General features: G+C 50.2%; 3 protein-coding genes across 3 annotated transcripts; 2 read left to right on the top strand and 1 right to left on the bottom strand.

Moving 5' to 3' along the window:
* The first annotated feature begins 29,407 nt into the window (after positions 1-29,407).
* Kif12 (kinesin family member 12) lies at positions 29,408-35,603 on the top strand. Its single transcript, XM_026393357.2, has 19 exons — positions 29,408-29,433; positions 29,528-29,593; positions 29,683-29,761; positions 29,871-29,998; positions 30,119-30,194; positions 30,583-30,717; positions 30,887-31,022; positions 31,700-31,791; positions 31,948-32,104; positions 32,725-32,843; positions 32,923-33,027; positions 33,267-33,369; positions 33,456-33,546; positions 33,734-33,820; positions 34,135-34,225; positions 34,299-34,403; positions 34,926-35,026; positions 35,113-35,231; positions 35,464-35,603. Exons 1-19 carry the CDS (start codon positions 29,408-29,410, stop codon positions 35,601-35,603), a joined length of 1,956 nt encoding a protein of 651 aa, XP_026249142.2.
* Positions 35,604-45,026: 9,423 nt separating this feature from the next.
* On the top strand, positions 45,027-57,609 carry Ambp (alpha-1-microglobulin/bikunin precursor). Its single transcript, XM_026393317.2, has 10 exons — positions 45,027-45,247; positions 46,134-46,276; positions 47,653-47,729; positions 48,466-48,582; positions 48,958-49,059; positions 49,727-49,773; positions 55,126-55,207; positions 56,250-56,417; positions 56,686-56,859; positions 57,483-57,609. Exons 1-10 carry the CDS (start codon positions 45,140-45,142, stop codon positions 57,512-57,514), a joined length of 1,050 nt encoding a protein of 349 aa, XP_026249102.1. The 5' UTR covers positions 45,027-45,139; the 3' UTR covers positions 57,515-57,609.
* Positions 57,610-66,478: 8,869 nt separating this feature from the next.
* Positions 66,479-215,926, bottom strand: Znf618 (zinc finger protein 618). Its single transcript, XM_026393322.2, has 14 exons — positions 215,853-215,926; positions 134,745-134,788; positions 115,434-115,693; positions 104,272-104,349; positions 103,678-103,716; positions 101,774-101,863; positions 100,824-100,859; positions 100,652-100,729; positions 93,716-93,805; positions 82,479-82,718; positions 79,056-79,139; positions 76,403-76,480; positions 68,742-68,843; positions 66,479-68,132 (listed from the first exon to the last, which is right to left on the bottom strand). Exons 1-14 carry the CDS (start codon positions 215,883-215,885, stop codon positions 66,616-66,618), a joined length of 2,769 nt encoding a protein of 922 aa, XP_026249107.1. The 5' UTR covers positions 215,886-215,926; the 3' UTR covers positions 66,479-66,615.
* Positions 215,927-287,329: the final 71,403 nt, after the last annotated feature.

Raw genomic sequence — 287,329 nt, 5'->3', positions numbered from 1 at the left:
GCTCCTCAGCAAGAAGGGCTGAGGCTGCGTGGGGGTGTGGACGCCTCATGTGTGCACTGCCCGGGCCCAGGGGTGCCCGGGGGTGCCCGGGGGAACCCTGCGCATGTGTCTGTGAAGGTGTTTCCAGATGGATCAGCATTTGAACCAGTGGGTTCAGTGAAGCAGATGGCCCTCACCAACGCAGGGCGCGTGGTCCAGTATGTGGAGGAGGACGGAACCGGGAGGAAAGAGGTGTAGCTCCAACCCTCTTTTCTTCTTTTTTCTCCTCCTCCTCCTCTTCTTCTTTTTCTCCTTCCCTTCTTCCTCCCCCCCTCCTCCTTCTCCTCCCTCTCCTCCTCCCTCTCCTCCTTCTTTTCTTCTGCCTCTCTGTTGGAGTGGAACATTTCATTTCACCTTCTCCCACCCTCGGCTGGGGGTTACACCATCCAATCCCCTTGTCCCCAGGCCTTTGGACTTGGACTGAATCACATCATTGGCTTTCTGAGGTCCTAATCACATGAGCCAATGCCTCATAATCAATCTCTCTCTCTCTCTCTCTCTCTCTCTCTCTCTCTCTCTCTCTCTCTCTCCATGCACACAGTTATGCATCACTCAATGATGGTGATATGTTTTGAGAGATGTGCCAAAAGGTAATTCTGTCATTGTGCGAACATCATCGAGTATACTTCCCCCAACTAAGGTGGCTACAGTGACACTAGGTGATATAATCTTGTGACACTGCAGCCCATCACCGACAGAATGTCATTATGCAGTGTCTGACCATATAGATATAGATACAGATATAGATTCCTACGTGTATGTTTCTCACTCACACACACACACACACACACACACACCACCACCACCACCACCAACAACAACAACCTATAGACTCTGTTTCTCTGGAAAACTGACTGATCAGGAGGCTCCCAGGGAGAAGAGGAAAGTCAGAAGAGGTGTCTTTTTAGCAGGTGTCCAAGTGTGCCCACCAGTCGTCCTCAGGCCTCAGTGCTCCCAAGTGTCCTAGAGTTCACCTGGCTGCGCACAGTTCCTGGCTGGCCCCAGGAGGCATTCATGTTTGGGACCCCCAGAAAGATGAACTCAAAGGCGCTTTCCAAGCCCCCTCTGCTTGAGGTTATCAGGGAGGAGAGGATAAGATCAAGACAGTCACTTGTTCCACATACTCTGAGTCCCTGCTCTGTGGAGAGGCCTGGCCAGGCTTCTGGGAGCCAGGGATTGTCAAATCAGATCTGCTTAACTGCCTGATGGAGGCACAGGAATTTATTACTGAACAAATATCCTCCAGGCATGGTCAGGGCAGGGCAACAGCACTCATTCCCTTGGCCTTGGGTCCTGGTTGGGGGAGACAAAAAGAAAAAAACAACACTGAAACACACAATTGCATGATTTCATAAGTCCTGTGAAGACAAACCAAGCAGGCCAAGAAGACTGAACACGAGGAGAAAGCAGAGGCTTATCAAAGTTATCAGCTGCTATATGAAAACTCAGCCACCAACTCAGGACTCCAAAACCACGGCCAACTGTCTGTTTCTGAAGGCTGTTGGGCAGGACGCAGTGGCAGGACCTGTCTCTGCTGCGTGATACCCAGGCCTCACTGGAGAGACTCCAGCAGGAGTCATCTGGAGGTGTCTTCATTCACCTGTGGTGGGCACAATGATGTCCCCACTCAACGAATTCCACATCCTGGTCCCTGGTGCCTGTGAACATGCTGCCTTATGTGGCAAGAATGGTTTGCAGATAGGTCGGGCACAGAGGCACACCCCTGTGTTCCAGCAGCTCGGGAGGCTGAGGCAGGAGGATTGAGAGTTCAAAGCCAGCGTTAGCAACTTAGCAAGACCCTATCTCTAAATAAAAATATTAAAAAGGGCTGGGATGTAGCTCAGGGGTTAAGTGGCTCCGGGTTAAATCCCAGAACAAAAAAAAAAAAAAGAAAAAGAAGGGTTTGCAGATGGGATTCAACTAAGGATTCCAAGTGAGTAGATCTTTCTGCATTATCTGTGTGGAACCAAAGTCATCGTGACAGTTAACAGGGACAGAGGATCTTAGAGGAGTGACCACAGGAGCAGGAGTGGCCATCAGAGAGGAAGCAGAAGATGCTAGCTTTGGAGTTGGGAAAAGGGGCCCTGAGCTGAGGAGAACCTCTGGGAGCTGCCATGGCCAGGAGCCAGATTCTCCCTGCAAACACCTGGAGTCCAGCCCAGTGAGGCCCATTTAGACTTCTGGCTTCCAGAACTTGGAGGGAATAGACGTGTGTTATTTTAAGACATTTGTTACTAAGACAGCACACCTGAGGCCTTTCCTGGGTAACTAGAGAATGGGCACAGCCAGGCAGCTGACCCGAGCACCCACAGAAGACCTCTCTGGGTAGTGAGGGCTTCCTGGCAGTATGGCCGCCTCAGCGTGGCTGGACTGTCTCTGGCAGCTCAGGGCTCCAAGAACAAGTGCTCCTGCACAGAGTGTCGGAAGCTCCTTGGCCTTTTATGAGTCAGCCTCAGAAGTCCCATAGTGGCACCTCCACTCTCCACTCTCAGAGCAGTTGCAAGCCCCCCAAATTCAAAAGGAAGAGGCAGAGAGCTCACCTCTGTAGCAGGAGGGGCAGAGAATGTGGTGCTGGGTCTTTTCAGTCCCCACGAGGCTGGTCAGGGGAGACTCTGGTAACACCCAGGAGAGCCTGGAGGAAGCGGGGCAGAGTCAGGAGAGTGACACAGCAGAGCTCAAGGGGCTAAAGGAACTCAGCTGAGAGCACCCAATTCAGCCTGAGAAGGTTCCAGAAGAAAGGGATGTAAGAGCAGAGGGCTGGCAATTGGAGCTGGGGTGGCCCACCCTGGAGGGTTTGGCAGTTCCTCTCTTCCGCTCCCCCCTCCCACTGTGGAGGACCAAGGACCAGGGCACACATTTCTCAGTGCGGCCCCACTGGACTTGGGCCCCCACGCCCGTGTGCCCAGCCAGGTGCCCAAGGCCCAGCCAGACCTGGGGGAAGGCCTGTGCTTCCTGGGCCTCTCTGGGCAGCTCTCTGCTGCATCCCCAGTCACCAGCCCTGCCTCACAGACGTCCTTTCACAGATGGAGTTTGGCGTCATTAGCCCAGCGCACAAGTGCACTTTCTTGGAGGTAAACAGAGCCAGTGGGGAACAGAGCGAGGCAGTGTGTGCAGGGACACAGCCTCGGAACCGGATACCGCAGGCCTGCCCGGCTGGCTGCCTGCTTTTCGGGGGGCCCAATCCCAGCCTTCTCCCTCCTCAGCTGCAGCAGGGAAGTGGAGGAGGCCCAGGACCAGCCTGGGAGGAAGAAGCCTCCTCTGGTGCAGGGTCTGCACTGGGAAGACAGGTCCTTCTTGGGGAGGCCACGCCTCCAGCCCCAGCACAGACCTGGCCTGTAGAAGATGCTCCATAAATGATGGCGAGTAAAGGGGAGAGGCAGGCTCTTGCTTCCATGGCCGTGGGTTCAAATCTTGGTTCTGCCTTTTACTCATCTACTGGAGGCCACTTACCTGTCGGAGCCTCTGTTTCCTCATCTGTAAAATGGGGATTATGACACCCACCTTATCCAATTGCCAGGAGAATGAAAAAGGCCTCCAAAAAGGACGGATGAAGATGATGCTGGTGAGGAGGATAATGATGGAGACAAGTTTAAGCCCTGGACACAGGCCACCTGCAGCCCAAAGACCTCTGAGCGTCTGGGTATCTCATCCTTCCAACAACTCCGGAAGCATGACACAGATGGGGAATCCGAGGTTCAGAGAGGAGGTGACGTGCTAAGGGTCACAGAGTCGTAGACCGTGCAGGATGCAAACCTGATGTGGCCCTGAGCTTGCACTTGGACTGTCCCTCCTCCAGAAGGGCCCGGCCTGTAGAAGGAGCCCCAGGAGGGCTGATTCCTCTTCCCAGTGCCTGGTCTGGGGCCGAGTCCACAGAGGGGTGGCCAAGATGGGTGTGCCATCCACAGCAGTGGCACATTCATCACATCCTACAGCAGGATCTGAGTGCTCTGCAGTCAGGCGGCCAGGTTGAATCCTGGTACCACCATGTGCTGGCCCCGAGCCTCAGTTTCCCCAACTGCCTGCCAGTGAGAAATCAGAGTCCCCATCCCCCATGGTCTCATTAGGGAGGTCAGAAGGCACAACACCAAGCAGAGGACGGGGTCCCTCGGTGTCGTGGGGATGGGTTCCAGGACCCAGGCGGATACCCAATCTGAGGCCACTCAAGTCCCTTCTATAAAACGGTTTGGCATTTGCACGTGACCTACATGCACCCTCCCGTAAGACACATTGCAATCACCCCGACTCGATGCGGCCACGGAGTCCGCCCTGTTTGACGTGACCACAGCTGCCCCTCCTCCTTTGGCTCCGACTAGTGAGGGCCAACTTTTTTATTCTTTGCTTGTGGTGAGCCGTTTCTGTGAACTGTGGCCGCCATTACAAGATGGCGCTGGTTTCCCCTGTAGTCTGTGACAAACAACTCCTTATCAGAATGAGTTGGCACGCTGTGACTTGGCACCCTATGAGAAAAGTCCACGTGGCAGTTGTGCATTGGGGCTTTATCTGCTTTATTAAGGCTGGGGCACACGGGAGTAGTAGTAGTGGCAGTAGTAGTAGCGGTAGTAGTAGTGGCAGTAGGAGTAGCAGTAGAAGTAGTAGTAGGAGTAGCAATAGAAGCTAAAAGACATGTCAATACAAAGGCCTGAATAAACAGCTGAAAGAAGAAAAAGTATCAAGGACCTGAATAAACTGCTGAGAGAAGATTCCCGAGTTGCGTCTTCCTTGCGGGCAAGGGGTCGCGACATTTGCTTTTGATCAATTTCTTATTTTCATATTTGACGGGGCTTTCTGGTTTTTAAACAGAGACTCCTTCTGGGTTTTGTACCCACTCTGACTTCCTTTGTCTATTGCCATCCTCATCCCCTACACTGGGGATGGAACCCAGGCTCTTGCACATGCTGGGTAAACCCTCCGCCACTGAGCTACACCCCAGCCCTTTCCAAAGTTTTATTTTTGAGACTGGGTCTTGCTAAGTTACTTGTAGTAACCTCAAACTTACCATCCTCCTGCCTCGGCCTCCTGACTAGCTGGGATTACAGGTGTGCACCACCACACCTGGCTAGCCGATGTGCTATTAATACATAGTCATCCATCGGCACCTCTGGGGACTTGGCTGCAGGACCCCATGAAGATATCAAGATCCATGATGCTCAAGTACCTAATATGAATGGTGCAGTACCTGTCTATGACCTGGGCACATCATCTCTGGGTGACCTATATGACCTTATACAATGTAAATGCCACGTAAGTGTTGTGATACTATGTTATTTAGGGAATAAGGACAAGAAAAGAAAAGTGTGTGCTTGTTCAGGACAACCACACTGTTCCCCTGCATTTCTGAAGCTCCATAGGCTGTGTCCATGAATGCGGAGGCTGAGGGACTGTTCTGGAAGAGCCCGTTAGCCATTGTTCTTGTCTGTGTTATTCCTGCTGCTCTCCTCCCCCCGCCAGGTGTCTCAGCAGGACCCTGGATTGCAGGGACCACGCTGCCCTCCCAGGCACGAAACAGTTAAGCAGGCTCTTTCTGGAAACAGGTAACTTAACTCCCGATCCCAGAGGCCAAGGCCAGCCCAGAAGTGGAGCTGGAAGGTGAGATGAGCCTGGGCCGTGTGCTCCGCAGCTAAATGGCCAGAGCTTTCACCCCGACCCTTTCTTCTCCCACCTTCCAGAGCAGTGGTCACAGACAGAGTGAAAGGAGATCAGCCGCAGCAGGGCTGGGCTGGGGAGTGGGAGGTGGGAGGGAGCAGGCTGAGAGGGAGAAACAGGAACCCTCTCAGGGCTCCCCAGACAACACCCAATCTACCCTCCAACTTCCCTAGAGGCTCAGAGAGGTGAAGGGCCTGGGCCAGTATCACACAGCTTATCTGGAGGCCAGCTGGACTTTGTGAACCTGGAGGGATCTAATTCTGGACGGGGTAACACTACTCTCTCCCCACCGGCCGGCCGGGTTTGCTTCTCGAGGGGCCAGGGACAGTGCTGAAGGCTCCCAGAGCTTCCCTTAGGTCTTAGACAGGGAGCCAGTGTGGGGAGGGCAGGGAGTCCTCAGGCATCAGGATCAGGTACCAGGCCCTGCCCCTCTGCCCAGGGCTTGGGCCCCTGGGAGGATCAGTTGCTGGAAGGATCGGAGGAGGGTGTGGGGAAGGCCCGGATCCAGAGCCCGAGCCCAGGAGGGACTGCTCCCAGGGGAGGCGCAGGCCTCTCTCTGCCTGCCTCCTTGCTCTGGCCTGGCCCTGTCTGGCCTGGGAGCTCGGCACTGCTCCGGGGCTCTGTCTGCACGTCTCTGTGTCCCCTTCTCTGTGTCCTGCCCCCTGTTTCAGCCCTGTCCCTCTGGTTCCCACTCCTCTGGCTCTGCCCTCCCTCTCTTCCTCCATCCAGGGTCTCTTCACTGCACCGCCCGGTTTCTCAGATCTTTCTGTCTCTCTTCATTTCCCTCTCTCTTCCTCTTCCTCTTCCTCCTCCCTCTTCTCTCTCCCCTCTACCTGATCATCCAGGTCACCTGGGAGGAGATAAGGACTCCGGGTAGGAGGGTGGGCAGCAGAGCTGGGAGGTCGGCCCAGGGCCTGGAGGTAGGGAGAGCCCCAGGGGCGGACAAGAGGCTTCTGCAACAGTCCAGGCAGCGGGTGGCCAGGTCTGAGCCCTGTGAAAGCAACGGGTGGAGAGGAGAGGGCGCCTCTGAGGAGGATGAGAGGTGGGCCCAGGGCTGACACAGGCTTGGCCCAGGGGCCAGCACTCAGGGAAAATTCCTGGAGGGGAGACTAGGAAGTGGGCATCTCAGTGCAGGCCTGTGCAAGGCGGCCATGTGGGCTGAACCGCAGGCCTGTGAGTCACGCGGGGAGGCAAGAGCAGGGGCAGGTGCTGAGCCCGGGAGGCTAGGCCGGAGCAGCCTGGGCAGGGCCTCGAGTGCCAACCAGGCCTGGACTTCAGCCTCCAGGTAACAGCTTTTTGTGTGAATCTGATGAAACTCCCAAATTGTCCTCAGACAAATGCACATGCCCTGTAATGGGCACCCAGGTCAAGGCTGAGCCTCAGAGGCCCAGAGTGCTAGAGTTGGTTCCAGGCCCTGAGGAGCCATTGACGGTCTCAGAGCTGAGGAGGTGGAGGACTTGGAGCTACATTTTAAGAAGCTGCATCTGCACAGGTGTGGCCTTATTGTACAGCAGAGAGGCTGGGACAGCCTGGCCCACCAGACCCAGGTGTTCCCTGCTTTCTACAGACCCCACAGGCTGCTTGGGCCTAACCCACAGAAGCAGGTCTGAGCTCTAAACCAAGGTGGCTGCAGCCCAGGGCCTCCAGCATCCGATGCAGGGCCTGGGGCTTTCTCCCTGCTGCGGCGAAAGACCCTTGGTTCCTGAGCACCAGGCCCTGGCCCCAGAGCAAAGGCCTTCACTGCCTTTTGGACCCCAACCTGGGAGCTACTGGCTGAGCTTCGCCCAGCCCAGAGGCCCCTGGACATCAGTCTCCACCCCCCCCCAGATAACTTATGTGTTGAGACAGGAGCAGTACTGGGGTGCTGCTCTCACCCTGCCAGCTGTGTGCAGACTCCCGTTCCTCCACCCCGACACCCCAATGAACAAATGGGGAACCTGAGTCCCAGGGAGGGGCAAGTTGGTGGCTTGGTTGACCTTTTCAGCCCCAGGACTCTGCCTGTGCTCACAGGATGGTCTTCCAGCTCCCAAAGAGCCTGGGTCCTGGCCCAGCCACCCACCCCCACTCAGGCTGCCCTTGTTAGCTGGAGCAAAAGTCATTGCCTTTGCAGCAGCTGCCATTATTAAGCGCTTACTGTAGGCCAACACGTAGGTGATAATGTTATTCCACTGTATAGATAAGGAATTGAGGCTCCACGGGATCAAAGGAGCCTGCCTGTGACTGCCCCCAACCCTCATCACCCACAGAGGCGGGAGGAGGAGCCCTCTGTGCCTCCCTGCATGCCCAAGCTCTTGTCCCATGTGACATCCCTTTCCCTTTGTGTCATACACCAGGGGCATCACCTGGCTTGTCCAGAAGACCTAGCAATCTGCCTCAAAGTCCACACGTGCAGAAGGTAACCCCCACTGGCCTCCCAAAGCCCCGCCAGGGAGACCCTTGGCGCCTGCTCTCAAGCGGAGCTCTAGGAGAAGTGAGCTGCCCATGCAGCGGAGCTCCAGGCTCCCACTCTGCCGAGGACTTGGCCCCGTCACCCTCCCTGGCTGTGCCTCTGCCTCCATCTGACCCTGAGGGAGTGGGCCATGCCAGCCGGGTGCCTGCCATTCCTCTGGCTGGAGGAGATGTGTCGGTGCCCTCTGGCCAGAGGCGTGCCAAGCCAGGGGTTTGGCATGCCATCTGTGCCTGCTCTGTTCAAGGGTGACTGTCTTCTTCCAACAAGGAGCCACCCCCAGGGTGGCCCACTCCAAACCCCAGTGAGTCACTTACAGAGTGAGGGGCCGGCGGGAGGAGCTGTCTCTGTGGCTCTTGGCGACTGGCAGAGCCCACGGCCCGCGAGCCCACGCCGGGCGGGAACCTGTGTCAACCACTGGCTCCTGTAAATTGCGGGGGAGGACAAGGTGGGACTGTCGGGGGCCTCGGAGAGAAAGCCCAGCCTGTGTGCTCTGGGGAGGTGACCCGGGGGGACCCCAGGCGCTGCTCGGGGGCGTTAACCAGCGCTCCATCTGCCACCACCCTCGGCCACTCGCTGACGCTGACACAGCGTTTCAGGGGGGACAGCGTGTGTTCCAAGGCTGGCAGAGGCTTAGCTTTTCCAATCCGGAAAAATCCGTTCAAAAAGGGAAACTTGGGGAAGAGGAGCTGAAGACAGCCTGATGTGTGTCACCCCCGTCTGTAGCTTACAGGATGCAGAGCGAACTGTCTCTCTCCCAGTGGAGCTGGGGACACTCAGGCTCAAAGAAACCCAGGACTTCTGGGCAGCCAGGTCAGGACCAGCCTGGAAACGGGACCTCTGCTCGCCCAGCCCAGGGCTCTGACCACTAAACCATCCTGCCTCCCTCCGCCGGCAGCCGGCTCTGCCCTGGCACCAGTAGAATGTGTGCCCTGGAGTCTTCTGACCCTGATTTGGATTTAGGATCTTCCCTTCTCTGAACCTGCACCACCAACAGACATTGTATTAGTAGGCACCCCGAGCAGGGCACCCAGAACCCTGCCTTTGGGGAATTTATAGCCTTTAGGAGACAGAAGGGAGCTTAGTTGCAGAACCAGAAAAATGATGATAATGACCAGCCTGTGAAACTCAGGGCACCCAGGCACAGGTCCTCGTTAAGGGCTTTCTGTGAATTAGCCCACTTCACCCTCACAGCCACCTGTAAAGTCTTGAAGCTCCATTTTTCAGATGAGGAAAGTGAGGCACCCTAAGGCTCAGCTAGGAATGTGTGCCATTGTGCTTCCAACTCAGGCAGCCTGGCTCTCGAGTCTACACCACCAGAGGAGGTACTCAATGGCAAGTGTTAGTGGGCACCATCCTCAGTATTGGAGACCCAGGTATGGAAAGAGTAGACAAGGGCTCTGACCTCAGAAACTCACCATCCTTCCTTCGTCCACTCACCCACCCATCCTTCCATGGCCTACTCATGCATCCATCTGTCCATCCATCTATCTACAAATCCATCCATCCACACATCCATCCATCTGTCCATCCATCCATACATCCATCCATCTACATGTCCATCTGTCCATCCATCCATCTGTCCATCCATCCACACATCCATCCATCTACATGTCCATCTGTCCATCCATCCATCCATTCATGGTCTACTCATCCATGCATCAGTCCATCCATCCATCCACATATCCATCCATCCACACATCCATCCATCCACACATCCATCCATCTATCCATTCATCCATCCATCCACACATCCATCCATCCACACATCCATCCATCTATCCATTCATCCATCCATCCAAACATCCATCTGTCCATACATCCATCCATCTGTCCATACATCCATCCATCTGTCCATCCATTTATATGTCCATCTGTCATCCATCCATACACACATCCATCCATCTGTCCATCCATCTATCCATCCATTTATATGTCCATCTGTCCATCCATCCAACTGTCCATCCATCTATCCATCCATTTACATGTCCATCTGTCCATCCATCCATCCATCCATCCACACATCCATCCATCTGTCCATCCACCATCCATCCATCCACACATCCATCCATCTGTCCATCCACCATCCATCCATCCACACACCCATCCATCTGTCCATCCATCCACAAACCATCCATCTGTCCATCCATCCATCCATCCATCCACACAGCCATCATCCAGGACAGCCATCTGTTCCTGATTTCAGTCACTACTGAATGCCCCGTGCTCAGCATGGTACCTGGCACACAATTCCTCAACCCATACTTGCTGAAGGAGTGAAAATGGATTTGGGTCTTGCCCAAGAGCTCGGGGTTCTCATCCTTCCCCAGTCTCAGTTCAAATGAGGTAGAACATGCTGCTTGCCCACTTCATGGGATTTTGGAAGGTTCTGGTGACAGGTAGGAGGATGCTCTGCAAACTGTAAAGGGCTGTAAAGATGCACTCAGCATCAGGCAACCGAGCTGGTGTGCAGCACTGAGGCCTACAGAGCTGTGTCTCTCCTGGGGTCTGGCTGGTGAGACCTGTCACACACTTCCCCTCGACCTGCCAAGAGGCCTAAAAGGGAAAGGAAATTGACATTTAATGAGCATCCATGATGTGCCAAGGACTTTCTCACATTTTAACCCTCTCTTTTCTTTCTTGTATAGGTCAAAAAAGGAGAGGCCCAGAGAAGTCCATCATTTGCCCAAGGTCACGCAGCCAGTGAGGACCAGATCCAGGTTTAAACCTGGGTCTGTGAGCCCCAAAGTCTGTGCTCACGACATGTTGTATACCACCTCTCCTTGAAGGGAATGGGGTCGACTTCCTGACTTCCAAGTCCCCTTAAGTCCCTAAGGCTCAAGATTACACAGGAAGCTCCTGGCTAAGGCTTAAAAAAATAAAATAAAAAATAAAAACCTTTCCCCGATTTCCTTTTGTTCCGTAGTTACTCCCCCTTTGATCTGCAAATAAAAACCAACATGATTGTTCCCCCACCCATAGTTCAACCTGTGCGTGATAGGGAGATTCTGGGCAGCCATTTGGGGAGGGGACGGAGGGTCACACTGCTTGGCACAGCTTCCAGCCACGCTGCCCTCGCCACCCTTCACAAGCAGTGTGACCATGTCACCTGGTGCCATCTGTAGCAGAAGCCCCTGACTCCCAATTTACCAGCTTCCCGTGACCCTCGGCACAGGACAGGCTTCTAGGACCCAGGTCAAAACCACCCCTCAAGCCCAAAGCCAAGGGCACAGTCTTCCCAGAGCCTCAGGCTGGGACAGAAAAAGAAATGTCCACAGCTGCCATCCCAGGCCACCCACAAAGCGGCTGGCACGGCCCTGGGCACTTCACCAACACCCTCTTGCTGAGTCTCCTCTGCAGGAGGCCTGGTCTCCATGACCCATTTCACAAACCAGGAGGCTGAGGCTCAGAGAGGCAGTCACCCGCCCAAGGACACGCGGTGGCCAGGGAAAGCCAAGCTTAGGACAACGACCTTGGTTCACGAGTTGCTGAAGTCCAGGCTAAAAATAGGACACTGTCCATGGGAAGTGTCAAGTCCCCGCCTCAGGCTCGGCACCACCCTCAGTGCCGGGTCCCTGATCCGGGAGACACTGGTGGCAGCCAGCTCCGGACCTGCTACTGGCCTGCAGAGCGGGCCTGCGCGGTGGCTCCCTGGGCCCGCAGCCTTCCCTGAGTAAGACGAGTGGCCTCGGTGTGTCCTTTGTGACTTTCCTACAGAGCAGCTGGGTAGCAATTCCAGAGTGGGGCTTGGGGTGGGAGAAGATGGCCCAGGGTGGCCCAGCCTGGCACCCTGGCTGGGAGCTCCTCCACGGCCCTCCTTCCACCCCAGGGCACCCAGGGGACAAAACTCCCAATGGGGGTATCAAGGACGCTGGGCCTGGAGCTGAGCAGGGGAGCTGTGGCCCTGCCCAGCACCTTGGCAAGAAGGGACCGCACGAGGCAGGGGCAGGACCTCCCTGAGCTCCGTGGGGGCTCCCCCAGCCCCTGTCCCCAACCCCTCACCATGGCTCCTCAGGAGCTGGCCCCAGCTCCAGCATGCCGGCCATTTAAGGCTCCACCTCAGCCCTTTAAATGCTATTTTTTCAGACCACATTCTTGAACTTGGCAGATAACGTGGAGCCCGACAAGAGCCCTATTTACCCGGGAGCCGTGAATGGGCCCTTTATAAGAAGCTTCATTAATATTTCTACCTATTGGCCAGCTCTCCGCTTCCTCCCCCTGTGCAAACAGATTCTCCACACAGAAAGACTTTTCAAACGCTCCTGTTGACTTTGACCGGTGGGAGGGGGCGGTGGGCTGTGGCGGGCGTGTGCGGGGAGGGGACCTGCAGGAAGGAAAGAGGCCGCTATTCAGCCGCGCTGGCTGGCCAGGTATGCCCAGCTCACAAAGGCACACTGAGCCCGCCGCCCTGCGAATTCCAGAGCCCTGGCAGGGGGACGGTCCCTGTCACTTCACAACCTGGGCCGGGCTGGCCAACCCTGGACCTACTGTGCGCATGTGGGTCTGGTCCACACCCAGGCGGGAGCAGCGTGGAGAAGTGCAGACCCTCCAAGCAGATCTGATGAACTCGGCGGGTCCCTCAGCAGCCCCTGGAGGTTGCTATGTAGGACAGGCTGCCAGAAGCAGGGGTCTACCAGGTGGACCCTCCCCAGCAGCCTCCCCGAGGGCTGTTCCAGGGCCCAAAGGCCATGACAGGCCTGAAACAGTGGGAGATGGCAGCCACTGAGGCTGTTTCGCTGTCTCCTTGGTGGCCTCGGCCTGGCCCCCAGCTGGGGCTCAGGAAATGAATGAACAAATGCCAGAGTGAGTTGCCGAGGTCCAGGGAGCCTCGTGCTAGTGACAGAACTGATTCCCTGTCAGCAGCTGAGAAAACTGTGACCCCTTCTGTCACCCTGAGGTCGCACAGCGTTGGGAGGGACCTTCTAACAAGGCAACGGTTGGGACCAGCCCCCTGCACTTTGGAGATACGCAAGCAGAGCGTGTGAAGGCTGTGCCTCTGGCTGAGGAAGGACACTGTGGGGCATGTGGTGTCACTGAGCATGCTCACAGGTGGCACAGGGCACGTGGTAGACAGACCCAAGTTCAAATGCGAGCAATGCCCCCTCCAACAATGAGGGGTGAGTGAATGCCTCCCCTTCCACGTTTATTCTATGTGTCCGGCCCTCTGCTGGACCTTGGGGATGTGATGGTCCATAAGGCAGACTGTGTCCTTGCCATCACAGGGCAGAGAGACAAACAGCAATCAACAAAACTGAATGTGAATCCTGGGGCAGAAGCAGAGAAGGATGGCAGACAGGACATGAGTGTGGGAGGGGAGGGAGCCTGTCACCCAGGGGAGTCCAGGAATGTGTCACTGAATGGTGACTTCAAATTCAAACCTGAAGACAGAGGAATCAGTCATGTAAGGAACCAAAGCAAGGGCACTTCTAACAGGAAATGGCATATCCAAAGGTCCTGGGGCAGGAATTGCTTGGTGATTTGAAAGGGAATCCACATAGCAATGACGTTCCTCACGTAAGTGGGAGCAGCCACATGAGGTTTAGAATTACCCCCTCAGGGAGTCCCTGGAGAGAAAACGGCATAGGATAGCTCAGATGCTTGCTCTCACCTGGCCTCAGACCCCTGCCACTGCTCAGGACCCTATCAGCTGTTGCTTCTTCTTCCCATCTCTTGGGGACAGCAGGGACAGTGCCTCAGCCTGAGGTGATGGTCCAGGACAGGCTCAGCTGAGCTGGAGGGGCTGGACAAGGTGCCTGTGTGTCTTGGCTACCTACATCTTGCCTTCTGGGGAGGCCTGCCAGCCTCTCTGCCCTGGACAGCCTGGACTGGAGTTCCTGACGCCCTGCCCAGGTCTCCACAGCCAAAGGCCAGGCCCGTATGAGAGCACAGAGCCCACCAGCCCGCCAGCCCGCACCCACTCCTGGCCAGCCTCTAGGACTGGGTTGGAAATACCTCCTTCTCTCCCCCGAGGGCCGGGGCTGGCCCACCACAGGGGCTGAGGTGGCTGGACTGCAAGGGGCCAGCCCGCTGGCCCCAAAGAGGCCTCTTGGACTCCCAGGCAGGAGGCCCCTATCCCGGGCTGGTGGGGAGGGGATGTTTCAAGCCTGAGGTGTCCATGTACTGCCCAGGAATCCCTCAAAGGCTGCTGTGACATCGGAGCCCACCACCCAGCTGAGGGTGGTCGTGGGAGTTCAACAGCAGCACAGCAGCGCGGGTTTTGCCAACCAGGACAGCCCTGCCCGGCCCCGAGAAGAGCGTGGGGCTGGGGTGGAAATCGGACGTTGCATTTGAGGTCACCGATGGACGACCCACCAGGCCCCAGCTTTGCCTCTTGGACAGACCCGACATTTGTGAAGTCTTGCATCCTCCTCCTGTACCACATGGACCCTCATCCCTGCTACAAAGGCCACTGCTGGATCCCCGTTGTGCAAACACGTGCTGAGCCCCCACCACCCTGCCCCTCAGAGGCATGGGTAGAGAGGGGGCCCCTCATCTTCAGCCTCGAAGAATTCTTCCCGGAGGCCTGGAGATGGGGCGAGGAAACCAGACCAAGGGCAGAGGAGGAGAATTCTAGATCTCAGACCTGATCCCTCCCTGTGACTGTCTGCAGGTGATGGTCCCAGCTCAGTCTCCTCCTGTCCCTTGACTTTGGGCAATTTACCGAGCTGCCCCAAGCCTCAGTGTCCCCATGCCTAACGGAGGGAGAACAAGTAACACCAGAAAGCTGCTGCGATGACTCAATGACATCTATCGACACAGAGTGCTCAGCTCGGGGCTCGGCCCACCGCGTGGGATCTGCACATACATGCTGCTGTTCCGGGGTAGCCACAAAGAGCACACTGTCACCCTGGGAGGGTGGCAGGAATAAAGTAGTGGCAGTATAAATACTAGTAGTGGTAGTTAGTTGTAGAAGTACTAGTAATGCCAGTAGCAGCGGAGGTAGAGGAAGGGGAGGTTAAGAAGGGCTGGTTGTGGGTGGGAGAGGTGCTGCTGGTAGGGTGGGGACGGGGTGGGACGTGGGAAGCCCCCGCAGGCAGTACTAGAGGTCAGGAGCAGCACCGGTGAAGGGTGGTGGAAATGGTGGTGACGGAAGAGCTACCATGACAGGTGGCACAGGAGAGCCAGAGGGGGCCTCGTGCCAGGGGAGGGCAGGAGGTCTGAGAGGGCTCAGTCCCCTTCATTTCTACGGAGAAGAGAGAGGGTCCCGTTTCAGGAAATTGAAAGGGAGCAGGGTGCAGTTAGAGAGGCTGGCGAGAAGGAGGAAGGGCGCAGAGCCCTAGCACTGGGCTGATGGAGTCCACCTGAGCTTGGTGAGGAGCTGACTCCCTCCTGGGGACAGTCTTGGGGTGTGGGGGGCTGCCTCTCCCCCTGTTTTAGCCAGCTTTCCTCTGCTGTGACTAAGGATCTGACCAGCTCAACTGTAAGGGAGGAAAACGTATTTGAAGGGCTCAGGGTTTCAGAGGTCTTAGTCATGAGAAGGCCGGCTCCCTTCCTGGGGCTTGGGGTGAGGCGGAGCATCAAGGCCGAGGAGCCTGACAGAGGGAAGCAGCTCCCACCACAGTCATCAAGAAGCAGATACAAAGTATGTGCCCCAGAGCCACGCCCCAATTAGCCACGCCCAGTTAACCACGCCCAGTTAACCACGCCCCCGCTAACCACACCCTCCAGCCACGGGTTGCTGGGGAGGGGGGGGCCTCCAGCTACCACTCAGTTAATCCCTATCAGAGGATTAATTCACTGATTGGGTTAAGACTCTCACAACCCAATCATTTCTCCTTGGAACCTTCTTGCATTGTTTCTCGTGAACCTTTGGAGGACACCTCACACCCAGACCCATCGGGAAGACAAAGCCGTGTTTGCTCTTAGAAATTCCAGGTCCCTGGAAGCAGGCAGAGCCTTAGATTCCTCTGGGCGCTTCTCCTCCCTGAGCTTTAGGGCGGTGTGTAGGGGGCTCTCTCAGCCCACAGAGCCAGAAACAGTTCTGGGGACCCACTCTGAGGACTTGGCTGCTGGACCAAGATCATGTGCAAGCCCCGGCTCTGCATTGCTGCCCAGACACGGAGTGAGCAGCAGGGCCTGGCAGACACCCAGGTCTTGGGAACTCGGTGTCCTCCATGCTGATAGGGGGTGGGGCTCCCTGGGAACAGCCCAAAGGAGGGGGCAGGCCCACACTTGGCTCCTCCAGAAGAGTGCATGGAGGAGAGCTTGACGCCAGGCCTGGTCCCTGGGCTTCCCAGGGCGCTTGCATCCTCTGGCAGTTTGGAGAATGAGCCCCTGATCATTCCGACCTTCCGTAACTTGGCAGTAGTTTGTTCTTCCGCTTGGGCTCCCTCTGGCCTTTGCACATGCTCTTCTCTTTACTGGAAATGCTCATCTCTCTTCCACCTGCCCCCATGTCTACCCATCATTTCAAGCCTCCTCCAGGAAACCTTCCCAGACCCCCACCCGCCACCCTCGCTCCCGGGCAGGATTAGCGTTCCTCTTCTGTGCTCCCGCAGAACTGAACCCACTCAGATTCTCCCACGGATCCTGCCCCAGGGAGCGTAGGATTCCATGAGGTGGACAGATGTGGATACTTTACCCTCACCCCTGCCACATCAGAGAGAATGCAGCCACTCTGTCCACAACCAAATGGCACAGGGGACCACGGTCCCGAGTCCGTGACCCGGCAGGTCAGGGAATGCTGAGTTCACACCTCATGGTGAGCAGCTCCGTGTCACCTCTGCAGAGGAGACCAGGAGCAGGAAGAGTCTGGAAAACTCTTAAAGGATCCCCAGAGCCCTTCGGCAGGACCGGTGGCTGCCTCCCTCGGCCCGGCCTATGATTTCTCAGTGGATTCCAAGTTAGAAAAGTGAAGAGATCCTCCAGGGACCCGGTGAGATGGCTCACCTGAAAGTCTATTCTCAAGAGAGGGTGGGTACCCTGGAAAGAGCAGACACAAGGTCCCCAAGTGCCCTCAAGGGTCCAGGAAACAGCTACATCAGAATCCAGCACAGGGCACCTGCTGGCCAAGCTTTGGTCACAGAGAAACCCCAGAAGCTGAGGTTGTCAACTCAGGCTGTGCTTTAAAAATACCTCTGTCCCGACTCCACCTCCAAACTAATTAATCAGAGTCTTCTGGGGGGGGGGGCCCAGGTGACTCCAGGTGGAGATCCCCTGCTTTACAGTTTCCCCAGTTTCCCTGGGGAAGAAGGTGGGCAGTGAAAGGTGACAGGAAACAAGTTTCAACAGGGACGATTAAACTGGGTCAAGGTGTGTGTGTGAAAGGTCAGCTTCAGTGTTCCAAGAAGTCCAACTTTGCAAAACTCCTCCTGGAAGGAAGCTACAGAGGACAGAGGACTGGACCCGGGCTCTTCCACTTAGGACCGACTTTGAGCAGGTTGCTGAACCTCTCTGAGCCTCGGTCTCCTCATCTGTGAGATGAGGGCAATTGTGCTGATCACAGAGGGTCACTCTAATAATTAATTAAAACCAAAAAAAATGTATTGAAAAACACTTTGAACAAAGTTCAAAGTATGGAACTTTGGTTCAATGATCCTGAACTCCCATCCCTCTGACCCAGAAGGTTCCAGATGCATGAGGCACCGTCATGCGAGAGATGCTCCTGAGCACCGTTGACCGTTCTTACGCGTAAGCATGATTGTTTGAGAGGGAAACAAGCAGCTCACAGGAATCCAGGGTGAGCAGTGGGCAGCTGAGACTCCGAGGCAGCTCCTTCCATAACCAGGGAGCAGATCTAGGTCCTGGAGAGACAGGGAGCTTCAACCTCCTGGAGTCCTTTGATTTCACAACTGCCCCGAGAGGCTCATCTGGACCCAGAGGAAGGCTGGCTTCGGGGTTTCTGTCTCTTGCTGGGCCCTCACCTTCCCAACAGGCACGTAGAGGGTGCCTCTGGGGCGGGGCCAACTCTAGGCAGCAGGATGGGACCCCGGTCCTCACAAAGCTCCTCGTGTGGGAGGAGAGGGGACAGACTTTCAGGAGCAGAGTGCCCGTGGCCTGCTGGGACTGTCACCATCTCTTCCTTAGGCCACTTCTCTTGACCATCAAGGCCATTGCTGCCTCGGCCTGGACGGACCCCTCCTTCTGTTTGTGAAGTGGGTCGAGGGCCACACGGATGTTAACCCAGTGAGGCCCTCAGCTCCTTCCTTAGGAGAGTTTGCTGAGGTGAGTCCTGTGGCCTACACACCTGTGGAAGATTCCAGCCAACCCTGGAACTCTCACCGCAGCTCCCAGACCCGCGTCTCCCTGCAGCCCGTGGGGTGTCGCACTGGAAAATGGGCGTGTGCGATCCAGGGAGAGCGCCCGGGGATTGCTCCTGCTGCCCCACTGAGCCCTGCACAGCTCCCCACCCAACACTGTCTGGCAGGGGGACCCCCAGGCTGCCCCAGCCTGACAAATGGGGACAAGCCCTCCTGGGCCGCGTGCGTGTCATGGCGGTGTTGGAAAGAGCAGGGGGCACACCTGGACCTAGCGGGGCCAGTCCTCCCCACACTGGGAATTCTAAATTCGCAGCAGCTGGCTGGATTTGAGAGGCCAGCGCGACCCAAGCGGGAGGAATGTCACCCCAAGGTTGAGCACATATGAGAGTTCTTTGTAGCAGGAGCTGATGATCTGCATGATGAATGAGTCTCTAACCGAATCCTTACATCATGAAGTGGAGCGTTTGTGGTTAGCCCCGAGGAAGGGAGGGGGAGAGACGGACCGGGGAGCAAAGCGGACCGGGGAGCAAAGCGGACCGGGGAGCAAAGCGGACCGGGGAGCAAAGCGGGGTGCAGCCAGCGGCCTCACCAGCCTCCTCCTCCATCCTGCCTCCGTCCTGGCTCCTTCCCTTCCTCCACCCGCCGTCATCGCTGAGCTCTTCCTGGGTGCCGGGCCCTGTGCTGGCTCAGAGACCACAGGGACGGAGGAGATGCTGTCCCTGGCTCCCACTGGCAGGAGGAGGGAAGCTCGAGGGGCTGTGGGGACACAGACACAGGCTCTGGCCTACCCGGTGGGTGCGGTGACAGGCCAGGATTTCCAGGGAGGACTTGCAGGATGAGTCCAGGGGGTGAAAGGCAGCCCTCCTGGCAGAAAGGACAAGGGCAGAGGAGCCAGGAAAGCTCTGGGCTGGATCGCAGGCTGCAGGAGTCGGGTAGTGGACGGGACAGCTGGACAGAGAGACAGCTGAGGGGCCTGAAGTCCCAGGCTGGGAGCTGGACTCCACTCAGAGGCCCAAGGGAGGCCCAGTCCCACAGGAGCATGGCTGGGGCTCCAGGGAGGCCAGGGGTTGGAAGAAGGACCCAGGGGCAGAGGTGTCAAGGGACAATCCTCTGCTTCCTCAGTCATTGTGCACTCCTTCAGGCCTCTGAGGCCCTGCTTCTCCCTCTCCACTACGCTGGACTGGTCAGCCCTTCCAGGGGACAGGCTCTGGAGAAGGTGTGAAAGAGCAGGACCACACCTGACAAAGAGGCCTTTGTGGGGAGCCTGGGCCTCGGCGGGGCTCTGCTGCCCCCTAGTGGGGCCCGGAGAGGGGCCCTGCAGCAGCTGCTCAGGGGACCTGGGTTTCCCGCATCTCTCCCTCCATCACAGAGGAAGAGGGGCAGCCTGCTAATAGAGGAGAGACCCGAGACAGAGCAGGGACGGCTGGGGCACATCGAGGGACTCGGAGCCATCGCGGCTCAGGTGTGCCGTGGCTGGGGCCTGATCTTGCATGATTAATCTCCCTGAATGAATAAGCACAGACTCCAGAGGAGAGCCATCAATAGTGGATGTAGAGAGGGTGGTGGCGGGAAATGTAGAAATGTGGATGGTGGTGGTGGCGGCAACGTCAGGGTCCTGGCACTGCGTGGCACTGCTGGGCACATGGTTGTGTTGGTAGGTAGTGGAGTCCTGGGGGTGGTTGGCGATGGCTTGTGATGATGGTGGTGGTAGCCATGACAGATGGAGGTAATGGTGGCTACCGTGAGCCTTCCTGGGTGTGTCCTTAGGTGCCTCATCTCCTCCTGCACAGCCCTGGAGCGGGGAAGTGCTGGGGCACAGGACAAAGCCGGTTCGCATTAGTGTCCAGTGGAGGCTTATTTATGCTCTCACCTGTAACCTGGAGGGGTTCCGGCTGCTCCTGCCCCACATACTTAGTGTGCGGCATCTCCTCCACTGCGTCCATCCTGGGGTGTGTGCATTGGTCCCTCCCTACGGTTTTAATTTCTCCAGCGTTTATCAGACATCTGGGTCTCGCCTTCTATGAAATGTCTGTTGAAATTTTGCTGTCAATTAGAAATTGAGTCGTTAGTTTATTTTTTATTGACTTGTAGAAGTTCTGTATACATGTCAGACCTAAGTCCTCTGTCAGATAGATGCACTGCAAATAACCTCTCTCCGACTGTGTCTTGTGTTTGAATTTCTCTGGTAGAAGCTTTTGATGATCCGAATTTTAAAATTTGAATGCATTTTTTAATGGTTCATGCTTTTTCGTGAGTTGTCTGGATAATCTTTGTTCATGCCTGATGTTATGAAGACATTTCCTAGATTTTCTTCTAAATTTGGGCAAATGTTTCATTTCAAATTAATGTCGTAGGGGCTGGAGAGTAGCTCAGCGGTAGAGTGCTCACTTTAGAGTGCTCACCTAGCACATGCAGGGTGCTGGGTTCGATCCTCAGCACCGCACAAAAATAAAGGTATTGTGTCCAACTACAACCAAAACAAAATATTTAAAAAATTATATTGTAAATGACGTGAAGAATGAAGTCAAGGATTCTGTGTTCCTTTATGTAGATATCCACTAAGTCTAGCCTAGTTTATGGAAAAGAACATTTTCTCCCAGCTGAATCACAAGGGTTCTTTGTCATGAATCTGGTGATGCAAGCGTTTTCTGTTCCACACAGCTATCCTGCCCCAGTACACATTATCTTGAATGTTGTTGCTTTACATTGTCTTGATATCTGATAACAAAAGTCCTCTGATTTTGTTCTTCTTCATTATTAACTAGAATACAGCCTTGCATTTTCATGTCAATTTTAAAATCAGCTGGTCAATTTCCATTTTAAAAAGTCTGCTGGAATACTGATTGGGATTAAATAGAACCTACATGCCAGTTTGCAGAAAAGTAACATGTTCACAATGCTGTGTCTTCTTATTCATGAAAACAGTAATATAACAGTAAATAACAGTCCCTTTTATTTAGGTCTTCTTGAATATCTCTGAATAATATTTTGCCATTTCTAATGTGTGGTTTTTACACATCTTTCACTAAATTTTTTTCTAAGAAGTTTATTTTTTGATGCTGCTCTAAATGCTAAATTTAAAATTTTTGATTATGTAATTAACATATAGGGTATGCATTAATCAGTTTTCCATGACTATACCAAAATGCCCGAGGGCGGATACTTTATTTTTAAAAAGGGTGTTTAATTCACAGTTCTGGAGGCTCAAGGACACATCACAGGCTTTGACTCAGCTCAGGTGAGGGCCCCCTTGTCTGGATCATATCATGGCAGATGGCATCATGGTGAGAGAGATCTCATGGCAAGACAGGAAGCCAGAGCATGGGCAGAAGTCAGGCTCACTCTATAACAACTCACTCTTGAGAGAACTAACTGGAACTAACTAGAGGTCTTACAAGGACTATGTTAATCCCTACCAATGGCGATGGCAGCAGCCCCAAGGATGGAACTACTTCCCACTAAGCTCCAACTCTTAAAGGTCCCACCACACCTCATACTGCCACAATGAGGACCCAGCTTCCAATGCACGATCCTTTACGGGCCAGACTCAAACCACGTTGATAATGTGTGCACAGTGACGATGTACACAGAGAGTTTGCTAAAGTCATTTGTTAACTCCAGTAGCTTGTGTGGAGAGTCTGTGAAAATGAGTTTTCCCAACTTGACTTCTTTCTTTCCAGTTGCTACATCCATTTTTTTTTCTTTTTCTTGTCTTACTACATACAGCTGGACCTCTGCACCTGTGAGTTCTGCATCCAAGGATTCAAACAGCTGTGGATCCATCATGTGGTTCAGCCTGCAAGGGCTTCATCTGTACTGAACAACCGACTTTTTTCCTGGTCACTATTTCCTAAGCAATGCAATATGTCAAATATTTCCGTAGAATTTACATTGCATTTGGTATTACAAGTGACCTAGGGATGATTCACATTATATGGGAAGATATGTGCGCATCATATGCAAATACTCTGCCACTGTTTATTAAGGACTTGATTAATTAATTCAGGTGTGGGGGGTCCTGGAACCAATCCCCTAAGGATGTCAAGGACAACTGTACCAATTATCTACTAATGGTGATGGGAGAAATTATTTTCATCATTAGATGGGATGCTACCTATGGGTTTTTTTTCTTTTCAGATAACCTTTATGAAATTAAGGAATTTCCACATATTCCTCCTTGTTTTTGAGAGCTTTTATTTATATCATGAATAAGTGTTAAATTTTATCAAGTTTTTTTAGTATTTATTGAGATACCATTGGTTTTCTCCTTCTCTTCTTATCAATGTGTTAAAACGACACGGATTGAGTTTCCAATGTTAAAGCCACTTTTGAGTCACTGGAATAGATCCACATATATTACGCAGTTATATGTTGCTGGGTGTGATTGGTTAATAATTGTTTGGGAGCCTGACATTTGTATTCCTAAGAGATAATGGCCTGTCATTTCCCTTTTGTATGGTGTCATTGTCAGGATTGGACACCAGGGTTAAGTTGGCCTCATTTAGAAAAATCCATCTGGAAATGCTCCCTCCGGCTCCATCCCTGAAAGTGTGGGTAGGATGGATATCACGTCTTTCATGTTTGGAAAGCTCCCGGTGAAGCCATCCAGGCCAAGAGTCTCTTTCTTGGGGAGGTTTTTTAATCACAAGCTCAACTTGTTTAACTGATATAAAGCTACTCAAATAGTCTGCTCTTTTCTTCTATCCATGTTCGTAAATTGAGCTGTTTCAGGGATCTGCAAACCCTTCTTGTTTTCTTTCATTCTGAGGATTGAACCCAGGGGCGCTGAGCCCCATCCTCAGCCCGTTTTTATATTTCACTGTGAGACGGGTCTCCTTCAGTTGTTAAGGGCCTCACTAAGATGCGGAGACTGGCTTTGAACTTGCGATCCTCCTGCCTCAGCTCATAAGCTGCTGGATGACAGGCGTGCACCCATCTGTGATGTCTTCTTATTCTTCCCTTAATGTCTGTGAGATCTGTAGCTGCCTCATCTTTTTTATTTCTGAGATTCATAATTTGCGTTTTCTTCTTTCATTTTCTTGAGTAGTTGACTAAACGTCTGTACAAAACCCTGACTTTTGGCTCTGTTATCCTCCAGCCGTGTTTAGCGGTCTCTGCTCCTTCTTCCTTGGATTCTGTGCAGTCTTCGTTTTTAGAGCTTTCTGAGGTGGAAACTTTGATAATCGATTTTTCAACCTCCCTTCTTTTCTAACATAAGTATTTTGAACTATAAAATTTCCTCTAAACACCGCTTGAGTACCTGCTTCATTGTTAACTTCAAAATATTTCTAGTAGTTTGCGGATCTTCTTTGATTGGAAGGTCATGTACACGTGTCTTTTGTTTGATCTCCAATCCTGGGGGGGGGGGGATTTTTCTAGTGACCTTTCTTGTATTGATCCTAGGTTAATTCCTCTACAGCTGGAGAACATACTCAATGTACTCTCAGTCACTTGAAATGGTCGAGGCTGACTCCACAGCCCACTGTCTATTTTGGGAAATGTGCACTAGAAGAGACTGTGGATTTTTATAGTTATTGAACCTGGTGTTCTGCAACTTGTCATTTAGAGCAAGAGATAACAGTGTTGTTCAAATCTTCTCTAAACTAACTTTTACCTGTTGGTCTTCGCTAGTGAAAGAGTTTCGCTAAGATCACGTCATGGTGGTGCATTTGTCTATTCTCCTTTGATTTCTATTATTGGATGAAAAATCATACAAAAACACATTTTGTTTTGAGAGGATCCCTAAATCCACGATGCTCAAGTCCCTTATATAAAATAGATAAGTACTAACTGAAAGGATAAATGAAACTGAAGTTAAAATGTAAAGGACCAGGTATTGTAGAGTTTCTAAGCTGCAAAGCCTGAGTTAAAATGTAAAGGACCAGGTATTGTTAAGTTTCTAAGCTACACTCAAAGCCTGAAATTCCTGTAGCTGTTAGGACAATTCCCAGGACTGTCCATTAGATAATCACCCCTGACCACTTAGTTGTTTAATAACTTGGACCCAGTGCAGCTCAGCACGTAGGCACCTCAGGGCCTAAACCAATCAGTTTGAATGTCCACCCCGCTTTAGGACTGACCTATCACCTCCACCCACCCTATCTGTTCCCGCCAATGAATGTACTAATCATGTTTGAGAGTTGTTGTTTTGATTTTCCCGCACCTCATGATGATTTGTTCTGATGTATGCAAAGCCCCCGCCCTCCCCAAAAAGTGTACTTAAGCACTGCTCAACCCCTGCTCGGGGATCTTGGCCACTCTCCCTTCTTGAGTGAGCCTGGAGCCCCAGCGCGCTGGATCTGCAATAAACCCCCTTTTGCTGTTGCATGAGTCGGTCTCTTGGTGGTCTCTTCCTCCGTCGTTCGCCGGACCCTGACACTAACATATAACCCCTGTAAACCGTCCCATACACTTTAACCCTCCCTAGATCACTTATAATAGATGATACAATGTAAATACTATGTAAATGGTTGTTTGTACTGTTCTGTTTAGGACAAAATGACAAGAAAAAAAATCTGTACGTGTTCAGTACAGATGAGCCTTTTTTCTTTCCTAGCATTTCCATCCACATTTGGTTGAATTTGCTGATTCAGAACTCAAACAGAGAGGGCCAACTGGACTTACTGATAAAATTGGATTTGATTGTATCTTGTTGTTTTCTGTTTAATTTGCTCTTTATAACTTTATTTCTGCTCTTTTGACTCAATCAAATAGTTTTGATTCTTTTTTTTCCTATAATTACCATCTTAATTTTAACTCTTTAAAAAAAATTTTTTTTTTGGTACCATGGATTGAACCCAGGGGTGCTCAACCACTGGGCCATATCCCCAGTCCATGTATCTGTGTGTGTGTGTGTGTGTGTGTGTGTGTGTGTGTGTAGGGGAAAAAAAAAAAAAAATATATATATATATATATATATATATATATATATATATATATATCAATCTCTCTCTCTCTCTCTCTCTATATATATATATATATATATATATATATATATATATATATATATATTTGTTTTAGGTTTTTGTTTTGTTTTGTTTTGTTTTAGAGACAGGGTTCACTAAGTTGCTTAGCACCTTGCTAAGTTGCTGAGGCTGGCTTTGAACTCACAATCCTCCTGCTGGGATTATAGGTGTGCACCACCACACATGGCTCTTTTTTAAGTTTTTAATTTTATTTTGAGATGGGGTCCTTCTAAGTTGCTGAAGCTGTCCTCCAACTTGTGCTCCTCCTGCCTCAGCCTCTTGAGCAGCTGGATTACAGGCTTGTGCCATCATTATTTTTTCTTAAAGTGACATCTTTAAGAAGATGTCACTCTCCATCTCTGATGTATGACCTTAGGTCCACCTTAAGTTAATGCTTTTATCACTCCCCAGACAATAGAAGAACTCTACAATCCACAGCTGGTCTCCCCCTCCCACCTTTTATTCCACGTGTGTTTGTCTCTCTCTCTCTATAATCATGGTCGCCAGACACAGTGTTTCTTTCAAGCAGTGGCAGGGATTACTTCCTCATTCTCTGGTGCTCCTGTTTTCTCCTGCCGTCCACATTTCCACGTGGGATCATCTTCATCCGACATTTGAAAAACCAAAACAAAACTTCCTTGGTATGTTTTGCCATGTTGATCCAGCAGTGGGGAGTTAGGTCCGCTGCTCTTGGTTTGAAATGTCTGTTTTAGCTGCACTTGGGAAGGATACTTTTGCCAGGCATCTAATTCTAGGTGGACTTTTGTTTTTTAAATTCAGCCCTTTGAAGATGTCACCTATTATATATTGGTTCTTGAAAGGTATTCGACAGTCTTTGGGCTGCCTTTTTCAGTGCTATGTCATTTTTCCCCATGGCTGCATTTAAGTCTTTTTCTTTGTGTTGGTTTTTAAGAGTTGAAGATGTGGCCAGGTGTGATGGCGCAGGCCTCTAATCCCAGCTGCTTGGGAGGCTGAGGCAGGAGGATCTCGAGCTCAAAGCCAGCCTCAGCAACTTAGCAAGGTGCTAAGCAACTCAGTGAGACCTTGTCTCCAAAAAAATATATAAAAAGGGCTGGGGATGTGGCTCAGTGGTTAAGCACCCCTGAGTTCAATCCCTAGCATGCCCCCCCCAAAAAAAAACCGTTGAAGAATGCAGGTGTGCTAGTGTTTGCATTTACTTTGATTTCTCTTACATACATCGTCTAATACTTTAGCAAATGTTGTCAGCTCTATTCAAGATCTGGACACTTCTCATCGTCTCCTTTATGAATCCAGAGTAAAAGCCTGAGTCCTTAAGAGCCCTCTACAAGCCAGCACCGATGGAGCCCTGTGTCCTCTGGGACCTCCGGTCACCCTTCCCTTGCTCCACCCCGCTCTCTTCTGTTCCTGAATACACTGGTCTGCTCTACCGCAGGACCTTCCCACTGACCTTTCTTCTGTCTGGGCTAATCTTCCCCCAGATATTTTCTTGTTTGGTTAACTCACTCTCCTCCTTGAAGTCTCGACTCAAATGTCCCCTTCTTTCTCAGAGAGGCATCCCATGACCACATGACTGTGCTGTGTAAACTCCAACCTTCCCACCCCAGCGCTCTCAGTCCTCCCCTCTGCTCGGGACCTGCATAGCACTTCTCCATTTTCAACATGCTCTGCAGGTTATGTAGGTGCTTATTTTGGTCGTTGGCCTCTTCCTCCTCATGAAAGGCCCTCTCTGCTAGGACAGGGATGTTGAGAGCCACAGTTTAATCGGAATGACGCCTGGCATTTTGCCAGAGGGAATGGTTGAAAGGTGACCCTGCTCTGGGAATAGGGCGGCTCCCGGATTAGGGCGGATCCTGCTGCCTCGGGTGCCCGCTACTTTGGAGTTCTTGTGGGGTTCTGAGAGAATTGGCATGTGGAGCCCGGTGGAGGCAGTGTGTTACCGGGAAGTGTGTGTAGAGTGCCGGTGAGAGTTTGGGAATAAAGGGTTGCTGTTTGAACCTACAAGGCTTTGTGGCAGCTCGGTTATTTGTGCCTAGCCAGACTGCAGCACAGGGATCCCTACCTGTTTTGTTCACCCATAATCCCAAGTGCCGAGAAGCCTGGCATACAGAGAAGGCATATAAAACTCTGCTCATGAATGCTCCATTTAAGGGTGGCAAATGTCCCACTCACTGTTAGGGAACAAAAACAAAAAAAAAAAGGAGCAGACTCCTTGTGGCGTCAGATGATGCACACATTCTGATTCAGGTTGGGATGCCTGGTGCTAAAGTCCCCTTCCAGCAGTCCTCATGTCCCCAGCAGGCGCATATCCTGTCTTTGCACTTTTATCAAATCCCATTCGGGTGGCTCATCTCTGAGCAGCATGAGCAAGGCAGCAATCCGACTAAGCCCTGCACACCAGGACGCAAATTTCTGATTTAACACTCCCAAGGGCATTTAAAGATGCAACTTGTTGGTCTCTAAATGGAGTTATGACTCTACAGGCTACAGGTGGCATCAGGAACTACCGCCTGCAGTTTTTGATTTAAGCTCTTCAGTTGGGATGTGCACAGCTGCCTCCTTCTGTGGGGGCTTCTCCTGCCTTCACAGGAGACAGTGCCTCTTTTCCCTCTTTTTGTTTTTTCCAGGTGAGAAACAGGGATAGTAATTCTTTCCCGATCCACCTCAGGGGTTGAAAAATGGAAAGAAGATCATTTGGGGATTTTTATTTAGGCTTTTAGGGAATTCGTTACCATGTGCGAATAACTTTCAGTTCTGTCTCATGGAACTCTCAGAATGACCATGTACAATAGGAGAGGACCACTCACCCCGTTCACAGGGAGGACACAGGCCAGGGGGCCTGGCTCAGGGGCCAGTTAGTGGCAGGGCTGGGGACTGTTTCTTGGCTCTACAGTCCCCCCCTCCCTGTAGCCCGTCAGAGGATCCTGTAACTAACCTGACAAGTGGCTCTCACGTGCACACCTCCAGTGCTTGGGCAGCTTGGTTGGCTGTCATTTGTCACAGCACACAGTGGGTGGATTTTAGGATTTCCAGCTGCTGTGTGTTCAGGGGGAGAGGAGTTTGTGGAAATATTCAGAGAACATATAGAGACAGCCAGAATGACAGTACCACTGATAATGCCAACCTGACAGTGTTACTTCCTTCCTGGGACACACAGTGGCTTCCTGGTTCCCTGAGGAGTGAGCCCAGCTCCTTGATGTGCCCCCAATGAAATGGTTCTACCTCAAACCACCTCTCCCTGCCACACCCATCTCCACGTCCCTCAGTGTCTTCCTGAAGCAAGTGTCCTCTGTCTGGACCACCCTCACCTCCTGGCCCTCGGCTCCTACAAGTCTCTGAGCTCTGAAAAGGCCCTGCACACTGGATTGTTCTCCTGTCCCCTCAGCGGGACTGTGAGCTGGGAGGGACAGGTCTGCTTGTGATTCTTCTGCCCTGGTGCTCAGCCTGGAGACTGGAACAACATGAGCGGTTGCCCAGGCTGTGCACTCACAGACATCTCTGCTGCTCTCAGAAGCCCGAGGGGAAAGTCAAACAGCGCCCTGGCCTTGGATTAGCTTTGGCATTATAGACGCAGGGGCTCCAATATTTATCCAGATGATGGAAACCTGCTCTCAGCTCAGAGACAGGCAGCCGGGACCTCCCTAGAGCTGACTGAGACCTGGGCCCCTCCCTGGTGCCCAAGCCCCTCCCCTCTCTGTGTGCTGAACTGAAAAGTTGGAACTCTTGGGAGAGGGGCGGGTGTGTAGAGGGACAAGCCTGGTCCAGGCTCTGCCCAGGATAGCTCTGTGGCCTTGACTGTGTCCTGGTTTCCTGTCCCTTTGTGAACAAAGGAGGCCGGTCTGGGTGGCCCCATGGGTCCCTGCTGATGGAACTGGCCAGGAGTAAGAGAGTCTCAGTGAGGGGGCCTAACTTGGGACTTTCCGGGCTCAGCGTGGGGTGGGTAAATCTTTAACTAGCTAGCCCTGGGCAGGCGGGAGCTTTACGGATGGATGACCGCTGGGCTGGCGGGTTGGGGGCGGGAATGAACCCTGTGGAGACAGTCCCCGTGCGGCGGAAAAGAGCTGGTATTGGAGAGCGAGCCCTCCAAGGAAAGGATCCAGACTCGGGCGGGGCTAATGCCGGGCGCAGAGCTGGACATGGAGGAACGTGGCTCTCCGGACGGGTAAGCAGAGCCTTGGGACAGTTCTGGGAGCCCGACCGTCGCGCCCAGCAGACAGCGCGGGGCTCAGAGACCCTAACTCAAGTTGCTGCCACAGGGACCCCGCGCGGAGCGTGGAGCAGGGGTCAGAGGGGCCGGAAACGCCCATCCAAGTGGTGCTCAGGTGGGCATAGGTTGACCAGGAGGTTCCCCGGGCGAAGATGGGACCCACGGAGGTATCAGGATGGACCATCTCTGCTCCCTGGAATCTAGGGTGCGCCCGATGAGCGCGGCCGAGCTGCGTCGAGGAGAGCAGAGCGCGCTGCACTGCTCGGGCACCCGGACTCTGCAGGTGAGAAACCCCTCCAGCCACCCTACAACAGCACACAGGGGCACCCGCCTCTCCTGGCATCTTGGACCTTTCCAGAGTGTCCCCCACCGCCCCCCATCTCCCTCCCCAGGTGAGCCCCCCGGGCGGGGGCCCTGACGTGGCGTTCCGCTTCGGCGCGGTGCTGGACGGGGCGCGCACGCAGGAGGACGTGTTCCGGGCGTGCGGAGTGCGGCGGCTGGGCGAGCTGGCTCTGCGCGGGTGAGTGGCCCGGGCGCGGCGCGGGTGAGAGGACGGGGCGCGGCGCGGGTGGGCTCCCGCTCCCGCACCCGCCCGGTCCGCTGCCCCAGCCCGTGTCCATCCGCGCCCTGCCGCCCGCAGATTCTCCTGTACCGTCTTCACCTTTGGCCAGACGGGCTCCGGGAAGACCTACACGCTGACCGGACCGCCGCCCCAGGTGCGTGGAGCCCCGGCCGAGCCCTCCAAGGTCGGGGCTGGCGGGCGGGGATCCTGCGAGCTGCAGGCAGCCGGGGCTCCCCGCGGACGGGGCTTGGATGATGCGGCCCGGCCCCATTTATTGGCAGAGAACTGAGGATCATGGAGAAGGGACTTGCCCGTTTGGAGCCTTTGGGTTCGATGTTTGATCCCTTTACTTAACTAGTTCTCAGTTTCTTCATTTGGAAATGATGAAAAACCTGATAAGGAAATGATAGTGGGGATTAAATGAGATATTTGGTAGGAACCGGGCAGGGTTCCTGGGCACAGCACGTGCCCGGGAAGAAGGGACTTACCACTGGGCTGCTGCTGCGGGGCCAGCGCCTAGGTTCAGCTGGTTTTGCTCCCAGGGGGACGGGGTGCCTGTGCCCCCCAGCCTGGCAGGCATCATGCAGAGGACCTTCGCCTGGCTGTTGGACCGCGTGCAGCACCTGGGCGCCCCCGTCACCCTCCGTGCCTCCTACCTGGAGATCTACAACGAGCAGGTAGGGAAGGGAGGAATAAATGCCCAAAGGGAAAGGAAGACGCGTTGCTCTCCTAAGGAGCCAGGGTCAGGGGGCCGAAGGGGACTTGGGAACCTTGTCAAGAAGGGCTGGGCGGATGGAGCACAGAATCAGAGGGAGCCTTCCTCTCCCCTGCTCCCTCCTCTCCCAGGTTCGGGACTTGCTGAGCCTGGGGTCTCCCCGGCCGCTCCCCGTTCGCTGGAATAAGACCCGGGGCTTCTACGTGGAGCAGCTGCGGGTGGTGGAGTTCAGGAGTCTGGAGACCCTGATGGACCTTCTTCAGATGGGTGCGAGCTCCTGCAGGAGCTGCGGGTGGCGGAGGGCTGTGCCTCCACCCAGAGAACTCCCCTGGGGGAGAAGGACCAGCAAACCTGCAACTCAGACCTGGCCCAGTAATGTCCCCAAGGCCTGGGATGGTGCCTTCCAAACTCCTTTCAGCCCCAGACCTCCCTGCAGGTCCAGCCTCCAGCTGGGTCAAGCCTCTTCCCAGCAGCCCATTTCCAAGCTCCAGGCCACATCCCTTTAGGCTCCAGGACCTCCCCCTGCCCTGCCCTGTGGGTAGAGGTGGAACCTCTTAGCCTAGGCTGTTCGGCCCTGGTTCCTTCAAGCTTAGAATATTGATAGAATAGTTATGGCTCATCCCTCCTCCGGCAGGGACCCAGGGTGCGGGTCCCCAGCTCTGCCATTCCTCAGGTGACTCTGTGCCTGGTCTCCGCCCTCTCCTACACATCAATAGGAGAGGTGTTTATGGATGTCAGAGTGATGTCATTCTTCTGCTGGGTTCTCTCCCCTCTGCTTAGACCTGTCTGCTAGAGCCAGACCCACATCCCATCTTTTCCTGAACCAACACCTGTTCTGCCTCTGCCTCTGCCTCTGCGTGCCGGGGGCTCTCTGCCCTCTCCTCTCTTCCTCATTGGCTGTGACCTCTTCTACCAAGTGCAGCTCCCCGGGGTTGCCCCTCCAGGTCTCAGCCGGAGAAGGAGATCAGCGCACACCCTGAACCAGGCCTCCAGCCGAAGCCACGCCCTGCTCACCCTCTACATCGGTCGCCCCACTGTGAGTGCCCGGATGGGGAGGGAGCTGCCCAGGGCGTGTGCGAACCACCTTGGGTGTGTGCTGGAGGTGGGGTGGCAGTGGAAACGCTTGGCCTTGCCACCTCGTGACTTTGATGGGAACCGTCCTCCCAGTCCCCATCAAGCCCTGGTCCCTCAGCCCCAGCAGATGCCTCTCGCAGACCCCGGGGCGCCCCCTGTTGGTGGGAAGCTGTGCTTCGTGGACCTGGCGGGCAGTGAGAAGGTGGCGGCCACAGGATCCCGTGGGGAGCTGATGCTCGAGGCCAACAGCATCAACCGCAGCCTGCTGGCCCTGGGTGAGGCCTGGGGACGCCAGTCTGGTTTCCTGTGTCCCTCCTATGCACCTGCCCAATAGCTGCCCCCAGCGGGGACCAGAGACGTTGTGATGCATAGGGGTGGGCCCAGGAGCTGACCGGGAGACAGGCCTGGGCTGTCTTTCTTCCCTACTTAGAACATTGTCTTTCAGACTGTAAACTCCCAGGGTCTCGAGAGTGACATGCCAACTTAGGAGGTGCTGGTTCACCTAGAGACTGAGGCCCAGAAAGGGAGAGAGCTGCACCTATGTCCCCACCCCAGGTTATGGGACCTCGGTCCTCACGGGCCTGGGCCTTGGCACCTCCCAGTGCCACACACAGGAGGTGCTCAGGAAATTCCTTTTCATTCAGCCATTGATTAGAAACGTCCTGGGTCCCTAACAAGTGCCAGGACCCTGCTGGGCATTGGAGACTAGGGTGGCCAGGCCATCTGAGCTCTCAGGAGGCCCAGGCTGGCAGGGGACAGCCGTCTGAATGAGCAGTGAGATTGTGTGGAAGATGGACTTTTGGAGTCGCCTGGGTCTGGGTGGAGCTCCGGCTCTGTAGCTGTGTGACTCTGAACAAGTGGTGCAACCTTTCTGGGCCTTGCTTTCCCCACCCAGGTCACTGCATCTCCCTGCTGCTGGACCCACAGCGGAAGCAGAGCCACATTCCTTTTCGGGACAGCAAGCTCACCAAGTTGCTGGCAGACTCACTAGGGGGGCGTGGGGTCACCCTCATGGTACCCTAGGGGTCTGGCTGGGAGGGCAGGGCCTGGGGGAGGGGCTCCCAGGGAGGAGCACTCAGGGGGTCCTCTCCAGGTGGCCTGCGTGTCCCCCTCTGCCCAGTGCCTCCCTGAGACTCTCAGCACCCTGCGTTATGCAAGTCGGGCCCAGCGAGTCACCACCCGGCCTCAGGCCCCCAAGGTGAATGGGCTCCCAGGTGCAGGGACGGGCCGGGGAGGTGGGCTCCCATCAGGAGGCAGGAGTCGCAGCCTGAAGGCCTCACAGTTGAAGTCTGGGACTGGGTCAGAGGTGGGCTGAGAGCTGGCAAGTGAAACATGGGCTGGATTTTAGGCCCCACTCACTCCCTACACCTGCAAGGCCTTGTGCAGTGCACAACTTGTACAACCTTAAAGGGTGGCTCTGGGCCTCTTTCTCTGCAGTCCCCTGTGGCAAAGCAGCCTCAGCGTTTGGAGACTGAGATGCTACAGCTCCAGGAAGAGAACCGTCACCTGCGGTTGCAGCTGGACCAAAGGGACCCCCAGGGTAGGAGCTCCCTGGGGGTGGAGGTAGAGTGGATGTGGCTGGGTCTGCTGCTCCTGTGGATCTCGTCACCGCCCACTCCCACACAGGCCCAGAGCTCCGTGGAGCCCGGGTGGCCTGGGCCCAGCGGAATCTCTACGGCATGCTGCAGGAGTTCATGCTGGAGAATGAGCGGCTCAGGTGCAGCCCAGTCCCAGGGGGACACTGACCACAACCCCTCCCTGCCGGATGCTTCGGTCAAGATGCTGCCCCTCCTGTCCCCTGCCCCCTCGTCCCCCAGCTTCCTGCAGCTGGTACTGGGCTGCAGTGAGTAGGGCCTGACCGACACCCCAGCACCCCGTCACCTAGGGGGCCTGTCCTCTCCCAGGAAAGAAATAAGCCAGCTGCAGAGTAGCCGAGACCTGGCCCGCGACCAGCAGCGCGTCCTCTCCCAGCAGGTCCTCGAGTTGGAAAGGTGAGCGCGGCCGCAGCCTAGAGAGAGGGAAGCCGGGAACAGAGGGACTTAGTGACATGGCGGTCTGACCTCTGGGTCCACCTGGGTTCAGTTTCCAGCGCTGCCAGCTCCTGGCTGTGCCCAGTCGGGCCTGTCACTTGACCCCTCACTGCCTGGGTTTCCTCTTCTGTAAGATGGGTCCTGGGTCACCTGCGCCTCGGGGCCTGGAGGGCAGGGGAAGGGGCCCTGTGCACAGGAAGTGCTGCTGGTGTCTGCTGAGGGGCCCTCGAGGCCAGCCCAGGGGGGCAGCGGCTACAGGCAGAGCTCTTTTGCAGGCGCCTCTGCTCTGCCCGCGTCCCCTGCCAGCTGTGCCCCGTGCCCGGCCCACGGTGCTCCTGCCTGATGGTGCCAGTCGCCCCCTGCCACGTGAGTCTCCCCACCCAGCCTGCAAGGGTGACAAGCTAGGATGCCGCAGAGCCTCTGATGTGCACTCTTGCAGGCACTGCCCCCCCTCTGCTCCTGTCCCTGCTGCCACCTCTGCCCTCTGTGCCGAGCTCCTCTGGCCCGCTGGGCCTGCCCGCGGAGGGAGCACCACCAGCCGCAGGTAGGAAAGGCTGGGCAGGGAGGACCTGGGGGACCTGGACCTTGATCTAGAGGTCGACAGTCAGGGAACGGGGACCCCAGAGATGGTGGGTGAAGGGCTGGCTTGGGGCGCCCAGTTCAGGGTGCAGAACGTGCCCTCGTCCCACCCGCCGTCTCTTAGGAACACAGCCCTCGATCACTGGTTCACTCCTGCACCTGAGTGGTTGCCCCTTTGTGCATTTGCTGCTCCTGCACCCGCTGGCCTCGTCAGTCCCCTCCCCTGAGCTCCCAGTTGCGGGCAGCCCCTGTCCCAGGTGCCCAGGGTTCAGAAATAGCCCAGGCACGGCTCCTCCCAGTCTCAGGACACTACATGAGTCACCTGTAGCCCAGAGGAGGGCTACCAAGACCCCGCCTGTTACACTGGCCTGACACTCTGGGCACCTGGTGGGACAGGCATGGCCAGGCGTCATGGCCAGCACCAGGAAAGTGGGACACCGGGAGGCAGGACTGAGGTCACCCAGTGTGGGCTCTGATCTTCCTACAGGTGCCAGGCCCCGAGGCCCCGGGTGGCTTGCCCCTGTCTGCCCGGCCCCCCGCCTGGGCACCCCCGTGCAGCCCCGGCTCTGCCCAGTGCCCAGGAGGGAGGTGAGCCCAGCCCTGGGGCCATCTGAGTGGGGAGGAGCCCTGGGGAGGCAAATGCTCCCCTGCGACCACCCGCTCACTCTGGCCAGGAGCCACAGTGACTGGACCGAGACCCGCGTCCTGGCAGAGGTGCTGACCGGGGAGGAGGTGGTGCCCTCGGCCCCCCCGCTGCCCATGGGGCCCCCGAAGACGCCGCCAGTGCTGAAAGGTGAAGGGGGAGGGGGCCCTGGGGTGCTCGGGCCTCAGGCTTCCGTCTCTGGGCGGTGGGCTTAGGAGGGACTGCTCAGAACCATGGGCTCCAAACCTTGGAATTCTCTCTTTAGGGCCCCCAGGCGCAGACAGCTGTAGGGGAGGGTGTGGGTGCTGCTCCAGAGGGTGTTGGCCCGCTGGGCTTGAAGGAGGCCCGGGGAGGGCAGGCCTCCAGTCTCGCTGCTCCATAGGTGGGGCCGGGGTCCCGAACCTCGCCCAGAGGCTGGAGGCCCTCAGACTGCAGATCGGCAGCTCCCTGCGACGGGGCCAGAGCCAGCCACCCAGCAGCAAGTGTGCTCAGAGCCCAGACGGAGTCGCCCCTCCCCACTGAAGGCAAAGTGGAGACCAGGAGTCTGCGTGCGCCCCGGGCTGGCTCTCCTGGTTCTGTGAATGGCAGTGGCTGTGGCTACTCAGCCCGCAGCTGGACTGGGCAGAACACACCTCCAGGGCCTGGGGGGCTCTTTGGGGGGACAAGTGGAGGATGCTGCCCTTGAGATAAGACTGTCCTGAGAAACCAGGCAGCAGGGGACAAAATGTATGAATAAAGAGAGGTGTTGGCTCCGGGTCTGGTTCTGTGCCTCAGTCATTTTCCTTAAGGGAATAATCTGAGATGGGAAGGGCTCTTTGGGGAGTCTGAGGAGGAGCAAGGACTCTCGGTACAGATGTGTGTCCTCTTCTGGTCTGGGATGTCCTAGCCTTCCACCTCCCTTCATATATTGAACTAGTTTTAACTGAGCACCTACCATGTGCCACTGGTAGGTTGGCACTGGGAAGGTGTGGGGGCATGGGATGGTGAATGTCTCACTGGGGGAGGCTTGAGCTGGGGCAGTCGAGTGGCCAGGGTCCCCCCTGCTCTGTGCTAGCTGCATGTCCTGGTGCTGGTGGGCTCGGGAGACCTGGCTTCAGATGCTTCAGGCCTGCACCTTCCTGGGCTGCTGTCTGGGGGGACGGCGCCTGACCTGTGAGCATTCACGAGGACCAAGGATGTGAGGAATGTCGTGGTCCCTGGTCTGAGTGCCCAGGAGGATGGGAGTCTGTAGCTCTGGAGAGGTCTGGATGTGACGGGAGGGATGGGGAGTGGGAGCAGGAGTGGCTCAGCATGGAAGCCCCCGGTCGACTCCACGGTGGCGTTTACAGTCTGGGAAGCTGAGGCCCACAGGGCTCATTGGCTCATTCATTCAACAAACACCCAGTGTCAGCTGCACTTGGAGCTGTAAGCTGCGAACGGGACCCACACGGACAGGTGGCTTTCCCTGGTAGCCCCCACTGCTGCGGGGCAGACAGGCACTTCCAACCTCACACGGGCTGACGGGAAGGTCTCCCAGTGAGCAATTGTGGGGGGGCCAGGAAAGCTTCGCGGAGGGAGTCATGGCAGTTGGCAGGTGGAGGGGCCGGGAGGCAAAGGCCCAGAGGCCTCTGAGTTTCCGAATTTTCCAGGATCAGGCACTTCAGGGCCAGTGGGCCACATCCAGAACTGGGGCCGTGTCCAGGGCACAGGGGAGCCGTGGAAGGGCTGGCGGAGTCACTGGCTTAGATTTGCACGTGGACCAGGCTGGCCTGGCACGGATGGTGGAGGGGTGGAGGCAGGGGACCAGAAAGGAGGCCAGTGCAGAGAGGAGACCCCTCAGCCAGCAGTGCTGAGCTGGGCCTCCGGGTGGACACTGTCTGAGACCTGGGGCCTGGGCCTGGGCAAGTCCCCAGGCAGGCAGCTTTAGCCACAGCCTGGGGAGCTCTGGGGGAAGCAGACCAAGTCGGCCGGGGAGGATGCTGGGGAAGATGGAGTCTCCTCATCTCTGCAACAGGGGGGCCTGGCCGGAGGACTCCCCAGTGCAGGGCCAGGCCAGGGAAGACTCGGGGCTCTCCTCCCCACACTCTGCAGAGGAACCTTGGACTGTCTCAGAATCAGCCCCAGGGCGGGGGGGGGGGTGAGGACCCAGAGAAAACAACAAAGTACCTTGAGACTACTCTGGGTGTCCTGTGTGACTTGGGGCAGGCTCTCAGCCCTCTCTGGACCTCGTCAACTGCCAGGCCCCTGGCTCCTGAGTCTGTGTGGCAGGACCTTGCAGCTGAGGTTAACAGGGTCAGCCCAGGCTGGAGCCCCAGTGGACAGGTTCCGGGAGGCAGGACTTGTGACGGAGCATTAGGGGTGTTCACCAGTGGTGACCCTGAGGCAGGCCCGGGGCTGGAGGGCCATGGCCAACCAGCCAACCAGACAGGGCAGGCTGTGGGTCAACCACACAAGCCCCAACCTGACACATGCACCCAGGAGTGACCCTGGGCAAGTGACGTCACTGCTCTGAGTCCAAGTGACCACCTATCCAGAGTGGGCAGAGTAACAAGGTCCCTTTGAAGACCTCTCATGAGGATGAGACTCCCTGATATTTGGAAAGAATGTCACTGCCTGCTGCAGTGACTTTGCCACCGGCAACCTTCAGTCAGCGCCAAACCATCTCATTCGACAGGTACCCGCTGAGAACCTGCTTTGGGCCAGCACAGAACGAAGCGCACAGGAGAAGATGCACAGGACATCTCCCCGGGGCGTGTGGGGCGCTGATACATCCTGGGGAGCAGAGTGGAGCAGGGGCCGGGCTGGGTCTGGCAGGGGCCCAACTCTAAATAGGGGGTTCTGGAAAGGTCCTGTGTGGAGGGGATGTTCGTGCAGAGACCTGAAGAGGGGGCCCGGTTATTGCCGTAATGTGTCAACGCTACCTCAGCTTGGGTGGCCTGCAGGTTCCTGCCCGGGCTCCTCCCACTCCCAGCACCCTTATCTTGCTGCTTCGAGGCCCTGCAGCTGGGAGGTCCTGGGCCTCCGGCAGGGGAGGCCCCTGGCACCCAGTGTGAGCCTTTTCCTTCCCTGCGTGGGGAGGATTCATGAGGACCACCCAGGGGCCTGGCTGCGTAGTTCTTTTGTGTCTGGACGGTTCCCCTGGATCCGGCTACGATTCCCCAGTTCCTACCGCCAACTCATGCTCCGGCTCAGCAAAACCCCACTTCTTTCTCCCCAAGAGAGACTCTGGACTTGTGGGAACAGGTCCTCCCCTGCCCCGTCTCATGAGCCACGAGCCCACCTCACCCTCAGCATCCTCCCTCCAAGATGGTGCTTTCCTAGGACCCCCCGAGGCCCTGGGCCTTCCACAGGCCTGAGGTACCCGGCACCAGACTAAGACTTCAGTCCACCTGGCCCTTCCCGGGAACTTGTGCACTCAGGAAGGCACTTCTGGAACCCCCGAGCCACAGTCTGTCTGCAGATTTCTGGAACTTGGGGACAATGCTTTGGCCCCTGGAAACAGGGTAGTCATTCTCCAGCATAGTCAAATTTCAAAGAAGGCCTCTGACCCCTGGGGACATTGGAATTGAGAGAAGCCCTTGGAATCCTGAAGCTCTGGGAATTTCCCAGAGTTCCAATCCTTAAGGATCTCTCCGGGATCGTAAAACCTCGTCTAGAAGTTGGGAGGGATTCTCTGCAATGGGCAGGTGATTCACGAGTTCCTAGTGCACTGACCAATTCCACGGGACCTGGATGTCCAGACCCCTGGTGGGTTCCCCAGGTCCTGGGGGAACTTCTAGCCAAAGCAGAGCGGGCAGCATGGAGAAGTAATGCGGAGGCTGAAGCTCAGGGAGGTGCTCCCCAAGAATACCTCACAGGAGGCAAGCCCCAGAGAGACCCTGTGAGACGGAGTCACCGCGAGAGGGACTTCTTGAGACCCATTGTCCCTGCTCTAGCCACACCCGTCCTCTCTCCCCACCCCTGACTGGTCCTGGTTTCTCTTTTCCTCAGGGTCTTTCTTCCCTTTGCCTAATAACACATTTGCCCCCAAATTCACGTTCAGTTCCAGACCCTGATAGGCTATTGTATATCCTCTTAAATGACCTTTCCATTTCCAACCTGTCCGAGCCCCAAGAACTCATCTGCCTTCATCCTAAGCACACCAACAGTCGGGGCAAGGTTGCCTGGAGGTGTGGTCCTGCTGTGGGTCAGGAGCCGCGGCTCCCAGGACTGGCTGGGGCTGGGGAGCAGGATGAGAGTCAGGAGACCTGGGCTCCAGGCCTGCGGTACCTCAGGCCCAGCCCCCGGCCAGCCCATGGGGAGGAGCTGGACCGGGGGGCAGAGGGTCTTCCTCAGGAAGCTACGTTCAGCTCTGCTCATGTCACCCCCCCCCCCCCCCCCCGTTCATCACCCAGCTCAGGTCCCTGCTTAAAGGTCAGGCCTCCCCTTACCAGGTACCAGCGGCACTAACTCGCCTGACCCCGAGCGGCTGCCCATTCTCCAGGAGCTTCTACCCACGTGTGGGAATAAGGGAGAGAAAGGCGACAGTCGCTGTGCACTGGCAATCTGTGGCACTTAGCGCATTTAGCGGGCGCCAAGCGCTGCTCGCCACACCTGCCACAACTCATTCATTTCTCCGGACTCTGAAGTGGCACTGGGTGAACTTCATTATACAGTGAGGGGACCAAGAGGAGCAGGACTCACCTAGGGCGGGCAGAGTGGGATCTGCCCCTGAGCCATCCGGCTCCTGGCCAAGTGTGCTCAACCACCACGTTGACCGCCACCCAGTGGGACCTCAGCAGGAGGCGGGTAGAAGAGCAGTATCTAGAGGGAGACTCCACCCAGCCCACTCGTTCTAGAAAAGCCAGGAAGGACCCAAAGAGGCTTCGTGAGGCCTCCCACCTCCACGGGGCAGCTTCTCCACCCGGTGAGGGAGGACTGTAGCTCTAGCACAGCCTGAACTAGAACCCAAAGAATTAGACGGGGAGCCCTGAAGTCCAGGGTTGATGGCAGAGCCCTGGCTGGGGCAGCTGGACATCTGGGTGGTCTCCAGGGGGGCAGACTCTGCCCCTTCGTTCCTCAGCCTACATCTGCCCAACGTACCAATTGTGGGATCCTGGACGGGAGAGTTGACCTCTTTGAGCCTCAGTTTCTTCCTCCGTGAAGTGGGGATAAAACGGAATTGACTGACCCTCACAGGAGCCAAGTGGTCACAGGGGCGAACGTGAGGACGAAGTGAATCCCCGCACACTTGAGACGCCTGGCCCACGATCGGTGCCAAGGCAACGCTGGTGTCATTCCTATTATCACTCCTAGCGAATGCTCTCAGGACCAGGGCCACCATTCCCGGACTCGCCAGCGAGGAATCGTGTCCATGTCTGGACTCTTGCTGTTACGGATTTCAGCTCTGCTGGTCCCTTTCCCACAGGGTGTCCCTTGTGACTCACATTCTTCCAGGGAGAGCAGTGGCGAGTCGGGAAGAGCCAGGGAAAGGTTCCCGCTGCGGCTCCGAGTCAGCTGAGGGGAAGAAATTCATTTGTCTTTATTGAAAAAAGAACCTTGGGGCTTTCCAAAGAGCCCCGCCTGCCTGCGGTTTCAGGAAATGTCATCTCAGTCCTTCCAAGGAGCTTGGGCTGTGTCCACTGGGTCAGCCAGGAGTCAGCGGCCCCTGGAGGTCCTGCTTCAGTGGACAGACAAGACCAGCCGGGGAGGAGCGGGCAGATGCCTGCGTCTCAAGAACATCCTGAAGCCAGGCGTGATGGCGCAGCCTACAATCCCAGCGCTGGGGAGGCTGAGGCAGGAGGATCACAAGTCCAAATCGGCCTCAGCAACTCAGCGAGACCATCTCTAAATAAAATATTCAAAAGGGCTGGGGATGTGGCTCAGTGGTTAAGTGCCCTTGAATTCAATCCCTGGTAGCAATTAAAAAAAAATTCTGATTCCAAACGGGTCCCACTTTTTCTAAGCAGCTTCTTCTGAGCCACCCCCTCCTACAATCATGAACCCAAAATGGCAACATGGAAGGGCCCCCGGCTAAGCTGAGGCCTCTCCGAGGAGCAAGAAGGCCACAGGCTTCTTATCCTCTATCTCCTGCACCCGATGAGCTCTAATTAGTCCAATTAACAGGGAAGACTTGGGTTCATAAGCTGCTCACTCACACAGGCCACAGGGGCTGCAGCAGGCAACGCACCCACACCTGGGCCTGAGGTTTTGGGGTGAACTGCTGCTCCTGACCACAGAATAGACAAAATGACCACAGGTGGACCCCTCAGGGCAGGGGCTCTTGGCTTTTCAGCCATCCCAGCCGTCCTCCCTTGCTTGCTCATCCACTGGCCCTTCTGAAGGACTCTGGGTGTGATCCCCAGGCCCTGGTCTCCACTTCCTGTCTTCTACTTGGGTGGCCCTTCCTGGGGTCTGCCCCAATCAGCATCTACCACATGCCGTGCACAATACGGGACCCCAGGGAAAAAGAGGGCTGAACTTGGTATGTCAGACCCCAAGCACACTCGGAGGAGGAGGGAGAGACAGGCTGACCCCAGCCTGGCCCCCACGGTGGAGAGCAAATGAAGGGAGATCCCTCAGCTCCACGTGTCCTAAAGAACACGGCCAGAAGGTCCTGCTCGTGATCAGGGAGAGCGTGGGCAGGCCGGCAGAGCGCCTTGGGCGTTGGGGAGACAGTCCTGAGTTTGCATTGCATCTCTCTGGCTGGATGATCTTCAACACCCCATCACCTGATCTCCCAGCCTCAGTTTTCCCATCTGCAAAACAGGGCCATGGCATGGCGAGAACCTGAATAGAGAAGTCGGTAAGACATGCTCCACCCCAAGTGCTCAGCGCAGACGTGGCAGATGGTGAGAACTTACTAAGTTCATCATCCAGATCGGCAACACCTGTACCCCATCCCTGGAGCCCTGCAGAGTTCCCCAAGGACAATTATGTATTTATTTTAAAGGTGCCTACTCAGCCTCAAGCTAAAGGTTAAGGCTGAACATTTGACACACAGCAGGGAGCAAGCTCGGTTTTTCTGTGGGCCTTGGCTCCAGGGCTGCTGCCCCCTTGACTGTATGGAACAATCTGAGCCCAAAGCCTCAGGGTCTTCCTGGTAGCTCTCTGCTGCCCCCTCGTGGACCTATGGGGTATGCTCCTCAGTGCAATTCCAGCCAATACAGAGCCCTCAGCTCCAAGTGGCTGTGACCACGCGGGTCCCTCAAGGTGCACTCTTAGGGAGCGTTTTCACAAGTGTCCGTCACTCAGTCCTTATTTCAGCCAGATAAAGAACTGGAACGACTGCCCCAGTCAGTCCCATGCCTGGGTGGCCTTGCTCTTGGGGACAGGAGGGAGGGGAATGGGCCAGAGAGTCTGGAGACCACCGGGCAGGGAGAATGTTCCTCCCACAGGCTGGCCACTGGGTCCTCGGGCCTGCCCGCCTCCAGCTCTGCCTTGGTGACCCTGAGGGGACAGGCTGGGGCAAGGGACTGAGGAGGGCCAGTGTCTGAGTCAGGAGGGAAGGCCCCCCACCCTGCCCTCCGTGTCCTCCCCATCAGCAGGGGAGACCTGAACTCTGACGGCCCCCTCTGGCCAGGGCCTTACCCATGTCCTCGAAGGCCCTTCTTGGAGGCCCTCCTGGGGAATGGCTTCTCGGGGCCCCTTCCCTGGTTCCTGAGTGGTCTCTCCTGGTCACCCATGGACGCCCGGGATGAGGACCAGCCGCGGGGCCTGGTGGCCCTGCCTCCCTGTACCTCGCCACTCCCCTCTGCCACCAAGCTCCTCACTGGGCTTCTTTCCTTCATTCCAAAGGCGACTCTGCCTCCGTTTCCTCCTCTGTGCACTCGCTGTCCCCTGAGCCAGGGGCACCCGCCCCACCCACCTGCCCCTGCTCTCTGTCAGGAGGGCTCCTGCCCTCGGGGGTCACCCTCCCCTCGGCCTCCGCTCCCCATCACGTCTCCGACTCGGGAGCACCAGAGGCTGCCACACTCCCCATCCTTCCCCGGCAGCAGCCTGGAGTGTGTGTTGGAGAGAGAACACTTCAGCAAATGGACGTGTCCGAGGAGACCCCCGGGTGTCGGAGTCAGGCCGCCCACTCCCCAGCTCGGCCGGAGCTGGGTGACTTTGAAGGAGCCCCTTCCCTCCCTCCTGCCCCGGGCACCCTGGGGTCCCTTGCGAGGCAGGCTCTCCCTGTGCCCTTACAAGGGTTCTGGAAGCTGGACGATCCCTGTGGACTCTGCACCCTTGGGCCCCCCGGGAGGGCAGGGGGGGAGCTTCCGCCTCCCTCCTGGGGAAAGCCCTGAGTACGCCAGCCCCCCCCCCCACCCTGCCTGGCCTCCGTCCTGGGCTTAATGTTTAAACCGCAGCTCAAAGTCCAGGTGGCCTCTCTGCTCTGGTTAATAATCTCAGGTCCACAAGCACCCCAGGGGCAGGAGGTCAACACCCGGCCCTCCTGGGGCCTCTCCCAGCCTCGGGCAGGCTGAGCACTGAGCGAGGCCCTGTCCAGGGAGGCCGGGACCAGAGCTTGTGCACCCCGAGGGCCTCGGCTTCTGGTTTGGACAATGGGGTTGATAACCTGTGTCCTGCCCCCCTGCTGCGAAGGTCAGGTGCCATCTTGGTACCCTGTAACAGCCCAAGTAGGGTGACAGATGCCCTGAGGTCAGTGGACAGGTCACAGGGCGCTTTCACAAACAGTGTCTCTGTTGACCTTGGCAGGCGGAGCAGGGACTGTTGTCTCCAGCTTACTGAATGGGAGACAGGCCTTCAGAGAGAGAAAGCCGCCCAGTTCACCCAGAATAAGAAGTCAGAGTGTCTGGCTTCCGGTCCTGTGCACGCCCTCTTGGTCCACGCTGCCCCCGCTGCTGCCGTTAGCCAAACCACAGAAGATTGAGAAACTAACTACGGGAGCACAAGGGAAGAGAACTATTCCAGAAAGCTAAGCCAAGGCGTTTGCTGGCTTAAACATTGGTCATGGCTTTGAGCTTCCTGGCAGCCAAAGGAAAAAGGAAATGCAGTCAGTGGCCAGGCTGTCTGTTACGGAGCAGAGGAAACTTGAAAAACAGAGACATGCTCCGGATAACAGGAAGAGAGGGGTGGAACGAGATCTTACGATACACCATTTGTTCATGCACTGACAATGTAGGGAATCCCCCCCAAATTCTCACACTGCAGGGGTCTTGTACTTGGAACTGTCTTTCTGAGAGGGTCACCCCCAGCTCTAGCCGGGAGGCTGCTGCCTGGGTGACAGGCCCCTCCAGGAGCAGGGGAGACAGAAGGACAGGGCTTGACCCCCAGAGAAGAGAACTTCTGGGAGAGGCCACGGTGTCGCGGGCCAACAGCCTGAGCTCTGGAGACTCACGGGTCCGGTTTTCTGAAACTTCCCAGCCATCATCATCAGTCGAAGGACCACTGTCCTGGGGACAAAGGACCACATCCAGGTGGCTGAGAACAGAAGTGAACTCTCTCCCCCAGGACTGGACTCCGGGCGTCCCAGAGCAAGTGGTCAGCAGAGACTGGCTCCCTCTGGGGACTCCAGGGTGGACAGTGCCTGGCCTCTTGCCAGTCTTGGTCGGTCAGCCTGTGGCTGCCCCTCCAGCCTCTGCCTAGTGTCCCCGTAGCCCTCTTCTCTGTTGTCTCTGACACTGAGTCTGTGAGTTTTCTTATAAAGACACTGGACATTGGATTCAGGACGCACTGTCACCCAGGTCACCCTTATCCCAACTAATTGCATCTGCAAGTAAGGGCCACGTCCTGCAATTCTGGGTGGACAGGAATTTCAGAGGGAACACTATTTAAGCCCCACAAACAGCTTCAGCTGTCCCCACGTGGCAGGGGTGGTGGTAGTGCCTCCCGGGCGTGAACACCTTTAGTCTCATGACAATGCTGGGTCTCTTCCCAAAGGCCACCAGCCCCCTGTCTACGGGAATCAACCCCAGTGATCGATCCCAGCTGGCCTTGGGCCCTGATTGGTCCCTGTCAAGCAGAGCAAACACCCGGTCACCTACAAGCCTCGGGCCCATTCCCTAGCCCCAGTTCCCAGCCGCCCCCACAGGAAGTTTGCAACCCCTCTGTCCCCAGAGCAGGCAGTGCACCGCCCGAGGACAGAGAGCAGAGCCATGTGGGGTCTCCGCGCCTTGCTTCTGCTGTTGGCCACCTGCGTGGCGGCGAGCGCTGACCCTGTGCCAGATGACATCCAAGTGCAGGAGAACTTCGACGTCACCCGGGTAAGGCTGTCCTCTCTGGGGGAGGTGGCTGTGGGCGCCTCGACCCCTGCCCAAGTAACGCCCCTGTTAAGGGGCATTAGAAACAACCATTCGGGCTGCAAACCAGACAGCCCCGCTATCCACCCGTGTCTCGCACTGGCTCTCACCGGCAGCCCCCTCTGGAACTGTGGGAGGACAGGGAGATGTGCTCAGGCCGACTTGCAGTGAGACCCAGGCCTGCGGTCATCCTGTGCCCTGGAAGTCCTGGGCGGGCGGCTCTCTTACTCTGTGCACCTGCTCTCCACAGTGCAGTTGTACCATGGCCAGTGCCAGGCCCAGTTTTCAATCCAGAAAGTGGAATCATGTTAACTTGAGGCAGGGAAGGATAACAGTCCAGACAGGAATGAATTCCAGCCAGGGGGACTCGGGGCTCGCCCTGTCCCCGCCTTGGTCCTCAGTGACTCACCTTCCCTACACGTCCTTCTGCTGGCCCATCCCGGGGTCTCGCCCATCTCATGGCGGGGACAGAACCCGGGATGGCACAGGGCAGGCGTGTGCCCATGAGCCTGTACGGGAAGCGGGGAAGCAGGACAGAGCTTGGTCAGGGCCGGGTCCTGGGGCTCCCCGTCCCTGGAGGAGTAAAGACAGGACTGTCTCTTGAGGAGCAGTGGCTGGTGACCTGGGGACATAGAGGTCAGCCCCCATCCCCAGGAGCAACACACTCTGCTCAGAGAATCTTATGAGTGGCAGGCAGGGTCGGGTGCACCCCTCCTTCCTGAGCCACTGGGGCCTGTGACTCCACAGTGTCGTGAGATGCTCTTGCTTCAAGGGCTGCCCCTCGGGAGGCGGGAGGGGAATAGGCAGAGTCTGGGGCTGGAGGGGACCAGACCCTGTGCCTGCCTCCTAGATCTACGGGAAGTGGTTCAACCTGGCCGTTGGCTCCACCTGCCCTTGGCTGAAGAGGATCAAGGACAAGATGAGCGTGAGCACGCTGGTGCTGGGAGAGGGGGCCACGGCGTCGGAGATCAGCGTCATCCACACCCACTGGCGGTGAGCGGGGAGCGGAGGGGACACCCACCTTGTCTCTGAAGCCTGCAGGCCTCTGCCTAGCCACGTCCTGGCCCCCAGCCCCAGCTCCCTCTCTAGCTCCTGCAGGAGGGCCTCCGAGGCTGTCCCCTGTAGACCTCAGCCTCTTCCTCCTCTTCCTCCTCCTCCTCTTCCTCCTCCTCCTCTTCCTCCTCCTCCTCTTCCTCCTCCTCCTCTTCCTCCTCCTCCTGGGCTGTTGCTTGGCTCAGGAAGGTCCCTGCCACCCCCAGGGGCCAGCCTCTCTTCTCCCTCCCCACCCCCACCACCCTGGGCCAAGCTGGCTCTCAATGGTTGTCTGTAGCAACCTGTGGACTCTTGTCCCCCGTCTACCTCCATCCCCCATCCAGTCCACCCTTCACCCAGAAACCAGAAAGACCTCCCCAAACCCACATCTGCTCAGGTGCTGGGCTCCTTGGCCTATTCATGGCTCCCGGCTGCCCTTGGGAATTAGACTGAGACCTTGGGCGCAGAGGCCTTCCGGGCTTCCCATGCCACCTGTGAGTCACCATCCCACGCTTTCCCACGCACTGTGACCTGCCCTGGTGGACCTGCAGTCCTGAAAACCTTCACCCACTTGCACCCCCCACCCCCGGCCTTTGCACGTGATGCTCCTTCTGGAAGCCCCTCTCCCCGACCCTGGGCTAACTCCTATGCATCCTCGGGGCTCTGGTTCCATGGCACCTCCTCCAGGAGGGCCTCCCTGGACCCCAGGTGCAGGCCACAGGCCTTCCTTTGAGCTGCCGGAGCACCAGGCTTCCCCAGCCTGGCATGGTCACTCTGGTTGTCTGCCTCTGGCCAGCCTCCTTGGTCCTCAGGGAGGTCCGCTGCAGGAGAGGCTCGGGCCAGCTTGCTGCGTCTGTATTCCCAGCACAGAGCGTGGTGCTTGGTGCGAGTGCACTGCCTGATAAATGTCCCCTGGGTGGCTAGGAATCACTGCAACAGTGACAGCCACCTGCACGCAGCGCTCACCGAGGCTCCCGGCGGTAGACTGAGCGTGGGGTAGAGCTACGTCGTCCCACTGCACAGAGGGGACCTGGGGAGGCAGGAGGCCCTCGGGATCATGAAGGAACCCACACACGCAGGCACTAGCCCACCCCCAGGGCAACGGCGTGCCGAGGGGTTTGGTTAGGGTCAGTGATGTTGGTGTTGGCTTTGCCAAGGGAATGGCATCGACTGGTCCCTTTGTCCCCTCATACGTAAAATGAGGGCTGGCCTGAGTATTAGACAAGATGCTTGGAAAGGTTGATTTGAAATTAAATGAGACAAGAGAAACATGATGTTTGGAAAGAGCCTGCGGGAGGGCCGGGTGGTGCCAACTTCCTCTCCCGGGTTCCTTCCAGGAGGGGCGTCTGCGAGGAGATGTCCGCGGCCTATGAGAAGACCAGCACGGCGGGCAAGTTCCTCCACCGCAAGCCCAGTACGTGGCCATCTTCCTGTCCTCGGCTCCCCTTCCCCACCCCGCGACCGCCCCTCCCACCTACCTGAGGTGTCACCCAGCCTCCCCCAGGCGCCCCTCCATCCCTCCCCATCTTCTTCTGCCTGCCTCGTCCCCCATGGACACGTGTGCAGAGGAGGGCAGTGGCACTGAGTGCGGAGGGTGACCTCAAGATGCCACCAGCCCCCGGGCCTTGATGAGCCTGGTGCTCACTGATAGAGGGCCCTGGGCATGAGTGCATTTGTCAACTCAGCAAATATGCTCCATGTGCCAAGAAATCAGGAATTTACGAATTTTTGCACAGACGGAAGGAGGCATGGAGGGAGGGATAGAAAAATAAATGAGTCCATGGATGAGTGATCGGTATGGACGCCAGATCAATGAGTCCATGGGTAAATTGACGAAGGAATACAGGAGGAAGGAGAAAGAAAGGGAAGGAGGAGGGGGAAGGGAGGAGGAGGAGGAAGGAGGGGGAGGAAGGGGGGAGGTTTAGGGAGGAGTGCTGGATGGAGTCATGGGCAGTCAGGGCAGGTGTGGAGGAGATGGCCCAGTGGCTGGAGAGAGGGACCGAAGATGGGGATTGGTAATGAACACCCAGGAGGGCTGGGCGGCCAGGTGGACGGGGAAGGCACGAGGTGACAGCGAACGGGCAGCAGGTCTCGAGGTACACAAGGCTCTGACCACCGGTGCCTGTGGCCTGGCTGCCTGTCCTGTGCAGAATGGAACATGACCATGGAGTCCTACGTGGTGCACACCAACTATGACGAGTACGCCATTTTTCTGACCAAAAAAATGAGCCGCCACCATGGACCCACCATTACCGCCAAGCTCTACGGTAAGGACCAGTGACGACAGGAGCCCCCTGGAGCTGCGTGGGCTTCGGGACAGTGGAGTGGGAGGAGCCGGAGGCTTTGCTTTTCCTTTTGACAAGACTCCAGGGGTGGGGGGAAAGCCTTTGCTCTCCCCAGGGGAGGCAGGGCCCCGGTCCCCATGTGAGGCGGGACCCCTTCACTTGACCTCCAAAGTCAATCTGGAGCCTCCAGGCCCCCAAAAGAGCCGGTGGGAAGAGCCTGGGGTGGGGACCCGGGAGCCCCGTGTGGGAGCCTGAAGGGGCCCCTCTTCCTCTTGGAGAACCTTCCTTCCCCTAAGTGTGTCTCTGAGTTTGAACAGGTCAATAGTTCTAGAACTTTCCTCTGCTTCCCACCTGCAGGGCGGAAGCCACAGCTGAGGGACAGCCTCCTGCAGGCGTTCAGGGAGGTGGCCCTGGGCGTGGGCATCCCTGAGGACTCCATCTTCACAATGGCCAACAGAGGTGAATGGCCCCCGAACCCCACCTCGAGTTCCTGACCCTCTTCGTCCTTCATTCCCTGTCCCCAAACCATGGATCTTTTCTATCACCCTCTGAGACAAACAGGGACAATAGTCCCCTCCCTTCTTTACAAGCAGAGGATTGTTCCTGTCTTGTGACTACGGGGCGGTAGAGCTGGGGCTGGACTCAACTCCATGTTCTCAGCAGGATGGACAGAAATCCAGCGTTCCTCTAGGGGACAACACGGAGCTGGGGTTGGGGTGCGGCGTGGGGACTGAGCATCTGTGTCCAAGTTCAGTTGGGTGGGTGGCTTCTGGCTGGTCCACCTCGAAGCTCCTCACGTTCCCATCTGTCGAATGGGGATAATCATGCCTTCCTCTAAGGGGTCAGTGAGGTCAAGCCATTAAGGACCACAGCATGGGGCCCCCCAGGTGCTCTCACTGTTCCCGTGATGGCGCCGGGTGGACAGATGGCGGTGTTGTGCAGCCAACAGGCTGTTCTTCAGTGAATGACCTTGAGCAAGCCCAGTGGTGGTGGGGGCGGTCACGAGGTGGGCTACCGCACAGGACGGTTCTAGTGGGAAGCCATTGGCACCATGAAAGAGATCGGGTCTAGGACTCCCCCCAGCCTGGTGCTCCTCTTTACTCCTTTCTCCTGTCTCCTGACCTAGGGGAATGTGTCCCTGGGGAGCAGGAGCCAGAGCCCACCCCACTCTCGGTAAGTGCTGCTCCCCGCCCCCTTCAGGCTCCTCACTGGGCTGCTGCTGGCCTGGCTCGGGCCCTGCCATGCTGCAGGGGTCACTGAGGAGGTGGAGGAGCCTGCCCTGGGCCTGGGTTTTGAGGTCAGACCCACCTGGGCTCCACCTTGGTTCTGCCGCTTGAGCTCGTTGCTGCGCCGTTGGGACTCACTGTCCCACCTGGGAAATGGGGTCATTATGCTCACCTTCCAGGGCTGTGCTGCAACTCAAGGACCCGTTAGAAAAGCTCTGAGCAGGGTCTCAAAGAGGGGAGACGCTCAGCTGGGCATGGTGGTGCACACCTGTCAATCCAGCAGCTCTCGAGGCTGAGACAGGAGGATTGTGAGTTCAAAGCCAGCCTTAGAGAGGCACGAAGCAACTCAGTGCGACCTGGTCACTAACAAAATACAAAATAGGGCGGGGATGTGGCTCAGTGGTCCAGTGCCCCTGAGTTCAATCCCTGGTACCAAAAAAAAAAAAAAAAAAAAAGAAGGGAGACACTCATCAAGAAAGGAACAATCTTCAATGAGGATGATGGTTTCAGTGCACGGAAATAAAGGCGGTTGGTGTCCCTGAAAAGCAGCCAATTAGAACAGGCAGCCCCCTCCTCAGCTCCTTCTGAATCTGGCCCTCCCTTTTATTTCCCTCCTATTGCCATATTGATTGCACTTTCTTCATTCTTCATGTTCTCTGTTTGGGAGTTACATTCGTCATACGTGTGTGTGTGTATGTGTGTGTGTGTGTGTGAGAGAGAGAGAGAGAGAGAGAGAGAGATTGATTTAGAAACACACTCTTGAAAATTGAAAAAAAAAAAAACCAAAAATGAGATAAGAATGTCCTTATCCCACTGGGGACGGTGGCGCACACCTGGGAGCGGAGTCAGGAGGATCTCGAGCTCAAGGCCAGCCTCAGCAATTTAGCGAGGCCCTAAGCAAATTAGTGAGACCTGGTCTCAAAATGAAAAATAAAAAGAACTCAGTGGTTAAGAGTCCCCGGGTTCAATGCCCAGTACAAAAAAAAAAAAAAAAAAAAGATTCCTATTCCTATGTAAAGTTAACCCTATTAACAGAGTACATGTTTGCTCCTATGTTTTTAAGAAAAATCACCACTGATCTTATAAGAGTCACATATGCTCATTATGAAGAAATCCATACAGAAAAACATCAAGATAGATTAGTTTTTATTTTAAATCCCACCACCCCCAAAATAGCAGCATTCCCATCATTAAAGGAATCAAATCGTGACAGAAGGAAGGACAGATGGACGTAGGGATAGACTGTTATTCAATGGGATGATGCTGCAGATGTCATCTTTAGTTGTTAAGAACATTAATCATAGTTTCACTTGGATTTAAAAACAAAGGAGTTGAAGTGGACTTCTTGAACTTCAAGTAAACATCTCTTCACCACGAGAGATGCGCTTCCTAAGGAAAGGCAAAGTCACGAAAAGATCAGCGGGGCCAGCGCCGCCGTCCACGACTTTACACAAGAGCCGCTTCTCCGATTAGCTAGACGTCCCCGCTCCACGTTGGTCCCATGTCCTCCTCCTCTTCCTTTTGCAGTGTCCAGGTTGATACCAGCCGTCTCTAGATTGTCACTGTCACCCCCATGGTGATCCCAGGGCGGGATGGCTAGACAGCAGACCTGGCCCTCCCAGCTCTGTGGGCGGTGGATTCCACGTGTCACCTTTAGTGGATGAAGCCACAGTCACCTGGGCTCCTGAGTCACTCATTTCCAGTGGTCTCTGAATTGGGGCCATTTCTTTGTGGAGTGGCTTTCTTGAGGTGGTTCTTGGGGGTTTGAACCTCTGAATCTTGCATGTTTGAGAATGACCGCCCCATTCTGGAGGATGCGGAGGCCACGTTGCTGGGATACAGCACCCTGGCTGTCCCTCAGAACTGTGTGGACGTGGCTCCCTTATTCTCTCCCCCTGATGACTGTGGTAGGAAACCCAAGACCAGGGTCCTACTTTCTCTCCTTCTAGGGGACTTGTTTTCTTCTGCCCCGGTGCCTGGGAAGCCTTTCTCTATTGTCAAAGTCAACAGGGACACACTTCGGTGTCAAAAATTCTATACAATCACTTCCTGGCTCGCAGCGTGTTCTCTCCATACGCAGGTGACGTGTGCTCCGTGTTTCAGGGAAGTCTCCTGCACAATGTCGTGGAACCCCTCTTCTGGGCCCTTGGTCGGGAGCACCCCTTCTCTCACCTGGAGCACCTCTGTCTTCCATGTCAGCTAGTTTCTCCTGACTGTTTCAATGCTGTCTTTTCAGTTCACAATTTATTTGGCAGCTCCAAATTCATGGAGTTCTCGTTCTCAACTTACTTAGGCTGTGCTCTTTCTCTTACTCATCCATTTCCGAGGTGGAGTTGGGTAGTTTCCGTTGTATCTTGCTTTATCTTGCTCTTGCTCTATCTGGGCTTTCTGGTTTTTTTTTCTGATCAGGTAGGGTGGGGTGTCCTTTAACCTCTTGGTCCTTTTCCCACTGAACTTGAGCCTAAGCCTACTTTAGTGTAAGCCCTAGGTATCTTGTGTTCATCCAGGTTTCTGAAGTCCTGGAAAATGGCGTAGGGGAGGGGAGAAGCCTTCCTTGAGGTGCGCCATCTTGGTCCAGGTACCAGCTCTGATAGTTTCCTAGGGCTGCAATAATGAGGTACAGCACCCTGGAGACTTAGAAATTTATTGGATTCCATTTCTGGGGGCTGGAAATCCAAGGTCAAGGTGTCAGCAGGGCTGGTTCCTTCTGAGGGCTGCCAGGGAGGACCTCGTCTACCTCCTGGTGGGTTTCTGGCATTCTGGTGCTCCTCCTTGGCTGGTAGGTGCCTCACCGACTCCCTGCCTTTGTCTTCACATCAGTTTCTCCTGTGTGCATGTCTTGGTGTCAAAATTTTTCCCTTTTATAACTACACTATTCATATTGGGCTAGTGCCCACCCTAATGATCTCATCTTAATTAATTACATTTGTACAACCCTATTTCCAAATAAGGTCACATTCTGAGGTCCTAGGGATTGACTCCAATGGGTGACTTTTAGAAGGGACACCATTCATTCCATAACATTCTTCCTCTGCTTATATTTTGAAGGACTGCAAAATAGTCTTGGTAGGGCTCATTGCACCTGGTTGGGCTGGTGTCATGTGCATCTGTCTCACGACAACTCATCCTAGAGCCCGGGACTGGGTCGTTTCAGAACCTTTCCTTCTCTTAGAATGGAGCTGTATTTTCCATGTTTACTTGTTTATTCTCTGAGCCTATTTTCATGGCTCCTCTGTCAGAAAAGAAAAAACGACTGGGTACCCCTCAATGTTTTTCTCTCTGGATTTGGAAGAATTAGGGAGAATTACAAATTTATGACATACCAACCCTGGAGGTCGGAGGGCACCGTTCAGAGCTGCAAGATCCATTAAGTTCAGTTCCAGCACGATTTGTTTCCTTCCTTGATTGCCAATGTTAACTTTTCTGACTTTAAATCACGTCCCCTTCCCTTATTTGAGTGACATTGATGGAAATTTTGGGACTGTTTTTTTTTTTTTAAATTATTTTTTCCCAAGTGTTAGGCACTTGGAAGAAACCTGTGAATCCAGATGCCAATGGATCTTTATTTCTTTATCAGTGTCAAGAATGAAATAGTAAGTAATGACTGTCCTTACCAAAGACAGAAATACCCTGCATTTCTTTTCCTCCTGTTTCTTACTTTCTATTTGTATCCTTTCGGGTTTTCCATGGTCCTGTGTTTTTTGGTTTTTTTTTTTTTTATGGATCTGCTCTGAGATTGATGTTGTCATTTTTCATCTTTAAAAAAATTGTTTGAAAAATTTACATTAAATTCCATAATCATTGTAGCAATTATTTATTTCAACTCTACATTTTATTGGCTTTATAGCTTTCCATATTTCTTCGTTATCATATCTGGTATTTCTGATAGTCAGATTCCATTCTCAATGGGTGGGAATATTTCTATTAGTAATTTTTTCAAGAATGACATGTGGGTGGCAAACTTCTCGGTCCTAGCCGAGCCAAGAATGTCTTTCTGTGGTTACATCATGTGGTCAACAGCTCAAATGAGTGAAGGACAACCTTTGCCTTCTTCCAATGCTCAGATATTGTTTCTGAGCTTCTCCATTTACTCTAAGGGCCACCAGGCTCTTTGTCCTTCATTCCTTGAATCTCTAAGGAAACTCTTCATTAATTTTTGTCCCATTTCCTTTTCCCTTATAATTGGGCAACTCAAGTATTTCTTCAACTCATAAATGTTTTCTTCTATTATTTCTCTATTGCATGTCTTTCTAGGTGGAATTCCTATTATGTGGATTTATTTGCCATAGTGTCTAAACTGCACCCTACTATGTGGTTAAATTCAACACCTTTTCCAGCCCCAATAATTTTCTGCCTTTATACATTCACTGCCATCACTGTTGCCTCCTGTTATGTTGATGCAGGTCATTTTGAATTTCATTGATGGCTTCTGTTTATTCTTAGTATCATCTTGCATTAGTGGGAACATTTCTTTAACTCAATACAATTCTTCTGAGCAGTGGTGTTATTTGACTTATCCCGTGATTTTCCTTCCTTCTTCTGTGTTCATCAAGGAAGGTGCACAAGCCACCAGGTTGAGATGAGTCTGGGAGAGATTGGGAGCCCCGACAGTTTTCATTTGTACTTTGAAAGGAGCAGAGATCATTGAAGGTTCTATAATTCTGCTCTTTAAGTTCCAGGTCTCATTGTGGCAGAAAGGCTGCCTGGTGGCAGGCAGTTTCCCTGCTCATTCTTTGTTTGATTGCCCTGGGACCCATCCTCGGAGACCCTAGACTCGGGGATGTCTGGACAGCTTTGGCAGCTCGCCCTCCCCTGCAGGCCCCACCACTGCAGCGGGGTGTTTGGGTCAGTCCTGGGGCTCCTCCTTACTCTTGAGATGGAGTTCTCCTTTGCAAGCAGCTAATGATGGCCTGGTCAGCGCCTCCTGCAAATTGGCGGCACCCACACTCCAGGGTGCACAGAATGCCTTCACATTTCAAGCATGGGAACAGTGCCCCTCCTGGGTTTCCAGCTCTGGGAGAGACTTTCCCGTTGCTCAATTCCTTTAGGCATTTCACTAGAAGTTGGATATGGAGGCACTGGGCCTTGTGGTTCTGATTTTCATGTCTGACTAGAAATCTACCCTGCGATGCCCATGATGGAATTCAGGTTGATGCTCTGGGGAAAAGAATTCATTAACCAGTCTAGTAGCTCTGCTTCTACCCGTACCCCAATTCCCCAAATAATTGTTCATGTATTCCAGGGGCACAGGGGAGCAACAGTGGTAGGGTCTCTCAACAGCTTCTTTTCTGCCCCCCAGAGAGCCCGGCGGGCTCTGCTGCCCCAAGAGGAGGAAGGATCAGGGGCTGAGCCGCCAGTACCGGGTTTCAACAGGAAGGAAGGTAAGGAGCACCTGCCTCTTCACCCACTCTGCCTTGCTCGGAGAGAAGGGCCATGGCTGGCTCACCTGGCTGCTTTATCTCTGTGAAGTCCCTCTCTTCCTGCTGCAGAGGCAGACTGGCCTGGGGAAAGGCAGAGGGAGTTCTCTGTACTATTGTGGGGTTGTAGCAGACGGGAGGAACACAAGGTTGGTCCTCAGCTCCACGGTGTGAAGTGAGCTCTTGTTCTGCCTGTGTCACAGGGTGGCCTCCGGGTGGGATAGTAGCTAGTGGGCTTCTGTGATGGGATAGGAGCCAGTGGGCTGACCATCAGGGCTTCCGTAGAAGTCAGGAGAAGAGCTTGAGGATGCCTGGTGAACTTGACAGTGCTCACAATTGACTCCGACTTCAATTCACTCGGCAGAAAACAGGCCCTGTGCTGGGCCTGGAGTCTCAGAGACAAACCACTCTTGTCTTCTTGAATGTTCTGCTTTAGTGGGGGGGGGGGACATCCAAGGGAGAAAGTGATGGATCCCAAAGAGAGGGTCGGCAAAGGGCTGAGGAAGCTGGGAGGACACGGGGTGCGGAGGTCAGGGAGACTTCCTGGACCAAGGGAAATTCATGTTGTGTGGAGGCATCTGGTCCTGTGGAAGACACCCCGGAGTCAGGGACAATGAGAGCAAAGGCGTGGGGTGGTACCGCAGTGAAGGGATCAGACTGGCCAGTGTGGGGTGGGAAATGTATCACACTCCTGCCATCACAGACTCTCTGGGCAGATAAGACCACACAGGGGGTCACTGGGGGTCAACTCCCATGTGATGGAGTCAACGAGCACTGGTTTTGGAGTCCCACAGACCTGGCTTGGGACCTTAGTTCTGTGTAACCCTGGGTGAGTCATTTGGCCTTTCTCGAGAGTCAGTTGCTTCATCTATAAAATGCGCAGATGATCTTTCCTTTATCCGTGAGGGGAAAATTACAGGAGATGATGCTGACTAAGTGCCCTGCTTGGTAAGAGGTATCCAGTAAGCACTCACTCAGTAAGTGCTGCTCTTTGGCCCCTTCCCAGACTCTTGCCAGCTGGCCCACTCAGCAGGTCCCTGCATGGGCCTGTTCACGAGGTATTTCTACAATGGATCGTCCATGACCTGTGAGACCTTCACATATGGCGGCTGCTTGGGCAACGGCAACAACTTCATCTCTGAGAAGGAGTGTCTGCAGACCTGTCGCACCGTGGGTGAGTGTGGCCCCCTGCTCTGCGCCTCCATTCCCCCACACCATCCATCCTCCCAGAAGACCCCTTGCCAACGAGCAGGGAGCCATGGGAGGGTGTCCAATGAAGCCATAGGATACGGATTTGGGTGGAGATGTCCCTTGGCCAAGGTGGATCTATTTCCTCATCTGTAAAAGAGGGACCACGGGTTCTAGCTGAGCAGGGCCCTGGCTCCGGAGCCCTAGTATGTCCCAAGTCTCACTGAAGCACTATGCCTCTCTCTACTGCACAGCGGCCTGCAGCCTCCCCATAGTCCCTGGTCCCTGCAGAGCGTTCATACAGCTCTGGGCATTTGATGCCGTCCAGGGGAAGTGCGTCCTCTTCAACTATGGGGGTTGCCAAGGCAACGGCAACAAGTTCTACTCAGAGAAGGAGTGCAAGGAGTACTGTGGCGTCCCTGGCGAAGGTAGGAGGCCCTGGGGGGTGCCGGGCTGGACCACCAGGCTGCCAGGGTCCAGGGGGAGAATCCTGATAGGGGGTGGGTCCCGCAGAGCTGAATTCCTGGTGAGCAGGCCACCACTTTTGAGGCCTCAGCTTCCCAAATGTAAAATGAGCCATACCCCAGGGTGCTACCTGTGCCAGGTTCGGGCATGCTCAGAGCCTGCAGCCAGAGGAGCTGGAGAGCTGGGTTCCCGTTCGCCTGCTGCTACGTTCAGGCTGGCTGCAGGGCAGGGGTGCATGTGCCAAGGGCAATTTGAGCTTCCATTTTCTCTTGTAAAATGGGACAAAATACCCACCTCCCAGACTTCACGGTACCTGGCAGAATTAGTGCTCAGCTAATGGCAGTTTCTGCTGATAATGACTATTTGGGGACAGGAGCCACATGAGATTTCTGTGCCTTGATTTTTCCCATTGCAAAATGGTACCTAAGGCAAATCAACAAAAAAAATTCACATCATCCTGTGGCATGCCCTGGGCTGTCACTCGGCAAGTGGACGCTTTTGCCCCCACATTCAGGTGGCTTTCCCTCCTCCACCCCCTGGAGGTCCCCACCCTGGAGCCCCTTCCTGAGCCTTTCTGTGTCCACAGGGGATGAGGAGCTACTGCGCTACTCCAACTGATGGCTGGCCAGTCTGCAAACGAGGGTGGTCGGCATCCCTCCCAGGGCAGGCCGGGGCAGATGACCCGGGTCCAAATAAAACCAAATGGTATCTTGCTGCAATTCCCTGTCCTGACTGCACCGCCACCATAAATGGAACAAGATGGAGGAGGGTGGGGAGGGGAAGAAGCCAGGTGGGGCATGGCCCACCTAGCGTCTAGAAAGTCCAAAGTGCGTGGGTTGGAAGTGGATCGGAACCCCCTTCAGTCTGTGCAAAGTGTGCAGCCGCGGCCCCCTGCTCCACCATAGTGCAAAAGGGGATGGTTTTGTTTTGCTTTCATGAAACTCTGGGCAGTTGTTTCTGGGAGAGGCTAGATGGAGGTCATGAGTGACCCAGGGTCAGAGGAAATACTGGTGCCCTAGTGTGCCCAGGGAGCTAGGGAGAACAGCAAGTGCCTGACCACTCCTGGTCCCTGACTGACCCGACTCCTCTCTGGCACTTTCCCTCAGCCATCACCCCGTCCCCTTCCCCAGCTGCCCCAAGCTGGGTGCTGAGGCTGGTCCCCACCTCATTCTGAGCACCTGTCCCCTGGAATCCTCACCCTGGCCCTGGCCTTGGAAGGAGACTATTCCTTGCTTCCTAAGGAAGCCCTTGGGCAGGCTGCCTTCTCGCATGCTTGGGAAGTTGTAGGTGGGCAGTCCAGGGCTGCTCCAGGACCAACTGGCCAGAAGATACACCTCCAGGACTCTCCACTTACACACTGGATTTATAAACCTGGGACTCATGACTGTCTCCTGCTAGTGGCACCCTCTGGACAGCCGGCAGGGCTGGGCCCCTCTTCTCTGGGGAGGGACCAGCGTCCTGAGGGCCAGAGGCCAGTTCTGTCAAGGGCTTGCCTCTCATGCTGACTCAGCCCATGTTCTGGAGAGATCAGGAAGGAGGGAGGGAGTTCTACGTCTCTTGCTGAGGGGGTGACCCAGGGGCCAGAGGTGGGTGCAAGAAGCTCTGCAGCCCCCTCAGTCAAAGACCCTCCTCCCAATTCCAGGGCTGTGGCTTCCAGGTTCCGACAGAGCTGTCCTGAGGACAGTGTTTTTGTTCATGACCAGGACTCCCTGGGCAGAAGTGGGTGGGTCAGGAGCAAGGGGTCAGGAGCTGTTCCAAGAGGAATGACCGGGGGCTCCTCAGCCTGACGCTGACAAACGTGTCATGTCCATCCTGTCCCCACGTGCCTCACACACCGGGTCAGCTGCGGATGGGACTTTGAAGGTGCCTCTCTGAAGAGGGGGATTTTGAAGTGACCTGAAGGACAAATGCTTAACCAGAGGGTGGCCGCCACTGTTGTAAGCTGCCTTCTGCCGGTGGGAGGGACATTGGGCTCACAAGATCCTTCTGTGCACTTCTGAAACCACCGTATAGAACCCAGCCTCCTCAATTCTCATGAAAAGCAGGTCCTGGCCACCCTGGGCTGCATCCTTAAGCCAAGGGGGCGACAAGATGCCCCTTGGAGGGCCCTCACCTCGGCGTTCACCAGCCCTATCCCTGACCTGCCTGCTCCCTGAGCCATTTCTTTCTGTGTCACTTGCTACCTATTTTTACCAAAATGAAATAAACTAAATAAACTCCCTCCAGGGTGGGGTGGGGGCGCAGTGTGACCGTGTCACAGAGCTCAGCAGGCTCATCTCAGAAGGTACCAGGGATCGTTCCCAGGCAAGTGGCTGCCCCTTCCCTGAAGATGCACTTGATTCTTCAATAGTTTCATCTCCAACTTTTCTTTTAATGGTGCTGCTTACATTTGTTACAAAATAGACGTGGCTGCTCAGTAAGTCACACGACTTTCTTTTGCCTTTTAAAAGACAATCCTGTAAAACCCAGAGGCTGGCCCCTTGGCTGCAAGGGCTGGGAGCTCCTGGGCCACACCTGGCCCTATTTGACCATGACCTTCAAGAGACTCCTCTGCAGGCCTCCAGACTTCTTATTTGAGATGCAGGGAAGCTCCTGCTTCCAACTTCCACTGCACGGCTCAGGCATGTCCAGGTCACAAGGAGGACAGCGGAGAGCAGGGCTGCTGTTCTTTAGGAGGTTGGTCCAGCTTCCGCAGCCTCTCAGCTGTCACAAGGGATTTGATGGGATTTTTTTCAGAGACCCAAGTAACACATCCTCTTAAAGTCCAGTCAGTGACCATTCCTGGAGACAGGAAGCAAGGGCGGGCAGGGTCCTGTGATTCACTTACCTGGAGAATCAGGCGGCAGCTTTACCCAGCCTCGGGCCCTGCACGGGCCACAGGGGTCTTCTGGAAGCGTCTCTCTCTCTCTCTCTCTCGACTTGCCTTGGGTCTGAGTTACTAAAGAAAAGCACGACTGACGTGGGGCCTGGACAGGTGCCCCCGGGCGGGTCCCCAAGCTCACAGTGAGGGTGCTGAGAAGTGCCCAGGTGCCATGAGGAACTGGACAAAAACCATAGACACTCTTCTCCGGGAAACGGACCATGACACAACAGTTTCAACGTCACATGCACCATGAGGCCTAAGACGCTGGTAAAAGGGGCACAAGAGCCACATGAATGCCCATAGGTCTGGCACACTCGGGTGTGTGCCTGGGGCATGGGGCCTACAGCACACAAAGCCAACCCTTCCTCTGTGGCGCAAGGGTCCACAGCAAGCATGCAAGGGGCCACCTCTTCTCAGCCATGACCCCCACTCATTCACCAGACACTAGCAGAGCTGGTCCAGTGAAGCTCACCAATGACAGCTGACAGACCCAGCCTCAGTGGCACCCCTGGCATGCCTCAAGTTGCCACCTGGGTCACCTGCCCATGGCAGTCCTTGTTATGGTTTAGACGTGTGAGACCATGCAAGGTTTGGAGGAGGAATGACTGGGTGATAGCGGATCAATCCCTGCTGGGATCCCTGGAGTGGCCGGTGTGGCTGGAGGGGTGGGGATTAGGGCGGGGCTTGGGGTATGTATATGTATGTAGCCGGTGCAGTCTCTGCCTTCTGATCACCACAACCTGAGCTGCTTCCCTCCGCCACACTCTGCTGCCATGATGTCCTGCCTCACCTCCAGCCCAGAGGAATGGGGCCTGCGGTTGACCTCTGAAACTGACCTTGGAAACCGTGAGCTCCCAGGTAAACTTCTCCTCCTCTACAGTTGTGCTGGTTGGGTCTTTAAGTCACAGCAGCAAAAAAGGTGAGCAGAGCAGTCCTGCTGGATGGCACGGCCCGACCCCCAACCCAAGAGAAAACATCACACAGTGCATCTTCCTAAAGGTCGTTTTATTGTAAAACCATAAATACAACCGACATGAATTCATTTAAGCAACTGATCCTCTCTAACCATGAAAAGGATGTTTTGCCTTGGTATCAACCACCGGGGAAGAGCGTGGCGAGAATTCAGGGGCGGGGGAGGAACTGAATCCTGGGCTGGGGCTTTTGGTGACTTAAGGAACCCGATGGAACCTTCCTCTTCTCCCTGGGAATGTTCCACTTTCAGACGAGAACAGACAGGTAAAAACAGCAACATTTAAACAGCTCAGTTTTAAATTTTATTACTTAGTAAAAATCTTTTCTTTCTTTTTTTTTTTTTCCTGTTCCTTTCCTCCATTTGACAATCAGTAAAAGTTTTAAACATCATGAAAACTGATTTGGGCTGTAAATGGAGAAACGGTACCAAAACAAAGTGAAAAGAAAAACCCAAAGGACACACAGAAAACCCTAAATAAACCCTCAAGATTGGCCTCGGGGGTTCACATATCACAAGAACCTCAACTCAACCCCCATGCAATGACTCCTCGGAGAAGCGCCGAATGTACATCAACGACACAGGAGACCGCCAACAACGCCTTTTGTTAATCAACACAGCAAGTGTGACACTAGGTATTTTTTTTTTTTTTTAAATACAGTACATGGTACACAGGGTCCCCAAGATGGCCCTGCATAAACCCCCGTGAAGACTTGAGCCAAGCACTGGCTGTTTATAAAAATATTGTGTTGCTACAAAAGTATAAATTAATGCTACCGGTATTAAGAAATATTAAACACATAAAACTTATAAGGATTAAGAAAAATATTCATTAATACCTGTAGAAAACTCTGGCCTAAAAAAGATATTTTTTTTTGTTTGTTTTTTTGTAAATTTTTTTTGTGTTTTTTTTTTTCCTTTTTTTTCTTTTTCTTTTTTTAAAGATGATTTGAGTTTCTTGCACTCGGAGAGACAGACACAGTCAGATGTGTCTATGGTATTGCCTAGAACGCTGTCACTACTGAGAAGGGACGAGGGCGCACGCACGTGGTTACTGAGTGGGGGCAGGGGGGCACCAAGGCTTTCTCAAGATTTACCTGATGTGAGCGAATCGCCAACGTGGAGTGTGGGGTAAAGAAAAAGGTAGGATCAGAAAACAACTGGAAATAATTTACGCTTCTTACAAAATATCTCTGCTTCGGGTGGTTGTACAAAATGGTTTCCTGATGATCGGGATCTGCGTGGCCAGGCCGCGTGGCTCCTGATCTCTCCGGCTGGCAAGTCCCAGCCCACGGCAGTTCAGGAGCTGGCTCACCACGGGGAAGCCACCGCCTCGGCCAGGCCAGGTGGAGAGCGGCCAGCGCCTGGGTTTGGAAGGAGCCCCTCCCTGCGGCTGGCCTCAGACCCCAGTCTGTGCCGACTGGGATTTCAGGGTGCGCCACGGGAATCCCAGGCCCCTGAGGTTGTGGACAAGGCTGGGCTGTGCCCCTTTAAGGAACTTTGGTTCGATGAGTCAAGATGCCCAGTGGGACGCTTGGGAGGGTGGGACCCTGTGGGTCGTGATGCCACTGCCCAGCTACAGACCTGGCGACTCTTCTGCACAGGATCAGTCCTTAAAGGACGCCTGAGGTGGTGGAGAGGCATGGGTAAGTCAGACCGCGGCCTCACAGCTGCCCCCTATCCCAGCGGGAGCAGGTGTGTCTGGCACAGAAACCACAGGCCTCGGCAGGTGAAAGCCAGACCCAAATGAGAGGAAGAAAAACAACTACAACAACAAAATCCCCGGGAAGCCCTGGAGGGCCCTGGGGGGAAACATAAGAGGGAAACACTGTATCATTGGTTCACCAAAACTGGCCTAGCAAACATGAGCCACAGTGAGTGGGGGTCCTTGCCAGCTCTCCCACCGCCCGGCTGCGGACGGGCTCTGGGCTGGGGCTGGCAGGGTCGGGACAGGAGCCCCCGTCTACTATCTCCAGGGCACAGAACGAGCCTTCGTCTCTCCGTCCCATCGAAACCAGCAGCCTTCCCAGGGGCCCTCCTTCAGACACATCCAGACAAGAGGCCGTCAAGCTCCCCAGGCCTGGGAAAAGCCCCAGCTTGGTGCAGCCTACGAGGCCAGCAGGCTGCCAGCCGTGCCCTTGGAGAACAGCACGGGTATGACAAGGTCAGGGGGGCCTCCCTTCTCCATCCACGTACAGGCTTCTCTGCGAGCCTTCCTGGTGACCCCATGGCCCCAGAGAGCATGTGTTGCATCCCTGACGTCTCTCCAGGTGCCCACCCTGCCAGGAGCCCACCCCAAGTCCAGCGACAGGTGGCCTCACTCACCAACAGGGGACTCCTAAAGGCAGAGGTTCAGCTTCACAGTGGAAAACGACTTGCAGAATTCTTCCCTGGTGTTTCGTCAAAGTGCAAGAGATAAAGGGTCGAACTCGAAGAGGGGACGCTGGACCAGCCCACGCAGCTGGTGTCCAACTCCTTCCTAGGCTCCCGGAGACCTGCGACTTCTCATCTGGGCCACTGGACCACCCTTCCTGCCAGGAATCCTCGATGTCCTTTCCCCAGCCCAGTGTGAAGGTACGCGGCAGATGGGATGGTGGCCCTGTTGTTTCCTAGCTTCTGCGTGGCTCTGGAGGGTGGCCTGGCAGTTCAACCTCAGCACCAGCCACAGGAGGTCCAGGCTGGGACGGGTGCATCCACCCATGACCGGGAGGGATGGCAGCACAGCTCCTGGTGGGCCTGAGACCCCCGCCCCCCGTCTACTCCAATCTGAGACAATGCTTGGTCCTTCACTCGGGCTGTGTTGGTGACAATGTGACTTCAGATGAGGGGGAAAACCCTGCTAAGTGGAGGTGTATTCTCTCCACCTCCCCTCTTGGGGCCATGGATGTCCAAACAAAGGCCATTTCTATCCTGGGAATCACATGGCTTGTGGCAAGCTGGATCCAAGCCAGCAGGCCACCATCTTGACAGAAAAGGCCCAACTTCCCGGTTCCCCATCCCTGAAAGGCCTGTGGTGGAAAGACCTGCAGTGGTCACAGAATCAGGAGGCAGATGACACTCTGACAGTCAGGGCCAGGCCAGGCACCACGAGATGAACTGGGAGCGCCTGCCCGGATCCTTTGGCTGAGCTAGAATTTGGTAAGGTGGATATTGCTGGAGACACGGGGCCAGCGGTTGAGCCTGTGAGATCTTTGGGTTTTGTTAAGCTGTCTGCTGCAGCAGGACTGGGGACAGGAGTCCCTGGGGAACCAGAGCTGGCAAGAGAGAAACGACCACCTACCACTTTGCTATCCATGTGGATGAGGCAGCCGCAGGAGACAGCTTGGTGTGGACACAGTGGCTTTCACGTCAGACCTGCAGAGGCCAGCTCAGCCCCAAGCACTGAACTGAGGTGCAAAAGAACCAGAGAGAAGGTGACAGGTGACAGCCTGGGGCCAGATACCTTGAGTTTAGACTTTCTCTACTTTTCTTTCCAGGAAAGAAAAGAGAACGCGGAGTGTTCTAATTGCACACTTGGGCTTGCTAGAAGCTTTCCAAGGGAGCGAAATGCTTACTTTCAAATTCAGTGGCCCCCAAACAGGGCCACCAGCACAGTTCTGCTCCAGGGCTGCTCTCACTGACCACACAAAGCAGGCAGCTCGGGTGTGGTGAGGAGTGCCAGGTTGTGGGCCCAGCCACATCTGTCAAGTCACAGCTGTAGAGGCGTGTCTATCAGCAGCAGCCGAGAGCTCCCCTTCTGGAAAGCCCAGAAGGTCAAGAGCCTGCTGCTGCTTCCACTCCAGGAAGTGACCTTAGCTCCTGTCTGGGCCTCCCTGTTCTTGTTCCCCTGAGGCTCTCCTGATGACAGGATCCGAGCTGCAGATGTGGAGGAAATCTGAGAACTTCCCCAGGAGGAGAGATGGCAGAGTGGCTCCTGAGACCGGGGCTCGCTGGAGCGAATGTGGAAATGGCCCGCTGGTATCCATTCCAGAAGGTCCCAGACGCCGCAGGGAGGGCTGGGCCAGTTCTCATGAGGCATAGTGCACAGGCTCGGCCCCCAAAGACGGTGATCTGGGCTCTCAGTCATGACCAACTTGACTCCCTTCCTGCCGGGGACAGGGGACAGGGCTGTCGTACAGTGCTTTTGTAGTCGAGGTATCTCGCAGTTGAGTAATGCTTCGTTACTGGGAGGGGGAGTCACGCAGCCACCCCCAGGAAGGGAGACGGTTCCTTTGCCAGTAGCCCCCACAAAGGTGGTCATTCTCTGCCTTAAGTGTGACCATCGCTGCCCCACAGCCATGATCACCGAAGGACCATCAGCTCTACTGAGGTGGGGCGGGTGGGGGTTGAGAGCTGATCTTCCTCTGTGTCACTCTCAGCATCTGGACTGCGGAGAACACAACTGCTCATGGCTGAGGGCTGGCAAAGAGGCCTAAAGACCCCTTCGCAGCATCAAGTCCAGTGCATCCACCCACAAGGCACCACGCTCAACTACTGTCCTGGGTAGAGGGCTGAAGTGCCTTTGGGGTCCCAGGAGGGCTGTGGACCCCCTAGAACCCCGAAATAGTAGGAGAGGCTGTGGGTCTGGGGTGTGGTGGACGCGAACATGGATCAAGGCAGAAGTCCCTGTTGAGCTGGAAGGGTCAGGCCCTGGTGGGGAGCGCAGAGCACTCTGGGTATGGAAGTCAGAACTCGCGGTACCAGGCGCAGCGAAGCCGGGGGGCGGCTCTTCCGCTTATGTTCAGACCCCCTAAGCCAGGTGCTGCCCCTTATGGCTTCCACCAGACCCTGCGCCTGAGGTTCCCGCGACCCCACCCCCACCCCTGGTCTGCAGACAGCTCAGCCAAGACCTTGCTCTTGACCTTGCTGCCAACAGGTGAAAACTGGTTGCAGGGGGAAGGCAGAAAAAAACCTTAGGGTACTGACTGTACCTCTGAGATGAGCTAGTTTACAGTGTGACTCGAGGAACGAAAAGGGCGAAACTCAGAAACATAAGTTAGACATTCAGTGCCTCCTAGCAGAGTCTAAATCAAATCGGAAGAAACAAAACGAACCCCCCAAAGAGGAGAAAACTGCTAAAATGTTAGGAAAAAAAACGACGTTGAGTGGAGACAGTTAGCTATACTTCTCTGAAAAATGTCTTTTTTTCCCTCTCTTATATTAAAAAGCAAAACGTCAGCTTTATATTCTTAAAGTCTCCTTTTCCTGATTTAGGGAGATAGATAGGTGTGTTTCTAAGGCGGCTGCCTGGAGACACCCCAGGGTGCTCCCCAGGCAGCAGCTCAATGCCCTGAAGGTGAACGAGAAACAAAGTCCAGTGCAGAAACTGTCCATCTGATGCAGTTTGGAGAATCCGTGGCAGAGCAGCTGGGTGGGGTGGGGGCGGGTGGGGCTGGAGGGCTTGGGGGGGGGAGACAGGGAGCATCAAGTCATTCAGATCTCAGCTGCCTGAACATTTCACAACGTCAGCTTCTCCTGATCTGCACACCTGAAAATGGAGTCTTTAGAGCCCCTTCCCGAGAAAAGGTGAAACTTCTCCCTCTTTCCCAGTCACTCGGCTTTCCTGACACACCCAGTCAATGCACACACACCTGTGGGCAGGTGCATGCACACGCACCAGGATTGTATGTGTGTGCACGCGTGTGCAAAGCTTCTCTGGATGTGCAGATGAGCACAAGGCCCCCCACACCCCGGGCACGTGTGTTTGGACACACGCACACACGTGTGGATGTGGACACACATGCACACACACACACACTGGAAAAAAGCACTTAAGTTTCTAGGGGGCGTTTACAATGAGGTCCACAGTGTTTAGAACTTAAATTCCTTTTCTTTGTGACAGTGTTGTGTGTTTTTTTTCTAACGGTCGTTTCTCTGTTTTCTTCTCTTTTTCTTTGTTCCGGAGTCTTAAAGCATGTTGGATTTCAGAAACATGAGTTTGTTCATGTCTTCCGGGCTGAGCAGCCGCCTCCTTTTGATCAGGAGGGCCTGCTCACACATATTTACACACCCACTTCTGGCCCCCACGGCTGGGACCGCCAGGAGCCAGAAGGCAAGCTTGGCGAGTTTTGTGTGCTTTTGGGTCACGCAAGACCAGTACTGGAAGAGGTCAGGGGTGGCCTGGAAGAGGGGCTCCTGCAGGTAGTCGTACACCTCGCTCTTCCCCAGCCGGTCATCCTCCTGAGCCGTGGGGTGCTCGCCAGCTGCGGAGCGGGGCTTCTTGGCAGCGGGCTCGAAGTCGGCCTCCTCGGCCCAGGACTCCTTCACCTCGTTGATGAGCTCGCAGACCTTGCCGATGATCTCCTCGTGCTGGTAGGGCGGCACGGGCCGCAGCTTCTGCTGCGGGTCCAGGATCATGGCCACCTTGTGGGCCGGGTGCACTTTGAAGTTCTCCTTGAGCGCCTCCAGGAAGAGGTGGCACAGCTTGCTGACGGTGCCCGCGTCGTTGGCCTTGGCCGTGAACAGCTTCTCCAGCCTGACATAGGTGGGCAGCACCAGCTGCAGGGTGGGCTGGCTCTCGTTGCTCAGCTCGATCACCGCCTGCTTCACGGGCGTCAGGATGGCGGCCAGGTTGCTGAGCAGGTGCTTGTTGAGGCTCTGGATGAGGTTCATCTTCTTGGCCCGGCTGTAGAACTCGCAGATCTGCTCGTAGCGCTCGTGCACCAGAAGCAGCGAGTCCGTCACGGAGTTCCAGCAGGGCGGTGGCGAGGTCTCCTCCAGCGACCCGAAGGTCTCCTTGGCGAGGCCCGTGGAGCCCGCCAGGTCCTCGCACACGTTGAGCAGCTCGATGACCTCGTGCATGCTGCGGGCCTGCAGCGTCCGCTTGCTCAGCACGCTCTGCACCACCGAGTTCAAGGCACAGGCTGAGCAGCGGAGGCACATGCCAGCCTTGGAGAAGGCGGACGCGCTCACCCGGCAATCCGTCACGTACACTGTCCTGATCTCCGACATCACAAACTCTGAGAGCACGTTCTGTACCCAGTGGTGCACCAGGTCACCGCTGTCACGAATGTCTGCGCCCTTCACGCCCAGCACGTAGCTCTTGATGTGGTTGCCCTCGGCCTGGTAGGCTGTGAGGATGTAGCAGGAGTCGGGGCCCACGCTCTGAGAGTGGCAGGTGACACCAATGCCCAGGCAGGCATTGCTGCCCAAGGCGCATGTCACCTTGACCTTCACCTGGTTGTACATACGAGGCAGGTGCTTGAGGGCCAGCGTGTTGAAGTTGCCCAGAATCTCGGTGACCGAGAAGGCCCCGTAGCGGGCTCCGCTGTCCACCAAGGTCTGGGCCAGCTTGAGGAACTCCTTCCCGCTGACCACACTCAGCGCACCCAGGTCGGCGCACATGACTCGCAGCAGCCGCTCGGCGATGTTCTGCCGCTCCTTCTCTGGGATCATGCTGTTGGAGGTTAACCCACTGGTTGTGGCTGGCAAGGGACACAAAGAGAGCTGTGATTAATTCTGCATCAAGGTACTTGTCCTGGCAGCAGCATAATTCTCTAAACATCTAGGACAGGATGACAAATAGAGTTCATCTCGCATGGACACTGGGGGCACAGGCTATTTCTAACGTGATGGTCTCACAGGAATAAAGTTCCACAATTGATTGGTAATGTCTGCCATGGGCGTGGAAATAGTAGTGTATGTGCAACATACTTGCCCTGTGTGTCATTCAACCAGACCGTTGAAGACAATTAACCTCACCCTCAACGTAGGAATCAATGCAAACCAGGGACCTTTAGGGAATAAAACAGACGGAGCCAGTGGCAGGAAGGAATAGCCAACAGAAATGGCAGGTGGTGGCTCCTAATTCTGGCACTAGCTGGTGCTCTCTGACCACAACACAATCACCTCCTTTCCCAGGGCCTCCTGTCCTGAGTTAAGGATTCCTAGCATGAGGTGCAAGTGTGTTCTGGAAGCCTCAGGCCTCCTCCTGCATCACCACAGGAGGCACAGGGGGCTGTTGGAGCAGGGGAGTGGCTGGAGTGGGGCTGGCGGGCCTCCGGCTGGGCTCCCACCATGTGGAGGAGACCTACTGTTATTGGCGCTGTTCCTCTGGGCCTGGGGCTTCCACTTCTCTTCCACTATGGCAGGTGGAGACCGGGACTGGTTGGAGGCGATGTTGTTTTCGTTGTCAGCTGTGGGCACAAGGGGACAGGGTGCTGCCTTGAAGGGCAAGAGGCTGGCCCACGGACAAGGCAAGACTGTGAGGTAGGTGAACCACACGAGGACTCGGGCCAGTCAACCTGCCTTCTCCGCAGACAGCGGATACTTTTTTTGGTGTTTTCAATACGATTTTTTTGGCAGGGAAGCAGTACTCGGGATGGAACCCAGGGCCTCCCACAGTCCAGGCAAGTCCTCTACCGGCCCTTTTCTATTTTGAGACAGGGTCTCATTAAGTTGCCTAGGCTGGCCTTGAACTTGTGATCCTCCTGCCTCAGCCTCCCAGGTAGCTGAGATGATATGTGTGTGTCACCACACTCTGCCACATTTATTAGCAGTTTCATGAAATAAATGAAACAACACCAAAGCCCTACTTACACGACACGAAGTACCAAGTTCTGAGGTCCGTACGTAAAAAAAGGTTTGCACAAGATGACAGGCAGGTGGGAAAAAGACTCCAGGGCAAGAGGAACTGGGCAGGGTCCCCATCTTACCCAGGGAACTAAATGTGCCGCAGACTGAGGGCTGGTCCCCGCTTGCCATGTTGTGTTGAGAACAAGCCTCAGAAGTATAAAGGTCATTCTAATGACTAGACTGTAGACAGACAAATCCAACCCTCTTTCAAGAAATACACTGAATCTGCCACTGAGTAGGCTGGGGCAGGGGGATGTCAAATTCAAGGCCAGCCTGAGCAGCTTAGTGAGATCCTGTCTCAAAACACATAAAAAGGGCTCTGGGTATAGCTCAGCAGTAGAGCACCTCCCTAGCATAAGCAAGGCCCTCAGTTCAATCCTCAGTGCCACAATATACAAACAAACAAAAAAAAAACCAATGACGTCCCAACAATGTAAAAGGCACAATACCAAGTATCCAGTAAGTAGTAGGCGGGTACAACTAACTAGGAGAAAAACCTGGCAACAGAAGCAGACCAGAGTCGACGGAGCAGCCAGCAAAGTCCTCAGAGACAGCAGCCGTCCATGTGCATGTGCTCAGAGGCACAAGGGGAAACACAAACACGAGGAGGGAGTGGAAAATGGGAAAATGCTCATGTGAAAATGACGGCACATGAGGTGAAAGGAGATCAGACGCCATCAGAGAAGAGATCATGACCGTGAAGACAAAAGCAGGTTCATCCTCAACACCAGAGGACAAGGGCTGGCAGAAACGAACGGAGCCAGAGCAGAATCAGGCCGTTCAATACGCACACATAGAAACGGGGTCCCAGGAAAAGGGACTGGAGAGGCCCCAAACTCTCAAGACAAAATTCTTCCAAAATAGGTGAAGACAACAAATTTTGATTCAAAAAGCTCGATAATGTCCAATGAGGAATAAACATTAAAAAAAAAAAAAAAAAAAACAACGAACGCACATCATCCCATCATGATCAAGTTGTTGAAAATCAATGAAGAGAAAAAAGATCTTGAAAGCAGCTACAGGGGGTGGGAATCACGTACAGATGAGCACAAGCAGAACGGCGGCAGACTTGTCCCCAAGAACTGCACAGCCCAAGGCAAGAGAAGGACGTGCTACAAGAAAAGGGCCACCGTGCATCCTGGGTCCAGCGAGTGAAGGACAAATGAGGAACAAGTTAAAGTGAAATAATAGACTTTTAAAGCAGAGACAAAAACCAGACTTCATTAGAAGAAATACAGGAAGTTCATCTGAGCTAAGAAAGAGAGGGACACTAAGAATCCGAAGGATGGCTGGGCACTGCGCCTGTGGGTAAGTACAAAACCTCTCCCGCATTGTAAAGACCTTCAGAGGGGACTGACTGCCCACTGGAAAACCGTGACCACGAACTGAGGAGATCACAGGTAAGGGCACACTGTGGAACCAGGCAGGACAGGATGCGGAAACAGAAGGTACTCCTGGAAGGTTCTAGCAACACAGAGAGCAGACTGTCGGCAATTCAGCATAGATAGTTTAAGCCCAAATAAAACCATAAAAGCAGAGATTATAGTTAATAAGTCAATTGTGCAGATAAAAAATGGAATCAAAAAATTCTCAGCCCAAAATAAGGGAGGAAAATTAGAGAAAAAAGGAACAGAGAACAAACCAGATGAACAGTGAATCAGGAGAAGGACGGCAGATCTGTACCCAACAGGACTGAAATGACACTAAGTGCGAATGTCTCAAAATCCCAAAGAAAACTCAAGGGGTTCTTTAAAAAAACAAGGCTTGACAATACATTATCTCTAAGAAACCTCATTAAATATAAAGAGCTTTCAAACTCATAAAGCAAAAATCCAGAGAAACGAAAAACCAGACAAATGCACAATCATAACCAGAGAGTCAGCTCTTCTCTTAGTAACTGGAAGCCCTAAACATTAATCGAGTGGACAACGTCAAACAACCTGATGTACATGTAACCAGATTCCCAGAAAAGGGAGTGGGGCAAAAATACAAAATCATATCAAGTTTGGTTTCTGGCTTTAGTATAACAAATTAGAAGCCAATAATAAAAAAAATTTAGAAAAATTACAACTATTGGAATATTAAACATCATCCATTTAAATAACTCATGGGTCACAAAAAAACAAATGAGATTAGGAAAATGTTTTGAACTTAATGAAAATAACAAACATTTCAAAATGTGCGTGATTTGTCTATAAACAGGGTTTATCGGTAGCATTCAATACTGAAAAAGAAGTTAGGCTCAAAATCAGTGTTAGAAGCTTACACTTTAAGAGCTAGCTGGTCATGCACACCTGTGGTCCTGAGCAACTTGGGAGGCACAGAGGCCATGAATTTGAGGCCAACCTGGATAATATAGTAAGACTCCATTTCAAAATAAAAAAAAAAGTAGTTTTATCCCTTCCTCACACCATATGCAAAAATCAACTCAACACGGAGTCCAGGAGACAGCACAGGAGTCGAGCCTTTGTGATCTGGGGTTAGGCAATGGTTTGTTAGGTATAACAAAAGCACAGATGATGAGAAAAAACAGGTAAATAAACTTCAACAAACTAAAAAAAATTTGTATTTCAAAGGACAGCATCAAGAAAGCAAAAGGGCAACCTATAAAATAGACCTATCTGTAGGGGTGCTCTAAATGTTCAAAGAACTTGCACAACTAAATAACAAAATGAAAAACATTGAAAAATTGACAAAAGATCTGAGTAGATATCTCTTCCACATAAGACCTACAAATGGCCCAAAAGCCCATAAACAAACAAAAAGATGCTCAAGGCCATTAGCCACCAGTGAAATGCAAATCAAACCCACAATGAAATACCCCTTTCCCTTGCATTAGGATGGCTCTAGTCAAAATCCAAGGTAACGAAGAAAAGTGTTCTGAGAGTTGAGGAACAAGACCCTCACTCACTGTTGGCAGGAATGGAAACATGCTGCAGCCACTGCAGGAAGCTATTTGGAGAGTCCTCAAACGGCTAAACACAGTTAGCACAGGACCCAGGTCTCCACTCCTCAGTAGGCACTTGAGAGTTACAACAGACACCTACAAGGACTCCTGCACCGCACAAGCTCATAGCAGCTTTATCTGCAATAGCCCCAAACTGGAGACCTACATGTCCATCAATGGTGAATGGATAAAGAACTTGTGACACATGGAAACCATGGAATACTATTCAGCAATTCAAAGCGATTACTGTCACGGAGCAGGAAACCTCCCTATGTAAAATGCCAGGAAAGGACGAACAATAGTGAAAGCGTAGTTAGTTCTGGGTTCCATTGTCAGGGTGGGGGGAACCAGGGAACTTTCTGGGTTGATAGTATTGTCATATATTTTGATGGTGATGGTGGCTGAACAGTGTACACAGTTGTCAAAACCTACTGAATCGTACTCTTAAAAAAACAGCGGTCAATTTCATTTATGTAAATTGCCTCAGGAAATCTGATTTTAATTTAAAATAGTGTAAAGAAACCCATTAAGTTGGTAATAGTGGTTAGCTTTAAATAGAGCGACTATGGTTGATTCTTCATTTTCTAAATACCATGCATTTTCCTGGTAGAGGGAATGCATTGCTTTTGATGGACAGAGCTTCCGTTTACAAAGGGGAAATGAGTGTCCCCATGGGAACCAGCAGCCTGCCTGGTTAACTTTCTCCCCTGGAGCACCAGGATTGGAAAGCCCCGGATGTGAACCCAACTCTGCTACTCAACACTTCTCATTTCAACCCTCTGGGCCTCAGTTTCCCCTCCTCCATGCAAAAGGCCGGGGCTGGGTACCCTGCAGGACTGGTTCTCTCTGCCTTTACACAGGACGTAGAACTGACAACAGTATCTAGTACTGGTCGATGTTTTGAAAATGTTTTCCTCCAGATCCCTCAGACACCCCTTCTGATATAAATTAGGTCTGGTTCCAAGCTCTGAAAGGGCGTGATTTATAGCTTGTTCTGAAAATGAGATTCACTCCACGCAGCTACCTGGACGTGGCCCTGCCCCATGCGTTTCCGTGAAGAGGGAATAGTGGTTGTGTTCAGAGAGAACACTGCAGGAGGACCAAGCAGAACAGGCAGAACACGCCCACTCTGAAAATCCAAAACACTCCAAAACCTGAAAAGTTCTGAGCATGACGTCCCAAGTGGGAAATTCCACACCCGACCCCAGGTGATGGGTCGCAGGCCGAACGCAGGTGTGTTAACATAGGATAGTCACCTTCAGCCTGCGAGTCTAAGGTATACATAAAGCAAAAGTGACCCTCATGCTTCCACTCATGGTGAATGGATAAAGAACTTGTGATAACTTCATCATGGACATGCAAGTATTCCAAATTTCAAAATATCCCAAATCTGAAACACTTCTGGTCCCAAGCATTTCAATGAGAAAGACAGGCAACCTACGCTTCTGACGGTGACGGGAAAACAGGCCCCAGCTGCTGCTGGGCTTGGGACGTGGAGCTCCGAGCACAGGCCATTTCTGCCACCTGACGCAGCCCTGAGGAGGGCACGGATAAACCCACGCCACAGACGGGAAAACCAAGCCCCGAGAGGTGAAGCGGCTCAGGGGGATCACAGACCCGGCCGGTGCAGCCACCTCCCAAGTCCCACGGAAGCCAGCTACCAACTTCATCATTGCTGGCCAGGCCGCGGGCCCCCTCAGCCACGGTCTTCCTGAGTGGACTTCAATAAGGGGCTGGCAGGGAGGCCTGTGACCACCCAACTCCCCAGGGTGTGCTGGTGGCTGCAGGTGAGGAGGCTGGGCACTTGGGCTCTGGAGTTCATGTTCAGGTAGGGAGCCTGGTCTAGTCACCACAGTGATCTCACCACCTCGAGCAAGATATAGACCACTCCGTGTGTGGGTCTCCTCTCTGTGACTTGGGATCTTCTGAGAGGTGAACGTGCACAGAACCCTGAGCATAAAGGCCGGCATCAAGCAGAAGCTCCAGTGATGTCAAGCCGACTTAGGGGCTGTGCGACTGGGGGCCAGCGATCATGTTCCCTGAGCCTCCTTCTTCGCCTGTGTCAATGGACCGACAACGTCAACCAGCTGACAAAAGCCCTACAGAAAGCACCGAGTGCCACACAGACACCCAGCGAGCGAGCGCTGAATGCCCGCTGTCGCCAGTATCATTACTGCCAGTACACACTCTGAGCTGTCGCCAGGGTGGACCGGCTTCCTACAGTCGGGAAAGGAAGTTTATTAGCGAGAATTAGCCCGTGCCATTCAGCAGCCTCTTAATGAGATTGGTGTTACTCGAGGCTGATCCTCTTTATCAGTGGCGCTGTGAACTGCGCAGCTCATGACGCTTAATTGCCCTCCCCGGAGCCAATCCTTTAATCCCGACTCAGCTGGCTGGGATTCAGCAGGGCTCTGCCTGGCTCGCTGGCCAGCCATTCTCTGGCAGCGCCGGACCAGAACAAAGCAACTGGAAACTCCTCGGAAACCAGCCGAGATGCCGGGAGAGGCGGGGCCACCGCCGGGCTCAGCCCCGATTTGCATTCTAATGGCCTCCTGTCCTCCCACTGCTGAGAGGTGGGGAAGCTCTGGCAGAGACTCTTCCCTAATTAGGGCTCAGCTTCCAGAAGCAGGTCCAGAAGCTGGGAGGGGGTGGGTGGAGCATCCAGGGTTTGGAGGTGGAGGGTGGCCAAGGCAGGGTGGTACAGGGCGGTAGGCCTCGGGTCCAGGCACGTTCAGGTTCAGGTGGTCCCCACAGACTGCCAACCGTCACTAGCTCAGGGATGCTGGTTCCCCTGGGGCAAGTCTAAGTGCCTTGAGGTGTCCGAGCCAGGAGAGGGATGCGGAGGGCAAAGTCAGGAGGGAGGCCCGGGGACCCAGGAAGGTGGTGTGAGCTGACAGCTGGGGACCTGGGGTCTGTGTACCCTCATTTTAGGGATGGGGACAGAGTTTCCTGCCTGAGGTCACACAGCATCAGGGCACATCCTTGCAGCAGAACTGGAACTCAAGTGTCCTGGCTGCCACTCAAGAGGTCTGACCTGATTTGAAAGAGCTCATCAGAAATAATTAATGGCCCAGCCCAAAGATCGTGCGGACCCGTGCCTGATATATGGCAGATCCCCAATAAATATGTGTGGGACGAAGACCAGTGGAGCTCACGGCAGAGCAGCGGCTGCCCTAAGAGCCCTGTCCTGCCGTGTTCTGCGCTGGCTGAGCCCGGCATGGAGGATTATGTGAAAGATCTATAACCTTCGAGGGGTACAAATGATAGCCACGACAATGACAGGAGAATCAACAGCGGCTGCCAATCAACCAAGCCACCCCGTGTGCAGGGTGCTTTCCACACATGCCTTCTAATGCCCCTGAAGGATTCCTGAGGCACAGAGAGACCCACAGCCAGCTGCCCCCTCTGGGATGTGCTTCCTCTTGCCACGTTGCCAGCCAGGCTGTCTCGGGGCGGTGGCTCTGAACTCGCTTTAGAGGTTCACTCTGGTCCTGGTTCAGGGGGTGGTCTAGGAGTCTGCATGGAGCAGCCCTCCTAGTGACTCCCACATCTGCTTTTCCTCTGTACCCAGGATTGAACCTCGCATGCACGATCACAGACCTACATTCCTAGCCCTTTAATTTTTTTTTTTTTTTTTTTTTTGTAATTTCAAGACATAGTCTTGCTAAATTGTCCAGGCTGGCCTCAAACTTGCCATCCTCCTGCCTCAGTCTCTTGAACAGCTGGGATTACAGGCAAGCACCACCATGTCTGGCTCTGAGTGCAACTGTTTTACGGGACCCCGTGTCACAGTGCATGGGACCGTCCTAGACTGGCTGAAGCCCAGCCTGGGCGGGCGGCTCCTCACAGCCACCTCGGCCTCTGCTCGGCTGACCTCAAGCCACACTCAACTCCCACCTTTTCCTCAGCCTTCGGGCTCAGCACAGGGCCCCAACCAGGAAGCCTTCTTTGACCCCCTCGACCCCAACGGTGCTCCCACAGGGCCTGTGTGGACCCCAGGGCGCAGACCACCCTGTGTCATAAACAGCTGACTGATTAGGGCTCTCTGAGGGTGGGTTTCACGTCCTACGACGTCCAGGAAAGGGCGGCTCTCCCAGGGACCTCAGTTCTCTCTTCCGTTTGAGGAATTGAGGAGGGGGCAGGAGAGCAGCCGGTGTTGGCGGGGGCCCTTACCTGCGTGGGACTGCATGTGCTCCAGCAGGTTGTTGTAGAACTGGAACTGGATCCCGCAGGCTCCGCAGGTGTAGGGCTCTGGGGGGAGACGGGGCAGCGTGAGGGGCAGCACACACCCGGGCACCTTCTGTGGGGACCCAAACGTACGCTGGGTCTTGGTGCTCAGGGCTCCGGGCCCAGCCTGTCTGCTCCCCTGCACTAGGCCGGGGACACAGGGAGCAACGGAGAGAGGAAGACATGCAGCTGGAGATCACGGGATCTGGTGGAGTGCTATTTATTGAGCGCTTACTGCATGCCAGGCACTGTTCTGGGCACTTGGGAGGGTCTTGGGGAGGACCCCATCCAGGGAACAAGAGTTCTCTGAGAACAGTGACTGGTGCCACAGCCCAGCCCTCTACCTGGGGACAACAGAAGTCACATTCATCAAGTGAATGAATGAATGAGTGAATGAATGAATGTATGAACCAACAAAAAAACAGCAGCTGACACATGCTCAGTGAGGAAGCAGGAGGCCGGGTTGTGGGGTGAGGACAGGAGGAGGCAGCAGAAGGGAGCCAGGGCGCCTGGGCCTGAACTGCCAGCTCTGTCCCCAGCACTCCAGGCAGTGCAGGGCACTAAGAGGGAGGAGGAGAGGAAGGAAGTGGGAAAAGAACAGTGGAAGAGTGAGGCAGAGAGAGGAGGTGGCTGGCCAGCTCCAAGGAGGTGTCCAGAGGCTGCACTGATGGCCAGGAGGGGACGCCTGGCAGGGTTGAGGGGCAGAGGCAGGCTGCCTGGGGCCAGGGCTCCGCCCTGCCCTGTCCAAACTTGTCCATTGGCCCTGGGGCCTCCCACCTGCTGCTGCGCCTGCCCAGGAGGGTGGCCTAAGCCGGTCTCCAAAGCCCAGGTCAGGGGTGCAAGAGGCCAGCCTAGTCCTGCCCTGCCTTGCCCTCTCCAGCCCCCCAACAGGATGGTCACTTACTCTGCAGGAGAGGGGAAGGATTGGGAATCAGGGGACTTGCAGTTTCTGCAAAAAGAGAAACCGTTTAGCTGAGTCTCTCCCAGTCCGCGGTTCTGTGACCACCATGACTTCTCTTTCTAACCTGTGAGCCGCATGGGGCTCCCAGGAGTGGGGAGCACCCGTCAGCCAGGTGCACAATCTGGGGGGAAGCATGGGGTGGTGGCGGCATGGAGCGGGTCACACATTTCAGAGAGTGCAGGCTTCCCGTGGGTGCTGGGGCCTCTGGGCAGGGTGAGATCAGGCAGGGTCACCCCCCTAGGATTTTGTGAGGACACAGGAGTCCTAACAAGAGAACATCCACGTGGCCGTCCACCTGGGGCAGTGCGGGAAGGTGCTCCCGGGGTCGGTCGGCGGGATGGGGGAGTAGCAACAGTCTGTGGGCCGTGAGGTTAGGATCAACTCTCCTGAGCTCAGTCTCCTCACTGCCTCCCACGGGGATGTGGTAAGGATGGAAACGGGGGAGGCACATCACGCTCCAAACACACGCTAGGCACATAGTAAGCGCTCAATAAATGGTGGCTGCCGGTGGCAGCAGCCCATGACGGCATCATTCCAGACAGTAGAGTCAGCTCCAGGGCACGAGAGGCACAGGGGGTGCAGGGTGGCGTGGCGGGAGCCCAGGGCACATCGGGAGACCTCTGTTCCAGTCCCATGCTGCTACTTAGTCCTGCCTGGCGAGTCACCCCTCCACTCACAGACTGCCCTGGAGAGGTGGTGTGCGTGACGTCATCTAAAGCCCCAGCCCCGTCCCTAGGCACTCAAGCTTCACTGGTTTACTAAAAAAACAAAGCAAACAAAAAAACCCAGCCACCAGGAAAAGCTCCACGTGCCTCAGTGCGTCACTGGCCGGGGCACTCACTGCGGCTCCGTCAGGTCACCACAGCGGGGAGAAACGGAGGCACTGGCTGAAGCCGCTAGTGGCCAGGCAGTGGAGCTGGCTCGCTCCTGGGCCGGGGCTGCATCACCATCTGTGTCCCCAGCTACCGCAGAGAGTCCTGTCCCCACAGGTGCCTCAGCCTAGGGAAGCACAGTGGCGGGATGCCTGTTCCCTTAAGCCCTGGCTGTCCCTGCTGTGCCTTTCTTGGACAGAGGCTGCTTGTGACCACCTGTGGCCTGCCAGGCTGACCCCACAGCGGCCATTCTGGAGGCTGGGGTGCTCTGCCAGGGTCCTGCCCGAGGCAGTCAACAGGGGGCGCCAGACACCACCAGGAAACGGCAAAGCGCCTGTGCTGAAGGGGCTGGAAGGGAATCCTCCTTAGGACAGTGCCAGGTCCAAAGTGGGGGTGAAATCTGGGACCTCTGGCTTTCAGAGCCTTCTCTACTATACCCCCTTTGCCTCTCCTAGGAAGAAACCGGCTGCAACATTAGTGTTAAAAGCAGCAATGGCTCTGAGGCCACCCATCTGGGCTGGCGGACAAGTTTTGAGAAGGGGAGTTCCTCTCTCCGGGGGGAGCAGACAAGGAAGAGCCACAGAAGGGTGGCCCTGGAAGAGAAGGCCCCTCCTGCTTCTGCCTGGCCCTGCTGTCCCTCCCCTCCCAGCCCCAGCCTCCCCCGCTCCGACCCATCATGCACCAGGAAGACTCAGCCCACCAGGGCCTGTTGCTGGATGGAGGTGGCTGTGGTGCCAGCCAGCACCGGTGTCACGGGCACACTCACCGCTGGAGTTCTGTGAACTGCTGTTGGTCTCTTCAAAGTGGTTTTGTGCTTTGCTTTCTACTCTCCGACTAAAGGCGCTTTCTGCTGGGAGAGGGACAGGACAGAAAACCATGGGGACAGTCAGCACGAGGTCTCCAGGGAGGGCAGGAGGAGGCCCTGGGGCTTGGTGAATGCCCAGGGCTCTCTGCTGGGGGAACAGCACAGTGGGGCCCCAGGAGACCCTCCTGGCCATGCCTAAGAAGTCTAGGCACCATGGGGGGTGAGCTGCCCAGGGACACAGATGAAATCCAGCCAGTGAGCAGATGGCACATGGGCCTGGGTCTCCCATCTTTGGTTCCACGTGTGTGACACCAATTCGTTTGAACCTGCCAACAGCCACTCCCTCTGCAGACCCCACTCCACGGCCCCACGAAGGAGCAGGGAGGACAGCGGCCTGTTTCCTGGGGGCAGCTTTGAATCAGCAGGAGGTCAAGCAGCCGACTCCAGTTTCCCAAGCTGGCGGTCACCAGCGGCAGGCAGAGCATCCTGGGTCAGGGGGCATGGCAGGCACGGAAAGCGAGGGGTCAGTTCACTCAGGGGCGGGGACAAGGGCCCGGCCACCTTTGAGTGATTTCTGGCATCTCTGCCCGTTGCCTGCAGCTTGCTGAGTGGCCGGCCTTCTCTCTGGTTCTCTTTCAAAACCCCACGATGCAGAAACAGGGTGCAGGCAGGTGGAACACCACAGGGCCAGCCCCGCCCCACCGAAACAGAGAATCTGCGGTGGAAGAGAACCTGCTTTCCAAAACATTCTTGGCACCACAGGGACACCGCTACTCCAAGAGCTGAAGGCCTCAGGGCACATGTCCACTGGGATGTGAGTCGACCCTGTCCCCTTCGTTAGGAGAAAGAACTTGCAAGAGGACAGCCAAGGCTTGAAGTCCTCCCAGAAGGAGACTGTTCGCCTTTACTTAACTCAGCTCCTACGGAACATCAGGGGCCCACAGAACCCCATTTTAAACATACTAGATTCTGTAGTAGCCCTCCAAAGTGGGGACCTAAGAACCCATTTTGGGAAATGCCAGTCTTATCCTGTCCATCCTACCCCAGAAGGGCAAGTGCTCAGCTGTGAGTGCCAGAGTGCCAATGACCATGGGGACAATGGGTGGGAAAGGAAGCCAGAGTGGCTCCACGGCCTGGCACAGCTCTCCCCACCCTCCCACCTGACAAGGAGGCTCCGTCCTGGGGACAAGGCTCCTTTCAGAGGTGTCTGCAGACTGCCCGGGCCAAGCATCTCAGACAGCACCTGCCAACTGTCTGTAAGGAGGCCCTCCTAACCGAGCACCTACTCTGTGCAGGCCCTGGGCAGACACTCCACAGCTGTGGTCTCCCTTAATCCCCCCATAGCTCTGAGAGGCTGAGAAACACAGCAGAGAGAGAGAGAGGCTGTCGATTTCAGGCCCAGGGTGCATTCTCAACCCTCTAAGACAGCAGTGAGATGTCACCAGGGGAGTCCACGCCTCCATTTATGAAGCTCTGGAGTGAGGAAGTAATCGTCTTCTCCACCTTAACCCTTGTGTCCGCAAGGGGACAGGTGCCCACCTCTGTGGGAGTTTTGTTCTGACCAACATCTGTTTGGAACTCAACACAACGGATGTTGCCAACTCTTGGGAGATCCCTACTGCTCAACCAATTGTGCAAAATTTGCACTGCTTCATGTGCCTCTGTCGGAAAGCCAGTGTGTGAGGCTCCAAGTCAAGTCCCAGGCACAGACGTGTTCTCTCACACACAAGAGCTCCACACTCCAGGAGGATGAGGGCGGTGACCACGTCCAGCTGGCACCACCTCACAGGCCCTGCCAGTTCCTGCTCCCAACCTGGTGTCCTCTGGCCTGCCCAGCTGGGAAACCCAGGAGTGATCCCATCAAGACTCTTCTAAGTCACAGGGGCAGTCCAGGCATGCCCCCGGCTTGCTGGACACTTGCTTCAAAACATGGAGGTTCAACAGCTGCCACATGCCACATCAGCCCCTGTGGGCAGTGCTCTGCAGAACTTGGGTGCAAACTCCCAGCCACAAAGCTCTAGTGTCAGATGGGGATTTGAAAGCCAAGATCCCATTATCCAGGTGCGTCCACGTCTACCGCCAATGATACCACCATGACCTGGCTGGTTCAATTTGTAACTACTATAGCAAAAACACAACCGTCCCCCAAAACCCACGGCCTTCGAGGCTGACTGACTCCTCTCCTTTCGGGAGATCTAAGCACTGTAAACATCAACCACCACACTCTGCCCAGAGCAGCCTCCAGAACCTGAGCAGAGGCGGGCACAGCTCTCACCCAGCGGGGTCATCAGCACGGCTCTCACCCAGCGGGGTCATCGGTCACACAAACCCAGCGGCTCACTCATCTGAGCGCTCACTCAGATCACCTGCATGTTTAGGGGCTGGCTCTGGCCTCAAGGGAACTGAAGGGCCAGAAGTCCCCGGAACCCCACATGGCCACTCCACCCCAACTCCCACCAAGCCAGGCAGGCAGCCGAGGCTTGTTCTCTGCAGGTACGAATCCAAGCGTTCCCGGCAGGTCTTGTTTGTTTTCTAGATGGAATGACCCTGGGGACTGTCTGCTGCCTAGTCACCCTTCTGGAGCCAGAACGCCTTCTTGCATTGACCAGGAAAAGGCTGGAGCTGGCGTCCCCCAGTGTCCTGCCTGGCCTCTGTCTCACGCCAGGGTTTCATGGGGAGTGCCAGCTACGGGGCGGCCAGGAGTACGAAGCTCTCATCAGCCGCCTGCTTCATGGACAGCAGCTCCACAGGGAAAGGACATTCTTAGACTGAGTTGTACGAGAAGCAGAGAGTGCAAACTCATGCCAACAGGGTCCAGGCAGGTGACAGACATGAACGGGGCGGGATGAACACAGACAACAGAGGGGACACGATGAGAAATGACCCCTGCTACGGGGCCGCGGGGGGTGGGGGTGGGAGGCAGAGGGCGGGATGGCGAGCTGGAGCACACGTGTTCCCGGGCAAAGGAGACAGTCAATTGCTACCCTGCAGGAACGTGGGCCCAGGGGCCAGGCCTGACTTCTCAGTGTCAGTTAGAAATCAAAATTCTCCTCATGTTCAAATGCTGGCCACTAATAAGTTGTAGAAGCTGACACAGGCCAAAGACAACAGGCCCCTTGGCCTTGATTTGGGAGAAAATACTCTGACTTTAAAAGTTTGCAAATCGTCTTGTACAACCTTCTTTCTTAGGACAAGGGACCTGGCTCAGAGAGGTTAGGTGGCTTGCCATGGTCACAGAGCCGGCCCGCGGCAGAGCTGGGCCCCACGTTTGTCCCAGAGCATGAAGGGACCTCTGTTCTTGCTCTTGCAGGGGAACAATGGCCCCAGACACGGCTGTGGCAGGTTGGGGGTGGAGGAAGTGTGGGGTGATGTGGCCACTGGTACCTGCGGTCGCCTTGCTTGCTGGAGATCCCGAATTTGGAGTGCGGAACGTCTGGGTTTGGGCTGCTGGAGGGGTGCGGTGCAAGAGGGTGGCACAGCGGACCACGGAGGCCGGCGCTTTTTTCCCCGACTGGTTCGTCTGGGTCTTCGCTGCCACGAAGCGTGGAGACGGGGTGACCTCTGGATGTGAACACTCAGAGCCCGTGTCTGGATCGTCCGGCGGCTCCCACCCAGGGGCGGCACCTGAGAGGGGCACGCTCTCAGTCCCCGGGGGCCCTTGGGCCAGCAGAGCAGGTGGCCTCTCAGGCCACAGGCATCCATGTGCCAGAGCTGGGACAGCTCTGCCCAGCTGACCCTCGTCTACTGAGAGCAAGGCTCTCACTCCCTGGGCCCAAGAAAGTCCCGGAGTCTAGACCCTTCCCTGGCTTCCTGGAGGAATACTGTCAGCTCACACTGTTACCTGGAGGCCACTGACCAGCCCCCTCGTAGATGACCTGTCCCCCTGCCAGCCCCGTCTTTGCAGGACGGGGCATCTGAATTCATTACTATAGGCCCAAGCACCTTCTAGAAGGTGGCTCCTAAGCCCCTTTTCCTGGAAGGCAGGCAGGCTCAGAGGTAAGGACAGCAAGCAGACAGGCAGGACGTGCTGGGTGGAGGGGAGGCTGGGGCAGGTACAGGGAAAGGGCTCTGCAGTGCCCAGTGGACCCCACCTGGAACTGCTGCTCTTGGGGACAGTGCTCAACCCAGTGCCTGACACCATGGTGGGCCAAAGGCAGCAGTCCCCTGAGGCTGTCGGGGAAACGCCTGTCGCACGGCCCAGGGGCCTGGTCTCCCTCTCTTGAGTTTTCTGCAGAAGCCAGGATCACGGGGAACTGGAGCTGACTCTGGCAATTTCTCCCTCGGGTGGTGTGTCCACAGTGGTGGGCGGAGCATCACCAGTGGCTCAGCCCCCAAACCTGGCCCACTCCCACGGAAACTGAGTGAGAGTGGGCAGGTCTTCTCCCTTAGAGGTCATGCAAACTCTGCAATGCCCTCCCCTGAAGGCAGGAAGAGGAAGAGGCAAAGGAGAGGGACGCTGGGGTGCTCACCAGGGGGCCCCAGGACCAGCAGAGCTTGGCATTCCCACGCCTGACCCCAGCACTGCGTGGGGAGAACCTGGCTTCACTTCCTGCCTCTGGGGTAGGCATAAGCCTTGTTCCGCCCAGCTCCTAGGACGGTGCCTGGCCCTGGTCTCGGCGGAGACTCCGCCCACTGTTTCAGAGCCCAGGATGGAAGGCCGTGACCAGATGGAAAGCTCGGGACAAAGTGGCAGGATGCAGGGCCTTGCCCAAGGCCACACAGGAAGTGAGCAGCAGGAACCGGGGCACCAGCACCTGATGTACCCTATCTGGGGCACAGAGGGGCTCAGTGCACACCTCTACCATGGAGGCCAGAGGCCACAGTGGGAGTTCTCAGTCAGGGCCCCTTAAGGAAGTCCCACCAGCCCCAGAAAGAAATCCCGAGGCCACTTGGCTCCCACTCTCTGGACTTTGACTTGGGAACCACAGATACTTCCACACATTCCCTCTGGCCGAGGCCCAGGACCTCAGTGACCCCCAAGTTCAGCTGCAAGTACGAGGACGGTTCTTCCAATAGCACGCCCCCTGCCTGAGGCCACAGAGTGAACCTGCACAGTCCAGCCCGTGCTGCTGCCCAGAGCCCACCTCTGGGTTCTCCACCGTCTCCCTGTGTGAGTGCGGGCACCAGGGCAGGACCTGTCACGGGACCCGCGCTGAGACTGGAGTGAGGCCAGTCACCTCTGAATGCTACCTCTGCACCTTTTGGCTTCCGGGTCCTGGCCTCTGTACCACCCTCTCCTGGCCTCAGTTGTCCCTGCCTCACCCACTGCTGAGAGGGATGGCCCCTCTGGACGGTAGCCCGCAGGGATTCCATGAGAGACTCCAGAGAGCCACGGGGCACCTGGATGGCAACTGCCAGGAGCGACTGCTGGTGTTTCTTAGAAACCAGGAAACGAGGCCCAGACAGGCTGTGAGGTTTCCCATGGCCACGCAGCAGGTCAGTGTGGGACAGGACAGGAGCACCGTCTGCCAGCCACCCAGGGAGGCCGCTGCAGAACGTTAGGCCGCCCCCCCACCTCACCCGGGGTGCCACCTCACACATTCCAGGGACTGGGGCATGGGGACAGAGAGCTGTGGACCTGGGCAGAGGGAGAGGGAGCTCCGAGCAAGCTACTGTCCCTCTGCGGTCTCTCTGCAGCCCTGCAGGACATTTTCCAGGACCCTCTCTAGACTGGCCCCTCTCATGGTGGATTTCTTCTGTAAAAACCTGGATTCCCGGGGACAGCCCTGCTTTCTCTGTGGCAGGGGCCAAAGGGACACCATGCAGCCCCTGATCTCATGAAGCGGACCTTCACCTATGTGCTGCCAGGACCTGCTGGCCTCTCCAGCGCTGGCCCAGGGCTCTCACCTTCTCCAACACCCAATCCTTCCCTCTGCCTGGGACTTTCTTCCCTCAAATCCCTGCCTGCTGCTCCCGTATGCTAACCTGAAACAGCTCTTCCTTGGGGAGTCCTCCCTGGTCCCTCCTCACCTGGCCACCTGTTAGCCCCCCAAGAACTGACCATCATTTACAATGACACGCTGTGTGGCCATATTTCTTTCCCCATCAGCCTGCGAGCTTCCTGAGGGCAGGGGTGCTCCCGTTGCCACCCCTTACCCCACACATGGAGTCCCCGGTCCTCCCCGACACACAGGGAGTGCTCAGCAGAAACCGTAGCCCCCATGACTGCCAGGGGAGCAGAACTCAGAACGCGGAAGCAGGGAGCGTCAGAGAGGGCATGCCAACGAGAGGACAGTCGGGGCACGAAGCTATCTGACCTGTCACCCTCTCACTGGCCCCTGAAGGCAGGGTGTGAGGCCGGTGGGGCCACAGAAGCTCAGAGAGATCTGGGAACCACTTGAGAGCCACACAGGGCCAGGGCTGAGTCAGGACGAGTTCCCCAGGCTCCCCACTCACGTCACCCACAGTCTGCTCCATCTTACGTGGAACGCTGGAATCCCTTCCTCAAACTGGCTGGCTTCCCGTGTCAGAAACACAGGAGCCATTCGCACATCAGACACCCGAAGACACAGCCCTGGGCCTCTCCTTTGGAACACTGGGATTTGAGTGAAGTGATCAGATAACTAAGAGAGTAAGAGACCAGGGTCTCTGAGACCCCACAAGGGAGGGGAGGGTGACTTCAAGGCTGAGGGAGCCCTGGGCTCAGCATCTGGAGAAGGGAGCAGACGGGAGGCATGAGGTACGAGGAGCCGGCAGGGGGACCCTTCCTCACTCGGGCCATGATGGAGTGCCTGTGAGGACCACCCTCCTGCCATGTTCCTCTGTAAAGCTGGAATGGCGACCATGACCCATGATGACGGGCCTTGATCCCAGGTGGTCAGGACTGTGATTCATCAGATGACACGAGCCCCCGAACTGCTCCAGACCTCTGCCCAGAGCTCTACCTTCTGGAGCAGGGCACAGAGGAGTTTCCAGAGGGAGCACGCCATCCACTGAACTGCAGAGACAGCTCTCAGGGCCGGGGCTTCTGAGGTGGCTGGAATTCACGGGGCAGAATAACCAAGAGAATTGTGCAAAGGAAAGAATTCCAGAAATGTGTAGAGGCCCCCTGGATGTCTCTGGCTGAGTCCTCAACTGCATGTGGGCAGCTCTCTGCAAAGCTGAGCCCAAGACAGACAGCAGAGGGCTGCGACCGAGCCAAGATCAGGAGGTCACACAAGGCCGGGGCTGTCCCACCTGCCCGAGAGCAGCAACGGTGCTGAATGGGTCACAGGTTCAACGGAGACCCAGAAAGGCCGTGTGCTAAAGGAGCTAGTGTCACCCTGGAATCAGAAGGATTCCAGACGGGCCCTCCCTGCTTGAAAACAAGCTTTTGAAGTATCCAGTCCATCTGTCAGTAAATAGCTGCTCGCCACTCATGGTCAGCACTTTCCAAAGGAAAAACCCAAATCCAGTCACTCCACAAGGTAACCTTCCAACGTGCAGAACAGAATGAGTATTCTCCAGGTAGGAAACTGAGATTAGCAACTAAGAGGAAAACCAGTCAACTGCATCGCAGAAATGAGAGGGATGATGGCATTAGGAGACAAGCACCCCAAACAGCTGTTATAAATATGCTCCAAGGTTTAAGGAGGGCTGGGCTTGCAGCTCAGGGGCATAGCATTTTCCTGGCAAGAGCAAGGACCTTGGTTCAATCTTCATTAATAGGGAAAAAAAAATACAATTTAAAGGGGAACACAAATATAATGAAAATAAAACTGAAAGCTTTAAAAAAAGAACCAATGGAACTTACAGAGATTAGATGCTGCAGAAGAAAAGATCAGTGAATTTGAAGACAGGGCAGCAGAATATACCCAACCAGAAGCATAAAATATATGCAATGGAAGTATTCTTTCAACAAAACTGAAAGAATGAACAGCTTTAGTTGATTTGTACACATTATCAAATGTGCATCTATATGTAATTAAAGTCTCAATAGGAAGGAAAAATTACATAAAAATATCTGAAAAAATACTGATTAAAAACTCCCCAAACTCTTATAAAAACATAAACTGATTGAAGAAACTCAATCTCCGATAGACAACACTTTAACCTAGAATTCCATATCCAGAGGAAACATCCTTCAAAAGAGAGGATAAAATAAAAACATCTCAGTGGAGAGCACCTTTTATCAACAGACTTATAATGTAAGAAATGTTAAAGGAAGTTCTTCAGGAACAGAGAAAAATGGTAATAGAAGGAATTCATATTTATACAAAGAAAGCAGAAAATGGCACATATGTGGGTAAACATAAAAGACATTTTTTAAAATTCTTAACTACTTCAACAAATACTTAGCTGTTTAAAGCTAAAAGAGCAATTCTTAGACAATGATAAGAACAGCACAGACTAGGAAGGTAGCAATAAGAAGTATACTGTTGGGGCAGGAGATGTGGCTCAGTGACAGCATTTTGCCTAGCAGATGCAAGGCACTGCGTTCAATCCCTGACACTGAAAGAAAAAAAGTACATTATTGCAAGGCTTCTACACTGGATGTTATGTATATGAAATGCATTCATGATAGATGATAATACATTAAAGATACATAATATAAACCACAGTGTGAAAAAGAATTACTAGCAGAAAGTAAAACAACAAACAGCAACAAAAAAACCCCACCTTGATTAATACTAAAGAAGGCAAAAAAGAGAAAAGGATAAATGACAAGAACAAATGGAACAAGTAGAAAAAATACAAGATGTTAGACTTAAATCCAACCAAATCAATAAATTATATTAAACGTAAATGGATTAAACACTTCAATTAAAAGGCAAAGATCACTACACTGGATAAAAGAACAAGAACCAACTACACTACACTTCAAATATAAAGGTATAAATACACTAAAAGAAAAAGGTGAAAAGAAATATACCATGCAAATCGTAATTCACAAAGGAAGACAAGGAAGAATTCAGAAAACCAGGTATCATCAGAGATAAAGAAGGGCATAGCACAGTTTTAAAAATGGTCAACTCATCAAGACATGACACAAGCGTGTAACCTAATGACAGTATTTCAAGTAAGATGAATCAAAACCTAGCAGACCTAAAAAGGGAAATAACAATGTACACTTCCTTCTCAGTACCTGATAAGCCAAACTAAACAAAAAAAGTCAAGAACAGGTGTGATGGTTTGGCTCTTAAAGGTCCCCAAAAGCTCATGTGTTGAAGGTTTGATTTCCAAGGAGGCAGTGTCTGGAGATGTGGATTTTAAGAGGCAATTCAACCATGAGGACTCAGTTCATGAATGGATTAATCCACTGATGGGTTATAGTTTAATGCTTGGGGAGGAGCTTTGTTACCAAAAAATGAGCTCTGCTTCCTGCCTGCCATGAGGGGAGCAGCGTGTCTCTTCCACGTGCTCCTGCCCTGATGTTTTGCCTCTCCACAGGCCTAAAACCAGCTGGGCCAGAGGACCATGTACTGAAACCTCAGGACAAAATAAACCTTTCCCCCTCTTGTTTTTCTCAGGTATTTTGTCACAGCAAAGCAAGCGGACTAATTCAAAGGGCACAGAGATTTGAACAACACCACTGACCTAATCTACTACAGTATACACCATATAGAAGTGTGCAGAGGGGTGTATTCTTTTTTCTTTTTCTTTTTTCCTTGCAGGTAAACATAAAAGGCATTTGGGTACTGAATATCAGCAAGTAAGACCATATGTCAGATCATAAAACATGTCTCAACAAATTCAGAAGACAAGCGGTCACACTATGTATGTACTCTGAGCACAATGGAATTAAATTAGAAATCAGTCCCCAAACTCTGATTCCCAAATACTTGGAAATGGAATACATTTTCTAAATAATCCTTCCTACGAAGACCAAACTGGAAAAGAAAATTCAAATGACCATCCACAAATGAACAGACAGGGGAAACTGTGGCCTGTACACCTAGACAATGAATACTACTTGTCACATGCTGCACAATGATATTTGGGTTGATGACAGACAGATCATGTACATAATGGTGACCCCATAAGATGAGAACACGTAGTGATATAGCCATGTCAGGTTGTAGAAGCACACTCTTTAATGAACAACAATGAAACCCTCTAGCAATGCATTTCTCCAGTGTGAATCCACCCCTAAGCAAATGCGTGACTGTATCCATTAATCAAAAGGATGAACTACTGATACCTGCAAACATGGATGAATCCGGAAAAGATTATGCTGAGTGAAAGCCAGATTTCCCTCCAGGTTAAAAAAAAAAGAGTATGTCCTGTAAGATTCCATATATGTGAAACTGTAGGCAAACTACTCCATGGTAATATAAAGCAGATGAGTGTTGGCCAGGGGATGACAATCGAGGAATTAAAAAGGACACTGGGAAGTATTGGGAGTGAGGTGTATTGTCCATGATCTGAATTTTGGTGATCACTTCATGGGTACACACGTAGGTTAGAACTTATTAAACTGTATACTTTAAATCACAGGCACTTTATTGTATGACTATATACCTCAATTACTTTTTAAAAAAAATTTTACTAGAAATACTTATTTCCTTGATTACAACCCTCATTAATACACAACGAGTTAAATGTGGGGTACTCTATAATCCTAGGACTGAGTTCCCCACCCTTGGAGAGTTTGGGGAGTGATTAAAAAACAGGTAAAATCCTGGGAAATTGTAAACTCTTTAAGGAGTAAGCAGAATGCACACTCTTGAAAGCAAATTAATCTTACAAACTACCTGGGCTTTCCAAGTACTTTGGGTGTCTCTGCAAGAACTTGGTGTGGTGATTATCACACATATACCTGTACATCGAATCATCAAGTTGAACCCCTAGATGTGTACTATCAGAAAAAAAAAAGATGTTTAAAGAAGGAGATCATTCTTCTGGCAAAGAAGGAACATCGTGAGGTTGCGGCTTCCTCCAGTTCATCACAGTTCGACTTTCTGATGGTCTTCATCTATCTGAATAAAGCGTAGGCCTGGTGACCTCCCTTTTTTCCCCCAAAAAACCCATGTAATTTACCACACTAAAGGGATAAAAGAGGAGAATCCGCCCCATCATCTCAACACTAATTTACAATAAGAACTTCCAGTGTCGTCTGGAGGAAGGCAACTTTGACCAAAAAAGAGCACCCGAGAAAACCACTTCAGCCAACAAGACCCCTGGACGGAAGTGCTGATGCTCACGGTGAGGAGAAACGGATGCCCATGACCCGGGAGCCAGGGGCCACATCGGCTGGTTTCCCCTGTTCGACACAGTGCCGAGGGGCCCTAACCGAGCAAGGTTGGAAAGAAATAAGTGAACGAAGAGGTTGCAGACTGGAAAGAGAGAAGCACCACTGACTTTTTTTTTAGCTTGGTGACCTCATCAAGTGCAAAGAAGAGGCTAAGAAATCTACAAGCACCTGTTAAATAAGCAATTTCAGCCAAGGTGCAAGATGCCAATTCAATATACAAAAAATTAACTGTTTATAGGTAATAGCAACAAAAATTAGAAAATTAAATTTGAAAATCAGAGTAGCATCAAAAACAAACAAACAACCCCCCCCAACACACAAACATGAAATACTTAGTGATACCTTAATGAGACCCATGGAAGACATCTACCTGATGCATTGCAAAAGGACAGAAATCTTTGTGCACAGACGGGGTAGGAACACCCAAGTACCTCTCTGCATGGCTGGAAACAAATCTTGACTGACACAGCTCACATCATTCACAAACGATAACTCCAAGTGGCTCACAGACCCACATGTTTAAGTTAGAACTGTCTAACGGAGGATGTGTCCACCACCTTGAGGTGGGCAAGGTTACCCCTGAGTTAGGTCCCAGAAAGCGCTAACCGTAGAAAAATGATCAATAGCCCTTGATCAAAATGACCAACACCTGTGCACCAGGAGGCACTGCGCGAAAACCAATAGGCCCGGCAGACACTGGGGGAACTCAGCCTCGCCTCCTGTGTCTGACAAAGGACCTGGCCCGCAGGAATGTGCAGAGAGCTCCTACAGTTAACAGAAAGACAGTGGACTCACCCCCAAAATGGGCAAACGGCTTAAACAGACAACTTCCAAAGGAAAATGTACAAACGGACAATAAGCAAAATGCAAAGAGGTTCACACAGTTAGTCACCAGGGAAGGGCAAACCCCTCGCTAGAAACCGAGAGCCCCGGGCCACCTAACACCAGCAAGAATGCGTAGCCAGTGGGACTCCCAGATGTGGCTGGCAGGTGTGTGAGGGGCTGCGGCCATGCTGGAAAATGGGTCATGGGTTCTTATAAAGTTCTACATACCCATGACCCACTGAGTCCACTCCTTAGCACTTCTCCAAGAGAAATGAACACGTGGTCTCAGAAAGTTCCACACGACCATTTTCATTGTAGCTTTACTTCTAAGAGCCTAAAATTAGGAACAACCCAGGTGAATAGGAATTTCTGTACAATGGAATACCAACCCTCTGTGAAAATGGATAAACTGATACATTCGATAACATGTGCGGGTCTTTAAAACATTTTACTGAGCAAAAGCAGCAGACACAAAAAAATACACATGACTCCACTCATAAGAATGCCCACGGCCAGCCTAGTTCCTTCTGCACCCTCTCTGTGACCAGGAGCTCAAGCCTTGGCCTGATCCCACCTGATGACATTGTTGCTTCTTGCCCCGACCTCCACAGACCCTATCAGCATGCCAATCTCCATGTCCATGGTCCGTCAGAACGACTATCTCTTGTTTAGCCTTGGAGAACCAATCCTGCTGAATTGAGCCTACACCTCTCATGCTGTATTTGAAACACAGATGTAGCTAGAGTCCCCACACTCCAGCAAGGAACAGAGGTTCACTTGATAGACACAGAAAAATAAATAAATAGGATCTACGACAGAAAGAAAAAGAAATAAGAAACAGGAAAAAGGAGATGGCCCTTTAGAAGTGAAGCATGAGGACGTTCGGGAAGAAGCGAAGGGTGTAAGCTCTGCGTCCCCTTCTTACTGCATGTCCACCATGCAGCGTGGGACCCCTGAGTGATCGAGCGTGGGCCTGGAGTCCAGGCAGGTTCAAAGCCAAGCTCCTTGACCTCACTCAACTCGATATGTGGAAAACAGAAGCAGCAGCGCTGAAGATATCCCCCCAGGGTGAGAGCGAGTGCAGGTCGCCTCGTACCTACCCTCATGCCAGTGCATTCTGGGCACACCCTCTGACACCAGGAAGTCACCGCTTCACTGGACAGCCCAGGGAACAGCTGCCCACAAACAGCCCTGACATCTGCGCACCAGCACCAGGGGTCACTCAAATGGCTGGGTTGGTGCCCACCCAGTAGGAACTCTATGCTCTCCCCCTACACATGACCTGGCTATGCGGTGGGCACCGGGGCCACAGCAGGTGTCTGCCAGAGGTGCTGGAAATCTCCACCCTGGGCTGCAAGGCCCTGAGAATTCCCACAGATGGGAAACTTGGGAAGGGAACAGCCATCAACATCATGCAGCGGTCAAGGGTCAGGCCAGGTCAGGAATCCTGGCCAGTGCCGGACATCAGGACTGAAGCTCTTGCCCCCAGGGACAAGCTTCACCTCCACCTCTCTGCCAGCAGGGGACAGCTGCCGGGAGGCTGCCTACAACGCCCTCCGCACCCACCCAGCACCTTCCAGAGGCCCCTGCTGTGCTGCTGTTCACAGGGCCCAAAGGGTCTGGGGTCTCCCAGACTGTGAGGGGCTTGAACCCCAGAGACCCTTGTGAGCGCTTCCCGTAGCCTCCTGACCCGAGTCTCCCATCCATCCAGTGGGCTGGGATCCCCAAGGCTCTGCCACGGATTCCCAACACCGGGCCCCGCTGCCCTGAGATGTCCAGAGCTGCCCCAGAGGCCCTGCCCATCATAGCTTAGGTTTCTCCTCCTCTGCAGGAGGGACGAGGACCGAGGGCTCCCTACCTCACAGATTGGGGTGGAGGACTGAGGGCCTCCCACCGCACAGACTTGGAACGGAGCCCCTCCCTCCGACATGTGGAAGGGGTGTTGGGAAATCTGCAAGTGGGCCGACAGGCATCATCGGGAGAACGGAAGGAGAATGGACGCCTGTGTCCCTGCGGGGAGGGGACTTGGGGCCTGTCTTTGCCAGGCAGGGAGTGAGGGACTGTGCGTCAGAGACAAGAGGGGAGCTGCCACCTCCCCAGTAAGCCTCCACATCCAGGGCCCCCAATTTCCTGCTCAGCGATTCCTCCCCCTCGCTGGTCCTGCTCAAGGCAGAGAGGTGGCTATCTGTCCTGGTCAGCCACACCCCTATTTGGGCCAGTCTCTGCATCCGCTCAGACATTGAGGCATCACGGAATGCTGGCTCTGGGCTAGGAACCAGGAACCTCATGATCTGGATGCATTCAAGGAGGTGGGGACAAGGCCATTGCAGGACTTGGACAAATGACACCCACCTTCCTAACTACAAGTCTACATGGGCCCTAGACCTCTGAGACCATCATGGGAGGGGTCCGACCCTGCCGGATTAAGATGGGGCCTGCCGAGCTACAAGCTACGCTAGCCCCTGTGGTCGGGTGGCCCCGGAACAGATCTAGCCACATCCAGCGACCACAGCTGACTCCCAGGCTCTCTCCCTTCCCTGGCAGAGCTTGAGCCTGGCCAAGGGCTGGCCCTGCTGCCCCACCCTGCCCTCCCCACCCCCACCCCACGGGAGAAGGTACTCACTGATGGGGGCGTGTAAGGCCACGTGCTCCTGGTAGGGTGTGTAGTATTTGTACTGCTTCCCGCAGAATTCGCAGGTGTAATTCCCAGTTTCTGTCCAAGGAGGAGAGGACATGTGAGAACGGGCACCCGGCCCCACCCAGAAACATCAGCATCCCCACCCAACTCCTCCTCCTTCTGGGACCACCAGCTGGAATCCACTCTGACTCTGGAGTCAGAAGGCCTGGGTTCAAATCCCAGCTCAGCCATTTTGAGCTGTGTACCCTCAGATAAGTCTCCAAACCCCTCTCTGTGCCTCACTTTTCCTAACTGCAAAATGGAGTTAATGGTAGGACCACCTTATAGGATTGCTGTGAGGATTAAATGTGTCTGTCAAGTGCTTAGAACAGTACCTGGCACATGCTGTCCTCCTCCATCGCTCCACCCAAGCCCACCCCGGCCGGCCGTGACCCCAGCTGGTCTCCAATGTCACTCTCTCCACCAGTCCTCTGTAAGCCCTGCCCTCTGCAGGGGCCACACCCAGGGTCCCGCCTCTGGGGGACCTTCCCTGTCCCCAGGCACCCCCCTCCCACGGGCAGCAAGGTCAGTTCTTCCTCTCAGGCCCCACTAGACTTTATCTTTACCTCTCTTTTGGCTTTGCCTAACTTCTTTCTTCTTAAAAATGTCTGATGTAATATTGTTCACTGGGGGAAAATTATAAAATACTGATAAATACAAGTACAAATTTTTAAAAATAAAGAGAAATTTCAATCACCTGTAATCCCCAAACAGAGAGCCTCTACCCCCTGGAAGCAGAGAGGAACCTGTCCTCTGGCCCCGACCCCACCCTGCACTCTGCTCCTCTGGGGCATGCTTCTCTCTTGATATCATTTGTCTGGCTCCTGTGGCCTTGAATTAGCCGGCCCTGATCAATATCCTCTTTGTAACCTAGTGTATTCAATCGACAATCCTTTGTGGACATCTTGCCCAGTCAATAAGTATCGATCTCTGCAGCCGTTATTGGCTGCACGGCTCCCACGGGACTTTGGAATTCGCTGAGCTAGTCCCCTCCACCAAGGGACATTTAAAGCGTTTAAAAAAAATTTTCTCCTTATTTAAAAACAAAAAAAAACCCCAAAACCAAAAATGCTGTGACCACATCCTTACAGAAAGTTTTGTACATTTGCTTGTTAGTTTTGCAAGTGATTGCAAAATACAGGTCACGACACAGAATCTCCCTATGTTATTTCCTCAGGGTGTATTACAAGAGTTGGGGAAAGGGTTTGCATTTTTAAGGCTCTGGGTAAGCACAGCACCCCCACACCACCCAGAAGGCACGAGAAGGACTGTTTCTGTACTCTGCAGCTGGCGCTGGATATGGTCCTCTGCCTGCATCTGGCAGATCTAGCAGGGAGAACTCTACTGCACGACTGGCTTATTTTCCATTTCTTTGATTTCTAACAAGATTGATTATTTTCATGTTTAATTAACTACAGTTTTTCTTTTGTGACTTTCCTCTTGTTTATGGCCAGTGCTTCAATAGGTCTATCTGCCCTTTTTTTTAAAAAAAAAAAAAATCAATAAACTCTGTAGGTTATGGATATCAACATTTTGTTATATATGTTACAAGTCTTTTTTCTTAATTGGTTTTTAGTTTTTTTTCCACTCCCAGTATAGAGAGATTCAGAATTTTTTTGTTAAATAATCTCTGTAACTGACTCATGAACGCTGGCAAAGATAGGTATTTTACCTGCTGTTTATGGGCTTCGAAGTAATCAACTGTATTCATTCTATTATTCAAATCTTACATAATCTTGTTTGTCTAGTTGCTCTTGCAAAGATAAAATGTGGTGATAAATCCTCCCATTTCATTGCATTTCTAAATTTACTATGTATATTTAGACACAATGTTGTTTGATACATAAGGGTTACGGGATAAAAATCTTCATGATGAACTGTATCATGTGTATCCTTCATGAACATGAAACTATCTTCTAATACAGCTCTCCTCTGGACTAGCAAAGTCAGCACTCCTGGGAACCTCAGAAATGCTAATTCTCCTGACTTGCCCCCGAGACCCACTGAAAGAAAATTCTAGGTGTGGAGCCAACTGATGTGTGTTGGAACAAGAACATTCCAATGCATGGGGAAGTTGAAGAATTGCTGCTCTAACATGTGAACTGTTTTATTAGCCTGGCGTTAATGTCAGCTTCTTGGTAATTTGTTGGTTTCTGCTACCTGTTTGTCTGCATGCACCTACAGACCTGGTCCTTGCACTTTGACTGACTGGACTGTGCTAAGTGCCGACACAAAATCCTAAGCCAAAACAGGCACGATTCCTGTCTTCCAGGAGTTTTGGTCAGGAACCTGAGACGGAAAAACCAAGTAGCCACACAAACAAATTTAAAACTGAACATGACAGTTGCTCTGAGAGAAACCTACACAGTGCTGCGAAAACCCAAGAGGGGGTTTAAATCTCTTTAAGGATGCAGAAAATGGCACCTCGGAAAGAGTATGGCTCAGGGTAAAAGATAAGGAATCAACCACGTATGTCTCTAATAAACGGTTAGTAATTGGATTATTTTAGATTAACTTGACAATTTTTGGCTTCTAAAAAAGGAGATGATGCCATTTGCTTTTACTGCTCTCATTGATTTGGTTTTACAAACTGAGCGTCCCTAGTCCAGAAATCCGAAATGCTCCAAGATCTGAAACTTGAGTGCTGACCAGATGCCACAAATAGAAAATTCCACGTCACAAAACTTTGGTCGTGCACCAAATTATTTAAAATATTTTTATAAGATCATCTTCAGCCTATATGCGTAAGGTGGTTAGGAAACAAAAAAATGACTGATGTTTAGGTGTGGGCTCCATCCCAAGGTATCTCATTAAGTAGATGCAGATCTTGCAAAGTCAGGGGAAAAAATATCCCAAATCCAAAACACTTCTGGTCCCACGCATTGCAATAATGACCCTTATCATCTTTTCTTCTTTTCATGCCCTTTCTGGTTTGTTCCATTGGTTTCCAGGTATTTGGTGTGTGAACTCTTTGCTTTTCTCTGATATACTTTTTAAGATATATTTCTCTAATAGTCAATTGGCAGGTGGAAAGTTAGATTTTTAAGTCTGTCATCACACAGAAATACAGTTTAACTCGGGGGCTTCTCAACTTGGGCTCACTTACACATCACCTGGAAAGACTCTTACACAGGTCACTGGGCTCCACTGAGATTCGGATCTCAGGAATCCGTGTTAGGACCTAAGAATTCATCTTAAAGCAAGCTTCCAGTGTGGTATTCCTCGCTGAGCAGGAAAGGTTCAGCCTACTTTACTGCATCCCTGCTCTTTTCTCACCAGTTCCAAAATTGAGCCCTTACTGGTGCTCTATGGCTTAGCTCCCTGGAACAGAGTTTCGAATAATTTTTTTGAAGATGGGCACATAGGAGAAATGATATGTTTCTGAGCCCTTGCTTTTTTATGTACTAATCATAATTGGTAAAAAATTCTCAGATCAATCCTCTCCCCCTTTAAAAACACATCTCTTTCAGCACTTCATGCTGCACGGGTCTGAGGCAAGTGTACCTTGCCTTCGTATGTAGGTGACTGGCTTCCCCACGCCTGGATGCCGGCGGAGCATTTCCCTTTATAGCTGTTTTAAAAAATCACCAGGATCTATTTAGGTAAAGGGCTCTACGTGGACTCCACGTGACCCATGAAGAGCAATTGGTAAATCTGCACATCCAGGTCTTCCTGCGCCTGAGCGGCGTTTTCTTTTATTAGATCTCGGAGTGCCGCCTCCGTCCCAGTGGTGTCCCTCCACCAGCTACCTGGAAGGTCCCCTGCTGTCTGTATTCATCACGTGTTCCTTGTTACCCTCAGAATTTAACTATGTCCCTCTCCAGTCCCATTTCTTCAGGCTGATTCTGCCCTGGACACCCTGGCGAGTTGACACCCACCCAACATCCTCCTCAACAGTGGGGGTTTGCACTCTGATCTGACCGTCCTGCTGCGCCAGGACCCTCCTCCTCTCACTCCTTCCTCTTGCCCTTTTTACCTTGCCCTTTTGCTTCTCTACCCTACAACCTGAGGCTCCTTTTTTTTCCTGCTACGGGCAGAACTGTGTCCCTCCTGTTGGGGTCAGATGAGGTTTTGAGGTGGGGAAGAAACTCCAGATGTCCATCGGGACCTCTGGTCCTGCTTCTCTGCCCTGTGACGACACAGGGAAAAGCAGGCCATCTGCAACCCAGGAGGAGAGGGAGCCTGGTCATGCTGGCACCCTGACCTTGGACTTCTAGCCTCCAGAACCGTGAGAAATGAACTTCTGTGAAGCCACCAGGTCTAGGTCTGGTCTTCTGTTATGGCAGCCCAAGTGGCTAAGATAGGTCACACTTCCTTATACTTGATTGAAGACACCAAAATTTTTTCATTTAGGTTTTGTGGAAGATCACTTTGAGAGAGACACTCCTCCTTGGAGTCTCCTAAATTCTTTCTCTAGTGATGTGGGGTCCTACGCTTGCTTGTTTGTTTTCCAAGTGACTCTTCTTTATCCAGGCATAAAGGTCACGTAAGCCAGAAACGAATCCCACTTTACTGTTTTCATAGGCAACATGAACACACTGTCCAATCCTTCCTCTTCCCGTGATCACAGTGGTGACTCTCGGGTCTGCAGCTGAAGGGCGAGGTGACACCCACCCAACACCCTCCTAATTAAGCATGCGACTGTCTCACTGCTCAGCCGGTGCCACAGGGAAGGCATGCTTGCTGCCAGGGTTGCCCCTCTCCCCTGGACCTACAGAGCTTCACCTGGGGTAGTCAGTGTCTTCAGAATGCCCCATGCCTCCACTGGAGCCCGTGTCCTCTGCTTAGCTGTTTCTAGGTCCTGTGGCACTGGCCTGCTGGCAAGGAGCTGCAGAAGCTCTAGAAACAACACTCCTCTCCCAAGGTGGGTTCTAGTGGCAGCAGGCGACGGCCTCACACAGCTGTCTCGCTCCATCACACAGAGCTGGCAGCTGGACCCAGTCTGATCGACCTGATGCAACTCCACACTCCTAATAACCTGGGGTAATTCTTCCCAGGTCCTAGCACGGGTTGTCTATCAGATACTTCCAGAAACACAGAAGGAGTTTCATCTTGCTTTGCATCTTCCTGGGGTTAACAGGTCCCGCTGATCTAATGCTTCCTGAGAAGGTGTCAAGGACTGCGCTAATTCCCTTACTCATATCGTCCCACCTAATCCCAGGACAATCCTGGAAGGAGAGTCTTATTGTTATCACTCCATGTCAGCTTAAAGAGACTGAAGGTCACACAGATTAGAAAACTCGCCAGACATCACTCAGCTGGCAAATGGAGAGCATCTCTCAGTAACATGCCTCGTTTGTCACCCCCAGCCAAAGCCAGGTGTGGGGCTGGACATTCTGTGTATACAACAGTCCTGGAGAACAGGTCAAACAAATTTCTTGTCCCCAATTTACAGGCGAGTCAAGGGACTCTCAGAGGGGTAGGCACCCAAGGAAGGTGACACCAGCATCCATACCCAGGCCTGAGTCAAAGCCTGTCTTCAAAATAATGATGCCACAGCTGGAAGGGTGGGGCTTTGGGGACATAGTGGACAGTCGGGAGAGCACGGAACACTGCCTCTGTCCTCATTCTGACATGGACGTCCGACCTACCCACTGACTATGCTGGGAACCTGTATGGTTCAGATCTGTGTTCCCTCTGGGATGTCTGACTTCCAGCCGCCCCGTCCACAAGGGTTCACTATGCATGTGGCGGGCACTGTGCCATCCACTCTGCAGACATTACCTCCTCTGCAGTTTCCTAAATGCTTTAAGAAGAAAACCAAGAACCATCCTCTGACCAGGAAGAACAAGCCTCTGGGGGACCCAGCCTTCGCTGGGCTATACCGGGCTCCCTCCGGGGGGCAAGCTGATGTCGGTGTTATGGCTCCTTTGATTTCCACCCACCTGGATTCCATCACCCCCTTGTTCTTTGTTTTTGCAAATGCTCTTGGACACACCTCCCCAGGCTGGCCACCAGTCCCCTCGCGATCCCTCCTCCTCCTAGAAGCCACACTGGTCTTCCTGAAATGCAAACCTGGTCAAATTCCTCCCCACTTGGCAAAGGCTCTGCTCACTCCTGTGAGGAGGAACTCAGGGTGCCACCCTCTGCACCCAGAGCCCTGAGACCTGAGCTCCTCACCAACTCTCCTTTCCTTTCTCAGAACCAGCGCCCCCTCCTGCCTTTGCAATGTGATGTGAGAGCTCATTCCCCACCCTGTCCCCAACCTGGATTCCCAAGGCTGGACTCCCCGGGCTCCCCAGCTCCCCAAGCTCCTCTCTGGCTGGGATTCTCTGCTTGGTTAACTACTGCCCCTACCCCGACCCCCGTGTGAGTTACACATCTGTCCTGCTCACTGCTGTGTCCCCACAATGCTCAAGTCTAAGTTTGCTGGAAACAGGTCACACGGGTGACTCCTGCCCTCAAGGGGGTTTATGGGAGCGGGACGGAGTGTCTGCAGGCAGCCGCCCGCACAGCCTCATCCACAGCTAAGCCCCTTCAAGTGACTAAGCTACCGTCTGAGCACCAACTATGTACCAGGCACTGTGTTGACAAGCAGCTTCTGTCCGTGATCTCATTTAATCCCCCAACAAGCCTGCAGGAGTGTCGTCCTCACCCACAGGAGGGGAGGCCGAGGTGCAGGATGGCTCAGACTGCGAGGACAACCGAGAGGTGGGCGGGAGAGCCCTGGCTCAGCCCGGGGCCTGGCCACCTGCACTGCCCTGACCTTGACCCTTTGCTGTCCCCAGCTCATGGAGAACTAATGTCCTGGGACTGTCCAGCCCAAGTGGTGACAGGTGGGCACTGTGGCTGCAGGGTGAGATGCCACTGCTCCAGTGACGGGCTGCAGCCCTGCCTCCCTCAGCCAGCCCCGCCCAGCCCCGGCCCCAGAGTCCCGCATACTTGGCCCAATTTTCTGGAATGGCTCTGGGGGCTCCTCCTTCACTTCATCAGTGGCCACAACACCTTGGTCGAAGGGGTCTGTGGGAGAACACACGGTCCTTAGCACCCTCATCGTCCAGGTCTCGGGAGCCCAGAAGGGGACAGGGAAGGCAGGCAGCCACCAACGACTTACCTGCCCGATTCTCGGGGGCCCCTTCCACACTGAACACTGTGCCAGGGCAGGAGGCAGCAGCCACAGAGGGAAGGAAGCAGACGAGAGCCCTGTTAGTCCCTGCCTGTCACTGCCTCTGTTCACTGTCTCTTGCCCCCAGCCTCAATTCAGGGGTTGCCCTTGGGGCCAGGAGTGCTTCCTGAGCCAGTGTGGAAGGCCAGAGAGCACTCAGTGCCACCCGCCTCCACTCCAGGCCAGATCTGGAACGCTTCTGGATCCACAGGGCTGGGGTTGGGGTGATAGGGGTCCTCTGTCCCCTCCATGGGGAGGGCATATCCCCAGGACAGCCTGCGCCTCCAGCTCCCTCCTTACCCCAGCAGGTGCCCACCCCCTGGGGCCTGCAGATGCTTTCTGCCTGGACCTATTTCTGGGTCATCTATGTGCACTCAAGGGCCAGAGTAGGAGCAAAGGGGAAGAGACATGGAGGGGAAGAGACATGGAGGGGAAGAGACATGGAGGGGAAGAGAAGCCAAGCCACGCCTCAGACAGGCCGCAGGCGGGACCGGAGTGGGAGGCCCCAGGTGCTCTGCAGGTCCACCACCGGTTCTCCAGGATTCTTAAGACCCTACAAATTAACTACCTAAATTTATTGTTCTAATTTCAAGCTCCATAATCTAAGATGCTAAAATGTCATCATTCATTTTTAAAAATTGGTTTAATTTCAGTAGAGCATGCAAATGCTCAATATAAAACAGAAAAATGACACGATATGAAATTTCAATATTCGACTGATTTTTGACCTGTAAAGATGGCGATTTCACTTGGCTTCACCTAACAGGAGCATATGCAGACAATGATGGGGACACTCCCTCCCCCAGGATCCTCCACGGTGGCTCACCCCCCTCGTGGTTCTGACTGCTGCCTGACCTCCCTTTGGGTGAGAGGAGGCTGTGGGCAGGGGCGGGGCTCACCGTCCACGGCGTGCAGGTCCCGGTGCTCCTGGAAGCAGCTGTAGTACTTGTACTTCTTCCCGCAGATGTCACACGTGTACCTGAAGTTGTCTGTGAGGGCAGGAAAGACGTGTTGGCCAGGGCTTCAGTCACCTGGGTTGGGGTCTCTGGCCAGTGCATCTGCCTCTGGAACCAAAGCTGGACGGCAGTTTGGACAATCCACTCCAGAGCCACCTGGGCCTTGGCACTGCAGCCTCTTCTGAACCTGGGAGGGCCATGGCCCAGCCTGGACATCGCTCAACAGAGCCCCTCCCATGTGCACATCAGGGCCACTCCGTGCCCCACTCCCCAGGCCAGACTTTCTGGATCCACCGGGCTGGGGTTGGGGTGTTGGGGGTCTTCTGTGGAGGTGACCAGGGAGCCTGGAAACGACTCCCAGAGCCACCCCCTGTAGGCTCCTAACAGGTTTCACCTCCCGACACAGAAATTATGTGAATATAACAATCACTGCAGCTTCCACATGAATGGGGTGAGCACGTGCAAGGAGCCAGCCTTTCCCTGTGCCTCCTCGGTTAGTCTTTGCAACAGAGGAAGAAAGCAGTCTCCCGTTTGTGCTGGAGGAAACTGAGGACCAGAGGAGACTGACCCAAGGTCCACAGCTAGGAGTATAGGTGGCTTCAGAGCTGGGGCCCAGTGACCCTCACTGGCTGGTGTCCTGCCTCGTCCCCTGGTTAAGGACTCAGCTGCAGACCATCCCTGACAGAGTTCCTGCTACAAGGGCAGGGCTGAGTGTCTGTGTGGAGACGCTGAGCCTCTGCGGCCTGAGCTGCTCAGCACCTGGCCCTCTCCAGAAAGTCATCCTGACCCCTGCTACAGGAAAGTGCATGGATCGTAAGCAAACATGGTCACTCCTGTGTGACCAGCCTCTGGCTCAGAGGCTGAGGACCACCACCTCAGCCTCTTCTCTGCCCGGCCTCTCCTACTCCATGCTACTGCATGGCAGCAGGGGAACATGCTGGCTGATCACCAGCCAGCCCCGGGCATCTGGGTGGCCTCCGGTTGGGAGCTGTTAGTGCACCAAGAATATGTGACTTTACATCTTTGATGAACATGTGCAGACATTTCTTTTTCTTTCTCTTTCAGTTGTCGATAGACCTTTATTCCATTCACTTATTGATATGTGGTGCTGGGAATCACACCCAGTGCCTCACATGTGCCAGGTAAGTGCTCTATCGCTGAGCCCCAGCCCAGCCCAGACACTACCTTTGGATATTCACTTAAGGGAGGAACTGCAGGCTCTGGAAGCTCAGTGAGGGGTGAACACCCCAGTCTACACCCAGCTGGTTGGCTGCTTACCAGGCCCTCAGGGTGTGGGGCAGGCAGAAGCCCAAGTGGGCCTGGGCCTGCGTAGCAAAGCAAATGTCAAGGCCCCCTGTGGCCCTAGGTGCTGGGATATGGCACCTTGGGGCAAAGACCAATAAGCAATTATGACCACGGCTGCTGTGCTCACGAGAAACCCCAGAACAGCATTTCTCCAAGGTCAGCTCAACACCCCAGACACATAAGTCAGTGCCCAGAGAACCTGGGACTCCCAGGTGGCCTGGGCTGCTTCTGTCCGGGCACCTTGTCCACGTGCTTGCTCATCCAATTACAGCTCAAGGATTCCCAAAGTTATTTGGCCAGAGAACCCCTCAAGGACAGAACACCTGTTAACCTCCCCAGAACGGGGATGCCAGGACCCCTCTGGCTTCTGTGGGGCACCAAGTTCTGTCTCCATATAAGGCCCCTCTGGCTCCAGAGGCCGGACCCCTGCTATGTGTCTCAGAAGCAAATTTGGGGGCGCCCTGAGGGATGAACTGAACAGTCCCCTCTTCCTCCCACAGCCCAGCTTCACCCCAGCCAACCACGAGGAGCGGGGTACTCACTGCTTTGGGAGGCTCCCTCCCCTGAGGTGGCTTCGGTGTCTGTGGGAGAGAGCGAGAGTGGGAAGGAGGTGAGCAGGACGAAGGCCACGGGTACAGTGAGGGGAGGTGGAGCAGCTGGCAGAGAGGGGCCCTGGAGCACCGGGGTCCGTGCTGCGGCCTTCTGTGACCCCGACACCAACCAGCCCTGAGTCTGCAGCTTGCTCCCTGCTGCCAGGCTCGGGGCGGGCAGGTGCCACCCTCCTGGCCCTCAGCTTCAGAATGGGCAGCAGCCACTGGCCCACTCCTCGCTGTCACCAGGAACACACAGAAGGACAAGAGCACCTGCCCTGCAGGGTGGCCCAGAGCACACAGAGCTGAGTGTCCCGGGAGGCACGAAGCCCAGGTGGAGGGGCAGGGAGCCCTGGAGGCAGAGGCTGGGCGGCCTGCCCTGCGGTGCCCCTCGGCTCATGTGTACCCCACACTAAGGAGGCCTCGCTCAGCGCCTTGGCCCTCCCCCATGGCAGAAAGAAAAGCTGGGAGCTCTCTGGGGACACCCATGGAGCCCAAGTGGGAAAATGGGCAGAGAACAGAAGGGGTGGCCTGGGACCCGCTCACCTCGGTGCGCCCGCACGTGGGTCTGGAAGCAGTTGTAATACTTGTACTTCTTGCCACAGATCCCACACTCGTAGGACCCTGGAAAACAGAAGAGGAGAGAGGGGACCCGTCAGCTGCCCTGCAATCCACAGGGGCCTGGGACCCATGGGTGATGCCACCAGGCACTGCTAACTGTGTCTCAGGGCAGGGAAGTTTCCTAGCAAGCAAAGAGGGGCATGGACCAGCAGAGATGGCACCGGGTCCTTGCCCGGGTTTGTCTCCAACTTTGTGCGTGACCTTGGGCAAGGTGCCACCATTTCTGGGCCTCAGCTTCCCAATCGGAAAGACAGAGAGGAGGTGTCCTGGGCTCCCTCTGCAGACACCTGGGGAGGAAAGTGCAGGGGAATGCGGGGTGCTCTGAGGGGAGTAACTGCACCTCCAGGAAATCCTTCCCCAAATGCGTCTGGTCATTTCCAGTACCCCTTTTCCAGGATGGGAGAGAGGTTAAGAGGACAGACTTCAAAATTAGGAGGTGCCTCAGTCCTTGTCCCTCCTCTGCCTTTTGCCAGCAGCAGCATCTTGTTTTGGGGGGTACGGGGGACTGAACTCAGGGGCACTCAGCCACTGAGCCACATCCTTAGCCCTATTTGTATTTTATTTAGAGACAGGGTCTCACTGAGTTGCTTAGTGCTTCGCTGTTGCTGAGGCTGGCTTTGAACTCGTGATCCTCCTGCCTCAGCCTCCTGAGCTGCAGGATTACAGGCATGCGCCACGGCACCTGGCTAACAGCAGCATCTCAATCCCTCAGGTACATCAAGCTCTTTCTGTTCATTGCAGACCTCCGGGGGCTCTGCACTGCCCCAGGGCAGACCTTGGGCCCTGCCACAGATCTGCTTGGCAAGGAGAACACCCCACACCTGCAGAGGAATGACAGTGCACCCTCAAACACAGAGACCAACATGGTGCAAACACCTGACTCCAGTCCCCAGTGGGCCTTCCTCCCAGGAGCAGATGGACTGAAACAGCTGAACTCCCCAGAGAGCGCTTCAGATGGGTGAAGCTTCAGATAGATGGCATGGGGTTTAGGTCCATGGCAGGAAGCCAGGCAGAGCCCATGGGACACAGCCTGGCAGGGCCCCTAGGAGCAGAGACTCTGACCCTCCCCTCCCCACCCACCAGGCCCTCGCAGAGGCTGGATGCCGCCTGCGCCCAGGCCCTGCTCTTCCCAACACAACAGCCAGGGAGCACCTCCGGGCACAGAGACCCTGGGCCAGTCTCAGTGCTCTAGAAAGGCTGGGGCAGGACTAGGAATCTGCCTTTTCCAAAAAGGTCCCAGGGGATTCTGGTGCCCCGTAGCCAGGTATGGGGACACTGGCTTTAGGCAAGGCCTGGGAAGGAGCTCAGCCTCATAATTCCAGCTGTGCCTCAGTTTCCTCGCTGGAAAACCAGGGAGTGCAAGAGGTCAAGGTCAAGACTGAATCAGCGTGAACTGTGCTCTCATCCCAACCCCGGACATCTGCCGAGGCACCAACCACCACTCTTTGCCGTGCCTGGAAGCTAAGGCTCTGTCCCTGGGTGTGGGCTCCAGGAGTCAGAGTCAGCAGGAGAACGCTGGGTGGGCAGTGTGACTGCTGGCTTGGCACTGGCAGCCCTCGGCTGCCTGACCCCACACACATCCCTTCACCTGCCCGAGCCTTGGATTTCCTACCTGTAAAAGGACTACGCTCTCCACTCCTAGTCTCCACTCCCCGTAAGTGAGGTCAGTCCCGTGAGCCAGCGCACAGAGGTGGAGGTGACGAAGAGTGGCCGGCGCCAGTGCTACTACTGTGGATCCTCCAGGGCGACTGTCATCCTAAGGCCCATGTGGGACCCTGCAGTCTGTCATTTAAAGGTCTGCATTTGTATTCCCTGTCACATGGGAAAACAGACCAACACGTGGAGGGCCAAGTTCACACTGCGCGGCTCTCTGTATTTAGCCCTGTGATTGGCACACAGTGAGGGTGCCATAAATTCTTGGTGTCTTGCTGCTGTACTCATCTGTCACCAAGTGACAATGACCCTGACCCTCTTCTGGCCGCCACTACCCCTCTTCAACAGTTTCTGCCAATTCCCCTTCAACTGAGCAAGGATTTATTGATCATGTGCAATAGGCCAGGCACTGAGGCCCCACCAGAGAGCAAGATGTGATCTCTGCCCTCCCTCTAATGGGGAGCAGACAGGTCACCAGGCCCAGGGACAAATGGGGCCTGCTGTGTACCAGGCACAGTGCTAAAGCCCCGCCTGCCATGGACTTCAGAGAGGACTTCCTGAGGTGTGGTCATCCCTGCCTTGACTGGTTCATGGTGAGTTGGGGCCTGGGGGCATGGAGGTAGAACCCAGCCCAGCTGCAGTGAGGGGCGGAGTCCATGGGGTCAATACAAGTCACACCCCCTGGCTTCAGAGGATTCTCCCCCTTCCCCTGGAGAGAGCCCCAGGCACAGGCAGCCTTGCTCCAAGGCCTGGCCCCACCCAGGGAGTCCAGGCTGCTCCTGGGCCTTGGCCTGTGGGCATGGAGCTTTGTGCTCTAGCAGGATGGGCCTGCCCTCGGGTTCCCATCTGTGGAGGGTGCCAGGTGGACAGAGGTGGGGTGAGACGGGGAAGAGCTCACTAGAGCCGCTGCCCCATGTGCGGCGCTATGAGCCAATCTGGGTTCAAACATCAGGTCGCTGTGTAGGAGTCAGGGGAGCCTGGGGCAGGCCTTGGGATGAGTCACACTTCAGGATTCCTCTCTGCAACATTGTGCCCACAGAACAGGGGGACCGTAACACTGTGGTCCTTATCGCAGAGCACGGTACAGAGCAGGCATTTGATAAAGGACAGCTGCTGTTATCATCGGCATTTACAGTTTTTTCTTTGGCGTTCAACTTCCTGAATGCTTCCCAAGAAGCAGGATCGTGGCCAAGGGACTGTGAGGAAAGACCTCCCAGTGTGGCCGGTCCCCGGGTCGGACTGAAAAGTCCTGTAGTGAAGGACGCCACTGCTGCTTAACCCAGGGTCTCCCAGACACCTGTGGCCATGGGGCCCTCTTGTCCCTGCCTTGTTTCACAGGATTGTGACTCAAAGGAAGTGCTGAGGGAGGGGTCCCAGCTTCACAGAACCCAGATTTCCAAACGCTCCACCCTCCCTCTGTCAGCCACTGTTTCTGGAGCCCCAGAGCAGACAGGTGCTCTCGAGGTGGCGCTCACAAGGTGACAGGGTGTTGTGGATGGTCCCTGTGCCTGAGCCACTGCAGGCCTGCTTCAACAGGGACTGCAGCTGGGGGCTACTCAGTCACCGCCACCTCATGCTGACCTGGATCAGGCCCTGTCCCTCGTCCATCACGTACCCGGTGTACATCTCAACGCTTGGTCAAAAATCCAGGTCCCTGAATACCGGCCTCGCACAGATCCGCAGCGGGGGCTGGCTTCGGGCGCTTTTCCATCTGAATTGCATAAGAAATCAGAAAGAGCCCTCAATGCGGGAGAATGCCAGGGAGTTGGGGAGGGGCGGGTCAGTGGGGGGGCACAGGGCCTGATCCTGATGGCCTGTCCCCTGCACCATCAGGGCTTCAGAATCCTCGGCTGCATGTCGGGATGAGGGGCCACCTCCTCACTCATGAACTCCTACTGCCAGGCAGCCCCCGTGGGGTCCCCTCGCGCCCCTGCAGAGTTCTGTTTCTGTTCTTCACACCTGAATAACTCAAGCTTCCTTCAAGATACAAAGAACTCACTACCAAGGAGGCCAGAAACAGCAGCCCAAGATAAAACCCCCTCAAGTTTTGTGTGTGTGGTAGACAACAGGCACTCAATAAATGATAGCTTCTGTTACCATCAGCCTTTCCAACTTTTGGGGTGTGTGTGTGGTGGGGGGGGGGACTCAACTTCCTGAATGCCTCCCAGGAAAATAAGGAGCATGTTTTTCTCTATATCCTGGTGCATCACACGATCATAACTCAAGTTTCTGCCCCCAAACCTTCCAGTAAGATGACCTTCCATGGAGATGTGCCCCAGGGGCACTGTGCCTGTGTCCCCTGGCCACTATCACCCCCAGGCTAGTGCAGGGAGCACCACAGGAGCTTCTCTTTGCTCTCTGCTCAGTCCCCTGCCCTGCTGATGCCCTGCTGTGCGTCCTCCTGGTCCTCTGGTCCCCAGCTGCTCCTGTCCCTTCCTGAACCTCAGTAGTCACCGTCACCACCCACCTGCTCAGTGCCAGGCTCTGCAGTTACGTGCGGCAATCGCCCAATGCACAGGGCAGCAGGTGGCCATGGGGTCCCATCCCAGGGCTGCCCTCCAGCTCAGGTCATCCTCATGAGCCCAGCAGGTAAGTGATCACCATCCCCATTTTTCAGTGGAGAGAATTGAGGATCAAAGGGGCGACCAGCCAGAGGTTGCTGGACCTGCCACGCCACCAGCTTCTCTGGGACAGCGCCTTGTGCTTGTGAGCAGTGGCCACTGATAGCCCTTCGGGCCTCGCCTCCCTTCTCCTGTTCCCAAGCCTGCTATCCCACAGGTGAGCACACGGTCCTAGAGGTTCATCAGCCAATGGCGGGAGAGAAAATGGGCTCAGGGCCAGCCTTCAGGCTCCAGAGCCCTGGGTGCCAGGTCACTTCCTGGATGCCGAGCGAGCCGTGTTCCCGCAAGTCGCGGAGCTCCCTGCGGCTCTGCAGGGCAGCAGAGCCCCCGTCGTGTCTGGTGCAGCCACAGGGCTCCCCAGAGCACCCCACTCAGTGTCCTGGCTCAGCTCCAGGATGGCAGGCAGGACTCACCAGCACAGGAGCCCAACCTTGTGCCCTTCCGTCTGTCTTGCGCTGCAAGGAGTCCCCAGTCCCCAGCCTACAAGACGAGGAGTCCTTGTCAAAGCTCCCACCTGCACCTGCTGGAGCACCTGGCAGAGGCCTAGAGCACCCGAGGCAGCCTGGCGAGGTGTGTGGGGAGATGTGGGCGGGGCCTACAGAGGAGGCGGGCTCCCGAGGACAGGGAACGCGGGTGGCAACACTCAGCTACCATCCAGGGCACACAGTTAACTCTAGGGAAACTGGACACCTTTCAGAAGAAAGAAAATATGCAGGACAGAAACCAAGGCTGATGAGAGAAGGTCACAGGTCAAGTGCTCAGGGGATCCCTGACTTCTTAGTCCCAAGGCACCGCAGGAGCTGGGCCCAGGGTTTGCCTGAAGACAGGGGTGCTTCGAGAGGACAAGTGGACAGTGGACTTCTGAACTTTCCAAGAAGGGATACAGATCCTAGGGGGTTGTGGCAGCTGTCCAGGGGACAGTAGTTTTAAGTCAATTCTCCAGACATCAACTTCCAAACAGACTCTTTCCTAAAATCAACGCACCGGTGCTGGTGGCAGGGGGAGGCCCACACACTGGTCCCCCCCACACCCTCCTCTCACCCTTCTCCCCTTTATAAACCAAAGGGCATCCTTTCCCCACCCTAATCTTGCCACAGTGCCTCCCTGGGGAAAGCCTCAGGGCTCCAAGCACAGAGAAGATCCGAAATACCAGGGCTTGGAAGGTGACTGGATCTAATGACTGGGGACAATTCCATTTTTGAATCCAAAGATTTCCAATTCTCTGCTTTCACCCCAAATAAAGAAGGATCTAATAGAGCTGTTAGCAAAGAGACCGTTAAAAATCCCGTCAGATCACAGACTCCTGCATGATTTTTGTCATACATCTTAGAAGAAGTTCAAAGAACAGAGTGACATTGCTGAGTGACACCACCGACAGAGTGCCAGCCACTGCCAGCTCCTGATTCACACACTCAAGCTTCCTAAGCACTTCCCTCTGTGAACACCAAAGACCAGGAATGAGATGGAGGCCGTCTTGCCTCATCCCAGCAACGAGAAACAGGAATTTGCAGATACAGGAGCCAAATGAGGAAGCAAGCAAGCCCCAGCCATTCCATCGGGAAGTGTGCTTTCGATAATTTTTTACTTTTACATTTGCTATTTATCTAAATTTGCTTTTGACGAATTGCATGCTAATAACAACTCAATCTGAAAAAAAATTGTGCTTTAAAATGCAGGGCTTTATGATCTCAGGGATTTTTTTTTTCCAGAAATTTCTACTTCAATTTATGTACCTCTTGTTGTGGTGGATGAGTGTGAAACAGTGATCAATAAAAGACTTTGAAGCATAAAAAATATATTACATTAGGATAAAACCCCGGGGGGAAGTGGACTGGAAATAAGAGTTCAAGGAGAAAAAGGAAAGATATAAAATACTTGGCTGTTAAAGATGAGCTTGCTCTTATGTTTTTTAAGTGACGATGGCGGATATTCAAATAGCAATGCTGTTTCACGGATTCCCTTGGATACTTTTAAAAGAGAGGTTCACAGCTTTATTTCCAAAGTGCCACCTTTTTTGAAATACAGTATTCCAGAAATCGTATCCTTTGCAATTACTTAAACTTTGGATAGAAACGTTAAGACGTCAGCTCAAAAATGTGAAAGAACAAACACACTGTGTCTCAACACTCTTTTAGGAGGCAACAAAAAATGATAGTTCCTATCATTCCCGGGTCACCTCAGAGGTGTCAATGTCCCGATGCCTGCATCTGGCTTGCTTTCGGCTCTCCCTTAAGCCCTTTTCGTGTCTACCACTCCTCTCTGCCCTAAGGTTCCCTCTGGAAAGACAGGCAGACATTACCCCACCCACTGACACTCAGGAGCTTAGGAACTCCCATTCCTGGTCCCCTGGCTTGTCCATGTGCAGTCCAGGAACCCTTTCCAACAGGGACCCTCCAACAGGTCCCTTCCCACTCGAGACCACCAGATGGAGCGTCGCTGCAGAGACCAGACGGGCCTGGAGGGCAGCCAGGACCCCTTCTTTCCGCGTGGCGCTGCAAAGGGCTGCGCGCTGGTTCTGGCAGGCCTGGGCGCGAAGCCCTGCCAACAACCCACTGAAACAGGACACTAGCTGTCAGCTGGCTCTGCAAAGCAGGACCTGGCATCTCCACCGCCTGAGCTTGTCACAGGCCGAAACCCACGTGGCCGCGCCCCAGTGGCTGTCAAGCTCTCTGCTGCTCCTCCCAGAGCCCAGCCCAGCTGCCACCTCGGGACTGAGGCTCCCTCCTCGTCTGCGCCCCCTCCCTGGGGGCTCAGAACTTGCCTAGAAACCCTGCAGATTCCTGACCCCCGACTCCATTCCTAGAGCCCCCCCAGGGACCCCCCCCCTCACCCATCTCCCTTACACACTTACATCGGGGTACCAAACCGTTCCTCAGTCACCACGTCCTTCCTGTTACTGAACTGAAATCGCCTCCTGGTGACGTCCCTGTGCTGGTTGGGCCCACCCAGAACATGTCTGCTGCATCGCCCCCTCCCCTCCCCCGACACCGCCCTCCTCAGGGCACACTGTCCCCGGCTCTTCCACAGGAATCCTCCCCACGGTTAACTCTCTGGAATAACCTGGCTGGTCCTTCGTGAGAAGTGGGGCCCAGCCGAGGCTGGATGGCTGGCTCCCTCTGTGGGCCCCAGCGCGGCTGGGTGAGCGAAGCCCTGACACAGCCCGCCCAGTGCCTCGGACCACGTCAACTCCCCAGGCTGGGCCACCGGGGTACCCTGTGGCATGAGCCCACTTAAAGACCTGGCTCTAACCACCCCCACCTCTCCAGGACCCCATGGGCGGTTCCCTCCTTGCCTGACTTTCAGAAGCGGGTGCAAGGTAGGCTCTGAGGTGAGTGTCACCACCTTGCTATGTGACTCTGGGAAGGGCCCTTCCTTTCCACGGGCCTTCAGCTGCCTCTATAAAATGAGGGGGTCAAGGATGTTAAATGGACAGCACATGTCGCCCCACCACCTACTCCTGGATCCAGGCCGGACATCAACCGTCGATCATGCCACCCCCTAAGTCCTCAACACAGAATTCCCAGCAGCCACCGCTTAGACTTGACCCACCAGGTGAGATCTATCTGCCACCTGGAGATGAGACAAGTCCGAAAGGTTCCTTCTCACACTGGCTTTTTCTTTTCCTTTAATGCCTTTCTTTCCTGAAAGGCCAAGCCAGTCTCCTCCTCAGCTGCAACCACGCCCCCCAGCAGGAAGCCTGCCCTGGGGGAGGTGAGATGAGCCCCCTGGGGCCAGCAGGGAGCGCTCTGGCCCTGCTGTGGTACAGCCTCCAAAGTGGCAGCTCCACCCCAACCTGCCCTTGGCCCCTACAACTTCTTCCACAAGCGTGTGCCAAGACCAGGTGACTTAGATGCTTCACAAGATACTCAAGTACCGGAGGGAAGTCAGGGACTCGCCCAGTGCCAACTTTCCTCCCCAGCCCGTTCCTCTCCGTGTCACACTGGCTGACCTGTGAGGCCGGGGGAGGGAAGCAGGGACCATGATTGTGCCGCACCTTGAAGAGCACTTTCCACTCTGCACAGCACCAGCGTTAGGGCCCTGGGCTGCTGACTAAGCACCCTGTCAAGCGCTGTGCCTAGGCTTCTTCCCGTCCTCACGTAACCCGGGGAATTTACAGCTGAGGCACTGAGACACCCAGAGGGCGAGAAACTTGCCTGGGGCACCACACCTCCCACGTCACAGGCCCGATCCCCTCGCAGTCAGAGCCGCGGAGCTCCTTCTCGGGCAACACTGTGCCCTCAGTGCCAGTTTGGATTCCCACACCCAGGAGGTGGCTGGGGCAGGAACGAGGCCTCATTTCACACATGAGGACAGTAAGACAGACGGACCAGGGGCCTCACTGCAGAGCAGCAGCTGAGATGGAAACCTCATCGTGGCTGGCACCAGGCTCGAGGACCCAGGGGCTGTCCCTGTGCAGGCAGCGTCACAGGAAGGCTCCGACACTTCCCTGGCTTGGATGCTCGAGGCTTCCCTGGTGGACCTGGGCCCCGGCTCCACTCCAAGACTCAGATTCTGCTGCCCTCACTGGGCATCTCCTGGTAAGCATGAGACAGCTGCTGGGTCTGGTGAGTCTCACGGTGCACACCAGAGAGAGCAAGGGCATGTCCTCTTCCCAGGAACAATTCCACCCGGGGGTGGGGGAACTCAGTCCTTGACCCCGGGGGTGGGGGTGAATACTGACGGCAGGAGGGCAGGTCCAACCCCTGAAAAGGCTTGTCTCCTTTGGCACTAAACACATGTTCCAGACACTCTGTTCACCCACATTCCGGCAGTGGAAGGATGACTGTTCCCAGTTTCCTTGACGTTGGGTAGAACCATGTGATTATCTCTAGCCAATGGCTGCGAGCGGGCTTAATACCGCTTCCTTTTGACTACAGCCAACGATTGCCAGGGGAGCCCACCCAGGGCTTGTTTGGCCAGCAGAATTCTACATAAGGGCTGATTTCTGTCTGAGCCTAGAGGAAGGCAGAGCCCACTGTGACCCACATGAACATGCAGTGTAAATAAGAAATAAACTTTTGTGGAGTTTTAAGCTGCCAAGATCTCTTTGTTTGTTTTAGGACCTTTTGTTACTGCAGCATAACCCAGCCCCATTCCACCAGTTACAGTACCACTGTGAACATCACTTCCGGAAGCCAGGACCTTGCTAGGTACCATGGGCAGGAGTGGGGAGCAAGGGGACAGAAATCAGGCAGGTCCTGGAGCTCCAAACTTGAGGGGTTACCAGTCACCTGGCAGAGACAGACACAGTGAAGCCCTCTACTGTAAAGAGACAGTGGGAAGGTGTCCTAGTGAGGGCCAGGGTGGAAACAGACCCTTCTGACCAGAGGGATCAGGGGACGCTTCTGAAAGCAGAGGGCACAGGTGTGGGGTGATCTGGGAAAAGGGCAAAGGCAGTCCCAGGAGAGGGAACAGCAGGAGGCGAGAAGAGCAGACTGCTCTGGAATGAGAGGTCTGGAGAGATGAGCAGGACCTGGGGCTACGGAGGACCTGAGGCCATCAGAGACGGGAGAGAGTCGGTCCTGAGGCTGACCAGCAGGGAGCGGCACGGTCAGGGGTCTGCTTTGGCAAGGCCTCCCTGGAGCCAGCGGGCAGAGCAGGCGATGCTGGGCAGGGAGACACAGGTGTCAGAGGTGCCGCACGACCCAGGCAGGGCTGATCACGGCCCGGACAGCAGAGGAACGGTTGGGAAGGGGCATGAGGCCCAGCCCAGTGGCTGGGGAGTAAAGGCCATAGGACCTGAGTGGAACCAGGTGAAACAGACACAGGGACCTTCACCATGAGGCCCTGAGGGCCACACAGGGTGCTGCACACCAGGCAGATGCAGGCACTTAGAAAAAGGCAGGCCAGACCAACCAGTGACAACGGAGGCAGCGGCACTCCCAAAGACACAGCAAGCTCAGGAAACGCGGAGGGCGGCGCGGATGGAAACAGAAGCCCAGGGTCTGACCAGACACGGCGACAAAGTCAGGCTGAGGACCGTGGGCTTTGTTTCACAGAGCAGGGGTTGCAAACTTGTGGCCCTTGGAAAGACTCAGACCCACAAATAGGTTCCGTTTGGCAGATTTCAAAAGTGCAATTTGTTGCCAACACTGAAAACCAAAAGAATTCACATCACAATGCTCGTTCCTGGCGTGCGATTTGTGAGAGATCTGGCAACGCTGAGCTCAGAGACCAGCTGAGGAGCAGCCACCCCACGTGCGAAGGGTGAGGGGGCTCCAACTGGACACGGTCCCCGCCACCTGTCCTGCTGGCTCCGCTCTACTTACACGAAACAAGCCTGTTTGTTGGGCTTGTGGGCAGCTGAGCTGTGAGCCTGGCAGTGGCACAGGAAGCCCTGTGGGGGACCCCGGGAGAGGAAGGAAGAGAAAGCGTTGCTAGAAAGCTGGTTTCTACAGCTCCTCTAAGAGGGCAAGGTGTGGTGTCACTAATCTGATCCTGACCAGGAATCTGCTCGGGCAGGACCTGAGCTGGGAGCTGCCCCAGGAACCGTGATCAAACCAAGGAGGGGGAAAGGCAGACAGGCAAGTGACCAGGGAGACGCCGGCCCCACAGGGGACTCAGGAGGCCCACAGAAGGTCCTGAGCCTTTGGCTGCCACGAGGGCCCGACGGGTGGGTAGGGTTTTACCCGCCGGGGCAGGAAGATAAGAGCCTGCAGAGAGACGCAGAGGTGGGTCTCAGGAGCACAGGCTGCCTGGGCTGCTGCAGGCTCTCAGCAGAGGACCGGGCAGAGGCCAGGCCCACTCCCCCACGATGCTAGCCCCACATTCCCGCCCTGGTCCTGGCCCTGAGCCTCTCGGCTGGGTGCTCACCAAGGGTCTGCTGGTTGCGGACACCGCCAATCACCACGCAGATCTCTGCAGGCACGTCGCCTGTCCCGTCCTTGCTGACCACCTTCTTCTCCTCCTTGGCCTCACCCTGCCAGATCACCTCCTGGATGTAGTCATCGGGCAGCTCTGTCTTGACCTTCACCTCCGTCATCGTACCCTGTTCGGCACTCAGCGAGGCCTCAGCTGGCGCTGGCTCTGGGCCCTCCACCTTGGTGCTCTTCTGGCTGCGCTTCAAGCGCTCCCTAGGAAAGAGGAGAGTCTGCTCAGAGTGGACACCATCCCTGCTCCCAGGCCCAGCTGGGAAGCCACCAGCACAAGGCACCACAGAGACACACAAGGCTGCGTATGGAGTGGACAGAAGGACCCCCAGCCCACTTAGCTTCCCACGCAGTCTGGGTGGCTGCCCCAAGGCTCCCAGGGGGGTCATGAAGCACAGTTTGAAAACTGCCAGGCTGATATGGCTCCAACTAATGTTACCATTAGGAGAGCGGGAGTCTCAAGAGGTCCAGATGTGCCCAGTTGACTCCTGGCCCTCGTTTGTACTGACCACAAGTGAGTTACCAGTGCCCTAGGAGGGTACCTGCAGCTGGCTAAAATCTCTTTTTCTCAAACCTCAACGTGCACCCCCACCGGCTGGGGACCCTGATCACTGCAGGATGCTGCAGCAGGGCTGGGGCCTGGGGTTCTGCGTCTCTGACGAGCTCCCGGGTCAGCTGGTGCCTGCTCCTCACACCACGTGTTGAGCAGCCAGGGTTTAAGTGTCTGGCGCAGGCCAAGCGCGCGTGCTGCTCGCTTCCCTCCTTGGCAGGCCGCCTGGAGAGCTCTCCAAGCTCTTCCTGCTCCTGTTTTACAGATGGGGAAACTCCAGTCCCCAAAGGCTCCCGCGATGGCGATGTTGGGAGCCAGCCCTCAGGCACAGAGGTGGCTCTTCCAACACCAGAGAACCTGGAGCCGCAGGGTCAGCACTGAGCAGGGCAGGGCAGGCACTATGGAGTCTGTGTCACAGGAGGGCACGGGGGTCAGGAGCAGAGTCGTGACGGCCCTGGGCCACCCACAAAAATAGTGTCAGGCCAGGCCCCGACACCCAGCCCAGAACCCATCTCAACGAGACTCTCCATATCACCCTGTGGCCCTAGGACCTCACGAGGTAGGGAAACTGAGGCGTGCCCACGCTGGAAATCGTCAGGTGGCTAGCCCGAGCAGGCCGCCCTGGCCATGCCGGCTTCTCCAGTGCCCTGAAGGGCCTGGACTGTGACCTTTAAGGCTGGCTCAGGCAGAGCCCCCGGGCACACCTACTGAAGCACTTGGGGGTGCCGGAGCCAGCGGCAGGCTGGGCTCTGGGCCTGGAACCGCAGGGGCTTGCTGTGTGGCCAGGCCAGGACCCGTCTCCTCTCGGGGTCTCAGCTACTCCATCTGCCAGGAGCCTGGGGCGCCTCATGCCTGCTGGCCCCACTCCAGCTGTCGCCCAGGTTGGAAATAGTTAGGGTATTGAGCCAGGAGGGTAGGTGGGGGCAGCCAGCCAGGAGCAAGCAGAGGCCACCTGGAGGTGCTGTGGGTCACGGTGCCCGCCCCCATTCCTACGCCCTCATCATCCCTAACGTGACTGTGTCTGGAAATCGGGTCCTTAGGAGGCAGCTGGGCTTAACAAGGCCAAGAGGGTGGTGGGCTCGTGAAGGGGTGAGGTGGCGTTACCAAAGACCGTGTTCTTCTCCCACAAGGACAGGGCAAAGGTGGCCACCTGCAAGCTAGGAAGACCCTCACCAGAACCGGAGCAAGCTGGGCCCTGACCCTGGGCCTCGGGCCTCCAGACTCTGGAAGAGAAACTGCTGTTCGGTGGAGCCGCAGGGTCTGTGCGCTCTGCTACGGCCGCCCACGTGGGCCAACAGGCCTTGGACAGCAGAAGGCCTGGACAGGGAGGCTGGTGACACCAGCCCTGGTAGGCAACGCCACACCGCCACTTCTGCTCTCAGGCCTGTGCCAGCCATCGCATCTCCTAGCCTCAGTTTCCCCATCTGCAGACCGGAGCCTCGGGAGTTGTCGCGTGGGTTTTCATCAAGCACAGGGGGCGCACCCACAGTGCCCAGCCTGCGACCGCTCCCACTGCCGTGAAGGACAGGCCCTTAGGACCCTTCTCACCAGTGGGCGCAGGGGTGCCGCTCCCACCGTGTCGCACGCCGGCACCAGACATTGTCCCGGCTCGGGCTCCTTCCACAGCAGGAAACGTAAGCCGATGGTCCATGCCTCAGAAGTCACTGGCTCATCTGTCTGGGAACCCTCTGGCTCCCCGTGCCCCAGGGAGTGTCCTAACGCACAGATCCCTGCATCGGACCAGCTCCTCTCTGCCTCCCACTCCAGGAAGCCCAGGCCCTGGCTGGTGGGCTCACATGTCCAGTGGTGTCAGGACGTGAGAGGCACCTGTCACAGGCATCCGGCGCTCAGCCTCAGAAGGGAGCCTCCCCACCTGTAGCCCTGGCAGCCCCCACGTCACCCACTTCTGAACTTAAGGATCCAGAACAGAGTGGAAACCCAGGGCATCTGAGCGAGGGGCAAGACGGGCAGTCCCCTGGCTGCTGCGCCTCCCTAGGGGACACCCCGAGCTACGCTGCCGTCCTCGCAGGCAGAGAAGCCTGCGGCTCCGGGCAGCCAGCAGGTGTGAGAGGTCACAAGGAACCACCAAGGCTTTGGAGAAGGAGGCTCTTCCGTTGCTGCAGCCGGTCAGCAACAGAAGTCGATGCCTGGGGCAGAGGCCCCACTCCCGGAGGCAGGAGCAGAGGCCGGGGACGTCCCTGTGGGACGCAGGTGTCATGGAGTGAGATGGATCAGCACCAGGCTTGGAAGTTGGGTCAGCCCAGGGATAAGTGGTGGAACCACGATCTCAAGTCATGGGTGACGGTGCTGCCAGGGCAGATGCTTCCCTGGCGCCCACCACCCCTTGCCGTGGGGAGGGAGAGAGGAGCTATGGTGTAAGCGTGGCCCCAAAGGTTCCTGTCCTGCAGGTCTGGTCCCCAGCGTGGCCATGTGAGAGGTGGAGCCTAGCGGAGGTAACTGGGGTCACAGGTGCCACCCTCGGCAGGATGAACATGTCCCACAGGGTGCGTCCGCTCCCACCAGGGTGGGCTGCTGGGCAACAGTGTCCCGCTCTCTATTCACACCAGCTTCCTGTGTCCCCAGGACCGCTCCCTCTTAAACACGGCTCCGCCATCGTGATGCCATCTACCCTGAGGTCTCTCCAGAATCCAGGGCAGCCCCACGACCCTGACCCTTAGGGACTGTGAGCTCAATAAGCCTCTTAATTCCTTCCTTCCTCCCTCTCTTTCTGTCTTTCATACCAGGGACTGAACCCAGGGGTTCTTTTCTACTGAGCCACATCCTCAGCGGTTTTCACTTTTTAATTCTGAGACAGAGTCTCACTAAATTGCTTAGGGCCTCACTGAGTTGCTGAGGCTGGCTTTGAACTCGCACTCCTCCTGCTTCAGCCAGCCTCCTAAGCTTCTGGGATTATAAACCTCTTTTCTTTATAAGGTATCTAGTCTTGAGTATTTTGTAATAGTAGCAGAAAACAGACTAATATAAATAGTGAGCAGAGGGTGCAAGGATAGGACCTTACATGGCATGGATTGAACAGGCTGTGGATTTCGACCGACAGACATTCAAACCCAGGTTCTACCACTGTTGGGTAATGTGACAGAGACCTGTGAGGGAGTGAGGACCTTGTCTAGACCTGTATATGCAGCAGAGACTGACACACTGATGGAAGAGCCAGCAATGCACTGTGTTTTTCAACATGAGAGAAACTGCTAGTGTTCCCACCACTAGCTGAGACCACATGGGGCTAACAGTGGGCCAGTCCTGCCTGTCCTGAGGTTCACTGGACACAGAGACAAGACAGGAGGTGATGGAACAGCCTCCTCCTCAGAAGCCCGTCACCTTCCTCCACTGCCCATGTTCTGAATCTGACAGACTCAGTGTCCCTCCCTGCTCCTGAGTCCTCACGGGTACCGGGACACTATGGTGGGGAAGGGGGAGCATGGAGCCACACAAGCTGGGTGTAACTCCCATCTGCCCACTCACATGCCCTGTGACCTTGGGCAAAGACTCCTCTCCAACCCTCAGTTTCCCTGTCGGTCACAGGGGACCATGACCCTCACTGGTGCAGGGGTGGGAGATGACGCCTGTGAGGAGCTCCGCCAGGGACCTGGTGTGGAGTGGATGTGCACAGATGGCAGGTGCCTGTACTACGGTGGCTTAGTTCATGACGTCCTCCTCGCCTTTGGGAAGGCTTCACAGCTTGGAGTCTGAGTTAGACTCCCTGTCTGAATGTCACGTCCACCTTGCACGCACAGGTGACGCTTACAGCTGTCCTCCCACAGCGTGCTAATGAATTCATCTCGGGGCACTGGTCACCTTTCTGACCTCCCTGTCTAGCTTCTAGCTCATCACCTCATTTTACTTCCTCTGCAGCCCTGGCCGCTCTCTAAAGATATCTTGTCTGTTTATGACTCACCAAGCCGTTCACACCTACGAGCAGGTCTTGGCAGTCTTATGTAGTGCTGCATTCCTAGCATCCAGCAGGCACACAGTAGGTGCTCCATAAATGCTGTACTCAGTCAATGACCAAAAGAATGACCACCTCCTGATAAGATGGCAGTGGGACTCAAGCCTCGTGTGCCTCCCGAGGGTCCCCTGGGATGGAGCGGATCCTTGATGTGGGTTTGCAGAGCTGAAGGACATCCATTTGCAACAGGCCTGGGTAGGAATGCATCACTGGTGACCCTCTCCAGACCCAGGGCACAGGGCAGAGGCGGGACCGAAGCCCATGAGTCTGGATTCCCCACCCTATGTCCCTTCTGCAGACCTACCAACCCCAGAAGCTGGGAGGTAGGAAGCAGGGCCATGGCTCTCCCGGTGGGAGGGCAGCCTCTCCTTGGCTCCTTCCCCCTCACCCTGTACCCCAACACCCAGAGGCTATGCCGGGTGATACAGCTGCAGCCGTGTGACCAGCCTGACCCCTTACTCAGCCCCGAGAGGAAAGAAGCTACCCTCCTTCACCCACAGGCACCATGGCTCACCACACCCCCAGCCCCAGCATCAAGGACACAGCAACTTCCTTCTCCTCCCCCGACTTCTGTGCTTTAGATTTACAAGCCCAAAGATGCTCTTCTCGGATGCTCTGCATTTAATTAGGTGTCCTAATAACAATGGAATTGCAGAAGTACTTATATCACTTTGAATTAGTGGTGCAGCTCCTTCTAACTTCCTTAAAAATTTTTTTTCATATATCATTTTTTAAAATAGAGCTCATTATTTTAATTATATCCATTTAAATGTACAGTGGAGCCCTTGGATATTCTCAGCACGAATCATTAGGTATATTAGTGAAAAAGCACTCGGAATCTATCTACATGCTGACACTCCATAATCTATTCTATTTGTGTCGCTGTAAAATAGATTTATATATAGATAACTACAAAATAGTTGCTCAAGATATGCTATGAATTTTATATTTAACCCAAGTCACACTCCAACATAAAATCCAAAGTCGGGCACTAAAAGGATATTTTTCAGTCAGTACCTGCTATATGTGGTCACTGGTTACTGCTGACGCGGGTCTGCTGGGAGGGAAGCCAGACCCAATGGGCCCCTGCCCAAGGAGACTGGGAGCCCTGGCCTTTCTCTCAGGCAATGGTTCTCAGAGTATGGCCCCCTTTGAGAACTCGGGGTTCCGTCACCAAGGCTTCGAGCACATACATAGCTGGAATGGGGAGGTGGCTGTTACAGTTTGGACCTAGAATGTTCCCAACGTTTGCCTGTGAAAGAGTTGGTCCCCAATGTGACAGTATCAGAGGTGGAACTTTGGAGAAGGGACTCGACCATTCGGAAGGCTCGAGGCTCAGCAGTGGGCTGACCTGATGGAGCCATAACCCCACGGCAGGACTGGGAGGTGGTGGGAACTGAGGAAGCAGGGCCTCACGCAGAAAGTGGGTCTCGGGGGAGAGGGGGTTGTATCTCCAATCAGGCCCCTTCCCCCGTCTCTGCTTCCTGGCCACCACGAGCTGAGCAGCTGTGCTCTGCCAGGCCTTTGGGTCCTGACGTCCTGCCTCATCCAGGCCCAGAGAGATGCAGCCAGTCGACCTTGGACTGGAACCGTGAGCCAGAATGAGCCTTTAAGTTGTTCGTGTCGGGGATTCTGTCACTGCTGACTCACGCGGGGGTGTAGACAGGCCCTCCCTCCCCCTCCTTCAGCACTCACGGCTCTGCCTTTGGTTTTGACCCACACACATCTGGACCTCTTCACTTCATAGTGGGGTACAGGGTGCCCCCCCAAATAAGATATGTTCATATCCTGAGCCCAGAATCTGTGAATTTGGGAAAAGGGCCTTTGCAGTGTAGCAGTTACGGGTGTTGGCACTGAGCTCACCCTAGAATTACTGGGGGGGCCCAACACGCACCAAGGGTCACTGTAAGACAGGGAGGACCTGAGACAGAAAGGGAGGAGGCACAGAGACGAAGAGGAGGCCGTGTCACTGCAGTGACAGAGAATGCAGTGATGCGGCCACGAGCCAAGGAATGCTGAAGGCCACCCGAAGCAGGGACAGCCTAACAACAGGTTTTTCCCAGAGGCCACTAGAGAGAGAACCACCCTGGGGACACGACTTCAGACTTCTGGTCCCAAGAACTTTGAGACAATAAACTTCTGTTGGTTTAAGTCACCCAGTTCACAGTACAGCAGCCCCTTTCCCTGTGGGGGACATACCGCAGACCCCAGGTGGGTGTGTGAAACCATGGTAACCACACCCAACCCACAGACACTGTTTTTTTTATTTTCTGTGCTGTCTTGTTTTTTAGTGTTGCCTCACAGCCCAGAGTTAATTTATCCTTCCACGTTTTACACCCTAGTGCCTCCTTCGCATCACTACTCTTGGCCATTATTAAGTGATAAAGGTTACTTGAGAACAAGCACTAGGATACTAGTCAGAGAGTTTACCTGAGAACCGAGAGAGGTACTAAGTAACTAGTGGGCAGGTAGCACATACAGTGTGGATACCCTGGACCAACAGCGAACGAAGCAGGACTCCGTTGAGATTTCATCATGCTACTCAGAATAACCAGTAATTTAAAACTTACACATGGTTTATTTCTGGAATTTTCCATCTGATATTTTTGGGCCACAGTTCTAAAATTGCAAAAAGTGAAACTGTGGGGAAGCGGGAACTACTGTCATTTGTTAGAGCAGCCACAGGAAACCCATACATTCTATAGGACTACATTTGAAGAAATGGCTTGAGAACAGTAATGCTTATAAGCCACTGCCCTCCGCTACCCACAGCTTTCGCTCATTTTGTTCTTATGCATCCCCATTACTGAGTCTGGACTGTCCAACGTGCTTGAAGACTGCAGGGGAGGGTTTTCAAAACAAATCTCTTCCTCTGTGTTTTACCTGTTAATTCAAGAGCTTATACCCCCTCAGTCACAACCGGCACCACCGGAGCCTGGGGCCAGATGGGGAAACCAAAACACAGAACAGGACCCATACTTTGTTGACTTCCACACCCCGACATTCACAAGTGAGTAAATGGCAGAGGGATGAGCCTAGTCTGAAAAGTAACTCTGGCTCCTGTCTGCTGCTACCACTAAACCCTACAGCCCCAGACAACGAACCACGTAACTTAACCACAGACCTGAGGCCTGAAGTCACGCCATCTCTGGGCAGGCTGGAGAAAGAGGCCCAGGGGATGCCAGGTGCCCCAAGGCCAGGTGACATTGTTTCTAGGCACAATTTCTATAACATTCCACCCCAAAATGCTGACACTTGTTCTATCAAGTCATGGTAAATATGACAAATTCTCAGCCACCTGAGCTTCACTCTGGTTTCTGCTGCCAATTCCCTAGGCTGCCCTTTCTGGGACTCGGGTTTTACTCTACATAGTGAGATGGCTCTCACTATGTGGCTCAGACTGGTCACGAACTCCGAGGCTCAGGGGATCCTCCAGCCTCAGAAACCCAAGCTGCAGGGACAACAGCCATGCACCCGTCACCGGCTGCTGGGACTCAGTCTTTCCGTCTGAACAACACAACGAGTGGGCTGGAATCTGAGATGTCTAAAGCCCTGGTAGAGCCCCGCCCCTCACCCAGCAGATCAGCCCGAGGACCACTGCCCTTCGCCCAAGGGTGCCAATTACTCTGGCCCCTCGGCAGAGACAACACGAGGGGAGGGAAATCCTCCCATCCCAGTGTGTATGGACACCTTGCTGACCTGCCTCAAGAACTCAGCTTCATCAGAAGACGCCACTCCGTAGAGAGGACGACCATCTGAGGCAGAGCTTGCTACTCTCCGCAGATGCACGGACGCTGGGAGGTGAAATGAATTCACACACACCCAGGCCCAACTCCAGGGCCCAGTCGACCTGCTGCGGAGGCCGACTTCAGACCAGCCCCCCACACCCCACGCCCCACTCCCACTCCCACTGATCAGTGCCACTGACTGGCATCTGCTTGCAGACGGTGGCAGGCCCTCTCCTTGGCAGTACTCCTTAGTCTAATGAGGCTGCTGCCTTGACCTCACCCCCAGAGCTGTCCCTCTAAGGCCCCCTGTGATGCCTGCTATTCAACTCACGGCCCTGTCCCCTGTCCATGCAGCTCACCTCCCACCAGCAGCCCTTACAGAGCCGCCCTCTGCTCTGATCCACTCTCTTCACTTGGCTCTGGGTCAACCGAGGGCCAGGCCTCCACAGTGGGGCCACTCTTGTGCCCTCGCTGAGGCGACCTCCTCACCTCCTGACTGTGTGGGCAGCCCCCAGGGTCAGTTCTAGAACTCCTCTTTATCCACACCCCATGATCTCAGGAAAGCTCATTCTTTCAAAGAGTAACTGTATGACGGTGAATCCCAAGTCCCACCTCCCGTCACCTCCACCCCCGAACTCCAGACCTGCACAACCATGTGCCTGACACCCCCACTCAGTGCCACATGGGCACCTCAAATGTCACGGGTCCTAAACTGAGCACCTGCTGGGCCTCACTCTGTGCCAAGACAGGACAGTCCTGCCCCCGGCCCAGTGCTCTCCCCACTCAACCCCGGCTCTCTGACACCACGACCCAGCAGCTGCAGCCGGCTCCACTTCAAATAGCATCCTGTCCCCTGGACAGCCCCCGACTCCTCCCTCTCTCTCACCCCCACTAAGGAACCTACCAGCACATCCTGTCACCTCCACCTGCCAAGTAGGGCCAGACCCTGACTACTGTCACTTCCCCACGGCTACCACTCCAGCTTGAGCCTCCCTCCCTCCCTCCCTCCTGCCCTCATCACCTGACGACCAGGCTCTCTCCTCCAGGTTCATGGCCCCCAGTCTATGACTGAGAGAGCAGCCAGAGCAGGTAACTCCTGGGCTCATGGCTGAGGGCTGAATCATCGATGGTCCTAGTATCCACCCAGCCGTGCTCTATTACCCTGTCCATGTTGTCATCTGTTTCCCCAACTGGAGTGCAAGCCGCAGAGGGATGTGACTTGGTCTCACGGGCCCAGAGCACATGGTGACGATGGTCAGTAAGAGCCGGTCCACCCCGAGAACCAGGTAAGGTCAGCATCAGCACCTGCCGCGTCGGACACCCGCAGGCCCTCTCTGCAGTCCATCTCTGTCCCTGCAAGTGTCGATGGTCCCCGGCTTGGTGAACACGCAGCAGTGAGTACTCAGAACCGGGCGACGCCTCGCTCACACGGCCCTCAGCGGGACGGGGGCTGGGGTGTTCTGCGGAGGCCAGTTTCCTAAGTGCCGCTTAGTCCTTGAAAGTTGCTCTTATCTTTCTGATAAAAGACTTCCTAAAATTCCCCACTTTGTGAAATGCCAAGATAGGGTCACCGGGCGACATCCTGACATCATCTTCTTCTTCTTTTTAATATTTTTAAGTTGTAGTTGGACACAACATATTCATTTATTTAACGTGGTGCTGAGAACCAGTGCCTCTCCCATGCCAGGTGAGCGCTCCCCCACTGAGCCACAACCCAGGAGGTAGGGTCACCATGACCAACCCCAACAGGAACAGACTCAGGCCTCAGGGGACAGGTGGCTGACCCTCTAAGGTCCAGGGCCTGCATCCTCACACCATTGCTTCCAGAAATGCCTTTCTCCATGGTCCCTCACCCCCTCAAGTAACATGAAAAGTCACTGTCATGGTTTGGATGTGGTGGCCCCCCAAAAAGTTCCTGTTAGAAAGTGCAGGAATGTCCAGAGGTGAAATTAAATTATGAGAGTCGTAACCTCCCCGTGGATTGACCCACTGACGGGATAATCTGGGTGGGGGGAGAGCTGGAGGAAGTAGGTCACTGGGGAGTGCCTTTGGGGACCTGCCTTGGCTCTGGCCGCTGTGCCCTCCCTCTTCCGCCTCCTGCTCCTGGGAGGCGGGCAGCTTTCCTTGTCCACACCCTTCCCTAGATCCCGGCCTCCCCTCGGCCCAGAGCGATGGAGTTGGCCGACCATGGACTGAACCTCTGAAATCGTGAGCTCAAGACAAACTTTTCCTCTTTAAAGTTTTCTCGTCGGGTATTTTGGTCCCGTTGATGAAAAGCTGTGTGACACAGTGGTGACAGGAACCACCAGGACCTATGGAGCGTGTGCAGCACTCCAGGTGTGGCCCTTTAGGCCAAGCAGTCACCCTCTCAGAGTTCCTTCCGCCTGACGCCTTCTACAGAGGGCAGTTTCTGTCTCACAGAAAGGCGTGGGTTGGCCTTTGTCACTGTCTCTCAGCTTTCTAGTGACAGAAGCAAGTCTACCAGGTCTCCCGACTCCAAAGCTACGACTTCTAACCATCTGGACAACTCTGGCTTCCTCTTCTCAAAAGAACTGAGAAAACAATAGAAATACCTGTTGAATGAACCAACAAATACGTGACTTCACCCCAGGAGCTTCCTGAGATGGGGCCCACCTTCCCTGCCTCCTGCTGGCTCCAGGGAGCCAGGCGAGGCACACGGACACCCCGAAACAGCGGCACAGAAGTGAGGAAGGAAGGAAGGGAGGCTCCCCTCTCCCCTCAGCCTCTCCCCTCGGCCTCTCCCCTCAGCCTCTCGCCTGGAGCAAGACACAGGCCACCAGCAGGAGGGATGAGCGGCCCTGCACCTGCCGCTCCCCTGAGTCTCGAGTCCGCACACGTCACCTGCTCCTGTCACCCCCTCCTCTGTCACCCCCAGCTGTGACTTCCACTTCTGTCGTGTATCGCTGATATATTTTAATAAACAGTCAAGTAGAAAAGATTAGATTAATAGATTGAAACTATTAACCTATTAAACAACTCTAACCAGTCTAAAACTCAAAATAACCCACAATGCATAAATATATCATTAGTCTGAGATAATTCTTAGGCACTTAATTTTCTTCAATGCTCGGTGTCACTCAGCCACAACGTCGGGTAATACTGCACTTTGGAAAGACGACATTAAGATTTAAATATTAAGAATAAATTCCCTGGTTAATTGAAACCTAAAGTGGGGGAAGTAGGGCCCTGGCAACCCCGCCAAGGCACGAACCCTAGAATGCGCCAGGTGGGCCCTGCAGTTACAGCCGGGGACTTCCTTAGCTGGTGCTCTGGCCCCCGGGAGTGGGCCCAGTCCAGGTCTTTAGAAGGAATTAGCGCCGACGGCATTGTAATAGCACACGGCCTTGGTTCTCCAGTGGCCTGGCAGCGGTGCGACTCTGACCTGTCAGCAACATGTGGACAGCCACCCGTGTCCTCCTTGCACACCTGTCCACACACAGAGCGAGGCGAGGCCACCTGCAGCTTCTCCTCACCACGCAGGTGGGGAATGGAGGCCACAGAAGGGCCCGTGTCCACTGTCCTGCAGAGACCCTCCAGGGCACACACAGGGTTCCTGCAGACCACAGCGGGCAGGCAGTGCCGGGGAGGAAAGAGTGGGGCTGTCCCCAAACCCACGTGTGGTGTGAAAATGAGATCAGCGTGATCCTGCCCACCAGCGACTTCCTGCCGAGACTGTGACTGAGCCATTATCCCTGTCTATGCTCTGACCTGGTCTCCCTGGACCCCCTCCTCCTAGGAGTGGTGGGGCGTGAGCTCCTCAACAGGACCCTGCTCCTCCACTTCCCTGCCATGGGCCCGCCACACCCCGCTGTCGCTGTCCTTGACGGGCTTCTTCCTGCTGCCGCTCCAACTGGCCTCCCTCTACCCACCAGCCGTCCTCAAGACAGAGGGCGACGCACGGAGGTCTGCCATAAAGCTCTCAGCACTCCTGAGCCTAGGGTTACTTACTGCCTAGAACAAGTGTCCCAGGATGCACAACAGGGACTGTCTTGGCCACAGGTCCAGCACTCAAGAGAGGTACAGTTTCCTTAACCCACCCAAACCTCCCTCTGCTCACGTGCAGATCAGGAGTGACACTAAAAACCAATGGAGAATGGAAGGACAGGTGCATAGGAGGCCCCACGCAGCACCTCGCCCAGCCGGCCCTCCTATCCACAGGGCCCACCTCCACTGTTCCACCAACTGCTGCCAGAAAATACTCGGGGAACCCGAGTCTGTACTGAACACAGACTTCCTGTCACTGCTCCCTACACAGAGCAGCCTCACAACCACGCACACGGCACTTACGTGGCATTAGGTGCGACAACTGATCCAAAGGTGATCTAGGGGTACGGAAGGACGCACAGGCTCCGTGCAAACGCTGCGCTGTTTTTTATGAGACTCAAGCACCCTCAGATCGGTATCCATGGGGTGCCCTGGGAGCAGTCACATGTAGATTCTAAGGGACAACTGGACCCCACAGGGACCCTGTTAGTGCTCTTTGCTACTGTTCCCACGAAGCCCTCACCAGTCAAAATGTGAAAAGCTTGGTCCAGCTATGAAAAGGACGAGCTCTCAGGACAAGGACAGAGTACTTCACACAGGAAGGGAAGGGAGGGGTCTTCAGCTAGGAGCGGGAGGGGCTTGGGACACCCCAAAGCCAGGCTCACAGTGGGAGGAGCAGGGAGGGACGATGCAGAAGGTGGCCGCGCAGCCCACCACCCTCCTTCACCAGCCACTCTGCGTGGAGTGCAGAGGAAGCTCAAGCCCGGCACGAGCCATCCAGCCAGTGAGGGCCAGGAGAGGCCTTCTGCGATCAAGGGCCTTTGGCATGACGGAGCCGAGGAACAACAGGTCTGGGCCTCGCAGCGACCACCGAAGGCTGCTCCTTAGGACGTGGCAAAATTCTGAGCGCTCTGAACTGATATCCCCAGGTTCAGGAGAAGAACTGAGTTTGCTCCTGGAGCACCAGCGGGAAGGTGGGGCTGGGTAGGGGATGGGGCAGTTTCCCAAGAGACCCCCAGCCCAATGCTCTTTGCTGGGCCACCCAAGCTCAGGTGCCCTTTAGAAGAAATGACCCATGGATTTTTACACACAGGAATTGTGGTTTGCATTTCTAAGACTGTCTCCTGAGGGCAAATTTAAAGCTGCCTGTGAATTTTCCAGAATCTGCCCTCTTCTACAGACTCTAGGGTTAGTGGTAATTGGTTAAGCAGAGGGTGAACTCTGCCCACCAAGGAAGTCTCTGGCCCCTCCTGATAAGGGTACAATCCCCTAGAGTCAACCTGCAGTTTATGAGTTTTGTCGACCAACTTTGCTCAGAGTTGAGCAGGGGAAGACTCTATTGTTGGAGATAGAATCTGAGCTCCACGCACAGGAACATAACTTAGAGTCAAGATGAGGCTGTCTTCTGCCTGAAATGGTCCCGGTTTCCAAATAATTTGTTCTGGGAGTACCACACTGTCCACTGACTAGCACTAGGCCGAGTGTGACTGTGAAATTTTGTGCAAATGAAATTAATTTGTTCAGGATGATTTTTATTTTATTGTTGGAAACCAAATGCCAAATAAGAAGATTATTTAAAGAATAATTACGCAGCCACACACACGTGGTTACGATTAAATGGTCCACTGGTACAGACCTTGGCTTAAAGGGGGAGACCCAGCTAGTTCCAAAGACATTTTACTATTAGAGTGACCTCAGAGGAGTCTATCTTCAGTTCACTCTGAAAAAGAACGATTCCAACTGTCAGGCATAGCCACAGTGGTGCACACCTAATCCCAGTGACTCAGGTGGCTGAGGCAGGAGATTCTAAGTTCAAAGCCAACCTCAGCAACTCAGCGAGTCCCTAAATCAAAAAGTAAAGATGGGTTGGGGGTGTGGCTCAGTGGTAAGTGCCCTGGGGGCAATGGGGGCAATCCCTAATTTAAAAAAAAAAAAAAAAAAAGAAGGACACCAGTTACAACCTCAGAAGGGAGGCTGAGGGGGGCAATGTGATCTGGGTAAACTACAAGACCTGATCCTGGCCCTCCCACAGCAGATGTCATGCCAACATATCATCACTCTCTGCTCCACATTTCCAGGGGCCCCGACCTCAGGCAGTGTACAGCCAATGTCCTAGCACCTTTCCTCGCTGCCGCAGCAATGCAATCAGTATGCTCCATCCCCACTCTCTTCCCTGTGTCCAGGCTCCCTGAGAAACCAACTGTCACCCACGGCTGCCCTCTCCCAGGAATCCAGCCCACATGGTGGTGATGAAAGTGTTTACTGAACACCTACTATGGTCCAGGCACTGTGTGCAGGTACACGCACTGTAAGTAGACTTAGTCCTCTGACAGCACTGGGAAGGTGGTCCTAGTGACACAATCCCTGTTTTACAGATGAGGAAACTGACAGGCAGAGAGGCTATGTGACCAACTGAGGTCACACAACCAGGCCACGGGCAGCACCAGGATCTGCACCCAGGCTGTCTGAGCTCTTCCTCTCTGGGCCAAGCTGGAGAAGTGAGGAAGATGCCCAGCAGATCAGGCAGAGAGGGCAGGGAGTGGGGGCTCTGGAGGGAAGGCCACCCCAGTCTGGGGCCATCCTAGGACGGAACAGGAGGCTGTGCTTTTCTGGACGTGGGCTTCAATCCGGAGCCCTCAGGCCTGGAGACCGCCTTCCAGACACTCACTGCTGGCACAAATCAGGAGCCACTGAAGCAGGAACAAACTTTATTTCTGAACTCCACCAGCACACTCCACACAAGCTCCTGGGAAATCTGCCGAATGCCACGTGGCTTCTCCAGGAACCAGCCACAGGAAATATCCCTCCTCCGGCACTTCCCCAACCAATGGGAACTCTCCAGGAATCCTCTCGAGAGCTCAAGCAGAACTCAACGGGAACTCCGCCAGAACTCAAAAGTCATCATCTTAATGGCTCGCTAGCGTCACCTCTCAACCACCACTTCTGGCAAAAATGCCATGCGTCATCCCGACTGGGCTGTGGCCCTCAACATCTCCCCCCTTCTGTTTAATTAAACAACAAGCAACGTGGCTTAGGGACCGTGCCTGTTAGGCTGTCCAATATTACACTGTCATCTGTCCCCCTCCCCAGGACACCACTCCACAGGGGCAGGGCTTTCTGTTCTGTTCAGTGCTGTATCCCTGGCACCGAAGGCAGAACGTAGCGCTTAGTAGGCCCTCTGTAAATACCTGTGAAGTGAATGCATGAGACTTGGTTCATCATCTTCTCCCTCCAACCTCCCATTTATAGGATCCTGTCTCATGTTAGGCAGCTAGAATGTTCCAGGGAGCAAGGGATCACATGACCTCTCTGCTCTAAAATCAGAGAGTGGGACTGGACAACTGGCAGAGCCCTTCCGCCCCAGGCCTCCAGCTCACAGACGGCATCGCTCTTCCTCCCTGGAGCCTGCAACTGCACGAACCTGACGGCAACAGCAACTCCTTCAGAACTCCTCCCCGCAGAGGCCCCAGGCCCAAGCCCTGGAGTAAGCGAGGCTCGGCGGCCGCCTGGCCATGTGAGCTGTGACCTGCACACCAGGTCACCCCCGACCCCGGGTGCTGGGTCCCTGGTCTTGTAAAATCCGCCCAGGCTGGGTTACAGGGAAGTGAACCAGGCCACGCTCGGCTGTCCTTCAGATCCAGAACACACCTCTCCTTGTCCCCTCCATGTAACACTGATTCCTTCGCAGCCCGTGCTGTTGGTCTTGGGGTCCAGCCAGAGGCCCTCTGGAGAAATAACAAAATTGTGTGTTCCAGGCCAAAAGGCGGCGCGGGATGAAAGCAGCGCTGGGTGTAATAACAGGGCAACAAGGCAGGACCGGAGCCAGGCCCGACCGGACGGGGGTCCTCCCAGGTCACTCCTGCCCGTGGCCCTCCAGCCTCACTCTGACTTTGGGGAGCCTCCACACCTCCGGTTCTCATCAGAAACGGAGACTAAAGAGCTCTGAAGCCCTACAGAGCATCCCCCGGTCTAAAGCCACCCGGGGGCGTCAAAGCCACTAGTGGCAAGGCTAGGGCCACTGCTGCAGTTCTCCAGAAGCCTCAGTGTGTCCTTCACTCCTCAGGACGCAGAGATGGCCTTTCAGAGAATGCTACTGGTTTTACTCCCACAATCACAACATACTCACCCGGGAGCACCCCCAGAGCCCAACCTCCTTGACAGTCCCCGGCCCCTCAGGGGCTCCTGGAACTGTCAACTGCTGACTCCACATGGACAAGCAGGAGGGGGCAGCAGGGAAGTGCAGGCCACACACCCAAGGATCCAGACTGGGAAGCAGCCTGAGCCCCGCGGACCCCTGCGCCTCGCCTTCCCTGTCTATAAGTGGGAATGCTGCGAACACCTCCCTGGCAGGGTCGTTGTGAAGACGACACCCAATAAATAAATGAATGACTACGTGCAAACCACTCAGCTCAGAACTGGACGTGGAGACAGGCTAAATGACAGTCGTCATTCAAGGCAACTGTGCTTTCACACTTCTGTCACACCCAACCCTCAGGTTTGTGCTGCCTTCCTGGTGGGCACTACAGCCCCGTGGCAATGGCACGGGTTCAGTCACTACGTACCTGCGGTGGAGAGCCCAGGCTCCTCAGAGAAGAGACGGCACACATGGCCCCCTTCCCCTGCCCCGACCAGCAGGCATCTCTAATCAACCTCCGCACTCGTCCCCGTGGACTGCAGCCTTGGACTGGGAACACTCACCCCGCAGCTCTGGGCAGCCACGAGCACCACTGGAAAACCTGCCTGCTGTCCTCTGCCCGCCACCACCAGGCAGAGCCCCTATGAGAGACTCAGGCAGCACAGGGTCAGGTGAGGACCTCCCACAACTGGGATGAGGTGGACTTTCATCTTGTGGCTCACTGCTGTGGACCCGCCACTGTGCCCACCACCCACACACTCTTAACACGTCTCCTGGGTGAAGACATTAGCATCTGGCCAGCGGAGCCCACAGCACACAGAGTGAGTGCCCAACGAACACAGCAGGAAGGACAGTGGTGGGCCAGACCCTGGCCTGAGGCCACCATCGAGTGGAGAAAGCACCGGCTGTCAAGCACACAGCCACTTTCTCCCCTTAGGACCCTGAGCAGCCCCTCCCCTGGTCCACAAGCACAGTGACAGGGTGGGGACACCATTCAGGACTTCTAGTCCTGACTTCAGGTCCACCAAGTGCCTCCACCCACCGCTGACCACTCTAGGGACTCCTCCACCAGGAGTCCAGGACACAGGACGCTGGGCACCCAGGTTGCCACTGACATCTGCAGGCCCACATCGATGCCCAAGACAGACATGGCCCCTGCCCTGGGAAGCTGCCACTCCCAGAGGGAAGGAGAAAACCACACACATGCAAATAATTCAGCTGTGTGGGCAGGTGACAAAGGCCACAGGCCGGGTGGCACGTGCCCTGAAAAGGAGGTTGGGGAAAGCGTCATTGAAGGGAGGACGGAATCGCAGGCTGGAAGGTAAAGGGCACCAACGGGGGAAGACAGAATGAGCATTCCCACCAGGCACGGTGGCATGGGCCCATAACCCCAGCTCCTCAGGAAGCAGGAGGATCGCAAGTTCAAGGACAGCCTCGGACCTAACAAGATCCAGTCTCAGAACCGACAAATGACATCCTTCCGAGTGCACGTGGGTGGGTCACCCCTGGCTGCCTCCACACTCACTGGCAGAGCTGAGACACGTCAGAGGCCACGTGGCCTCAAAACAGAAGACATCTGCCAGGCCAGCAGCACCCTGTGGGTGGCAAGGGCCTGGCGTCTGGAGTCCCGGACTTCAATCCACCCTGCAAAATGCTGCCAGAGTGACCTTCCTGGAGCACAGAGCCAAACACATCTGTGGATTCCCCAAGTGTGTTCCAAGAAACACTTGCTCCACGGCAGGAGCCTCAGGAAAAGTGTCCCTCAGTTAACGAAGCTCGAGGACTCCCAAACATGAGCTCTTCAAAGGCTCTGAAACGCCCCCCGCAGAGAAACCTGTTTGAGGCACTTGTGGGACCTGCAGTCAGGACTGAGGGGGCCTGGAGCTCATGTCCCAGAGAGAGTAGCTGTGTGCTGGACTGAACTGGTGCTTTCTCCACTCGATTCTGCGCTCAACCCACTGACCTCCAAATTTATTTGGCCACAGAAAGAACACTCTTGATTCCCCAACCCCCACCCCAAACACAACACCACACACTCTAGGAACATTTTAGAGCACTGCTGTTCCCTGGGCCACAGGGAGGGCTTTCCTGCTGGGCATTCACAATCTGCCCTGAAGTCCAGCAGGGGAGGCCAGTGCCCATTCCACAGTCTACGTGTGTGCCAGAGAGCCACCTTCCCTGCCCATCCGCTGCCTTCTTCTGCCTCCCATGCCCCAAGTAAAGGCCACCTGGTCACTCCAGCTCTGCTCTCCGCACTGTGACAGGAGCAGCACTAGTGCCAACACTGACCAGGCCCTTACCTGGGCCCCCTGTGTTGCCGTCCCCAGCTTAGGCCCTGGGGATCTCCTTCTCCTTTCTGGTGACAACAGCTCAGCTGTCCTTGAGGGCCACCCCTCCCCCATCTTCTCCCAGCATCCAAGGTGAAGTTGGACCCCTGGTCTGGCTCCTCGGAGTGCCCCCCTGCCCTCACCTGGGGTACCTAGTGAGGGAGAGGAGCACAGGACCCAAGCGCGTGACTCCAGCGCAGGGCACAAGATCCACACGCAGATGCGGGGTGAGGGGGCGGCTCACCCCGCAGTCCACACTGCAGCAGCCAAGCTCCCCACCTTGGGCTTCATCCCCAAGTCTCCCCCGTGGGAGGGGCCAATGGCCAGTCAGAAACGCATCATCCTTGGATTCTAGCCCTGGAGGCCCACAGAAGGCACATGGAAAAGGCTGTCTACACCCTCACACCCTCTGGGAAGCTGTGGCTACTTCTCAGCAAAGAGGGCTGGTCTGACCATCCCACCTTTCCGGGAGGACCAAAGAGTGGTGGCTGTTGGTCGTGAAGACCGGGGACAGGAGGAGGGGCTGGGGCGCAGGGGTCGTACCTGCTGGCAGTGCTTTTCCTTCCGGCTGCACTGGCTCCGTCAGCCTGCAAAAGAAATCCAGAACACCTCCATCAGCCAGGCAGAAGACACCGGTCCACCCACTGCCACCCGCCAAGCTCCCCCTGGAGACCGGCTTCAGACAGACGGGCGAGCGGGCCACAAGCCCCGACCCCATTCCTCGGGCTGGGAAAACCTGCCCCTGGTGGTAAGGGGGTGTCAGGAACCCTCGCCATCCCATTCGCTGGGCCCTTTAAGCCTGGCACCCACTGCCAACACAAACCAAGCAAGCGCACAGCCCTGGGGACTCGGTGGAAAGTAAGTAACCAGTTAAATCTGAGATTGAATTGCACCATCTTTATTTTCAGCTGGGATTTCCAATAAAACAGTAGCTGCAGATTGATTCCTACCAACCAGAGGGGGAAAATCCTATTATGTTAAAATATTCTGTCCCCCAAACCCATGGGCAGGGGGAAGGCCAGAGAGTCCCAGTTCTTAATCTCTTTTATTTGGGAGTGGGGGGTGGGTGGGGAGATAAGGCTGACCAAATGAAATTTTTTGGGAATCATAAAATTATGGTTCAGAAGGAGAGATGAAGGCCCTGGGCAGAGGGAGCTGCCTGAAGTCTCATGAGGACCAAATGACAAATATCTGGGGTCCTGACTCCTAGGCCAGTGCTCAAGAGAACCCAGATGCAGACACGGAGCAATGCCAAGGTCCGCTGCCCCCACCAGCTGACACGCGCGCTCCTCAGCTGCCTCGAAACCCGGGCCGAGAGGAACCGAGTCGGGATGATGCAGCTCTGAGACTCTAGTGCGTGTTTACAGGATTTTTCCAAGCGCTGCTCAGGTTCTGTACTTGGAAACATCTGGGCAGGTGCCGCAGAACCCCCAGGACTCGGCACCGATATTCGGCTGTGAAACACTGGCACGGGCAACCCTACGCAGGACAATGACTGGCGACCTTCCGTAGCCCCCTTGCTCCCAGGTCCACTTCCGCTGCTCCCTGGTTATCGTCATTTTGTTCCCAAGCTTTTCCAATCTCCAGACTTCCAAAAGTAAAAACAGCAGCCACCTTTTTGATGCGAGCTTAGAAGCTGCAGAACTGGGCGGTGGTCTTTGATGAGAACCCGCAGTCTACAAAAATAAAGGATTTTACCCTCTCCCCCCTCAACAAAGGCTGGATTTCCAACTTCTCTTAAAAACCAGAAAACCCAGTGACACCTAGGCCCAGAGTGACAACCAGCTGGAGCTGACAGACCTGTTTCTCCACAGTCCCCACCCCTCCCTCTCATCTTTCTTTGGGCACCGGCCTGGCCCTGTGAATGCCACCCTGCTGCTGAAGGTGACTCCCGCCAGGCGCCGGTACGTGCCCACGAGCCCACATGGAAACGTGCCCACGCGACAGACACAGACACTTTCATTTACTAAAAAGTCCCGCAGCGACAGGCCCAGGTCTGGCTACTCGGAAGGCCACCTTCGGCAGCTCTGCAATGTTCTATCTCCCACCAACATTCAGGAGAACCAAATAGGAAGTGGGGTGACACCGCAGAGCCCCCCATTTCCCACACAAGGAAAATGGAAAAGTCAAAGATGAGCGAGGAGGGAGAACTTGAATGGGAGCAGGCAAGAGGTCTGCCCGCCACATCACGGGAGCAAAGGACAGATAGATCACTTATAGCCTCTTTCTGCCACCCGGCATTCCACAGACCTGTACGTGACTTGTCATGATGCTTGTGTCCAAGACGTAAAGTGCTAGAGCACTTCACGCCCATTTTCAATGTTGTTGTGGTTTCTTTCTTTTTCCATCATAATTTTATGCAGCATTGACCGGGTCAAGTGTGGCAAACCATGACCGAGCATCTTGGGCACAACTGATTGTCTCTTTTATGAGCTGATGGCACTTCAGTTTTGAAGCACTAGGAGTCATGGTCATTTCTGTCTTCCACTCAGTTTTAGAAAACAAAGATAAAACGCCGACAACATTCAAATAGTTCTCAGAACACGTTGTTGAAACGCAGTTGTGTCTGCAGATGCCCAAGTGGTGGCACTAACACTGGGGTACTGAAGCAGCGAAGGGAGGAAGACCACCTGGAGAGAGGGCAGGGGTGGGAGAGCCAGCCTGGGACATGGACATGCATGGACACAGTGGGAGACGTCCATAACTGCAGGTGTCAGCATCCCAGCCATCATGGCTTTCTGCCCCCCAGCCAGGGAACCTGTGGTGCCCAGAGCTCAACTCCCAAGAGTGGCGATCCACGGCACACAGGCGGGGTTTGTCTGTATCCTCACAAATCTATCACAGTGGTCCCTTCTGCTTGAATGAAGCTTAACTTGGACCCTGCCATTTTCCTAGGCCCAAAGATCCAACACCAGCAACTTCTTGATCCCACCTAAAACACAAACTCACCTTTACCCAGCACCATGCAGCCTCATTCTCAACTTGAACTGAAGTCCAAGAGCACAGGGCTTCAGTTGGAGCCGCAGTCTAGGTTTTGCCACTGTCTACCGTGGGATCTTCAGCAAGTCGCCTATACTCTCAAGGCCCTGGTTTCCTCATCTGCAATTCAGCAGGATGCTAACTCTAGGATCCACTTCACAGGACTGGTGTGAGACTGAAGATAACTTAAATAAGGTGACAGGCACTCAGCACAGGCTCAAACCTGGATATAGTTTCAGAGGCCACAGGAAACAGAGACCCAGGCAAAGAAAAGTCCTCGCGCAAGATCACACGGCGGGTGAACGAGGAGCAGGGCCCACTTGGCTGCCCGGAATCCCACACTGTGCAAGTCAGACTCTTGAAGGTCCACAGCGCTGGCTTCACCAATGGGTGGGGCGCCACTCAACCCAGAACACAGGTGACAGCTCAGGGCACGGGAACTGCACCGCCGTGGCCATCACACCTTCCCCTTCTGCCAAGGGACACTGTGCTCCTGAAGGACGCAGCTTCTTGCCCTCGCTCACTCTGGGTCTCCCTCTGAACCTCTTTCTCTGGAGCTGAGGGTCTTTGCTGGTGAAAACAGGAGCAGGGCAGAGGGCTGGAGCAGGGCAGAGGGCTGGATCAGAGCCTCCCTTCTCTGCCCCTCCATGTTGAGCTGACCCAACCTTAACAGACCCCTCTACGGCAAATGAAAAATGGAGGGCAGATGACCCACGGGGTCCTCTTTCTCACTCTCCCATGGCTGGTGGCCGTGGACCCCAAGCCCTCCAGCCCCCATCCAAGTGCCCACCCCCATTCCCACCCCACCTATTCCCTCTCCACCAGCTTCCCCGCAGCACCTGGGCATGGCTATTTTTGGTTTCATTCGACCTTCCTCTTCCCTCCCAAATGAATGTTAAGTTGTTCTTTTCCATTCTCTTATTAAGGGTTTTCTTGGAAAGAAAATATTATTCCAAACCCAGAAATTTTATTTCTAAATTTGTGCAAATGTAAGTTGTAAGACATTAGCTGCATTTCACATTTTGTGCAAATGGCAGAAACAGGCAATTCGTGTGCTACGGGATGGGGGCTGGCCAACGATTTCGATAAAATAAACCCTTTTTTAATTTAAATGCTAATGCACTGAATTAAAATTTAATAACTGAGGAAATTGAAAAGCCGAGCAGGAATATTGGAAATAAATCCAAGCAGAAACAGCTGAAATTAAAAATTCTAGAGAGTGGGAGGACAGCAGCTAAGCTGTCTTATATGATTACATTTTTTTTTTTTTCAGAATGAAGCAAAAAAAAAAAAATCCTATCTCTCGCTGGCTCTAGGGCAGTAAATCCACAGTGCTGTGATTTATTGCTCAATTTTCCTGAGGGAAAAAGGCTTTCTTTCATGCTGAAATATTTCATAAATTTCAAGCCAGCATAAATTCTTAATTTAAAAGTTATGGAGGTCACATTTAGTGCACTGGTACGGTTCCAAAATCTTAAAGGAATAGCAGCAACCAAAAAAAAAAAAAAGAAAAAAAAAAAAGAAGGAGGGGTAGAATTTTTTTTTTCTTTCCCATTTTGGTTTTAATTCACAAGTTGAAATTTCATTATTAAAGATTCCTCCTGGATGGATAGAACCCAAGCATGTGGGGAACTGATGTGTGTTTGGAAATCTGCTATAAAAGATAAAGAGATAAAGATTTAATTCAATTATAAAAAAAGGCATTTTTTTTTTTTTTTAAGCCACTTGAGGAATTTCTGGTAAAAATTTCCTCCCTTCATTGCCCGGGAAGGGGTGAGGGTGGGGGAGGGTGGCCAATGTAATTGCTTCTCTTAGATCTCCAATCTTTTGTGCACACTGATATATTCATTTGTTATACAGCTGTTCAGCGGCGGAAAGAATGCTGGGGCGCCCATAATTCTAAGCAAATCAATCAAAAATTAATGATTTGTCATGCTTGCACAATGGAGGAAAAACAGCTCCTTGGGTCCTGGCTGCCTGGGCTCGAAGAATAAAATGCCTTTCTGAGATAAGAGAGCTAAGCCAGAGGCTCAGGGAGGCTGAAGTAGCACCACAAACATGGGGGCCCCAACGCCCCAGCTCTGTGAGCATGGAAGGGCCACCATCCTGGAGTGGGCACGTCCAAGATGGCGCCTCGGCCAGTCAAGCCCAGGACGGAGCCTACACAGCACATCTCTATGGTGGTGTAATTAGGATCATGCCTTTTCCCTCCCCCACTGCAACATGAAAATCACTTCCTCTTGGGAGAATTGAAAGCCTGCCCCCTCCCCCCACTATTTAATTTGTCCCTGCTCATTGTTCTCCCAACACTGCTAATACACCACTGTCAATGCCTTCCACCAACTCTAGGAGACTAAGGCCACGGTTCCTGCAGTGCCCACAAAATACCCCCAGACCCGGTGTCACTCCTCCTGGGCAAAGACCACATCCTACAAATGGCCAAGTCTCCAGCACCCACTCAGGGCTTGGCATGAGGCAAATACTCAGCAAATATTGTTGAATCCGTTAATTGGGATTATTTCTCAGGAGGTACCTGATAATGAGGTTGCCTAGATAAATGAACTGCATGGCAATTACTTGGATGAAATACATCAACTGATCAGTAAGAATCAATTGCTCCTTTACTCACTCAGCAGGTAGTTCTTAAACACCTACTATGTGCCAAGCACTGCTGGGCTCTGGGTGGGTAGCCTCGATTCCACGGGAGGACAATTCACGGTCCATTTTAGAAAGTTCACTGCGGCGGCCATGGTGTAAACAGAGCATGAGGCAGGGAGAATGCAGAGGGCTGGCGAGGCTACTGCAGGACAGGAGCATGTGATGTGGTGGCCGGGGCTGGGGCTGCAGTGGTGACAGGGGTGAGGAAGAGATGGCTTTCGAATATACCAGAAGGCAGAGTCAATGGGACTTGCAGATGAACTAGGTGAGGGTACAAACGAAAGAGTCAAGCAAGATGCCAAAAATCTTGGGCAAGAGCATCAAGACCTTCCACGTCCCTCTGATGCTTGAGAATATCAACCATTAGCCCAGCACCATACAGCTCACTTGATGAGGGGAGGGAAGGGCAGGGAAGGGCACGAAGACAATGCTCCCCTTCTGACCATGAATTAACCCGGCACCCAGAGGGGCCAGGTGACTTGCCCAAGGGATGGTCCGAGGCTTGGCCAGGCTCCCACGTCTTCTCACTGCACACCCAGGGCCATTTCCTCCACACACTGGGCCCTCTACCTCCAGAACCATGGAATGAGGCCTGGCCCCAAGCAAAGAGGACCAACTGCTTCCCCAGCCAACCTCAGCCCCCTGGACACAGAGAGTCCTCACTTTATTCACTGAGTGTCCTGAAAGATATCTTTTAAGGGTGACTGTGCCAAGGCTGAACAGTGGCTTTGCAAGTTGTAAGGAAGACTGTTCTTCTCAAACTAAATGCATTATAAATTCTCCAATTAAACTGTGTCTCTAATTATGATTCTAACATGTGGTACTTGGTTTTTAATTCTGTTTTCTTTCCCAATTGAATGTGGCTGCTCTAAGCCACTGACGACGGCCCTGGGTTCCAAGTCTGAGGGGTGGGTGGAGATCCTGGGTGAGAAGAACTAGTGTGAGGACGGGTGCCTGCTGTTTTCCAGGAAAAACTCACAGGGTTCATACTAGGAGTGGGACTCTGAGCACGGTCTGGGGGGCATTCCCACTAAAATGAATCAGACATGGCTCCTTATTATTCTCTCACCCAAACAGTTCTGGGTGTTACTATTAAAGTGCCTACTATGTGTTGGGCACCAGGACAGCTGGGGACACAGCCCAACAAGAATAATCAGGGTGACAGGCAGCGATGGCTTGGTGACTTGGAACTATCCACTTATGATTATCAGCTGATAATTCTGAACAGAAAGGGCCAGGTTCCATGAGCAACTTCGACAACGTGATCTAGCAAGACTGCAGGGTCACGGGCCCCGGAGGGAGGGGTGTTTGAACAGGAAGCCCGGAGCTCCTACTCCACACCCACAGGCAGAATAGAAAATCTAGAGGCCAACGGAGCTCACGGGCTGGGGGAAGGCAGCAGTGTCCGCCACCTTCCGGGCAGCGAGAGGGCACCACCTTGTCCAGCTGGGAGCCAGGTCGCTCAGCCAGGCAGGGCTGCTCGATGGCCTGTGTCTCAGGAAGAAGGAACCAGCCCCAAAGCCTGTGAACAGTCTCCACCTGGAGGTCCCATCCAGGCTCCTCCATTGAGACCTGGCAGAAAGGAACATGGGCGGTCGGGGGGACCTCTTTTCCCTGCCATTTTGCCATGCAGCAGCAACAGTGCTCCACGGGAGAAATGTGAAGGCCGTCCACGAGGGAGGCCCAGAGACGCCACCATCGACTGGCCAAGCCTCCAAACCAAGGGAAACTCGGGGAGAAAACTCATCTCTTCCTTTCTCCCAGTTACGGGGCCTTCTGCCCTTAGTCTCTGAGGTCAAGTGTCAAGAAATGAATCTGGTTTCTTGGAATAGAACCAACATGGGCCTGTTTCCCAGGGGCGGGGAAGGGGGTCCAGGGTTCTTCTCTACGAGCAGCTGTACCGACTGGATCTAGACCCCAATTACTGTCATTGTCACCAATGGCAAGCTGGTCATTGTAAGCACCTGTAAATCAGGCAACCCTGATTCTGAGGCTTACGGACAGCCCTGAATGTACCCGTTGGTCCCCATATGGAGAGACCAGAGGCAGGGGACCCGGAGCAAAGGCTACTGTCATCTCCCAGGATGAGAGCCGAGACCTAGAAGTGGGGGGAAGGTTGAGCTGAGGAAACTTGGGCCTGGTCTCCCTCCCAGGGCCAGCTGCAGGACTGCACTGGGGACAAGGAAGCCGCTGGCCAAGGCGAGGACGGCCATCCTGGGAGTCAGCCTGGGCGGAAGGCCCGCCACTTACTGGTAGACCTCTGACAAGTCACGGCAAAGTGGAGTGAGGGTTGGGGGTCCTAGTGCCCACCCCGCAGGGCTGCTGTGGGGTGAAAGGCGCCAATGGGCCCTCTGCTGGAATGAGCCTTCACATCCACATGGGGTCAGCCAGAACCACTAACTCAGCAGAGGGACTCAAGCAGGGTGACCATTCAGGAGTGGCTGCATCTGCTGGGCACCTCGGGGTCCACCAGCTCGGGCACAGCGTGCAGCTCTTACTGAATATCCCCAACAGCCCTCCAAGGTCTATGCCAGGAGCCCCGCGGCCAGGAGAGGTCTCAGAGGCAGCTGGGTCGGGGGCCAGGACCCCACCCTAGCTGCTCCCCATCCAAGTCCACCTTCCAACCCTTACTCTGTCCTGCTACAGGGTGGACAGGTGACCTTGGAGAGTGATTTTTCTCTGTGTTCTAGAGACAACACACTCCTCTGGGTCCACAAATGCTTGTCTGTTTGTTTTTTCTTTTTTTCTTTTCTTTTTTTTTAAAAAGCATCTCAGTTCCTCACGCTCACACAGTTAATCTCTCCATTTATAAAAGAGCGGGTCATGTGACTAGATTCCACAAAAATTCTCTCTCCAGGTTTATGATTTTACAGAAAACTCCAGGGAAAACCGCCTGGAGCGAGTTAAAACCAGATCAGCCATAAACTATGTCCTGGTACAGCCTCACCACGCCAAGACTCAGATTACTCATTAAATATGTGATAAATATTCACTTCAGATCAGCAGGAAGTGGGGGAGGGTAAAAAAAATAGAAAACTTTTTTGAGTCCTGGGGAGGGGGAAACCTATTACAAATAAAAGGAGGTGAAAACTCCAAATTAGATAAACCCGGAATTGGGGACAGGGTTCTAAGCCACCCTCTTAGGTATCTGTAAGTGAGGCAGGAGGAAGAGGCTGGCCTCCATTTCCTTCAGGGGCACCCAAGGCTCGAGCCCCCAGGACGTGGTCAAATCAATGCCATTGTGCCCAGACAGGGAGAAGCAAGAGCCACTCAGGCCAGGAGAGCCCTCTTCTAGACCCCTCAGTCTGCCCCATGGGGCTGCCAGCTGATGGCCTCTCAGAGACCTCCCAACCCTGACACCTGGGGCTGGGCAGACGCGGGTTCACATTCTGTCAGGGCCACAGATGGCTCCCTGACCTTGCTCCAGTCACACCACATCTCTGAGCTTCTATCTCCTCCAGAGTAAAACAGGTAAAAACCACCCCATTCCACAGCTGCTGGATACTGAAGTCTGCCACACTGTCCATCAGGGCCAGCAATGCCGCAGGTGTCACAGACCCGGACGATGTCATTGTGATTACATGGATGGTGGGAAGTAAAATTAACACATTTAAAAGATTCTGATTGTTCCAGCAGGATTTATTTGGCCCAGTGGTTCTTACCATGGAGCTTGGAGGGAATGGGCTGGGCTCAAACCCTGGCTCCATGACTCCCAGGCTAGGTGACAACAGGTAAGCCACTTAAACTGTGACTCAGTTTCCTCATCTGTCAAATGGGAGTGACGATGATACTTATCTCACAAGGTTACTGAGGTCTAAATTGTCTAACATACATAAAGCTCTCCAAATAGTGTCTGACACGTACCATTACCCACAGAAGTCTTACCTATGTAATTGTTTTTTATTCAAATGATTTCTCAGTTCATAATAAATTTTAGCTATAAAATTACCATTTATTAAAACTCAGAAAAGCTGGGCACAGTGGTGCACGCCTGTAGTTCCAGCAGCTCAGGAGGCTGAGGCAGAAGGATTGTGAGTTCAAAGCCAGCCTCGGCAAAAGCAGGGCACTAAGCAACTCAGTGAGACCCTGTCTCTGAATAAAATACAAAACAGGGCTGGGGATGGGGCTCAGTGGTCCAGAGCCCCTGAGTTCAATCCCAGCACCCACCCCCCAAAAAAAGAAGAAAAAAGAAAGAAAAACACAACTCAGGAAAGCCCTCCTCCCTCTAAACCTCCATTTCCCCAACTGTAACTGGAGAGCTGGATGACATGGGCTGTGACATCCTCCTCCTTCTGCACCCTGCTGACTCTGTGGTTTCCCTCTTTGCTCCTTTTGTCTCTTGGCCTGGATGGCCTCCTCCAGGAAGCCCTCCAGGACCACAGGACAAGCCTGCAAGCAGCCCAAACACCACACCCTGCAGCCTTGCCCTGGCCACACTACAGGTTTCCCGAGGCTGGCTGTGTCGAGCACCCTGTGGATCTACACACCCAGCGCTGTGCTGCAGACGGGGCTTCGTAAAGGTCGGTTAAATGGACTAAAACTAGAATGGTACTGCCAGCACTCAGAGAACCGTGGCAGTGACGGGCCTAGGGGATCATCTAGTCCAAGAATGGCAGACCACTGCACTTTCAAGGCCGCTGTCATCAATGAGGAGTGGCTGCCTGGCACAGCGTGGGGAAGGAGGGCCACGGGAGCTCAGCAAGGCAGTGCTGTCTGCTGTCTGCTGTCTGCGGTGGGCACGGTAAAGCCGGGTCCGGCGGCTGCTTGCCCCTCATCTAGGCCAACATGGTCCTTGTGTAGACAGAGAAAGTGAGGTCTTCTGACCCCCACCCCCAACACCCTTTTCCAGGTCACTCCATTCTCATTGGCAAAAACGTTCCTACGTAAAGGAGCTGTGGTCTGCTAAAATTTGAAGTAGAAAGAGACATCAAAGAAGAGAGAAGTTCAGAGACAATGAATACACACAGGGGAAAAAATACAAGGGAAGAGCAGGGCTTACTTTTGTTGTGGAAAAGAAATAACTACAGAAAGGCAGAGTACTTGTTCTAAGTAAGATCGAAAAAAAAAAAAAAAAGAGAAAGAAACACAGAAAAGTCTGGAACACAAGCTCAAAGTAGAAATCTTATGAATTCCCATTGCAAAATAACTCCTGGTCAGCCAACCACGATCTCTCTAAATATATCACAAGATCAACAGTCCAGGCAAGCAGGGAGGGGAGAACAACTGCATGATTTTTTTTTTTTCATAATCAAAATAGTTCCTCTCACAGTTGGAAAGGAAGGGTCCACCCATTTTCTTCTAAATGAGAGGCCCATGAAGAAAAAAGACAGAGTGTAATTCTACACATCCCAATGGGTGCACGCTGAGGAATTCGGGCAGCCAGACTATTTTGAAATTATTCTACAATTCTGTTTTCTTTGCTAAGAAAAAAAAAATCCTTGTGTTCTAAATTCATTAGGGCAGACGTGATTATACAGTGGCTTCCATGGGACCATGTGGAGGGGAGGAATCTGATCTGGGACTGTCCTGTAGGGTCTGGGCCAGAAAACCAGAAAAAGCCCTCTAGGTCTTCTAAATAGAGGCGGTACTGCACAGGGATTTGAGTGTGTGGTGATGGATGAACAGAGAGGCTCAACAGGACAGAGGGGCAACCGGGATCAGTCCACGACCTGCTGCTCCCATGCCCAGGCCTGTCCTGAGAAAGGGAAAGAGATGGCACTGCAGACTGCTGGAGCTGTCCAGCATAAGGCAAGCTCTGCCCAAGGGGGTGGACCACAAAAAGGGAGGGCTGGGCTATGCAAAAAACACTGGGAGAGCCCAGGATGCGTGGGGACCTACAACCCAGGCTTCCTGTTCCCAGGTTCCAATCTTCCTGCTAAGCAGCCCAGAGGAGAGCAAGGGCTCCTGGGAAATGTAGTCCTGGGTACCACCAAGCACAGCAGGACGAGGAAGGGATGGGCCTATGGTTTAAAGGAATCTGAAAGTCTGGGAAACAGACGCCTGGCCATCAGATCCCAGTCCCGCGACACGCAGGATGCCTGGGTCCCCCAGCAGAGTTCACCTCTGGCTCTGCAGAGAACTCCCAAGACGGAAGAAGTCTGAGGCCAGCTGGGCCGAGGGAAACCCACTCTGAGGACCCCAGAACTTTCCAACTTCAAGGCCACTCCGGATCCACACTGGGACTTTCTGTGTCATTTCTTCAATACCAGCGTAAAAGGCCAAAGCCTTCTTAGCCTACAGGAGCAGGCTTAGCCCTGTGAGCCTCTTGTCCTGGCTGCTGGAGGCTCAATTTAACTACATTCTGCAAAGAAAGAAAGGGGCCTTCCCTTGCTTTAAGGCTCCATCTTGCCTCCCCCGGGCCACAGGGCCACCGCCCTCCCCAGTCTTCTTAAAGCACTTATTGCCTGAGCCATTTGAACGGTATTGATCAAGCGGCTGGTTTACTCAGTCATCTTTTTATGACCTGTCTTCCAGCTGCACCATCCATCTTCCCCAGGCAGAGGCCATGCCTCTGGATTCCCCAGTGCCCACCAGACAGCCCAGCGCTCAGGGAGCGTCCACACAACATCCTTAAAGGGGAAGACGACTCAGAGGCCTGAGCCTGGGGTGAGGGGGGAACAGCGCCTTCTACCAGGGCTCCAGGCGCATATGCGCGGTGACTGGGGTGGCTCCCCTTCCACTGCCTCTCTTAGCTCTTCACAGGGCAGGAGTCGTGACTTCCATATCAGAGAGGAAGGAGCAGAGGTCAAGTTGACTAGCGGAGCTGAGATTCAAACCTGTATCACCTTCCAAGACAAAGACCGAGCTCCCCTTTCCAAGACCCCACACCATGCTCCTCTTTCATGAAATAACTTGATTTAATGAAGTCATTAAAAGAGCTCATACACATGACTTCTAGAGCAGCAGGTGGGGCACAGACGGAGGGCTACGTAAGCCCACCACTGTCTCCACTGTCACCATCCCGACAGTGCCTCCAAAACCACCAAACTCATTTCAAGAAGTCAGCCTAACCCAACGTCAGTGTTAACCAGTGTCACAGCAAAAGCAGGGGACTCCGGACAAACGCCCACATTCAACTCAAACTGGGAAATCACAGAAAGTCCTGTGACGCGGCATTTGAAGACATGTGTTCTCACAGGTCCACTCAAAGCGCTGACCTCCCCTGCGCCAGGCTGCTACCAACATGATCCTCAAAGCTAGCCTTGCCTCCCACCTCACACGGCCTTCACTAGTGAACACTTCAGCCGCAAACACACACGCTGTCCCTCATGCATAGCCTCTAGAGCCAGAAGGTTGGTCGGATGCAAGAGAAAATAAAGGCCTGGAAAGAGATTGTGCATGTGGGTGCACGCAATCTGCAACCCCTATCACGGGGGCCAGCCTCACCCCTCCTCTGGGGTGCCCATGTGGGCCTCTGATCACGGGCTCTGAGTATGAGCTTTCAGCCTGGCATGCAAAAAATTAACATTCCAGCCACAGCTCATGGTTTGGTCCAAAGTCTTTGGACAATTAATACAAGTCAGCAGCCACCAACCCCAGCTACGATGCAGGTCGAGGAGGCAGCAGGGTGGCCAGACTGGCACGCCGGCTCTCCCTCAAGGATTTTTCTTCAGGCACCAGCACAGCAGTTGTGTGCTGCAGCTGCCGCATCTACTGCCACAAGCCTGGTCCACTCTCAAGTTCTTGGACTCCAGGACTTCACTTTGAGAAGCAAAGTCTGAATATTGTGCAAAAGAAGAAAAAAGTTTCCTGCTCACAGATGTCCCCTGCATCGTTTACAACACATATTTGGGGAAAACCAACGTGCACAGCAATGCCATCTAATCCCTGCTTAGATGATGCTGACGGAGCCATGGAGACGATGCTGGAGCTGCATGGAAAACACGTGCTAAGACGAAGTGACAAGGACAGAATCGACAATCCACCTGACTCAATGTAACATTTACATCAACAAAGGCTCCACGCACACAGACTCCCCCAAAGCTTGTGCCTGGGATGATTATAACACGAGTGGCTTTTTCCCTCCTTCCTGCTCAGCCTCCTATTACTACTGCTTTGGGGGGAACCAGCCTACTTCAAAACACTCACGCTGCCCACCTGAGAGCAGGAGTGGGACCAGGCAGGGTCCCAACTACTCCAGATTGAAGATCTGTGACTTTACCAATATCTGCCTCTACTGTGAGTCCTGAGGGTGGACCTACCACCTACGGGGCAGTTCCAGTTCTCAGGGCGTTCCCTCTCCACCTGGGTGCCCAGCAAGAGGGCCCTGGAGGACCTTCAAGCACTGAGCCTCCTCTTTCTCAGGAGCTCTGGGAGCAGTCCTGAAGCCTGCTGTCTTCCCGACACAGTGGACCCTGCAAGTGAGACTTTCAAGTTGCGGAGACCTCAGCAACAGGGTGAGCGCTAATGTGCTACGACAGTTAGGTGCCAGCGACCCTAAGAGCCTGACGAAGTGCGTCCGATCTCACCGACAGCCTCGTTTGCCTACTCGAGCCCTTTACAACGGGGAAACTGAGGTGGCACGAGGGGGCGTGGCCTGCCCTTCAGGGAACTGAGTCCAGCCGAGGACGGCTGGGGAGGAGCAGTCCCACTGCTCGGCTCGGGCTGGGGTGTGAACAGGGCCAGGAGACTCGGCGCCCATTCACCTGCCACCGCTTACCCGTGCGCATGCCAAGGCACAGCAACGTCACTCTCCTGGGACTTCCCGGAGATCCTAACACTATTGTAAGTTTATAGATAGAGAAACCAAAGCTCAGATGGAGGGACTCACTAGTCCCAAGTCACACAGCTGAGCCCGAGCTCTCTGGCCCCAAAGCCATCCCCAACAATCATGCCATGGCTAACCCCGAGATGAAAGGCAATGAGGGTGCTACCAGGGGTCCAAGTGCACCTCAGTAAAACAAAACACATCCAGTGTCACACTCAGCGTCATTGGAAGTGGCCAGCTCCCTGGGGAGGCCATCATCAGAGAACTCGCAGTCATGTGCTGAAGAAAAAACACCAGTGGGTTTGAACAAAGGGACGGACCAGCCCCCCAGTGCAGGAATGGGGCAGCGGGGAGGGAAGCTTCCGGAAGGGCCCAGACCTTCCAGACGCTCCTCACACCCACCTCTCGCCCAGCTTCCTGGGCTCCTCGCGGAAAAGCCACCATCTTTGAGTGAAACGCTGCGGACCAAATATTTCATTTCCTTTATTCCCCTCTTCCTGGTTTCACAAGTGTAGTAAAAAGTTAATGAATCTATAAATTGCTCACTGGCTTTAAAAAAAGAAAAAATAGTTAATGGAAATTTTAATGAAACGCCCCTCTGCACAACTGATAGGGAACCCAGGGCGGGAATACCTAGCACCTTGTGGCCCAAATGGGGACAAGAGTGTGAAAGCGGTCCCCAAAAGAAGTGGGGTTCAATGGTATCTCTAACCCCAGCTTCAGGGGTCACTTGAGTGACAGCCGTCCAGAGGGACACAGGTCACATCAGTAAGCAGGAAACCCTGTTTGTAGGGACAGGAGTAGGCACTGAACGGATCTCCTGAGGCACATGGCCAAGGTGGCAGAAGGCATGACAACTGGAAAGCCACCATGTGCCCAAGAGCCTGTCGCCATCCAGCTGTCAAACGTCCCCACCTCTGGAGACACCAGGACGGACAGGGATGAGCCCCGGGCCTTGGGGCACCAGGTCCCTAGCCAGACACCACCCTGATGCCCACTCTGGGTGGGTGGGCTGGAGCCACTGCAGACTTTATCTCTGACAGGCCCTCACTTTCACCTGGTGAAGAAAGAGGCCCCGAGAGGCCAGTGACCACCCAAGGCCACACAGCTCGACCAGTCCCATTGCAGCCCAACATGGTTCCTGAAAACCACCTCGGCCTTGCTGAGGCTCCTCTCAGGTCTTCCTGCCTCTGCTCAAGGCTCCTCCTGGCCAGGAACCTCCCCCTGTTGCCTGTCCCACCTCTCTAGGGTGTTACGTCTGTCCCCCTGTCCTCAATATGCCCCTGCTCAAGCATCTACTGCAGCCAATCCCGGTTCCCTCCCCAGAGAGAGCCACACTCCTCCTCTGGGCTCTCACCTGCGCCAAGCCACACCTGATGCTCCAGACACCCGAGGGCTCCTAGACCCCCACACTCCCTGCTGGGTCAGCCTTCCCCCATCTTCCAAGGCCCCCTTACACCAGGAAACCTCCCAGACATCACCACCCACCCTAGTCCCCAAAGCCATCTCACCCTGCCACCAAAGGCAGGTCTGGAGCCCCTCTGATGTCCACTCGTCCCAATGATCCCAGGGCTCCATCACTATCCGCCTCCCTCCCCAGGCTGAGGGCACACCAGAGGCAAGGACCAAGCTCCTTCGCCAACCACCAGTCCCACCTGAAGAGACAGGAAATGCCAAGCACGGGGTGTGGGGGGAGATGTCTCCCCACAGCATCCCCGCCACACAGCCCCGCTCAAACCCTGGGCCTGGGCCAGGGCCAGCGCTGGCCTCCCCAACCTTTTGGGGGAGGACCAGGCCCATGTTGGGCATCATGGAGCACTGGCAGAGAGGATGAAAAGTCACCACCTCCAAGGCCGTCGTTCTCCTCGCCTGCACCCTTCCCCCAGGCTCTCATGGAGCCAGCAGAGCCAGGTCCCAGGAAGCAGAAAGCCACGAGGGCAGGGACCACGATGGGGAATGGCCACGGCGCATGCTCAGAAGAGGAGACTGGGCCTATGTGCCTCCTGGTGACACTCTGAGCCAAAGGCAAGCTACGTGGACAGACGCAGGCACCAGCCTGCCAGCAACTGGGGACACGAAATACCTGGAAATTACAAGTGCTGCTTCCAGTTTCCAGAGACTTTGACGCCTCTTGCTCTTTGTTTTTCCCCTAAACCAGTTACAATTAGCATGGAGGGATATAATTACGTTGTTAGTCTAATTGCCTGCTTGAAGCAGGATCTACGGGGGCTTAATGGAAGATCTGAAGGGGGGGCAGATAAAATACAAAGTCGGGATAATCACAGAAGAGACATGCAGCATGACTCTCTCCCCAGGTAGGTAGACCCAGGCATGGGCCCTGCCAGAGGCCTGGAACCGCCTCCCGGGCCAGCATCGCGGTCGGGCTGGGCGGGGAGCAGAGCAACTCCGCTGAAAATTGATTTTGGAATGCTGACCTAATTAATCAGCAAAAGGATCCTAGAAAGGCCCTCAGATTCGGAGCCTTCGCACTATTATTGGCAGTGACACACTTACATGTTGACGGGCAGTGTTTTCCCAGGTGGAGCCCCGAGGAGTGGCGGCTGAGGGTGGCCATGTGGGGCCCTTTGCTGCAGGAGGGAGATGGACACACAGCCCTCGGGGCACAGAAGTCACAGGGCAGCAGTCCTGAGGCCGGGATGGAGAGGAAGGTTCCCCTCCAGGGAAAGCGTCTACCTGACAGGTAATGGGCACCTGACAACAGGCATTCCACTGGACAGACCCTGCGGTGGGGACGTGGGGGTACCTGCTGGGAGGTACCAAAGGGCTCTGAGGGACTGTCCAGACGACACGGAGGAAGCATGTGCAGGGTGGTAGGAGGGAAAGGGCCCCTCCCTGTCAGAGGACCATCCCAGCCGCAGATAGCCCAGCAGAGGACTTGCCCTGGGAGGCCCAGCCCTCAAGGGGAACCGGTTCCCTACTTTTCCAAGAGCGCACAGCCTCCCTGTGGAAGGAGGGAAGCTGTGACACAGCAGTCACAAGCCCAGGTGATCACATGGCGATGACGGCCACCATCACAATGGCCTCCCTCTGTTCCTGAGCCTTCTCCATCATCCACCTAATGCCATCGCAACTCTGGACAGGGGACCAGGAAGCCTACATTCAAGTTGGATCTCTGTGACTTCAAGGCTGAGAAAACAGGCAGAGATCAACTGCCCCACTGCCTATGAGCTTCCCTCCTGGGGACAAGGGGTGAACTCAAGATCTAACAGTGACTTTAGGTACAGAAAGCTTCCCGGCCAAACCAGTGATGCAGAGACAACTGACCCAGGCCTGACCCTGGGGACACCCTCATCCTAGCAGAGCACAGCCTTCCCTGTCGTGGCCAGCAGTGCCTTCTGTACCTGCCACCTGGTGGGAGCACCCAGTGCACCCAGCACAGTGCACTCCATGTGCGAAGGCTGCAAACAGTGGGCTCAAACTGCTGATGGGCCCTTTGCTGGCAACTGCCAGGTGGGTTTAATGAAATAGCATGTCACCGTGGGTTTTTTTGTTTTGTTTTGTGGTGCTGGGGATTGAACCCAGGGCCTTCTGCATACAAGGCAAGCACTGAGCTATGTCCCCAGCCCAACACGTCACCTTTTAACGCACTAGGTTTCCAGCTGAAACAGCTCAGCTTGGGGACTGCAGGAGACGACTTTCAGAATCCTTCTTGAACCTTCCACTTCCCACACCTGTCCTCATCCCCTCCGACCTGACCACTGTAAAGCTGTGAGGCGCAGGGCCTCGGTGACGCTCTAAAGCCCTGACCCTTGCACAGCAGAGTGAGGACCTGGACTTCCCACGAGGCATGGGAAAGGCAGGCTCTGCTTCAAGTCCCAGGGCTGCTGGGGAGAAGCAGGCCGTGCTGGGCCTTCTGCCCCTTCCCGTCCTGGCTGACGGTGGCAGTGGGGGTGCTGGAGGGTCCACGCACCAGTCATGAAGCTGCGCTGCCCAGGAGGCCTGGAGCAGAAACACCCAGGAACCCAATAAAGACGAGGGCAGGAGGCTGCTCTGCCGCTGGAGAGGCTGCGGCGTCCCCCTCCACGCAGCCCACGCGCTCTTTCCATGGCCCAGGGAAACGAGGTGCCATGCTGATGCTTGATCAAGAGTGACAAGATGGTGACCAGAGGGACGTCATCCTGGACCTCTCCTCTCCCTCCCATCCTCCCGGCTCCTTGACGTAAAGGACTTAAATGTCTGAAGTGGCCATGGTTCCCTTGAAGGGGACAGGAGGCAAAAGAGCAAAGATTTTATTTACAATAAAACGTGACAACAGAGGTGTTGCGCTCCGTTGTTCTCTAGGCGAGACTGGCGGCTACTTCCCATTCTGAAGGGCAGGGAGGCCTTCGGCCTGTGCAAAGTGCCCTGGGGGCATCTAATCGCAGGAGACATGGTGGACCGCCTGGCCCATGCCCAGCACTGAGCTGCGGAAAACACAGGGCAGGACTGGCGGCTCAGGCGCGCTGTCAGTCATCCGGTCATCACTGGAGGCACGTGGCTGGGCAACTGCAAGGTTCTAGTAGGGTCCGCTGTGCCAACCTCTGTGCTGGGCTTTGGGGACTGAGGTGGCGATAAGGTGGACATCTCAGGGAACTTGCTCTCCAGGAGGGCCTTCCCGACACCAGGAGAGGCTCACTACGCGAGCAGCGCTGTACTGCGCACCACGCCCTCGCTGCCCCTCAGTGCCTGGAGTCAGGCTGTGGACGTTACTCAACGGTGCAGATGGCGAGGCCAGAGCACTAGATCAAGGGTCCTGCTCCAGTGCAGGACCAGGTTCAGTTCCAATCCCGAATCCCCTGACCATCCCAGCCCAGCAGCAGAGGAGGAGTTACCCAAAAGCCAGAGAAACCCACACGGGCATGAGCTCGACTCCTACTTCCTCCTCCAAACCATCCCAAGTGCCTCCTCTGCAGTGGGTGCATTTGTGTCACTGGGTAACATGGGCCTCCGCTCAGCAAGAAGAGGGAGACGTGGTCTCTGTCATCCTCAAACACAACCAGGACGTAAGAACAAAGGAGAGCTGGGTGGTGGCGGCCACAGGCTCCTCAGGAAGCAGGTCTTTCTGGAACCTCCTAGTGTCGGGGCTCCCAGGAAGAGGGGAGGCTGTGACTGGAAACGGGCAGGCTCCTGTCAGGCAGCGTGTGGAGGGGGCGAGGTCCAGAAAGGACTGCAGGACAACTGACCGGGGTCCCTCTCGGCTCTGAGAAGACGGATGCGCAGCCACTCCCGGCACTATCACCTGGTGTCACTGTCACCGCAGCGCGCCCCCACCGCGCACTGGTAATTACACACTGGGTCAGGGCCGGGCGCCTCCCTCCAGACGCCCCGTGAGCCAGCCGGGCAGTGGAGGTGGGGCATCCTGGAGGAGCCGGGCGGAGGGCCGTCTCCGTGAACTCACAGGAAGTCCCAGGACTCCGCTGCTTCTTGGAAAACAGTTTCTGGACTTGTCACCAATAAATCATCTCAACCTTTGCTTTCTTTTTTTAAAAGGCTCCCCCCAACTTCACTAATTGCGATCACTGCCTTTTCCTCCATAAATTTAATTAACTTGCGATGCGACCTTGGGTGAGGCAAGCCACTGCCCTCCTTCAAACTCAGTTTCCCCCTCTGTAAAGCGAGAGCAGGGCTACACCCCCCCCCCCCGTGCCCCGACAGTTCCAGCATCCGGGGACTCGATGGGGCTGAGCCCTTGACCTTGATATTCCGGGCTGCATGGCCAGGAACTCCCCAGAGAACCAAGACCCTCCTGCCCTGACCAGCCCTCAGCCCGGCAGTGCACTGGCTCTCAAGGCCTTGCCCCCTTCGAGATGAAGGGGCAGTCGGCCTAACCCGGCAAGGTCCTCTCCATCCCCCATGGACCCCAAAGCTCGAATCCGCCTCCGGCATGTGAGCAGCGCTGCCGGTACGTGGGAGTCGCAGAGACTCCAGATCAGGGGCTGGATCCGGAGCATAAGCATGAGGCTGAAATTGTAATAATAATAACTGACATTTATATCACGCCTTTCATCCCCAAATCCCAAATTAATTAACTTTTTACGAGACATTTTTAAACTAGTGCCATTTAATAAAATTCTATTAGGAGAAGTCTTTTTTTTTTTCCCCAGCCCTATATTTTTATTAACAGCCACCAAAAATATAATTTACAGGCAACTGAAAGCCAGTCAAGAGAGGGACAGGGAGAGGATGAGCCGGCCAAGACAGCAGCAGACACCACGCTGGCCGTGGGGCTGAGCTCCCGGCCCTCCTGTCGGGGGCCTGGGTCCTCTGAGAGCCCCAAGGAACTGACTCTTGGCCCAGCGTCCCTCATTGCGTATTTGTCGATCATCTATTTTCTGTGGTCACTATACTAACTGCAGTGGGTAAATCAGGGGACAAAGGAGCCACTGCCTTCACACTCGGGCTCTCATGGGCTGAAGAGAGAATCCCCTGTGGCAGGGCTGAGGAGGAAGACCCCCACCCCACCAGGACAGCAGCACCTGCCCATCGAGCCCCGTGAGAGTCAGCGAGGCAGGGAAAGTGGATGTTCAGCCCATAAGAGGGATTGGCCCAAGCCAGCACAGGGAGCGGGAGGGCAGGGTCCAGACCACGGGGCAGCACCTGGGAGGCCCAGGGCCTGAGGAAGGAAGCCAAGGCCGGCGGGATGTGGGGGACGGTGTAAGATGGGGAGGGGGGCCAGCTGGAGGAGCTTCATCCTGGGGACCACGAGGAGCCCACCGAGGCTCAAGCACGCTGGCCACAGCATCAGCCACGTCCTTTAAGCCGCCGGGTCCCCGATGGTTTGCACACGCTTTCTTGTCTATCTGTGGACATCCATTTCTGTGTGCGCCTGTTCCAGCCACACTGCCACACCCCCGTGCCACCCACCACATAGGGTTCCTGGGCTCTGCAACGGGGCTGAGCCAAACCACTATGCGCCATCATGTGGAGAATGCACGCTGATTTTGGACACAACACAAAGTGTGTGCTACCTTAGTAAGAATTTTTATTGTGATTACACGTTGAACCGATAACACTGCAGAGATGCTAGGTTATATAAAACATTATTCAAATTAGTTTCACCTGTGCCTTGTTTCCTTTTTTAATGAGGCTACTAGAAAAATTGAAAGCGACACACGCGGCTTGCATGGTGTTTCTATTGGCCAGCTCTGTGGCACCCATCTAAAGACAAAGAATTTTAAATAAAACATTCATCAACCTACTGCAGGGGAGGGGGACACACTGGCTAGGGTGGCAGTCCACTGAAGAGCTAGTTTAGGCCACGAGTGTATTTATAATCTGGAAGGAAGCAAGGAAAAGGCAGAGTCCACACAGGCCCAGACTGAGAAGCTGAGGAGGGGGATGAAAGGAGGCTGGAGGCCCAAAGAGGCCATCAGCCTTAACACTCGCCCACCACACTCCCCAGACACCTATTACCAACAACAGCAACCCATGTTGTAAGAACAAAACCCAAACACAAAACCCAAGCCTCCCCGGACTCTGCTGCCCTGGCTCCTGGGGTAAAGGGTGACGAGGGGCAGATGGGTTCTCAAGTCCCTGCACTCCTCTCCAGAATCAGAGGCTGAGCCCTCCTTCCTCCTGGCAAAGGGGAGGCTGGGAAGGACAGTCATGGCCAGGACGGGTCCCCGAGTCCCTCTGCGCCCTGGTCTCTCTCCTGCTCCTATAGGGTTCCACCAACTGGTGGGCTGGAGCAGAGACTTGGGAGAATTTTACATTATTTAATTTTTTTTCAATTAGTGGCCCTGACTTAGAATTTTGGAAGGTCTATATAATAGCCCAGAGTCAGAGCTTCTCTTCAAAAGAAAAAGAGAAAACCAGAACAGCTGACCACAAGGGGCCCGTGTCCAGCCACAGCAACACCTGGAGAAGCCAAGGGGCAATCGTGCTCCTCAGGTGGGGGCTCCTCATCTGCCTGGGCGGTGCCTGTGTCCTACCCAGATGTGCCCCAGTGGGACTCAGGATGCCCAGCTGCCAGGTGCTCCCAAGCCTCTGCAGGTGCTGCTGAGAACACCCTTCCTGCTCCATCTAAGGACCAGCTCCTCGTCCTCCTGTCTGCCCAGCCCTGAGCTTCCCTGGGCCCCACCATTCCTGGGGGCAGACCACCAAACCCTACTGCAATGGTGCGTCCCCACACCTGCTCAGAGGCATTCCAGGGTGAGGAAAGCATGCTGCCTGTCCCGCCAGTGCCACTTAGAACACAGAGGCTGAAAACTGTGTGCCCTGCGCTCCAGGCCAAGGAGAAGGGGACGTCCAGAATCCCTCCCACCCGGCCAGGCCCCTACTGAACTTCCTCCTGGTGGTGTTTCCAGAATCACCCGCGACAGTCATCTAGGGGAAACAGCCTAGGATAGCCCTCTAAATAAGTTACACTCTCCCCTGTTACCTTAGAGGCTAATCATCAGAACAACATTAGACGCTGAAAATTACAGGGTGTTTGGGTGACTTTGAAGCCACGAAACCAAACAGCTCTTTCTGTTGAGCAAACAAGAATTTCTTGATTGCCCTTTTTGAAGCTGCCAGAGCCCTGTCTTGCCGTTAAAACGGAGTTTCACAATGGTTCCAAACCAGTTCTTCTAGTTTTCCTAAAAGAACTGACTGTCCAACCACAAGTAATGTCTTTTATGAAACGGCAAATGCACAGGAGACCTGCAGGGAGGTGAGGAGCCACCTTCCTCCTTGCAGGGAGAATGAAGCAGCGGCTCCTCTCCTGCTCTGTAAGCATTTTCTAAGCACCGACTGCACGCGGGACCTGGGGACACAAAGGTGAGTGTCAAGTCCAGCGAGTGGCCATGCACAGAGGAGAACATCAGAGGACATGGCAGAGACACGTCGTGCAGGAGGACAGCGGGATCTGGCAGGCCAATGTGAAGCTCTGTCTCTATGGAAATAAGGCTCTTTCTACACCTGGAGTCTGCCCCATGAGTCAGGAAGACACTGGGGAACAGGAGAGCAGGGGACTCGGACTTACGGCGAGGAGTCACTCCCTCCGGCCATTCCCCCACTGCAAACCTACCCCGCGCCATCACTTTCAGCAGGGAGAGTGAGACTCACGGGTCTTATCCAACAGTCCAAGCCCAGCTCAAAGGCTCACTCCTCTTCCATCTCTGAACTACGGGGAGAACAACTCCTGATACTGACGGCTTCCTCCAGGCCCCGCCATCCCCCATGTTGGCCTTCTAGGTCCTACTTCATGGCCAACAAAACGAGGAGCTGGGAGCTGCTCTCATCTGCCTTTTCTAGAGGACGAAAGTGAGTCCCAGAGAGGGTCCCCAGCTGCCCCGCTCGCTGGCATCCCAGGCAAGCTGGTGATCCAGGCTCTACCCCCAAGACCCAGTACTGGCCCAGTGTCCCCTCAGGTCTGCAGAGCAGGGAACAGAGCAGAGGAAAAGGGGAGTCCTCTGAGCCAAAGACCCAGTGCTCAGGGGGAAGAGGAATGAAACCAGACACTAGGTACTGTCAGATAGCAGGCTTCCAACACTGAGCACAGAGGAAATCCTAAACGCTTCCGTAAAGGAAAGGGAAACAGACTCGGCCTAGCGTCGTTAAGATCCAGGCAGAAGACAAGAGCACAGCAGTCACAAGGTTCTGAGAGATAAGCACCCAACCCAGCACTCACAGAGACAAGCACCCAAGGAAAGGAAAAGAACAACTCCTCGGACCCCCCGACTCGTACCGCCCCAGCACCTTTTCTGGAAAGAACATTGAGGAAAAGGAATCCAAGAGAGAAGGTGCCAGAGAGAATTTAAAAAGGGACAACGTAACCCAACAAAACAGGTAAGTCTAAAGGTGAACAAAAACACAGGGGGGATTCAAGGCAGCCCCCACTTAACTTCCAAAAACAAGATGCAGGATTTTTTTTTGTTTCGTTTAAAAGCTGGAAAGAAAATCCCATATCCCGTTAGCCAAGAACAGACCGTGGAGGAAGGATCAGGAAAGTAAAAGTGCATTTAAAGGTCAAGTGCACTTGGTGGTGGGGGGACTCTTTAAGGGGAATTAGAAAGACTTCTTCTTGCCCAAGTTTAACTACATGTTTAAAACATGCGCCTAAGTAAGAAATGAAAACAAGGACGAGGACTTCCAGATCATTAAGAGCCAAGCAGGGAGGGGCAAGGCAGGCGGGGTGGGGGGGTGAAGAAAAGGGAAATAAAAAAGTGGAATAAAGAAAATGCTGGGGTTGTGGCTCAGCGGTAGAGCCCTCACCAAGCACGTGTGAGGCCCTGGGTTCGATCCTCAGCACCACATAAAAATAAATACGTGAAATAAAGGTCTTGTGTCCAACTACAACTACAAAAATAAATAAATACATATATATATATATATATATATATATATATATATATATATATATATATAAAATTCAAAAATAAGCAAGAAAAAAAATCATGGAAAACCAAAAACAAATTAAGGAGGCAAAAGGCAGAAAGAAGTCAAAACTTAAGCAAAAAAGCACAGTAAATATAAATGGTATATAAATTCCCATAGGCAGGCGAGAAACTAACTCGAGAAGCTGGTGAGGAGAGACCCACAACGTCCCTGTGGGGGGCACGTGGGAATAGGCTGTGTGCATCCACCGCTCCTTTAGAGTTTTACTTTAAAACAAAAACTTAATTTTTTTTTTTTTTTTTTGGAACGGGGATCAGCAAAATTACTCTAGACCTATGTCAACAAAAAGCAGAAATGATAGGAGACTCCAAACAAACCAAAAACTTTACAATGGACAAAAAAGATTCCAGAATTTGCCAGAGGAATTTTTTTACATTTCAAAAACTACTGAAAACACCAGGAGAAATGGAAAACAATCCGTTACAATGATCAACTGCAGGAGGGCTCCCAGTAGTGGAGAGGTGGGGGGGCAGGGGCCAAAAAAACCCAACCCACCAATAAAGGGCATAAAAGGCACCGCCAGTCTGATAGGTTTTCAAACATACTTAAAAACAATGCGCATCTCTTCAAAAACCCATGGAACAATTACAAACTGGGCACGAGACAGGCCACAAAGAAAGCCTCAATGATTTTTTTTTTTCAAATTAGAAATTATAAAGGCCATATTCTCTGACCACAGAGCAATAAAACTAAAAATTAAACAAAAGGAGAGCCTTGAAAAATTTAACCACTTGGAAATGTAACCCAAAGGTTATTTAGAGGAATATCTTTTTAAAGAAATTAAAACAAAGTGCAGACTATTTAAAATGAACAATGAGAGCACTATACAGTGGAACCCAGGGGACGTGCCCAATGCGGCCACTCACAAAAACACAGATGAACTAAGAGGGAAAAACTCTGAAATAAACCAAAGAAAGCAGAAAATGAATAAAAATAAGAAGCTAAACAGAAAGACAACTTGTTAACATAAGCAAGGGCAGGGTCTTTGAAATCACTAATAAAATAGCTACCCTGCCTCCCCCAAGCATCTGTCCAGGAACATAAAAAATAAATTTAGAATATTAAGAAATGAGAAAAAGACTATAGGTCTAGAATCAAAGGGAGAGATGGAGGAAGAAAGGGGAGAAGAAAGACTTCATATTTAAATATTTCAAGGCATTTGAAAGACCATTTTTAAATCATAAAAATTACAGAAAATTGACCCAAGAAGAAACAGAAAACATCAACATACTAATACTCAAGGGGAAAATACAAAATTATAAAATTACTGGGATCATCCCAATAATGTTACTGGCAAATTATGCCAAATTCTCAATAAACAGATCTATATTTTCTACATTGCTGGGCGGGGGTGGAAGCAGCATTCCAATTCTTGCTACAATGATAGCAACATAATTCTCCTATTAAAACTAGGCAAGGATTTTTTTTTCTTCTTTTTGCAGTGCTGAGGATGGAGCAGGGCTTGTGCATGCTAGACAAGCACTGAACCACTGAGCGACACCCCCAGTCCAAGGAGAATTTAAGCGGCAGAAAATTATGGATAAAGTTTACATATAACCAGATCCAAAATTCCTACATAAATGTTAACCCCCGCAAAATGGTACTAAACTATACAAGCAATACAACTCCAAAAAAATACCACCCAAGGGCTTTTGGGAGTTTGGGATTTAAAAAAAAAAAAAAAAAGGCTCAATATAATTCACTAGATTTTTTAAAACCTCCTTTTTGAAGTGTACCTCTCAAAAACCTTTGGCAAAGAGTTCACAATATAACCCCAGAGCTACTCCAGTTAAAGCCAGAGATAATCAGGAGCACCCAAAATCTCTACCCCAGGATTCCAAATGATTCTGGAGATCCCGGCCCAGGTGAAAAGGCTGAGAAGAAGAAACAAGAAAAGATAAAGGCTGGGAAGGAAGGACAACCCTACCATCATCCACAGATACAACTTTCAAGATCAAGAATATAAAGAGAATCAACTGAAAAACTACTTTCAGAACAAAAGAGAATTTGGCGAAGTCACCCGACACAGGATGACCTTCCGGAGCCACGGCTTTCCTGCCTGCCAACCATGATCAGTTAGGAAACGGAGGGAGAATGCCACTCCTGGGGGACACCAAGAAGCAAACCTAGTGTGACCCCCAGGAAGACTGGGAGCCCTCCCAAAGCATCCAAGACGTGGGCGGGGAGGAGACCTGTTCCCCTGCGGGAAGACTTAATATCATAAATGATCCCATAAACCCAGGGTGACTCCAGTCAAAATCCCAACAGAGGGCCTCAGAGACTTTGTGAAGCTGACATAAAGCTCACGAAGAAGAAAAAAAATTTTAAGAGTCTCTCGTCTAGACTCTACACTTTTTAAAAGAATAACATATGAAATCACACTAAGAAGGTATAGTCATTAAAAGAGCTGGCCAATGGAAAATGGTGCAGAATTAGGTAAACTTATCAATTTAAAAGAGTAAAAAGTCCAGAATCTGATCCTCTGCACGTAGGAGAATTTAGGAAACTACAAATGTGTCATTTCTAATGAATGAGAGAAAGAGGGACTGGTCAACCTACAACACCGCCCCCTGAAATGACACTCTGAGAAGGCTCCATTGTCACTTCTGGGTATTGGGGGGGGGGGGGTTGCTACCCTGAATCTAATTATAAGGCAAGATGGAGAAACCCAAACAGAAATATTCTACAAAATAACCGTCCCAGTCTCCTCAGAAGTATCGAGCTCATGAAAGACGAAGACAGGATTTCTTCCAGGTTGAAAGAGATGAAAGATAAGAAAACCGGGCTCCCACCTATGCAGAGCACCGAACAGATGGTGAAATGTGTCCAGGGTCTGCAGAGGTACTAGTGACAGTGACACTCTGTGTGGACCCTCATTCTGACCATGGCACTGTGGCTACGTGAGGGAACGTCCTGTTTTGGGAAACACACTCTGAAGGAGACAGGGATGACCAGGGCATCGTGCCCACCAGGCCAAGCAAATAGTTCAGCAAAACAATTTTACAGGAGAAAGAGTTGGGGAGGGGGGGGCGGAAGAACCAGAACACGGGAGGTTAACATTCCAGCAACGGGGGCGAAGGGGACGAAGGGGACGCAGGAAGGAAGTCTCTGTACTATTCTTACGACTTTGCTGTAAGCCTGAAATCACATCAAAATAAGTTTTTTTAAAAGGAAAATGTAAGTTGCGTTGGGATTCTCTCGGGATAGTCATGGTTTGGTCACACACGGCATATCACAGAACGTGTGGGAACTGTCAACCTGTCAACTGTCGTACTCAGTTGCTGTTACCCCTGGAGAGCCAAGGGAACCAGGCTGGGAAGGAGGTTTCTATTCTGACCATAAAGTTTTATTACCTAAAATCAAATAAGGTAAAAACAAATAAAGTACATAAATGAAAAGATAAAGAACACTTGGAAGAAAACACACCCAAATAAATTCCAGATGGATTAAGTGGCTTAACAGAAAAACGAAATCAAAAATACTAACCAAATATAGATTTTTTAAAAAATACTACTGCCATGAAGAGGGTTTCTGTTTTGCTTTGCTGTGCGGAAGATGGGACCCCAAGCCATGAGCATGCTGGGCAGGGGCTCTACCACTGGGCTCACGTCCAGTCCACGAAGAGGGGTTTGTAACCATCTTCAGAAAACAAACACTGACCATCACAGAGTAGCAATGTACCAATGTGCCAGGTTCTGTTCTAAGCACTTTAAACATGGTTTTTCCAGTGACCCCTGGATCAGCCCGATGGGGCAGGTGCATAGATGAGGTTCACAGAGAACTGGTAGTCACAGGCCGAAGACCCCTGCGAGACTGTGGATTCTGCACCAGGTCCCAGTCCTCTATGCCGCTCCCCGCAGAAGTTCCCCGGCCTTTGCAATTCTACACAGTAAGCTTTAGAAATAATCCAGGAGCTGCCAGAGTCTAGAAAATCCCCACTCATTCCTTCAACAAATATTTACTCCTCTTTAGATGAATCACCTCTTTATGGGCACCGTAGTAGGCACTTCACTTACTTTATTTAAATTTCCCACCACCTTTTATTGTTCCCATTTTTGAGCTGAGGTGGCTGAGGCTCAGGTTCTGAGAGCGAGATGCCAAGGAGCCTGCAGGGCCAGGCAGTGCTGGGGTCTGGAGCAGGTCTTATGCCTCTGGAGCCTGGCCCTGACCACCAGTCACCACCTCTGGCTTCCCCTGGGGAAGGATACGGAATCCCAGCCCGTGGCCTCGAGCCAAGAGCCCTGTCCTGGGATAAATGCATCCAACCAAGATACCAAGAGACAAATCTACTACTGCTGCTGAGCTGCCTCAAAGTCACGAGGGACAGATAAGCATGAATGTGATCACTGAACAAACATGCTGAGCAGCTACTACGTGCCCACCCTGGGGACACAACCAAGAGTTAGAGACTCATCCGCAAAGAGAATGGAGTCCAGACAAGTTTTCAGTGAGTCCAGCTGATGACGAAGACCAGTAAGACTGATGGGTCAGGGGAGGAAGAGAAGAGGCAGGGGTTTTGAGAGGGGCCCCCACACTCCATTTTTCCAAGGGTAACCCCAGGCCCAGAGACCTGTTTCTTCAAAGCCCACCTGGCCAGGAAGAAGAGACTCAAACTCAACCTCTCCAGTCCCTGTCCCATGCAGTGCTCCCTCTCTGTGCCACAGATACTCTGGGCCAGGTGGAGGAGGGCAGGGGACCAGCCTGTACCCAGGTACGGCTACGTGGGAGCTCCAGAGGGCATCAGCCCTGCCCTCTCCAGCACCTGTCCCTGGGCTGCAGCTCCCACACAGGCTCCAACTTTGACAAGGGGCCCCCTCCTGGTCTACAGCCCAACAGCCCAGGGCCTTCAGCTGGACTCCCCCTTCCCCACCCCTGATAAGCCCCAGGCCTGTGGCCTCGGTTGGCAGCCCATGCCGCACAGGGCCTGTTTGGGGTCCTGATCTACTCCGCGGCGGCAAGCCCCCCTGTTTGCCTCTGCAGAGCTGCGTGGCAAATGAGCTTACACGGCATGAAGGGCCGCACCAACAGGATGCCCGTGGCCCAGCCCTCCAGTTCAGACCACGGCCAAGCACGTACTCACACCCAGCTCTTCCCGACCCTCCCGGCACTGGTCACACCTGCTCAGGAATTTGCTTAATCCACACGTATCATTATCCATTTCTTCACCAAGTGCCTGAAGACCTTGCCTCGGCCACTGGCCAGAGGCACAGACGCAAGGGCTGGGTGGCCCAAGTGCCCCAGGGAGGCTGTTCCCCACAATCCCATTTGGGGGAACGCATGCATCTGCAAATCACCATACGGTACAGAAACAAATCTTCCACACTGAAGGACGGCTCTGCCTTGGTGACAAGAGCAACCAGTTGCCTATCCCGCCACTGAGCGCCAGGCTCCTGCACAGCCACGCCTGTGGTCCACGTGGTTCCCACAATCGGCAGAAGAGGCTGGTGTGACTGTCATGCCCACTTCAGAGGAAGCGTCTCCGGGCCAGCGTGGGCCAGGGTGCGATCTCACGGGTGGACGCTGCCTGCACTGGTGTCCTTGATGCTGCCCATCACCCCCACAGCACTGCCCCCCTCTGGCCCCCAGAGACCACAGCACAACTGCCACAGGTGCCATCACCCGCCAGCCCTGACGGCAACACAGCATCACTGCAGCCCCAGCTCACTGTTCGTCCTGTCCCTGTTCCTTCTGTCCCCAGTTCAAGCCATACAAGCACTCCCTAGCCCCCCACCACCTGGCTGCCAGTTCTTTGACCTCCTTTCTTTCCTGGCCTTCCTCCCCCACCCAGCCAGCTCTGCCACCTCCTGGTAGTCAGTACCCTGGACCCTGGTCTTGGTGACAGCTCCACCCACAACCTCAGCACCCTGTCCCCACACTCCCACCCCCCCACTCCCACCATCCTGGCCCAACCTGGCCTCAGGACTCTGCACCACTGCAGGGACTCCCGGCCCTCCCTCGCCCCTCTTCCCCACCCTCCCCGCTGCTTCCCAGCCATGCCAGACCTTCAAGGCACCGACCCAGCATGACCGTCCAGCCCCAGGCCCTTCTGTCTTCACATGCCCTGCCGAAACCCCAAGCCCCCTGCCCTGCTCTGGAGGAACACACCTCCTCGCGGGTTGTCTCCCTGCCCATCTGGCCCCAAGCCCCAGGTGGCCCACAACTTCCCCTTTCCCTTTCCGTGCTCCTGGGGTGAGCATTTAGACCTTCACTAAGTCTCAAACCACTGCTCCCCATCGACAGCCATTTCCTGAGAAACTGGGAGCAATCAAAAGAGAACAAGCCACACTCCCGCCTGCCACACCAACGGGCCACCTCACTGCAGCAGGGTACCCCTGCCTGTCACCCAGATGAACTGTGCACGCCCAGCCGCGACGCTGAGGTCCACGCCCTCCTATCTCATGCGTCTCCCCGTCTTTCAGACCCCTGCACAGCTCAGAAACAGGCCTCCACATCCCTACACCCAACTGCTTCCCTTTAGAGCAAAACTCTACACTCCCCTTGCTCACTGGCTCCCCTCAACCCCCACTGACCCCCAGGGTCAGTCGCCAGGGCTGCCAACCCATGTGACCTGGTGCAATGCCCAGAGGAACTGACATGGACGATCTCGCCCGGCACCTGGAACACCTGGTCCTGGCTCCCCTCCCTCACTGGCTGCTCCCTCCTTGGCCTCCCGGTCAGAGATTCCTCCTCACACCCAAGAGCCACCAAGGTCCACAACTGACAGCCCCGACAAGCTGGTGGTTCGCCAGTCCTGCTACGCCCTGACACTGCCCACCCCCAGGCTCCAGGCTCCAGACCACTGCTTACTCGACATCAGCGCCAGGACATCAAACACTGGAATCCTAAAAGGTCCCATTTCTTACCCCCACCCCCCCAGAACCCATCCCCTGTGCCTCACCTCACTGGCAATGGGGCCACCAGTCACCATGTGCTTGGGCCCAGCCTAGGCCAGGTCAGCCTGGACCCCTTCCAACCTGCCAGGAAGCCCCACTGGCTCTAATGTCACCGTTTATCCCACATCTGACCCTGCCATCCCCTCTGCACCAATCCTGCTGACCAGCACCTCCTCTCTCCTGGGCTACCCCAATATTCCCTGACTTTTCACCTCCCACACAGAGCTATTCTTGCCCCCAAATGGCTTAATCATGGCTAAGAAAATAAGCAAGGATCACCCTGACTTACATTTTAGCCACCTTGCCCCCTGCTCCCCCTCCAAATTTGATTTTCCAGAAGGCAGGCAACTTCCGGAAGCCTTGGCTTCAGAACCTACAGAGGACGTGTAACTCAAGGCGTGCTCTGTAACAAGAAGGAAGGCAGGCAGGCCACTGACGCCCCACCGCCAGGCGCCCTCTCCCCCAGTCACAGGCGGACCAGGCTGTTACCGGAGGACTCGCTGCGCAAACACTCACCACGGAAAGAGAGCCCAGGTCAGCCCGCTCTGCCTTACTGGGTGTTCATGAAACATCATAAGACTCGTTCCACTGTCTCATTAAGAAGCCATTTCATTATTCCAAAGGAACGACGAAGACAAAGCTGCATCTGGAGAGTTCCATGAAGCACGCACTCATCGCCACACCGTCTCCTAACCTCTGGGGAAGCATCAACCAGGGCGGGTTACGCTCCTAAGCACAGACTTCTAGGGGACCTACAACCCTGTCCCCACCGCAGAGCTAGGCCCAGAGAGCAGAGTTCAGATCGGAACCAGGACTCCTGGCCCAGCCTGGCCCACCCTGCGGCGTCCCCTCCAGAGACAGCGCCATCCGGCCAGGCCAGGCAGGACAAGAGGGAAGGGGAAGGAGAGGCACTGTTCTTTGCCCAGGCCTTGGCCGTGTCCCTGTGTCCCTGTCCCTGGCTGGCTTAAGCACCAAGTCCAACCAATCATGACATCAAAGGACGCCAGGCCCACCAGGCAGGGCCTCCCAGTTTCTGCTCTGCCATGGAAGCCATCACTCCCTTCCTCACAACGAGAAAAACGACGGAAAACCGAAAATCCACAGGAGAACTGAGGTCACAGAGCAGACCACCACTCTGAGCACCGGTCAGATGTGCAAGGCAGAGGAACCGGCTGCTGTGGTTTGGATCCGTGTGCCGAAGGCTTGGATGCCAGCCTGGGACGCTCCTGGGAGGGAGAGGTGGGGCCTGACGGGAGGAAGTTAGATCCCTGACGGTGAGATTGGGGCCCCAGCCCCGTCCTTCCCCGCCCTCCTGCTCTTGCTTGCTTCCCAGCCACCATTAGGTAATGGCTTTTCTCTACTGCACACCCCTGCCAAGATGTCCTGCCTCATCACAGGCCCAGAAATGATGGAGCACCAACCAACCATGCACTGAAACCTCTGAAACTATCGGCCAAAATAAACCTTCCTTCAAGCTGATTTCCTCAGGTATTTGGTCACAGCAAGGCACAGCTAACTAATACAACAGCTTACCAGGAACTAGAGGGGGGAGCTAGCAACGGGTAGGAACTCTTAAACAGTAACTAAGGGCTAGTTAAAAAAGGTTAGAAATGCAGAGGGCCTCGTCCTAGGAAACCCACCACACTTTTAGGTATTTAGCCTCCAGGAGCTTCCAGAAAAACCACAATGGCTTCAGAGACAATTTAAAACATAACGGGGAGAGGAACCATCCTGAGATAGCGCAGGGTGTCTCTTCTTGAGAAGGAAGGAAAGTTACTTCCCCACAAACTTACCTGGCCAGGGGAAGGGCAACCCCACAACCCCAGCCTCGCTACCTAGCCTTCCTGTCTCACCTAAGGGGACAAAAAGAAAGGGCGGAGAAGTAGTTCTGAAGGTCACAGCTCAAGGACTCAGACGCACTAGGAAAACTGAACAGCAACTGAGCTTCAGTCATGAGTACTGATCACTTCTTCCCCCAACACCGCACAGCCCACAAAGACCACTCCAGAGGGTAACAGCAGGTTACGACAGAGAGCTACAAAACAGACCCTATTTAAGAAGGAATTCTTAGGGAAACCCAAAGACAACAAGGAAGAAATCACACACGGGAAATTAAAGTACCTAACACCTACAGCAACAAACATTAACGGGAGCCCAGTTTCCTAGCCACATAAACCTGAAACTTCACACTCAAATCCTCCTGACCTCAATTCCTATTCCTAGATACATCATGTTTGGCTTTCAAGAAAAAGTGCACAGCCTTCTAAAGGGCAAGGAGAAAAAAAGAGAGAGAAGGCATCCAAACCAGGCTCAAAAATGACAGATTCCGGAAGAGCAGTAGACAATCTTAAAAAGACTATGATCAGCCAGGTGCGGTGGCCCACACCTGTGATCCCAGTGGCTCAGGAGGCTGAGACAGGAGGATGGCAAGTTCAAAGCCAGCCTCAGCAATGGCAAGGCACTAAGCAACTCAGGGAGACCCTGTCTCTAAATAAAATACAAGATAGGGCTGGGGATGTGGCTCAGTGGTCGAGTGACTCTGAGTTCAGTCCCTGGTACCGGGGGAAAAAAAAATACTATGATCAATATGTTAAAGGGCTCCTGTGGGAGAATCAGACAACGTGTAGGGCAGATGGTGAACATCAGCAAAGAGAGAAAAGTTGAGCTAAAATTTAAAAAAAGCAAGAGGAGAGTGGGTCCATAGATGCCATCCACACCGAAATACAAAGAGATTAAGGGGAAAAAGAGAGGTCCTGTGAACTTCCAGTCTCCACCTGGACACTGAGGAGTTTGGAAGTGCTCTTCACGTCTCACCTTAAACAGAACAAAGAAACTTGGACAGGACAGAGATCTGACATCTCAGAGCAAACCACCCCTCCAACAGCGGGGGAGGCAGGAGAGTGAAGAGAACCCCCTCCCCTCCCCGAGGCTGTGGATGGAGACTACGGGCTACAGCAGGAGTGAGCCTGAGAGCCCCGGAGGTCACCCCCAGGAGCTGCTCCGGCTTCTCAGGATTAAATGGAAGAAAAATCCCAGCACAGGAGGTTCTGCTCATGGCGGTTCCGCTCCAGGTGCACACAGGTAAGAGCTGGCCAACTCCTGGCACCTTCGGTCTTACTCTGCAAGGGCCTAACCTCCCGGACTCCACCTACCCACCAGAGTCTAACCAAAATGGGCTTCACCCGCGCCTGACGGACCTGGGGAGAGGCACAGGCCACACCCAGCGCCTCTGGTCCTCCTGTCCTACCTGTGGAGGAAGAGAGGGACCCCAGAAGCACTTCGAAGGTCCCGGGGTACAGGCCCCCTAAAGGCCTGAGAACTCATCAGAAGATTTAGAGCACTTCTCCCCCAGATCACCCCACATCAATCTTCTCTGTCTGGTAACAGAGGATCCAGTGAAAGAAGGTTTCTCTGGAGAAACCCAAAGACAGCAGGGGACACAGAGACAAGAGCACAAGAAGCAATGTCAGCCGCGGACACCTTCAGATCCAGCCAACTGTGAACACAGCCCAACTCCCAGACGACGACATAAAACCATGTGCTACAGGCCCACTGACGTCAGTCCTTCCACCTGATGCATCGAGCCTGGCTTTCAACCTCACCCTAAAATGCTGGACACCCCAGTACCTGTTATTAGTCACATCATGTCATCCAGTTTCATCAAAAAAACACTAGGCACGTAAAAGGCAAAAACAAACAGACATGTTGAAAAGACACAGCAGGCATCACAATGAGACTCAGAACAGAGATTCGGGGACTTAAAATAACAAATACTATGTCAAGAGCTCTGGGAAAGGTGGACCCCAGGGAAGAACAGATGGAGATGGGAACAGAGAGGTGGACACTCTACACACAGTCAACAGGAAACAAAGAGATGGGCCGAACCCAAGAGGCAAACAGAAGAGAAAAGCAAAATGCAAAGCCCACTTTCCACGAACCGCAGGGCAATTACAGAACGGATTTATCCACGAGTGCTTATGGGTGTGAAGTGGGCAGCCAGACAAGAACAGAGACGGAAAGAACAGGAGAAATATTTGAAGAAATAATGGTTGATGATGGGGGGTGGGGGTGTACTGGGGACTGAACTCGGGGGCACTCTGAGCCACATCCCAGCCCTGTTTTATATTTTGTTTAGAGATAGAGTCTCACTGAGTTGCTTAGTGCTTCACTTTTGCTGAGGCTGGCTTTGAACTTGTGATCCTCCTGCCTCAGCCTCCTAAGCCGCTGGGATTGCAGGTGTGTGCCACTGCGCCCAGCCTAGTTGATGGTTTTTGAAAATCATAAGCACCAAGCCACAGATCCAGGAAGCTCAGGGAGCACCAAGCAGGATAAAAGTAAAAAAAAAAAAAATCTACACCTTTGTGTGTCATACTCAAACTACAAAGACCAAAGACAGAGAAAATCTTGAAAGAAATCAGAGATGGGAGAAAAACTATCTTTAAGAGGAACCAGGTGAGGGGCTGGGTGCACAGTCTGTGGCACCCTGCTTGCCTGACATGCTCAAGACCCTGGGCTGATACCCAACACCCCAAAGGCAAAATAGCAGGGGGATAAAAGTTACACCAGATTTCCTTCCAGAAACTACACAGCAAGGAGAGAGTCAAGTGATGTACTGAAATTGTTAAAGGAAAAAAAAAATCATCAATCTAGAAATCTGATCCAGTGAAATTAAAAGTGAAGGAGAGGCCTGGGGTGGAGCTCTGGGTCCGATCCTCAGCAACAAAATTAAAAAAAAAAAAGAAAGAAAGAAAGAAGAGAAATCAAGACAAGACAAGACAACCTAATTGTGAGGGTATTTGTTGCCAGAAGACCCATCTTTCAAAGAAATATTAAAAGAAATTATTTGGAGAGAAGGAAGATACTACAGGTCAGAAACTCAGGTACACATGAAGAAAGGGATGGAGTCGAGAGGAATCACTGAAAATAAAATAAAATCTTTAACTCTCTTATTCTTGATTGATATAATAGACAACGGTCTGTTCAAAATAAGAACATCAACAAAAGACTGGATTTAACGCTTCTAGATAAGAAAACTAAATGTTACAGGGGACAGGGGGAGGAACTGGACTACAGACTGTCCCTGACTTACAATGTTCAACTTTACAAAAGTATTGTAGGAATCTATTAAGTGCATTTTTTTGACTTACCTGTGTTTTTGGCTTATGGGGGGTGGTTTATGGAGAACATCTGTATTCTGTTATAAAGTACCTGGCACTAAAGGAAGCGACAGGGCATTATTTGAAAGGAAAATCAGATTTGACTATAAATGCATATTGCATCTTGGGCAATCACAAGAAAAATTTTAAGAACTGATATGCCATAAGAAGGAAGAAAACAATCAATTAAAACAAGTAGAAGGGAAAAAAAAGTGGAGGATTAAAAAAAGGAACATAAAATATGGATATCAAATAGAAAAAAAATGCAAATATGGTAAATAATAATATGACTACATTATAGTCACTTTAATGTGAATGGTTTAAATACCCAATTAAAAGACAGGGACTATTGGGTGTGAATTTAAAAAAAAACAACACCAGACTTCCTTCCAGGAACTACCCAACTATATACTATCTATAAGAAACACACTTTGAATATGAAAATACAGATATATTTGGATTAAAAGAATGGGTGTAGAGAAAGATACTCTAGGCCAATGTTAATTAAAAGAAGCCTGAAGTAGTTACATTAATTTCAGACAAAGAAGTCAGAGCAAGGAAACTATAGAAGATAAAGGAGGACATCTGGTAATGACAAAGGACTCAACCCTTCAAGAAGTAGCAGTCTACTATGTATGTGTTAATCTAATACGAATGCACCAATATAATCTGTATGCATCTAGCAACAGCATCAAAACGTGAGGCAAAAATGGATAGAATTGAAAGTAGAAATAGACCAATCCACCATTAATATTCTTTATCAATAACTGACAGATCCAGCAAGCAGAAAATCAGTGCATATATAGTTAACCTGAACAGAACCATCAATCAACTGGATCTAATTGACATTTATAGAGTATTTCATCCAACAGTAGCACAATACACATTCTTCTCAAGCTCACATGGAATATTCACCAAGACAGGTCACATTCTAGGCCATAAAACATACCTTAACAAGCCTAAAGAGGAGAAACCACCCCAAATATGCTCAGACCATAATGAAATTACACTAGAAATCAAAAACAGAAAAGACTGCTGGAAAATTCTGAAATAAATGGAGATTAAATAATAATAATAATAATATAAACACATGGGTGAAAGCAGAAATCTCAGGAGAAAAGAAAAACTATTTAAAAATACATGAAAATGAAAATGCAATTATTAGAATTTGTGGAGAGCAGTCAATTATAGGGTTAGAGAGAATTTTATACCACTGAATGCACATATGAGAAAAGAAGAAAGACCTAAAAGTCTATCACCTAAACTTCTACCTCAGGAAAGTAAAGAATGTAGAATAATATAAACCTAAAGCAGGCAGAAGAAATCACAAAAATCAGAGCAGAAATCAATGAAATTGGAAAAAGAAAATGAAGTGAGAAAAATTAATGAAACTAATGACTAGTGCTTTGAAAAGATGAATAAAATTTATAAACCTCTAGTCAGTCTAGCCAAAAGAAAAAGGAGACAAAATTACATCAGAAATGGAAGAGGGGACATCACTATCGAGCCCACGCATCTTAAAGGATAATAAAGGTAGACCATGAGTAACTCTGAATTGTCACACAATTTGGTAACTTTAAAGAAAGGGACCTAGAGGCTGGGGCTGTAGCTCAGTGGTAAAGTGCTTTCTTCGCATGTGTGAGGCACTGGGTTCAATCCTCAGCACCACATAAAAATAAATACATTTACAACTAAACAAATTTTTTTTAAAAGGGACCAATTCTCTGAAAGACACGTGTACTAGCACTCACACAAACAGATCCATCTATCTATGCCTACACCTAATAAAAGACACAGAAGCTATAATTAATAACCTTAGGAAAAAAAAAAGCACCAGGTCCAGTGGTGAATCCTATCAAACTCTTAAGGAAAAACTGATACCCAGTCCTTGTGATCTCTTCCAGGAAACGGGAGCAGAAAGAACACTCATTCTATATGGAAAGCATTACTACCAAAAAAAGTTAAAGACAATATAAAAAAGGAAAGCTACTTTTTTTCAGAAAAAAGTTTAGAAAATATATTTTATATAAATAATAATATATTATTTTTATATATAATATTATTTATATATAATATACATACTTATTATGTATAGATAATCAGCAAAATATTAGCAAATCATATTTTTAAATGTATAGAAAAGACGCATATGCCAAAACCCCATGGGATTTATTCCAGATATGCAAGATTGGTTTAACACTCAAGTATTAACTGGTATATCCCCTCAACATCACAAGGATAAAAAATAAAAATCATATGATCCTATGAATAGATGTGCATTTGACAAAATCCAATGCACAATTAATGATTGAAAACTCTCAGCAAACTAGGTACAGAGAAGACCTTCCTCAACTTGCTAAAGAAAGTCTACAAAAAGGCCTACAGCCTACAACACCAAACGGGAGGAAACTAAATGCATTTCCCCTAAGACCAGGACCAAGGCATGCACGCTCTCCATTACTACTCCTATTCAATATCACACTGAATGTCCTATGCAGCAAGACAAGAAAAGGAAATAAAAGGCATACAGACTGGGAAGGAAGAAATACAACTGTCTTTATTCACAGATGGTGTGACTGCCTACAAAAGAAAATAAAAAAAAAAAAACTGGAAGGTTGCAGAATACAAGCTGAATATACAAAAGTCAATTACTTTCACATATAACAACAATGAAAAAAATGCAATTTTTACCCTAAAACACAATACCACTTATTTATCTAAATTTCTTCTGGCACTAATATATTTAACCAAACATAGGTGAAAACCATAAAACTCTGATGAAAAAAAAATAAGATCTAAATAAATGGAGAGAGATCCCATTTTCATGGAGAGAAGTCTCCTTATTATTAAGATATCAATTCTTCTCAACTTTATGTACAGATTCAACACAATCTTAATAAAAACCCCAGCTACTTATTTTGGGGCTACTAACAACTAATTCTGAAGTATACATGGAGAGGCAAAAGACCAAGAACAGCCAACTCAATACGCAAGAACAGCAAAGCTGGAGACTCACTAACGCTACCCAACTCATGACTTCCTACAGAGCTACAAAGAACAAAATAGTGCACTGTTGGCAAAAGAATAAGTAGTCCAGAGGAACAGAGGAGAAAGCTCATAAACAGACCCACACAAATACAGGCAACTATCTCTGGTAAAGGAGCAAAGTCAATTAAACAGAGGAAGGACAGTCTTCAACAAACGATGCTTGAACTACTGGTCATCCACACGGAGAAAACAAACAACAACAAAGGCCCTCTTAGGCCTGCTGCCCACCACAGCCACTTTCTTTGGATTGCACGTGCTCACCCCTGGACAACGGTCAACTTATCTTCTGCCTCATCCATCCCCCATTTTATGCCAATTATTTCCAAGTTGGAATCAAAACTCTGTCCACGGCAACTTTCACTATCAATTTCAGGCCTTTCCTCTGTTCCATTTCTGCTCCAACTTCTTCTCTTCCTTTAAACATAGTTGATGCTCCATAAATACTTTCTGTATGAATAAGCATTTAAGTTATGTGCATGCCCTATGTGTACTGAATATATTCTTCAAGATATCAATACACTGGCACCCAGAATGACTATTTCCAAATGGGAAGGATACGGACGATCTTGATTTTTTTTCATTCCCTTTGCCCATTGGACTTTGTAACTACTGAAGAATGAACATATATTATTTTGGATAACAAAAACAGTAATAGAAGCAAAACAAAAGAACACACAACCTAAGAAAGGCCAGATTTATACAAAGGAAATATCAGGAGTGACAATTTACTTCATAGAAGGCATCTTCTGCTTTGTAAAAATCATTTTCCTAAAATTCTTTTGTGTAGACAATAGTAAAAAAAAAAAAAAAAAAAAAAATGGATTGGCAGGGAACTTCCCAGGGCAATGTGAAGTTCAAAAGCCCTTTCCCTGAGGGGAATAGAACACGTTCCCCGCCCCCTCCTTTCTTTCCAGATCACACACTGGTCACTGGTTCCTTCTCTTCTCCTCAAGGGTGGGCCCCAGCTGGTCAGTTTCAAGTTCTGTGACCTCTGACCCTGTCGACCTCTGGAGCGTCTCCTTCAGATGTGGGCATCTATGACTCTGGAAAACCAGAGTGGCACTCCGCTGGGCAGGACCAGGAAGGAGCCCCCAGTCCTGGATGGAGAGAGAGCACCCTCACCAAACAGGGGAAGAACTGGAGAGACTCCCAGCCTCCAACCTTGTGGACCCCCGTCCACCCCAGAGGACCAAATGGTATCAGAAAGGCCATCCCCACCCTGAGCCAGGCCTGCTGGGTGCTCTGCACTCCCTCCCTCTCTCTCTCTCTCTGAACCCCAGAGCAAAATCTAGGTGCAGAACACCTGACCCAATTTCACAGATGAGGAAATAGACCAGAGAGGTGAGGCAGTGTGCCCACAGTCACCCAGCTAAGTAGAAGAGACAGGACTCAGGATTCCACCCTTGGTCTGGTGGATGACAAAGTGTCACAATAAATAAGAGGAACTTCAAAACGCAAAGGTATCATATGCTACCTGTGCCAGGTTCTTCTGAGAAATGCTGAGCCTGGATCGCCAATGAGAGCTGCCATCGCCACCCTGGTGGAGTGTGATGCTGGGGACACCTCACCCAGCTCCCAGGACCACAAACTGCCTCCCACTTGTGCATTGGGCTGCCCAGGTCACGATTCTGCCCTGAGCCAGATGGGACGCAAATGCATGGCTAAGACTACCATGAGCCACATGGCCAACCACAGAAGACCCCAAGGCTAAACCCAGGAACACTCCATCATCTGCCAAGGAAATGACACGTCCGGTGTGCCAGGACAGTGCGGGGCACCTCACGTCTGTTAATTCGTGCAGTCCTCACAGTCCCCTAGGACAACGGGCTCACTGATGGGAGAGGCTCTTCCCCTACAGCACCCTCCCCACAACCTGCAGAGTACCCCATGCTCGGGCTGCCTCTGCAGACCCCTCTCCACCCCAAATCTCAGATAAGGGGCCTCCTGGCCTCTCAGGCTCCACACTGACAGCTTCTCCTAGGGTGAAGGTCTCAGAGACCCTGGGGGTGCTTCTGCATCGCCATGGCAACGGGTTGAGGGAAGCCTTCAGGATGGTGGGGCGGGAATGAGCAGATGAGGGGCAGTTCCCATTCTCCACCAGGAGAGGCAGAGGGCCTGGCACCCAGCCAAGGTGTGGCCCCAACTCCAGCTGGGGGTCAGAATCCTGCACAGGGCAGCCCACACAGTCCTACAGCATCTCACTCTGCTGCAGACTGACTGCCGTTTTGCCACCTGTCAGGACGCCCGCAGCCCTCAGTACTGCTGAGCCTCAGTTTCTCCATGTGTGTGGCGGGGACAGCACCCTGGCCTGGCCCGCTTCCCATCAGCACCGGGCAGCAGAGGCGGAACACGTGGGTCTGCTCTGCCAACGGGGACAGCGGCCTCTGGGCAGCCCTGGAGCTTCCACTTCACTGACCGCCCAGGGCTCTCCGAGGGCACCTGCAGCAGCCAGCCAAGGGCCAGCCTCTCGACCACGAGACAGCGACAGCTCGCCAGGCCCGCCCTTGGCACCGAAGCTGCCAGCAGGGATGACCGACAGCCGGCCAGCCAGCTTCCTTCTTCAGGGACACACACACACACACACACACACACACCCTTCAACTCATAAATAAAAATCTGATTATCACAGGCTTTTCCAAAGCCAATGTGACTGAGTTTTAATCTTTTATAAAGAAAAACTCATGAAATATTCAAGTGGGGCCTGCACATCTCAGGAGACGAAAGTGGCTCTCTGCAACCACCAGCCACAGGCCCTCTGCCGTCACCCAGCAGAGGGGCATGCCCACGGGGCAACTGCTCCACCCAGCCACCCGCAGTGACAACCTAGGGGCCAGCCCCTTCCTCTCCACCACGCCCTCTCCCCGGCTGCTCCCCACACTGGGCTCTTCCTCGTCCACAGGATCCACAGGATCAGGGGCGCTGGGCACCTCTCCAGCCCGCACAGCACTTGAGGACACAGCAGACGACATCGTGAGGAAGCAGGAGGAGCCCTGCCTGCAGGGTCCCCCGTGAACGGGGCCGCGGCAGGAGCACCACATGCAGCCCATTCATGCCCTTGTCCCCTCGTCCAGGAACTCTTCTCCAAGAGCTCACACTGCGCCTGACACCGCAGGGGCACCAGGGACACGATGGTGACACAGGCAAAACCCTCCAGCCCTGCTTTGTGCAGTGAGGGCTGACTCCAGGGCTGGGTGCAGGATGAGCCTGGAGCCGCACGGAGACACGCGTCCAGAGGAGCCGCACACGAGCGGGCTGCTGTGGGCCACGCTGGGAAAACAGTGGCCATCATGAAAATGCTGGCGACGGATTATAGATCCACACGACCAACATCCAGGAGCCTCGGATGACATGAAGGAAAAAGAAAATAAATAAATGCGGGAGAAAGGAGGGCTTGTTCTAAAGAAGAATCCCAATTAATAAATGAAGAGGGGTGATGGAATAGGAAATCACTATTTGGCAAACAGCGAGGTCATCACTGTTGCAGGCAAGAATCAACAATAGATGCTAAAATTAGAGAACAAACAGTAACAAGATACTGGCTCTGTCTCAAAGTCTCTGCCCACAAAATACTTATTAATACAAAGGGTAAGAGAGTAACTTTTCTCAAAGAGGAGGAACCTGGCAGGCAGCACCTCAACCCAGTGTTCAAAGTTAACACCACCAGTGATGAGCCACCAAGTGAGGCCCTGGGGAGGGGACAGACAGCCTCACACCAGGTTGCTCCCCCAGACGGCACAACCTGGTCATCCAACACCACTTGCCAAATCCAGGAGGGGCGCTCTACAAAATGACCTGTGGGAACTCTACAAAGGGGTCAAGAACTTAAAAAACAAAAGTCAAGGAACGTCCCGAAGTGGTGGAGAGTGAGGAGCCAAGACGCAACGTGGGAGAGGCCATTCTGGGACCCCTGGTGAGACCTGAGTAAGGTTTGCAGGTTAATCTGTGGCACCGTGTTACAGACTGAGCACCCCGGCCCACAAAAACTAGAACTCCCAAACACTCCCAAATCCAAAACTTTTAAGTATATGCGTGTGCCTGAGAAAATACTCAGCCACAAAGAGTCAAGTTTTGGATTCCGGAGCATTTTGCCTTTCTGATTTTCAAATTTGGGATGGTCAAACAGTAAACTCTGTACCAATATTCCAAGATCCAAAAAACTACCTGATGTGCTTCTAAATCTGAAAGACTTCTGGTCCCAAGCATTTCAGAGGAGGGATACTGCACCTGGAATTTCCAGTATTAAGTTCACAGTCACTTGAGCACTATCTCATCATTATATAAGGTTAACACCAGTGAGGGGGGATGGAAACTCTTGGTATTTTTGAGGGGGGGGGTATTATTCTTACAAGTTTTTATAAATTCTTTCAAACCGAAAAGTTGAAAGAAAAAAAAAAAAAACTTAAACCCTACCCTCACAAAAACTTACATTCAACGAGAAGGGGGAAGATAGAGAAGTATCTGTCTTCATTTTTAAAAATCCCCCTACATGGTGCCATGAAGAAAAATGAAGCCTAAAAAGGATGCAGAGGGTCTAAGTTTAAATAGCACTTAAGAAAAGACTTGCTGAAAGGAGGGAGAAGGGAGATGAGCCAGAGGAGAGAATGAGCCAGTAAAATAGCTGGGCAGAGGAGCAGCCTTGGTGCAAAGGCCCTGAGGCTGCAGTGCCCAGTGCAACAGAAAAACAAGGCCAAACTGAGCCGGGCCAACCTCCCCATTGGCCAACCTCCCCGCTGGCCACCCCATTCCCTGCTCCCTGCCCTGTTCCTCCTGATCAGGCAGCAAGCTCAGCCACCCAAGGGCATCTGAGTTGCACTTCGGGGGGATTAAGTCCTAAAGTCAGTACATAAAGTTAAAACTTTTTGAACTGGCCCTTAAGAAGACCCTCCCCATTTTCCTAGAAAAACCAACAGCCAGTGCATCCTGCAGAACAGGAATGCCTCCGTGCCTCTCCAGGTGAACTCCAGACAGAGAGGCTGGCTTGCAGGAAGGCACTGTGTGTCCCACCACCCAGCCCCACAGCCACCCAGCCCCACAGCCACCCAGCCCCACAGCCACCCAGCCCCACAGCCGGCCAGGCAAGATGCTCTCCTTCCCACCAAAGGATCAGCAGCCCTCCGTTCCTGGTGGGGGTCCCCCTGGGGCCTCTGCCACCTGCATGATTCCCGCTCTCCAGTTACATGCCCATCTGGTGAGAGACCGATCCTCCTTCCTCAGCCAGGACTCTCTGCTCAAACCCCTCAGGCTCCCACTTCCATGGGAAGGATTCCAGGCTGGACTGTGACTCAGACACGGTGGACATTTGCTGATTGCAAGAGACACTAATGAGAAGTCAAAACTAAATTCAGTTCTAGGCCTTTCTTCTATAAATTCTCCACCGGACCTGTCACCCCCTATCTGTGACGGGCTCCTCATGAGCACCACAAAGGAACCAACTACAAACCAAAAAGAGGTGGACTCGACCAGTCCAGCCACATCGTCAGCCTGGCTCATTTTCTGGGCCTGGGCTCGTGGCGGTGATATTTTATTGCAGGCATACAGCACGATCATATTTTCTGCTAATAAAATTGTCCCTAGGTCATACAATGGAATCAAATTGATCAATATTTCACAGCACTGTTGCAAAAAAAAAAAAATTTAAAAATAAAGCTTTCTGGTGTAGCTGTGTTTCACTCCAAAACACACACTCTCCCCCCTCTCAGGATCCCCGAGAGGAGCCGCCTTCAGTAGCACAAGGGAACTCTCCTCACAGGGGTGCCACCCAGATAAATGCAGTAGGTACTAAGTCCCTTCACTCATTCACTCGACCAATATTTCTTAAGCGCCTGCTGTGCCTGGGTACTGAGGTCACAGTGACTAACACAACAGACACACCGTGTCCTCGTGGGACTTAAGGCCTGGTCACATTCAGTTCCTTGGCTAGCAAAGCTCTCCACTTGCTTTTCCGGGTCCTCCCCAGGGCGCCTAGCCTGAGTGTGTCTGTCCACCATCTCCCGACCTCTGTGCCCCCTCCCCTGCACCCCACTCGCAGCCCTATGTCTCCCCACTCCCTAAAGCCTCCTGCCAAATAGACCACCTGCTATTTTCAGCCTCCCACACAAGATATTTTTAAGCATTTTGAAATGTCATTTGCATATAAAGCCTCAGCTAATTATAATCTCTTCCTTGGAGCCTGGGATGGCCTCTCTTTCCCCACACCTGTCTCAGCATTAACCACCACAAGGTCGCACACCTCTGCTGACAGGCACCTGTTGCCCTCCCCACCTCTCCCTTCCTGTCACCGTCACCAGCCCCAGAGCTTCAAGGGAGCCGAGGGCCAGCCTTCCAGAGCTCACCCTGCCCTTCATGAGGCCTCTCGCAAGAGCAGGGATCAAGGGCAAGGATCTCTTCTGCTGTCGAGGAAACCTCCACCTGGGTCCAGCTCAGGGCAGCAGCTCTGGTGACACCTGGCTGGTGCCAGAAAACATCTTCAAGAGCCCCCAGCAGTGCCCAGCAGCAGGAGGCCAGGAGGTAGCTTTGCTCAACTCTGGGTCCCAGCGCCTCGCACACAGCCTGACACACAGAAGGTGCTCGTTAAATGGTTGTGGCTGTTCAAACTGTTCTCTTTGAAAGCTTTGCTGAGAGTTTCCTTTACAGTTAAACGGAAAGAGATGAGCCATCTGACGCCTAGCTGTGTTCTGAAAACACGGCAGAGAGGGCTTCTCAGAGAGTCAGGGTGCAGATTTCAGGGGCACAGGCGCTGGGCAGGGGCCAGCAGTGGAGAGACGAGGGGGCTGCTCCCTCCAAAGGGTCAGTCTCAGAACACGTGTCCACCGCTGCCACTGCAGCCAGGCGTCACAGCAAGTGGGAAGTCAGAATGTTTCCAATGAGCAACTAAAACCCACCACTGTGGCCAGACTCAGCCTCTGTTTAACTCCCCGCCCCACCCCCACCCTGTTTACACCAGTTTTGAACAGAAAAGGTGTTTTTATAATTAGCATAGTGTTTATATTCCAGGGGGAGCTTTCCAAAGGCTTAAAAATAGACTGACTCCTCACACACCTTAGCCTCTTCCCCTGAAGATCTTGTTTACACTAGCATTTTCCTTAGCAAATCTTCTCCCGAAAAGGTCAAGTGCAGGTCACAAACTCCTGAGCAGGCAGCTCCTCAGGACTGGGGTTCCCAGGGCACCTCTAGGCACCACCCGGCCTCACCCTGGCTCTTCCTGTGGAATGCGGTTTGTTCCTGAGGAGAACCCCCAACCCAGATCTGCCAGGTCTTGAGGGCCTCTGGGATCCTGGACTCTGGTGACTGAGACACTTAGCTATCGTAATCCTGACACGACAAGGGTGTTCCTAAAGCCGGTCCAGGGTCCAGCGCAAGCCCAAGCCGGACAGAGGGGGAAACTGAGACCCGAGAAGCTGGGATCTGTCTACCCGCACACAGCAGGCCAGGGGTGGCCCCGGCCTCGGACATCCCTCGGTCCCTCCTTGAACACATCCCACGATGGGGAAGGAAGACAAGGCGTCCCCAAACCCTCATCACGTTCTGCTGATTTTTTAATAGACTTTAACAATTTACTGACACCAGCGGAGCTTATAAAGTAGTTTAATTGAATTAATTAGGCAGTCACTACTTACTCCTGAGTTCCCCCTTTGGCTCGGGGGAGGCTGGCAGTCGCCTGTTTAACCCCTCACATCCCAGAAAGGCTGTCACTCACTGTCACGTAAGACAGTTCACCACAGTCCCCTGCAGTTTCCTTCCAAAACCCAGGATCCAGGCAGCAGATCACCTCTGTGCCTGGATCTGTAGGGCCAGAGCTGCTGGAATCTGATCCTAATAAAACTTCCAAGGGGAAAATCCCCTTGAGTAGGCTCACGCACTCTCCTGGAGGATCCCCTGGTGATGGGGCAGCAGTAAGGGAGCCACTCACTGGCCTGGCCTGGCCAATGCCCGTTGCCCCCACCCTACACTCTGTCCCTAGCCTCAACCTCCCTCCCAGGAAAGGGAGAGGCTGATCCTGCCACTCACAGTACAGGTCACAGCAAGCCGGAGCCGCACTGGAAATGCAGACTCTGGGGCCCTGCCACACCTGCTCACACACAATCTCCAGAGCGGGCCCAGCAGTGCCCACCCAGGGTACTCCAGAACCAGCTAAAGTCAGAGAAGAAGTGGACTGGGTCGTGGGTGAAGTTCCTTCTAGATTAAAAAGACTGGGAAACAATCCAAAACATGAAAACCGATTCACTTACACGATGTTCTTCACAGTATTACTTATAATGGAGAAAAACGGGGACCAGCTGGGCAAATGAGGGTACAGCCACTGTACAGGGGACCTACAGTCAGAAACAGCAGAGGAGCACAAATCCTGTGATGCCGAGGGGTCTCCAGACGAGGAGAGAACTGGATGGTGCCTCTACGCCCGCTGGTCAAACCCAACATCTAGGAGGCAAAGGGTCGAAATGTCCACTGTCAGCGCATGGGACGGACCCACAACTGGCTTGCTGTCTTCCTCATACTGTTTGGTGTTTTCCAACTTTTTCTATAAAGAGCACTTGCTACTCTATTAAAGGAAAACAAACATGTCTTGTTGTTTTAAATAAAGCAGAAAGGTCCTGCGAGAAGCACTGCCTGGAGAGCAGACAGTCTGGGCTGGGAGTGGGCCAGCCGAGCGCCTGCCAAGCACGTGAGGGGCCCTGGGTCTGAGCCCCAGCAACCCAGAAGTCTCCCCTAACATGAGATGGGCTTCTGGGCTCTGGGGCCAGGAGGGAGGGAGGGAGGTGCTCTCAGATGACCACTTCATGACAGTGACTTCTCCCCGGCACATAACAGGACAAATTGAGAGAAAAAACAACCATGAGCAGCCTGACCCAAGAAAGAGGGAAATCCACCACCAGGCCCACGAGGACACCCTTGGAGCAGCGCAGCCCCTGAACACACCTGGTGGGCAGAGACTGCTCATTAGCAGGCCAGTAATAAGTCAGCTTCCAGGAACTTCTAAGCTCCTGAAGCTGGGCTTGGGCAGCAGGTCCAGCCCAGCTGGCTCATGGCGAGTGGCCTCGCAGGATCAGTAATTACCAAGTGCAGAACAGGAACCAGGTGAACAAACACCAGCCTAGGATTGGAACCTGCCTGGCCGGGAGGCTCAGCAGGCAGGAGGGACAGCACGAACAAGCGTGGACGCTGGGATCACAGAGTCGCCAGGAGTGCCCCTTAGTATGGCAGGGACAGGGACGCATGCGGTTAGAGGGCACAACCCAGGCTGGGCTGCGGTGGGTGTCACGGGCAGGGTGTGGGATGGAGGCATCCTTCATCCCGGCACCAGGGGCTGGAGAGGCTGGATGGAAGGAGCACTTCCTGCTGCCAAGCCGCTGCCCAGCCCCGAGCCTCGGGCAGCATCGCTTTCCACCTGGGCCAGCAAGCCCCGCCCCAGGGGGCCTCCCCAACACAACACCCTGTGAGCACTGGACAAGCCTCCTAGAGGAGCTCAGGAGAGGCCCATCGGCAGGCTCCTGGGGGATAGGAGGGGCACGGTGATCCAAGGTCACGGGATCGCCCCCTTCTTTGTTTTTCATTTTATGATTTCACTTGGCCGTCAGCAGGCTGTTCTCATCCGCGCTCATGGCGGATTTCCGGATGTGGTAACGGGGACACAGGTTACCAAAGCACAGGGCTTGGTGGATCCCCACTCCTCTTCTGGGACAACACGGGATCCTTCTTTCTTTGGCAACTCTGCTTAGCCTCAGTGTGCACACCTGGAGTCCCCACCTCCTGTGAGGCAGATCACAGATCCGAGTGCCCAAGGGGCCGCTTCCTGAAGCCCACCCCACGGACGGGCTTGTGGATGTCGATGGGGTGTCCTGCATCACCACCTTGCTGAGGGTAGGACGGCCTGTTCACCTCTCCATCCTTCTTGCAGGAGCCACGTGGCAGGGCCCATGTTGGCAAAGGAAGGGTGTGAAGGACTGTGGGAGGGAGGGCCAGGAAGGGCCACGTCACAGGGCTGCTTCCCCTCCTCCTTATCACTACACCTGTCCACACCTGTCACCGAAGCCCCAGTGCTACACACAGACCCAGAGGGACAAGGGTGCACAGAGTGTCCAGCCCCTGACCTCCAGGCAGAAGCCAGCAAGCTGTCTGTGTCCCAGAACAACCTGGACTGTGGGAGCCAGGTGCCTGGCCAGGCCCAGGTCTCCCTTTAGCATCACACAATGGTAACTGGTGAAAAGACCATCACCTCCAACGGCTCCTTTCCCAGGTGAGGCAGCCAAAGCTCAGAGAGGGAGAGTTCCCATGCATGGGCCACACAGCAGAGGCCTCTCAAACCCCAGGCTCCTCACTCCCACTGCAGCCCAGCGGTGGCTGGCCCTACCGTGTGCGCTGGCTCAGGTGGACGAGTGGTGATGAACCCGGGAAGTGACAGTGCAGTGAAGTCCTATAGACCTGGACCAGAAAGGAGCACAGAAAGGAGCACTGAGTGTCCTTCCCCAGAAAGGTCCAGGCAGAGGCTGAAAGATGAGCAGTCGGCAGGAGGGTGCTCAGGAGACACATGGACGAGACCTCAGCTTTTATTTTTTTTGGGGGGTGGGGGAGTGGAAGGGGATCTTAGTCCACTTTCTGATACTGTCACAGAACACCTGAGACGGGGGATTCATAGAGAACACAGGCCTATGGGCGGGGCGGGCCCACGCAGAGCTCCTGCCTGGCCTGTGTGACACCTGGGCCCCTACGTCCTTAATTTAAAGAAAAAAATCCCTTCTCTCTCTTCAATAGCATCAGCTCCGGGGTAAGACTTCACTCACAAACGGCTTAAAAGGGTGTTGAAATCTTGTAGTGGGTAAATGATGATTTTCTCTACAAAGTGTTGAGGTCTTCACTTACGAGCAAGTGAGCTGTGCTGTCACACCAGTCCCTGAGCTTCCCCGGACCAAAGGGCTCCTGTGGTGGCCGAAGCCTCCCAGTTAACATGGCTGGTGCCACGTGTCACTGCTGTGGGAGTTGGGGCTTCTTAGCAAGCAGAGTCGCTCCCGGTGTGTCACCCTTTCTTGTCAGGTTATTACATCTTGAGACGTGGAGAGTGCTAAATGAAAATAACGATGCCCACCTTTCCAGAAAGGGACCCTCCACTTCAGACCTGTCCCCCAACAGTGACTCTGCCATTATCCTGGAAGGCAGCAATGGGGACGAAAGAACTGCTTGAAACTAGAGAACCCCTCATGTGGTCCCATCAAAGGAGGGAGAGTCCTTTCCCAGACGCCCCAGCTACCGGGGGACAGTCGGCTCCCGGCAGCTCTCCCCTTCACGTGTGAAAGCACTGCCTGCAGAGCTCGTCCAGTGCGAGGATCGCACACGTACCTCCCAGGGGTTCACAAATGCCAGGCCTGGGAGGGGACCTGCACCTGGAGAGGCTGCCTAGTGGCCCTAACACAGAGGGTCCTGGACCACCCTCTGAAAAGTGCTGCTCTATTAACGACGTAGGAGGGGGCATGGGGGTGCCCCGACCTGCTGCCCATCACTGAGTAAGGTCCCGAGAGCCGACATTCAAGAGTCTCACAAGGGGCACAGAACAGTGTCACCGGCTCCTCTGTCAACACACAACACCTCCACCACCACCCCTCCCGAATCCCTCTGCTCTCCCAACTGGAACGGCCCCGGAGCAGCTCAGCCTACCTGGCGCTTGGGACTTGGCTCCACACTGAAAGTCTGACATTCCCCCACAATCCACTCGGAGCTCACACCGTGCAGCTCTGAGCCAGAGTCTGCTCCAGAGAGAGGAGCTGCCAAGAAGCCCCGTCCTGAGGACAAAGTTCCTGCCCAAGATGACGAGAGAGAACAGTGGACGGCCAGGACCCAGGTGGGCGGAATGGCATTGTCAAGCCAAGGCCAGACGAGGAAAGCTGCCCAGTAAGGCAACCACGCTGAGCCACTGGAGTCCGAGGCCCACGTGGGCAGAGGACAAGGGGGTGCAGAGCACACGGCACCCCTCGGCCAGCACAGAGCTACTCACCCTGCCAGGAGCCCACCCCCTGAAGAGCTTTCAAACCCCCAACGCCCAGGGGGAATCCAACCACCCAGACCCACTCAGTCGGAACCACCACCCTCCTGGTGCCATGACCAGCCGTGAGTGAGCCTGTGACCCGTGCTGGGCCAGCGACAGCCTCCCTGGGACTCTTGTTGGAAGCCCTCTCTCCGGCAGGACGTCCCTCTCGGGGGAGCCACGTGCCCGGCACTGCTGCAGCCTCGTCCACCACTGCCCGGGCAGGGCTGGCCTGGCCAACGCAGGAAACAAACAGCGGAGGAGAGGAGGGGGGCTTCCCGGACCCGACCTGCACGTCTCACCCAGGCCTGGACTTGGAGGCGGTACCCAGGGCGCGTCCCTGTTGGCTTCAGCAAGCTTGACGTGAGTTTCCATCACTTGCAAACTAAGGGGTCCTGATCAAAATGGACCATGCACGGAGAGTCTGTGGTATGAACTGGCAGATTGGGTTTAAAGGCAGAAAAAAGAGAAACCTCCATGGCTGGGAATCAGCAGTGGGATTCTGCTCCATCCTGGGCTGCCTCGGTCGTGGTGGGGAATTACATGGTTTCACGACGGACGCCTGAAGCCCTTGGGACACTCTGGCATTTGTAGATGCTCAGAAGACACCAGGACAGAGATGAGCGAGCGGTCTGAAGGAAGACGCCCACCCCCGCCTCACCACCCTCAATTGCTAAGGAAACAACTGTCCTACAGTGTCTCCTGTGACAACAGGACGATGGAGCCTGCGAGTAGACAGGAAGACCAAACGGCCACCACGGGAGGCCCAGGCCAAGGGGAAGCGGCCAGAAGCCTTTCTCTTTTGTTACTGTTATTTTGAGACAGGGTCTTGCTAAGCTGCTGGGGGCCTCACTAAGTTGCCCAGGCTGGGCTCGAACACAGGATGCCCTGCCTCAGCCTCCGGGGGAGCTGGGGTGACAGGCGGGCACCCCCTGCCTCAGCAGAAGCCATTCTTAGGGCCCATAAACCCTGGCATGTTCCCACAGAGCGCCCAGCAGCGTCCTGTCCACCACGTGTCCCCACAGCCCCTGCTGTTAGAATGGGATTCTCAAAGGTATCCAGCTCAAAGGCCCAGCTTTTCCAAGGGCCACTTTGGTGATATCGTTAAAACACACCGTGGATGACAACACGCTGCCTCTTCCAGTGTGGGACTTCCAGAAGTGCCCTCGTCAGTGCAAGATGACACTGACCTAAGAAGCACCTGTGACCTTAAATCACACTGAAGTACAAGGGTCCAGAGTCACCACCACCTCCACAACTCGGAAACGAGGGACGAAGCATAGGAAACGGTGACTGCTGGCCACCAGGGAACAGGTGACACTAACTCCTACAAGAAGCAAAGCCCTCCAACTGAGCCCTCCAACTGTCCCTGCCTGCCGCCTAGAGAAGTTGGAGGCGGCAGGGAGGGGTGCCAGGCCAGCCCAGGGGTCCCCCTGCCCTAGGGAGACAGAGTTAAGATCTGAGGAGGGCGGGGATGTGGTCAGAGTCTGGAGAGAGAGCTGCAGCAGCTTCGCTGGGCACACGCAGCCCCTGGGGACTGCAGCAGGGAGCCCGCACTGCGACTGGGGGCACAAACACGCCAGAGTTCTCCTCCACACCTGTGCTGAGCACTCTGAACAGGGGGCAAGTACCCCCAGACCAGGGGCTGGACACTTCTCCTGGGAAGGATCACAGTGCAAACGCTCCGCGAGATACTGCAGAATGAAAGCTGCCAGGGACAGCACAAAAGCAGACAGTGAGCCAGACGTGCCCCCAGCTGTGGTGCCCACCCCCCCCGTTCAATCCTAAAGGCTGCTTGGTGGGAGCCCCAGAGCACGCCCTGGACAGAGGGCGCCGTCCCCCAGTCACTGGACCACGGCGGTGATCACAGCAGTGTCCCCCCGACAACTAGATCCTGATGTCCACAACCAAGAGTCAGGACGGGCACACGGAGCCCGAGCCCCTCCTCAGGTGGCCTCGGGAAGGGGACAACTCCTGGTTTGCTCAGCCAGGCCCGACGCAGAGTCCCTCTAAACGGGAGAGGAAGGCACCACGGAGAACCAAGAGACGACTGCTTGAGAAGGACAGTGTCCCTGACTCTGAAGGAAGCAACGGAGAGACTGGCCCAGGAAGGGGGTCGCTCCTAGAAGCTGGAAAGGGACACATTCTCCCCTTGGGCTGCTGGAAGCCCAGCTGCAGCTGGACTTTAGACCGGTGAGGCCTGTTTCAGATTTCCGACCTCCAGAACCACCGTCAAGCACCACGAAAGGACATTTTGGTCAACGGCAGGTGTTTCTGTCCTGTGTGTATGACAGTGGCCCCGTAAGTCATGAAGGAGCTGGAAAATTCCTCCTGCCTAGTGACCATAGCCACCATAACTATCTAGAGTCACACACCACTCACTCCCGGGGGACGCTGGGTGGACAGGCCTACTGAGCCACCAGTTGTACAAACGCCTAGCGCACGAAACTGCGTAGGTACAGCACATGGCACTCGTTTCCGGTGTATGAATTTGCCACATCACAGTTTATCACTGTTCTAGAGTGCACACGGTCAACTTAAAAACAAACAAACAAACAAACAAACAAACCCAGTTAACTGTAAAATAGCCTCAGGCAAGCCCTTCAGGAGGTTCCAAAAGGATACAGGCATTGTCACAGGAGACCACAGCTCCGCGTGTTGTGGCCGACTCTGAAGATCTTCAGGGGGACAGAATGTGCAAGAGGGAGAGGAGTGATACTGAGGATCTGGCTCTGTGTAGGTCCAGCAGCATGGGTGTGTCTGTGAACTCACTTTTAACAAAAAAAGCTCACACAATAAAATAAAAATTTTAAATGTAATAAATAGAAGATAGCTTACAGAGGGAAAGACTACCTTGGACGGCTATGTTAACGCCTTTACGTGTTAAGCCAAGTGTTACGGCAAGGTCAAGAGCAGTTCTAAAAAATGAAAAGTTTATAAAGTAAGAAAGTAACACTAAGCTAAGGTTAACTTGTTATGGGAGAAAGATTTATGAGAAGCAAATGCAGGGTAGCCTGAGCGTGTGATGTTTATAGAGTGTACAGTGACACATGTCACGTCCTGGCCTCGCCACGCAGCCACCGACTCACCCGGAGCAACTTCCCAGCTGCAAGCTCCACTCGTGGAGGGGCCTCATACTCAGGCACCACTTTTAGCTTTCACTGTACCTTTCCGTGTCTGCCCCTGTATGCACCTGTTCTACCTTTAGATCAAATACTCACCACGGTGTCACAACCGCCTACAGCATTCAATTAGCAGCCCAAGACCAACAGGCTATCCTGCACACAGCCAGGTGTGTGCTAGGCTACCCCATTTCATGTGGTGACAGTAGACCCTATGATGTCACACAATGAAAAAAATCGCTTAGGACAAATTTCTCAGAAGTTATCTCCATCCTTATGTGGCCTGCAATTGTATAAGATCCTGAGTTTGCATTGTTTTACACAACTAAGTTTGTGATGATCTGTTAAAGCAGCCACAGGCAATTAATACTCCACCAATAACAAAACACTGCACAAAAATATTTAAAGAAACACCAAAACAACCAGCACCAAACAAAGTAAAATTTACAATGTCTGTCAATCAAAAATTATTACGCCTGAAAGAAGTGGAAAAATCAATTAACAGAAAGAGACTCAAAAATGACATAAATGACTGATTCAAGTACAGTGAAATAGCTATCGTAAACACACCCAGCACACTCCAGAAGGGGAGAGAACCAGGCGTGCTACAGAGACGCAAGTGTATGAAAAAGCCCCGCACCAAACTTGCAGAGACGAAAACACAGGGCCTGGGGTAAAGCCAGCCACCGGGCAGGTTAAGAACAGATCAGGCAGGAAAGAGCCGAAGACCCAGGACGTAAAGGACGTAAAACAGAAGGGGAAGGTGGGGAACATCAACAGGGCACCTGTGAGCTTGGGAGGGTGCAAAGGGCCCAACACTCACACCAATGGAGCCCCCAAGGGAGGGCGCAGAGAAGAAGATCTGAAAAAATAACGCCCCAAGTTTCCCAATTTGGTACAAACTATATACCCGGAGAACCCAGAAGCGCAATGAACTGGAAGTAGAAGAAACTTTTATGAAACTACCCCAGGGCACATCCTAGTCCAGTGATGAACGTGAGAGACAGAAAATACTAAAAGAACATTACAGGAGAGGAACAAAGGCCAGAGTCATACCCAACTGCTCATCAGAAACAAGGAGGCAGTGAAGCCGCCTTCCAAGTGCTGAGACGGGAAGGGGCAACTGTCCACCCAGAATTCCAGAGCCAGCAAGAACCGTCTCTGAATCACAAAGGCCAAAGGAAGAAGTACAAAAGCCACAGGGATTCATCCCAGCGCCACGGGGAGCGCTGGCTCCCTGGTTCTAACAGCAGAACACCCACCAGGAGGGGACTGGAGCCACAAACCATGGTTGATCCTTACCATGGAATACTGAGCACTGAGACCAAAAAAAAAAAAAAAAAAAAAAACAGGGAAGCAGATCTATTGGGGCTCACATGGAATGACCTTGTGACATCCTATTAGGTGAGAAAAGCTAAGCTGTAAAACAATGGCTCGAGTTTGTGCTTGTCGACTGGAAGCCTGGGGTATGCACGGTGGCAGGGCTTACCTCCCAGAGCTGGGCTCTGGGGGACGGGCAGCAACGGGAATGCACCTTTCCCGTTTTATTCTGTACTTCTGGGTCAGGTGTGTGCTAGGCCCCCCATTTCATGGACAGTTTTAAAGAGCGTGCATTCTTAGGGTTTCAAGTTAAAACACGTAAAAAGCAAAACTGGTCCTTAGCTGGAGTTCAAGGCCGACCCTCAGACCACTTATTAACTGGCCGAGTCCTGTTGGTGATTCGCTCCATTCAGAGCCCGAGAGCACCCGTTTCTTCTGCTTTCTTCCAATACTCTCTATTTCTTTCCATCCTAAATTCCACCCTGGTACACAGGGTGTAAAAGGTCTCAGGAACCACGCAGGAACCTGCACTCAGCTGCTCACTGCAGCTCCGTCTGGGGTGAGGGGAATTAAAGCAAATGAAGGTACAAAAGCCTTTAGGCACTCATCACTGAGGCCAACGCCACAGAAGCACTGGCTCTCTGGTCCCGACCTCCGGACAGCTAGGCCCAGCCAAAATACCCATCTGAAGGAGAATGGTTCCATCTGCAGGGTGCAGGCCCAGGATCCCTTACCCCAAAACACTTGGAATCAGACAGGACGGAGGCTTTGGAGTTTCTCCAGATCTTGAAGTATCAGCACAGGCTTGACTAGCTGAGTCTCCTTCATACCAAAATCCAACATCTGAAATGTTCCAAAATCCAAGTCTGTCCTCACTCAGAAGTCTTCAGATTCTGGCCCATTTCAGATGCTGGATTTTGGACTGAGCCCCTGGAGAACCTTGGGGGTGGGGTAAAAGTGAAACGTGGTGAGAGGTGGAGGGGTGAACTGGTGGCTTCACCCAGTACCTGCAAATCACGTGGGTGGAGCTCAGAAACTTGGAGCTGAGGGACAAAAATAAAGAAGAGAATGCGATCTAAAGCGGCACATCCTTTATACAAATATTTAACTTATCTCATGAAACAGCAGTACACACGTCTAAGAACACATATAAACAAAAAGATGCACGTTGCATACATCACAATGAATGGCTTGGAGCTAGACGAGGAGCGCAGCTTGTGGAGAAAATGGGGACAGAAACTAAACAAAGCAAGAAAGGCTGTGCATGAGCCAAAGGCAGCCACGAGCCCTAAGCTGGGTATAACTAACCTGCCGCACCTGAGCTTAAAAAGACACACAGTTAAGTTCTACTATGTGCCTGGTGCTTTACCTGTATTACCTCATTTAATTCTCTTATGGGTTCCTCTTACCATGTCCCATCTCCAATCAAAAAAGAGAAAACTAAGACAGAGAGGTTCAGCAACTTTTCCAGGGCCACACAGGGAGAAAGTTGTGGAGCCAAGACTCCAATCCAGGCTGGCTGCTCCAGGGCCGGTGCTCAGCACCTCCATCGAGTTGGCTCCTGACTCTACTTACCCCACTCAGAATGAAAAAGTGGAGCTGAGCACAACGGCGCACGCCTGTAATCCCAGCGGCTTGGGAGGCTAAGGAAGGAGGATCTCAAGTTCAAAGCCAGCCTCAGTAACAGCAAGGCGCTAAGCAACTCAGTGAGACCCTGTCTCTAAATAAAATACAAAAAAAGGCTGGGGATGTGGCTCAGTGGTTGAGTGCCCCTGAGTTCAATCCCTGAACCCCCAACCCACCACCCCCCCCCAAAAAAAAGGAAGCCTTAGCCTTTCTCCTCATATCGGCAGGAACTTAGAATGAGAACCCTCTCACGTCTGGCAAGACCCCTTTATGCAGATGTAAAGAACAAGCCCCAAAAGGCACCCAGGAGGCACGGCGGGCCATGCCCAACGCTGCACCCACTGTGGAACACAGCCAGCTGCTTCAGGACCAGTGTGAAATGTGGAGAAGAAACAAAACCAGGCAGCCCAGAGACAGTAAGCAGGAATGAAAGAGGGAGCGTCGGGCCCACGGCAGGCTACAGAGAGGACTTCCAGGGTTTGACCCAGCCTCAAGCCTTTGTCCAGCCTAAGAGGAGCTTCAGGAGCCCTGTACCTTGGCTGGCACCTGCCACTCAGCCAAGACGACGACTCCAGCCCAGAACAAGCGCTTTTGCTTGGCCCTGGTTCGGCGCATCCTGGAAAAGCCCGTGAGGCCCTGGCATGGGCACTGATGTATCTGCTAATGTCTCATTCAAGTTGTCAGCGTTTTGTTAGAGCCAATTCAGTGGGTAATTAAGGAAAAGTTGGGACCAGATGGGAAAGCAGATGCTAGCTCAGCCGAAGAGCGCTCCCTGCAAGTGCGCAGGGAGCACAGCGCTATGCAACAGCTGCCCGAAGCCGAGCGCCCCAGGACAGGCCCATTCTACAGAGGAAGAAACTGAGGTCCCAAGAGGCAAGTCAACCTGGGGCTGCCAGGAGGATGGCAGAGATAGAATGAGAGGAAGACCAGAGCTGACAAAGGTGGAGAGGACCGAGCTAGGAGGCAGGAGCCCGAGTCAGTTCTGCCACTCACTTGCTGCCTCCCTTCAGAGAAGTCACCTGTCCTCTCTGTGCCTTAGCTTACTCACACGTGAACTGGAAGCAAGAATTCCTGCACAGCCCCAAGTAATGATGAGGTTAACTACTTGCAGAGGTGTTGGGGTCAGACTGGGTGCATGCTGGCATGCGCCTGTCATCCCTGCGGTTCGGGAGGCTGAGGCAGGAGGATCGCAAGTTCAAAGCTAGTCTCAGCAAAAGCGAGGCGCTAAGCAACTCAATGAGACCCTGTCTCTAAATAAAATACAAAATGGGGCTGGAGATGTGGCTCAGTGGTCGAGTGCCCCTGAGTTCGATCCCCAGTACCCCGTCTCCCCCCAAAAAAAGTGTTGGGGGGTCAATCACATTTTAAAAATTTGCTGCAAAAATAAAATACAGAATTACCATGGGATCCAGCAATGCCACTTCTAGGTATACGCACCCAGAAGAATTGGAAGCAAGGTCTTCAGATGCTATTTGCACACCCAAATTCATAGCTCCTCGAAACAGCCAAAGGTGGAAGCAAGGGGTCCACTGAGGAAAGACTGGATGAGCAGGTGTGGACGTATCACCTGACCCTCAGAATAGGGAAAGCCTGACGGGTGCTACAACACGGATCAAGCTGACATGTGATGCTAAGGGAAATAAGATGGTCCCCAAAAGCCACATACTGTGTTACTCCATGTCTGTGAGGTCCCCAGAGCTGTCAGTCAGACAGTGGATGGTGATTTCCAGGAGCAGGAAGGAGAGGGAAATGGGGAGCTACTGAGTGAGCAGATTTCAGCTGCAAGATGAAAAGCTGGGGCGATGTGAAGGGACCCACCACGTGCCTCCCAGTACCCAACGGTGCACTTCCAATGGTCCTAGCCACGGTGCGTTTTACATGTGTACTTTATGGCAATTGAAAACTACTGAAAAAAGAGCATCCTAACATGTAGGTGTCACACGCAAGCCACCTATCAAGGAATTTCTGCTAGATGTTGGGGGGCGGGGAGCAACGGGCATCACCAGGGACCACCGGCATCACCAGGGACCACTTCACAGCCACCCTCCTTGGGGCCTTAGAACTGCTAAGATGAAAACCAAAACCTGGGGCCAGGGAGGGGACAGCACCTGCAGGATCCCCACGGTGGAATTCCCAGAGAAATCCCAGGGGTAGCTGAGCCACTTCCAGTGGGGACTTTCTAAGCCACCAGACCCTACCAGGAAAGAACCTGGGCTCCACCGCTAGGTGATTCCTAGGGGTCTTTGCCAAACCCCATGAACGGAGCCCACCAAGAGGCTAGCCCCGACCCCTCAACCTCGGGCTGCTGGGCCACAGTCCCCCCGACTCCCAACTCGCTGCCCTGCCTTTCCAGCGCAGCCTGCAGAGGTGACCGCTGGTCACCGAGGGAGTGAGACGACACCGAATGCACTAACTGCCCAAGCAAAACCAACCCGAGGGCCAAGGACACGGAGGGGGACGGGAGACAGGGGACCCGCACCCCACGCCAGGTCGGAGGACGAGCTTCCCTGTGGAAGTGGGGAGAGGGCCACCCGACGCGCCCCACGGAAACGGAAGCTGCCCATCATGGACACTGCCTGCGCCACCCACACCCGCATCCACCGGGCTCGGCGAAATATGGACAAGAGCCACAGGGTCACAGGGACGATGAGGCTACTGACCACTCCAGACAGGTGGCAGGGACACCCGGGGCAAGTCTCCTACTCAAGAGTCTCCTACTCCCCACGGGGCAGTAAAGGTGGGATAAGGTGGGCTCGGAAGAGGAGGGATGATTTCACCAAAGTGAGATGTCCCCAGGCCTCTGAGTCACCTCCCAGGGCTTCTGCAGGGTGACTGAGGGATGACCCACACGACCCCCAAATGCTCTATGAATCCAAGTTACCACTCAGGAGAGAAGAATCAAAAACACCTTCTTATCCAGACCAGTCCTTGGGGGAAACTGTGATTGCATGAAAGAAGTCCCAGGACACATCAGTCGTCACTCTAATAATCGTGACAATGGGGTCCATTCCGTATTTAAAAACCCAAGATTCTCAGACACTGAGATTTTCCAATATGAAAAAAAAAAAAAAAAACATATTATCTTGCTGGATGCAGTGGCACAGGCCTGTAATCCCAGAAGCCTGGGAGTCTGAGGCAGGAGGATGGAGAGTTCAACGCCAGCCTCAGCAATTTATCGAGGCCCTAAACAACTCAGTGAGACCCTGACTCTCAGTAAAATTCAAAAGAGGATCTGGCTCAGTGGCTAAGCACCCCTGAGTTCAATCCCTGGCATAAAAAACAACAACAACAACAAAAAAATGTTTTCTAAAAGAACTATAGCTTTTTTTTCCCCCTCAATATTATATGAAAATCAAAAGTAAAATAAGTATGTAAAACTATGCCAGGTAAATTTCAACAAGAGAAACAGTAAGTGCTTTATAAAAAAAAAAAAATCACTACAATTAAAGGTGAAGACTAATCGATAAATGTGTACGATTACTGTGTGTCAAATAAAATAACAACTACTCAGAAAAAACTGAAGGTGAGACAGAAGATGAATTAAAAAGTTAGAAAAACTAGAACAAAAAACACAGTAGAAAATAGGTCAAGGCAGGACTATTTTAACAGATTAAAGGTGTAATCCCCAATAAAGTATAGAGGGAGGGATATTTCTGTTAATAATAGAAATAAAAAGACATAAAGTAAAATATACAAAGCAAAAGGTAAAGAAAAGAATCTAAAAATAAATTATTATAAGTCATTAGCAGATAATTTCTTGAAATAATAAATCCCCAGAGGGGATTTAATCTGAAAAATATAATTAATAAAGCCAATGATGTGAGATATGTATGTACATAGTCAACAATAAGCCCTAAAAATAGAAATTACTTCTTTCCCAAGCAAATAAAACACATAATATTGAAAAAGAAGTTAAAAAAATCTCAGTTTTAGTTACAAAAAGAAAAACTATCACTGGCAAAACTTTCTCATGTTAGAATAAAACTAAAAATGCATAAATGTAATCTCAGCTATGCTGGAGGCTGAGGCAGGAGGATCTCAAATTCAGGACCAGCTGGGGCAACTTAGCAACACCCTGTCCTGAAATAATAAAAATTGTAGAGGTGGGGTTCTGTGGTAAAGCACCGTTTGGTTCAATCCCCAGTATTAAAAAAACAAATTAAATTTTAAAGTACTTAAAAATAAAAACACATAAGAAAAAAATCATGCAAAAATTTAAATTATAATTTTAAATAATCCTTATGCTAAAGAGAACATCAAAACTAAAATCACAGAATATTTAGGGGGAAAAATAATAATACTTCACAGCAAGACCTTACCTACTACACATGTGACCAAACATGTGCTCCAGAGGAAAAGTCACTGATTAAGCACGTGTATTACTACACAGAAAAAAATAAAGAACTCAAAAATTCAACTCAAGAATTTAAAAAAATCTAAAGGAAGCAGGTTAGATTTATTTAACGTAAAAGTATAATAATCTGAAGATGAAAATTTCAAGCAATTACAATTGACAAATAACTTTTTAAAAATTTAGACAGATCCCGGGCATGACAGCGCACACCTGCAATCCCAACAGCTTAGGAGGCTAAGCCAGGAAAATTCCAAGTTTAAAGCCAGCCTCAGCAACTTAGTGAGACCCTAAGCAACTGAGCGAGACCCTGTCTCAACATTAAAAAGTAAAATGGGCTGGGGATGCAGCTCAGTGGTTACGCTCCCCTGGGTTCAATCCCCTAGTACCAAAAAATAAAATAAAATAAAATTATAAATAAAATTAATTTAAACAAAGGATACAAAAACAACAGCGCCAGATACTAGTCACTCAATCAAGAAATTTAAAAAAATAACTACAAAAAAAAATGAGATTAGGCAATACAACCAAACAGAGGACATTTCTAAAAATAAAATTATATTCTGCCCTATGCAAAATAGATTCTGAAGAAATGTTTCTACAAAAGTATAAATGATCAAAATTGTCTTCAGAGCAAAGCCAAAAAAGTTATTGAAGAAAGGAGTACAGTGGAAAATAGCTCCAAAAACTTAACAAGATAAAGACTTTTAATGGCAAGTTATTTTAAACTTTCAAAAGATAGATAATTCCCGTGCCGTATAAATCATTCCAGATAGGGGCTGCAAATAGACATCTGGCACGCACACTTAAACTTTCATTTCCTACATTCTTACAACACACTAAATTGTTTACAAATGGCAAGACCTCAGAATCCTTCTCAACACAAACATCTCAGCAGCCACCACCAGTGAGCACCCAACTTGGAATGTTTTTATCCTCCATGTTCCAGATCATCAGAAATGATGGAGAGCTTTCCAACCCACAACCCACCATACGAACACAACCTGTGTTTAAAAATGACGAAACGGCACGCTGAAAAGAAGACGGCAGGGCAACCTCACGAACGAATACGGACAGGGCCACAGCAAGGGACCCAGGATGCACCCAAAGAATGAAAACTATGAGCCAACGGGTTCCTTCCAGGATAGTTGAATATTAGGAAATCTATTAATGTGATTCATCACATCAGCAGATCAAAGGAAGAAAACCATATGGCCATCTGGATACGTAATGAAAAGGCATTTGTTAAAAATTCATCATCCCCCCCCCACTGCTAACTAGCCCTGCGGTGGGGGAGGGGCGGGCCGCTCGCCAAGTCGCTCAGGAAAACTCAAAACACGGGTGGAATCCCCCCTCCCCCCGTAGGGCACCCCGCACCTCGGCCTCGGTCCTGGCGAAACTTTGAAAATAAACAACTCTTCGCCACTGGGAAGGACGCTTATTCAGTGATCAAGAATATACTCCTGAAACCCAAATAAAACATCCTACTGGATCACAGAACACTGGCATTCTTCCCACTAAGGTAAGAAATAAAATGAGAATCCTTGTGACCCCTGCTAGGTTTCAAATGGGTCTAGAAGGGTCTGGTCATGCATCACAGACAGGAGGAAAGGACCATCGTGTAGAAGAAGGAAAAAGAACCTCATCCGCAAAGGGCATTATCACCTACCAAAAACCACCAGAACAAAGGAGGTGGTAATTACCCACCCACAAAATCACCACATAAAAACCAATCGCTTTTCTATAGACCTGTATTAATTAGGCAACATATAAATGAAGGAAAAAAAGATACCACTCACAGTTGCAGTAAAAATATCAAGTATCTAGGAAAAGACTTAAAAATAAATGCCCAGACTTGGACAGAAAACTCCAAGCCTTGACCGAGTCAGAAAAGGGAGCACCGAGGTGTGAGGTACAGACCGAGTCACTGGGCAGAAGAGCATCCGGTGAGACCCCCTTCCCTGCCTGGCTTCCCTTACCAGGTCTTAGGGCAAAGAACTTCCCGCGCCACCTTCCAGAGGGCTGTGAACAGAATTCACACCAAGACCACCACCCTCCCTCCTATCCAGGGTCAGCACCCACAGGTGGCCCAAATAGGTAATGGAGGTCAGGTGATGGTCATATTCAAAAGGTGATCATCATCCAAAACTGAGCTGGCAGCACAGATAAAGAAAAACTGGTCATTAAGAAGGCTGGCTAATTAAGTATGAGATCCAAAACAATTCACTGAACCTGCACCTCCATGGAAGAGCAGTTACCTAGAATATGTGAGGCCCTGGGTTTGATCCACACCACGAAAATAAATAAGTAAACAAATATGGTTACTGCAAAATCAATAATTATGTGAAGAGATAATGCAAGGACAGATGTGAAATTGACAGAAACCATCGTGGAGAGTTGCAGGACTTACTGGATTTTTTTTCTTTTATGCATATATCCTCTGAATCTTCTTCATTGAACCTTCCTGTATGTAACAGTAGTCAATAAAACATTTTTTAAAGAATTTAGTATGCTTCTTTTCTAAGGCAACAGAAGTTCCCAAGGCCTAGTACCAATACATGCCAGAAAAGAGACAGGAAATACAGAGATGTGTTTAACTAATCACTACCCTCGACCCAGTAATCTCTCTCTGGGAATAGAGCAAAGGAAATGTTTTTAAATATCAAAATATCTTTTGTAGGAAAATGTTTATTACAGTGTCATTTTATAAAAATGAACGATCAGAACCAACCTAACCATCCAACAGCATAGGAGTTGAACACACCACACTCATTCTCTTCTGTGAATACTATAAAGCCTTGAAAAAGAACTACAAGAAGACTCAGTTTGACAGAAGAGATGGAGAAAACACAGAAGCAAAACTCCCACACATTATGGTTTGAATAATAAAAAGATGCTTAAAACTAGAAGAAAGTACAACAAAATTTTGATGAATAGAGGGAGCTGATTTTTTTTTTTCTTTTTGGGGGGTACTGGGGATTGAACTCAGGGGCACTCGACCACTGAGCCACATCCCCAGCCCTATTTTGTATTTTATTTAGAGACAGGGTCTCACTGAGTGCTTAATGCCTTTCTTTTGCTAAAGCTCGGTTTGAACTCATGATCCTCCCACCTCCGCCTCCCAAGCTGCTGGGATTACAGGCGTGCACCATCTCACCCAGATAAAATTTATTTAGGACAATCTTTTTATTTCCTTATTCTCTGATTTCTCCTAATATCATTAGCTACTGAAAAATTAACTTATTAAAACAAATATTAGCATGCACCCAGCTGAAGCCAGAGAACCATTTCAGGGTACGCCGCGACTCCTGCTTCCCTTCCTGTTCCATAAGCAGATCCTAGAGGCATGGGGGCCAGGCACTCTGGGGTCCCAGGGCAGAAGTCCATGAATCCAGGAGACACAATGCTCACAGGCTCTGCGGACAGACAGACCCAGGCTCCCTCTCCACGGAGCCTCGCTGAACCTCAGCCCCTCCCCTCGTGACCGCCACGGCCAGCCTGGGCAACACAGCAAGTCACCCCGGGAAGGAACCCGCAGGCAAGCTGCCTCATCTCAGAGAGTACCCAGGTGTGATTTATCGCTGCCTCTGATGTGGGCTCTTAAGACACGATTCCAGTGTTAAGGTGATCAAGTTAAAATAGCTTGACACCTGTACATCAAGAGAACACAACAGGGGTCCGGAAACAGACCTGATCCCTGAAAACTTAATAGAAAGACGGCATTTCAAATCAGGGTGCCAAAGACAGCTATTCAAACATGCCGTGACAGCAAGCAGCTCGTCCTGCAGGGAAAACAGTCCAATCCGACGTCCCCTCCTTTAAACCAAATATAGTCCTGGTGGAGAAATCATTTAAACATAAAAACTAAAACTAACATAAAATTATACAAGAAATGCAGGGGATTGTTTTTAAAACTTCCTTTTGTTCTATTTCCAGGTGTTTCATGTTCTAAAGTCTAGAAGCTCACAGACATATCAAAAGCGTTTCTTGTGCGCTGTTCCTAGAAGATGAAGCGTCGCTCTGTTAGGTTATGTAAATGTTTAACTTTTTCCTTTACTATCTCAACCATTTTTAACTACACAGTCCATGAAGGTTAAGTGTATTCACACGCCTGTGCAACTCATCTCTTGGAGTTTTCTACCTTGCAAAAAGGAAACTCCGTGCCCAGGGAACAACTTCCTGTTCCCCTTCCTCCAGTCCTTGGCAACCACTGCGTACTTTGTTCCTGTGAGTTTGATTTTAAAAACCTCATGTAAGTGGAATCACATAGCACATGTCCTTTCAATGTTCTCAAGGTTCACCCATGCTGTGGCATGATACCATTTCCTTGTTCTTAAAGGCTGAGTAATATTCCTTTGTATGGATATACCACATTGTGTTTATCCATTCTTGCTTCAATGTATATTTCAACTGATTCTACCTTTTAGCTGCTGTGAAGAATGCTGCTATGAATATGCATGTATAAGCATATCTTGCTTTGAATTTATATATATATATATCCAGAAGTGGAATTACTGGATCATGTGTTTAGTCTGTTTTTAGGGGTTTTTGTTTTGTTTTGTTTTGTTTTGTTTTTGAGGAACGACTATACACTATCTTCCACAGTTGGGTCTCATCAACAATTGGGTCCCAATTTCTCCACAGTCTCACCAACACTTATTATTTTCTCTTTTTTCAAGAGTATCAATACTAATGGGTGAGAGGTGCTATCTCATTGTAGTTCTGAACTGCATTTCTCTAATGACTGATGATGTGAGCACCATTTCACACTTGATCTTAGCCAAAAGGCCAAGAAACACTTCATATGCTTACTGGACATTTATGCTTCTTTGGAGAAATATCTACTCAAGTCCCTTGCCCATTTTTCAATGTTATGTTTTTGGTTGCTGATTTGCAGGAACTCTTTATATGTGATGGGTATTAACCCCTTACCAGATATATAGAATTTGCAAATATTTTCTGCCATTCTATAAGTCATCTTTTCATTATAAACTCTTAATGTGGTGGAAGATTTTTAAGAAACATGCAAAATAAAACAAACCAAAAAAAAAAAAAAAACAGAATCTAAAACAAAAAAGTAAGTATTTTTAAAAGGTAAACATTTTATTTAACTACCTCATTTACTAAATAATATTAACTATGTTTTTAAAAAAGTCTGGAGGGGGGAAAAAAACGTAAATACCAAAGAATCAGTATCTCTGAAATCCAAAGAGCTTTAAAATAAATAAAGGATAAATACCCCAAGAGAAAAACGGGCAAAACAGCTGAACTGGCAATTCACAGAGGAAGAAACACAAGTAGCTAATAAAAAAGGACCATGAATATTCGACCTCATCCATTTGGCCACCAGATCATCAAAGGTTAAAAATACTGGCAACTCAAGGTGAGGGCCAGGACGCAGCTCCCTGGGGCAGCAACTGGCGAGTCCTGTCTACGGGGAGAATGTAAATCCTCTGTGGCTCAGCAGTGGACTTTCCTGAGTGTCCTGGTACGGAGAGCACCACACACTGAGAAGCACTGAGTGTAAAGAGAGGTGGGATGACAATACCGAAAAACCAAAAAGGACCGAAATCCAAGACGACGCTGAATTTGGGAAAGTACACAGAGTGGAAATACAGTGGAGTCAGAAAGGTAACAAGGAAGATCTACAGCCACAGATAATGAAAAATGTCTCTAAGCAGAAGAGAGAAGGCCAGCTACAGCACGGCACGTGAAGTGTAATCCCATTTGTGTAAAACTCTAATCACAGATACTCAAATATGTAGAAATGACTGGAATGATGTTCATCAAGATGCAAATAGTGTTATCTCCGGATTCAGGTGTTTTTTTTTTTGTTTTTTGGTGTTTTTTTTAGACAATAATCTCCCTGCTTTTCAGTACTGCCCAAATGTTTTTGTAATGAACATGTTATTTTTATAGTCAGAAAAAAAAATAAACCCATTTTCATATGTGGGGGTGGAGAACAGGGGAGCAACTCTTAGGGAGACATCTCACACCCAGACACCAGGTCCGGGCCTGGCTCTGCGGGGCAGCGCCGGGGGGCAGTTCAAGTCCCTGCCCCGACACCAACAAGCTGAATGGCCTTGAGCACACTCTTCAGCTACCCGGTGCCTCGGTTCCCTCCCTGGAAAACAGACATGACGACACCCCACGTCTTGCGCTGTCCTGAAGATCAAGAGGTGACACACTGAGCGAGCCCCGTGCCAGTGTCATCCCCCTTCCAGCTCCTCACTGAAAGCACCTCGCTGGCCCTCCCCAGACGCACCAGGTGTTCAGGGTGTCAGGCCATTGAAGGGGGCAGTTGGATGACCACAGTCACAGAGGAGAAGGGAGCTCTGAAGGATGGGGGAATGGTGGAGGGACGAACAGCTCCGAGGACAACCTCCGGTGGACAGAGATGTGGCCCCTTGTCTCCCACCCAACACCCTGACACATCCCCAAAGGCAGCAAGCCAGCTGAACTGGGGCACAGCTTTGTCACTGTCTCCTCCCACAGAACGACCCGAAGTCACGTCACAAGACGGTGCGGGCTGTCACTGCCCCAGCCTGGCTCTGCCTCTTGGTCCCCGTGACTCCACAGCCCGGAGATGCCACGCATGAAGTCCCGCCGTGTGAAGCCACCCAGCTGGGGAGACCTCTGCATGGGGTGGAGGATGAGCCTCGGCCATCTGACTCTCAAACTCTGGCAACGGTGACGGGGGAGAGGCTTTTAAGATGACCCCAGCCCAGCCGCAACATGACCACCACATGGAGAGACCCCCAGCCAGAGCCCACCCCGGAGCCACTCCCAAATTCCTGCCCCACAGAAACCACACGTGAGTACGGGTGTTGGAAGCCACTGAGTTTGGGGGTAACTCGTTATACAGCAATAAACATCTATCACAGGAAGTGAGGGGAGCACGCGGTGGGAGGCTGGACGGGCACTCAGAAGACAGTGACACACACACGTGGAGCCCCGGGAATGGGCACTGTCCAGTGCCAAGGGACACCTCGCCGTCCACGCCTCCCTTCCCGCTCCGGCAGCCTCCTGGTTCCCCACGGTGTCAGTCCTCTCTCCGGTCAGCTGCACAGACCTCCAACACCAGCCTCCACGCCGAGCCTCAGGTCAGCTGCCTCCTGCCCCACGGCCCAGCCGCGCTCTCCAACACCCCGCTCCAGGCTTCTGCTGGACAGCGTGGGAAACCGAGGCTCAGAGGGGAAGAGACTGGCCCCAGGTTGGAGCCTGGGTCCCTGCCCTACAGCCCAGGGTTACTCCTCCTCCAGCAGCCCATGGGCTCCACGTGTCCCTGGGTTCCCCCTCTTCTCCCGGCTGCCTCTCCCTTCGTCAAGACGGTGCAACACTGCCGGCCTGCTGGGCCCCGCCAGCGCTCTTGGCTGCAGCGCACCTTACATCTGTCTGGGCATACATTTGCATTCTGAATCCGGGAGGCCCCGATTCCAAGTATGTCAAATGTAATTAATTACAGCAAACCTTCTGCAACTGTTTTCAAACGCAGTATTAAAGGCTTTGTGCACATGGAACACACAGCCACCAGCCCGCGGAGGCACGCGCGGGGCCGGGGATGGAAGCCAGGCAGACCTGGCAAGAGGCGCGCTGCCTGGGGAAAGCAGCTTCCCCAGACGTCCCGGTTTAGAGCGAGCCTCCGCGGCCAAGGAGAGGGTCATGGGCAGCAGTGCCAAAGGATCCAAGTTCAAGTCCCAACCCACCAACATCTCCACGTCCTGCCAAGCGGCTGCACCTTCCTTTACTGTGTGTCGGGACAGACCTGCACCTGGAAGAGTGCACTGTGAGCCTCGAACGTGGATCCACCCAAAAGCGAATCCGGCTGAGACTTCTTCAGCTACGTGACCCTGGGCAATTCCTTTCACCTCTGGACCCCAACGTCTTCATATTCAAAAACAAAAAAAAATCCCCATGTGATTATACTAAGTGAGATACTAGATATCAAATGCTTAGCCCAGTGCACGGTATACAGTAAGCAATGGTTATACTTCAAGGCAGGAAATGTCCATTTTACAAAAACAAAGTGATAGGAATACTCAACCTCAGCCTTTCAACAGAAAGACTTTCTGATAAAAAACCAAAAATGTGTAAGGCTGAACCTCCAACCCGGCTCCAACTCCTCTGGGAGCACTCAGCGGGAGCACTGTGCTGAGAGGGTAAAGGTGCTGCTGTCCCTTGGCCAGTTGCCCCCTCCAGGTCTTGAACTAGGTGGGAGGCCGGGGAGCTAGACTGCCCCTTCCCTGCCAGCTCTGCCCAATATGGCAGCATGCCCTCTGAATCTTCTAGAAGCCCCCTTCTCAAATCATGCCATGACTCAACAAAAGAATGGCTCCCAGACCCCCTGCCCAGGACCCAAATCCCACAGCCCTCAGAGGGACCTGGGTCTCCATGCCCAGACAGCCGAGGGGCACATCAATGCAAAAACACCTGGGTTCAAACCCAGGGTGAATGGGCTTTGGAATTCTTGAGCAGGCAGAGGAACTGTGGGTGTTATCTTTTAGACCCGTTTCTGCCTGTCTTGTTGGATTTTAGGGAGGTGGGGTAAGAACGAGGTGGGAAACTTTTAACTTTTCCCCTGGATTACTAATGCACACCTCTCTTCCTCCCTCTGCGTGGTGTGTGTGCGGGTGTGGGTCTCACTAACTCCCATTGCCCCCTCTGCCTGAACCATCCACATCCTCATCACCCTCCATCTCATGCCAGGTTCTGAGTCCTGCACGTCTGTCTGTCCAGGTCCCTGACGAAGCTACTGTGTGACCCTGAGCAAACCAGTCCCGCTCTCTAGGGTGCCACTTCCTCGAGTACGGAAGGAACTGCCTGGCTTAGACCAGCACTGTCCAAGAGAAATATAAGATGCATAAGATGCACTGGGCGCGGTAATCCCAGAGGCCCAGGCAGGAGGATCACGAGTTCAAAGCCAACCTCAGCAACAGTGAGGCGCTAAGCAACTCAGTGAGACCCTGTCTCTAAATAAAATACCAAATAGGACTGGGATGCGGCTCAGTGGGTGAGTGTCCCTAAGTTCAATCTCCAGTACGCCCCCTCAAAAAGAAATACAAAATGCACCATGGGGATAATTTCAAAGTTCTTAGTGGCTGCATTATTCTTTTTTAAGTAAAAAAAGAGTCAATGAAGTAAATTTTAATAACATATCCTATTTAACCCTATATACAATATTGTTGTTTCAACCTGTAACCAATATTTTTTAGAAAATCATAACTGATTGTCTGTGACATTCTTTTTCTTTCTGTTGAGCCTTTCAGCCCTGATATGGACTGACTAGCCACGCTCCAGCTTGCCAGTGGCCACACACCGCCAGTGGTTTCCAGAATGTCCTGGGCGGCAGAGGCTCAGAGCATCTCCATGGGCCTTTGACTCTAGTCTCTCAGATAAAAAGACCAGCCTCCCAGCACACTCCCCCTGAGGCCGGCAGCACCCTGGGGACCATTCGCTTCCCAGAGGCCTCATTTCAGGCCAGTTTCAGTTTTATTTCGGATCAGTTTCACTTTCTGCTGTTCCAGGACACGTTATAAGAAGAACCCACATCAATACACTTAAATTTTTATAGTTATTTTTCCCAGTTGATGAAATTAAGGGGGAAAAAATTCTCCAACATCCAAAAATGTCTTCATCTCTTCTCCCCAGGCATTCCAAGTGCCCTGATTATGTCCACTTGGCTCACAAAACGCCAGCCCGAAGAAAATGGGAACACAAATTCTCCGCAAAAGTCCACCCGAAAAAAATTCCCACCCTCACACTCTCCCCGCAAAGTTTTCCAGAAAAATGTCGAGGCGGATGGGAATCAGCGCAGCGGGACTCAAAGCCAAGAGCAGAACGGCCAGCTCCCCGGGCGCGGCGTCCTGGACGGTAACCCTCAGCACAGAGCCACAGCCGCTTCTGACTCTCGATGGTACCAGCCAATGGCCAGCCAGGGACGGCCCCCGAGCCCCGGGCCTCCTTCATGCTGCAGAGGCATTTCCACCCCTGGGGGAGCCATCAGGCCCCCACCCAGGGCCAGCGCTGGCCCCCAGGTATCAAAGAGCAGACCCTGACAAGGGGCAGGGATATCACAAAGCAGGTCTTCCTGCGTTTCCCACAGCGGACTGGAAAACCAAGCACCACCTGACTCTGCCTCTTCTCTTATAACGAAGCCCCGCTCTGCTTCGTCAGCCAAAATATTTATATCATTTTTCTGTCGACTCAATACTATCCTCACCTCTGCCTCTCTCCTCTCCTTTTTAAGAAAGGGGTTGTCGCCAACAACTTCTCCACCTCTGGGCTGGGTAGGGAGCGCCATGGAGCCAGCCACTCACGGGATGCTTGCGGAGGGCCTGGCGGTGGGAGAATGGACTGTTGTCCCCCCTAACAGACCGAGGCTGTGTCGGGGTCCCAGTCCTCAGCCACCCACGCGGGGCCACCCACAGCACTGCTTGAAACAGCACAGACCCTCTGAAAGGCCCCCGAGTTCCAAACTTTCTAAACCCTAGGCTGGCAAGGAGATAAAATACACCACCAGGAGATAAGGGACCCATTCAGCTTGTGGGCCCCAGTCTGCGCCTGTCATTCACACCATCTACCCACAATTGACCCAACTAATAGTCAGGGAGCGGAACTAATTATAAAAATCAACACAATATTTAGGGCTACAGAGTTTAAGACTATTTTCAAGTCTCATCTCACTTGGTTCCTAGGCAGGATTCTTCCCAGCCCATTTCCCAGCCGGAGAAAATAAAGATCCGGAAGAAATGAGAAACCCGACTGTGCTCTCAGAGTGGGTAAGAGCAAACGCGTCCCAGGCCCAGGCCGCCAGCTGGGACTGTCAGCTGGGACCCCAGGGCCTGCCCAGCTCCTGCCCAGCTCCTCTGGCTATCTGTGTACTGTACCAGTGGGGAGGGACATCCCCTCCAGCCATGGCCACTGCCGCCCCCACCCCCAGCACCTCCCCTTTGAAACCTGATCACTGGCGACCAGTCAGAGAAGCAGGTCAGCCAGCCTGCCTTTGATGAGAGCCCCAAGGGTATCTAATTATAACAAGGAAGGGAGGAGCCAGGATTTCTCAAGACCAAATTAACTTTAATTCCTTTTGACACCGTGTATGTGTATGTCACAGGAAAAGCATCGGCTGAGGAGTTAAGAAATCTGAGGCTTTTAATCCGCCTTCAGCCTAAAAACTGAAGTTTTGGGCAAATCACTCCACCTCTCTGGACCCCAGCCTCAGTTTCTCAGTGTGTGTGCCGGGAGGCTGAATGACCAGATCAGGAAGGACAAACTGGCTTCACGGCTCATGCTAAGTTCAAAGACTGGTAGCCGCATCATATTGACAGGCCCTCTGAGTCCACTGGCCAGATTCAGTGGGAAAGAATGCTATGATTGATTAGTAATGTCTGCCACTGGCCCCCAAATGGGAAGTGGCTGCCTGGATGGTACCTGTTTACCGCACTCAGCCCACCCCCACACACCGATGACACACAAATCAACCCTCGGCCTGCCTGTCACAAAGTTCTCTCATCTGTCCACCCCATGCAGCACTGTGATCTCCACCATCACCGGAAACAGGATTATCACCCCCACGCTACAGGTAAGGAAGGTGAGGTGCAGGGAGCGGAGCACCTCAGCAGAGACCACAAAATGAGCAAGTGGAGGAAAGGGAGGGGAGCCAAGCTTGTCCCTCCAACCTCCACCTGTTCCTTCTGCCCTCAGAAATGTAAACCTGGTGTCCTGCCACTGGGAGGCCCTCTCCTCCAGGGGGCCCTCCCCTCCAGGGGGCCCTCTTTTCCAGGGGGCCCTCTCTTACAGGGGGCCCTTTTTTCCAGGGGGCCCTCTCTTCCAGGGGGCAGTCCAGAAGGGAACACCCACTGTAGGGGCCATTACACCTTCTGGATTATAAAAATCCCACGCAAAGACCTGGAGGAAAGGGGGGCTCAGTCAGAGGCCCAGAGGCTTCGCCCAAGGGGAAGTCCCACTTCAGGGTCCAGGTGGAGGAGCCTCGCCCAGACACCAGCAGCCTCAGAAGAAGGAAAAATAAGAGGGAGAAACTGTTTGCCAAAAGAACCCAGCTGTCCTACGGCCGATCTTTATTCCAAAAATGTGGAAACGTGGGAAGGGAAACACAAGGGTGCCTGGTCACCTTGAACTGGGTGTCCTCGCTGCCTTGCTGAACTGGGCCCTAAAGTGCTCAGAACAGGGGTGTTCTATACAGAACTCCACAGAAGAAGAAAAAAATGAAGCAAATAAACCAAAGTTTCTCCCATAAACTTTCCTTGAATCTTTGGCATCTGCAGACCAGAATCTGACCAAAGATGGGGTCCGGTTAAACATCAAATCACACACTTGGCCACTTCAAGCTTTAGGGTCCCTGATGTCCAGGGCTCTGCCAAAAAAACCCAGGCGTCCAGTCCTGGGCACCTGGCTAATATGACCATCTCTCTACACAATGCAGGACACTGCCCAGTGTTCCCACCTCCCCAGAAACACGGTGCCTGACAGGGGCCCATCACAGAGCAAGCGAGGAGCGCAGGGTAAATGTGTACAGAGGAACTTTTTAAAAAAAATTCCCAAGAGAGCTGGGCATGGTGGGGCATGTGTATAATCCCAGCGACTCAGAAGGCTGAGGCAGGAGGATCACAAGTTCAAGGCCAGCACTGCAAGTTAGAGAGACCTTAAGCAACTGAGACCTGTCTAAGTTCAGTGGTCAAATGTTCAATCCTCAGTACAAAAAAAAAAAAAAAAAGAAAGAAAAAAAAGAAAAAGAAAAACTCCCTAAGACATGTCAAGTCAAAGGAGCATTTCTCCTGCCTAAAGGCCCGGCTTGGATTTACTAATCCAAGGAAGCCCTGGGCTTCAGAGTCAGCTGTAAGAAAATGCTGCTTATGGCTCCCTGAAAAGACAGTGGTTCTGATCAGACGGCCAAATTGGTCATCCACTCTTCACTGCCTTCAAATCCAACTGAGCTATTTCCAAAAATCAAATTAAGTCATCAAGTATTTATTGAGCTGCTGCTCCATACCAGACCCTAAAACGAGTGAGCCCTGGCCTCCAGCCTCAAGGAAGTCACCACCGGCAGGCTGGAGAAACCAAGGCACACCAGCCCTGGGCCTGCCTGTTGGGGATTCGGGAGGCCCTGGGCAGAGATTAACCTTCTGGGGAGGACACGTGGCTGGTCTCAGGGGTCTCATTTCTCAGGTAGCAGAGACCTCAGAAGGAGGGAAAGGGCCCCACAAGAAGGGGCTCCAGGTGATTAAGATTCAACCCTTCTGAAGTCTGTGCCACAGGCTCAGAAACAAATCCAGAAATACAGAGGAGCTGGACCGTCCCCGGAATGCGAGCATCAAGAACTCTTGACAGCAGAGCCTTGTCCCAGGCTGTTAGAAAGCAGCAGTGACAACACAAAGTGTACCAACTCTGTCGCTGCCTGACTCTGCCCACTAGAGAGGCCACCAAGTTTGCAGAACTACCCTAAGTGCTCCAGGTGGAGACCCACGGGCCACGGGGGCAAGAGTCAACCCAAGTGTTGAGCACCTTCTAAGGGCCTGGGGCTGGCCAGGTGTTTCCACGCGGGCTGCTTCATTTAATCGTGGAACACCCTTCAAGGTCAGGGTCCATCCTTCTCTCTCACCCTTTTCCCAGATGTAGAAGCTGTGGTTCCGAAACCGGAAGTGACTTTCCCAAAGCAACACGAAGCTATCCAGCCTCGAGCTGGATTTCCAACTCTGGTCTGGCTGACCTCAAACCCGGCTTCCCATTTTGCCAACTGGGGTGAACTTGGGGAAACTTCTGTGTGTCTGACCTAAACTCTGGGAAGCTTCCTGGTGACTCCATGCCTTGGGTTTCTTCACCCCCTCCCCCAGAACCCCTCTCCCCCCTTGGATATCACCTTTGGTCCTGGCCACCTGCTGTCCCTGTGCCTTCAACCCTCTTTCCAGCAACACTTCATTTAAAGCCCACCTCCAATGTCTGCCCCCGCCCCACACTTCTTTCCAGGATCATCTGCTATTTCCAACTACAGCATTCTGGCCGAGTCCTGGGGGAAGACTGCTTCAGGACCAATGGAGCTGTGGGCCACTTTAGCCAGGAGGAGCTAAATGGATGGGGGTGATCACCACGAGAGGCTGGGATGCCCTCAGATGGGACTCAAGTTCAAAGTACCATCCACATCACCAGGAGGGTTGGAAGATGTTGCTAACCTTCCAAGGCCAAGGACAGCAGCAAACAGTGGTTTGGCCCTACACTGTCCCCCATGGTAGCTACTAAGCACATGCAGCTACTGAACATGAGATGTGGCTAGTGAGAACCAAACTGTGCAAAAGGATTAAAATGCACACCGAACCTCAAAAACTTAATAACCCCTCAAAAAGAGAAGAACGTGAAAGGCCACACTAATAATTTTTTTATATAGATGCGTGCTGCAATGATAGTGTTGTACATATACTGGGTTAAACAAACGCACTTTACTAAAGTCAATGTCACTTGCTGCTTTAAAAAAAAAAAATAGGTTCCCAGGAATTTAGCATGTGTAGCTTGAATAGGTGGTCTGAACTGCATTTCCGTTGGACCATACCATTCTCACACATTTAAAAGACAGGGAGATGAAGACAGCAATTCTGGAGTTTGGGAGGAAGTTCATTCACAGAAATACAGCCCCAACACCCAAGCTGATTAAAACTTAAATACAGCTCTGATGCAGACCAACTCCAGAAAACTTTCTCTGGCAATATGGAGTAAAAATGGAGAATCAAAGTAACTGTAACAGCTTCCTTCCCACCATGGTGGGGACTCTGCACCACTTTCAATCTCCTCTCCAGACAGGGGACCTAGCAAAGATGCTGCCTCCAACTAGCACCTGCCCTTTCAGTCCCCTCCAAGGGCCAGCAAGTTGGGTGGCCCTGACAGAGGGTTCAACCAGGGGCAGGTGGCACAACACACCTACCCCACAGGGTTCACCTAAAGTCAACTGACTCATAAATACAAAAGCATAAGCAATAACGTGGCACTCTTGTGGCACATCACAGTGGCTCACTTTGTCCAATACCATTCAGACAACGTATTTCACACCACACACACACAACTGCAAAGACGAATAGAGCAAAGTTCCACCAGACAATACCCACCTGTGCCCCGGGCTGCACCTTAACTACTTCTGTCTCTCTCCTATACTATTCTACTTTATTCTCTTTTTATTGTTAATCATGACACACCAAGTTGATGTCACAATCCATCAATGGGGCAGCGATGGTCTACTCTGCTTACCATCACTAAGAGATGCTCTCCTCACTCTGATCTTCACTGCCATTTGACCACCGCACCTTTTTCCAGAATTTGGGAATTGGAATGTGACCTCGGAATCCTTCTGAACACAGTGACCCAAACAGCCACAAGCAATTCCTTGGAGTCAGAATCAGAAATGAAATCTATTTACTGCTATCCTTGATTTGGTCCAAAGTGCTCATTTTGCAAACACAATCATTGTTTCCTGAGGCTGTGTAGGAAAAAGTGATTTGCCCAAGGTCACAGAGCAAGACCTTGAGAGGCTCCGGCTGAGTATCCACAAAACTACTTCTTTACATCCCCAGAAAGGAGACACAACTGAGATGAAACATCATAAGAACATGGAAAAACTGAAAATTTCCTATAACCACAAAAAGCTTATGTACAGGCCGTGGAACGCGGCGAAGAACTTCTTGTCGCCCACCGAAGAGAAGATAAGGAATCTGAGGTCAGTGGACGCAGTCATGCCAAGAGCTGACTCAAAGACAGGGAAAAAACTGACATTGGAGGAGCTTAAAACTATTCCTCCACTGAAACAGGCCATTGGTGTTTATCTTCTAGCACCAGGGAGAGGTCAGCCTCACGCTGACCAGCCATCTTTGTAGCTCTCCTGCTAAAGCAAGAACCCTTGTTCAAGTTCACCTCGGTGCAGGGCTAAGAGTATAAGCAAGCCCTTTTCCTAGCTTGGTCCAAAGTCAAGTTACAAAGCAAGCCCTTGAAATTTCAAACCTATTAGAGAGGAGGAGGGGGGTAAGAACCTCCTTAGGCAGAAAAGCAAAACATTAAGTAAAAAGAGTCTCCACTGTGGAACTGAGTATAAATGATCTTTCACCAAAATAACTCAGACCATCATCAAATTACCACCCCTCAAGTCCAATTTGCCAGATCTTTTGCCCAATATTATAAGAAAACGTGATGAACAGACCGGGCTTAGAAAAATTAGCTCCTATATCCATTTCTGGACACACTTCCATCTAAAAGAGGAGGTGAGAGAGACAGGGCCTGGGTCACATTTCAATCCAGAGACACCAATAGAAACAAAAGGAAACTAGCCCCGCCCCGCAGGACCATCATGCACTTCTGTTTCCTTTACAACAAACATGACCAGAATAACCAATTCTGTGAAAAAAGGGGGGGAGGGGGGAACAAAACAAAACAAAACAAAACACAGGTCTACAAAAACAAATGACTTTCAAATTTTAGTCCTTTTAGACTGACAAGAGAACAAAATTTCAAGCAGAATAGAAAGAAGGCATCTGAGTTGTGTGTCAGAAGATTCCAGGACACACACAGAGATGTGCTGCAACATTTTTATTCCTTGCACCAAAAGAACCTGTTATCTACAACCCCAACTTGCTCTCAGATGCCCCATCCCAACCCACCAGCCCCAGTCAATCCTCCTCCATCCCTGGCTGAACTCAGGCCTACTATCTCTGGAGGCCTCCAGAGCCCCTTGGAAATTATAAATTCCTTGACCGTCCTAGGCATCAGCCTAAATAATTCAACAGAAAAAAAAAATTTTAATTATGCTGCTTAAAAAAAAAAAAGCTCATTCCAAATATGAAATATGCCTGAATATGGCCAATCAGCCCTAAAGGATTTGGTTACTAAAAAAATAAAATCTTCCAAATGCAATGGCGATGATGGGAAATGTCAACCCTACGCCACAGAGTTAGTAAATCTTCAGAAATCCAATTTCAGAAAGCAGGATTGGGGCCAACCGTTCTTCAAGACCAGCTGGGAGCTGGCTATGGGGTTCTAGGGGTCTCCTATCCTTGCCCCATGTGACCCACCCAAAGTCCCACCCTACAAATGCTACTGGTGGACTTCTTTTAGACAGAAAAATTACAACTTTTTTTGTGGGGGGTGTTGGGGAAAGGGGCTCAAAATTCCCAGCAAGTTCAATTTATCACAAATTACCCTTTCTCTTTGGGTAGGAAGCTTATTTTTTTTTTTAATCTGTCAAATTTCAATTCAGTCAATATTTGTCATCTAAAAAAAAAAATTTTTTTTTTCTTTTTTGTTTCACCTTCACTTGATTCATTTTAAGGCCAAAAACTCCACATGATATATTGTATGTACTGATGCTTTTCTATACCAAAGGCACATTCCTTTGGGTTTGGCTTTTGTATGTATTGTGATTTTTTATTTTCCCTTTTAAAAAAATAATAATTTTGCTGCTAGCATCAGCTCAATTTATGTTTTAACCTAATTCTTCAGCAAAGTGTCCTACCATGGAAGATGAATAAGAATCAGAATTTTCATCTCTCAGTCCTTCCCTCTTGATAAAAAGACATATATATATTTTTTGTTTAGTCAATAAAATTTGTGCTTTTTTTTTGTCACAACACCCCCCCCCCAAATGATCAAAGCTAATGGATTTCTTCCCCCTCTGAAAGTAATCAAATTTCTGAAAAATACCTAATGCTAATCAACTACCAACCCCACATTACAATCAAAGAGGCCAGAAACCAATCTGGATTTTTTTTTAATAATAAATTTTTCAAATTGAAAGAGTGAACAGCATAGAAAAGGAAAATTTTCTTTCTTACCAAGGATTCCTCAATCCTTGTCTCCATCAATTGATTCAGTTGCATGTCATAAAAAATGGGCTTCTGTGAATCTACTGTTAGTTTTTTCATAATAATGTTAATTATGCATATCTTATTTTAATGGCGGTCTCTCCTACAAATCTGTGGGCTACTCAATTTGTATACTATATGAATTTACATTTTTTTCCACTGAATATTGCTCAATAAAGGTTCCTGACATTTTATGGATAAAACAACAACATAAAAGAAATGGCTAGACCTTTCAGGAAACAAAATCAGAAAACAGTCTTAATTATTCCATCAAAACAAAAAAACACACACAAAACCCAACAAATACAGAAAAAAGAAAGACAGGTTTTCACTCTAACTTTTACAGTTTCTGGATTTTCTTTCTTTCTCTTTTTATAAAAAAAAAATCTTAGGATTTAAATGCAGTAAAATGTAAATGCAAAATTTAAAAAAAAAAACTACAATTTTTGGGTGTGTCCAAAGCCAACATTTTAGGGTCTATTTTCTCTTTTAAATCCTTCTCTCATGAAAATAGAAAAATTTAAATATTGTCAAATGGTAAAATTAGTCATTTTTGCCCGCTGAGCTAAACAAGTTCCAAATTACAATGAAGTACGATTTCTAATTGCTTCATAAAGCCAATTCTCCCAGTTTTCCCTCAACTCAACAATTTCCCTCCTTCCCTCATTCCAATTAGTTTTTTTCTCAAACTAAAATGCGTTGGGTAGTCAAACTGACTTTGCTTTTAGAAGGTTTTTTGCTTTCTCCCTTCAAGAACTGAATTCATTCAAATTCTAGCTTAATTTCCATTTACATATTATCTGGATTTGGCTTCAGAAATAAAAATTGTCTCCATGCCCCTGCCAGAATCAAAGTGAAAATTTTCATCCCCAAAAAGAAATAAAAAGAATCGCTTTCCCCTCCACTGCCTTGTAGAGCAAACTTTCGAAAAAATAAGAAATAAAAAATATTTCTTTTCAATTTTAATTTCTTTTTTTTTTATTTACAAAATAGTATCCTCTAGGTGGCGTCGTTTTAATGGGAAAAAACTACCGTTTGAAGAAAAATTAGAAAAAAAAAATTGAGAAAGGGAAATATGGCCTAAAAAAAAAAAAAAGATTGTTACAAAGATGGGGGGCCTGGGGGACGAGATCTCCAGGGGGGTCATCAGGGACCCCCGCGCTGGGAAGGTCAGGGGGAAATTGCAAATTTGGGGGGGAGGGGGAAGAGCTGGAAGGGGTTGCATTTTTGCAAAATGTGAATTGTCCAAACTGAAATGGCTGCTCTGTTCTCTCGCCGCTTTGTTTTCTGGGCTCCGGTCCGAGCCCGGGGCTGGAGGGGGCGCCGGGTGGGGGCCCCCAAAGGCCCCCTCGCCACCCCCGCCCTCCTCACGCCCCGCAGCGCCCGGGGGGGCTCTCCGGACCCCGGCCCTCCGGTTTGCACCCACAAAAAGCCCGCAAACGTGCCCCGGCACTTTGCATCCTGCCACCCCGGCGCTCAAGTGGCGCAGCGCCCCGGGCCCCGGCCCCCGGGGTCCCCCGCGCGGAGCCTGCCCCCGGCCCCCTCGTACCTGCGGAGCCGCCGCGCCGCCCGGCTGGTTCATGGGTCCGTGCGGGAGGAGGCGGCCCCGGCGCGTCCTGCTCCTCCCGGGCCGGGCTGCTGGTGCGCGCACAATGCCAGAGCCGCCGCCGCCGCCGCCGCCGCCGCCGCCGCTCCCTCCTCCGCCCGCCCCGCTCCGGCCGGGGGGGCGGGGGCGCAGGGGCGCGCGGGGGGGCGCCGGCCCTCGCCCCCACCCCCGGCCCGCCCGGCCCGCGCGCCGCCCCCGCCGCCCCGCCGCCCCCGCGGGGCCGCCGCCGCCCCCGCGCCCCGCCGCCCCCGGCCGGCCTCGCCGCGCGGCCCGCGAGCTCCGGGCCTCGGCCTCGGCCTCCGCGCCGCCGGCCTCCGCGCCGCACACAAAGCCGGCCGGTCGGGCGCGCCCGCCGCCAGCCCCCGCCGCCGCGCGCCCGCCCCCCAAACTTTCCCGCGCCGCACCCCCCACGCGCGCCCCCCGCTCCCCGCTGCCCTCCCCGGGTCCAACAGCCCCTCGGAAACGTCATTTTCGGGTGGGAGAAAAAAGTTTGGGGAGCCGGCTCTGGACGGAACTCGAGGGGTTAACGGGAACTCGGTGCCCCCTCCCCAGCCCACCCCCCAAAATCAGATGGGCTTTTAAAATAAAAGTTTCCAGAGCGGGCCTGCTGCAGGGCTGGGGGCTCGCGGGGAATATTCCCAGGCCCCGCCGCCCCGGCCAGGAGCCTCAGGGACGGGAATAAAAGTTTGCAGAAGTGCCCCAGGTTGAGATAAGAGGGGTGCAGGGCCCGCCCTCTAGCCCCCCAGTCAGGATGACTTTAAGAATAAAAATCCAGGCGTTGCTTTCATGGGAAATGCCCGTGAACCAACTAGTTCTACCTACCCCTGCCAGATTTTTTTTTAAATGATATATCTTTTTTTGAAGTTTAAAAAACTGGCCCTATTGGAAGACGAGAAGGGGTCGAAGGTGGAGAAGGGGGAGCCCCTTCCCCAATATTCCCCAGTCCCATTGGTATAGAAGAGAAAAACTTGGAAAAGTGCTTCCATGTCAACCTTTTAGGTGAAGGAGGACCTATCTTTTCGACATCCTAAAAAATCAGATTTTTTTTTTTTTTTTTTTTTTTTTTTTTTGGTGAAACTGCCTCCTAATGATTTAGGGAGGCTTAAAGAGATTTTCGGTTTTTATGTCCTCTTCTTCTCCCTCCCCGAAAAATCAGATTTTTAAAAAATGTAAATTGTGAAGGGCCTGCCCTAGGTCTCTACCAGGATTACTGAATCCTTCCTACACCTGGCACAACTGATTGGATTTTAGGAAGAAAGTGGAGGAATTGCTCATCTAGGAGACAAGGAATCAACCAAAAATCTGTCTTTACCCTTCCTCAAGAGAAAACAATAAGCATACATTTTAAAAATAAAAACATCAGAAATTAAGAGTAAACAGGTGTCTTTTCTCTATCCCCCACCTTAAAAAAAAATCAAATGTTCTTTCTTCATGTTTAAACAACCAGATCAGTATGAGACAAGAAGGGTTACAGAACTGTTTCCCCTACAGCTCCGCTCCCCAAGGTTATTGTTTGGTAAGTACCCCTCTCCCAGAAGAATTTATGTGTGGAAATTGGGCCCAACTTGGGAGGAATGGAATTAAGAAACACAATCTCACACCCCTGCCAACAAACACCAGCACCCCCCACCACACACATACACACAAACACACAAGCAGTTGAGAAGAATTGTCTAACCACTTCCCCCAAACCCCGAAAAGTTGGAGATTCGTCAAAAATAAAAAGTGGCCGGTTCTCTTCCCACCAGCCTGGCAAGCATGTCCCTGGCAGAGATGCCGCAGCCTCTGCCAAGCCTAGTGTGGATTAGGCATTGAGGGGCACAGGCAGCCTGAGGAGTGTGGCAGAGTTGGGCGCCCAGGAGCCCTGGGCCTAAGTGCTGCCAGATAGCCCCTCCCTGCCGGCCTCTCATCCACCAGGGCTGGGGGCCTTGATGCCTGGGGAGATGTCCTGATTCCATCAGGGCAGGCTCCTTCCTCTGCCTAAGCCAAGCCTGAAGCTTAGGAGTAGAGAGGAACTGGACCCAAAATAACACAGTGCCTCAGTCACCATGGCCAAGAGCTGTAGGGAGGGTACCAAGGGGAAAAAAACCAGGAAAACTTAATGCAATAAATATTCTTTGAGCACTTAGCATGTGCCAGAGTGTGGTATCCAGTAGGGCGGACACGCTGTAAAGAACACAGCAGCATGCAGTAGCCCTTCTAAACCTGAGCGATCCACGGATGACCAGGAGGATCTGCTGGTCCCACCCAGCAGTTTCTAATTTCTTTGGTCTGGGTTAGGGACCTAGAATCTGGATGTCTGGCAAGTTCCCTAGTGACGCTGCTGGTTCAAGGACTACCCTCTGTAAACCACTGCAATACACCAGCCACAGAAAACAGTACAGCTGAGGGAGGAAGAGGAAGGAGTCCACCCACCCAGGGGGTCAGCGAAGAGTCCAAGAGGAATAACACTCAGCTTGGCGGGTGGGTCCCCACATCCTTCTCATGCAAGACTTAGAGGGACGGCAGGGTCTCTGTACAGCAGGGATTCTTAGACAAGGTCCTTGGATAGGTTTGATAGCCCATAATCTACCCTTCAGCAAATTAGCGTCTACCTGTGCATTTGGGGGAGAACATCTCTGATTTTCACCAGTTTCTCAGGAGGGTTCAGTCCTCAAAAGGGTTTCTCAAAAGGCCCCTAACCTGGAATGATCTGCAGCCTGACTCCAGGCACATCAAGGCCAGTAAAATCGGATGGTCCTTCTCAGCCTTCTCTTTCTGGAATCATTGCAAGTGCTTTCTGCAAGTCCCACCGCCGTGGGCTATGCCTGCTCAGTGATGGAACAGGCTTCAGCCTTGGCCAAATGACCACTGGAAGGCCGAAACTCACATTGTTCAATCGGTTGTCCAGTGGGGACCTCCAGAGTCTCCTCCAACTTTTGAGGGTCTGTGGTTCGATTTGGCATACCTGGGTTTGTCAAATTCTGGAAACTTCAGAGCCTTCCACACCCAGCCCGCTACCCGCAGCACCTATACGGCACCATTTTTGAGAACTCGGCCCGTGGAGTCCAACGAGGGTTCAGCCGTGGCTCTGGTCTCCCTCTGTGATTCAAGTGTCAGCTTCTCCTCATCTCCACTTCCTCGTCTGTGAAATGGTGTTGACGGCACTTCCTGCCTCACAGGGGTGCACTGAAGATTAAGTGAGGAGCCCGTGCTAAGTCTCTAGAAAGTGTCTCGCACAGAGAGAGCACTCCACACCTGTCAGCCAGCGGAACGCTGCCTCTCCCGAGCTGTGTGATCCTGACCTCCTGGCTTCATCTCTGGACCTAAAATCTGCCAGTCTCATCAGCCCTCCCAGTTGTAGTCAGTGGAAATAAAATCACACTAAACAAGAAAAGAAACAAGAAAGATGCTATTTTATTAAGTCAGGGGGTAGATCCTGAGAGGCACTGCCGAGGGGAGGGAAGGGTGTGGTGGCTGGGCAGACCTCTACGGGCAGTCGCTGGGGTCAGGGAAGGAAGGTGCTAGAGCCTGACACACAGACCCCCTTCAAATCTGGCATCGCCAGGGGAAACCAGGGTTGAGGACGCTGAAACTTTTCTCGGGGTGAGGAGCAGATGTCAAGCCTGTGTCACAGGCAGGTGGGTTGGGAGACTGAGTTGCCCCCAAAGAGGCCACACCTGGGGTCTTGGCTAAAATCTGGCGGTGCACTTTGTTAGAAAAGATGGCCTTAAAGTGAAACGGGAGGCTTCATGGTGTGGGACAGGTTGAAAGCTGGGACTTTGCAACACAGTGTCTTCTGTGAGCTAAGAGGTTTGGTTTTTAGACTAAAAAAATGAGAGAAGTGCTCTTTTTCAACAGCCCTGCCAAGGAAACCAGGGCCCCCCAAACTTCGCACAATCCTGTCAATCTTAAGAGATTCCCTAGCAGGATTTTCTCACCTCTCTGAGGCAAACAGAGGAGGTACACTCACCCCCATTTTAAGGGCGAGGAATTTGAGGCTCAAGGCCCTGGGCCAAACCAGTAAAAGTGGCAGCCCAACTGCCTCCCTGCAGTGTCCCTCCCCGGGGCCCCAGCTGCCTCCATGAAACTTTCTAGTGATTGTAATAAAAATCAGCCAATTTGTCACATCATTTTTGCTCAAGAATTTCCTTCTTTCCCTCCCTCTCCTTCCCTATTTCACAAAGGGAGACACTGGGAAGGGGCCAGATCAACCAAAGCAATTATTTCCCCAAGAGGGGAGAATCCCTGCCCATCAGGGGGAAATCTGTGCAGAGGCAGGGACCTGAGGCCTGGGAGGTCTCTCAGGGAAGTGAACCCAGGAGGACACATCAGAAGGAAGGAGGAAGCCAGGCCGGAGACCTGCAGACAGAGGGGCAGTCGAGCTGGTGTCCAGACCAGGCACCAGAATGAGGCCCGCTCTGAGCAGCAGCCCAGGGCTCAGCCACACAGGCCAGTCTAAAAGGCATGGTGTGTTTCAAGGACCCTCCACGCAGGCTGCTACCCTGTGAAGCCCAGCCAGCGTCCAGCATCCTGGGGACAATCTCCTCTAGGATCTGCAGTTGGACCTGTGTACGTCTCTCCCCCAGCAGTCACCAGATTTTGCCTCAGTTTTCTTATCTGGGAAAAATAAGGTGCCCACCCTTATTTAAGGCTTGATTCATGTTATGCCCTCCGCACAGTGTATTCCCAGCCGTCTCCACTTTCACGTTCATAAAGAAATCTGGGTCCCAGGTGGGGTGGGGTGGCGTCACCTCTGTGAGCAGGGATAGCCAGCCACAAAGGGAACAAGGTCAGCTCTGAGGGCAGCTGCCCATGTCCAGCAGCCGTTCCCTCACTATGGCAGTTACCCTGATTCTAGCTCTGCTGAGACCAGAGGTGGGCCCAGGACCTGGGGAAGAAGGAAGAGCCATGAAGATGGCAGGGGCTGCTCCATGGTGATTTCTCCCACGTCATCTGCAGGCCCCCAAAGAGGCTTCAGCTACTCTCTCTGCTTTGAGACACACGTGAGTGGATTAGCTGACAGTATGGCATGGGATGCGATTCAGGCTGTGAGCAAATCCAACTGAATCAAACCCCAGCTCAGCCCTTTCCAGCTGCAGGAGCCTGAGCATATTATACCACTGTCCTGAGCCTCCGTTTCCTTGCCTGTTAAGTGGGGATAATAACATTTACACTCAGCTTTTCTATGAGGGTTAGAATAAAGGGTGAATGCCAGCGCACAGTTGGCGTGCTCTATGTTAGCAATGGTGGTCCTGATCAGGACAATGATCTCAGTGGCCTTTACCTGCAAAACCACCAGTGGCTGGAGCATGTTTGAAATGACATCTGAGCCATGACACCACTCAGCTCTGCTCCTCGGTCCTGTCCATTAGCAGACAAGGAGAGCTGGCACAGAAAGGGAAGGTGGCATGTGTCTTTTACCAGCAACTTGTAAAGTGACAACATGGGCCTCCTGACAGATGCACCAAAAAGAACCGACCGCGCTTATGTGGAATTCCTGCCCCAAATGCATGATCCAAATCTGAGCACCAGGGCGCACCAGAAAACCCAGATCAAGAGACACACCATACAACGGTTGGCCTACGTTCTTCAAAAATTGTCAAATGTCTCGCCCTTCCACAGCAGAGGACTAAATAGATGAACAGGTCACTAAACAGTCCTGGGTCCTAACTCGATTTTGGATCATTTTTTTTTATTTGTTTTTAGACTCTGGATCAGGGTGGGGGGAAATGATATAAAGAACATTTTTGAGTATTTGATTACATTTGATAATGGATAATAGTATTTATTTGTGTCAAATTTTGGATTTGATCGTTGTTTTGAGGCTGCGTATGGTGATGTTCTTGCCCTTAGAAAGAACACTTTTTTAAAAAAAACATCTTTTTTATTTTTTTATAGTTGTAGATGGACAGAATGCCTTTATTTTGTTTATTTTTATGTGGTGCTGAGGATCAAACCCAGTGCCTCACGCATGCTAGGCAAGCGCTCTGCCACTGAGCTACAGCCCCTCAAGTACACATTTTTGATGTAAAAGCATGATACCTGGTTCAGGGAAAAAGCGTGCACACACACATATGTATAGGAATATTCGTCATGTATGTATGTGTGCCTATATGCTATATATACATATCTGTCTTTTTCACATATATATATTTGACATAGCAACAATAGGTGACTGCATATTAACAATTGGGAGTTTGAATAAAGGAAATGCAAAAGTTTTTGCAACTTTTCTATCATAAATTATTTTAAAATGAAAAGAAAAGCAAACTATCTGAAAAGTTTGAAAAAGCTAGAGGCCTACATTGAAATTATTTTCATCAGAACAGATTCTTTTCATTGCATGTTTGACCAAAAAAAATTTGATTCATCGATTAATGACTTGTCTGTATCAAGATTTGCTGTTTTTTTTTCTAACAACATTAGTTGTTTTTTGTTGTCATTATTTCTACCAGGTCCAATTTTCCTAGACAAATTTTTCTGAATTTTATCTAGAGTCTATTGAGAAACAAAATTCCATCCATCAATTTTTGGTCAATGACATTATTTACTGTGTGCAAGACCAGTCTGTCAGTTTTATTTTCTGTTGCTTATTTCTGCCAAGTAAAAAAATATTTTCTGTTTTTGCCACTTTCAGTGTTATCAATAAGATGTAATTCTTCAAATGGGTTTTTTTTTCCTCCCTTAAAATTAATTTTGTAGCATGTGTGGTCTCGAGGGAGTCTTTAAACCTACATGGGCATCTCAATCACCTGGGAGCTTTGGACATGTACCTGTTTTCTAGCCTCTGCCCACTCCCAAGAGTCTAATCCAGGTGGGCCTGGACTTCTGGGTTTTCAACAGGCCCCTCCACTCAAGTTCCACCATAGTCACAGGCCCACCTGGTGTGGATGTCATCTTGTCCTGTGTTACTGGTGATTTATAGCTCCCCAGGCCTTGCTATCATCACTACTTTAACCGTCTCTCTCCCCAACTTAACTGTGAGGTCCTCGAGGACACTGGCCAAGCTTCTGATCTCTATGTGGCCAGCCAAGCAGTTGCATAGATTGAGTTAGGCAGCGAAAGTACCTTAGCTGTTTGGTGGCTCAACCAAAGCCTTCACTATTAGCATCCAATGAGGGAACTCACATTTTTTCAATTGTGGTGAAAGACACAAAACCTAAGATTTACCACTTTGGGCCTATGCTTCAGTGCATCTGGGCTGCTGTGTAGCAGCATCACTATTCATCACAAGATTTTCATCGTCTCAAACTGAAGTTCTGTGCTCACTGAGCTCTCACTCCCCATCACCGCCTGCCAGCCCCCAGCCACCTCTGTTCTACATTCTGTCTCAATGCAGTTGACTTCTCTAGACAACACATATAAATGGCATCATGTAATATTTGTCCTTTAGTGTCTGGCTTTTTTGGGGAAGTGGCTACCAGGATTGAACTCAGGGACACTCGACCACTGTGCCACATCCCCAGCCCTCTTTTGTATTTTATTCAGAGACAGGGTCTCACTGAGTTGCTTAGTGCCTCACTTTTGCTAAGACTGTCTTTGAACTCACGATCCTCCTGCCTCAGCCTCCCAAGCCGCTGGAATTATAGGCATGCACCACCGTGCCCCGCTTATATTTAAAATATTTTTAAAGCTTTATTTTTTTAGTAACATAATATCTTTAAGTTTTATCCATGTTGTAGCATGTACCAGAATTTTATTTCTTTTTAAGAATACTATTTCAATAGGTGTATATACCACATGTTGTTTAGCCATTCAGCCAGTGATGGATACTGGCTTGTTTCTACCCTTTAACTCTCGTGGGAAATGCTGTTATGAACATTTGAACACAGGTATTTCTTCAGCCCCCCCTTTTCAGCTCTTGTGGGTACATAACCGGGATGGAGTTGTTGGATCCTATAGTAGTTCTATTTTTAATTTTCTGATGAACCACCATGTTTTGCACAGCTGCTAAAGAAACATTTTTAAAAGCTGCCTTAATAAAGGTAGAATGATGATTAATCTTTCCTGAATTTTATCCAGAGTCTATTGAGAAACAAAATCCATACATCTATATTTAGCAAACTCAAAGGATCAAGGGAAGTTAAACTCTCCTTTTGTTCTGTAGAAAATTGATTGCATTAGAGTCTGTGGGCTGGGGATTTAATCTCAAAGGACCATCTAGGTTAATTCCCAGCCCATATATTTGTAAACTACATAAATGCCCCTTGCTTTATGGTATCGAGTTTTGGGGTGGTTTGTTACACAGCATTCTTTTGGTAATAGATAACTGATACACACATGCTCTCCTCCTCTGCCAGTCTGTTGTGGTTTCTGCATCTGTCAAAGGGCAAAGAGACAACCAATGTCACTGACTTCATAGAACTGTCATGATAAGCAAATGACAGTATTGTTCAGGCCTAGCACTGGGAGTTGTATTCTAAGAGCTTATTTTCCTCTTCCATCTCAAAGGCTGCCTTCCTTTAGTTTAGTGGGAAGGAGGCTAAGAACAGTATCTGTTGTTCATTTCCCCTCACTTTGGTGATGCCATCTTGATTTTTCTTGAAGGATGGGCCCCCTGCCCTGCTCAGCCTGTGTGTTCTAAATGGAACTGTTCCAACAGACTGCCTTCAGCAAGTCACCAGGCCTGGCCAGGCAGTGGACACCATCCCCTTAGCCGCCGATTGGGCCTGAGGGTCGCATGATAGGCCAAGCCAATGAGACTCAGATTCAAGAGTTTGAATGGAAGGTTTTGTTTTCCATTGAGATTATTGGGAAGATATAAAGTCTAGGAGAGCTAAAGGCCAGCAGAGCCAGAAGAGAGGAAGAAACTGTCCTGATGATAGAAAATGAGTGTTGTTTAAAGCCTCTCAATTTGGGATAGTTATTGACCCATCCATAAAGAATGGAACAGAGGTCTTGTTTTAAAACTGCACATCGAATATGGCTTTTCCATGGTCTGAGATAGAAGTGAACCCCAGTAGCTAATGCTGCTGCTGGGTCCTCTGATCCTCTTGCTCCTCAGGAGCACGCTGCAGGCAGTTTGCAGTGACCTCTAGGCTGAGGGTGTGGTCTTGTCCCGGGCTGCCCACCAACAGTTGATTTCTGAGCAACGTAGATCTTCTGCCCAACCTTCAGTGCTATTGCTCATAAGAACCTTATTAAATTCTAGACAAGGGCCACTCCACTTCCCATGATTCGGGTGGATGGAGAGGGATTTTATACTTTCAGTTTTACACACTTCAAATCTTTTTAACTTCTACGTTCTCCTGAAGGCCCTGGGTCTATCATGGAGGAGAAGAGGGGGGATGGAGGAAGAAAGGGGTGGTTGGGGACTCGTCAAGAGGATGAGGTTTAGTTCTTGCCCACACCACATGGGCTCACTGACTCCCTCTGTACACACACTCACACACTGACACACACTTATGCACCACTCCTTCCATTGGTCTCCCCTGCTGTAGCAGGCCCACAAGTAACTGACCTGTATGTATTATTTACAAAAATAAAATGAAAAATATGTATATATAGCAAAAGCATGACTTTAAAAAGAGTCTTCCACAAAAGAAACATTCCCAGCTGAGTTTCTCAAGTACTTGAGGATTTCCTCTCTATGTACCATAGCTTGCAGTTCAGCCATTTGGAATGGAAATCCTTCTGGATCTACAGATAGCATCACGGCCCCTGCCCATGGCCTGGCCTATTAAGACGAATTAACGGAGTGCAGGATGTTTGTACAATGGAGTGAGTTTCCCAAAGGAAAACATTCTTACCCAGACTTTTGGTAAGTTTCTTCAGAAGGTCATGTTTTACTCTATGAAGGGGGAAAGAGCTCTTCTATGGTACAAATGTGTCCTTCCTACCAAAGGTCAAATAAAATAACTCAGATGTCCCCAGATATCCCTCTCATGTAGATGAGGTCGCATTGTATTTATTTAACAAATACTTACCTATTGCTTGCATATTCTAAGTGCATGAAGATTAGTGTTTTTTTTGGAGAAAGATACCATGGACATTCAATGGGATAAAAATAGCCTCATTAACAAATGGTACTGGGAACACTGGATATCCACATGCAGGACAATGACAACTGTCTCAAGTTCAAAAACCAACTCAAAATGAATTAAACAATTAAATGCAGACCTAACACTGTAGAACTACTAGAAGAAAACCCAGGAGGAAGCCCCATGATATGGGTCCTGAACATGATCTTTTTTTGGATATGACTCTGAAAGCACAGGTAACGAGAGCAAAAACTAGACCAATGGGATCGCATCAGGTGAACAAACTTCAGCACAGCAAAGAAAGCAACCAAAAGAGTGAAGAGAGATCTGCAGGATGGGAGGAAGGACTTACCAACCATAACTGGGTAAGGGTTAACGTTCCAAATATATAAGGAACTCAAACATCTGAACAGCAAGAAAACAAATCGCCTAATTTAAAAATGGGCAAAGGGCCTGAAGAGACATTTCTTTAAAGAAAACATGTAAGCTGCCAGCGGGTGTATGCCAGGGTGCTCCAGGTCACTAATCATCGGGGAGATGCAATCTGTTAGATTAGCTATTGTCAAAAACTCACAAGACGGGCCAGCACTGAGAAGGGTGTGGAGGAAAGAGAGCCCTGGCGCACTCTTCTTTATGGGGATGTAAATTAGTACAGTCGTTACGGAAACCAGCATGGAGACTTCTCAAAAAATTAAAAATAGCTGGCCATGGAGGCAAATGCCTGTGATCCCAGCTACTCTGCGGGCAGGAGAACTGTGAGTTTGAGGCCAGCCTAGGCAACTTAGCAAGACCCTGTCTTAAAATAAAATCAAGGGCCAGAGAAGTAGCTCAGTGATAGACACTTGCTGAGCACATACGAAGCCCTGGGTTTGATCCTCAGTACAGCAAAAAAATAAATGAAATAAAATAAAAGACTAGAACTGCTATATGATCCAGTAATCCCACTACTGGGCTTGTAACCCTATGAAAGAAAGTCGGTATCTCAAAAAGATATCTGCATTCCCATGTTCACTGCAGCATTGTCTGAAATAGCCTAGTCATGGGTCCAACATGGGCGTCTATCAACAGATGCATGGATAAAGAAAATGTGGCGTTTATCTACAGTGGAATACAATTCAGCTCTTAAAAAGGACATCCTGTCACTGATGACAACATGGTGATGAACCCGGAGGACACGGTGCTGGGGGAAATGAGCCAGGCAAAGAAAGACAAACACTGCCTGATCATATGTATATGTGGAATCTGCAAAAAAGGGAACTCAAGAGTAGTAGAGAATGGAGTGGGGATTTTCAGAGGTTGGGGTGAGGGAATTGGGGAGACATCGGGGAAAGAGTACAAATTTCCAACTAGGAGGAGTAAGTTCAAGGGCTCTATTGTACAACATGGTGACTATAGTTAATAATAATGTACCGTACACCTGGAAATCACCAAGAAAGTAGATTTTAAGTGTTGTCACGGTGGGGTGGCGGGGGGAAGAAATGTGAATATGTGAGGTGATTCAGATATGAATGAACTTGATTTAGTCACTTCACAATGAATCCGTATTTGAAAACGTCATGTCGCACAACATAAATATATGTAATTCTTACTTGTCAATTAAAAACGTTAAAGGGTTTTTTTCTTAAGCTGTCAATCCTTAGAAATATTTTTATGAGGTGGGTGTTTTTATTTATTATCCTCTTTGTCTTACAAGTGAAGAAACTGAGGAACAAGGAGGTACAGATGCAGAGCTCATGAATGGATCTAGGTTTTCAACCCGGGAATCTAACCCTGAATCCTGTCGTTGTGTTACTTAGCTACCTTGAACGTCACTCTTGTGGGTTCCTTACCTTCTGTGGCAGAAGCATTTGAGCCTCCCTTTAAAGGTTCTCTCCTTTCTATAATTATCCCTATTGCCAGATCCCCCAGAAGGTACTGCACGTGAACTCAGTGTTCCCTTGGATTCTGCTCCTGGGCTGCCATTACACATATCCTTCCAACTGTCTATTACACAACAATGCTGTGTAACAAACATCCCTAAATGGCAGTGGCTACAATCAATAAGCATGAATTTTACTCATGAGTCTGCAGGTAGGTTGAAAGGTGTTTCTGGTCTTAGCTGGGCAGGGTCCTATGTCTGGGGTTGGCTGGCTCTTAGCTGATCTCTGTTGGCCAGGACAAGTGGTTCTGGTGCCTGTGTCTCTCCTCCTCTGGCACGCTAGCCTAGCCACAGTCACTTGGCAATAGCGAAGGAACAGAAGCAGAGGAGCCCAATTGTGCAAGTCCTCTGCCAGCTTTGGTGTAAATCACATTTGCGAGCATCCCACTTCTCCAAACAAGCCACATCGCTGCACCCAAAGTCAAACTGAGAGGATACCGCAGGGGCACTTGGTACCAGAAATGGATACGGGGGAGAGGGGATAAAGAGTTGGGGTCAGGAGTACAGTCCGTCTACCATGCTCATCCCAAATTTCCATCCTTCTCAAAAAAAAAAAAAAATCAGAAAAATTTTAAATCTCAAAATAAAAAAAAAAATCATTTAGATAAATATGTCCAAGATGCCATAAGATAAAAGTTGTGCTCTGAGACACCACAAGGAAAGAAACCAAAAAAGAGGCAATCTGCACAAGTGGTTCTTTATAAAAAGAAAATAGCAGCATTCCTCTGCAAACAGTGGGAAATAAACTGAGAATCCGGAGCCCAGCCTGCCAATGTGCTGGAAGGCCCACATTCTGGCAGCAAAGTGACAGTCAGCAGTGGAGTCACTGAGCAGGCCTGGAGTCTGAGCAATAATGTTAGCGCAAAAGTCACATCAGAGCGGCCAACAGCAGGACTGGCTGGGTTAGCAACTGCTTAGCATATCAATGTCTCATTTTGTTTCTGCCGGGGAGAGCTCAGAAATTGGATTGCCTGGTTCAGAACTGGCCCCCAGGCAGCCCCAGTGTTTCCTGAAGGGCACAAGTGAATACATACTTGATTCGGATTCCTGGAAAGCAGGGGCTGTCATTTTCTGGGCTCACACACCCTGCGCGTAGCCTGATTGGAATTCTCTGTCTGAGAAATGGGGGGACATTAGGAACGCAGCCACACGGGTCCCCAAAGATGCAGATCCATGGCCCATATCTTCTACCATGGGAGTCACTGGAAATAACGACTTGCCTGAGGTGGTAAAGGCCAAGGGCTGCGGGTAAATATAGACTGATTTTTTATTTATTAATTTATTATTATTATTATTATTATTATTTAGCAAAAAAAGCCTCAGTAGGCAGTCAAGCTTATCAAAACAACACCAAAAAGTGAGTTGGAGAGCCTGGAGCACCCTACTTTTCATTACTGGGTTATCAAGACAGCTAGAATGGAAACTCATTGCCTTGATAGAGGAAAACAGGTTACTCGTGTGGGGGATGCAGGGGGATGCAGGGGTCTTGGCTCCCTTCCTGGAGTGTATTAGAGTTGGGAGGAACCCATGGGATCCCCCCCTTTTTTTTTTTGGTCATATACTGGGTGCTTCACACATATTATTTAATTAATTCTTCAACACTCCCCCCAAAGTGGTCATAGGTATCTTCATCTTCCATAAGAGCACACCAAATTTCAGGGATGGAAACTGTCCTGATCACACAGCATGTGGATCTAGCTCCAAAATCAGCCTTCTTAGACCTGACTCTGAGAAAACTCCCATTCGGGGTGCCCCTCAGATACCACCAAGCCTAGTGGCCATCACATTGGGGGCACATTCAACAGCTGATGCAAGTTCCGAGGAGTGGCTAGCACAGAGAGTTTAAGAGAATCCATTTCTAGCTGGGCACAATGGCATATACCTGTAATCCCAGTGAATAAGGGGGGAGGCTGAGGCAGGAGGATCGAAAGCTTGAGGCCAGCCTCAGCAACTTAGCAAGGTCCTGTCTCAAAACTTTACAAAAGAACTGGGGTAGAGAGCCCCTGGGTTCAATCTCCAGTACTGCAAAAAAAGAGAAAAAGAGAATCGATTTCTAGGCTCTTAAGTTCCAAATGATTTCCTGAAGCAGTACTGTTTGAGAACTCCTGGGGAGGGAACAGACCCGGTTCCCTCTCCCAGCCGCCCTCTCCCACTCAGCACTGAAGGCGCATCCTCATCCATCCCAGATCTGACCAAAGGGAACTTCCTGCAGCGGAAAAGGCCTGAGTCCAGGGAGCAGAGGTTCCTTTAATCCAGACCCCATGACCCACCATCCTTCTCACTGAAAGATGAATTTCCATGAATTTTACTTTTTCTGCTTAACGATGACCAAAGTTTTGATGCACTGTATCCTAAAATTAATTGTGTCGATGACTCCATAAAAAAATGCTTACCTATTAGAGCCTTATGATCCCAGGAAATATAAAAACTTTTAAATTGCCATCTATAAACCCAATTTTTGATTTAGATACTGTGCCAAGATGATCCACTCGAGATTCGGGAGCAGAAAAATATATTATGTTCCTATAAAATTCTGTGGGAGAAATGGAATGGAAAAAATGATTTAAAGGAGAAAGAAGAGCATCGTAAAAGTTCTGTTAAAGAGGAGTTTGTTCATCTATTTTTAAAGGACGATGGTGGGTATAAAATCACTGTGATATCGAAATACCATTGGATATATTTAAAGAGGTGATGTAACCATTTTGTTGTACCGTTTTATTTTTAAGCATTAATATTTACAACACGCAGCTTACGAAACTATTTAAAACCCTTACTACTATTTAAAACCATGGTGAAAAACGTTGAAAATATGTGATTAATGTTGTTTTTCACAATTCTTTTGGAGGCACAGTGGGCAAAGCTTCTGATGTTGTCCCAACCTCTCTCTATTGAAATTCACACTAGATAGGATTTACTAAAAGTCACATGGCAAAGTAGCATGTCAGCCAGGACCCTCGCTAAGGTCTCAGGACCCCCTAATTGGTCCTCTCTCCTTCTCAGTGCAGGTCCCAGCTCTCTAAAGGCATGAGAGGGGTGGAAGCTTATCACAGGTCTGTTTACAGAGTCAAGGTCATGGTCAAGAGGAAGCAACAGAGGGTGGTAAAGCCCCAGGACATAACAAGAGGGCAAGGCCATGTCCACCTCTGGCTGAAAGGGCAGGACAAAGTCAGGTTTTCTCACTGCTGTGACTAAAGGATTGACCAGAACAACTACAGAGAAGTAAGTTTATTTGAGGGCTCACATCACAAAGATCTGGAAGCACAGAGAGATTCCACTTGTCAGATACAAATATATCCTCAAAGCCACACCCCAGTTCCCACCTCCTCCAGCCACACCCTACCACTTCAGTTACCACTCAGTTGATCTCTAGCAGGGGATTAATTCACTGATTGGGTTGACTCTTAGAATCCAATCATTTCTCCTCTGAACCTTCTTGCATTATCTCATACATGAGCTTTGCAGGGACACCTCACATCCAAACCATAACATCCCATCCCTGGTCCCTCAAAACTCACAGTCATCTCACAAGGCAAAATAGAGATTTTCCATTTCCAAGAGTCCCCATAGTCAATAGTTCTGAGATTGCTCAAAGTTTAAGTCCAAAGTCTTCTCTGAGGCTCAAGGCAATCTCACATTTGAGCTCCTGTAAAAGTAAAAGCAATTTACAAGAATCCAATATATAATGGTATAGAGTAAATGTTTCCGTTCACAAAATTAGGGGCATAGAAAGAAGAGATAGGACCAAAGCAAGACAGAAATCCAGCTGGACAAACAAGTCCTGTGGCTCCACATCCAGAATCTTGGGCACATGACATGTTAATGTTCTCTCCAAAGGGCATGTGTAGCTCTGTCCCTGTGGCCTTCTTGGTTGCAGCCCAAGTGGCCTTCCTATTGGCTTGTCTCTGCTCAATTCCTGCAGCTTTCCTAGGACCAAGTCCCATGTTACTGGCATTTCTTAATCCCGGGGTCTCCACTGCAGCTCCTCACATCTCCACACTTTGACTTCTCAGGAGATGCCCACAGGGACTGCGACACTACTGCACTTTGCCTGGCCTCCCAGGCCTTTGAAATCTTGGTGGAAGCCTCCATGACTCCTAACTCCAGCATCCCACATTCCTGCAGAATCAGTACCACATGGTTGACCCCAAGGTCTGCCACCACCTTGAGCAATAGCCCAGCCTCCAGGGACCCTGGCTGCAGCCTCCTCTGAGTGTCTGGGTGGCTGAGCATGTTGAAAAACCTTCCTAGGCCCCCTTATGCAGGAAGGGTGCCCCACTGGTGTCCTCTCAAGAGAATTTTTACCTGCACTCCCTTGAGCTTGCGATGAATGTGATCTTGCCAGCTCCTGAGATGTTCTCAAGCCATCTTTCTGGTTCTCTCTCTGCAAAGTCTTTAGCATTTCTTCAGTGATGGTAATGTCTTTAACAACTGCAGCTTGCTTTGACCCAGTTTTACTCCCACCTTTCAAGTCTAAGTTTTTCAAATCTTTCTGCTCTGCTTTTTGCTCTTGATTATCACAATAAATTTGGCTAAAAGCCACCAGCAACATCCATGTCATCTGAATGGATGTTGTGCTGCCTAGAAATTTCTTCCACCAGATTAAGAAGTTCATGGCTTCTAAAATCAGACTTTCCAGAAAGTCTCTGAACATGGGCCGAATACAGATAACTTCTCAGCCAGAGCATAACAGGAATGGCCTCTACACCAAATTCCAAGAGAGTCCTTCTTTTCTGAACCCTCTTGAACCTGGTCTTCACGAACGACTATCCTATTGGCTTTCTGGTCTTCTGAAGTCCCACCAGCATTAGCCATTAATTTCCGCTTACAACAATCTAAAGCATTTCCAGCATGTAGTGCTAAGCATCTCAAAATCCCTCCCATCAATTTTAAAAAGCTCAAAAAACTTCTGAACCACATGGTCAGGTTAGTCACAGCAAAGACCCCACTCCTGGTACCAATTTCTGTTTTAGTCAGCTTTCTTTTTTTTTTTCCTGCTGTGACTAATCACTGATTGGTTTAAGACTCTTACAACCCAATCATTTCTCCTCTGAACCTTCTTGCATTGTCTCACCCATGAGATTCTGGAGGAAACCTCACATTCAAACCATAATAGAGTCCCTACCTGAGAGAACTGTAGCTATAGTGGAAGGCCACCTACAGAAGCTGTGTCTTAGTAGAGAACGTCACTGCCAAGCCACAGCTAGAAAAGGAGAGAGCTGGGGAACTTTTGCTCCTCCTGCCCCCTTCTGCATGGATTTCCTGCTGGCACCTCCCCTTGGTCAGATCAACCAGAATCCAGAGGGCACCGGGGATGGTTGGCAGAGTCCTCAGTGGTGGGTGTCTGTGGGCACAGAGAGAGGTTGAGAAGGACAGAGCCTAGTGGGACGATCAGGACATGTCCACTACACTTTCCATTTTGAACCTGACATTTGTATTTAAACAAAAAGACAAGACTTCCCAATCAAGGTAAGCCAGAGCAAAACCAAGAGATCTGCCCCCAGAAGAGTCAGAAAGCCTGTATGTATAAGGCAGGAGGAATCTCAGAGCAGTTTAGGATTTTTATTTTTCGTTTTGCAACTGTTATGCAAAGGGGCCTATTTATTGTAATGCTATAATTTTTTAGGGCATCTCCTTTCATTGAAAACTGATCTTTATTTCTCTAAAAACTGGATGCTGTAATAGGCTGCCACAAACACCAATCCAAACCCTGGAATTGAAGGAAAGTTCCTGAGAAAAGCAATGCAAATGGACATTTTAAACAGAATCATATTATAAAAGATAATAATATAAATTATTAAGAACCATCTATTAAACACAGATTAATCCTGCTATAATTAGATTGAAAGAATGTATGCAATTGCCATCATCCAAATGCTTTAACTTTTAAGTCATTTTTCTAGACAACCTGTGTTGGTGTTATGGGAAGAGGAGTGCCCTCTAGGGGCTGAAAGCTCCAGTGACCTATTGCCCTTTGACCTCTGCTTTTTCTTCCCCCAGTGGAGGAGGATGGGGATGGGGGAGGACTCACTTTCAGTCAGCTGGATGACACACAGAGACCATCATCTGGGAAGCAGAGACCCAAGTTCCAGTTCTGATACAAGAATTGACTCTCTGTGTATTCTTGGCCAATGTCCTCTCTCAGCACCAGTGTTCTCATTTGTAAATATCCGTTTTTGGTATCTCTTATATTTAATTGCCTCAGTTCTAAAAGTAGAATAATAAAAAATAAAAACATATATTGTCCTGGGTATTAAATAAAGTAATGCTTGTGAAAAGTTTGTAAATTGTCAGGTGCTAAGCCAACGCAGTGGAAGCTACACGATTTACAAGAGAAAGATCTTGCCAGCTCCTGAGATGCCCTCAAGCCATCTTTCTGGTTCTCTCTCTGCAAAGTCTTTAGCAGAGAGGTTGTCCTGAGTTTAAAAATATAGTCTGAAATTTCCATCTTCTGGCTACCGTCAAGTGAGAGGATCACCAAATAGTCTCCCAAAGAGCAACTGGATAAATTTTATCAAAATAACCCTCTCGAGCCCCTGGAAATCAACTAAAGACCTACCATGATCCCAGAGGAATTTATGTTTGAAAAATGATTGAACTTTGAGTAAGAACAATGGGAAATGTAGTGTCTTTGCCTGAGACTGCTTCTAACCCTCCCACCCAGCTTAGCTGGTGCAGAGGGATGGGACAGGTCATGAAGCCAGGCAGCTGCGCTGCTGAAATCACAGGGGGCCTACCCAGTTTGGAGCTGCAGGTCCTCAAGTCCAGTAGTATGGGTGAAAGTGACGAGGCAGGAGTGGGTATGCTGGGAGGCCCGATGGCTCTGTGGTCTGGGGTTCTTTCTGGTCATGGAGCATATTTCTGGCTAGAGCAGCACATATAAGCAGTAAAGACCAGAGAAGACACAAGCTATAGAGAGTGCTGGCTGTATGCATGTGTGCTTGATACCCAAAAGGGCCTAGCAGGAGGTAAAATGCTGGGGTAGACATTAAAATGACCTGAACTTTGAATATTTCCTTACCAACACACAGATTTCAGCAGAGGACAGAAGCTCTATTCCCTTCTGATGCTTCAACACAACCTGGGCCCAATCGTTGACCGACTATGAAGACACACAGACACAGAGGTGACCCTTAGGAAGAGAGTCTTTCAAAGAAAAACAAGAAGTAAAACATAAAATCTGGGCAGAATATCAGTAGCTGCATATCACTGGGGAGAGAAACTTAGCTAAAAAATGTACAAAACATACAAATATATATATATATATATATATCCTTCAGGGAATACAGAGCTGCTACAGTGTGTATCAGTCTATTTTCTATTGCTAAAATGATGTACCAGAGACTAGGTACTTTATAAAAAAATAAGGTTCTATCTAGCTCACAGTTCTGGAAGTTAGGATGGCAGGTGCCATCTTGGCTCTCATGAGGCCCATCTGGTGGATGACATCACGACATCACAGCAGGAACATATGGAAAGGGAGAGATCACATGGTGAGACAGGAAGACAGAGCAACTGGGAATGGGCCAGGCTTGCTCTTTTATAACAGCCCTCCCGTAGGCACTAACCAAGGTCCGGTGAGAACTATACAGTTCCCTATAAGGACAGGTCTCCACCCCACCCCAAGGACTCAATCACTTTGAATAGGCTCTGCCTCTTAAAGGGCCCACCATCTCTTCACATTGCCACAAAGAGGACCAAGTGCATGTGAACCTTGGGGGACACACCCAAACCATATCCACACACAGAACATATATGAACTGGAATGTTTTCAACAACAAAAATGAGGCATGCAAAGGGAAGGAAGTGTGACCCAGACTCAGGAAAAAAGAAACAAAAGCCACTTCCTCTGAGTACTTCCGGGTATTTATTTTAGCAGACAAAAACTTCAAAGCAGATAATTAAATATGTCCAAAGGATTAAAAAAAAGTTTATAAATTAAAGAGAAGTATGGTAGTAACGAATTAACAAATAATTTCAATAAAAAGAAAGTCATCGAAAGGAAGCAAATTCTGGAGTCAAAAGAACAACTGAAAAGAGAAAGTCAACTAGACTTCCACAGGAGATTCAAGATTGCAAAAGAAAGAATCAGTGAACTTGAAAATTGATCAATAGAAATAATCCACTTTGAGGGACAAAAAGAATAATTTGAGAAGAAGTGAATGAAACTTCAGGGATCTGTGGGACAAGACCATGCTACCAACGTACCTGCAACGGTGACAGCAGAATGAACGGGGAAAAGAGAGGGGGGAAAATATTTGAATAAATAATTGCCCAAACTCCAAATTTGAGGGAAAAAAAAACATTAATGTAGATATCCTTGCCGTTCACCAAACACCAAGGAAACAAAAAGATCCACAGCTAGACCCATCAAACTGTTGAAAGTCAAAAACAAAGACAGATCTTAAAAGCAGCAAAAGAAAAATAATTCAGCACACACAGAAAGTACAGTAACTTTAACTCTTGACTTTTCATCTAAAATAATGAAGACCAGAAGGACGTATTAAATGTGCTGGTAAAAAATAAATAAATAAACCTCCAACAAAGAATTCTATAGTAAGCAAAGTTACTCTTCAAGCAAAAGCCAAATAAAGACAGCCCCAGATTATAAATAATAAACAAATAGAAGGGCTGACAGAACTCATGGCTAAAAGATCTATCTTATGAGATGCCATATAAAGTCTTACAATCCAAAAGAAATTGATACTGGATTGTAATTTGAATCTTCAGGGAGAAATGAGAGACACCAGAAATGGTAAAGATGTGGGTTAATAAAATAGTGTCTCTCTGTCTCTCCCTTTCTCTTCTGTTTAATTCTCTTTTTTACTTTTTAAAAAGATATACTATTACATAAAGCAATAAGATTAACATTATATCATTAGGTTTATAACATATTCATTAATATGCATATATGAGTGTGTGTATATATGAGTGTGTGTGTATATATGAGTGTGTGTGTGTGTGTGTGTGTGTGTATTAGTTCAAAGGATGGAGGGAAGAAATGGAGCTATATAGGTACAAAATTTTTATATTTTACCTGAATTAATTTCATATTAATTTGAAATACATAGTGGTGCATTTACATGTATATCATAACCCAAGAGCAACCAATAAGAAAATAACTAGGAAATACATAGGGCTGACCTAAATTTCCTATGTACTTACATGAATATACTACAGTGAATATCAACTTCATGTATATCCACAAGGCACTAATTTAAAAAAAAACTATAAATAAATAGAAAAATTGGTAGAGCAGATGGAGGGGAAAGGGGGAGGGAGGAAGGGAAGGAAAGGAAAAGTACTGGGGACTGAATTAGAGCAAATTATATTCCATGCTTGTATAATTGTGTCAAAATGAACCATAATGCTATGTATAACTAAAACAAACTCAAAATAGGCTTACTCAAAAAATTATACACAAAATAATTATTTAATACAAAATAAGCAAGTGGAGGAAAAAAAGAACCAAGAAGGTAGAAAAATTTCAGAATGGCAAATTTAAATTCAGCCTATCAATAATTACACTAAAAATAAATGGTCTCATCACCTCCACTAGAAGGAAGAGACTACCAAACTGAACAGTAAAAATAATAATAATAATAATAATAATAATAATAATAATAATAACCCAACTGCATGCTCTCTGTAAAAGGCACACCTTAGATTCAAAGACATAGGCAGGTTAAAAGAGACAGAATGGGAAAACATATACCACATAAGTGGTAACCGAAAGAGAGCTGGAGTGGCGATATTACTACCATAAAAGTAAACTTTAAGACAAGAAATCTTACTAGAGACAAAGAAAGACATTAAAGAATAACATAAGGATAAATATATCAGGAAAATATAGCAGTTATATATGCACTTTATAACACATCCTCAAAACACCATAGCAACAGGATTTATACAGCACTATCAAACAACTGTCGCAACTAATATCTATTTAATATTCTACCCAACAGCAGAATTCACATTCTTTTTGAGTACACATGGAACAGTGTTAGGACATTAAGCAAGTCTCAACAAACTCAAAAAACTGAAAAAATAATATATATATACACACACACTCACACATACACATATATACACATGATATATATATATATATATATATATATATATATATATATATATATATAGAGAGAGAGAGAGAGAGAGAGAGAGAGAGAGAGAGAGAGACAGAGACACACATATACACATATATGTATGTGTGCATATAATTAGTGAAGAAATCTAACTAGCAATTAAATTCTTCCGATAAAGAAAAGTTAAGGTCCTGATAGCTTCACTTGTAAATTTTATCATATATTTAAAGAATAATACCAATTCTTCTTACTTAATATAGAGGAGACAGAGCATTTTCTAACTTACTCTATAAGGCCAATATTATCCTAATACCAAAACCAGACAAAGACATTTTAAGAAAAGAAAACTGTGGACTACTATCTCTTTTGAATCTAGATTCAAAAATCCTCAAGAAAATAGAAAATGCCAGCAAATAAATCAAATATTGTATGTGTGTGTGCACACACACACATACAATGTTTGATTGATTTATTATTCAATCCCTGGTATGTGTGTGTGTGTGTGGGTATGTGTGTGTGTGTGTGTGTATACACACACACACACACACACATACCAGGGATTGAATCCAAGGGAGCTTAACCATCGAGCCACATTCCCAACCCTTTTTGTTTTTTAATTTGAGACAGAGTCTCTCTATGTTGCTTATGGCTTTACTAAGTTGCTGAAGCCAGCTTTGAACCTATGATCTTTCTGCCGTAGCCTCCCAAGGTGCTGGATGGATTCAGCATATTAAAAGGATTGTACACCATAACCAAGAGAAATTAATCACAGGAATGCATGGTTGGTTCAGCATATGAAAATAAATCAGTGTAATACGCCATTCTAATAGACTAAAGAGAGAGAGAGAGAGAGAGAGAGAGAGAGAGAGAGAGACCCACTCAGTAAACTCAGAAAAAGCACTGCAAAAATATAGCAAGTAGGATTGTTGATTAAGTTCTAATAAATGAGGAAGGACAGAGGTATCTACAAAAGAGCCACAGCTACCATCCTACCTAATAGTGAAAGAGAGAATGTTTTACCATTAAGATCAGACAAAGGAAAGGATATCTGTTTTTATAATTTTACCTAAAATTGTGTAGGCAGTTTCTATCAGTGAAATAAGACAAAGAACAAAACAAAAGAAAGGCTTATACATTTAAGGGAAAGAACTAAAATCACCTTTGTTGAGAGATGACATGAACCTTTATGTACAAAATTCCCCCAAAGAATTCATGCTAGAACTAAGAGGCAAATTCAGAAAGGCTACAGGTTGGAAAATGAATATACAAAATGAATGACCCAATTAAGTGATTCAGTGCAGACAAAGGAATTGCATTCATAATAAAAAGAATACAATGTATTTAACAAAACATGAGCTAGGCATGTACATTAACATCTGCAAAAAAAAAATTGATGACAAAAATAAAAAATTCTAAATAGATTAAGAGACAGCCTATGTTCATGGATTAGAAACTCAGCAAGGCCAACAGGCAATTCTCCCAATTCAATCTATAAATCCATTCTCTGAGGAATCTTCTTAAACTCTCTGAAACTTTTTCTTCACCTGCAAAATGGATACAATAATCCTATTCTCACAAAGTAGTTCTATAAATTATGAGATAATCTACATCCAGTGATTAGCACAGTATCTGGCACAGAGTAAGGGGTCAATAAATGGAAGAAAAAAGACAAACCCAGATGTTGGGGGGGGCCTGAACCATTTTAGGAAGTTGCCTGCATTTCTGTTTCAATTTTGATCACAACTTTTACTTCCGCTAAATTTTATTAGCTTGTATTAATCACCCACTTTACAAAGTTCCCTTTAAATAAATTATATATTTTAAAATATATAATTTATTTAAAGTTGCAGCCATTGGTATAGAAAGTCTTATCTGAGGCAAAGAAACATCAAGCCACTTTTGGGTTGATGTGCATGGAAATTGAGTTTCATGACACTTAATTTTTTGCAAGAATATGAATTTGTTCAACAGCATCAATTTAGTACATACTATGTGCCAGAGAGTGGAAATAGAGCAGTGAAAATATTAAATGTTTCACTATGGAGTTTACATTATAGAGGGGGAGACAAATGATAAACAGATAGATATTTTTTAAAAACATCATGTTATTGATGAACCCAGCCTCATTCCATCTTAACATTGGGAGCCATATCATCACAAAGTCATGAAAAGTTAATTTTTGTTTTACTAATTTACTGCGATTTCTAAACTTGTTTGAAATTCCTGCCTGTGCTCTAAAAAGCAAAGATCAGCTTCACAACTATAGTATTTAAGATTTATGAAGAGCCCCGCCTTGAGATAAGGTTCTATGTCCCATCTCATGTGAATGTGACTATGAAAGAAGTAGGCCAGATTTCAGTACATTTAAAGTTGTGTCCAAAGGTTAGTCTTTGTCACGATTACCAAGACCTCAAACAGGGGATTATAATGTATAACTCCACCAAAATTCAAGGTAGCTATCACATAAACTTAGTTTTTACCCTAGTTAATTTTATTTTGTAGTTTTCTTATAAATGGTTTAAAGATTGCCTGTTAATGTTTTGCAGAGGTACTGTTTTAAAAACACACAACCTGGGTTAATTTAAGATAAGGAGTTATCACCTACAGGAGAGAGAGAGATAGATATTAAAGCCCAGTACTCTTAGTATAAGGCTGTTAAAACTTATTTGCTGGATGTTTAAGATTAAGTTTTAAAATTAACGTTAAATTAAAAGGGCCAAGAAAACCAATATTTGGTTCTTGCCCTCTGAGTCAGTCTGAATGAGGGGATAGGGGACTTCTCCAAAGAGCTTTGCAACTCTAGGCCACATAATCTCCTGATCAGGGAGATTAATGAGACCAGTGGAGGACAGAAAGCCAATCAGTGCATTTGCTGTGAAGAGGAGGATCATCAAAAAAGGGAGACATCCCTGATGCTTCCAAGGGAAGCCACATGGTCAAGCAAGGCCTGGACCCATCCTAGCGCAAATGGCACTAGCAGAACTGAGAAGCTGCTGTAAGTTCCCCGAGGACTCCCAGGGAAACTCAGCTGACTGTTAACAATAGATAGAAACAAAAGTCAGTTTGACTTGCTTCAACTTAAACACTTAGCAAAGACAGTCAAAGCCAAAACACAACTATTCCTGGACATTTTAAATGATAATAATAGTTAAATGTAACTTCCAAAAATAAGTAAACTGGAGGCTGCAAAAGAGATTCTTAGGTAGGAATGCCTGATAACTATCAAAAGGAACTGCCAGAGTAGTTTTTAGTTTGAGGCCTACAGATATTCCTAACCTACAGAGGTAGGCTTAGTGTTTGCTAGTATGGTTATCCAGCCCTAAGTAACAGAATTAAAGATTTCTCTATTAGACACAGAGGTCATACTAGTAAAAGGATTTTGCAAGATCAGATGACATTAAATTATTAAACTGTATCTTAAGGAAAAGGACATCTGTAACCCTAAAAGTTAAATGTTGTGTTTACATCCCTGACATTTCTGGCAATGTGACAAATATCCTTAAAGATTTACATGCTCAGATAGAAGCCATGTCCTCAGCAACTTTGTCATGGGAACAATATCTTAGCTCCTGGTTCTTGGTACTTCCTGGTGGAAAACATTGTTAGTCTCTGTCTTTGGTATCATACTCATTGGCATATTCCTGTGCTATGGGATTTATTGCTGCATCAATATGGTTCCAGTACTAATGAATTCTTGTTTCTCTTATAGACCACCCATCACTCAAATGGCCTTCCAGTCTATTACTTCTCAATCAGACTTCTATCATGAACCACTCGATAGACCCGATTTTTAAAGGGGGACTCCAAACTGCTTGTCCCACACCCGTCCCTTTTCAGCCTGAATAAGCCAGAAAGATCTTCTTCGCCCCCCTTCCTTACAGCAGTAAGGAGTTCCCAAATTAGAGGGGGGAATGAAGCCAGATTTAAAGTTAGGTAGTCAGTGTAGTTAGGTAAATCGGGTCTAATACCGAGTGAAATCTAAAATGGAGGCCATGCTGGGAATGACTCAGGGAAAACACAGGACAACTCACGGAATGTTAATGAAGTCCTAAAAAGGCCCTAGGCCAAAGTCCACCTCAAAGAAGTGTTAATGAACAGCCCCCAGCAAACTTGAAGGTGCTGACTCAGAAGTCCTTCCTGCCCAGATTACTTCTTTGGCCCACCTGTGTCCCATCCCTAGGGTCTTTCAACCCACATTCCATCACCAAAACTATAAAAAGGGGAGACAACAGCCCTTCCTCGGATTCCACCTCTTGGGTCCCCTTCTTCCTCTGGGAGAAGTCTTTTCTGCTGTCCTTTAATAAATTTCTAATTTCTATTCTGAAAAAAAAAAAAAAACATCATGTTATTGATGAACCCAGCCTCATTCCATCTTAACATTGGGAGCCATATCATCACAAAGTCATGAAAAGTTAATTTTTGTTTTACTATAATCTACTGCGATTTCTAAACTTGTTTGAAATTCCTGCCCGTGCTCTGAACTCACCCATGCCTGGCTTTTCCTGACCAGATAACAACCCTCTCTAAAACCTTAGTGGCACCTCATAAATCCTGGCTCCCCTTGACCAGATAGCAACCCTCTCTAAAACTTCAGCAGCGCCTCATAAATTCTGATATTGGGATCTGAATTTACTCTGTACCTTGAAATATCATGCCATGTAGATCATTAACCTACTATCTGCCTTTGTATTATGCTTGTCAAAATCCTGTTATCTGTAAGTTCTCAAGACACCCCCCCCCCCTTTGCAACTTTTTGTGCTATAAATCCTTGAGCCACAGCTGATCTCTAGCCTGGATTGCGAGAGACTGCCGCTGATCAGCTGGGTTTTTGTGTGTGTTCACAATACAAGCTTTAACTTGATTTAAAATTGGAGTTGGTGGTCTTTTCTTTGCGTTGGGATTCAACAATTATGTGTTAAATCCTGAGAAGAAACATAAAGAAGGATGGAGGTACAAAGAGATAAGGGACGGAGGACCAGGTAAGTCTTCCCTGAGAGACCGGAGAACAGCGAGAGGGCCAATCATGTTAATGTTACCACTGCACTTTAAAAAGTCATGTTCTGGCTGGGGCGGTGGTGCACACCTATAATCCCAGCTACTCTGGAGGTTGAGGCAGGAGGATCGCAAGTTCAAGACCAATCCCAGCAATTTAGTGAGACCCTGAGGACTTTGTGAGACCCTGTCTCAAAATAAAACATTAAAAACCAACCAATCAAACAACAACAACAACAACAAATGGGCTGGGGATGTGGCTCAGTGGTTAAGTGACCCTGAGTTCAATCCCCAGTACAAAATGGAGAAAAAAAAAAAAAAGAGTTGCGTTCTGGGATCAAATAGGTTTGGGAAATGGGAGCTGAAAGGTTCCCTCCCAGCACTCCGTGTGCCTTAAGCCAATTTGCATTGGGCCTCTCCATGAGGAAGCTGTGGATGGCACCGCTTCCCAAACTCCTCACCTTGGCGCCTTCTTCCCAGAGTCTTTTGCAGAATCCTGTCGCACAGAGCAGGGAGATGCTGGTGGCCAACCTGAGAGAACGGGCAGCAGCATGTGATGCTTACCAGCTGGCCATGCGGGTTTGCCAGAGCAGGCGCTGGCTGGCATTTTAACGCCCCGGGGTACAGTAGAGCTCAGAAGCCACCTGAGGCATCGGCCGACTTACAAGCCGGAGGTGTCTTTTCCTGAAGAGAAGGGAAAGGCCACTCTGCCAGCTCTTGCACACAAGCCTGTGCAGGGGGGTAAAATGTGCCGTGGCCACCCGCCTGCCCCACCCCACTGGCAGTACAAGGTGTGCCAAGGAAATTCAGCCAAGGCAAGAGAATGGGGCATTCCCTTCTCCCTAGAACTTAAATGTTTGAAAACAATGGCTCAGCTGTTGCTCAGAGGGAACACACGGCTTTGTGGGAGGCATGGGCCAGGGAGGCCAGAGACCAGGGTCTTAATGGCCAGGATAAGGGTCTCCTTGGGTGAGCTGGGGCAAGTGACATCTCCTCTGGGACCCAGGAGCCTTATGTATCACAGGGGAGATCTCAGGTCTCACCATGAACCAAGTTCAAGGACATGGTTGGTAGGGATGGGGTTCGGGCAAAGTTCTTCAGTCTCATCAGAGATGGCTACTCTAATAAATAACAAGGAAAACAACAACATCAACTAGGTTCCACTTATTGAGACGGGTGGGGTTTACATATGTTAGATAACCTATGTTATTTAATTTAATAATTGAAACTATTCCATAAGGGATGCATTATTATTGGCCCCAATTTTAAAAGTGAGGAAATAGGGTCAGAGAAGAAAAGTCAGTTTCCTAGGGTTGCTCAGCTTCTCTGTGGCCAAGCTGTTAAAACTGGATTCCAATATTCTATGCTCTTAGAATTCTCTGTTGAAATCCCTGGCTTATCCTTCTTGGTGCGAGAGCCAGGTAGAAGGAGTAGGAGGAACTCAACCAGCCCTTTCTCCTCCCACCCCTATAGTCCATCACTCTGGTCTTCTTGCTAGTCACTACAGAGGTATTTTCTAGATGCTGGTGGGCTGTGGTCAGGCAGGAAAACAGGTATATGAGGGGCACAGATATTCCCCAGCGAGCACTTGTTTGAATGAATGGATGGTACTGGGGAACAGCAGGCAAAGTGAGATCTCATCCCAAATATCTGAGGGTTAGTAACAGGTTCACTGCATCTAGTCAAATACTAGGGCCTCAGAAGAGTGAAATTATGGCATTTGCAGGAAAATGGATGGAGCTGGAGAATATCATGCTAAGTGAAATAAGCCAATCTCAAAAAACCAAAAGCCAAGTGTTTTCTCTGATAAGTTGATGCTGATCCAGCATGCAGGGGGCAAGGGAAGAATGGAGGAACTTTGGATTGGGCAGAGGGGAGTGACAGGAGGGGAGGGGTCAGGGGGTGGGATGGTGGTGGAATGAGACAACATTATTGCCCTATGTACATGTATAATTGCATAAATGCTATGATTCTGCATGTGTATAACCAGAGAAATGAAAAGTTGTGCTCCAATTGTGTAACAACAACAACAACAACAACAAAGACCTAGGGCCTCAGATACAAAGTTGGGTTCATGGGCTGGTGGAAGACAATTCTGATGGAAGACATGGGCCCAGAGCAGTTTATGATAATATGGGGTGACACTTCACTTATCTGAGTTCTGAACAAGGCAGCTTGGTGGTATTTGTTCTTCTTGGTGCCATGGTTGGATCTAAAAGGGAATGGTAATTAGTCATCAAAGAAATAGAAAATTCTGGAATCAGAGCAGGGTAGAACCCACACTCTCCAGGGATTGGTGTCTAACACCCTGGCATCAGGGGACAGAGGATGCGGCATCATGAGATGGGGCAATTGGCATAGAGAACACTACTGTCTGGGAGTCTGGGGTTTCCAAGGGGGCTGTGCCTCCAGCTAGAGGAGGAGGCACACAGGTCAGTTCCCCAGATGCCCGGGCAGCTTGGCAGTCCCCTCATTGACGCCTTTCACACCTGCCAACATCAGTCTCTAGGAACCTGAGCCAGTCCTGAGAGCAATCCCCCACTCCCCATACAGAGCTGTCAGAGCACAGACGTCTCAAGTGTTAAGACCAAACCTAATTATCTAACTGCAGCAGCCTAAACAAAATTAAAAGATATATTTAAAAGTCATCCATGTCTAGTGTCAAAAAAAACCCAAAAAAACAGATCAGCAAAAAGTAAAATCATGTGTAAACCTATCACTAAGACTAGTGACTGTTAGGTTCTCAGTGTAAAACCTGACAATTACTTTGTAACATATAGGATAGATATGTGATTAATAAGCTTTCAAAAACAATGAAATGAGAGTCTCTGTGTTGCCTGGAATGGCGCTTTTGCTAATCAAACTGTATCACGAACCTGTCTTCAAGTCAATAAGTATACATCATATTTAGTGATAGCATACTGTTTCATCAGCTGAATCTACTATATTTGTTATATGGTAGATTTGGTATACTAGGTGATATAGAAGAACACACCAAGCCCTTGTTACATGGTGTATATGAATATACCATACCCATATTATTAACCATTTATTTCTTTTTCTTTCTTTCTTTCTTTTCCTTTTTTTTTTTTTTTTTTTTTGGTACTGGATATTGAACTCAGCGGTACTTAACCACTAAGCTACATCCCCAGCCTTTTTTTTAAAGAAATATTTTTTTAGTTGTAGATGGACACAATATCTTTATTTTGTTTCCTTATTTTTATGTGGTGCTGAGGAGCAAACCCAGTGCCTCTCGTGTGTGAGGCAAGTGCTCTGCCACTGAGCTACAATTTCAGCTCCGTTTTTTATTTAGAGACAGGTTCTTGCTAAACTGTTTAGGGCCTTGCTAAGTCGCAGGGGCTGGTTTTGAACTCGAAATCCTCCTGCCTCAGCCTCCCGAGCTGCTGGGATTACAGGTGTGCACCACCACGCCTGGCTATTTTTTCTTGATAGAGACAATATTGTAAAGAGCATTTTAACCCTCTCTATTATGAATCTTCCCGAAGAGTTTCCTAAAAATGGAATTCCTGGGCTGGGGTTGTGGCTCAGAGGTAGAGTGCTCGCCTAGCATGCATGAGGCACTGGGTACAATGCTCAACACCACATAAAAATAAAACAAAGGTATTGTGACTACCTAAACTAATAAATAAACATTTAAAAAATGGAATTGCTGCACTAAATATTAGGGAATAATTTAAGAACTTCATGAAACACTTCCAAATGATTACCCCACCCACACCGCAAGCTGTTGCTCTAATTTACACTTTGCTTCCTCTAAGCTGTAGCGGATAGTTCTCTTTACTTTTGACCAATATGATGTTGAAAACTGGGTTCTTATTTGTACATGCATTTATTTTGTTGTATGATTTCATGAGGCTTCTAACTTTATCAAAATGGTAGACAGTATCATTTTGTACCACTATTTATTGAATAATAATTTTTCCCCTTGTGAATTTTAGATGCTATTCTTATAATATATTAAATTACTATATGCCTTGGGTATTTTGGGGACTATCTATTCTGTTTCTTTAATATGCTTATTTATTCTGGTATTAGAACTATGCAATTTTCATGCTGCAAACTAAATGTACATACTAACATTTAGTGAAACAGACCCAATACTCTCTGGCTAGTTCTTCTTTTCCAGATTTTTTTTGCAATTCTTGCATATATATTTTAGTCATACTTAATGCCTACATATATATCTTTTAAATAATTTTACAAAGTGTAAAACCAGTATTATTTTGATAGAGATAGCATTAAACATCTGTATTGACTTGGGAGTTACTATACTGAACCCTCTCATTTAGGATACAAATGTCTTCTGTCTCCTGGTCAAGTTTTGTCTTCATACACATCTTGCTTATTTGTATCAGTTTTAAATTGTCCTTCCTATACAGGAAAGCTAGATATGGATGTAAATGCAGATTTATATAAATATATATATTATATATATATATATATATATATATATATATAGAGAGAGAGAGAGAGAGAGAGAGAGAGAGAGAGACAGAGAGAGAGAGAGACAGAGAGAGAGAGAGAGAGACTTTTTTTTTTTTAGCAATACATTATTTTAGCAATAAACTTTCTTACTAAATGTACCTAAGTACTTTGGATATTTTTTTCACTTTCTCATCTTGACTGTCTTTATATCAGTAAGCGACCTACTAAAACAACAACTGGAACCCCTTCGTAAATATCTATAACTCCCTGTGGAATGATAACTTTGGTACTGTCCAGTAAACCTTGCCAGTCCTTCTATTCTGGAACACTTTTGCATCAGTTGGTAAGTAGTGACCGATGACAGCAGTGAGACATATTCTGTTGTGAATTGGTTAGCTCCAGCTCATGGCTATAGCCTGTGACATCTGCTGGAAAATGGGCCTCCATTCGTGGTGACAGTTAGGCAATTTCTTTCACCAGTTTGGACTATTTCAGAGAAGGCAGCGTGGCGTCAGGACCTGTGCTGTAGGAGCAGGTGCTACACACTCAGGGCAGTGTTCTCGGCACGTGGGCCGCTGACCCCCTGAGCATGCATGCAGATTTCCAGAGCTGAAGGATCACAGCAAACTCAAGGCAGAAGCAGGTTCTGAGAATCCAACTGACTTCTATTAGGCAGACATTGGAGAGATGTACAAGAGTACAGTGTCATTTTTCTCACTATTTTTTGTTTGTTTTGTTTTGGAAAATATAGATATTTTCATAAAAATATCACTTATGTTACCATTAAATAAGTTCATTATTGTTATTTTTACCTAAATAAAGAAAAATTAAAGTGCTGTCTTCATGACTAACATGGGAGTTTTGATAGATAGAATTCACATAAACAAAAGCTCTGTAGGTGTCCTAACTAATTTTCAACACTGCAAAAGTGTTCTGAGGCCCAAAACTTTGAGAACCATGACTTTAGGAAAACCCACAACTTATTAGTGTGCCCAAATTATGTTATTGCTCCTGCTTCCAAAGGCTCAGTTTTGATTCTGGTTTTATTGTTAGAGGACTATAACTCTTTGTGTAAGTAGTAATTGTGCAGTGTTTTGATGTTTATAAATTCAAGACTTCATAATTAAATATTAAAAATGAAATCCAGATTGAAGATACAGAAGAGTTTGGATAAGTTCCTTAATGTTCTTTTAAAATATTATAAACATTTTAAAATATTATAAACATCTGGCAGTGGGAGAACAAAGAATTATTATTAATAATGAACCATTCAGGAAATAGCTTCTGCTATTGTACAGAAACCAGAAACTGGCACATCTTTTGAAACTATGTAAGGAATGGTCCAAAATAAAACCAATATTTTTTATATGGGGAATGAAAAACACCTTGATTATTTCAATGAAGATAATGAATAATTTGGTATCAATAAAGTGTGAATGTTGCTCAGATCATCAGAGTGCTCAAAACCTGTGTAATTAAAAGTTGAAAGTGTTATACTTCCACATTTCTAAAGAATGGCAATTAAGTCCTGTTAACAGTTTAAGTAAAGAAAAATTTCTCTCATCAATGAGGGAAAATTGTAAAAACATTATAAATCAGTTTCACATAAAAAAGTATTAGCCACCATCAAAACTTCTAAAAAATTTATTGGAGTATTGATAAAGGTAATGAAAAACATCTAGAAAATGCCATCTGTATGTTTAAAAGTAATTGAACATTCTCAGACATAAAATATTTAATAAACTCCAAGAAAAGGAAGTAACATCGATATGAGTTTATCATAGCAATCTAAATGTATGGACTTGCTTGCTGCAAAAATATTTATCTACTGATATGAGAAAACAACTTTTTGGAAAATGTATAAATCAAGGCAGTAAAATTTCAATCATTATTGATGAAGCCTCAACTGTTTCACATAAAATAGTTTGAATAATTTACTTAAGATGTGAAATTCAAGACTTTGAAGATAATTTAATGTTTTTTGTTGATCTCGTGAATCAGGAAGGAATGACATCTGAAATAATTTATCAAAATTTATGGTTGACACATAAGAAAAATGGTTCCAATGAGAAATATTTCCATGAAAAACATATTAGATGTTGTATAAGCAGTGCCTGTGAAAGAGCTAGGGAAAGACAGTGCAGTTTCAGCAAAATTTTAGGAATATTCCTGGATGTTTTAATTTGGTACTGTCCAAGTCACTGAAGTCAACTGTCTCTGAGGGATGGGGTGAAATTCAAAGAGCAATTAAGTAATTATAAATGTTTTCTCAGTGAACTTTCAATTTTCATGCATCATATAGCATCGGGAAAAGTTTAATAATAATATATCTGAAGATTTGGGAATTGAAACATTTAGGCAATGATGGGCAGCCTATAGTGCTATAATTGCAAAAGTGGTTTGAAAATTATGTCATTTATCAATTTAACAATAATAGTGTCATAGGAGAAAACATTTAGAAAATTACCCTTAAAAAAAGAGTCTTCACTTTAAGTTAATTTGAAAGTAAAATATCAATAATATCTTTAGTTTCATAGAAAGCTTACTAAATATAGGAGGCAGATTAATGTAGCAAACATTAAAAATAATTTAAACACATAAAACTAAAAAAATGGAGATTTTAAAGAAATAAAGAAATATATACTTTAAATAAGAGAAAGTATTAATTTAAAGGGAAAATATATCAGGTTGATAAATTATCAGATATATATATATTTTGATAAATGGCCAAAGTAAAAACATTATAAAATTTTGTTTTCTTTTCATTTATTTTTCCTTACTAAATTGTGTCCTTTAATTTATAATTACTATGGCTTTGGTTGTTATTTGGCTCTCTGAATGGATTGAAAGTACATTACGGTTCAGAATGATTAAATGCAGCCAGGCATTGTTCTGCAGCTGCGAGCAAAGCACAGCAAATACAAGGGCGCCCCCCTACACACGCCAAGGTGTCATGGGCCATGACATCACTAGGTGACATCATCTTAAAGGGTGACCATCTTATATGAGTACTGTACTGTTGAAAAGGTAGACAGTTTTGTGGCTTATTTGATAATAGATTTTAAAAACACAAAGTCCTGAGTATTTTAAAAGTTTAGAAAAAATTTGGATTGATTTCTGTAAGTTCTGCAGAAGCCAAGAGTTGGCAGTATGAGCAATCCTGTGGACCTTAAGAGATCCATTTTTTCCAAGTCATCCACTAACTAATGTTAAGTTGTTGGTAGAATTTGATGTGCACGTAATTTAGATTATAACTCAGGAGGAGCAGCATTTAATTAGTGACAACTGCATTTTTAATAAAATTACATCAAGAATTTCTAAAATCAACAAAAGATTTGGAAGTGACTGGAATAATTTGTCAATTTTAGCTATAATCTCTGCTAATTGCAGGAGCTTTTATATATAGATATATAGAGAGCTTTGTTTCCATAGAAAGTAAAAAGGAGTAAATGTTCATATTTTTAATGTATATATTAGTTCATATTATTAAATCCCTAGCTCAACATTTTGAATGTCCTCCATGCTTTTATTACAGTTTATCATTTAATTGGAGGGGTAGGCCCTGGTATGACAAACTTATGTAACAAGAATAGTTGGGGGCTTTGTTATCTTTTCCCTGAATTTTATTATAATAATTTTAATGCTTTGCCATTAAGCATAATGATAACGTTTGATTTGACATAATTAAAAAATAAAATTGTATAAGTATTATTTCTGGTACATAAAGAATTTAATAAGGTTTTCTTCTTGGACATATTAATAGTGGATTTTTAAAAAAAATTATAGTTTAGATGAACAGAATTATTTTATTTTATTTGTTTATTTTTATGTGGTGCTGAAGATGGAACCCAGTGCCTCACACATCCTAGGCAAGCGTTCTGCCACTGAGCTACAACCCCAGCCCTTAATAAAATCCTTAATGGATTTTAAACATTGAATTGACCTGTTTTCATAATGAGCCCTATTTAGCACTGGTATATTATTTTCTTAATGTATAGCTGAATTCGATTATCCTTCAACTGTTTAAAAGTTTTTTATTTTTTGGTAGTTGTAGATGAATTGCATGCCTTTATTTTATTTGTTTATTTTTATGTGGTGCTGAGGATTGAACTCAGTGTCTCATACATGCTAGGCAAGCGCTCTACCACTGAGCCCCAGCCCCAGCCCCTATCCTTCAATTTTTTAAAGAAATTTTATATCCATATTCCAAAGCATAACTGATCATTGTATGTTTGTTTGTTTTCCTGTGTATATCTATGAATGTCATCAGGCTTGGGTTTGAAAGGTCTACTGATGCAACAATATGAACTCAAGGGTATATTCTTTGACAATCATTTCAAGTTCTACTATGGGTTTTAGTTTATGCAGGTTTTCTATTTTTTCCCATTCATTTATTTATTATTGTTTTCTAATGCATGTATCTTTATTTTTTCCAGCTTCTATTTCCTTTTGAGTGTATTTTAGGGAGATAGATTCTTAAAAAATAATCTATCTCAAGGAAGCCAATCAGTATACATTGTACAAAGAGGAGAATTATTGGGAAGGAAAATGTCCCTAATGTTTTTAAGGGAAGCCACCTGTGGTCAGCAAAATCCTGACCCATCCTGGCAGATGTCATCACTGGTAGAGGAGTTCCTAAAAGTAACCCCTGAGGAGTCTCATCTCACTTTAACAGTAAAAAGAGACCATTTGGGGGCAAACACAGGAGTCACATACTTGGTCTTGAACTCCTAGCCAGGAAGAATAACCACAGACAGATGTACTAACATGAGGGCAAAAGAAAAAATCAGAGGACAGTCATGCATGAACATTTAAGATAGAAAGATGATGGTCCTTTTAAATGTAACTCAAGATGTGGATGTGCATTTGTGTCAGCCCTACCAAAAATAAGTAAAGCTGAGAATTTATAGAGAAACGGGTCTCATGCATGACTGTCCATTAATAACGAGACTCTGACAAAATTACAAGTTTGTCCTGAGCTTATTTGAGTCTGATCTAACAGATGGGCTGTTGGGGAAAAAAATCCAGATCTTGAGATGTGTACATGTAAATAAAAGCTTTTAAAGCTTACTGGCCCTGCCTCACCTGGCTGTTACCACTATTTGGACCTTTAGCTACTGTATTTCTTAATCTTCTAATAAAGTTTGTGTCTTCCAGATTGCAACAGTTCCATGGGTAAGACGACGGCAAGGCAAAGATCCCAACACACCTGAAGAAAGGGAGAGCAGTTTCTCTAGGGTCCCCATTACATTAGTCAGGCAAAGACTTTAGATCTTTGGTTAGGCAGGGTCACTGCCCCTTGCCCTCTGGAATCAATCATAGAAGATAGACCTTTGCACTTTATTGACCCTTAAGAATAGGGATCCCAGGTTTTGGGGGGAGAGATGAGATATGAATTTGGGGACACAAATAAGAAACACTAAGTCTCATGAAAACAAGTGCCCTTGAGCCATTGGAATGCAAGAAATGCCCATGGACTTTTAAAATGCAAAACAAGCATTTCTGAACAGTCTGTCTCAAGTCCTTAGCCATGCCCTTGACCTATGCCCTCACCTACAAAAAAGTATCATGAGGGGAATACACAAGTGCAGGGAAAACTGGAATGAAATTGTATAATTTCACTCTGACCCCATCTCTAGCAACTGTCTCTCTATAAATAATAACACCCCTCTCCAAGGGGTTACTGTCTCTGAAATGTCATTTTCCCTTGAAGGTGTGTGTATTCCTTACTTGATCCCCAAAGACATCTCTCTCGATGTTTTCCCCCTTGAATATATATCTGTTTTCCTAAATAAATCTGTCTGGAAAAAATAGAGTTCATTAAAATTTCTAATTTTTGAGCATAGTATTTTTGTAATTTCTATATCACATGACCTTAAACATAACCTTTTCTCCCAGATCTTTAATCAAACCACTTTATCATTCTGAATAGTATAATTTTTAAAATTGAGATATAATTCACATGCCATAAAATTCATCCTTTAAAGTTTATAATCCGCTGGTTTTTGTTATATTCACAAGTTTTACAACCACCACTACCATTTAATTGGAGAACATTTTCATCACTCTTAAAGGAAAACCGGCACCCATGAAACTTCCATTACCCACTGTCCCCTCCCCTCCCCGCTTCAAGCACTAATCTACTTTCTGTCTCTGTGGACTCACCTCTCCTAGACATTTCAAAGAAGTGGAATAATACATTACTTGACTTTTTGTGTCTGGCTTCCTTCATTTAACATAATATGTTGTAGCATATATTATTCCTTTCTATGGTTAAATAATATTCAATTATTGCCACTGTCTGGCTGGGCACAAAATAACCAAGCTGCCACACAGCCTTGTAGGTTCAAAACAGGAACTCCTGTATTCTCCGAACTCCCTGGAACACCAGGCATGTGGCCTTCTCTCTGGACACACCACACACCAACAGGAAATCCCTCCTCTGGAAATCCCTCCTCTGGAACTTCCCCAACCAATGGGAACTCTCCGGGAATCCCCGGCAAGAACTCCAAAGTAGCAGGCCGAGGCGGACAGTAAAGGTCTAATATACAATTGAATCAATCCAGCATCATCTTAATGGCTCGCCTCTCAACCAATACTATTGGCAAAATGCCAGGGGCCATTCCGACTCGGCTGTGGCTCTCAGCAAATTATATGCATGGACATATCAAAAAATGTTTCTATACATTCACCTTTGATGGACATTTGACTCTTCACATCTCCTGACTGTTGTGTTATTTTCAGTTGGATAATTTGTCTTCTTATTGTTGAGTCTGTAAGAGTTCTTCTGGATATATATCTTATCATATATAAGATTGTTATATAAAATATGATTTGAAGATATTTTCACTTATTTTGTGGGTTGCCTTTTGAACTTCTTGATAGTGTTCTTAGAAGCACAGAAGTTTAAAATTTTGATGAAGTCCAATTTATCTATTTATTTCATCTTTGCTTGCTTGCATGTTAGTTGTTATATCCAAGAAGCCATTAGCCAATTGAAAATCATAATTAAATCTTATGTTTTTTCCAAAGTGTTATAGTTTTAGCATTTGTATGTGTATTTGAACCATTTTGAGTTGACTTTTAGTTAATATACAAAAATGCAAAAAACTTCACCATTTGCATGTGAATAGGCAATTATTCCTTCATCATTTCTTGAAAAAAGTAGTACTTCTTCACTGAAATTTCTTGGCATCTTTGTTGGCAACCAATTGATAATAGCTGTATGAGATTATTTTTGGACTCTCAATCTATATCATTTGATGGATACACACACACACGTACACACACACACATATATATATATATATATATATATATATATATCCATACTTATATCATTACCACACTGTATTGGTTATTTTAGCTTTGTAATCTAAGTTTTGAAACAGGGATATATGGGTCTCCACAATGTCATTTTTCTTTTTCAAAGTAGCTTTGAATATTCTTTGTCCCTTGCATTTTTATGTGAATTTTAGGATTGGCTTTTCAATTTTGGGGGATCAGGAAGGCAGTTGAAATTTTAATGTAATATTAGAGCTTTTCAAAGCCTCTGCATATCTCCATCTCCAGCTTCTCTAATTAGCTTGTTTGTAATATAAGCCACCATCTCAGGAAGCCAGGAAGTTAAGCAATTGCCTGTAATTGTTTTTCACAAACACCTCTGGGAAAGAGGCTTTTTGCATTAGGTGACCACTGAATCGGGCCAAACAAAGATGGCTCTGAAGATGAGATGTTTCAGAGACCACCACATAGGTCAAATAGTGAAAATTCACTGGGAACAAGGCTTTGAAAAAAACAGCCCTGTCCTACTTCCTCTGATAGCTCCCAGACTGTTGGTTTTCACTGCAAATTCAGGCTGTTGGTGTTCAATGCAAGTTCAGACTGTAGGTTTCCAAAGCTACTGTAGAGCTGGAGAATGGGAGATGGGGTTAAAAAAAATACCACAATGTTGCTGGGTTTATCCCCCTCCCTCCAAGTTTTATCTATTTTCACTGAAAACAAACAAACAAACAAACAAACAATAAAACCCAAAGCCTCTCTGCATTTTTGCAAAACTTTAGGATTTTTCTGAGTTGTGAAAAAGTTGATTCTGATCATTTTTACTAGTTTTCTCATTACTTTTTTGGAGGCTAGAATTTTGGGATGTCTTGGCTTTGTCATTTTCATTGACAGCATGCAAAAATGTTACCTCACCTTTTTTTCTCTCTCTATTTTTTTGGGTGGTTGTGCCAGAACTCTGTCTTACTGTGAAATTTTTTTTTTAAAGAATCAGATATGGAATTTAGTAATTCTCTTGTTTTCCATTTTTCCAGTTAATTAATTTCAATCTTATTCATTTTTCCTTTAGTAAAGTCATTTTATTTTCCTTTTTACTTCATGAAATGAATTTCTAGTTCATTTATCTTGAGTCTTTTTTTTGCTCCATAGTAAACTATATTAAAATTATGAATAATCCTCTGAGAAATACCATGGAGTCTCATGAGTCGTGATACACAGTGTAATCATAATTATTTTCTAGCCTGTAGTTGCAGTGTGATTTTTTTTTACCTCAGCTTTATTTATGAGGGGATTTTTAATTTTCCAAGTGAGTTTTATTTATTATTTTGCAGCCTGTTCCTTATTTCATTGCACTGCAATATTTAAGCATGTCAGGCAAATCTCCTTTTCTGGGATTCAGTTTTTTCCTTTGTTACTCACAAGATCATTAATTTTAAAAATATTCCAAAACATCTAAAAATAATATATTCACAGGATATTCTTTACTCTCTCACATCTATCATGACCAAATAGATTATTCATTATCTCTATTCCTTATTTGGTCTATCAAAGACTGAAAATTATTTAAATCAACATTATTGATCTGGACAAAAATTAATTTATGTATATATTACACACATCAACATATATTCATTTTAAATCTATGTTATCTTTTAGTGTGACTGTATCACAATCAAGTAAAGAACATTTCTATGGTGCCAAGAAATTCCCTGTGCCCTTTTCAAGCCAACCCCACTCCTCTAACACCAGTCCCAGGCAGCAATCTTTCATTTTCTGTTACTATATTTGCCTCTGTAGATTGATACATAAAGGCCATCACACAAGTTGTATTCTTTTGTGTCTGTCTTGTTTGGCATGATAGTTTGTGATTCATCTAGATAACTGTTAGTATCACTCATCCATCCTTCTTTGTTGCTGAGTTGTGTTTCATTGTATGGATATACCACAATGTACATACCCACTGATCAGCTGATGGGCATCTGGACTATTTCCATTTCTGGCTATAGGCTTAAAAATGCTGTGACTCTTTGTGAAAAGTCTTTGTGTGACCTCTTGTTTCATTTCTCTGGATTGCATTGTAAGTGTATTATTAGCTTCATTAGAAACAGTCAAACTTTTTCCCCACAGTGGTTACCCATTCTACTTCTTACTAGCAACATAGAAGTTTCAGTGGTTCACGTGGTCACTGATGCTCTGAGTTGTGAAAAAGGTTGATTTTGACCACTTTTACTAGTTTTCTCATTACTTTTTCGGAAGATATAATTTTGGGACATCTTTTAAATTTTGGCTTCTAAAGCAAATGTATCATGGTATCTCAATGTGTTTTTAATTCACATTTCCCAGGTCGCAGACAAGGTTTTCTTATTTTCCACTTTGGATATCTACTTTTGTGTAATTATCTGTTTCAATTTGTGCCTATTTAAAAAAAATAGGTTGTTTCCCTTCTAATTGAGTTGAGAGAGTTCATATTATATTTTTGAAGGAAGTCCTTGACTGATAGAGGTATTGCTTACTCTAGCTTTGTGAAGCCTAAAATCAGATAGATTGCTTTCACTTTATTATTTTCCAAAAAAATTTAAACTTCTTTTGTTTCTTGGTCCTCATATATACTTGTCATCCACTTAATTAGATGTCCGATTCCTTTCATCAGCATTTTACATTTTGCAGAATACAAATCTTGTGTTTTGTTAGATTTATACCTAAGAATTTCATTTGTTTTGAACAATACAAGTAGTCTTGCATTTTAAATTTTTGTGTCCACTGATAGTATATAGAAATACAATTGATTTTTTTTAAAAAGGTTTATGTTCTATCCTGTGATCTTGCTGAGCTCATTAGTTTCAGGATATTTTTGTAGATTGCTTGGGATTGTCTGCATAAATAATTATGTCATCTGCAACTAGAGTCTGTTTTCTCTTTGATCTATTACTACTACTACTGCAATGCTCAGTAGACATAAGCATTACTCCAGAACTAAGTTGAATAAGAGCAACGAAGCAAACACCCTTGGATTTCCCAGTCGTAGGAGGAATCACTCAGTGTTTCACCCTTAAGTGTAGTGTTTGTTTGCAACAGGGTTTTCGTACATACGCTTTACCAAACTGAGGAAGTTCCCATCTAGTCCTATTTTTCTGAAAGTTTTAATCAGGAATGGGTGTTAAATTTTGTCAAATCCTTTTCCTGACTCACATCATCATGGATTTTTTCCTTAACCTGTTAATATGTTGGATTACTTTGATTGATTTCTGATTATTGAATCAGCCTTGCATCTCTGAAATAAACACCCCCATGGTCTCAGAATACAATCCTTTTAATAGATTGCTAAATTCTCTTTGCAAATACATTTTAAGGAATTTTTCATCTGTATAGATGAGCAATACTGGCTTATAGTCCTTCTTTTTTTTTGTACTACCTTTGTCTGGTTTTAGTAGAAGAGTAATACACAAAATATATTTAAAGTGTACCCTTTTGTTCTGTTTTCTGGAAGAATTTGGCTTAATTCTTCTTTAAGCGTTTGGTAGAATTTTCTGGTGGAATTTTCTGAGTTTGGAGATTTGGGGAGCTTTTAGATCATAAATTTAATTTCTTGTAAGGTACAAGACATTCAAATTATCCACTAAATACTGGCGCAGCTGTGCTAGTTTCTACTTTTCAAGGAATTTGTCCCTATCCTCTAAGTTTCCCAGTCTGAGTGATTGTGGGGTGGGTTAGGTTTGTCTCCTACCCTTCTGACAGCTGCTCTGCTTTATTGCAGGTATTGGTAAATGTGTCTTCCCTTTTTCTTTAAGTATTACCAACAAACCAACTTTTCAACCTTATCGATCTTTTCAAAGAACGAGTTCTTTGTTTCATTACTTTGCTCTATTTGTTTTTTTTTTATTTCATTGATTTGTTCTTATATATTTATTATTTCCTTTTTCCTCCTTGCTTTGGGTTCACTCTGTTCGTACTTTTCTAGATTGTGTGTGTGTGTGTGTGTGTGTGTGTGTGTGTGTGTGTGTGTCTCCAGGGGTGGAACCCAGGGCCTCCTGCAGGCTGGGCCAGCACTCTGTCACTGAGCTACATCCCCAGCCCTTGTCCTTCTAGATTCTTGGGGTGAGAGGTTGGCTTTCTTATTTGAGACTGTAACTTTTTTTTTTAATATATGCATTTAGTGTTATAAATTTCCCTCCTGGCATTTCCCTGACTGTGGCCCACAAAACTTGACATGTTGTGTTTTCACTTTGATTTGATGTGTGTTTTTACTCCCTTTGAGACTTTCTCTCTGACCCATGGATTATTTAGACGCTGTTAAGTGTTCTCTTTAGTTTCCTTGTGTTACGAGATTTCCTGTTGCCTCTCTCTTATCGATTTCCACTTGGATTCCATGTGGTTGAAGGACACACTCTGTATTATTCCAATTCCTTTAAATCCACGATGCTTTTTCAGTAACCTGAAACGTGATCTATCTTGGTATTGGTTCTCTGGGCACTTGTTTTGTGTGGCTCAGGTCGGTTCAGTTCTCTGGTTGTATTTTCCAGTTCATGGTCTAATTCCTCTGTTGCCTTCGTTCTGTTCTTGAGTCTCCCCATGGAGTCCTTTATTTTGGTCACTGCATTTTTTATTTCTTATGTTTCCATTTAAATGAGTGATTTTTTTTCCCTTACAGTCTGGGTATTTGTGATACTGTATTATGAGCCTATGCTCGTCAGCTTTTTGTTGCTGTGACAAAATACCTGAGAAAACTTAAAGGAAGAAAGACTTATTTTGGTTCATGGTTTCAGAGGTTTCAGTCCACCGTCTATTGGCTCCTTTGCTTTGGGGCCTCATGATCTAGTCATTTCTCAGAAGTCCCACCTTTGAACACTTCTGCCCTGGGGACCAAGCCTTTAACACATGAGCTTGGGGACATTCCAGATACAAACCATGACAAAGGCTATGGATGGTATCCAAACTTTCTGTTTTACCTGGCTTACTCGGACATGCCTGGATATTGCCAGGAGATAGCAGTAATCTAACTTTCCCATTCAGCTATGGACACCCACGGTGGATGCTCTTCATTGTTGTTGGCCTACATGGGTCTTCTGGCTTCCCACCAGGCCTGCACTACCACCCATCTTCCTGTCCCAGAGGGTCTGGAGTATCTTGTTGCCATCTCCTATGTGGCCTCCTTTGACACCACGGGGAAGGATGGCCTTATTATTGCTGGGATGTGGAATAAACCCCCTCCTAGTATCCTCTGACACCTACTACATGAGGGTACCTCTCCACTGCCAGGTGAGGGTCGAAGTCCAGGCTCCCCACCTGGTCTCCAGTGATACTCTCGAGGGATGGCCCTTTGCTACTACCAAGGATGAAAGTCCCATCTCAGCCTCCTCTGGTGGGAGGACTGAGGTGTCTCATTGCAGCCTGACCAAGGTGAAGTCCATGCTCTCCACTGGACCTTCTCTGGACTGTGCTTGTGTGGAACCACAGATTCTTCTGTACTATTTAGATGCATAAAACATATAATTTTTAATTTTTTTTTCTACCTAGACTTCCTTTTTTCTTGGTCCTGTGGCTAAATTCCTAAAAAAGTTTGTTGGGGATATTTTTTTACCTGCTTCTTATCTTAGTCAGTATGGGATGCTCTAACAAATTACCATAGACTATATGGTGTAAGCAAAAAATATTTCTCTCTCCAGTCCTGGAGAGATCAGGGTAACTGCATGGTCACGTTCTTGGTGAATTCCTCTCTTTAGGTTTACAGATGGCATCTCCTTATTGTATCCTCACATACTGGAGAAAGTAGAAAGAGAGAAAAACAAGCTCTTCCACTAATCTTCTTACAAGGGCACTAACGCTGTTCCTGAGGGCATCCTCCTCGTGACCTGATTGCATAATACCAATAATGAGGAAACGATTAGTCTGAAAAAAGAACCTATGGACAACAGACATATAATTTCAACATACAAACTTTGTGGGAACATGGATATTTAGGCCATAACATTCTGTCTCGCCCCCACCCCCAAATTCATGTCTTTCTTATGTGCAATGTACATTCATTCCATTCCAATAATCCTCAAAGTCTTAGCTCCTTCCAGCATCAACTCTAAAGTCCCAAGTCTCAGTTAAATGAGACACAGGTGAGATTCAAAGTACAATCAATCCAGGAGTAAAATTCCTCCCCATTTGTGAAACTGTGAAATGAACAAGTTACATGTTTCTCAAATATGACGATGAGACAGTCACAAAATGGACATTCCCATGTAAAAGTTGAGAAGTAGGAAAGAATAAAGGCTTAACAAGTGCTGACTATAAAGGCAAACTCCGTGAGCTCTTAAGTCCAAGAACAAACTTCCTGACCTGCCCAGATGGCAATGCTATTTCCACAGCTCAGAGAGGCTCCACCTAGGCCCCAGCTCTGCTGGGTGTGGGTGATACCCCGAGGGCTTCACCAAGTCCCAACCCCATGGCTTCTGTTGGAGACCGTCTATCCTGTTGATGGTCTCTGAATTGCATTTGGGAACCTTTTCTTTCTTCAAAGGCTAGTACATATTCATAAACGCCCTTCACTCCATTGCATTTTCAGGGTTTTCTTAGTCCCTGATGGTGGAGATGTTAAAATCCCATCTCTAATCCCAACTTCTGTTGAGATGGCTGATGAAGACCACAGTTCACACCCACACTAATCTCTTTATGAAATTGGTAGCTCTGTTCTTTCTAGTCTCTTCCAAACACGGATCCTCATTTTTTTGCAACATGGGCAGCCTAAGAATTTTTCAAATATTTAAGTTCAGGTTCCATTTTGCCTAACAATTCCATCTTCAATTCATCTTTCTCTTCTTGAATTTTACTGTAAGCAGTGAGGAGGAACCGTAATACTTCTTCAGCACTTTGCTTACACACAAAGTGTGTACGCTAAATATCCAATGGCATTGCTCAGAAGTTCTACCTTCCATAAAAAAAAACTGGGTTTTAACAAGGGTTATTTTCTCTCCCTCATCCAATAACATTGCCTTATTTCCACTGGGGGCCTCATCAGAATCACCCTTCACATCCATATTTCTACCAAAATCCTATAGGTAATTATTCATGTCATTTCTAAGACAGAAGTTCTCACCATAGCTCTCTTCTTTTCTTTCTTAGCCCTCTTCAGAATTGCCATCAAAAATCCCTTTACAATACTGTCAGCTTTTTCTAGCTTGCCCCTCACACTGTATCCAGCTTCTACCTATTGACCAGTTCTAAAACCAAATTAAAGGCTTGAAAGCCAGAGAGACAATGGTACAGGTTCCAGTCCAGATCCAAAAGCCGGAGAATTAGAAGTGCCAAGGAGAGAAGATGATGTCCCAGTTGATGCAGTCAGAGAGCAAATTCAGCCTTCCTCCAACTTTTTCTTTGATTGTAGGTCTTCAACATATTGAGTAGCGTTAAGCCCCACTGGGTAGGGTTACCTATTGTATTTAGTCCTCCAATCACATGTTAGTCTCTTTTGGAAACTTCACAGACACACCCAGAAATAATGTTTAGCCAGCTATCTGGGCATCCCATGAGCCACCCAAGTAGACACACAAAATTGACCATCAATTTCTATTGGTGTTCTCAGGTAGCCACCTGCTCCAGTACCTACCTAGGCAGGGATATGAGAGGCAAAAAGAAAACAAAAAGAATTATGCTGTTAGGTTGTTACTTGAGTCCAACTTTCCTTGCCACTCTGGCATATTTCAGAGCTCTTTAAAAAATTATAACCAGAGATTTATCTGTACTTAGTAGGAGGAATAGGAAATATTACATCTGCTCTATTTTCTCAGAAGTGGAAGCCCATACTACTGATTTTTGTATATTGGCCTTGAATTTGCAAATTTATTACTCTTTTATTAAATTTTAAGCATTTTATTAGTCTTCATTATGTATATGATTAAGACACTGAAAAGTCAGTGAGTTTACTTCTTCCTTTCCAATCATTATGTTTTTATTTTTCTTGCCTTGTTGCACTAGCTACAATCACCAGTGTGGTGCTGATGAGCAGTAGTGAGAGGAGTCGTGTGTGCCTTGGTATCTGATGTTAGTAGAAAGCATTCCTTTTCACCTTTACATATAACAGTAACTGTGAATTTTCTACAGATAGTTTTTATCAGCTGCTATTCCAAAGTTGCTGAGAATATTTATTATGGATGGACGTTGAATTTTGTCAAGGGAATTTTCTGCATTAATTGAAATTAGAATGTTTTGCTTACCACTCTAGCTAGAGATTTGTTCAATTTTGCTTTTCTAAAAGAACTTTTTATTTAATTGATTTTCTATGTCATTTTTATTTTCCAATTTCATTAAGCTCCATTGTGATCATTATAATTTCCTTTCTTCTGTGTACTTTGAATTTTATTTGCTATTCTTTCTCATTTCTTAAGATGACAGATTAGATACTGATTGAGACCTCTCTTCTTTCCTGATAGGTGTTTAATGCTAAAAATTTCTCTCTAGGTACAAAATATTCATTTCAGAATACTTTGCCATTTCTTTTTTTAACTGATGGGTTATTTAGAAGTATGTTATTTAATTTCTATTTTTTTTTTGTACTTGGGATTGAACTCCAGGGCACTTGACCACTGGGATACATACTCAGCCCTATTTTGTGTTTATTTAGAGACAGGGTCTCACTGAATTGCTTTGTGCCTTGCATTTGCTGAGACTGGCTTTGAACTTGTGATCCAGGCATGCACCACCATGCTCAGCTCTAAATTATTTTCTGTTATTGGTCCCCAAATTATTCACACTGTGATCAGAGAACACACTTTATATAACTTGAATTATTTTAAATTGAGATGTCTTTTATGGCCCAGAATATGATCTATTTTAGTAAATTCCTCATGCACACTTAAAAAGAATGTATATTCTAATGTTGGGTTGTGTGTTATATAAAGGTCAAATAGGGCAAGTTGGCCAATAGTGCTCTTCGAGCATTCTATGTTCTCAGTGATTTTTTTTTTTTTTGTAAAAGGGATTGAACTTGACCACTGAACCACATCCTCAGCTTTATTTTGTATTTTATTTAGAGATAGGGTCTCACTGAGTTGCTTAGTGTCTCATTTTTGCTGAGGCTGGCTTTGAACTCTCGATCTGATCCTCCTGCTTCAGCCTCCCCAGTCTCTGGGAGTTCTTACTGATTTTTAATTGATTAGTGCTTTCAATTGGCAGGAGGGTGTAATATTTTCACCTTCAGCTGTTGGTTTGTTGCATACCTCCTTGCAATTTTATCAGGCTTTTGATTCATATTGTTTGAAGGCACATAGACCTTCAGGATCATTGCACCCTGATGAACTGACCCCTTTATTATTATAAAACTCCCTTCTTTATCTCTGACAATATTCTTTGCTCTAAAACACATTTTGTCTGATATTAATTCAAATATCACAGATTTTTTTGACTAATATTAGCATGGTATATTGGTTTCCATACTTTAATTTTGATTTCTTTTATGGGCTTATTAGCTATATCTCTTTAACTAAAATGATTACTTTAAGGCTTATAGTATATATTTTTTTTCAAAAGAGAGAGTGAGAGAGAGAGAGTGAGAGAGAGAGAGAGGATTTTTTTTTTTGATGAAATAAAGCATTTATTTCTTATAAAAATTCTCAGCAAACTTGAGAGAAAGGTAAACTTCCTCAATCTTAAAAAGAGCATTTACAAAAAATGTTTACAGCCAACATCATAGTAATAATGAAAGACTGAATGTTTTCCCCTCAAAGATCAGGAAACATACAAAGGTGTTTTCTCTTGCCACATATGTATCTTCTTGTGAATTCTTGCCAGTGCAATAAAGCAAGAAAAAAGAAATAAATGCATCCAAATTGGCAAGTAAGAGGTAAACATTATCATAGACAATGCTATGGTTTGTATACATATCCCCCAAAGGTCCACGTGTTAAAGGCTTTTGTCCCTAGAGTGATGTTATTGGGAAGTGGTGGTAATTTTAGGAGGTGGGGCATAGTGGGAGGTCCTTAGGTCATTAAGGCTGAACCCTTGAAGAGGATTATAGGACCATAACCCCTTACTCTTCTCCTGGTCAGGAGAACAGCACTTTGCATTGCCATGTATTCCATTTCTCACTATTCCATCCAGCGTGTCCAACAGAGGCCCCAAATAATGGGTCCATCTGATCTTGCACTTGAACCTCCAAAACTGTGAGCCAAAATAAACCTCAGGTGTTTTTTTTTGTTTTTTTTTTTTTATTGTTGGTCGTTCAAAACATTACATAGTTCCTCATACATCATATTTCACAGTTTGATTCAAATGAGTTATGAACTCCCAATTTTATCCCGTATACAGATTGCTGTATCACATCAGTTACCCTTCCATTGATTGACATATTGCCTTTCTAGTGTCTGATGTATTCTGCTGTCTGTATTATTCTCTACTATCCCCCCTCCCCTCCCCTCCCCTCCCCTTTTCTCTCTCTACCCCTTCTACTGTAAATCACTTCTTCCATTTGAATTATCTTGTCTTACCCCTCCTTTCCTCTTATATGTCATTTTGTATAACCCTGAGGATCGCCTTCCATTTCCATGCGATTCCCCTTCTCGTTTCCTTTCCCTCCCACCTCTCAACCCTGTTAATGAAAATCTTCGTCTCAAGCTCTTCGTCCCTACCCTGTCCTTGTTTCCTCCCCTTATATCAGAGGAGTCATTTGGTATTTGTTTTTTAAAGATTGACTAGCTTCACTTAGCATAATCTGCTCTAATGCCATCCATTTCCCTCCAAATTCTATGATTTTGTCATTTTTAAATGCAGAGTAATACTCCATTGTGTATAAATGCCACATTTTTTTAATCCATTCATCTATTGAAGGGCATCTAGGCTGATTCCACAATCTTGCTATCGTGAATTGTGCTGCTATGAACATCGATGTAGCAGTGTCCCTGTAGCATGCTCTTATTAGGTCTTTAGGGAATAGACCGAGAAGGGGAATAGCTGGGTCAAATGGTGGTTCCATTCCCAGCTTTCCAAGAAATCTCCATACTGCTTTCCAAATTGGCTGCACCAATTTGCAGTCCCACCAGCAATGAACAAGAGTGCCCTTTTCCCCGCATCCTCTCCAGCACTTATTGTTGTTTGACTTCCTAATGGCTGCCAATCTTACTGGAGTGAGATGGTATCTTAGGGTAGTTTTGATTTGCATTTCTCTGACTGCTAGAGATGGTGAGCATTTTTTCATGTACTTATTGATTGATTGTATGTCCTCTTCTGAGAAGTGTCTGTTCAGGTCCTTTGCCCATTTATTGATTGGGTTACTTGTTGTCTTATTGTCTAATTTTTTGAGTTCTTTATATATTCTGGTTATTAGGGCTCTATCTGAAGTGTGTGGAGTAAAGATTTGTTCCCAGGATGTAGGCTCCCTGTTTATCTCTCTTATTGTTTCCTTTGCTGAGAAAAAACTTTTTAGTTTGAGTAAGTCCCATTTGTTGATTCTAGTTGTTAACTCTTGCGCTATGGGTGTCCTATTGAGGAATTTGGAGCCTGCTCCCACAGTATGTAGATCATAACCAACTTTTTCTTCTATCAGATGCCGCGTGAGAGAGGATTTTTAATATTTATTTTTTAGTTCTCGGCGGACACAACATCTTTGTTGGTATGTGGTGCTGAGGATCGAACCCCGGCCGCATGCATGCCAGGCGAGCGCACTACGGCTTGAGCCACATCCCCAGCCCCAATAGTATATATTTTTAATTTACCATCTACCATCAAGTGATAATATAATATTTTACTGGTATATTTGCTTCCTTGTTTTCATTCCCAAATGTTGAAATCTTATTTTATCATGCATTTTATTTTTACATGTTAAACCCCCATATTATTATTTTTGCTTCAAACAGTCAAGTATCTTTTGAAAAGATTTAAATAATAAGTGTTGGGAGTCGCCCCAGCTCCAAAGACTAACTTCCCCATCCCCCAAGAAGAGCTGACCAATGGTTGAGCCCTGCTGGCTCACATGATCCTTACCCACTAATCAGACTAGCCCTGCTGGCTCACATGATCCTTTCCCACCAATCAGACTAGCCCTGCTAGCTCACATGATCCTTACCCACCAATCAGATTAGCCCTGCTGACTCACATGATCCTTACCCACCAATCAGAAAGCACCCCATGCCAACTGTCAAACCATTCAACCATTAAACTGTCATAACTGTTAGACCATCCCCGGCTCTATAATTATGCAGAGCTGCCTCAATAAACAGGCATTTTCTACAACGGCAAGCCTTGATCGTTCTTTCAATAAGTAACTATTATTTTATTTACTCAAGTAGTTGACATTCCTGGGGTTCTTCCTTGGTCTTGTTTTTTTTTTTTTTTTTTTTATGGGGCTGGGGATTGAACCCAGGGCTTTCTGGATGCGAGGCAAGAGCTCTACCAATGAGCTATATCCCCAGCCCTTTTCCTTGGTTTTGTAGAGCCACATTTTCATCTACTATCATTTTTTCTTTGTTTGAAGGAATTTCTTTAACATTTCTTCCAATACAGGTATATGGGTGACTTCTTTTAGCTCTGTGCATCTGAAAAAGTATTTTACCTTTGTTTTCGAAAGATACTTGTGTTGGCTTGAGAACTTTATGTCAAAAGTCTTTTTCTTTCAATACTTCACATCATAATTGTTTGCTATGTGTATTGTAATGTCATGTTATTTAGTATCTAAAGTTCATTTGTTTTTATAAATAAAAATTTTATTTTTATAAAAATAACTTAGTCCAATTTTCCAATTAAAATTTCTGGTTTGAGTTCAGATTTTTATATGTATATTGTCCATAAGTTCTTTTTGAAGACTAATAGTTTCCTCACATCCTTTCATCATTTCTTTTTAAAATTTTATTTATTTATTCTAATTTGTTATTCATGACAGCAGAATGCATTTCAATTCATAGTACACATACAGAGCACAATTTTTCATGTCTCTGGTTGTATACAAAGTAGAGTCACACCATCCATGTCTTCATACATGTACTTGGGGTAATGATGTCCATCTCATTCCACCATCTTTCCTACCCCCATACCCCTCCTTTCTCCTCCCTCCCCTTTGCCCTATCTAAATTTCCTCCATTCCTCCCATGCTCCCCCCCCACCCCCATTATGGTTCAGCAGCCACATTTCAGAGAAAACACTCAGCCTTTGGTTTTTTGGGATTGGCTTACTTCACTTGGCATGATATTCTCCAACTCCATCTGTTTACCTTCAAATACCATAATTTTATTCTATTTTAATGCTGAGTAATATTCCATTGTGTAGATATACCATATTTTCTTTATCCATTCATGTTCTGAAGGGCATCTAGTTTGTTTCCACAATTTAGCTATTGTGAATTGAGCTGCTATAAACATTGATGTGGCTGTGTCCTTGTAGTATGCTGCTTTTAAGTCCTTTGGATATAAACTGAAGAGTGGGATTGCTGGGTCAAATGGTGGTTCCAAGTTTTCCAAGGAATCTCCATACTGCTTTCCATATTGGTTGCACCAATTTGCATTTCTTTTGTTTTAAACATTATCCTTTTGGTTCAAGTAGAGTTTTCTTTTATACTCAATCCGATAGTCTTCTTCTTTTAGGAGAGGAGTTTGATCTTTTTATATTTATTGTGATGACTAACATCTTCTGTCACTTTATTTTATGTGATGTCTTATTTTCTTTTCTACACTTTGGTTCATTGTTCACTTTTTCCACCTTGTTTTTTCTATTCTTTCAGAAGTTACAGATATTTTATTTTGGTTGACTCTATTTAAAAAATTAAAACCTCATTAATCCTTGTCTCATTTCCTATGTTTGCCATTTGAAAATTTCATCAGGACATGTCTGGAGGTTAGTGTTTTTTTAAAAAAATTAATTTTACCTGATCTTCATGAGTGCTTTCCCCTCAAACTGGTATTGCCAATTTTAAACTTCAGTGTTTTTGCTCATCTCCTTTCATCTCTCTATGCTTCTCTCTGAATTCTGGGAGATTTTCTTTTTTTGAACAGACAATTTAAATTATTTATTCCATTTTCTTCAATTTTTAATATGTTCCTCACTGCCTCCACTGCATTTAAAATTCTGTAATCACGCTTTTCATCTTAAAGTAAAATGATCTTATCTCACATGATTACCCTTTCAAAAATGCAATATGTTCTTCTAATTTCATGGAAAATATAAATTTGATGTTTAAATTTTTCCTTCTGTTTCTTGGAGTAAATCTGTTTCATGGGGAAGATTCCCCCCTCCCCCCCCTGATTTTACATCTGATTTGGGTCATTCTTTTGTACTGGTAAAATTAAAATTTTGTATGATGTGGTTCCTATTTTACTTACCCTTTGGAAGCAAGCTGGATTTTTCAGATGAGGTCTGTCAGAGGAGTAAGTTCAGATCTTTCAATCTCAGACACTGAAAAGCAGAGGAAATTTGGTGTATCTGAAGGTTTCGTTGTCTATTCAGGACATTTCATGTACCCTGTGGTATAGATGGTGACGACTGGTCAGGAAGTTGTCAGGGAAGTTTGGTTCAGTGTGGATACATGACCCTTCACCCCTGGGGGGGCGTGGTCAGACATGGTCCCTCCATATGATTTTTGGGTTTGAGATTAGCTCACTTTCCACTGCCTTTTAGCTCCTCGTCAATGCTAGTCCCTGATCCTAAGCACCAGGATGAGGTCTGAGTTCAGATGACTGTGGGATTGGAGAATGCCTTCACCAGAGGGTCCCACAGAGCAGAGACGCTCAGGGGTCAATCGAGCATGGTTTGCTTTGCTCTTTGACTTAGCTGGGTGCTGCCCCCTTTCTTTACCAGCTTGATTATGCATCTGTACTTCGTGTGCCCTCACTCAGTGCTTCTCAAGGAAAGATGGGGCAAATGCTTCGGCCAAGTGGTCTGAGTATGGTCTGCAGCCATTTCTGAGACCTTTTGGCTTGCCCTTCTTGACCTTCACAAGGACTTTCACAGCCATGATCTGCTCAGAGCCTGAGGTTTTCAATCTTGCTTCTCAGGTGGGTCTTTGCTCCATCCATCCATCTACCCGTCTATATTTATGGAGCTGTGACCACGTGCCACACACCGTTCTGGGTGCTAGAGATTCGGTGGTGGGTGACCACGGCTGCAGAGCTTGTGTGCAGGGCTCATGACATGGCCCGAGCACTTCCTTGTCCTCCGACTGGGCTCATTTATATCAGATTCCTTCAATATATCCCCGAGTTCCAGCTATATTTGAATGCTTCATGAGTTTGATGGGATTGGTAGTAGGTCCAAATCATGATCACGAACTAGAAGAAGAATCCCTTCAAAAAGGGGCAATGGAACAGAAAAAAAAAAAAAATAGAAGGAAAGAAAGAAGAAAGAGGAGAGAAGAACAGATCAGAACCAAGGCCACGGATCTCAGGGCTGGTCACAGAAGCTTCCAGGAGCTGTCTCCAACAGCTCCTGCGCCCTATTGATCAAAGCAGGACTCCTGGGTCTGAGTCACAGCCTCATAACTCCCTAAGGTCCCTGCCCCTTCCTTTCTTTCTCCTTTGTGCTGCAATCAAACCCAGGACCTCACACCTGCCAGGCAAGCACTCTGCCACGGAGCTGCACCCCAGCCGGCTGCCCCCTCTCCTCAGATCCGAATTTAGTGCCATGTCCTCGCCACTCTTGGCCTGGAGTAGAGCTTTTATGCGTAACATTAGAGGAAATTTTTAAAAAACCAAATGTTTCACTCACTACCATTTTACATTAAGGGCACGATTTTGTTTGACATTTTATTCAGCCTACCATAACCATGTTCTTATTTTCATAATTTTCATTTTAATGGGCGGAACAACATTCCATTCTGCCAATTCCCCCCATTCTGCCCCTTTCTTTTTTCTCTTTAGTCTTCTGTTTCCACACTGACTAGCACAATTCCTAAATGATGTGAGGAAGGTCTTCAAGGAGCTTTGAACGTCAAATTCATTTCGTGAGTGTGAATTCCCCGAAAAAAGGGCAATGAGGTCGCGAAGTATTGACGTTCCGGGGCTCTCGTTAGGTATTTTAAGTGACTTTTCAAAGGGGACCCGCAATGTGGCAATTTTCCTGAAACCTCATCAGCATGAGTTTGCTTTTTAAAATCAGTTTCATACCAATTTGATAATTTAGTCGGCAGAAGCTGGAACATATTTTATGCCTATTGATCGTCTGCCCTTGTGTGGACTGTTTCTATTTCCTTTTCAGCCAATGGTTTGGTCACGCCTCTTGCTCATTCCTTTGTCTGGCCTTGGAATGTTTTTAAGTATTTTAATGGAGCTTAGTCTTTCTAGATCAGTCTTTTTTTTTGGGGGGGGGGCACAGGGTTTGAACCCAGGGGAGCTTATCCTCGGAGCCACATCCCCAGCCCTTGTTATATTTTTATTTTGAGACATGGTGTTGCTAAGTTGCTAAGGCTGGCCTTGAACTTGGATAGACCAGACATTCTTAGCTCTGGGTCCAAGGAGGGACACAGGGAGTCCACCAGTGCTAGAAGAGTCTATGTGCTGTTTATATCTCTGTGTCTCTGGATATGTCTGTCTTTGTCCCTGAGAATGGGCGTGAACAGGTATGTATGTGTGTCCATATGGAAATGTCAAGAAGTTCCTAACTTTCTGCATATTCCCCCCCAAAAAAGAAAATTTTTTAAAAAGTAGATTTTATTCAATATAAATCTTTTCCCTGGTGTAGTCTTTTTCCCTCCCTCCCTCCTTCCTTCTTTTCTTTTTCTCTCTGGGTTTATATTTGCATTCATTTAACATTCTAATATGGACCTGCCAACTTCTCCTCTTGGTAATTTCTTCCATTTTCCTTTTATTATTTCTCAGGGGGGCAAATACAAATAGTGCCTGACTTAGTGATGGTTGGGCTCATGACTTTTCCACCTCATGATGGTGAGAATGTGGCATGCTCTCAGTAGAAGCCAGACTTGGCATTTTGGACCTGGGACCCTTTCCGGGCTCCTGAGACGCAGCACCATGCTCTGAGATCATGCTGAGCGGTGGCAGAGAGATGAGTTCCCAGGAAGCCACTGGATCATCAGGGGAAACAACCATACCCTTGGGGTACGGAAGACTGTTTTCCAAGATCTGAAACAGTAAGCTGAGTTCACTGGGCTTGTTTTAAAAATTAAAAGCATCTAAGATGGAATTTACCTCTGTTTGCCGTCTGCGTTACTTCTTGTGTTCTGCGTTGCTAAGCTAGTACGGTAGGTTGGTCAGGTGTATTAAATGCATTTCTACTGACAATATTTTCAACTTCTGATGGGTTTATTGGGATGGAGCCCCGTTGCGTGTCAAGAAGCAGGTTACTCCATTTTACTTCTACTGGATTGTCAATAATATATATTTTTTGGTTGGTCTCTTCTAAATGTAGAATTTATTTTTAGGTAGAGACTTAATTTCTCTGCTTATATATTATCTGGCTCCTTTATTACATAGCATTTCCTTGCCTTAGCTTTTTTTTTTTTTTCTGTACTGGGAATTGAACTCAGATTACTAAACCACTGAGCCATATCCCCAGCCATTTTTTAAAAAAATTTTATTTAGAAATAGGGTCTTGCTCAGTTGCTTAGGGCCTTGCTAAGTTGCAGAGGCTGGCCTTGAACTCTCAATCCTCCTGCCTCAGCCTCCCAAGCTGCTGGAATTACAGATGTGTGCCACCGTGCCCAGCTTGCCTTTTCATTTGATGACACATTTTATATAATTAAATTCTCTTAGGACACTACGTCTGTGTTTGGACTTTTAGTTTCATGGAGTTACAGTACTAATTTTGCTCTAGGATCACAGTATTTCAGTCATTATTTTTTAATGGCTTGTTTAAATGTTATCTATTATCATTGCTCTTTTTTTAATACAGAATATTCTTTGCTATTTTGCCAGTTCTCTTCCATTTTATTTTAAAATGGATTTTGTCAAGTTATACAAGAAATCCTTTTATGATAAAAACTAAAATTATAATATTTAGACTTTCTATTGAGAAGCATGATATGTTTTTCCATTATTCAAGTTTTCTATTATGCTTTCTTAGAAAATTATGACTTTTTTTGAGTGTGTGCACCTTGTTTATATCTTAGTATTTCACTATTATATTTGATTGTGAATTGGATGTCATTTTAAAATTCATTTCCTGCCTTGCTATTACATTTATTTGGGGGTAGTTATTGATTTTTAAGCTATGTATCATGGTATCTCATTAGTTATTGAGCCTTTGTATTATTGCTACTATTAATTTAGATGAGAATCTCAGATTTTTAAAGCATGTAATCACATCATCTGGGAAAGAACGTTCTTTCTACCTGTCTAATAATTATTCCAATGGTTTCTTTTTCATGTCTTATTACATCAGCCTGAATTGCCAATATGAGAGTGAATGATAATGATGGTTTCGTACTTGCTTGTTTAATGGGGAAATCTTTAATGTTGTTCCATTGAAAAAGATGCTGTTTTGGTTTTAAATAGATCTTTATTATGATAAGGAAGTGTGTTTACTATTCCTATGTTTTAAACTGTTTCAACATCTACTGAAATGCATTTTTTTTGGCATGCACTATTCTGACCACATGTTCCTATTATTTAATCTATTGATCTGAAGCCTTGTATTATGAGGCATCCCTGTGCTGTGCTGAAGCTTCTTTGCATCGCTGGGGAAGTCCTTCAAGTTCATGGTGACTCACAGTTTCTTAATGTGCTGCTAAACACCACTTTCCGGAACTGTATTCTTAAATTATATTGAATCCTGTTTCTTCTGTAAAAAAACTAGTTGGTATCAGGACTTAAAATCAGAACTGTATTCGTCTTACAAAATGAATTAACAGATTTTTTTTTTGCCATTCTTTTCCTATGTTAAAGTCTAATTTATATAACATGGAAATGTAGTGTTCTGTAAAATTTGGAAAGATTTCTCCAAAGACGCAGGGTGGGTAAAAATGTCCCTTTTGGGAGTGGGAGGATTATCCTTTAATACATTTCTCATTCTCAGATTGTTCCTTGCTTGCTGATCCAATCCACATTTCTTGTATCAACTGCATTAGTTTATGACTTTATAGACTATCATCTGTTTAATTGATCATTTCAAACAAATTTGCTACTGAAGTACATTACTTCATACTGTCCCACCTCAATATTTTTTAATCTTTTTGATTCATTGTTATAATCACAGTCTCATTTCTGATTTCATTTGGGCCTCTTTTCTTTTCTTGATTATATTTGCCAGAGGTTGGTCTTTTTTTATTAGCTGTTTCAAAGAAACCAGCTCTTGGTTTTATTTATTGATTCCACTGTTTTTGTGCTTTCTAATTTGTTTATTCCTGCTATCATCTTTCTTTCCTGCCTCATATTTTCCTTAGGGTTTGTGTGTGCGGCGGGGGTTGGGTAGAGGAGACTGTTTTCCAAGATCTGAAACTGTAAACTTGGTTCATTGGGTTTGTTTGAAAACTTCAAAGTATCTAAAGTGGAATTTACCTCGGTTTGCCATTTGAGTTACCTCTTGTGGCTTAGAATGTTGTGAACCCATTGTCCTTTGGCCCAGGGTATAATATTATGTGAACTTGTTGTAGGTGGTGTCAGAGGAGCCACTGAGAAGTATTGGACCCAAATGTGCTCCCTTGCAGGAGTGCCCAGGACCATTCCTGTCCCCAACCGCACCGTGCCCTGCATCCCTCCACCATCTTGGCTTTCACAGGTGGCAGAGACTGTGTGTGCTCATGTGTTGGGAAAAGGAGCACTATTTTCCCCCAAAGACTCTGTGAGTACATTATGGACCACTTCATTGTTCATTAAAGCAGTTTCAAACACCCAGAGGGGCTCTCAACCCAAGGAGCACAGTTAGCATTCAGGGGAGTCTATAAACGTGGATAGGAAATAAAATTATACCTTTATTTTCCTTAATATCTTAATTAAAATTTAGCATTTTCTTCCAGTGTGAACATAGGTAACAAGCCACATTTGCACTGGCGATACTAGGATTGACAACCTGACTAGATGCTTTCCTATCACCGTTTAGTTGCTGCAAATACCAAAATACCATCTAGGTCCTTCACAATTTTAAAATCATGTTAGTTGCACCTATTAAAGCTCATTATTTAACTCATTAATAAAGGCGCATATCTATCACCATTTTATATATTTGTTCTTTTAATAGGAACAATATATTTCAATGTAATTGATTTCTTTGTAATTTTGTAAAATGTTTTTATCAAAAATACATATATATTTAGATATGTAGGCATTGTTTTTATTTAAAAAAACATTCTAGCTGGGCACAGTGGCACATGCCTATAATCCTAGCGGTTTGGGAGGCTGAGGCAGGAGGATCACAAGTTCAAGGCCAGACTCAGCAACTAGGCAAGGTATTGAGCAAGGAGCGAGACCCTGACTCAGGGGGGAAAAAAAAAAGGTCTGGGATGTGGTTCCATGGTTCCATGGTGAAGCACCCCTGGATTCAACCTCTGGTACCAAAAAAATTAGAAACATCCTAAAAAGAGGTCTACAGGGTATCTCCACACTGCCAAAGACGTCAATGGCCCCCAGAAGGTCAGGAACCTGGCTCTGATGTACGGATGTAATTGGCCTCTGTGGAACGTCAGGAAGATTCTAAGACCTTTGTTATCTGTTTAAAGATATGTAGGACCCAAAGGCGGGAGGTGGTGGTGGTGGTGGGAAGTTCTTTCTAAATCAGGTGTGTAGACTGAGATTGTGGGGCTGGGGGCGTGACTCAGCAGCGGAGGATGCGCTCAGCATGCGAGAGACCCTGGGTTCCATCCCTTGCACCAAAATAAAATAATAACAAACAAATAAAAACACGATCGTTGTTTTCATCCTGCAGTGTCTGCTGCGTGCCTGGCTCAGCCAAGGTGCCTTCTGGGAGCCAGGGAGACCCTAGGAGTGGTCTGAGCACCCCCATCCCCACCCTCACCCCCAGCCTTTCTGATCAGGTCAGATTCCTGACAATCAAGGATGGTCACTTTTATTTCCAGTTGGCTTCTTCTCCCCGTTACGTAGGCAGAAGGAGGGTCCTCTTATTTCTGCCCCTCTGTGACTAAGGCAGGGCATTGTGTGGCGGGCAGTGAGGACCCGGCATTTCCATGTCAGGGAGTGGCCTTCTGAAAACTTTGCTACCTGTTCCATAGGGTTCCCAAAAGTCGGTCACTGCTGTCCTCTCATGCGATCCTTTGAGGAATCGGTCTCCATTCTACAGAGGGGGAAACTGAGGCTCTGAGATGTTGGGACACAAACCTGCTAGTTTACGGAAGAGCCGCGAGTCCAGCTGCCTTCTCTGACTCCCAGTTAATTGCTCTGCCCACTTGCTGCAGTGCTTTCTGTAAATGTTAATTTTCTCTAATTACACGTGTAACACTATGATGGGGGGAATTTTTCTTCATTTTCAATATTACTCTATTCTTATTTTAAATGGGACACCCAAGTATGCTTGAGGCTTTTAGATAATGGAGATGACATCCACCAATCTTCTGCTTGAACCTGATATGTCTCCTCTGAGCTCCAGGGAAAATCGGAAAACCTGGAAAAGTCTCCCCTTGATCTATCTTCGTTCATAGTCATCACTTCCAGTACCCAACTTTTCTTTAATTGAAGGAAAAGAAAAACCCAATCCATTATCACTCTTTTTTTAATATTTATTTTTTAGTTATAGTTGGACACAACACATTGATTTTATTTATTTATTTTTATGTGGTGCTGAGGATGGAACCCAGTGCCTCGAATGTGCTAGGGAGCACTCTACCCCCGAACCCAACACCAGCCCCCATTATCCCTCTTCATGCATTTGTTCAACAATTGTGCCAGGCACACCACCTGTCACAAGATATTCATCCTAGAAAAATTAGAAAATATAAACAAAACAACCTAGCTATTCACCAACACTAAACATAAATGGGTAGATGGATTGCAGTAGGGATATAAAATGTGTTATTATACAACATTAAACATGCACCAACTGTAGCTACATGCAACTGGATACATTTTAAAAACATAATATTGACTTCAAGATAGATACCCACAAAACACATATAGTATGAATCTATTTATATGCATTCAAAAATAGGCAAAACTAATATTTATATATATATATATGACTGGGGATTGAACCCAGGGGTACTTTACCAGTGAGCCACATCCTCAGCCCTTTTATTTTTTATTTTGAGACAGGGTCTGGCAAAGTTCCTTAGGACCTCACTAAGTTGCTGAGGCTGGCCTCAAACTTGTGATCCTCCTGCCTCAGTCTCTGGAGTCACTGGGTTTACAGGTGTGCGCCATCAAGGTCAGCTAAGCTACTCTTTCAGGATGCCTATTTAATAGTAAAACTATGAAAACTATAAACAAAGAGATGATGATGGGCATGAAGCTTCCTGTCCTAGAGAAGGAAACAGTTCTGGCCAGAGGTTTGTAAGGCAACAATCAGGAAGGTGGTCACATTGAAGGTCATTTTATCATCATTCATTAAACTTTACCTCAGTGTTTCATGCTCTCTCTATAATGTGTGTTATTTCATTTTTTAAAAGGTTAAACTGGGTGCGGTAGTGCACACCTGTAATCCCAGCGACTCAGGAGGCTGAGGTAGAAGGATTGCAAGTTCAAGGTCAAACAGGCAACTTAGTAAGATCCTATTTCAAAATTAAAAAGAAAAGAGGACCCAGGGTGTAGCTGAGTGGTAAAGTGCCTCTGGTTTCAGTCCCAAGTACCCTCATCCAAGAAGCATTAAAAATTCAAATATAAAAAGGGGGGGGGAATCCTCAAAGTTCTGCCCCAACTGTGAACAACTTTTCTGTGGCTATCCTGTTTTTACTAACCAAAGTGAGATCCACTTCAATAAAATTTTGATTTTTTAATTGTGTTCCGTTATTAAAGATTGCTCCTCACCCTAACCCTTAGGGGTCCTTCCGCCAGCCTTGCATGTGAGAGGGCCTGGGACGGGAACTGACCTTATAACTCGGCCAGTAAAGGACAGCAGAGGGACATCCAGAGAGCTCACTTTGTGTCAAGAAACCCCCTTTGAAACAAGAGCCAACGTATCCTCCAGTTTATAAAGCAACGACCCCCTGGGGCCACGACCCCCGCGGGCCAGCACCCCATTCTACACATTGAAAGGAACAAGACCAGAGAGGTGAAGCCATCTACCCAGAGACAGCACAGCCCCTCCGTGGAGGGCTGGCGTCCGCTTGTCCACCTCGTGGGGTCCCACGTCCCAGCCCTGTTTACTGGTCCTAATCCAAACGCCTGTTCTGAGCGCGGCCCCTGAATAAAAGGACCCCCCCTCCCCCAGCGAGCTCCTGCCGGGGTCCGGCGGCTTCCCCAGCCCGAGCCCAGGCCATCGCTCAGGGGAGCCCAGGGCCGTCCCGGCTCCCGCTCGCCTTATTGCACCATCGCTCACAACCTGTCAAGCCTTATTGCTCCAACATCCCCTAAATGACAAAGTTGGATTCATTAAGTGTAAATTCAATCAAACTTGAAAGAGAGAAAAGAAAAGTGACTCGGAGCAGGAGAAATGGGAGCTGTGAGCGGAGGTGGCTCTTCTCAGAAGGGGCCCCGGGCCCTGGGCAGCAGCCAGGGAAGCCCAAGGAGCGCCGCTGGGGCCACCTGGGTCAAGCCCAGGCTCGGGCGGAGCTGGCTGTGGGACCTCAGCCGTCCCACCACTTCTGAAGCCTCCGTTTGCTCGTCTGTAGATGGGGTCAGCGTCCACCCCGCGCAGCTGCAGCGGGGATGAGAGGAGACGTGCGTCCCGTCGTGGTGGAGGACCATGCCAGGTCCCAGTGGAGTGGACCGTTCTCGCTGCTGAGGCCGCGAACTGCATAGGGTCAGAAATGTGCCCGAACAGAGGGGTCCGGCGACCTGGGGTGACGTCTAGGTGTGGAGGCAAGAAGAGTGAAGGCACTGGATCGAAGGACCCAGAGTTGGAATGGCGCTTAGACGGGGTTCTCAGAACTGTGAGCTGATGCCCAGATGGGAAGCCTTGTATGTCCTGCTGAGTGTGTGTGTGTGTGCGTGTGTGTGAGTGAGAGGGGGGGGGCATTGACAAGAAAAACAACATCTACCTGTACTGTGGCAGGTATAGACTAGTTTTTAATTATTTTCTTTTCTACCCGCTACATAGATTTCAGGACCTACTCAGGAGACCTTGGCCCGGGGCACGCAGCAAGCCAGAGGGGAACCAGGTAAGAACCGGGCTGCAGACCTCCTGGCCTCTGGTCCTCCAGGATGCTCTGCTCACCTCTCCCTGTCCTGGCCAGGTTAGGCTGTGGGGGAGCAGCACCCAGGAAGGGAGCAGCACCCAGGAAGCTGCAGGGGTGGGGGCGGGAACCCCAGGCTGCAGCAGTCAAACTCAGGGGAAAGGTCTCACTCCGTGTTGGCACTTGGCAGGAGCCCAGTGAGTAGGAGCTGCGTGAAGACACCACCGCATCCTGGCTCTGCCGGCTCTGCCACTGTCTTGTCGTGGATCCCTGGAAATGGCACCTGTGCTCTCTGAGCTTCCCTTTGACCTTTATGGGTTTGTGGGCTGGGTCAGAGGTGGAGATTCCAGATACCTCTGGGGAAGGGTTGATAGGCAGTTCCTTCTGCCATCCCACAGGCTGCTTTGAAGCGCTGCCACCTACTGGTTACTCCCTCTCATGACTCCTCATCATTTGCTGAGGGTTCTGAATTGGTTAATCACTCAAATACAAGCCCAAAGCCCATCTGTAGGTCAGAAAAGTTCTCTGGATCCTCAGAACAATCGTGTGGGAAAAGAAGGTGCCCCTTACATCCATATTACATGTGAGGAAATTGAGGGCCAGAGAGGTTAAGTGACTCACTCAAGGACACACAGGATTTTCACATGGATGTCCTTGCTCCTGGTACAGTGCTCCTGCTCATTCCAAGTAACAAATTCCAGCAGGCCGGACAGCTAAAGGCTAATGGAGCACAGTCAGGATGTGGATCTCAGCCTGATCAGAGGTCCTGAGAGGTGTAGCACATTCCACACTGGTTGGGTTGCTCTGGGCTCCCCAGGAAACCAGGGTACAAGAGTGATTTCAAAGAGGGATATTATCTGGCTCCATTCTGCATGGGGTGTTTTGGGGAGGTGGCCATTTCTAGGTCAGTTTGGTCCCTGCAGACAGCTGAACTATCCTGCTTCCACCCGGCAGGAGCTCATTTGTGTTTTTGTTCACAAAGCAATAAACAAACAGGGGTAGGCTGGGTAGGTGGCTGAGAGCCTGGTTCTAGTGCCGTGTTCCTTGGGTTCAAATATTAGCCCTGTGACCTTAGGCATGTTACTTAAACTGTCTGTAAAATGGGGATTCCCGTTTTCTTCACCTGGAAAATGAGCCCATCAATCCCGTGCATCTCTCGGGCTGCCATATGAATTAAAGGAGTGAATCTACATAAAGCATTAGCGGGCGCCAGGTAAACATTCATCCTGGCGGGGAGAGAGAAGTGTTTGAGTTATACCAACCTGGGTCAAAACGCTAACTTTGTCACTGACTTATTTCACAACCTTGGGCCTTCCCTGCCCAGGTGGCTGGACCACTCTACCGAGCTGTCCTCTGGCTCCTATTACTACTGCTTGGTGTCCACTGTCAGTGGGCCATGGGCTTGGCTGGGGGGACACATCTGCTCCTCTGGTTAGAATGGTGCTCCCCGCCCCTTGAACTATTTTGTGCATCAAGGTCAAGTGAGCAGGGCAACAAATCAATCTCAACAAAAGCGCTGAGGCAGGCACCCTTGAACTCCAGTGACTTCAAATAGCCTCGTCATCGTCCTCCCTTAGCCAAACACCCAGAACCTGAGTTCTCTTAGCCTGTCATGGCTTATTTACAAACTGTCCCCCTCGTGGAAGGACAGTTTGAAATGTAGATTGAAACCTTTGAGTGGAAACAGTTGGAGGGAGGCCTGTCTGGACTCAGAGCCGAGGCTGCCTCCTCCCAGCTAGAGAGGTCGATGCATTCTCAGGGAAAGGGATATCTCATTCATTACCCTCGAAAGACTAGCCCAGCCATCTTAATAATGACCCCGGCTGCTCTGGGAGGAGCCAAGCACGGCACAGCCCTCTTTATGAAATGCTTCAAAGTTCTACCCTAGAAATGAAAAAGGAATTGCTGAAGAGGGTGAGAGTCCCCCCATGCAGACTTCTTGTGTGCGTCCCCGGAGCTAGGTGCTTTGGATGCATCATTCATTTATTAATTTATGCAATCATTCATTTTATGTCCCCAATTACCCTCTCTGGTAGATGTTTTGGTGCCAGTTTTTAAAATTAGAGTTTTATTGAGATAGAGTTCATAGGCCATCAATTCACCTTTTTAAGCGTAAAAGTAAGTGGGTTTAATGGACCCATCAGGTGTACAACCATCACTACTGAATGATCCTAGAACATTTTCACCACCTCATAAAGAAACCCCTGACCCCCTAACTCACTCCCAGTTCACCACTTTCTCAGCCCCTGGAAGACACTCATCTGTTTCCCGTCTGTGTAGATCAATCAAACCTAGACTGACATTCCCCACAAGAAGAACTGCACATGTGGTCTCCTGTGACCAGATTCTTTCCCTTAGTCTGATGTCCTCCAGGTGTGTCCACGTCCTAGCAGGTGTCAGCACTTCACTCCATTTTATGGCTGAATAATATCGCATTGACAGGCTAGAATCTGTCTTGTTGATTAAATGATCGGTTGATGCACTTTTTGGGGTTCTCTATTCTTTGTTATGAATAATGGTGCTATTTAGTTTCAGGTAGGTGTTTGTATACGCATATGTTTTTAATTCTCTTGAGACTGGGAGTGGAATTGCTGAGAATGGAAGTCCCTGGTCACATGGAAGCTCCAAGTGTGATTTTGTTTTCCCCAGAGGCTGCACCACTGTACCTACCAGCCAGTAAGAAAATTCCAGTTCTTTTTCATCTTTGCCAATGCTGCTATGGGCCCATCTTTTTGGTTATGGCCATCCTATTGGATGTCAAGTGGTGTCTTTTGTGGTTTTGATTTGCATTCTTCTAGTGACTAATGATGTTGAATATTTTTTATTGAGCTTATTGGTCATTTGCATATCTTTTTTTGGAGAAATCTTTTGATGGTTGACTAAAAATCCAATTTTTAATATTTTGATTGAATTGCAATATTTCTTTATGGATTACATGAAATTCTTGTATCAGATTTGCAAATATTTTCTTCCATTCTCTTTGCGACATTCTTGATAGTGTCCTTTTCATTAAAAATTAAAAATGTTCACTTTTGATTAAGTCCACTTATCTATCTCTATATTTTTTGTACTTTGTGTTTTAGGAGCCATAGCTAAGAAACCATTGCCTAATCCAAGGTCATGAATATGTGACTGTATTTTCTTCTAGGGGTTTTATTGTTTTAGCTCTTACATTTAGATCTATGATTCATTTTCAGTTAATTATTTATTTATTTATTTATTTTTTCTTTTTTTATTTCTGGTCGTTCAAACCATTACATAGTTCTTTATATATCATATTTCACAGTTTGATTCAAGTGGGTTATGAACTCCCATTATTACCCCGTATACAGATTGCTGAATCACATCATTTACACTTCCATTGATTTCAGTTAATTTTTTAATAATATGTGAAGCAGGAGTTCAACTTCACTCTTCTACACGTAGATAGCTATTATTCCAGTATCATTTATTGACAAGATTATTATTTCTCCTGTTTAATTGCCTAGCACCCTGTCAAAAATCCATAGGCATCTATGTATGGGTTTATTTCTGCACTCTCAATTCTGTGCCACAGGTTTTATACACCTATCCTTCTGTCGGTTCCATACTGTCTTGATTACTGGACTTTTGGAGAAAGTTTTTAAATTGGGAAATGAGTCCCCCGACTTTTTTTTTTTTCAAGATTGATTTGGGCCGCCTTGTACTTCCATATGAATTTTATGATCAGCTTCTCAATTTCTGAGGAAAAAAGTCAGCTGTAATGTTCTAGGGATTATACTGAGTACATAGAGCAGTTTGATGACTGTTGCATCTTAACAAAATGAAGTCTTCCATGAACACAGGGTGTGTTTTGCTTCTATTTAGGTCTTTCTTCGTTTTTTTCAATAACGGTTTGTAGAAGTTTTTAGAGGCTAAGTCTTGCACCTTTTTTGTTAAATTTATCCTTAAATATTCTTTTTGTAGTTTTTATAAATGGAAAAAAGAACTTACTTAATTTCCTATCTGGATTGTTTATTGCTAGAATTAAAAATGCAGTAGATTTTTGTATCTTATTTAATCTTATTTCCTGAAACATGGAGGCTGACCCTATTGCACAGCTGAATGGAAAGATCGAGGATCAGATAGAGTGGGTGAGTGGCCTAAGATGACCTTGTCCTTTCAATCTCCCATTCATTGCAGAACGCTTCTCTCCTGGGTGGAAATTCTACTCACATTGAAGGCTCATTCCACCTCCTGTCCCTCGCCCGGGACGGTCATCCCTGAGCACCCGCATCCCATGGAACTCAAAACTGTTCCTTTAGAGTTTTTGGAGACATTGGCTCATCTTTCCTTTAAGCTTAAGCTCATTTGGATTGGGTTTCTGTCTTTTCACACGCCACCAGAGGAATTCTGGTGTCTACAGCTAGTCAAAGGCAGAGTGTGAGTTTGAAACCAAACCTACCTGATTCCAAAGTTGTGCCCACACTGCTGTGCCCCCCCCCCCACTCTCCGCCACTCAAACTGGCCATGTGGGTGTTTGAGAGGCTTCCAGGGGTAGCGAAGCTTGAAGTAGGAAAGCAACAGAGGGACCGGAGTCCAAGACCTCTGGGACCTGGAGATGCCAGAGGACAACGAGAATCAAAGACTGCCAACTCTTAACTTCCTGTGGAGTCTTGGCCAGCCTCATTCTCTCTGAGACATGGTTTCCCCAGGCTGGAACACCCTTTCCTGACTGGTTTTTGGGCCCATCTCATGCACACAAGGCGCCCAAAATAGTCATAACTGCTCCTGAGAGGTACCTGTTTAACCCTCTCACGTCATTCCCATGACAGCCCCTGGAGCTCTGCAGGGCAAGGACGGTCCTGGCCACTGCAGGGCAGGGGACACGGAGGCCAGGCAGCATTCAGTGACTTATTTAAAGATTCTCAGCTTCTGAAAGACCAGATGGAACCCAGGTCTCGTCTTTGTGTCTAACATTCTCCCCACAAACCAGGGGAGGCCGCCGTCCCTCCTTGGGATCTGCCTCGGGCCTGAGATTTCCCATAATCCAATTAATAAATTGTCCAAGATGGAGGGCCAGCTCCCAATTAGTTCTCCTCCCTCCCTGGTGCCTCTTTGAGCTTCGTGGGTAGCAACTCCCTGGAAAGGAAAGAGGAGCCCCCACCCTGCACTGCCTCCTTGGGAATCAGGGGTCTAGAAATTAGCTGATTCTTGATAAGCCCTAATTATAAATTAGGTCTTATTATCTGTGGCTCCTGCAACGACGCTGGATGAATTAAAACCCAAGGAAAAGGAATATTTCAATTAACCATATGAACTCAGGTAATTGCCTACCGAGGAAGAGCCCTCACAGAACAAGCCTTAGAGCGGCTGTGGTGACATCAGAAGGGAAAGGCAGGGACAAGGTGTGGGTGGTCTGCGGGAGGCGGAAATGAGGGCCGGGCCCTCTGCAGCTGCTGCTTTCTGAGGACTTGGAGGTCGGGCTGCCAGCTCCCGGGCCTCGGAGTCCGGGCTCCAGGGTTGGGGTCCTCCTGCTGCTAAGGACAGCTCAGCATCTCATTCCCCTTACCTTAACATGGCAGGCCAGATGACATCGTGGACGTGAAGGGGCGTGGTCAGCTAGGGAGTGTGGCACAGACACCAGAGATGGTCCAGATGCACTGAAATGCTCCTAAGTGGGAAGACAGGGAGGAGAAAGAGATTGAACAAGGTTTCCGCTGACTGCAGGAGTCACAGTGGCGTTCACTCCACACGGGTTACATGGAGGCTCGTTTGCCACCTGCAGGGTACGGAGCCAGGCAGCACAGGGCACAGACAGAGGGGCCACAGCCTCATGGGGAAGCAGGTAGGGTGCTCCATAGGACAGCGCCTGCACCATTCTCCCTACCCACAGGCTCTCCCCTGGGGCCCTCCCTGGGGGCACGTTGAATGTGGGATGGCCAAGCCCCAGGTGGCACTGAGACCCCTTGGACAAAGGTCAGCCGGGAGCGTCCCTGGGAAACGAGGCCTACTTTCCTGGTTACTCATTTGGCCATGGAGCCCCCGAGACCCTTCACTTTCTATGAGGAGTTCTAGAAGCCCTGGCGGTGGCTGGCACCACCCCACATCTGCCCGCCTTGACTCCTGATGCAGGCTGTGGCACTGTCTCTGCGTAGTAGAGAAGGGACTCACTCCACTTCTTAACTCTCTGGGCTCCAAGGAGGCCCTTCTTTGAGATGCCGGGGAAAACGGCTGCCAAAGCCTGCGGAGCTCCTGAGGGCCCATCCGAACCAGTCTGAAGTGCAGAATTAGGTTAAGGAAGACTCAGCTTTATTCCTGGGAAGTAGGTGCGAACTTGGAAAACTCCAGCACGTTGTCAGGACTGCAGGAATGAACGACTGGAAAAGACCAGAAGGGACCAATCTTCTTGGAGGAACCCACTATTTGTTATCAGGGAGGTTTCACTAAAATCCCATGAATTGGTGACAAAACCCCATGGAACCTTCCTTGCAGCTAGTGTTAAAGAATCCCCCCCGGGTAGCTTCATGAACAAGTCCCCGTACCTTGAAAACACAAATCCCTGGCTCATCCGTTGATATGCTGTGATTGAATACCAACAGCAATGGGGAGCTCACTACCTTAACAAAAGAGTTTGGTTTATTGCCAGACCTTTGCCATCACAATGTTCTGCTCTGTAAGTCTGACTCTTGTTCCATCTGAGGTAAAGCAATGCAACCAGGATTTTTGCTGGGTGGGGGAATGAAGAACCTTCCTTTCAAGGGAAGGAAACTTCCTTCCTCTTATTTGCTGGTGCATCCAAACATTTAATTATAAACCTTCTCCAAGGCAATAGATGTTAAAAATTAAGATGAATACAGTCATTTTGGCCAATAGTGCAGACTGCTATTACTCTGAAAGACCTGTGTCGCATGCACAATCAGGAGGCCTGCCCGGCTCCCGCATACCAAGGGGAAAACAAGGAAACAGGAAAACAAAGGGAAAAAAAATCTCCAAACCAGATGCCCTTGGGAAAATTGCCTTTTCAGTGGAAATATTGACAAACCTTTAATTACAATATCTCAACATGCAGGATCTGACGGCACAACTCAATTCCTGGGCCCAGCCAAACGAAGAATCCAGGTTCTGGTCTCCCTACTCACCTGAAGGCCCTCAGCTGCTGCTCCCCCTCCATCCACCAGGGGGCGCCTCAGCCTCCCCACCCTGGAGTGCCTGTGAGCACTGGCTAAAAATGAGGCGCACAGGGGGTTTTCCATGGACCCTTTTCCCATGTGAGCACCCAGGTCTGCTGCAGATAAGGAGCACCTCTCAAGTGGACCATGTCACTCCCTGCTTGAAATCCTTCCAAGGCTCCCATTGCCCTTGGGATACAGCCCCAAGCCCAAGGGAGACCCGTGTGCTGTGTGCTTTGGTTCCAGCCCGCCTCCTTCCAGATGGTCCTTCCCGCCTCTCTGGATCATCTTTCTCTGTCTCTCGAAGCTCTCTCTGCACATTCTGTTCCCTGCACACCTTCCTCTCACTCCTGAACTGTCTAATTCAGGAGGGCTAGTTATAGGGCCCCTCCCTGGACATGAGGACCTTCCTGTGGGTTCCTGCCTTCCCTACCTGACTCTTGTGCTTTGGCTTGGGTATGGTTGGGTGAACCATCTACAAAGGTCCATGTACTGGAAGCTTGGGCCCCAGTGTGGTGGTGTTGGGTGGCGGAACCTATAAGAAGCAGAGCCTTAAAGGTGGAGAGTGACCAGGTCGGTCACAGGGTGCTCCCTTAGAAGGGACGAAGGCTGTTCTCATGGAATGAGTTTTTGCAAGAGTGGCTTGTTAAAAAGAAGGTTTCCTCCACACTCTTGCACCCTTCTAAATGAGACTACTTCCCTTTCCATTTCTCTTCCAAATTGTGACACGGCCAGGGGACCCTCGCCAGGATGCTGCCACTATGCTATTTGAACCCTGCCGTTGCCACCAGAATTGTGAGTCCAATAAACCTTTTTTTTTCTTTATACATTATCCGGCAGCAGGTATTCTGCAGCAGGAACAGAAAACAGACTAAGACAGTGAGTGCGTAGCACATGATATCCACTTCCTTGCCGCCTGCTAATTGCCTAGATCTTTTACCATCAATTCTAAATAATTCTTCTTGGTACCCAGACACTGGCACAATGCCTGGTCCCGAGGAGATAAGCAAAAATGAATTCTTAAATAAGTGAACTAGCACATGACACACAATTCCAGATAGTTCCCAGAGCTTCTGAAACCCAAGTGTGGCTTTCAAATCCTGGCCAGACTTTACCTATACCCACAGGCTTTGGAAGAAGCCCAGGGAGGGTTCTCCTGTACTGATCCCTATCTTTCCACGAGGTACAAGGAAATGTGGAGAGGAAGGCATACTACTAAGAGGGAGAGATTCGTAAGAACTGGCTCAGGTGACCGTGGAGGCTGGCGAGTCCAAAGCTGCAGGCTGGCCAGGACACGGGAGGCCCAGGGAAGAGGTGTCAGCGCAGTCTGAAGGCAGCTATCAGAATTCCCTCTTCTTCAGAGGAAGTTCCCCCACCCCACCCAAACCTTCTACTGATTGGATGCAGCCCACCCACATTAGGGAAGATAGTGAGCTCTAGTCAATCTACTGATTTAAACGTTTGTTTCACCTAAAA

The sequence above is a fragment of the Urocitellus parryii genome, chromosome 4 (assembly GCF_045843805.1).
Source record: "Urocitellus parryii isolate mUroPar1 chromosome 4, mUroPar1.hap1, whole genome shotgun sequence".
Classification (NCBI taxonomy): domain Eukaryota; kingdom Metazoa; phylum Chordata; class Mammalia; order Rodentia; family Sciuridae; genus Urocitellus; species Urocitellus parryii.
The sequence above is the reverse complement of the archived record's forward strand: the minus strand, read 5'-3'. Positions and strand labels throughout refer to the sequence as shown.

Coding starts and splice junctions, on each gene's coding strand:
- Kif12 (XM_026393357.2), top strand. CDS start 29,408: ATGGAGGAACGTGGCTCTCCGGACGG. Junction 30,195..30,582: donor TGACCGGACCGCCGCCCCAG/GTGCGTGGAGCC, acceptor TTTTGCTCCCAG/GGGGACGGGGTGCCTGTGCC. Junction 32,105..32,724: donor CCGCAGCCTGCTGGCCCTGG/GTGAGGCCTGGG, acceptor TTCCCCACCCAG/GTCACTGCATCTCCCTGCTG.
- Ambp (XM_026393317.2), top strand. CDS start 45,140: ATGTGGGGTCTCCGCGCCTTGCTTCTGCTGTTGGCCACCTGCGTGGCG. Junction 45,248..46,133: donor AGAACTTCGACGTCACCCGG/GTAAGGCTGTCC, acceptor CCTGCCTCCTAG/ATCTACGGGAAGTGGTTCAA. Junction 56,860..57,482: donor CTGTGGCGTCCCTGGCGAAG/GTAGGAGGCCCT, acceptor CTGTGTCCACAG/GGGATGAGGAGCTACTGCGC.
- Znf618 (XM_026393322.2), bottom strand. CDS start 215,885: ATGAACCAGCCGGGCGGCGCGGCGGCTCCGCAG. Junction 115,694..134,744: donor AGGAAAAGCACTGCCAGCAG/GTACGACCCCTG, acceptor CCTCTTTCCTAG/GGAGCGCTTGAAGCGCAGCC. Junction 79,140..82,478: donor AGCAAGCAAGGCGACCGCAG/GTACCAGTGGCC, acceptor TCCCTCTCCCAG/CAGAAAGCGCCTTTAGTCGG.